This window comes from Schistocerca nitens, chromosome 2, assembly GCF_023898315.1.
Source record: "Schistocerca nitens isolate TAMUIC-IGC-003100 chromosome 2, iqSchNite1.1, whole genome shotgun sequence".
Taxonomy (NCBI): domain Eukaryota; kingdom Metazoa; phylum Arthropoda; class Insecta; order Orthoptera; family Acrididae; genus Schistocerca; species Schistocerca nitens.
The window spans coordinates 93,396,873-93,685,230 of record NC_064615.1 but is presented as its reverse complement, the minus strand read 5'-3'; the positions used below and the strand labels follow the sequence as shown (position 1 = coordinate 93,685,230).

Below are 288,358 nucleotides of genomic sequence, written 5' to 3'. Positions count from 1 at the left end.
TTTAACATGCTCTGGGAGTCGTGGGCAACTGAACGTGAGAATAAACGAGTCGGATTTGACTAGGTTCCCATCTACTCGTTTCATAATATGCTGCACGTCAACAATACCTTCATCAGCCCATTCAGGTTTTAACTCGTCTGTGGGGATATCCACCAAGTCCCTACATGTCACAACACCCTTACTGTAGATAAGAGTGGAGTGGAGCTCGGTCTCGATAGCGTACTCACCGAGACAGGTTGCTTTCCGAAGAGAAGTGACTTGACGGGAACTAGATGTCTCAACCAACAGAGTCCCATTGCGCAGTCGCTTCACAGATTTAAGTGTTCCTGCAATCCCTCAAGACCCTTGTGGATGTAAAAGGGAGAAACCCTCTCAAAGCTACCCTCCTTCCGTTTAATAATCAAAAACACATTCTGATTATCAGCATGTGCTCTGTGACGACAGTCCGATAAATCTCGATCAACACTAGGCGCTGGAGGACTCGCAGCACGAAGTCGCTTCTTCGATGGGGTGTGTTTTCCTACCAGTGGCCCACCCAAGCCACTGGTAGGGGGAAATGTAGAGGTCGAAGGGTCCATTGCGGTCCCACGAGCAGCTAGGGAACTAAAGGTCCGCTCAGACAGAGCCCCGCGTGCCTGAGTAAGCCGTATACAACTGGGGTATGGCAGGTGCCCCCGAGGTTGCCCGCTTGCGACTGTTCCACCTCAACAGCCATGCATCTCATAGGCGCGGAGCACACCGGAAGATTGAGGGGTTTTTATAGAGGTTGGCCTTCCTCGCAATCCAGGCGGTCAAGCCAAGATCACCATTCCCCGCAGCACACAACATTCCACCGCCGCGCCATACGGTGGTCGCTGAAGCATGTCCGGGGTTACGGTACAGGAGACTGGCGGCGCTGACCAGTCCCCAGCTCAGGACCCCGGGGTCGCCAAGCCCGTACTCAGCAAATGAATGCTGAGCCCCTGGGGGGGGGGAGAGGGTGAGGGGAGAGCAGATGCCATGGGTAGGGGTGATAGGGGGAAGGGAGGAAGGGGGAGGGGAAAGCCCAGGGGAAGAGGGGTGGAGGAAGGGGACGGGGAAAAGGAAAGAGAAGGGAGGGAGGGAGGGAGGGAGGGAGGGAGGGAGGGAGGGAGGGAGGGTGCCTAAAGGAAAGGACACAGGAAGTGGGGGGGGGGAGGATCAAAGTTGATAGGACGGGTGGATGGAGGGGAGGACGACATCATCAGGGAGGAAGATACCTCATATTCGGCGGCTCCTTTATACCGCGAGTACTGGCCGTTGCGCGTGCGCGAGTAACGGAAGAGCTGCCCTCTGTGACGCGAAGAATTGCAGCAGCGCCAGCGGTGAAAACTTTCAAAAGCGAGGAATCGCAAAATTAAAATGCAGCCGGTCGGAAACCAGACCGTTTTTGTTTTATCTGTGACAAAATAAGATTCAACGTCTTACTTAAAGGAAAACCTTTACCTCTATTAATAACATCAGACAGCCGTATTTCAATTGATTCTTTCAATACGCAATCCCAGTAACGGGAAGCCGAGGCAATAATTTGCATCTCATTATACGACATATTGTGCCCTTCATTAAGATAGTGTTCAGCAACGGCTGATTTTTCCGGCTGGAGCAGACGTGTAGGCCGTTGATGTTCCACACATCGATCTTGAACTGTACGAACAGTCTGTCCAATGTAGCCCTTTCCGCAGTAACAGGGAATCTTGTATATCCCAGGCTTCCTTAGTCCCAAGTCATCTTTAACCGATCCAAGAAGGGATCTAATTTTGGCCAAAGGCATAAGGATGCTTTTAGTATCGTATTTCCTGAGGATTCTAGAAATTTTCGAAGAAATACTTCCCACGAAGGGTGAAAAGCAACTGATTTGGAAGTGTCTACCGTTTGTTCTGGGAGGGGGGGGGGGGGGTCCAAACCGAAAAGTACGAGTAATTTGGTGATCAGAATATCCATTCTGCCTGAAAACAACCTTAAGGTGATCCAATTCCTGTTTCAAGTTATCGGAATCCGAAACAGCATAAGCCCTCTTGACAAGCGTGCGTAAAACTCCCAAGCGTTGTTGTAGTGGATGAAAACTTGTGGCATGGAGGTAGCGGTCCGTACGCGTAGGTTTTCGGTACACTCTGTGTCCCAAAGTCGCATTTTCTTTCTTATGTACTAAGACATCCAAAAAAGGTAATTTGCCATCTTTTTCAATTTCCATCGTAAATTTGATTCGTGGTTGAAGGCAGTTAAAATGAGCTAAAAATCGATTAAGATATTCCATCCTATGTGGCCAAACGATGTAAATATCATCCACGTATCTCAAAAAACATGTTGGTTTAAGAGAAGATGTCCTAAGTGCCATATGCTCGGAACCTTCCATAAAGAGATTGGCGACAATAGGGGAAAGAGGACTCTCAATAGCCACACCGTCAGTTTTTTCAAAAATTGCTTCATTAAATAAAAAATACGTCGATGTCAATACATGGCGACGCAGCTCTAGTGGGCCTATTCGGAGTCTACTCAGAAGAATACTGTGAATAAAGAATCTTCTAAATATCATCGACTTTGCCAACAACCATTCACATCTGATGACATCAGTCGCCGCCGGAATGTTATTAATTTTAACGACAAGTCATTGGACGAAGCCACTTTGTCGGTTTTGGAGAAAGACTTGAATTTTGTTCCCACACCGAGACATTTGCCTACTGTCGATATTGTTAGTGCTGTGGAGCAGGCCATCGCCCGTTTTCCCGAAGATCGGGCAGAAGAAATTAGTCACGAAGTGTCTCATCATCTTCGTCGAGCACCACCACCACGGAAAAACATTTCTTGTTGTGAAAGGAGGGCCATTCGGTCACTGAGGGAAGATAAGGATATTTTAGTTCTTCCGTTCTTACTCGTGAAGATCATCTGGCTAAAATAGCTTGTTTGTTGGAGGATTCTTCGTACCGTAAGCTACAGAGCGATCCTACCGATCGGATAAAGCGGAAGACCATCTCTCTTATTAATAAGAGCTCATTGCCAGAGGATACCATTAAAAAACTTCATCCAGGGGCGGCAGTACCACCCAGGATGTATGGTCTACCCAAGGTACATAAACCTGGGGTACCACTTCGTCCGATTGTTAGTAATCTGGACGCCCCTACTTATAATTTGGCCAAATATCTTGCTTCCGTTCTGAGCCCACATGTTGGAAAGTGTGAACACCACATATCCAACTCGTCCGATTTTATTCAACGCCTCACGTCTCTACGCCCTGGAACATCTGACCTTCTAGTGAGCTTTGATGTTTTAATTTTTACTGAGGTACCTTTGGAAGAGTCTTTATTCCTAATTGGCCAGCTTTTGGATGACAATACATGGCGACACAGCTCACTAGTTTTGACATCGACGTATTTTTTACTTAATGAAGCAATTTTTGAACAAACTGACGTTGTGGCTATGAGGAGTCCTCTTTCCACTATTCTCGCCAATATTTTTATGGACGATTTTGTGCATAATGCACTTAGGACATCTCTTAAACCAACATGTTTTTTGAGATACGTGGATGATATTTTCATCGTTTGGCCACGTGGATTGGAATCTCTTCATCGATTTATCGGTCATTTTAACTTCCTTCATACAGGAATCAAATTTACGATGGAAATGGAGAAAGATGGCAAATTACCTTTTTTGGATGTCTTAGTACATAAGAAAGAAAATGCGACTTTGGGACACAGTGTATACCGAAAACCTACGCATACGGACCGCTACCTCCATGCCACAAGCTTTCATCCACTACATCAACGCTTGGGAGTTTTACGCACGCTTGTCAAGAGGGCTTATGCTGTTTCGGATTCCGATAACTTGAAACAGGAGTTGGATCACCAAAGTACTCGTTCTTTTCGGTTTGGACCCCCCCCCCCCCCCCAGAACCAACGGTAGACACTTCCAAATCAGTTGCTTTTCACCCTTCGTGGGAAGTATTTCTTCGAAAATTTCTAGAATCCTCAGGAAATACGATACTAAAAGCATCCTTATGCCTTTGGCCAAAATTAGATCCCTTCTTGGATCGGTTAAAGATGACTTGGGACTAAGGAAGCCTGGGATATACAAGATTCCCTGTTACTGCGGAAAGGGCTGCATTGGACAGACTGTTCGTACAGTTCAAGATCGATGTGTGGAACATCAACGGCCTACACGTCTGCTCCAGCCGGAAAAAATCAGCCGTTGCTGAACACTATCTTAATGAAGGGCACAATATGTCGTATAATGAGATGCAAATTATTGCCTCGGCTTCCCGTTACTGGGATTGCGTATTGAAAGAATCAATTGAAATACGGCTGTCTGATGTTATTAATAGAGGTAAAGGTTTTCCTTTAAGTAAGACGTTGAATCTTATTTTGTCACAGATAAAACAAAAACGGTCTGGTTTCCGACCGGCTGCATTTTAATTTTGCGATTCCTCGCTTTTGAAAGTTTTCACCTCTGGCGCTGCTGCAATTCTTCGCGTCACAGAGGGCAGCTCTTCCGTTGCTCGTGCACGCGCAACGGCCAATACCCGCGGTATAAAGGAGCCACCGAATATGAGGTCTCTTCAGTTCCGCGTGATTGTGCACTCAATTTCACCTGGAGATGGCGGTCAGATGGTCCACCGAAATGTCGTGTTGTCGTCAGGACGATGGAACCCGGGTGCAAACCCGTGAAAATCATCAGCACTCCTAACTGTGTTTACGAGTCCCATACTGCTGTCTGGTTCCATGGTGTATCAGTTCCGCTGCAGTTCAGCTTGCGACGCCGTGCACATCGCACCAGTTGTGCCTCCGCTCCACCGTAGCGTGTGATAGCAGAGAATACTTTCGTTCTTTAAGTTGTGTGTTGTGTTCTTGTCTTGCGCTTCGAGCAATTAACTTCGTTGTCAGTGTCTTGTGTCAATTTGTGTTACCGGACTCCACCGCTTATTAAGTAGTTATGTCTTCAAGATTGTTTCCAAGGAAGTGCACCCTGTGTATCGAATTTGACAAGTCAACACGTCATGTTCAACCGAGTTCCATGGAAGTTTACCATTTCATATTGGATATAATTGGCATTAAGTCTGACGAAGTTCATACTGCCTATTATGACACCGATCTCTACTGTTTCTTCGTCATGTTGTTAAACCCTGTGTTACTGGAAATTGTCCTGTTAAAACATGGTGGAAAAGCTGAGTTCCGTCACCTTGACGCCTCGGTGAGTACTCTTCTCATTTACAATGCTGACGTAGAATACAAAAATGTCCATGTGTACAACCTATCACCGGAAAAAGAAAACATATTTACGTGAGATATTGAAGTATGGGGAGGTCAAGCAAATCCGTAACGAACGTTTTTCTAGTCAACACCGGTTACAGTGATTTAGTGACATTAGGTCGGTCGAAATGCACAGCAAGCTGGGTATCTCCTTCCATCTTATTAATTGTGGGTATAAAGTGCATGTCACATTCAGTGGGCAGCCAGGTCCTGGCTTCAGTTGTAATAAAACTTTCCACTTGCGAACGAACTGCCCTAAACGTTTATTTGTCCTAAAAGCTATCTTAGAACAACGTAAGAAACTGACCTTGGCGGATCTTGTTAGGGAGGCACCAATCATGGACCTCGAACGCCCTGGTCCTAGTGAAATATTACCACAGGAGCAAAGTTTGCCTGTTGCCGACTTTCCGCCTTTTCTTTCAAAACCCGTTACAGATACGCCTGCATCCAAACCTGACGTGCATCTGCTAAGTCACAAACGGCGACTAACATGTGATGATGATAGCCTGGACGAGGATGTACAGGATTTAGACCACAGCGTCGGAAGAGAAATGACGGTAACGGTGTGTGGAACAAGTTTCTCATAACCATCACTAGCGTCTGTCGATGCAGCAGCCCGTGACGTCATCCCGACTAACGTACAGACTGCTCTGGCACCACAACAACCTTGCAAGCCGCCTTAAGTCGCGAAATCAACGCAAGCCGAAACACAACAAGTGCGCGCTTCCGATAAACATAACGAGGAAGGAAGTACTTGTATCCAAACTGAAGAAAGTCAGAGTCCGTCCTCAAACAAACCAGAGGTTCGCGCTAGTGACAAACAAACAAACTTATCCGAAGAGTAAAACCGAAAGCAGGCCGCCACCTGAGGAAGTTCTTTCTGCAAAGCAGGTAGGCGTGGGTTGTCATCAAGTTATGGATTGCGAAGTCGGTCAGGACCGTCCCACACCTCCGTCTGGTTCTACTACGTGCTCTGCTAGGGAACATATCGGCAAAGTTCAACCGAACGTCAACGCAGTACGGAAGAAAAACAAGGACAACGACTCACAAGTGTCCGTTCGTGATACGACAATGAAGCCCATTCCGAAGTTTCGATGGCATTGTAATGCGAACAGTGTTATCTAGTGAACATTTACTGCGTCACTGTAATTATGGTACAAGTGTACAAAGTCGTCTCGCTGAACATAAATAAAATTAGATCTGATCTCAAAGTTGCGCCACTACAGCAGTTTCTTTATGAATCTCACGCTGCTAATGTGTTGTCGCAGGATGTTACTGTTTTTAATCTATCCACTAGTTTTAAAACCATATCAAACGTTGTTCCTGAGGAAAGTACAAATACCGCTCTTTTATTACGGGAAGGTACTCCAGTTAATGATGGTTGATTGGGTTAAAGATGAAAGGGACCAAACTACAAAGGTCATCGGTCCCTTGTTTCATAAAAACACAGAGCACAGTGAAACTATCCACCAGTCAGGCGAAGCACTAAAAGAAAAATTCCGGGGGAAGAAAAGCCCCATAGTCCATTGTAAGACAACAAGGAAAACAGAACACAGCAACAAAAACAACATAGAGAACAAAGGCAGAAGGAATTAAAACTGCACAGCAGAGGACTGTGGCTGGCTGATCACGAAAATAATAGGATGAGCCAGCCACGCTGCAACACATTAAAACCTCCAGCCTAAAAGATTAGGGTGGAGTCGAATTACAACACAAAAAGTAAAATATACAGCACAAAAAAGGGTGATATAATAAAATTAAATGGACCTATAAAAGCCGCTTGCTCGAATAAAACTTAAAACCCGATCTGCCATAGAGACATTGTCACCTAAAAGAGATGATAAAGCACCCTGGAGATGAAAAGTTCGCCTGAGGGCGGTTAAAAGAGGACAGTCCAATAATATATGGGCCACCGTCATAATCGCACCACAGCGACAATGAGGGGGGTCCTCTCCACGCAGCAGATGACCATGCGTCAGCCAAGAGTGACCAATGCGGAGCCTACAGAGAACCACAGAATCCCTGCGAGAGGCCCGCATGAAGGAACCCCACATGGTCGTGGTCTCCTTTACACGCCTCAGCTTGTTGGGTACAGACAGAGTGCGCCATTCGGCTGCCCATATCCCAAAGACCCGACGGCGTAACACCGATCGGAGATCAGTGGCCGGGAGGCCGATCTCCAATGGCACTTTGCGGGTGGCTTCTTTAGCTAACTTGTCGGCGTGTTCGTTGCCCGCTATCCCAACGTGTCCCGGGGTCCATATGAACACCACTGAATGTCCACGCTGTTCAAGAGCATGAACTGACTCCTGGATGGCAACAACAATGGGATGGCGTGGGTAGCACTGGTCAAGAGCCTGTAGACTACTGAGAGAGTGACTGCAAATGACAAAAGACTCGCCAGTGCTGGTACGAACACGCTCAAGGGCACGAAAAATAGCTGTTAGCTGTGCGGTGTAAACACTGCAGCCGTCCGGCAAGGAGCGCTGGTCTACATAGTCCGCATGAGCGTAAGCGTACCCCACACGGCCATCAACCATCGAGCCATCGGTATAGATAATCTCAGAGTCACGGGATGCATCGAGGAGAGCAAGAAATTGGCGGCGCAAGACTGCAGGAGGAACTGAATCCTTTTGCCATTGGGAGAGGTCCAGCAGAAGCTGCGGCCGACGGATACACCAAGGTGGTGTATGTGGGCGGACCTGAAAAGCAGATTGAAGAGGCAAAGACTCGAGTTCACTAAGGAGTGACCGAACACGAATCCCAATTGCGTGGCCTGATCGCGGCCGCCGGCGTGGAATATGGACTGCCGCACCGGCGAAAAGGAGACGGTAGTTAGGGTGACGGGGAGAACAACGGACGTGGGCAGCATAGTTGGCTACGAGTTGTCGACGCCGAATGTGGAGCGGAGGAACCCCAGCCTCAGCAAGTAGGCTATTAACAGGGCTGGTGCGGAGTGCTCCTGTCGCCTGTCGAACCCCACAGGGGTTGGGGTTGGGTTGGTTTGAGGATGAAAGGGACCGAACTACAAAGGTCATCGGTCCCTTGTTTCACAAACACACAGAGCACAGGGAAACCATCCATAAGCATTCGAAGCAGAAGATAAAAATCCCAGGGGAAGAAAATCCCCAAGGTCAATAATAAAGAACCATGGAAAACGGAGCACAGCAACAAAAACAACATAGAGAAGAAAGGCAGAAGGAATTAAAACTGCACAGCAGAGGACTGTGGCTGGCTGATCACGAAAATAATAGGATGAGCCAGCCACTCTGCAACACGTTAAAACCACCAGCCTAAAAGATTAGGGTGGAGTCAAATTAAAACACAAAACGAAGTAAAAGATACAGTACACAAGAGGGTGACGCAATAAAATTAGAGGGACCTATAAAAGCCACTTGCTCGAATAAAACTTAAAACACGATCTGCCATAGAGACATCATCACCCAAAAGAGATGTGAAATCACCCAGGAGGTTAAAAGATCGCCTGATGGCGGCTAAAAGAGGACAGTCCAACAATATGTGGGCCACCGTCATATTTGCACCACAGCGACAATGAGGGGGGTCCTCTCGACGCAGCAGATGACCATGCGTCAGCCAAGAGTGGCCAATGCGGAGCCTACACAGAACAACAGAATCCCTGCGAGAGGCCCGCATTGAGGAACCCCACACAGTCGTTGTCTCCGTGACCTGCCGCAACTTGTTGGGGGCAGACAGAGTGCGCCATTCGTCTGCCCACATCCCAAGGACCCGACGGCATAACACCGAGCGGAGATCAGTTGCCGGGAGGCCGATCTCCAACGGCAGTTTGCGGGTGGCTTCTTTAGCTAACTTGTCGGCGTGTTCGTTTCCCGCTATCCCAACGTGTCCCGGGGTCCATATGAACACCACTGAACGTCCACGCTGTTCAAGACCATGAACGGACTCCTGGATGGCAACAACAATGGGATGGCGTGGGTAGCACTGGTCAAGAGCCTGGAGACTACTGAGCGAGTCACTGCAAATGACAAAAGCCTCGCCAGTGCTGGTACGAATATGCTCAAGGGCACGAAAAATGGCTGTTAGCTCTGCGGTGTAAACACTGCAGCCGTCCGGCAAGGAGCGCTGGTCTACATAGTCCGCATGAGCATAAGCGTACCCCACACGGCCATCAACCATCGAGCCATCGGTATAGAGAACCTCCGAGTCATGGAATGCGCCAAGGAGAGCAAGGAATTGGCGGCGCAAGACTGCAGGAGGAACTGAATCTTTTGGCCATCGGGAAAGTTCCAGCCGAAGCTGCGGCCGACGAAGACACCAAGGTGGTGTATGTGGGCGGACCTGAAAAGCAGATGGAAGAGGCAAAGACTCGAGTTCACTAAGGAGTGACCGAACACGGATCCCAATTGCGTGGCCTGATCGCGGCCGCCGGCGTGGAATATGGACTGCCGCATCGGCGAAAAGGAGACGGTAGTTAGGGTGACGGGGAGAACAACGGACGTGGGCAGCATAGTTGGCTAAGAGTTGTAGACGTCGAATGTGGAGCGGAGGAACCCCAGCCTCAGCAAGTAGGCTATTGACAGGACTGGTGCGGAATGCCCCTGTCGCCTGTCGAACCCCACAGTGGTGAATGGGGTCCAGCAGTTGCAACGCTGAGGGCGACGCTGAGCCATACGCCACACTCCCATAATCAAGCCGAAACAGCACAAAGGCTTTGTAGAGCTGCAGCAGCGTGTTACGATCTGCACCCCAAGTGGTGTTGCTGAGGCAGCGGAGGGCATTCAGATGCTGCCAGCACTGACGCTTGAGCTGACGAATATGTGGAAGCCAAGTAAGCCGGGCATCGAACAGCAATCCCAGGAAACGGTAAGAGTCAACAACCCTGAGCATGGCATCCTGAAGATACAGCTCAGGGTGGGGATGGGCAGTTCGACGTCGACAAAAGTGCATAACACAAGTCTTCACAGGAGAAAATTGAAAGCCATGGGCTAGGGCCCACGCCTGCGCCTTGCGTATGGCTCCCTGCAACCGACGTTCTGCAACACCAATGGTGGAGGAGCTGAAAAAGATGCAGAAATCGTCAGCATATAACGTGGGTGAGAGACGACCCTACTGCTGCTGCAAGTCCATTAATGGCCACAAGGAAAAGGGGCACGCTTAATACAGAGCCCTGTGGAACGCCGTTCTCCTGGATATGAAGTGAACTATGGGATGTGCCAATTAAAACGCGGAATGTCCGAACAGATAAAAAATTCTGAATAACAATGGGGAGAGCGCCCCGGAGGCCCCACCCGTGCAACATGGCGAGAATATGGTGCCGCCACGTCGTGTCATATGCTCTGGAGAGGTCGAAAAAGACGGAGACGAGGTGTTGGCGCCTGGAAAAAGCAGTGCGGATTGCAGACTCAAGGAAGACCAAAGCATCGGCGGTGGAACGGCCCTGACGGAAGCCGCTCTGGCATGGAGCCAGAAGACCCCGAGACTCGAGCAGCCAACACAGCCGTCGACTCACCATGCGTTCCAGCAGCTTGCACAGAGTATTTGTTAAGCTGATGGGCCGATAACTATCCACAGTAAGCGGGTCCTTACCAGGCTTCAGCACCGGAATGATGGTACTTTCTCGCCATTGCGACGGTAAGACACCATCACCCCATATGCGGTTGAAGATGGCAAGAACACATCGCTGACAGTCCGGGGACAGGTGTTTGAGCATCTGATTGTGGACGCCATCTGGCCCAGAGGCTGTATCGGGGCACTGTGCCAGGGCGTTCTGGAGTTCCCACAAACTAAATGGGGCGTTATACGCCTCAGGGTGGCGAGAAGCGAAAGAAAGCCGTTTGCCTTCCTCCCGGCGTTTGAGCGCGCGAAACGCAGGCGGGTAATTCCCCGACGCAGAGGCCCGAACATAGTGCTGTGCGAAATGCTCGGCGATTGCATCGGCATCGGTGGATATCGCCCCGTTGATGGTAAGCCCTGGGACACCTGTAGAGTACTGCAATCCAAAGATGCGCCGAATCTTCATCCACACCTGGGAGGGGGAAGTACGGGAACCAATGTTGGAAACGTACCTCTCCCAGCACTCCTGTTTCCGCCGTTTGATAAGCCTCCGTACCTGAGCACGGAGACGTTTGAATAAAATGAGGTTCTCCAAAGACGGGTGCCGCTTATGTCGCTGAAGAGCTCGCCGACATTCTTTAATGGCGTCAGCGACCTCTGGAGACCACCAAGGCACCGACTTTCGCCGGGGGCACCCTAGCGAACGAGGAATGGTACGTTCCGCAGCGGAAACAATCGCTGCAGTCAGTGTCTCAACCGCCACATCGATGGTAACATGGGGGAGAGATTCAATAGTGGCAGCAGAGGAGAACGTGTCCCAGTTTGCCTTGCTAAATGCCCATCTAGGCGAGCGTGCAAGGGAGCGACGCTGTGGTGTGATAGTGACCATTTTCCGATCTTACTTTCACTACAAGTCCTCGTGGACTCTCCAGTGGACCGATGGTACAAGCCCTGGGCTGGACAACGACAGATCTATGGCCGAGAACGTGCCATGCGCCACACTGAAATGTGTGGCAGCGACAGTGTTTAAGAGGCAGAGGTCGAGTTGAGGGATGAGATATGAGATATGAGATATGAGATTCTCGACCCCTCTGCCTCGGCCAGTAACCTTCGTTCCACCCCACAGGGGATTGTGGGCGTTAAAATCCCCCAGGAGAAGAAAAGGCGTGGGGAGTTGGGCAGCCAATTCGGTCAGGGAGACTGTACCACCTGGAGGGAGATAGACACTGCAGACGGTTATGTCCTGGGTAGTCCTTACGCGGACAGCCACAGATTCCAATGATGTTTGAAGGGGCACAGGAGCACTATATACAGAGGTAAGCACATACACGTAGGCTCCACCTGACACACAATTGTAGGTGCTACGGTTGCAGTAATAACTCCTGTATTCACGAAGGACAGGGGTCTGCATTGCCGGGAACCAGGTTTCCTGGAGGGCAATGCAGAAAGCAGGTGTCATGCTTAGAAGCTGTCGTAGCTCAGGGAGATGGCTAAAATAACCGCCACAATTCCACTGGAGGATCGTACAAAGCGTGTCCTGTAAGGGCATGAAGGTACTGAAAAAGCAAATTACTTCACAGAGTCACATGCTGCCACCGACTGAGTGACTGACGTCGCAACTGCCATAGTTTCTGAGACGGCGAGATCGAGGTCATCTGGGGACGCAAAGAGCTCGACCTCATCTTCAGAGGCTGAGCTGACAGGAAGCGTTTGAGCGGAAACCATTGGGTCCTGAGGCTTCTTAGAGAGCTTCCTCTTCTCTCTCTCTTGTCTTTGGGAGGAGGGTTCGCATGCTGGGAGGGCTTTCCTGATGCATTGTCAGGAACAGAGGAAGAGCGTGAAGCCCTTCGACCAGCAGCTGGTGGCTTCCTCAGCCACTGGCTAGCGTCTAGCGAGACACCGCTAAAATCCTTGGAAGGGACATCCCCAAGGGACCCCTTCCGAACGAGTGAGGCCGGAGGAGGCCGTTGCCTCCCCGGCTGAGCAGCCGGAGGAGGCCGTTGCCTCTCCAGCTGAGGAGCCGGAAGAGGCTCTTTCCTCTCCGGCTGATCAGCCGGAGGAGGCTGGTGCCGCTCCGGCTGAGAGGTGGGGATGGATCTCCCCAGTTGTTTGGGGTCCACTGCCCCCAAACTGGGTGTCTTGGGAGCAGTGGAAGAGAGTGGGGCCCCTACCAGCGGTGGGGGAGGCGTAACTGTACTGTTCTGTGGGCCAACTGAGAAGGGAGTCTTTGCAGGAACTGGTGGCGGCAGAGTTGCAGCAGCATAACTCCTCAACATAGATGTGGGGTTGAGCCGGTCTAGCTTCTTCCTTGCCTCTTGGTAAGTTAAACGGTCCAGGGTCTTAATTTCTTGGATCTTCCGCTCTCTTTGGTAGACTGCACAGTCTGGCGAGCCGGGAGAATGATGCTCCCCACAGTTAACGCAGGTTGGAGGCGGAGCACATGGAACATTAGGATGGGAAGGTCGTCCACAATCACGACACGTGGGGCTGGCAGTGCATCTGGAGGACGTATGTCCGAACTTCCAGCACTGGAAGCATCGCATAGGGGGTGGGACATAGGGCTTGACATCGCACCGGTAGACCATGACCTTGACCTTCTCAGGCAAGCAGTCACCCTCAAAGGCCAGGATGAAGGCACCGGTAGCGACGCTATTATCCTTGGGCCTCCTAAAGACACGACGGACAAAGTGCACACCTCGTCGTGCCAGGTTCTCCCGTAGCTCGTCATCAGACTGTAACAGAAGATCTTTCTGAAAAATAATCCCCTGGACCAAGTTTAAGGACTTATGGGGAGTGACAGTAACGGGGATGTCACCGAGCTTCTCACAGGCGAGTATCAAAATAGCCCTGCTCCTCATTTTGGAAACAGATGCCACTTCCCCAAACTTATCTTCAAGATGGTGAACAAAGAAGAGAGGCTTAGTCCCCAAAAACGAATCCCCATCGGTTCTGCTGCACACAAGGTATCGCGGTGAATACGGCTCCTGTCTGTCCGCAGCCCTACGTTCCTCCCATGGCGTGGCTAGGGAATGGAATGATTTGGTCACAGCATTAAATTCTGTCTTACCGCGCTTAGAGACGTTGGCGGTCGTGCGACCACCGGATTGAGACATCACCTGCTTCATTGCGGGGCATCCGCCCCGATGCCACCCACTCCGACCAGGAGCTCTCCCCACGGGCGCCACCCAGCCACAGCAAAGGCCACCTGGCAGGATGGCCGTTGCCGGGAGTCCTGGTGCCCCAGAAAGACGATCATCGACTCCTTGGCTTACATGGGGAGGTATCAGCTCAGGCATCGGCAGTACGATCCCTGTGTTGTCAGAGGGCTACAACCTAGAGGGTACATGACGACCCCACCACAACGGGCTGGCTACCGTGCTGGATTTTGGGTGCCATGAGTAGTCCATAGTGACCGTGGGTGCAGATGGTGACGCACTAAGGGCGTTACGTACACAATCCATCAGGTGGGTATGCACAAAATGACGGATGGAGGGGGCAGTGACGACGCCAAGACGATCAAGAGTGCCAAGGCCTTAGGGCACAGAGGACTGATGGTGCACCACGTAAGGTGTCCTTCCCCAAAAGGCTCGTAATTCTGTGGAATTTGGAAAAATGGAGGTCAAACCCTAATGGGGACCATCACATTATGGCCGAAGCGTTTGAGACTCCTTTTAGTCGCCTCTTACGACAGGCAGGAATACCGCGGGCCTGTTCTAACCCCCGAACCCGCAGGGGGTCCAGACAATGAGATCGAGTTATTAGATTCCGGTCGAGGAGTGAGCTGTAAAATTTATGATGTCACCCTCGTTAACTCATATGTGCCGTCACACAACAGCAACAATTCGAGAGATCACGTTTTTATAAGGAAGATGTTACGTATCCGTTAAGAAGTAGTCCTCAAAACCTGATAACAGGAGTTGATTTCAACTTTGTTTTACTCAAAAATAGATTGTTCTAATTTTAACTACTGTAAAGAATTGCACGAGCTCGTTACGAATATTGAGATGAAAGATGCTTGAGAAATGAAATATCCGACTTCAGTAAAATTCACTTTTCTCACCGGTACTTCATGCAGCCGTCTCGATAAATTTATACAGGGTGAAGCGAAATTCGACTCCTCACATGGCAGCGAAAAGAAGTCTCTCGCAAAATTTCTTCCAGCGAGTCCATCCGGCAGAAAATGGACGTCAAAAAGTGGCAAATTGGCAACACTGTAACTACATGTATGGTAACTAAATTTGTCAGCATATACAATTTGTGGTTGGTTGGTTGGTTTGTGGGATTAAAAGGACCCCACAATCAATGCGGCCGGTGGATGCTGACCGATCTTAGAGCCAACCGTATGGGATGATTGGAGAACTGTGTAGGTCAGGCGGTCCAGGGTCTTATATTCCATCATCTTCCGTTCTATCTGGAATATCCTGAATTCCGGCGAGCAGGGGAAATGGTGTTCTCCGCGGTTAACACAGATAGGAGGCGGGGCACATGGAGTAATGGGGTGCGAAGGACGTCCACAATCCAGCATTTAAAACACCGCATCGCAGGAGGGATATATGACTTCACATCACAACGGTAAACTATCACCTTAAACTTTTCGGGTAAGACATCACCCTTCAATGCCAAGATGAAGACACCGGTGGCCACCTGATTATCCCTCGGACCCCGATGGACGCGCCGGACGAAGTGAATATCTCGTCGTTCTAGGTTGGCGCGTAGTTCATCTTCGGACTGCAGAAGATCCCTGGATCATGTTGAGACTCTTATGGGGCGTGATGCTAACTCAAACATCCCCTAAATTGTCACAAGCGAGCAACCTCCGTGACTGGGCAGAGGATGCTGTTTTGATGAGTACTGACCCAGAGCGCATTTTGGACAAGCCCTCCACCTCCCCGAACTTGTCCTCTAAATGCTCCACAAAGAACTGAGGTTTGGTTGGCATAAAAGATTCACCATCAACCCACGTACAGACAAGGTACCGGGGTGAGTAATGTCCACTGCTGTCTTTAGTCACGGATTCCTCCCATGGAGTGGCCAGGGAGCGAAATGATCTCGGATCATATTTCTTCCCGTTGAGGTTAGACCTCGATTGCTTAGAGACTGCTGGTGGAGGCCCACCAGCGAGCGATGATGTACCACGCTTCATTGCGGGTCATCCGCCCTGATGCCACCCACTCTGACCAGGGGCACTCTCCATGTGCGTCACCCAGCCACAGCAAAGACCACCTGGCAGGATGGCCTTTGCCAGGAGTACTGATGCCCCAGAGGGATAGGCATCTACTCCTCCGCATACGTGGGGAGGTAGCAGCTCAGGCATGAGCAGTGCGATCCCTGTGTAGTCAGGGGGCTACCACCAAGAAGGTACATGACGACCCCACCACAACGGACTGGCTACCGTGCTGGATGTCGGGTGTCGAAATATCCATGTACATCACGAGGGCAAAGATGGAACTGCACCATGGAGGGAATGTATGCTACCCGGAACACACTGCAGCCTATGTGGCCGGATGCTCGATGGAAGTTGAACTCCATGACAATATCGGGTGTGCCAGATCTTAGGGCAAGATGGATACACCACGTAAGGCGTCCTTCCCCAAATGGTACGCACTAACAGAAAATTTTGAAAGGTAGTGGTCAAACACCTTAGGGGACCATCACATTAAAGCCGAAACGTTTGAGACTCCTTTTAGTCGCCTCTTACGACAGGCAGGAATACCGCGGGCCTATTCTTACCCCCGAACCCGCAGGGGGAGTAGCTGGAAGGACATGAGAGAAAATCTAAATTGAAGTCTATCAGGGACGGTGAAGCAGCCTCTCTATACCATATCGTAAAACATGCAAAGAACAAGGGGAGGACTTTTACCGACGCTCTTAAATAAGTGATGGCACGACGTTTGACATCCAGCGAGAGACTGTCAGGGCAATGCACGACCATTTTGTAGACACCTACACATCAGCGGCTCTGCACGACGACTGTTATGATGAACTGTTTAGTGCCATTTCCTCTACCATAACTAGAGAAAAAAATTGCAGCATCTTTTAGAATTCACACAATTAGTGAACGACGTCTTGCGAGGGAAGGCTGTCCCAATCGCCTTTGAGGAATGCAAAATTGTGCTTATACCTAAAAGCAGAGGTTTCGAAACTTACCAATTTCCGAACAATATCATTGTTAAACTTTGACTATAAAATTGTTGCTCGTGCAATTAACATGAGAATAATGCCGCTCACTGCAAAAATAATTGGACAACAGCAGACATGCGCCTTCAGGAGAACAATATTGCAAACGGCTGCTTTTTACCGCAACATCATTAACTAACGAACGCCAGTAACATGTTATGTGGGCCGATATTTCTTGATTTTTTTAAAGCCTGTAATCTAGTAAATGAAGAGTACCTCCTCGAGACCATGAAACGATTGGGTTTCTTGCTGAACATGATTGATATGATCAAAAACGTGGCCATGGGTATCAATGCAAAACTTTCTGTAAACTCTTAACTTACTCTACCAATACAAATCAACAGAGGAGTTCCACAAGGAAGCTTTTTGTTCTTTCACTCGAACATTTGTTAACACACTTGCAGGCGAAACTCACATGGATAACAATTTCAGTCGCAAAAACCGTAATCGCAGCTTATGCCGATGATGTGGGAGTGGTGGTCCGCAATGTGGATGATACCACATTCGCGTTGGAACTCCTGAGACACTGTTTGGCATCAGGGCCCGCACTGAAATGAATAGAAAATTGAATTTATGAATCTTTGTGGGCTCCGACATTTGCTTGCTGATTACGCTAAAGCAGTCGGACTACACAAGCCTTTACGGATCGTGATGCCGGCGTCCTCTTTAAAAATGACGGAGGCGAACTGGCGGGACGTAGCACATAAAATCAGTGGTGTCCTAACTTACAATTATCAACGAAGCCTCAATCGATTTGATCGAATCCAAGTGATCAATGCTTGTATTTTATCAAAAGCCTACTACATGGCGCAGCTCCTGCCGCTTTCTGAAACCCTTGCTAAGCTTATCATGTCGAAGACAGCAAATTTTATTTGGAAAGTGGAAATTTTTCGCGTATCTACGAAAACTGCAACACTCCATCCCAAAAATGGAGGGATGACATTTACAATGACTCTTCAGGCATTACGACGCCATTATTCACTGCCGTCAGGTCGTGAAGTCGTGATCACCGCTGTATATTCAGCGAGTCAGTTACCAGCTCAAATACATCGGAGTTTATTATCTTGCAAGCAGCTACATCGGTAGAGAGATTTTAAATTCCGGACATTTAACAGCAAAAGCAATATTGGCGTACTGGCGAGAAAATGAAGGAAAGAATCCAAGCGTTACTAAGTACTGCGGCATAATCTGGGATATAGTACAGCGCAACGTCAGTTTCAGTGTCCTTAGTTCAGCTGCTAGAACTCCATGTTACAAAGCAATCAATGATGTGATTAGCACAAATCAGAGGCTACACAGAATCGGGCCCAGTGATACCCATTTCTGTCATCGCTGTCAACTGGCCGATACCGTTATGCACCGTTACATATCTGGGGAACGCATCCAGAATTGGTGTTAGCTAAGAAAAAAAATTTGCACATATTACCAGAAATATTGCTACAGAAGAATGCTGAAGATTAGATGGTTAGATCACATAACTAATGAGGAGGTATTGAATAGAATTAGGGAGGAGAGGAGATTGTGGCACAACTTGACTAGAAGAAGGGATCGGTTGGTAGGACATGTTCTGAGGCAGCAAGGGATCATCAGTTTGGTACTGAAGGGCAGCATGAAGGGTAAAAATCGTAGAGGGAGACCAAGAGATGAATACAGTAAGCAGATTCAGAAGGACGTAGGCTGCAGTAGGTACTGGGAGATGATGAAGCTTGCACAAGATAGAGTAGCATGGAGAGCTGCATCAAACCAGTCTCTGGACTGAATACCACAACAACAACAACGACAACAACAACAACAACCAGAAATATAATCACCAACGTTCCCCCAACTACCTAGTCACGACCCAATATGAGATGTTACCCACAGACGAAAAATAATGTAGTTATATGGTTGCTGGAGAACTGTTCCAGCTATGTTTTTAATAAACTTGGTAGTGACAATCATTTGGACTTCAAGATGTTTATGGACATCGAATTCGCGAATACCTGCACGTATCCGAATCAGTGGAAAAGTTTCAGCAATATGCTTAAAACGGCATTTATTAGAATGGGTATAGGGAAGGTTAATTGAGTGTACGGGGCTTGATACGGGTAGCTGGACACCAGTATTGCCGCGAAGAGGCCCCACTGCTGCTTTTCGTGTCCTGGTTCTACCTGATGCTCCGGCATTATCTGAATCACTGCATACTAGTAACAAGGATATTGGTAGGGTGCGTAAGGGAGCCGTGTTTCTTACTTTTATTCTTCCAGAAGATCAGCATACTCATAGGAAGAGTGTTTTAGTTGCCTTTTTATTGTTTCACACTTCTCAAATTTCTTAAACTGGAGGCTCCGAGTTTAATTTTTCTCACAAGATTTTTTGTCCTTGAAGGAAATACCTGCTGTTCTGGTAAGAGAAAAGAAAACAAAAAAGTGGATAAGTATATATAAAAAGTTGGTAAATATGTGGTCAAAAAGAAATGCCTGCTATGAAAGATAGTCGTTAAGGCGTAAAAAGAGCAAAAAAAAAAACACTCAGATGGTCCCCGGTTAGACTCCGGGCGGAAACACTTTCTTCGCACTTAACAAGATACTCAATACAATCTATTGTGATCATTCAAGTTAACTTCCACCGAAAAAAAAAAAAAAAAAAAGTGGGTAGAGTGGTGGACTGTAGTGGAGGATGGTCGCTGGTTCAAACCCGGCCCAGAGGGCTGTTTTCCTAATCTCAGGAACGAAGAGGCTACAGAGCACGCCCACTGAGTCAGGATTTTCCTATGTTTTAAACCTATTTTAATGGAAATTTATTTGCCCAACTTATGATAGCTAACTGACAATCGTGGGGTTCGTAGCCTTAATAGGATAATGATATTTTTTCGTATTATCGTATAACTGATTGCTCTTACAAGCATGACTCGTTAAATGTGCTATATAGGTCACACAGTCATACAGTCACACCAACATTCGGCTGTTACACACAAACCTTGTTTTCTACCCTAACGTATGAACTAATGCCTTGAGCGTATTGTTTTACTACAGAAAATTTAGACTGAACGATGGGTTCACCCATATTAGAACACGGATCGATGGATTCACAGCGCAGAGGGCTAACCGCTACATTCTGGAACCAGATAGCAGCATGGTAATTGTAAATGCGCTTAGGAGCGGCCTGACGTACTCCCGACATTTCCTACTTGAATATTTTAACCTAATTAACACCAGGGCACATAACAAAACATAATCGTAACAATGTTTGCAGTTGCAGCCGATGATTGCATTTCCTGTGCGTCTATATGGCTGCAATGAGTCGTAGAGTGAGGAAACGAAAGACAGGGATGGAGGCAAAGCATTCACCACAAATAAGAAAATACGCAGGGCCTCTGGTAGCTCAGTTGAAGGTCCGTCAGCTTAGCTGGGTGGTAACGTGCTTGCCTCCCATACACTGGTGTTGGGTTCGATTTCCGGCCGTGATGGAGATTTTCCCCACTCGGGGACAATGTTGTGTGTTCATCATCATCATCATCATCATCATCATCACCTGCCCCAAGTCGCCCAACCTGGTTCAAACGGCTCTGAGCACTGTGGGACTTAACTTCTGAGGTCATCAGTCCCCTAGAGCGCAGAGCTACTTAAACCGAACTAACCTAAGGACATCACACACAGCCACGCCCGAGGCAGGATTAGATCCTGGGACCGTAGCAGGCGCGCGGTTCCAGCCCAAGCTGGCGCAGACTGAAATAAGACTTGTGCTTGGCAGCTGAATCCGAATTGGACATCCTAGCCAGGAATGCCATACGATCATTTCATTTAAAATCTAGTGCCAGAGTAGCTGCCCACGCTTAAGGACGTGCCACCGTTTGCTGCGTGTACTCTGTGTTTTCCCCAGTGTTTACCCTCACGTTTCACTTTCTCTGTTTTAATGTGATTTTCTGCATGTCGGTTGGTTGGTTTGTGGGATTAAAGGGACCAGACTGCAATGGTCATCGGTCCCTTTTTCCAAAAAATTAAAACCGCCCAAAGAGAATAAAAACGAACAGCAGGAAAGACGTCAGACGACAGGGGACAAGAAAGACTCCGACAGAGATCAGACAAAACAAATTAAAACACACAGAGTGTGATGGTGGTTGGCCGACCGTAGAGAAAAAAAAAAAAGAGGAAAAGCCAACCACCAAGAACACATTAAAAACTCAGTTTAAAATCAGAGGCTAAAAGCCAGAATCAACACTAAATAACAAACACTCAGATTAAACGATAAAAACCCCCTGCCCGAATAAAACGCAAAACTAAGTCCACCATGGCAGAGTCATCTAGTAAAAGTGCAGAGAGCGTGTCAGGCAGCGCAAATGTCTGCCTGAGCACAGATAAAAGTGGACAGTCCAACAAAATGTGGACCACTGTCAATGCCGAGCCGCAGCGACAGAGAGGAGGGACCTCACGGCGCAATAAGTGGCCGTGGGTCATCCGCGTGTGACCAATACGCAGTCAGCAGAGGACAACAGAATCCTTGCGAGAGACCCGCAAGGAGGAGCGCCACACATGCGTCGTCTCTTTGAAGGCACGGAGTTTGTTAGAGGTGGTCAGGCCGCGCCATTCAGCGTCCCAAAGCGAGATAACTTTGCGGCGGAAGACTGCCCTCAAATCATTCTCCGGGAGGCCAATGTCCAGGGTGGGTTCACTGGTGGCCTGTTTGGCCAGGCAGTCAACATGTTCATTGCCCAGGACACCGACATGACCGGGGGTCGACACAAAGACCACAGAGCGGCCGCGACGTGCAAGAGTATGCAGGGACTCATGGATAGCCATCATCAGACGAGAACGAGGAAAACACTGGTCGACAGCTCGTAAACCGCTCATGGAATCTCTACAGATAACGAAGGACTCACCTGAGCAGGAGCGGACACACTAGGGCTCGATAGATGGCGACCAGCTCAGCAGTGTAAACGCTGCAGCCAGCCAGGAAGGAACGTTGTTCGGAATGGTCCCCTAGAGTTAGCGCATAACCGACTCGACCAGCAACCATCGAACCGTCAGTGTAAACAATTCCAGAGCCCTGATACGTGGCCAGGATGAAATAAAAACGGCGGCGGAAGGCCTCTGGAGGGACTGAGTCCTTCGGGCCTTGTGCCGAGCCGAAGGCAAGGGCGAGGCACACACCACGGCGGTGTACACAGAGGTGCCCGGAAAGGAGGTGGAACAGGGAAAAACCCAAGCCCGGAGAGAAGCTCCTTGACGCGTACGGCGATCGGACAACCCGACCGGGGCCGACGGTCTGGCAGATGGACGACGGACTGCGGGAACAGGACACGGTAAATTGGATGCCCGGGCAAGCTAAAAGCATGGGCAGCATAAGCAGCCAGTAATTGTCGGCGTCGTAACCGCAGTGGAGGGACACCTGGCTCCACTAGTATGCTGTCCACAGGGCTTGTACGGAAAGCACCAGTGGCAAGGCGTATCCCGCTGTGGAGAATTGGGTCCAGCACCCGCAACGCAGATGGGGATGCTGAGCCATAAGCCAGGCTCCCATAATCCAGACGAGACTGGATTAACGCCTGGTAGAGCCGTAACAGGGTGTGGCTCAAGCATCGCAGAGCATTGAGATGCCGCCAACACGCCTCTTTGAGCTGCCGGATATGAGGCAGCCAAGTCAAGCGGGCATCGAAAACCACCCCCAAAAACCTGTTTGATTCCACCACTGAAAGAAGTTCGCCGTCAAGAGAAAGCTGCGGCTCCGGGTGGACAGTACGTCGCCGGCAGAAATGCATAACGCGGGTCTTGGCTGCCGAAAACTGGAACCCGTGAGCTACAGCCTAAGACCGCCTAGCGGAGAGCGCCCTGTAGCTGACGTTCAACAGCTGCAATGCCAGTAGAGCTGTAGTAAAGGCAGAAGTCGTCAGCATACAGGGAAGCGGAGACAAAATTTCCCACGGCTGCAGCGAGCCCGTTAATGGCTATTAAAAACAGGCAGACACTTAAAACAGAACCCTGTGGCACGCCGTTCTCCTGGACGTGGGAGTAACTTTACCTGCGTGTGTGAAGTGTTTTTTCTGCCTCGTTTTTCTGCCTGTTTTTGTGTGTTAAACCGACAGTTATGCATCGTTTCTGGAGTTTTTGTTTTTACCGGCTCTCCCTCTGATAACTGGGCACCATGGCTACCTCGGTGACGAAGAATACACTAAAAGTGGTTAAGGATATAGTTAACGAACGATAGTAAAATAATTTAAATTTCAGAGTAGCAATGGGATTCGTTCGGTGTAGATGGAGTGAGGACGAATATCCCATCTCATATAACTGTCCATTGGCATCAGGCACACGTAATTTACACTGGCCAAACTCCAACGTGCCATAGTTGCAACGTATCGGGTCATTTAAGGCTGTACTGTCCCCGTCGGGTTTTTGTTCTGAAAACAAATTTGATCCAACGCCGTAAGACGGCTGTAAACGAAGTTTTGGCAACTGGTAACACTGCCCAACATGGAGAGGGTTCGGATCCTGTGCCTAATTCCTAAACTATTGCTGTTGATGGTAGCGAATTTCCACCCCTTGTAACATGCCCCACTTCCGATTCCTCTGCCCGAGAGACTGATGTGCTAAACAAGAAACGACCCCATGAACCATACCGATTTTCATTCGAATGAACCCTCCCGAAAATTTCCTGCTGTCCGCGAACTTAAATATAGCGTGAAAATCTACCTCTGCCTCAAGACGAAATCCAATTGGATATAATTACTTTTCCTGATACATCTCGCTCCTTGCCTGAACATGAAAAGGCAGCTGACAACAGTGAGAAAGTAGAACTCATTCATACAATGACAACATGCACAGCTGTAAGCAGCGACAATTAGCTGTTTACAGATGGGATGTTAGAGGAATCAGTGAAACAACAACACGGCGACACCCAAAAAGCACAGCAACCTGCACTAGAGGGTAAACAAGAGAAATTGTTTACTTAAGAACCGACAACTACACAAACACCGCGGCAAGCGTAAAAACAAACGTCGGTAGAATGTAAACAGGAGGCAGTGTTTCGAAAACAAGTATCCATAGAAACAGCTGCTGAATCGGCCGTACCGAGTGTTGGCAAAACTAAATCATGTTAGGGTTTTCTGGGCGTCCAACGACGTACCATCAAACCGTAACTGAACTTTATTGGTTCCCGCACCCAAGGAAAACAAAAAACCGAAAAGACCAACATAAAATCGCAGAGAAATATATGGTATGAAATTGTCAGAGAAGGTGCTCCGGATGAGGCTCCCGATACACTCAGTGCCGAAAAGAACCGCAGTAGTAACGTACGTGATAGCAATGAATAGCAAAGTAATGCCTAGAAAACATGTTACAATGACTGAAGACTAGTTCTTAAACGAATTTCAACACACCTCCCAAAGTGAAACGGTTTTTCAGCAAATGTTGTTGGTGACAAATAGCAAGTTATAGTTGCAAGCATACTCCATTAACACGATAAATATAAATAAAATTCGAACCGAATTAAAGTTAGCCGCTCTCGAAGAATTTTTGTAGAATTCCGGCAACGACATCGCTTTGCTGCAAGAAGTTGCAACGACGGAACTCGATATACCAGCTTACACCGCAATCGTTAATGTGTCTTGTGAAAGAAATACAGGAACAACGTATCTGCTCAGGGAAGGAATTCCCGTGTCTCAAGCAGAGCGATTAGGATCTGCAAGGGCAATCAGTATATACATTTTAGGTACCACATTTATTAACTTATATGCCCTCTTAGGAAATTCTAATAGACTAAACAGGGCAATATTGTATAAAAGGGGAAGTATATTTCTTGCGTAAAAACCCAACGAGTTTTATAACGAGCGGTGATTTTAGCTGCGAAGTAAATCGTAAAGATCGATAACCACATTTTAACGGTTCGTTGTAACTTAATCGCATAGTAAATGATTTAAACTCTAGGACGCTTGGGAACTTTAATATCCCACACATGTTAAAAACACATATATAGCACAGAATTCCATCAGTAGAAAAGTCAGAATATGTGTTTCCCACAACTTGGAAAGCTGCCTACGTAATTCAGCAGTAGTAACTGTGGATTTTAGTGACAACTGCAGCACGAAGGCGTTCATAAATGTAGCTCCACAGCCGACTCAGATTTTTGGGACCAGCGGCATCTCAATGTCTCTCAGTTAACAGAGCGAGACTTTGAAGACTACGTCTCTTAGGTGTGGTCTGTGTGTCGAGATCGATCGACAAGCACCCCACGGTATTAGACTGGTGGACTAAGATTGCAAAGCCGAGACTGCGAAAAGTGTCTATAAGGTACGATATACAAAAAGCGAGGGAGCTAAAAAACACTATTGAGTTTTATTATAGATTGATACGGAACCTCTACGACCAGAAAAACGTGTCAAACATTCGTTTACAAGACATGAAACAGATCAAAGCGAAATTACTCGCCACAAACACATAGCAAATTGAAGGCTTAAAACTGAGGTCAAGGGCGAAAACGTTTGTAAAAGATGGAACAACATCCTTATAACATCTGCTTAGCCACGCAAAAAATAGACAAAGAACTGTCATCAGTGAAATTCAAGTAACTAATGGGACAACACTAACATCTCAGAAGGAGAATCTAAATGAAATATGCAAGTACTACAATGAATTATATTCTTCCAGCCCATCTCAAGAAGGGTCTCTGGACGACTTTACCAGTGTTTTAACCCCACAACTAGCAGGTTCCGAAGACAACGAAATCCTCTGTGAAGTCGGTAGCGAGGAAGGTTATGAGACAGTCACCAAGTTCCCGTTAAATAAATCTGTCTGCTGGATCTGATGGACTGCCTGTAGATTTCTATATAAAATTCTTGTCTTTAATTGGTGACAAGTTTACATACATTGTTAAAGAGATTTTTAATGATAAGACAACACTTAAAGAATTTAAATGCAGCACAATTGTTCTTGTACTGAAACATAAAGGAATCACAAGTTACAATTACCGCCTCACTTCGCTTTTAAATTCTGACTATAAAACAATATGCAAGATTTTTAAAAAAAAGACTTTCCCCGCTCACCAATACATTCATTAGTCAACATCACTCGTGTGCAGCCAATAAAGGTATTTGTAATACCATGTAACACAGAGACATCATCGCCACAGCATCATATACCAGTATAAAATGTGCTCTACTTTTTATAGATTTTCATAAGGCTTTCGACTCTGTGAATCACCTTTTCCTACTTGAGGTAGTGAAAACAATAGGGTTCGTGCAAAGAACAGTTAATCTTATACAAAACGTTTTTACTAGCTTACACGCTAATATCAGTCAACTGTCTCGACAGATACAAATACTACGCAGCATCCCCCAAGGAAGTCCCTTGTCTATGTCTTCACTAGTTTTGTCATTAGAACCTTTTCTACGGAATGTTCACGACAAGCTAATGAGCATAACCTTTACTGGTACGAAAACTATGTCGACGATGTGGTGTAGTAATAAGAGGCCAAGATGACGTAGCAGTCTAGGGACCGTTCTTCACCATTAGTGTCGCGCTTCGGGAGCGAAAAGGAATGAAAATAAAATCCTGAATCTGACTGTCTCGACCGGTTAAACATAGATTGGGCTAAATCAGAAACTACACATAAAACCCTACCCCCATGAACCATAGACCTTGCCGTTGGTGGGGAGGCTTGCGTGCCTCAGCGATACAAATGGCCGTATCATAGGTGCAACCACAACGGAGGGGTATCTGTTGAGACGCCAGATAAACGTGTGGTTCCTGAAGAGGGGCAGCAGCCTTTTCAGTAGTTGCAGGGGTAACAGTCTGGACGATTGACTGATCTGGCCTTGCAACACTAACAAAAACGGCCTTGCTGTGCTGGAACTGCGAACGGCTGAAAGCAAGGGGAAACTACAGCCGTAATTTTTCCCGAGGGCATGCAGCTTTACTGTATGGCTGAATGGTGATGGCGTCCTATTAGGTAAGGTATTCGGGAGGTAAAATAGCCCCCATTCGGATCTCCGGGCGGGGACTACTCAAGAGGACGTCGTTATTAGGAGAAAGAAAACTGGCGTTCTACGGATCGGAGCGTGGAATGTCAGATCCCTTAATCGGGCAGGTAGGTTAGAAAATTTAAAAAGGGAAATCGATAGGTTGAAATTAAATATAGTGGAAATTAGTGAAGTTCGGTGGCAGGAGGAACAACACTTTTCGTGAGGTGAATACCGGGTTATGAATACAAAATCAAATAGGGGTAAAGCAGGAGTAGGTTTAATAATGAATAAAAAATAGGAGTGCGGGTAAGCTACTACAAACAGCATAGTGAACGCATTATTGTGGCCAAGATAAACACAAAGCCCATGCCTACTACAGTAGTACAAGTTTATATGCCAACTAGCTCTGCAGATGATGCAGAAATTGATGAAATAAAAGAAATTATTCAGGTACTGATTGGAGACGAAAATTTAATAGTCATGGGTGACTGGAATTCGAGAGTAGGAAAAGGGAGAGACGGAAACATAGTGGGTGAATATGGATTCGGGGAAAGAAATGAAAGAGGAAGCCGTCTGTGAGAATTTTGCACAGAGCATAACTTAATCATAGCTAACACTTGGTTCAAGAATCATGAAAGAAGGTTGTATACATGGAAGAACCTTGGAGATACTAAAAGGCATCAGGTTTTAAATTGTAAGACATATCCAGGGGCAGATGTCGACTCTGACCACAATCTATTGCTTATGAACTGTAGATTGAAACTGAAGAAACTGCAAAAAGGTGGGAATTTAAGGAGATGGGACCTGGATAAACTGAAAGAACCAGAGGTTGTAGAGAGTTTCAGGGAGAGCATAAGAGAACAATTTATAGGAATTGGGGAAAGAAATACTGTAGAAGAAGAATGGGTAGCTCTGAGGGATGAAGCAGTGAAGGCAGCAGACGATCAAGTAGGTAAAAAGACGAGGGCTAATAGAAATCTTTGGGTAACAGAAGAAATATTGAATTTAATTGATGAAAGGAGAAAATATAAAAAAGCAGTAAATGAAGCAGGCGAAAAGGAATACAAACGTCTCAAAAATGAGATCGTCAGGAAGTGCAAAATGGCTAAGCAGGGATGGCTAGAGGACAAATGTAAGGATGTAGAGGCTTATCTCACTAGGGTTAAGATAGATAGTGCCTACAGGAAAATTAAAGAGACCTTTGGAAAGAAGAGAGCCACTTGTATGAATATCGAGAGCTCTGATGGAAACCCAGTTCTAAGCAAAGAATGGAAAGCAGGAAGATGGAAGGAGTATATAGAGGGTCTCTACAAGGGCGATGTAACTGAGGACAATATTATGGATATGGAAGAGGTTGTAGCTGAAGATGAAATAGGAGATACGATACTGCGTGAAAAGTTTGACAGAGCACTGAAAGACCTGAGTCTAAACAAGGCCCCGGGAGTAGACAACATTCCATTGGAACTGCTGACGGCCTTGGGAGAGCCAGTCCTGACAAAACTCTACCATCTGGTGAGAAAGATGTATGAGACAGGCGAAGTACCCTCAGACTTCAAGAAGAATATAATAATTCCAATCACAAAGAAAGCAGGTGTTGACAGATGTGAAAATTACCGAACTATCAGTTTAATAAGTAACGACTGCAAAATACTAACGCGATTTCTTTACAGACGAATGGAAAAACTAGTAGAAGCCGACCTAGGGGAAGATCAGTTTGGATTCCGTAGAAATATTGGAACACGTGAGGCAATACTGACCGTACGACTTATCTTAGAAGCTAGATGAAGGAAAGGCAAATCTACGTTTCTAGCAATTGTAGACTTAGAGAAAGCCTTTGACAATGTTGACTGGAATACTCTCTTTCAAATTCTGAAGGTGGCAGGGCTAAAACATAGGGAGCGAAAGGCTGTTTACAATTTGTATAGAAACCAGATGGCAGTTATAAGAGTTGAGGGGCATGAAAGGAAAGCAGTGGTTGGGAAGGGAGTGAGACATAGTTCTACCCTCTCCCCGATGCTATTCAATCTGTATATTGAGCAACCAGTAAAGTAAACAAAAGAAGAATTCGGAGTAGGTATTAAAACCCATGGAGAAGCAATAAAAACTTTGAGGTTCGCCGATGACATTGTAATTCTGTCAGAGACAGCAAAGGACTTGGAAGAGCAGTTGAACGGAATGGACAGTGTCTTGAAAGGAGGATATAAGATGAACATCAACAAAAGCAAAACGAGGATAATGGAATGTAGTCAAATCAAATCGGGTGATGCTGAGGGGATTAGATTAGCAAATGAGACACTTAAAGTAGTAAAGGAGTTTTGCTATTTAGGGAGTAAAATAACTGATGATGGTCGAAGTAGAGAGGATATCAAATGTAGACTGGCAATGGCAAGGAAAGCGTTTCTGAAGAAGAGAAGTTTGTTAACATCGAGTATAGATTTAAGTGTCAGGAAGTCGTTTCTGAAAGTATTTGTATGGAGTGTAGCCATGTATGGAAGTGACACATGGACGATAACCAGTTTGGACAAGAAGAGAGTAGAAGCTTTCGAAATGTGGTGCTACAGAAGAATGCTGAAGATTAGATGGTTAGATCACATAACTAATGGTGGTGGTGGTGGTGGTGGTTGGGATGTTTAAGGGGGACTAAACAGCTAAGGTCATCAGTCCCCCATTCGTAATTCAGGCGAGACATATTTGCGGAGAAGGTAAAACCCCAAGGGGAAAGAGACCATAACTAATGAGGAGGTATTGAATAGAATTGGGGAGAAGTGGAGTTTGTATCACAACTTGACTAGAAGAAGGGACCGATTGGTAGGACATGTTCTGAGGCATCAAGGGCTCACAAATTTAGCATTGGAGGGCAGCGTGGAGGGTAAAAATCGTAGAGTGAAACCAAGAGATGAATACACTAAGCAGATTCAGAAGGATGTAGGCTGCAGTAAGTACTGGGAGACGAAGAAGCTTGCACAGGATAGGGTAGCATGGAGAGCTGCATCAAAGCATTGTCAGGACCGACGACGACAACGACAACGACAACGACAACGACAACGACAACGACAACGACAACGACAACGACAACGACAACGACAACGACAACGACAACGACAACGACAACGACAACGACAACGACAACGACAACGACAACGACAACGACAACGACAACGACAACGACAACGACAACGACAACGACAACGACAACGACAACGACAACGACGACAACGACGACGACAACGACGACGACAACGACAACAACAGCAAGAGCAAGAGCAACCCATAAAACGCCGGGAGACAATTTTGACGGCATGTCCAATGAGGATGACAGCCGTCAACTAGAAAGAGGTTTCAGCGAAGATTCAAGGGGGACTAATTCAGAATTCTCAACGCCTTAGGAAGGAAATACAAAGGGTCAATTTCATCAACCTATGCGTATTCTCAAAGGCAGTTTATATTGCACAAGTTTTGCCTTTTACCTAAGTTGATAGCTCAAAAAATCATGTCCAGAGTTGTAAATTGTTTTGGAAGGTGGAAATCTTCAGAGTTAACCTCAGAACTGCTACATTACATCCTAGGAACTCGCTGAACGTTACAGCAAGAGAGATCATGACAGAAAGACAACAAAAATAGGGCAACAATAAAATTGCAACAAAATACAAGAATTAGTACTGTGATGTAATCTGGGAAGACATCAATCTTAACAGTCATATTTCAGAACGTGATAACGGCATGGTACAAGGCCATTAACAATGTTGATACTCCCATATGTCAGCAGTGTAATCTGGTTGACACCGTGCTTCATAGATTCGTATGTGGTGAAATCTTTAACAACTGGATTTGGATCAGCAACAGTCTTACACTTCTGAGACGAACATCACCGAATTATATTACTCCTATGATACTTTCCAGGCCTCAAACGAAGTAATAACCTTAAATTAAAAATAATGCAATACACTGATTAATGGGACAGTTTGTAGCTTAAATTATCAATAAAATAGGTGATGGTTGGTTGGTTTGCTTAAAGATTAAAGGGACCAAACTTCAAAGGTCACTGTTCCCTTGTTTCATAAAAACACAGAGCACAGTGAAACCATCCACCAGTCAGGCGAAGCACTAAAATAAAAATTCCGGGGGAAGAGAAGCCCCATGGTCAATGGTAAGACAACATGGAAAACGGAGCACAGCAACAAAAACAACAAAGAGAACAAAGGCAGAAGGAATTAAAATTGCACAGCAGAGGACTGTGGCTGGCTGATCATGAAAATAATAGGATGAGCCAGGAACTCTGCAACACGTTAAAACCTCCAGCCTAAAAGATTAGGGTGGAGTCGAATTACAACACAAAACAAAGTAAAAGATACAGCACAAAAGAGGGTGACAATAAAAGTAGAGGAACCTATAAAAGCCACTTGCTCGAATAAAACTTAAAACACGATCTGCCACAGAGACATCGTCACCTAAAAAGAGATGATAAACCACCCAGGAGATTAAAAGTTCGCCTGAGGGCGGTTAAAAGAGGACATTCCAACAATATATGGGCCACCATCATGGTTTCACCACAGCGACAATGAGGGGCGTCCTCTCGACGCCGCAGATGACCATGCGTCAGCCAAGAGTGACCAATGCGGAGCCTACAGAGAATAACAGAATCCCTGCGAGAGGCCCGCATGGAGGAACCCCACACAGTCGTTGTCTCCTTGACCTGCCGCAGCTTGTTGGGTACAGACAGAGTGCGCCATTCGTCTGCCCACATCCCAAAGTCCCGACGGCGTAACACCGATCGGAGATCAGTGGCCGGGAGGCCGATCTCCAACGGCAGTTTGCGGGTGGCTTCTTTAGCTAACTTGTCGGTATGTTCGTTTCCCGCTATCCCAACGTGTCCCGGGGTCCATATGAACACCACTGAATGTCCACGCTGTTCAAGAGCATGAACGGACTCCTGGATGGCAACAACAATGGGATGGCGTGGGTAGCACTGGTCAAGAGCCTGTAGACTACTGAGAGAGTCACTGCAAATGACAAAAGACTCGCCAGTGCTGGTACGAACACGCTCAAGGGCACGAAAAATAGCTGTTAGCTGTGCGGTGTAAACACTGCAGCCGTCCGGCAAGGAGCGCTCGTCTACATAGTCCGCATGAGCATAAGCGTACCCCACACGGCCATGAGCCATCGAGCCATCTGTATAGATAGTCTCCGAGTCGCTGGATGCGTCGAGGAGAGCAAGAAATTGGCGGCGCAAGACTGCAGGAGGAACTGAATCCTTTTGCCATTATGAGAGGTCCAGCCGAAGCTGCGGCCGACGAATACACCAAGGTGGTGTATGTGGGTGGCCCTGAAAAGCAGATAGAAGAGGCAAAGACTCAAGGTCACTAAGGAGTGACCGAACATGGATACCGATGGTATGGCCTGATCGAGGCCGCCGGTGTGGGGTATGGTTGGTTGGTTGGTTTGGGGGATCAAAGGGACCAGACTGCTACGGTCATCGGTCCCTTTTTCCAAAGACAAAGAACACCCACAGAGAATAAAAGCGAGGAACAGAATAGAACACAGACGATACAAAACAAGAGAAACTGAGACAAAGACAAGACAAAACGAACTAAAACCACACAGAGTGTGACGGTGGTTGGCCGACCATAGAAATAAAAAAGGAAAAGTCAACCACTGAGAAACACATTAAAAAATCAGTTTAAAATCATAGGCCAAAGGCCAGAATCAACACAAAACAATAAAATAAAACAGAAACACTGATTAAATGATAAAATCCCCCTGCCCGAATAAAACGTAAAACTAAGTCAGCCATAGTGGAGTCATCTGTTAAAAGGGCAGGGAGCGTATCAGGCAGCGCAAATGTCTGCCTGACCACAGCTAAAAGGGGGCAGGCCATCAAAATGTGGGCCACTGTCAAAGCAGCCCCACATCGACATAGAGGAGGGTCCTCCCGGCGCAGTAAATAACTGTGTGTCAGCCGGGAGTGGCCAATGCGGAGCCGGCAAAGAACTAGTGAGTCCCTGCGAGTGGCTCGCAGGGATGACCGCCACACAGCCGTCGTCTCCTTGACATAACGGAGTTTATTGCGCATTGTCAGTTCGCGCCATTCATCGTCCCATAGCGCCAAGATTTTGCGGCGGAAGAGTGCCCGCAAATCAGTCTCTGGGAGGCCAACGTCCAGAGATGGCTTACTGGTGGCCTCTTTCGCCAGGCGGTCAACATGTTCATTACCCGGGATACCTACATGACCGGGGGTCCACACAAAGACCACAGAGCGGCCGCTACGGGCAAGAGTATGCAGAGACTCATGGATAGCCAGCACCAGACGAGAACGAGGAAAACACTGGTCGAGAGCTCGTAAACCGCTCAGGGAATCGCTACAGATAACGAAGGACTCACCTGAGCAGGAGCGGATATGCTCTAGGGCACGAAAGATGGCGACCTGCTCAGCAGTGTAAACGCTGCAGCCATCCGGCAAGGAACGTTGATCGGAATGGTCCCCTAGAGTGAGCGCATAACCGACTCGACCAGCAACCATCGAGCCGTCGGTGTAAACAATGCCAGAGCCCTGATACGTGGCCAGGATGGAATGAAAGCGGCGGCGGAAGGCCTCTGGAGGGACTGAGTCCTTCGGGCACTGTGCCAAGTCGAGCCGAAGGCAAGGGCGACGAACACACCATGGGGGTGTATGCAAAGTAGCCCGGAAAGGAGGTGGAACAGTGAAAACCTGAAGCCCAGAGAGAAGCTCTTTGACGCGGACCGCTATTGTACAACCCGACCTGAGCCGACGTTCTGGCAGACGGACGACCGATCGCGGGAACAGGAGACGATAGTTAGGATGCCCGGGCGAGCTTAGAACATGGGCAGTATAAGCGGCCAGCAAACGTTGGCGTCGGAACCGCAGTGGAGGTACACCTGCCTCCACTAGTACGCTGTCCACAGGGCTGGTGCGGAAAGCACCAGTGGCAAGGTGTATCCCGCTGTGGAGAATTAGGTCCAGCACCCGTAACGCAGATGGGGATGCTGAGCCATAAGCCAGGCTCCCATAATCCAGGCGGGACTGGATGAGCGCCTGGTAGAGCCGTAACAGGGTAGAGCGGTCGGCGCCCCAGCGGGTGTGGCTCAAACAGCGCAGAGCATTGAGATGCCGCCAACATGCCTGTTTGAGCTGCCGGATATGAGGCAGCCAAGTCAACCGGGCATCGAAAACCACCCCCAAAAACCTGTGGGTCTCCACCACAGCAAGCAGTTCGTCGGCAAGATAAAGCTGCGGGTCAGAATGGACTGTTCGGCGCCGGCAGAAATGCATAACGCGGGTCTTGGCTGCCGAAAACTGAAACCCATGCGCTACAGCCCAAGACTGCGCCTTGCGGATAGCGCCCTGTAGCTGACGTTCAACCGCTGCAATGCCAGTAGAGCTGTAATAAAGGCAGAAGTCGTCAGCATACAGGGAAGCGGAGACAGAATTTCCCACGGCCGCAGCAAGCCCGTTAATGGCTATTAAAAACAGACAGACACTTAAAACAGAACCCTGTGGCACACCGTTCTCCTGGACGTGGGAGGAACTATACGAGGCCGCGACTTGCACGCGGAAGGTACGACACGACAGAAAATTGCGGATAAAAATCGGCAGAGGACCCCGAAGACCCCATCCATGAAGCGTAGAAAGGATGTGATGACGCCATGTCGTATCGTACGCCTTCCGCATGTCGAAAAAGACAGCGACCAGGTGCTGACGGCGGGCAAAGGCAGTACGGATGGCCGACTCCATGCTCACCAGATTGTCGGTGGCGGAGCGGCCTTTGCGGAACCCACCCTGAGACGGAGCAAGAAGGCCCCGAGACTCCACTACCCAATTCAAGCGCCGGCTCACCATCCGTTCAAGCAACTTGCAAAGAACGTTGGTGAGGCTAATGAGACGGTAGCTGTCCACCTCCAGAGGGTTCTTTCCAGGTTTCAAAACGGGGATGACAATGCCTTCCCGCCATTGTGACGGAAACTCCCCCTCGACCCAAAGACGGTTGAGAAGATCGAGAAGGCGCCGCTGGCAGTCCACTGAAAGGTGTTTCAGCATCTGACAGTGGATGCCATCTGGCCCAGGAGCGGTATCAGGGCAAGCAGCTAGGGCACTGCGAAATTCCCACTCACTAAATGGAGCATTGTAAGATTCTAGGTGGTTGGTGCGAAACGAAAGGCTCCGACGTTCCATCCGCTCTTTAATGGAGCGGAAGGCCTGGGGGTAATTCGCAGAAGCGGAACTCATAGCAAAATGCTCTGCTAAGCGATTTGCAATGACGTCGGAGCTAGTACAAACTGCTCCATTCAGTGAGAGCGCAGGGACGCTGGCAGGGGTCCGATAGCCGTAGACGCGTCGAATCTTGGCCCAGACCTGCGATGGAGTGACATGGAGGCCAATGGTGGATACATACCGCTCCCAGCACTTCTTTCCTTGGCGGATAAGGAGGCGGGCCCGCGCACGCAGCCGTTTGAAGGCGATAAGGTGGTCGATGGAGGGATGTCGCTTGTGACGCTGGAGCGCCCGCCGGCGATCTTTAATCGCTTCAGCGATCTCAGGCGACCACCAAGGCACAGTCCGCCGCCGAGGGGACCCACAGGAACGGGGAATGGCTGATTCGGTGTGTGTGTGTGTTGGGGTTTATGGGCGCTCAACATCGAGGTCATCAGCGCCCTGACACACAGTAAAAGGAACGAATGTGGAGAGACCTAATAAAACTGAAAAACACAATCAAAGAAAGCAGGAAAAGAGGGGAAAATACTACATAAGAAAGTAAAACCTAAGGAAAGGGATAACATAGCAACAAGAATGACACAGGAAAGCGACATTGGCTGGCCACTTACATAAAATATGGGCGAGCTTGTCACACAGGAAACAAGTTAAAATCCCCTCCCTAAAATCTTTGTAAAAACATTTGACAGGGCACAGAACTGTAAAACTTTAACCACATTCGTCCGAGTGTTGCCTAAAAGAGTTGGCAGGTCCGCTGGCAAGTCAGCCGCGGCCCGCTGGTCAGAAAATAAAATGCAATCCAATAAAACGTGGCGCACAGTGACCTGGACGCCGCAAGCACCACACATTGGAGGGTCCTCTCGCCGGAGCAGGAAGCCATGCGTCATAGGGCTGTGGCCTATTCGAAGCCGAGTGAGGAGAACCTCGTCCCGTCGATGGGGCTGAAAGGAAGTACACCACACACGCGTTGTGGGCTTGACTAGACGGAGCTTATTGTCAGTCACTTCCAGCCACTCGTCCTCCCACCGACACATGACTCGGGAGCTCAACAGCGAGGTGAGTGCGTGCACGGGGATAGCACACTGAGATACGTGTGGATCAAGACACGCCTCCTTGGCTGCGAGATCTGCCCTTTCATTCCCAGCAATGCCAACATGCCCCGGAACCCAGCAGAAAGCTACAACCTTCCCCAGTCGCTGTAGTCGGAGGAGGGCATCCTGGATGGTTTGGACTACTTTAACTGCCGGATACAAATGGTGCAATGATTGAAGGGCACTGAGGGAATCGGAACAGACGAGAAATTTAGGAGAGGAAGAACGTCTCATCTGCTCCAGCGCCCGCAAGATCGCAGACAATTCTGCATCAAAGACCGTAAAAGTCTGAGGCAGTCGGACCTTAAGGACACAATCCGGAAAAACAACTGAGCAACCAACGGAATCCCCTTGTTTCGACCCATCCGTAAAAACCGCTACATAGTCGTGGTGCTCAGATAAAACAGCAGAAAATGCTGCATGAAAAACGATGGCAGGAGTGCAACCTCTCTTGTACTGCAATAAATCTAAAATCACTCTGGGCCTCTTCAGTAACCAGGGTGGCAGGCGGTTAAAACCCTGGATTTGGGGTTGTACAGACTCCACACCGAGCGACTCTAGAACACGTTGCACACGGATCCCAAATGGCAACGTAGCCCGGGGACGGTGGGAAAAAAGGCGGTCCAGAGGTGGATGGGCAACAAGGCGGTGAGCAGGCGAGCTGGGAGCCGCAAGAAATTTACAAGCCTGGCGCACCAGAAGGAGCTGCCTCCGGATGGTAAGTGGCGGCTCGCCAGCCTCAGCACAGAGACTGGGTATGGGACTGGTCCGATAAGCACCCGTGGCCAGTCGAATCCCAGCATGGTGGACAGCGTCAAGGATCCGCAAATAAGACTGCCTCGCTGACCCATATACTGTGCACCCATAGTCCAGCCGTGAACGCACAAAAGCCCGATAAAACTGAAGGAGACGCGCCCTGTCCGCTCCCCAAGACCTGTGGCTGAGGCACTTGAGGATGTTCAGTGCCTTCAGGGATCTGGCTTTCAAGTCACGTAGGTGTGGCAGCCATGACAACCTGGAGTCAAAAATTAGGCCCAGAAATCGCACTGCGTCTCTAAAATGTAGGACAGCATCCCCCATATGCAAGGCAGGCAAAGTAAAAAGACGACGAGAACGATGAAAATGAACACAAACACACTTATCGGCAGAAAACCGAAAACCTGTCTTTGCAGCCCACTCCTCTAACCGCCGCACTGTTAGCTGCAACTGACGGCTCACGGTTGCAACACTGGAGGAGGAACAGAAAACAGCAAAGTCGTCCACAAACAAGGAGCACTGTACTGGACTCCTCACTGTAGACGTTATGCTGTTGATGGCTATGGCAAAGAGGGTAACGCTTAAAACACTGCCCTGGGGGACACCGTTCTCTTGCTCAAAGCGATCAGACAGTGTGTTACCAACGCGGGTCCGAAAAAACCGCTGAGACAGGAAAGACCGAATGAAAATGGGGAGGCGGCCACGAAAGCCCCATTGATGCAGTTGTGCAAGAATACAGTGTCTCCAAGTAGTATCATATGCCTTACTGATATCAAAGAAGATACCGATACAGTGATGCTGACGGAGGAAAGCCTGCTGAATAGCCCCCTCGAGGAGTGTCAGGTTGTCGACTGTAGACCGAAATTTTCGGAATCCACACTGAAAGCGGCTAAGGAGCTGCCTGGTCTCTAGCAGCCAGACCAGACGACGGTTAACCATCCGTTCCAGGGTCTTTCCGACACAGCTTGTCAAGGCGATACTACGATAACTACTGGGACATGTGCGGTCCTTTCCTGGTTTGAGGAGAGGGATGAGGATTGCCTCCCTCCACGAGGTGGGGAACACTCCTGTCTGCCATATGAGATTAAAACATTCGAGGAGGATTTCCTTTGACACCGCTGGCAGATGGCGAAGCATGGAGTACCGGATGCGGTCGTAACCTGGTGCAGTGTCAGAAGTCGCAGTAAGTGCCGATTCAAGTTCCCACATGGAGAAAGGGGAGTTGTAGGCCTCAGAACTGTTCGACCGAAAGTCCAACTTCGCTCGTTCGACAGTCGCACGGTAGCGACGAAATGCTGGATCCTGGGTTGCAGTGGCAGTACTTTGTGCAAAATGCTCTGCCAGCGTCTGAGCAATGGCTCTGGGTGTTGTTTGGAGGCATCCCTGGTTCAGGACCGCAGCTATTGGTAGACGGCTGCGTTTACCAGAAATCCTCCGGATGGCTTCCCATACTTTTGTGGAACAAGTGGAACGGTTTATGGAGTCCAGGAACTCCTGCCATGACCTTTTTTTGCTCTCTTTAATGACACGGCGTGCCCTGGCTCTCGCGATGCGAAAGGCGGTAAGATTGACTGCTGTTGGGCGGCATTTAAATCGGCGAAGAGCCGCACGCCTGTCCCGGATGGCTGAACGGCACTCTTCCGTCCACCAAGGCACAAGGCGCCGCTTAGGAGGGCCAGAAGACTGTGGTATGGACAGGTCAGCAGCATGATGGATCACAAGTGTGATGTGATCCACCCATTCCTGTACGCTGTTGTGGCGTTCAAAGACAGCCAATCGAGTGAACAGAGGCCAGTTAGCCCTGCCAATCATCCACGATGGCGGCCTCTGCTCCAGCAATACACCATCCAGGAGATGAATGCGGATGGGGAAGTGATCGCTGGAATGAAGGTCGTCAATGACCTCCCAGTGAACAGAGTCGGTGAGGGCGGGAGAGCAGAAAGATAGGTCAATGGCTGAGAATGACCCAGTAGCAGCAGAGAAATGAGTTGGAGTACCTGTGTTGAGGATGCACAACACTTGAGATGTTAGGAGGCTCTCCAAAATTCGACCTCGAGTGCAAAGAGAAGTGGAGCCCCACAGCACATGATGGGCATTGAAGTCTCCCAGGAGGAGAAAGGGGCGGGGGAGTTGTTCGATAAGATCTGTGAGAGCGTCTAAGGTCATTGCATCCAGAGGGGGTAAATAAAGGGAGCAAACAGTAAGCCTTCGACGGGAATGAATTTCAACTGCAACTGCTTGCAGGTCAGTATCCAGGGGGAGAGCAGAGGAGTGGTGGTCATTATTGACAAACACGGCGACTCCGCCTTTGGCTCTGTCTCCAGTCAGGTCATCTTTGCGATACAACGTATAGCCCCTGAGTACAGGAGCATCAGATGGTTTCAGATGTGTTTCCTGTAAACACAAGCACAGGGGGCGTTGCCGTGCTAGGAGGTGCAGTTCCTCCACATGTGCCCGGAATCCATTCATGTTCCACTGTATAATGGGAGCCATTGATCAGGGTGGGAGTACCTTCATTCTCACTTTCTGTCGGGGAGGAGAGCCCACAACAGGTGGAGGCTCAGTTTTGGGGCGAGATGATTGCCCCAGTCTGACATCAACCTCCATCGCCTCTGAAGAGGAGTCGAGAGAGACGTCAGAAAGAATGATATCAACATCAGCAGACTGTAGAACTTCCGTCTCCTTTAGCGGTCGAGTCTTCACCTTTGGTTTGGGCTTCGATTTTCTGGCCTGAGGTGGCAGTGGAGCCAAAACCTCAGAAGCAGTAGGGGGTGTAGCAGCGCTGGGCATTGCACAAGACTGGACCTGGGAAGGGGCAGGAAGTTCCATGACGTCAGCTACCACGGCCTGGTCAGAAGGCCGGGGAGGAGCAGCAGGCTTCACAGGAACAGCAGCAGCACACGTACATTGACAAACGCAGGTGCTAGTGCTGACAGTAGCAACCTCCGTTTGTGTAGCGGCATCAGTTTTCAAGACTGGCTGTTTCAGAACGGAAGAAAAGGAAGCAGCGAACGTGGGCGGCTGCAGGGACTTGTAAATTTTCTTTGCCTCACCGTACGGGATGCGTTTGGTGGTTTTAAGTTCCTGGATCTTCCGTTCCTCAAGGAAAACTCTACATTCCCTACTCCACACAGGGTGATCCCCAGAGCAGTTGACACACTTGGGAGGAGAGGAGCAACCAACTCCCTCATGGGCGGCTGTACCACAGTTCCCGCAAGTGGCTTCCCCTTTACAGCCGAGAGTAGTGTGTCCAAAGCGTTGGCATTTAAAACACCGCATGGGGTTGGGGTAATAAGGCCGTACACTGAGACGTAGGAAACCTGCCTTCACATGCTCGGGCAATTTGGTGCTGTTAAACGTAAGGATGAACGAGTCAGATTTCATGAGAGCACCATCCACCCGTTTCATAACGTGTTGCACGTCGACAATTCCTTCCCGCGACCATTCAGCTTTCAGTTCGTCTAGGGGAATATCAACGAGATCTCGGCAAGTCACAACACCCTTGCTGTAGTTCAAGGTGTTGTGAAATTCAGTCTCAATCGCAAACTCCCCAAGAAATTGTGCCTTCTGAAGGTTCTGAACTTGCTGGAAGCTAGATGTTTCAACCAGCAAGGTGCCATTGCGCAGGCGCTTTACAGACTTTAACGTGCCAGCAATACCCTCTAAGCCCTTCTGTATATAAAATGGCGAAACTTTTTCAAAACTCCCATCTTTTCTTTTAATTATGAGAAACACATTCTGGGAAGCAGCATGCGTTCTGTTACTAGTACCGAAATCAGGAGGACTGGCTACACGAGCCCTCTTGTTAGATTGGGTGTTAGAACCTACCAGCGGCCCACCCTTTCCGCTGGGAGGAGGAGAAGAAAAGTTCGAGGGTTCCATCTCGATCCCACGAGCAGCTAGGGAACTAGAAGTCCACCTAGACAGAGCCCCGCGTGCCTAGGTAAGCCTTATACAACTGAGGTGCGGCAGGTTCCCCAGAGGTTGCCCGCTAACGACTGTTCCACCTCAACAGCCATGCATCTCATCGGCGCGCAGCACACCTTGAGATTGAGGGGTTTTTTATAGAGGTTTATTCCATCCTCGCGATCCGGGCGGTCAAGCCAAGATCCCCATTCCCTGAGACACACAACGTTCCACCGCCGCGCCGCACGGTGGTCGCTGAAGGATGCTCAGAGCTTACGGTGACAGGGGACTGGCGGCGCTTACCTGTCCCCAGCTCAGGAACCCCGGGGTCGCCAAGCCCGTACCCAGCAAATGAATGCTGAGCCCCTGGGGGCGGCTGATTCGGCGGCAGTAACGATGCCGGTGGTGACCGATTGAACCACCGCATCAATGTCATCAGTAGAGAGAGGCTCAAAAGCGGCAGTGGAGGAGAACACGTCCCAGTCAGCCTTATTCATAGCCCATCTGCTAGGGCGCCCAGAAGAGTGGCGCTGTGGTAGTGACAAAAAAAGATCGGAAAGTGGTCACTACCACACAGGTCGTCATGCACACTCCATTGGACAGACGGTAAGAGGCTATGGCTACAGATTGAAAGGTCAATGGCGGAGTAGGTGCCATGCGCCACACTGAAGTGTGTGAAGGCACAATCATTTAACAGCGAGAGATCGAGCTGCGACAAGAAACCCTCAACGATGGCGCCTCGACCTGTTGCCACTGACCCACCCTACAGAGGGTTATGGGCGTTGAAGTCGCCCAAGAGCAAGAAAGGTGGCGGCAATTGTGCGACCAGTGCAGCCAGGACATGCTGCGAGACATCACCATCCGGTGGAATGTAAACACTGCAGACGGTAACAGCCTGTGGCGTCCACACGCGTACAGCGACAGCCTCTAAGGGCGTCTGGAGAGGGACAGACTCGCTGTGCAGAGTGTGAAGGACATATATGCAGACGCCACCAGACACCCTTTCATAAGCTGCTCGGTTCTTATAATAACCCCGATAGCCACGGAGGGCGGGGGTTCGCATTGCAGGAAACCAAGTTTCCTGGAGAGCAATGCAGAAGAAAGTGTGAAGGCTGATAAGTTGGCGGAGCTCAGCGAGATGGTGGAAGAAACCGCTGCAGTTCCACTGGAGGATGGTAGTAGCCATTGCGGAGAAAGGCGTGACGGGACTGGGAAGGCAGATTACGCCGCTGGGTCACCTGCCACATCCGATGGAGCACCCGTGCAAGTGCTACCCATTGCGTCTGAGGGATCGGCGAGATCGAGGTCCTCAGCGGATGCAAGGATCTCCACCTCATCCTCAGATGCAGAGCTTTTATGTAGCGGTGGAGTAGGTGCCACCGCAGGTGTCTTGGACTTACGGGTCTTCAGAGTCGTTTTCTCTCGCTGTTCCTTTGGTTGCCGTTGGTGAGAGGGCTTATTGGAGTCAGTATCTGGGACCGAAGTGGAACGCGAAGCCCGTCGACCAGCGACCTGTGGCTGCTTCAGCCACTGGCTGGTGTCTGCTGTGCCGCTGGCAGGAACTTGGGAAGGGAGTGACCCAAGGGATCCCTTCCGAGCGAGAGAAGCCGAAGAAGACTTACGCTTCTCCGGCGGAGAAGGGGGGACTGGCGTCCCCGATGGTTTAGTGGGTGCTGCTCCCGAGGTTTTTTTTTATTTTGGTTTTAGGGCGCAAAACTGCTATGGTCATTAGCGCCCGGTCCGTGACTGAGGAAAGAATAAAAACTGAAAATTGAAAACAGCAAAAATGGGAACGAAACTCAAAAAATTGGACACTAAAAGCAGAAACAAGGCTTAAAATTCCACTACAGAGAGGGGTTGATGGTCCCCGATAAAACTTCAAATGACTGACGTCATTTCACTGTCACTAATAAACTGGAGAACGCGGTCGGCTGAGCGCGTGTCATCTGCTAAAATCGACGATAGATCAGGCGATAGCTGTAGACAGGAGCGTAACGGATTAAAATAGGGGCATTCAATTAAAAGGTGTCGTACCGTCCACAGCCGAGAGCAGTGGGGACAGAGTGGGGGAGGATCGCCGCTTAAAAGATGTCGATGGCTAAAAAGACAGTGCCCTATCCGGAGTCGAGCTAAAATGACCTCCTCCCGACGACGCGTTCGGGAGGAAGAGGTCCAAGCGCAAGGAAGGGCTTTCACTTCCCGCAATTTATTGCGGGGAAGTGTTGACCAATGCGCATGCCATAAATGAGCAACTTTGCGACATAAACCGCTCCGTAGATCGGTGAAGGGAAGCGACTGAATAGCTGGCCGAGGAAGAGAAACTGCAGCCTTTGCTGCTATATCAGCCGCCTCATTCCCACAGATACCAGCGTGTCCCGGGAGCCAGAGGAACGCCACCGAGACGCCCCCCAGGTGGAGCAAGCGCAGTCAGTCCTGAATCCGGTGGACCAGAGGGTGCACAGGGTAAAGAGCTTGGAGACTGAGGAGAGAGCTGAGAGAATCTGAGCAGATTACGTACTGTATCCGCTGATGGCGGCGGATGTAGTGGACAGCCTGGAGAACAGCGAAAAGCTCCGCAGTATAAACCGAACACTGGTCGTGAAGCCGAAAGTGATTTGGGGCGTCGCCAACAATATAGGCACTCCCTACACCCAACGATGTTTTCGAGCCGTCGGTGTAAATAAAGGTGGCGTCCGTCATTTGTGCACATAGAGCAGCAAATGCCCGACGATAAACAAGTGAAGGTGTACCATCCTTGGGAAATTGACAAAGATCACGGAACAGACAGATCCGGGGACGGAGCCAAGGCGGTGCTGTACCCCAAGTTGTCAAGAAGGTTTTAGGAAAGCGGAAGGAAAGAGAATGGAGCAGTTGACGGAAGCGGACTCCCGGGGGTAGTAGGGAGGAGGAGCGGCCTGCATACCCAACATCAAAGGAGGCGTCGAAAAAAAGGTCATGGGCTGGATTAGCAGGCATGGAAGACAGATGGCTAGCATAACGGCTCAGAAGGACCGCTCGCCGATTGGACAGCGGAGGTTCAGCAGTCTCAGCATAAAGGCTTTCCACAGGGCTAGTGTGAAAAGCTCCAGACGCTAAACGTAATCCACGGTGGTGGATAGAGTCGAGACGCCGAAGAATAGACGGCCGAGCAGAGGAGTAGACTATGCTTCCATAGTCCAATTTCGAGCGCACTAAGGCGCGATAGAGGCGGAGAAGGACCACTCGGTCCGCTCCCCAGGAGGTACCATTCAGGACACGGAGGGTGTTGAGTGTTCGCAGACAGCGAGCCGAAAGATAGGGAACATGGGAGGACCAGCACAGTTTTCTGTCAAACATAAGACCCAAGAATTTAGTGACGTCTGAAAACGGAAGGTTGACAGGACCTAGATGTAAGGAGGGCGGAAGAAACTCCTTACGTCGCCAAAAATTAATACAAACGGTCTTACTGGGAGAAAAACGGAAGCCGGTTTCGAGGCTCCAAGAGTGGAGGCGATCGAGACATCCTTGAAGACGTCGTTCAAGAAGGCTGGTCCGTTGAGAGCTGTAGTAGATCGCAAAATCGTCCACAAAGAGGGAGCCTGAGACGTCAGGAAGGAGACAATCCATAATAATTGATAGCGATGGCAAACAGGACAACACTCAGCACGGAGCCCTGGGGTACCCCGTTTTCTTGAGAGAAAGTACGGGAGAGAGTAGTGCTCACCCGCACCCTAAATGTTCGCTCTGCCATAAATTCGCGAAGAAAAAGGGGCAGCCGTCCTCGAAAGCCCCAAGAGAACAGTGTGCGGAGGATGCCTGTCCTCCAACAGGTATCGTATGCTCTCTCCAGATCAAAAAATTTTGCTACCGTTTGGCGTTTCCGGAGAAAATTGTTCATGATGTAAGTGGAGAGAGCAACAAGATGGTCAACTGCAGAGCGATGCTTCGGAATCCGCATTGGGCAGGTGTTAAAAGACTGCGTGATTCCAGCCACCAAGCTAAACGGTAATTCACCATACGCTCCAAAATCTTACAGACACTACTCGTGAGAGAAATGGGGCGATAGCTAGAGGGGAGATGTTTGTCCTTTCCAGGTTTCGGAATGGGAACGACGATAGCTTCCCGCCATCGTCTGGGAAAGGTACTGTCGGTCCAAATGCGATTATAAAGGCGAAGGAGGTAACGCAGACTATGGGTTGATAAATGCAGCAACATTTGGACATGGATACCATCCGATCCAGGGGCGGAGGAGCGAGAAGAAGAGAGGGCATCTTGGAGTTCCCGCATGGAGAAAACAGTATTGTAGCTTTCGCGATTTTGAGAGGAGAAAGCAAGAGGTCGCACTTCCGCTGCACGTTTCTTCGGGAGAGACGCTGGCGGGTAATTTGAAGAGCTCGAAATCTCAGCAAAGTGCTGACCCAATGAGTTAGAAATTGCGACGGGGTCCACTACGGTATCATGCGCGACAGTGAGCCCAGAGACCGGGGAGAAACTAGGCGCGCCTGAGAACCGCCGGCCGAAGTGGCCGCGCGGTTCTGGCGCTGCAGTCTGGAACCGCGAGACCGCTACGGTCGCAGGTTCGAATCCTGCTTCGGGCATGGATGTGTGTGATGTCTTTAGGTTAGGTAGGTTTAACTAGTTCTAAGTTCTAGGGGACTAATGACCTCAGCAGTTGAGTCCCATAGTGCTCAGAGCCATATGAACCATATATGAGAACCGTCGAAGCCGACTCCAAACTTCCGAGGAGGGAGTGAAGGTGTTAAATGAGCTAATAAAGAATTGCCAGCTTGCCTTCTTGCTATCGCGGATGACGCGACGGCATCGCGCACGGAGCTGCTTATAGCGGATACAGTTTGCCAAAGTAGGATGGTGACGGAAAATGCGAGGAGCACGTCGCCGCTCACGGATTGCGTCACGGCATGCCTCGTTCCACCAAGGAACTGGGGGGCGCCGGGGCAATTCGGAGGTGCGTGGTATTGAACTTTCCGCAGCTGTAAGAATAACGTCGGTAATATGTGTGACCTCATCGTCGACGCTGGGAAAGCGACGGTCATCGAATGTCGCTAGAGACGAAAAAGTGTCCAATCGGCTTGGGCAAACTTCCAGCGTCGCGGGCGCATATATGGCAGTTGAGGCTGCAGCCTAAGGACACATGAAAAGTGGTTACTGGAGTGTGTATCATCAAGTGCGAACCATTCGAAGCGCCGAGCTAGCGGAACAGTACCGATCGCAAGGTCCAAATGAGATAAATTTGTCGTGGAGGCAGACAAAAACGTGGGGACCCCAGTGTTGAGGCAAACTAGATCCGCTTGGTGGAAGACGTCTAGCAATAGGGAGCCACGTGGACAAGGATTTGGAGATCCCCAAAGCGGGTGGTGGGCATTGAAGTCCCCAACCAGCAAATAGGGGGGTGGAAGCTGACCAAGAAGATGAAGGAGATCAGCTCGTGCCATTGGTGTGGACGATGGAATGTATACAGTACAAAGAGAGAACGTGTATCCAGAAAGGGAAAGACCGACGGCGACAGCTTGGAAGGAACTGTCTAAGGGGATTGGATGATAATGGAGAGTATCATGGAGAAGAATCATGAGTCCTCCATGGGCTGGAGTGCCTTCCACAGAGGGGACGGACTGAAAATGAGGGAGAACAAAGCGGTCATTAGGACGCAGCTTTGTTTCCTGAAGACAGAAGATGACCGGCGAGTAGGAGCGTAAGAGGATCGACAATTCATCCCGATTGGCTCGAATGCCGCGGATATTCCAGTGGATAATGGACATAGGGTGAACAGAAAATGGAGGAATGTGACCAAGGGTGCTGTCAACTCAACGACTGCTCAGAGCTTGCGACCGACAGCATGGAATGGCATTCAGCCGAAGGCGGAAGATCCTGATCCATAGGTTGGTCAGGAGCAGCTCCTGCCACCAGCGATCGGCCGGTTGACCGGCCACCAGCAGTGCGCCTCGGCGACACAGAAGACGGCCGAGGGCGATTTCCGCCAGGTGGCGCTGTGGATGGGACACGCCTTGGCGGAGAAGGAGAGGAACTGGGTTTCTTTGTAGCCTTCTTGGAAGTATGAGGTTTAGAGGAAGGAGGAACCGATGATGGTGAAGTTGCCGCACGTAAAAACTCTTCACGAGTATGCTCTTTCTTTGAAGACTTGGTGTCGGACTTTTGGGCTCGAGATTTAGCAGAACCCGACGAAGAGTGAGCCATAGAGTGGGCAGGCGAAAGTGGTGAAGTTGAACGGGCGATCTTTGCGCTGGCCGATCGGACGACCGTGGCACTAAAGGTGAGGTCGCAAGTTTGCGTGGCCGCCTCCTTTGTTGGCCGAGGAGAAGCAAGGACAGCGCTGTATTTGCCTGTCTGAGGCACGGTGGGCTGTCGACTGGCGAACAACTTTCGAGCAGCAAAGGTCGACACCTTTTCCTTCACTCGTATTTCCTGGATGAGCTTTTCGTCCTTAAAAACTTGGCAATCTCTAGAGGATGCAGCGTGGTCACCCATACAGTTGATGCAGCGAGGGGATGGAGGTGGACAAGCACCCTCATGGGCATCCTTGCCACACGTAACACATTTGGCCGGATTGGAACAGGAGTGGCTGGTGTGATTGAACCGCTGGCACCGATAGCAACGCGTAGGGTTTGGGACGTAAGGACGAACGGAAATTATCTCATAGCCTGCTTTGATTTTCGATGGGAGTTGCACTTTGTCAAATGTCAAAAAGACAGTGCGGGTTGGAATGATCTTCGTGTCAACCCTTTTCATAACCCTATGAACAGCCGTTACGCCCTGGTCTGACAGGTAGTGCTGAATTTCTTCGTCAGACAGTCCATCGAGGGAGCGTGTATAAACGACTCCACGCGAGGAATTTAAGGTACGGTGCGGTTCCACCCGGACAGGGAAAGTGTATAGTAGTGAGGTACGCAGCAATTTTTGTGCCTGGAGGGCACTGTGTGTTTCTAGCAACAGGGTGCCATTCCGTAATCTGGAACAAGACTTTACAGGACCTGCAATTGCGTCGACACCTTTCTGAATAATGAAAGGGTTGACCGTGGAGAAGTCGTGACCTTCATCAGACCGAGAAACAACAAGGAACTGTGGCAACGATGGAAGAACTGACTGTGGTTGAGACTCAGTGAACTTACGTTTGTGAGCAGACATAGTGGAAGGTGAGGAAACCATTGCGGAAGAATCCCCCACGATTACCGGCGTCTCCGATGGCGCGCTCCTCCCTTGTGGGGGCCCTCTCTGAGGGCACTCCCGCCTTAGGTGATTGTTCACACCTCAGGTCACACCTCCCGACAAACGGACGGAGGGACCAATCGGCACTTTCGGAAGGTATCAGCTCGGGTAATCACCCCTCCCTGGGCCTGGCCGTTACCAGGGGGTACGTACTTGTCCTACCTGTCTACCCGGGGCGGGGAATTACGCGTTACCCCGTCACCGGCTACGCATGGAAGTGCGTGGGTCGGCCTTCAGACACGCACAGGGAGGAAGAAAGAGAAAGGGAAAGGAAAGAAGAGGTGTCAAACGCCGCAGCGGAGAAAAAGGTAGAGAGAAGAGGTAAGGAAAAGAGAAGGACAAAGGAAGGACGAAGACTTACAAGTAAGGAAGGCGAAGAATGTGGTACATTTACAAGCGTCCGTCTCCGGACGTAGGCACAAACCATTCCCCCAGAGGGGGAGAAAAGGAAGGGAAGAGCCAGAGGTGAGGGGGGGGGGCGAAGATGGGGGATGGGGAAGGATGCGGAAAGGGAAGGTATGCAGCCCGGAAAGAAAGGAGTGCCACATTAGCTCGGGGTCCCGTGCTCGCTACGCACGTGTCCACAAAAGAGTTGTGGACCCCCTGGGGGGGGGGGGGCTCCCGAGGTAGATTGTGTGGGAGCAACAGCAAGAGAAGGGGCCCCCATTGTCAAGGGGGCAGGTGAGGTCCTCTGGTTCCGAGAGCTGACTGTATATCTTGCAGCTGAAGGAGCTGGAGCAGGAGTGACAGTGGAGGCATAAGATGACATCATGCGCACGGGATGTAGCCGTTCAAATTTCCGCTTGGCCTCAGTGTAAGTCAGTCGGTCCAGGGTCTTATATTCCATGATTTTGCGTTCTTTCTGTAAGACACTACAGTCCGGCGAGCAAGGGGAATGAGGCTCTCCACAGTTGACACAGACGGGAGGCGGAGCACATGGAGTATTGGGATGAGATGGGCGTCCACAATCTCGACATGTGAGGCTAGAAGTACAGCGAGAGGACATGTGACCGAACTTCCAGCACTTAAAGCACCGCATCGGGGGAGGGATATAGGGCTTGACGTCACATCGGTAGACCATCACCTTGACCTTTTCCGGTAACGTATCACCCTCGAAGGCCAAGATGAAGGCACCGGTAGCAACCTGATTGTCCCTCGGACCCCGATGAACGCGCCGGACGAAATGTACACCTCGTCGCTCTAAGTTGGCGCGCAGCTCGTCATCGGACTGTAAAAGGAGATCGGGGTGAAAAATAATTCCCTGAACCATATTTAAGCTTTTATGGGGGGTGATAGTAACGGAGACATCCCCCAGCTTAGTACAAGCGAGCAAGACCCGCGACTGGGCGGAGGATGCCGTTTTTATCAACACCGATCCGGACCGCATCTTTGACAAACCCTCCACCTCCCCAAACTTGTCCTCTAAATGCTCAACAAGGAACTGACGCTTCACGGATATAAAAGATTCCCCATCAGCTCTGGTACAGACAAGATATCTGGGCGAATACGTTTCACTTTCATGCAACGCCTTTCGTTCCTCCCATGGTGTGGCCAGGAATGGGAACGATTTGGGGTCATAAACATTACCCTTAAAATGAGCCCTCGAACGCTTAGAGACTGCTGACGGCTGGCCGCCAGCGAGAGATGATGTACCACGCTTCATTGCGGGTCATCCGCCCTGATGCCACCTACTCCGACCAAGGGCCCTCCCCACGGGCGCCACCCAGCCGCAGCAATAGCCACCTGGCAGGACGGCCATTGCCGGGAGTCCTGATGCCCCAAAGAGATGGGCATCTACTCCTTGGCATACGTGGGGAGTGAACGGCGCAGGCATCAGTAGAGCGATCCCTGTGTTGTCAGGGGGCTACAACTAAGAGGGTACATGGCGGCCCCACCACAACGGACTGGCTACCGTGCTGGATCTTAGGTGCAAAACTGACCAAGGTCGTCATCGCACATAAAAGAAACACTGCAGAGTGCAGCGTGGTAATCGCCCAAGAGATCGAAAACGAGCGGGACACCATTGCAACGACGAGAAAGCCGGCTAAAGGTCTAATTGCACGACGGATACAGTGCACCATGTAAGGCGCCCTTCCCCAATTGGCTCGCTCTTCGGAATAATTTAGAAAGATGGAGGTCAAACCCGAGAGGGGACCATCACATAAGGCCGAAACATTTGAGAATCCTTTTAGTCGCCTCTTACGACAGGCAGGAATACCGCAGGCCTATTCTTATCCCCGAATCCGCAGGGGGAGGTGTGGGGTATGGACTGCCGCATTGGCGAAAAGAAGACGGTAGTTAGGGTGACGAGACGAACAACGGACGTGGGCAGCATAGTTGGCTAACAGTTGTTGACGCCGAATACGAAGTGGAGGAACCTCAGCCTCAGCAAGGAGGCTAGTAACAGGGCTGGTGCGGAATGCTCCTGTCGCCTGTCGAACCCCACAGTGGTGAACGGGGTCCAGCAGTTGCAACGCTGAGGGCGACGCTGAGCCATACGCCACACTCCCATAATCCAGTCGGGACTGCACGATGGCTTTGTAGAGCTGCAGCAGCGTGTTTCGATCTGCACCCCAAGTTGTGTTGCTGAGGCAGCAGAGGGCATTCAGATGCTGCCAGCACTGACGCTTGAGCTGACGAATATGTGAAAGCCAAGTAAGCCGGGCATGGAACAGCAATCCCAGAAAACGTTAAGTGTCAACAACCCTGAGAATGGCATCCTGAAGATAAAGCTCAGGTGGAGATGGACAGCTCGACGCCGACAAAAGTGTATAACACAAGTCTTACCAGGAGAAAATTGAAACCCATGGGCAAGGGCCCACGCCTGCGCCTTGCGTATGGCTCCCTGCAACCTACGTTCTGCAACACTAATGGTGGAGGAGCTGAAAAAGATGCAGAAATCGTCAGCATATAACGTGGGTGAGACAGACGACCCTACTGCTGCTGCAAGGCCATTAATGGCCACAAGGAAAAGGGGCACGCTCAAGACAGAGCCCTGTGGAACGCCGTCATCCTGGATATGAAGTGAACTAAGGGATGTGCCAATTAAAACGAGGAATGTCTGAACAGATAAATTCTGAATAAAAATGGGGAGAGAGCCCCGGAGACCCCATCCGTGCAACGTGGCGAGAATATGGTGCCGCCACATCGTATCATATGCTGGTGGTGGTGGTTCTTGGGATGTTTAAGGGGGACTAAACAGCGAAGGTCATCAGCCCCCATTCCAGAAACAGGCGAGACATAAATTCACGAAGCAGATAAAACCCCAAGGGGAAGGAGACTCCGCCCAGGCCCTAAAAGAACACAAATGCGGCAACGAACACTACAGACACGAGGAGTACAGATAAACACCAGACAAAAGGAAATAGAAGAAAAGAAGATGGCCGGAAACTGGTTGACTGACCACGAGAAAAAAAAAGGGAAAGAGCCAACCATTCGACTATACACCATAACAACAACAAATTTTGAGAGACGCGAGGACAAAAGACACAGAAAGGGAAAGGTGCAGGACCTCCCTAAATAGAACCATACAAAGGACTACCACGGATAAAATTTAAAACGCCATCAGCCATGGAGGCATCGTCGCATAAAACCAAAGGCAAAGTGCCCGGGAGATTAAAAGACTGCCGGAGGGTGCGCAGTCGGGGACACTCCAACAAAATGTGGGCGACCGTCAGCCGGGACCCACACCGATACAGGGGGGGATCCTCCTGACGCAAAAGATGGCCGTGCGTCAGTTAGGTATGGCCGATGCGCAGCCAACACAGGATTACAGAGGCCCTGTGGGAAGCCTGCAAGGAGGAGCGCCACACATCGGTCGTCGCCTGAACAGCCCCCAGTTTATTCGGGGATGTCAAGCCACGCCACTCATCAGCCCACATCCCAAGCACCTTACGGCGCAACACCAGCTGCTGATCGCGAGCCGTGAGGCCGATCTCCAAAGCTGGGGCGTCGATCGCCCCTTTGGCCAGGCTGTCAACACTTTCGTTCCCCGGGATGCCAATGTGGCCTGGCGTCCAAACAAAGACCACCGAACGACCAGAATGGGTAATGGCGGAAATAGTCTCCTGAATAGAGGACACCAGAGGAGAAGAGGCATAGCAGCGGTCAATGGCCTGGATGCTACTCAGTGAGTCACTGCAGATGACGATTGACCTACCTGAGCAGAAACGCATATGCTCAAGAGCGCGCAATATGGCCACCAGCTCTGCAGTAAGAATACTGCAGCTAGCCGGCAAAGAGCGCTGTTCAACACGGGCATCGTGAGCAAAAGCGTAGGCAGTGCGACCATCAACCAGGGAACCATCAGTGTAGACAGTCTCACAGCCCGGAAATGAGGCGAGGAGCGCAAGAAAATCGGCGACGGAGGGCCACAGGCGGAACCGAGTCCTTAGGTCCCTGTGCCAAGTCCAGACGGACGGACGGACGGCTGGGTCAAACACCAAGGAGGCGTAGGTGCATGGACCCGGAAGGGAGGCAGAAGAGGGAATGACCCTAGTTCCGACAGCAGGGACTTGACGTTGACACCTATGGAAAGCCCAGACCTAGGTCGCCGTTCGGGCAGATGGAGGACCGCGACAGGGAAAAGCAGGCGACGATTGGGATGGCCCGGCGAGCAATGCACGTGTACAGCATAGTCGGCGAGCAGTCGATGGCGGCGAATCCGCAGCGGGGGAACCCCGTCCTCCACCAGTAGACTATCCACGGGGCTGGTAAGAAAAGCGCCAGTTGCAAGCCGAACCCCACAGTGGTGTATGGGGTCTAACAACTTCAACACTGAGGGTGATGCAGACCCATAGGCAAGGCTCCCATAATCAAGCCGGGACTGCACAATGGCTCTGTACAATCGCAGCAGCGTGCAGCGATCTGCACCCCAAGACGTGTAGCTCTGGCAGCGGAGGGCGTTGAGATGCCGCCAGCATTTTTGCTTCAGCTGAGTAATGTGAGGAACCCATGTGTGGCGGGCATCAAACACGAGTCCCAAGAAGCGGCAAGTTTCCACCACTTCAAGCAGGTGGCCATCGAGGTAAAGTTCAGGATGCGGGTGGACCGTCCGACGCCTGCAGAAGTGCATAACTCGAGTCTTGGCTGCAGAGAACTGAAAACCATGAGTCAGAGCCCATGATGCTGCCTTTCGAACGGCTACTTGCAGCCTGCGCTCGGAGACTCCCGTAGTCGTGGAGCTAAATGAGATGCAGAAGTCGTCGGCATACAAAGGAGGAGACACCGACGACGCCACAGCTGCAGCCAGACAATTAATGGCCCCTAGAAATAAAGAGACGCTCAACACTGAGCCCTGCAGGACCCCATTTTCCTGTATATAATATGAACTAGAGGCGGCACCGACTTGCAACCCGGACAGAGCGGCGCAATAAAAAGGTTTGAAGAAAAGCCGGCAGCCGACCACGAAGACCCCACTCATGCAACGTAGCAAGGATGTGATGCCTCCATGTGGTGTCATACGCCTTCCGCAGTTCAAAAAATACAACAACGAGATGCTGACGTCGGGCAAAGGCCGTACGGATAGCAGATTCCAGCCGCACCAAATTGTCCGTGGCAGACAGGCCCTGACGGAAGCCACCCTGGGATGGAGCGAGGAGACTGCGCAACTCAAGGATCCAACACAAACGCCGCCCCACCATACGTTCGAGCAATTGGCACAAAAGGTTGGTGAGGGTAATGGGACGATAGCTGTCCACCGCCAGTGGGTCCGCACCGGGCATCAAGATGGGGACAAAAAGACCCTCTCGCCATTGCGACGGTAACACGCCCTCGCTCCAAATACGGTTAAAGATGGTGATGATGTGTTTCTGGCAGTCCCTGGAGAGATGCTTCAGCATCTGTGCGTGGATGCAGTCTGGTCCTTGTGCTGTATCAGGGCAATCGGCGAGGGCAGCGAGGAATTCCCTCTCGCTGAAAGGACCATTGTATTTTTCAAAACGAACCGTGTGGAACGATAACGGCGGCTGCTCGGCTCGCTCCTTGAGAGAGCGAAAGGCGGGGGGATAAGTTGCAGTCGCAGAACTCTTAGCGAAGTGCGCAGAATGGTGTTCAGCAATGGCGGCAGCGTCCGTGCAGACAGCGCCATCCAAGGAGATCCCAGGAACACCCAGAGGGGTCTGGTGCCCATAAATCCGCCGTATCCGGGACCACACGAGCGAGGGGGAGACACGGGAGCCCAAGGATGAGACATACCTCTCCCAGCACTCTTGCTTACGCTGTTTAATAAGACGACGGGTGAAGGCACGGGGCCTCTTAAAGGGGATGAGGGTCTCGAGAGACTGGTGCCGCCTATGACGCTGGAGAGCCCGCCAACGGTCGCGAATAGCCTCAGCAATCTCCGGCGACCACCAGGGTACAGCCTTCCTCCGAGGGAGTCCAGAAGAGCGGGGGATGGCAGCCTCGGCCGCCGAAATGATTGACATGGTTAAGACACGGACCACCTCGTCAATGTCACCCTGTGGGGGAGACACAATGGTTGCCGCGGAAGTAAAACCCGGCCAGTGAACCCTGTGGAGAGCCCAGCGGGGGCGGGGGGGGGGGGCGCCCACAAGAATGATACTGGGGCAGTGACAAATAGATGGGAAAATGGTCACTACCACACAGGTCAGGATGCACTCGCCAGTGGAGGGATGGGACAATTCCGGGGGTGCAAAGAGAGAGATCGATGGCCGAGAACGAGCCATGGGCCACACTGAAATGCGTGGGAGCACCGCTGTTCAAGAGGCTAAGGTCGAGCTGAGCCAACAAATGCTCCACGGCACGACCGCCGTCATCGGAGACAGTCCCACCCCATAGAGGGTTGTGGGCATTGAAATCGCCCAGCAACAAGAAAGGTGGCGGCAGTTGGGCTATCAGAGCAGCTAGGACATGCTGCGCGACAGCACCATCCGGTGGAAGGTAAATACTGCAGACGGTAACAGCCTGTGGCGTCCACACGCGTACGGCGACAGCCTCTAAAGGCGTCTGGAGAGGGACAGACTCGCTGTGCAGAGTGTGAAAGGCATATATGCAGACGCCACCAGACACCCTTTCATAAGCTGCCCGGTTCTTAAAGTAACCCCGATAGCCACGGAGGGCGGGGGTTCGCATTGCTGGAAACCAAGTTTCCTGCAGAGCAATGCAATGGAAAGGATGAAGGCTGATAAGTTGGCGAAGCTCAGCTAGATGGTGGAAGAAACCGCTGCAGTTCCATTGGAGGATGATATTAGCCATGGATGGGAAAGGCGTGAGGGACTGGGGAGGCAGATTACGCCTCCGGGGCCCCTGCTGCTACTGAGTCACCACCTGGACAACAGCCATCTACTGCGTCCGTGGGACTGGCGAGATCCATGTCCTCAGCGGACGCCAGAATCTCCACCTCGTCCTCCAAGGCAGAGCTTGTAGTAAGCGGTGGGACGGGTGCCAGCGCAATGTTGGTATTCTTGGGGACTTTCTTCTGGTTCTGTTTCTATTTCTCCCGTTGTGCCTTCGGTGGTTCAGGCATTGAGGGCTTAGAGGGCTTCACAGGGGCAGTCTCAGGGACGGAGGACGATCGGGAGGCCCTACGACCAGAGACTGGTGGTTGTTTGAGCCACTTGCCGGTGTCTGCTGTGCCACTGGTCGGAAATTGCGAAGGGAGGTCCCCAAGGGACCCCTTCCTTGCGAGAGTAGCCGAAGAAGTCGGACGCTTCTCCGGCTGGGAAGGGGGAACTGAAGTCCCCGATTGGTGGGGGGTGTTGCTCCTGAAGTAGATGGAGCAGGAGCAACAGGTTGTGGAGTGCCCCCCACAAGCAAGGGGGCTGGTGGATGCTGACCGATCTTAGAGCCGATTCGTGATGACGGGAGAACCGTCTTAGCAGCAGCGGCGTACGTTGACGTCATTGCCACAGGATGGAGCCTCTCCTATTTCCGCCTAGCCTCAGAGTAGGTCAGGCGGTCCAAGGATTTACATTCCATTATCTTCCGTTCTTTCTGGAAGATCCTACAGTCCGGCGAGCAGGGGGAATGGTGTTCTCCGTAGTTAACACAGATAGGAGGCGGGGCACATGGAGTATCAGGATGCGAAGGACGTCCACAGTCCCGACACGTTATGCTGTAGGTACAGCGAGATGACATGTGCCCGAACTTCCAGCATTTAAAACACCGCATCAGGGGAGGGATATATGGCTTCACATCACAACGGTAAACCATCACCTTGACCTTTTCGGGTAATACATCAACTTCGAAGGCCAAGATGAAGGCACCGGTGGCTACCTGATTATCCCTCGGACCCCGATGGACGCGCCGGACGAAGTGAACACCCTGTCGTTCGAGGTTGGCGCGTAATTCATCGTCGGATTGTGGAAGAAGATCTCTGTGGAATATAATACCCTGGACCATGTTGAGACTCTTTTGCGGCGTGATGCTAACGGAAACATCCCCCAACTTGTCACAATTGAGCAACCTCCGTGACTGGGCAGAGGATGATGTTTTGTTGAGAACTGACCCAGAGCGCATTTTGGACAAGCCCTCCACCTCCCCGAACTTCTCTAAATGCTCCACAAAAAACTGAGGAGTTTGCATAAAAGATTCACCATCGACCTGCGTACAGACAGGGTACTGGAGTGAATCTTCACTACTGTATTTAGCCATGCGTTCCTCCCATTGAGTGTCCATGGAGGGAAATGAGCTTGGATGGAATTGCTTGCCGTTGAGGTTAGACCTCGATCGCTTAGAGACTGCTGGTTGAGGCCCACCAGCGAGAGATGATGTACCACGCTTTATTGCGGGGCATCCGCCCTGATGCCACCCACTGCGACCAGGGGCTCTCCCCACGGGCGCCACCCAGACACAGCAAAGGCCACCTGGCAGGATGGCCATTGCCACGAGTCCCGATGCCGCAGAGAGACGGGCGTCTACTCCTTGGCTTACGTGGGGAGGTGTCAGCTCAGGCATCGGCAGGGGGCTACAACCTAGAGGGTACATGACGACCCCACCATTACGGGCTGGCTACCATGCTGGATTTTGGGTGCCATGGGTAGTCTATAGTGATTGTCGGTGCAGATAGTGACGCACTAAGGGTGTAACTTACACAATCCATCAGGTGTGTATGCCCAAAATGAGGGATGGAGGGTGCAGTTACGACGCCAAGACGTTAAATGGTGCCAAGGTCTTAGGGCACAGAGGACTGATGGCGCACCACGTATGTGTGTCCTTCCCCAAAAGGCTCGCACTTCTGTTGAATTTGGATAAATGGATGTCAAATCATAATGGGGACCATCACATTAAACGCCGTAACAGTTGATACTCCTTTTAGTCGCATCTTACGACAGGCAGGAATACAGCGGGCCTATTCTTACCCCCGAACCCGCAGGGGGCTGGCCGAACGGACGACCGTGGTGCTGAAGGTCAGATCGCAGGTCTGGGTTGCCACCTCCCTGGTAGTCCGAGGAGAGGCGAGGACAGTACTGTATTTTCCTGCTGGGAGCAGCGTGGGCTTCCTACTAGCTAATAGCTTGCGAGCAGCCATGGTGGACACTTTATCTTTGACCCGAATTTCTTGGATACAGCGTTCTTCCTTGTAGATGGGACAGTCGCGGGAGGACGCTGCATGGTCACCCTCACAGTTCACACAACGAGGAGACGGAGGTGGACAGTCACCCTCATGGGGCGGGGGCGAGGGCGGGGGCGGGGGCGGGGGGCGGGGGGCGGGGGGGCGAGAGAGAGGGGGGGCGAGAGAGAGGGGGGGCGAGAGAGAGGGGGGGCGAGAGAGAGGGGGGGCGAGAGAGAGGGGGGGCGAGAGAGAGGGGGGGCGAGAGAGAGGGGGGGCGAGAGAGAGGGGGGGCGAGAGAGAGGGGGGGCGAGAGAGAGGGGGGGCGAGAGAGAGGGGGGGCGAAAGAGAGGGGGGCGCGAGAGAGAGGGGGGGGCGAGAGAGAGGGGGGCGAGAGAGAGGGGGGGGCGAGAGAGAGAGGGGGGGGCGAGAGAGAGGACAGACTGTCTCAAACGCTGAGGCCAGAGGGGGGCAAGGAGAAGGAGGGGGGCAAGGAGAAGGAGGGGGGCAAGGAGAAGGAGGGGGGCAAGGAGAAGGAGGGGGGCAAGGAGAAGGAGGGGGGCAAGGAGAAGGAGGGGGGCAAGGAGAAGGAGGGGGGCAAGGAGAAGGAGGGGGGCAAGGAGAAGGAGGGGGGGGCAAGGAGAAGGAGGGGGGGCAAGGAGAAGAGGGGGGGCAAGGAGAAGGAGGGGCAAGGAGAAGGAGGGGCAAGGAGAAGGAGGCAAGGAGAAGGAGGCAAGGAGGAGGAGGAGGCAAGGAGTAGGAGGCAAGGGAAAGAGTAAGGCAGATAGTGACATGGAGAAGAACAAAGAAAGGAACCAACCAAAGGAAGGAAGAAACGAGAGCAAGTGAAAAACCAAAAGACCGCAAATATAGGTCGTGGAACCGTCCGTCTCTGGACACAGGCGCGAACTACCCCTTGAGGGGGAGGGACTCATTTTAATCGCCTCTTACGACAAGCAGGAATACCTCGGGCCTATTCTAATCCCCGGACCCACAGGTGGATCTGGCGGTATGGCCATTGCTGGCAGTCCCAATGCCCGAGGGAGATAGGCATCTACTCCTTGGCATACGTGGGTAGTTAACAGCGTAAGCATCAGCAGAACGATCCCTGTGTTGTTAAGGGGCTACAACCAACAGGGTACATGGTGGCCCCATTACAATGGCCTGGCTACTGTGCTGGATATTAGGTGCAAGGTAGTCCATTTTCGTCATCTCCGCAGAAAGCGACACTGCACAGTGCATGACACAACTTACACCCAGGAATGTATCCACGCCCAAGAGATGGAGAACAAATGGGACTGGAAGGCGACGATGAGTCATCGGGCTTAACTCCCCATTTCAAGATGGACACAATGTACCACGTAAGGCGCCCTTCCCGAATTGGCTCGGTCTTCGGAAGAATTAGGAAATATGGAGGTCAGACCCGAGAGGGGACCATCACAATACGAGAGACTCTTTTTAGTCGCTTCTTACGACAGGCATGTATACTTCGGGCCTATTGTAACCCCTGAATCCACAGGTGGCTGTTCAATGAGTGGCAGGGCAGTAATAAAGGTGGGTGAGATGGTGGATCAGTTACAGGACTGCTGAGGAGGCTGCATTGCGTAGCTCGCTTGCTCAGTAGATCAGCATCAACAACTTGCGTATCAGTGACAGCACTGTTGTGAGCAGCAATAGTATTAATGGTATTCGCCATGGCCCGAGACTTGCGTGCTCTTTCAGAGTAACTAATAATGCAGGAAGTGTTAAAACTTGTCCAAAGATGAAGATGTAGACCCTCATGATAACACACAGGAGTTACCGAAACCTGTCGACCAGAGGGTTTCATTGGCAGACTCAGGTGTAGATGTGAAACGTAACTACCACACGGAAACTGGACAGACAGTGCAAGAAATCAGCTGCTAACCAACAGGGACCCCAGTACCAGGTATTCTCTTCTGAAGCTACCAGTCCTGAAGATTAGCACCACAACACAAACGTAGCTGGAGCTGCAGCTAGTGGCCAATGTATGACCCAGTCACCAGCTATGAGCCCACAGTCCAATGAAAGCTTGGGTCCCATTGAGCTTAATATGCGAATACGAGAGGCTAACTTGCTACGGTACTATAAAGGAAAACAACGTTAATTATCACGCTTCAAACCAAAGAAAGCAGAAATTTCCCTGTTGCCTGCTGGAAGTAATCCTCCAGTGGCTACGACTTCTCCGTCAGAAATGGATTTCAGTCCAACTTGTGTTATTACAGATTCCAGTGCTAATGTACAGCAAAGTCCAGTCAAGAAAAGGCCGGGAAGACCATGGAAAGCTTGCAACAGACAGACACAGTAAATTCACCTCAAGAAATGCAGGCAGTCTCTGCTTCGAAGAGAGAAACTTACCACCTGTGTTGGAGAAAGTAACAGGCCCATCTCGTTGTAAAGCATGAAAGCTCGACATTTTGAAGCCATCAACACTCAGGGCAAATCGTCCATAACTGAGGCCAGCAGGTGTATTGCCTTAAAAACAGATGCTACAATGGAATGCCAGTGTAATGACTCAAATTTAACGGTGACATTTCTGCCACAGTCCCAGAACTTAATATATTATTTGGTTCAGATGCTCAGAAACAGTGCGCCTTTTTCTTGTGAAGCCTCCCGTGTCACTCATTTGGCTAGAAACCTTCCTTGCGCCTCCCACATTCAGCAGACAGTGACGTGCAGTCCTCATTTAAGATGTCTGAGAAGCCACCTGTTGTCCTCAGACATCAAAAAAAAGGAAATATCAGTTGGGGGCACTGATGTTGCAGTTTCTTGCGTTTCTACTACTGCGACAACTACTTCTGTAGTTTCTATGGATTGTATTACTGCTTCTACAGCAACTACAGCTGCTGCTACCTCTACTACTCCAGTTTTACCTTCATCAAAGAAGCGAAAAGTTGGTAGGCCAAAATAAACATTTGCTTGATCATGGGAAAGTTAAAACCACACAAACGATACTAGCAAAGAAACCAGAAACAAAGAATGGGCTTTTCATTATCACACCCAAGGCTTGATAGCGCTTTAGTTAGTTCCAAAGAACTAAACGGAACTGCTGCACATATGGCTTCGACAATCAAAAAACTGCCTGTAACTGACCACAAGCCAAAGATAAGACCAAATCTGTAGGCTGAAGCTGAAATGGAAACCTGGCTGTGGACAAATGTTAATGGCGAAGATAACGATAACGATAACGAAAATGATTTACAGTGGGAATCAGGAAACATGAGGTCAGCAATGAGCAAACAAGAAGTGAAATAAATTCCATGGGTGAACGAAAGTGGGAAGAATGACAAAATTGCCTGTCAAAACAGTTCAAAATGGAAGTTCTGGAGGGACATCAGCCAAAAGGAAATTAAGTAGTGGTGATGTAAAGGGTACAAAAGCAGCAAAACGTGTACCTCACAGTACTAGTTAAAACAAAAGTCGAAATGGAATGATTACGAAACGGCAGGAAAGGAACAGATGTACAGCATGAACAGAAAAGGTCCCTCGGCAGGTTCCTGATCTTCCTGCAACTAACTCTGCCAGCGAGGCAGAATAAAATTTACCACTCAGTGTTTACAGCCGCACATCTTCACCACCATCCAGTTTGCTGACAGCTTCACACTTAAGTACACACAAGCAGCGAGTTCTCACTGCATCAGCAGTTCTTTTTATGCTGGCACTGTGAGTGCATTCCGTCCACTTAACGCATACGGTGTGTTTTTGGACGGAGAACGTGGGAACTGTCAGTAGATCTAGAGCTGGGAGAAAGTGCTGAAGGATGCGATACTAGAGGTGCGGCCGTCCAAATCCGCGGACTGCCTCCTGATACTACTCTACTGTGTGTCTATTGGTGACAGCATCATCTTTTTCTATAGCCAGGTACTGTGGCACCACCATCCATTCCAGACTGAGCTTTACTGACAATTTGATAGCGTTGAATTTGACGATGGTGACAATGGTTGAATCAACATAGATTATACACAATTGCTGCCACCTGACTACCCAATTGTTCAGTGAGATCAAAACCCTCTTCTGAGCTTAGGAAGAAGACGTCGACGTCATTCTGGAACATGATGTGAGAGGCATGCAAAAGACCGCCGAGTAAGTAATGACAGGACATCCGTTAGTAGTACAAAAATGGTGACTATAGTCACACCAAAAACTGATCTGTCTAGCTGAATTACTGGAAATGCTAAAGTAAAATGCTCCTCAACTGTGGACACATAGTAGGTGAACACACAATTGCAGGAGCAGTGACAAATTACATCACAGCATCGTGATGCTCGAACTACTACAGATGAAACAACCACTGCTCAGAAATGATCTACGTCACGTTACTTTATGTTGCACGACAGTATCAGTCTTAGAGAATGCCGAAGGTTTAAGAAAAGACGACGCGATATATTTAAGCGTTTATTGTTGTGCATTGGTGTTCTTATGGTCGAAGGGGAGGCACTGAAGAAGTGCGAAGAACACTGTCGACATAAGAGACATCACCGCCGACATAGACGGACAAGACACCGACACAGAAGGGACTCAGGCAGTGACTGGACTTCAAAATCAAGCCACACCAGTACAGATGGTGTAACTCAGACCTTATCTGGCGATGGGATTTCGCTTGTATCTAATGGCCAGTATCCAGGTAAGTGTGAAGAAGCAATTGTTGCTATATGTAGTGATGCATGTGAAAGTGGTGTTGGAACAAGCAGTGGAAGTACCACTGGTGACAGCCACAGTGTCAGTACAAACGAGGACAGCAATCAGTCGAGAGCTCAAGCAAAATGGCAGCATTCCTGCCAGCCAGAAAGTTACGGCGTTGGTCAGAAAGATGTGTCAAGGGACCTGGAGATAGGAAACGAGGACGTAAAGATTTCTACAAAGCTATTCAGTGGGGCAAAGAGGGTATCAGAGTTGATGACTGTGCAGTATTTCTGTAGACTTTAAGACCTGATTGTCCATACTTTTTACATTGGTCGCATAGAATCAATGTGGGAGCTTGGGGCACTAATACGGTAGTATGTGTCAAACGGGTTTACCAGCCAGAAGAGACTCACGGATGTGCACCTCTAAAATATCCAGGTGCATTGCTTGAGTCCCCACACAGTGATCAAAATGATGTTCAAACAATCTCTCATAAATGTGAAGTGCTGCCACAAGAAACATTCAGTCAACAGCTGAGGGCTGAGCCTCATAGGTTCTCCACTATTTATGATAATGATACATGTACTACAGAGCAGGCTATTTTGATCCCACAAGCAAACAACTTACAACGGAGCCATGTTTTGTGTGAACATTTTAGAGTCAATCTCTTTCAGAATATCTTATCTGTGTTGTTTTGTTAAATACTTACGATGAACATTTAGAGAATATTTGTATATCTAGACTGTCCTCTCCAAATTTAAAATTTTGCATACAGAGAAACTTTCCAAATGTATTTACCATTCTCGTATGGCTCAGTGTCATTAGTTTTCAAAGCCTACGGTGGGTATGCAAACAGAGAATGTAAATAGTAAAATGTTGTGCATACTACTGGAACCGTCATAGTTACCATCGTGTGCAGTATGATCAGAATGTAGAGTAAGTGAAATGCTGTTTCTTGTATTTGTATCAGATTATGCCTGTCAGCCTTCTTCATATATAAATACTATTTTTTATTACTGAGCACAAAAGATTCTTGTATATAACAGAACAAGCCAGTAAACGATTGCATGTGCCTGGAATAACATAGTCATTCACTTTTTGAAGACTACTAGGGTGCGAAGTCTAGATTGTAACAGAACGTAGTACATGAATCCCATCAGAGTTGAGAATGAGCTGTCAGTAAGCTAAAGATTGGCAAGCGTTTAAAGAAAGATATTGTATATTTAACGACTGACTATGTATATTTTTTCCTCGCCTTGTTAGTGTATTGTAGATTTCCTGCATCATTCTCTAATGAAACTACACCATCACAATTTAACCATCAGAGATGTTGATACAAGTATACATTTTCCTTCAAATGGGAACCAGCTAGGAGTGAAAATTATGTAAGCTACTAATTCTCACTGAATGCCTCTGGTGTTTACACTGTTTAAATAAATTAGTCTGAGTTGTCGCTGCAGTATATCAATGATCTTCAAAATATCTGCAGACTGCATTTCATGCAACTGTTTCAGAAGATAAAAAGGAAGAGAGATGGAAAGACATTAATGAAGTACTTTTAAGGGCACTTTAGTTATATAAAAGTGAGATCTATTACGTTGCACCATATTTCGAAGTTACTTTGTTTCCTGAGTTCTTAGGGAGTTGGGCGACATCCCTTAGATTTCAAAATTATTTCCAGTCATATCTTGGGGAGAATAGCTTAGCTGGTTACATAGTAACTGTCTTCATTTTGTTACAAATTCCTTAAAAATATGGGATGAAAGATTTAATTTTTTTTGTGGTTTTAGGGCGCACAACGTCAACGGTCATTAGCGCCCAGACTACTGTAGAAATGCACCGCGAGTCACAAGTTTAAAACAGCAACGAAACGGAAAACACGATGAAAGACATACTGACAGGCATAGGATTAAAAAAGAAAACAGCGTAATCAAATGTCCTTTGAGAGGGTTGTCAAATTGATAAAATGAAGAACGCGAGCAGCTGCTCGTGGGTCATCCGCTAAAATGGCTTCTACAGTACATGGCAGGCCAAGATCGAGACGCAGGGTGTTAAAATCCAGACACGACGTTAAAATGTGGCGGACCGTCAGCAATTGCCCACATGGGCAGAACGGCGCCGGCGCAGCCGTCAGCAGATGGCGATGGCTGAACCGGCAGTGGCCAAATCGCTACCGGGCCAAAACTACCTCCTCCCGCCGAGAAGGGCGTGAGGAGGACGTCCAAGCCACGGGAAGAGCTTTCAAGGCCCGAAGCTGCTTGTCTGGAAGTGCAGCCCAATAGGCATGCCACAGCGATACAATGCGCCGACAAATTACCCTGCTACAATCTGACGAAGGGACACAACAAGAAGCTGTCCGAGGCTGGAGGACCGCGGCATCTGCAGCTTCGTTCCCAGGGATACCGACATGGCCAGGAACCCACATAAAGCTAACCGGAGAACCGACGTCCACCAGCTGCTGAAGAGAGCGTTGGATACGGTGCACGAAAGGGTGAACCGGGTACGGATCACCGAGGCTCTGGATAGCGCTCAGGGAATCGGAGCAGATGACATATGCAGAATGTCGGTGGCGGCAGATGTAAAGGACAGCCTGGTAGAGGGCAAAGAGCTCAGCTGTGAAGACTGAACAATGGCCATGGAGCCGGTATTTGAAACTTTGTGCCCCGACAATAAAAGAACACCCGACACCGTCATTGGTCTTAGAGCTATCTGTATAAATGAAGGTCATATTAATGAACTTCAAACACAGTTTGACAAAACGGGAGTAGTATGCCGAACCGGGGGTAACCTCCTTTGGGAGCGAGCTGAGGTCAAGGTGAACGCGAACCTGAGCCTGGAGCCAAGGTGGCGTGTGGCTCTCGCCCACTCGAAAGGTTGCAGGGAGTGAAATATTAAGGTGCTGAAGGAGGCGACGAAAGCGAACTCCAGTGGGTAGCAGGGCGGAGACATACAACCCGTATTGACTGTCGAGAGAGTCATCAAAAAAGGAACGATAAGACGAGTGGTCGGGCATCGCCAGTAGCCGACAGGCATACCGACAAAGCAGTATATCGCGCCGGTAGGTGAGTGGCAACTCACCAGCGTCAGCATGAAGACTCTCGACGGGACTAGTATAAAACGCTCCGATCGCAAGTCGTAAACCCCGATGTTGTATGGAGTTGAGGCGGCGTAAGATGGATGGCCGTGCAGAGGAGTATACGAAGCTCCCATAATCCAGCTTGGAGCGGACGATCGACCGATATAGGCGAAGTAGGACGGTTCGATCCGCTCCCCACGACATACCACTGAGAACACGGAGGACATTGAGAGAACAGGTACAACGGGCAGCCAAGTAAGACATGTGGAGACCAACTAAGTTTCCTGTCAAATGTAAGACCTAAAAATTTTGTTGTCTCCACGAATGGGAGAGCAACGGGACCGAGTCGTAAGGATGGTGGGAGAAACTCTTTGTAGCGCCAGAAGTTAATACAGACCGTCTTCTCGGCAGAAAAACGGAAGCCATTGGCGACACTCCACGAGTAAAGACGGTCAAGAGAACGCTGAAGACAGCGCTCCAAGAAACATGTACGCTGCGCGCTGCAATAGATGGTAAAATCGTCCACGAAAAGGGAGCCTGATACATCCGCTGGGAGGCAATCCATTATTGGATTGATCGCTATTGGATTGATCGCTATGGCGAAGAGAGCGACGCTCGAAACTGAGCCCTGTGGCACCCCATTCTCCTGGCGAAAGGTGTGACAGGACAGAACCCACACGTACCCTGAACTGTCGATCCATTAAAAAGGAACGAATAAAAAGAGGGAGGCGACCGCGAAGGCCCCATGTATGCATGGTGCGGAGAATGCCCGCCCTCCAACAGGTGTCGTAAGCCTTCTCCAAATGTAAGAACACAGCCGCGGTCGGGCGCTTCCGCAAGAAGTTATTCATGATGAAGGTCGACAAGGTAACCAGATGGTCAACAGCAGACCGGCGCCTACGAAATCCACATTGTACATTGGTAAGGAGGCGTCGAGACTCGAGCAGCCAAACCAATCGAGAGTTAACCATTCGCTCCATCACTTTACAGACACAGCTGGTAAGCGAGATAGGTCGATAACTGGAAGGCAAGTGCTTGTCCTTCCCCGGCTTAGGAATCGGGACAACAATAGACTCGTGCCAGCATGCGGGAACATGTCCCACAATCCAGATGCGATTGTAAGTACGAAGAAGAAAACCTTTACCCGCAGGAGAAAGGTTCTTCAGCATCTGAATATGAATAGAATAGAATCAGGCCCTGGAGCGGAGGAGCGTGATCGGCCAAGTGTGTTTTCGAGTTCCCGCATGGTGAATGGGGCATTATAACTTTCACGATTCGAGGAGCGGAAGTTAGGTGGCCTAGCCTCCTCTGCCTGTTTGCGGGGGAGGAAGGCAGGGTGGTAATGAGCGGAGCTCGAAACCTCTGCGAAAAAGCGGCTGAAGGCATTGGAGACAGCCTCAGGGGCCACAAGGACGTCATTCGCGACCGTGAAGCCAGAAACTGGTGAGTGGACCTTAGTGCCAGATAGCCGGCGCAGGCTACCCCAGACAACAGAAGGAGGAGTAAAACTGTTGAAGGTGCTTGTGAAAGCAGCCCAGCTGGCTTTCTTGCTTTCTTTAATAAAACGACGACACTGTGCACGTAATAGTTTATAATTGATACAATTCGCCACTGTAGGGTGGCGTTTAAAGGTGCGTGAAGCACGTCGACGAGCACGTAAAGCGTCTCTACATGCTGCGGTCCACCAGGGGACCGGTACGCGACGTGGAGAAGAAGTAGGGTGAGGGAAGGAATATTCAGCAGCAATGAGAATGACTTCCGTGAGGTTTGCGACCTGGCTATCGCAGCTTGGGAATGTTTGATCCTGAAAGGTCGCCCTGGAAGAGAAGAGCCCCCAGTCTGCTTTGGAGATGTTCCAACTAGATGAGCACGGAGAGGGGGTATGCTGCAGGAGATGGATAACACACGGGAAGTGGTCGCTCGAATATGTATCAGAAAGCGCATACCACTCGAACTGGCGTGCAAGTTGGGGAGTACATATAGAGAGATATAAATGGGAATAGGTGTGAGATGTGTCCGAAAGAAAAGTAGGGGCGCCAGTATTGAGGCAGACAAGATTGAGCTGGTTGAAAAGGTCTGCAAACAGGGAGCCCCTCGGGCAGGATGCTGGAGAGCCCCAAAGGGGATGGTGGGCATTGAAGTCTCCAGTTAACAAAAACGGTGCAGGTAGCTGAGCAATAAGTTGCATCATGTCTGCCCTGGTAACCGCAGACGACGATGGAGTGTAAACGGTACAAATGGCAAATATAGAAGTGGGGAGAGTAATGCGGATGGCAACTGCCGGTGTGCAACGTGATGGGATCGTAGTAAATATCATCCCGGACCAGCAACATAACCCCTCCATGAGCTGGGATACCTACCACAGGGGGTAGGTCAAAACGCACAGAGGTGTAGTGTGCCAAGGCAATTTGATCGCATGGGCGTAGCTTCGTTTCCTGGAGGGCTACGACGAGCGGACGGTGCAAGCGGAGCAGCAGCTTCAAGTCCTCTCGGTTGGAGCGAATGCTGCGAATATTCCAGTGAATAAGTGCCATCGTAAGAAAAAAGGAAGATGAAAGAAGGGGTCACCTCGAAGGCCGCTGAGGGCCTGGCTTCGAGCGAGCACTGCCGCCGCTATCAGTAGGCGGACAGTCAGCGTCCATTGGGTCTATAGGTTCATCGGCCATCTTGGGAAGATGGCCGGGAGGGGGAGCTTCCTCCGCCGGTGAACGGCCAGATGTTCGGCTACCAGCGGTGCGGCCAGGCGAAACGGATGACGGCCTGGGGCGGCAACCGCTGGGTGGCGCAGGAGAAGAAATGCGCCGTGGCGGAGAAGGAGAACTGTGCTTCCTATTAGCCTTCTTGGAAGGTCGTTTGGTGGAAGTACTGGTCGATGGCTGGGAGGTTGAGGTACGTAGGAAGTCTGCACGGGACAGTTCCTTCTTGAAGGCCCGTGCATCTGACTTCTGGGTCTTGGTCTTAGCAGATGCTGATGAAGGGGCTTGTCTCTGTGGGGTGATGGGAGGAAGAGGAGACGTCGACCGCGCGATCTTAGCACTGGCCGAACGGATGACCGTGGTGCTGAAGCTCAGATCGCAGGTCTGGGTTGCCACCTCCCTGGTACTCCGAGGAGAGGCGAGGCGAGGACAGTACTGTATTTCCCCGCTGGGAGCAGCGTGGGCTTCCTACTAGCCAATAGCTTGCGAGCAGCCGAGGTGGACACTTTCTCTTTGACCCGAATTTCTTGGATACAACATTCTTCCTTATAGACAGGACAGTCGCCACAAGTGACACATTTAGCCGCATTGGAACAAGACTGTCGAGTGTGATTGAAACGCTGACACTGATAGCAGCGCGTAGGTGTCGGGACATAGGGGCGAACAGAAATAACCTCGTAGCCCGCTTTGATGCGCGATGGCAGCTGAACACTATCGAAGGTCACGAAAAGTGTCCGGGTCGGTACAAGGTCATTGTTGACCTTTTTCATGACCCTGTGGACAGCCGTCACGCCCTGCTCAGCGAGGAAAGATTGAATCTCCTCGTCAGTCAAGCCGTCGAGGGATCTAGTATAGACCACACCACGAGACGAGTTCAAAGTTCGGTGAGCCTCCACCCGGACAGGGAATGTGTACAGGAATGTGGCCCGAAGCAGTTTTTGTGCCTGAAAGGCGCTCTCAGTTTCGAGTAATAAGGTACCGTTACGCAACCTGGTACAAGATTTGACAGATCCGGCTATGGCATCGACGCCCTTCTGGATAACGAAAGGGTTGACAGAGGAAAAATCCTTTCCGTCCTCAGATCGAGAAACGGCGAGGAACTGTGGGGCAGGCGGTAGTACTTTTGTCACTGGTAGCTGGTCACGTTTCCGTTTTTGGGCAGAAGTCGAGAGAGATGGATTGAAATCCATTGCGGAGGAATCCCCCATGATTGCCAGCGTCTCCGATGGCGCGCTCCTTCCTTGTGGGGACCCTCTCAGAGGGCACTCCCGCCTTAGGTGAATGTTTACACCTCAGGTCACACCTCCCGAGAAACAGACGGAGGGACCAATCGGCATGGTCAGAAGGTATCAGCTCAGGCAATCACCCCTCCCCGGGCCTGGCCTGTACCAGGGGTACGCGCGTGCCTTACATGTCTACCCAGGGCGGGGAATTACGCGTTACCCCGTCACCGGTTACGCGTGCGAACGCGTGGGTCAGCCTTCAGGCGCGCACAGGGAGGAAGGAAGGAAGAAAGAAGAGGAAAAAGGAGGGAGAGAGAGAGAGAGAGAGAGAGAGAGAGAGAGAGAGAGAGAGAGAGAGAGAGAGAGAGAGAGAGAGAGAGGGAGGGAGGGAGAGAGAGCGAGAGAAAGAGAGGATGAAGTCTCAAACGCCGAGGCGGAGACCAGAGAAGGCAAGGAGAAGAAGGCAATGAGAAGGCAAGGAGAAGAAGGCAATGAGAAGAAGGCAATGAGAAGAAGGCAAGGAGAAGAAGGCAAGGAGAAGAAGGCAAGGAGAAGAAGGCAAGGAGAAGAAGGCAAGGAGAAGAAGGCAAGGAGAAGAAGGCAAGGAGAAGAAGGCAAGGAGAAGAAGGCAAGGAGAAGAAGGCAAGGAGAAGAAGGCAAGGAGAAGAAGGCAAGGAGAAGAAGGCAAGGAGAAGAAGGCAAGGAGAAGAAGGCAAGGAGAAGAAGGCAAGGAGAAGAAGGCAAGGAGAAGAAGGCAAGGAGAAGAAGGCAAGGAGAAGAAGGCAAGGAGAAGAAGGCAAGGAGAAGAAGGCAAGGAGAAGAAGGCAAGGAGAAGAAGGCAAGGAGAAGAAGGCAAGGAGAAGAAGGCAAGGAGAAGAAGGCAAGGAGAAGAAGGCAATGAGAAGGCAAGGAGAAGAAGGCAATGAGAAGGCAAGGAGAAGAAGGCAAGGAGAAGGCAAGGAGATTATGCAGGAGAAAGAGTAAGGAAGACAGTGAGGTGGAGAAGAGCAAAGAAAGGAACCAACCAAAGGAAGGAAGAAACGAGAAGTGAAAAAGCAAAATGACCGCAAATAGAGGTCGTGGAACCGTCCGTCTCCGGACGCAGGTGCTAACTGCCCCCGTGAGGGGGAGGGACTCCTTTTAGTCGCCTCTTACGACAGGCAGGAATACCTCGGGCCTATTCTTACCCCGGACCCGCAGGGGGGATTAAAGATTTAAGAGCAGGTGTCATTCCAACTGTTTGCTCGGTTTTGAAACTACTTTCGATGTCAGTAGTCTGACCCTGTGCGTTTGTGTTTGTGTCGCTCTTAGTACTCTTTTGGTCACAAATAAATGAGGCAGTGCTCTCGATGATCAAAGAGTACTAGTCAAACGAATCGGAAGAAATCACTACTACTCCAAACTTATTCACAGACCAACAGAAGAATAATAAAATAAAAGCATGCTGTATGTAGCAAATTACCACCCACCTCAGCCAACGGTTCTGTAGATTTATAAGCTGTAAAAATCAGCTGTTTCTCTTTTAAGTTGCCTCTTTATGTAATAGTTGCGTAATAATCATGAATAACTAAATTAGAGCTTACATTCGGACTATCAGAAATTAACTTACAAATGGCCACCAGCTCTGCAGTGATAACAGTACAGCCTTCTTGTAAGAAGCGCTGTTCAAGATGTCCACCATGACATACGCGAATACAACATGATCTGGATTGGTTTTTGGCGGATTCCATGGACCAGACTGTGGTGTCACCGCCAGACACCACACTTGCTAGGTGATAGCCTTTAAATCTGTCGCGGTCCGTTAGTATACGTCGGACCCTCGTGTTGCCACTATCAGTGATTGCAGACCGAGCGCCGCCACACGGCAGGTCTAGAGAGACTTCCTAGCACTCGACCCAGTTGTACAGCCGACTTTGCTAGCGATGGTTCACTGATAAAGTACGCTCTCATTAGCCGAGACGATAGTTAGCATAGCCTTCAGCTACGTCATTTGCTACGACCTAGCAAGGCGCCATTATCAGTTGCTATTGATCTTGTTAATCATGTACCGTCAGACCGACGTTCACCATTAATGGATTAAAGTTAAGTATTCCACCAGCTTCGTCCGTCTTTTTCTAAAGTCAAAATTCCTTGTCCTGTTCCAGACCTCACGCCAGCCTGCGTGAGCTAAAACGCGTGCCTTTCGGCTTCCTCTAGATTCCTGGGTTGGCTCTCCTGCCAATCCACACCACAGACTACATAGGCCATGGGTCCCTTTTGCTACGACCATTAACACCCACAAGGAAGAAAACCAAGCAGCTGACATATGAAGACACTACGAAGAACAAGACAGACATAGACAAAGACCAGAAAAGAGGAATTAAGAACACAGAGGAATACACTGGTTGGCCGACCATGGAAACGAAAAGGAGGAAAAGCTAAGCACCAAGAGAGAAACTAAAAATCTCATAAATAAAACCGGACGCCAAAGACCAGACTAAAAATAAAAAAGAGACTGATTGTTTGTTGGTTTGAAGTTCAAAGGGATAAAACTACGTCGTCATCGGTTCCTTGTTCCGTTGAACTAAGGCTATGGGATAAAATGGAAAACATACAAACGACACGACAGGAGTTCGAGAGGGACAAAAAAACAAAACTGAACACACCAGGGACAGCAGAAGACAAGACAAAAAGCAGACATTCAAGAAACAGGCAGAAGAGCTGAAAATAATAGAGCAGATGACCTGGGCAGCCTGATCACAAGGATAAAAAAGGATAAGGCAGACACTCTGCAATACATTAAAATCTCCAACCTAAATGGAATATGGTAGAAAGCACTGGGAGACGAAAGACAAGAAATAAAACTTAAACCAAATAATAAAAACCAGCTTCATGTAGAAAAAGTGAAACCAAGTTAGCCATGGAGGCATCGTCTCCTGAAATAGATGAAAGGGAGTCAGGGAGATTAAAATTCCGTCTCAGAGCGGCGAGATGTGGACAGTCCACCAAAAGCTGGACCACTGTCAAATGGGAACTGCAGCGACAACATTGTGGGACCTCAAACCGAAGAAGATAGCCATACGTCAGCCAAGTGCGGCCGACGCGAAGGCGGCAGACAACAGTGTCCCTGCGAGAAGCCAGCATACACGACTTCCAATTATTTGCGCTCTCCTTGATGGCGCTGAGTTTATTGAGCGTATCCAAGCTGCGCCATTCAGCATTCCTAATCCCGAGAACTTTGTGGGGTAACACGGACTGGAAGTCAGGTTATGGTATTCCAATCTTCAGAAGTGGCACACATCTACGTCTACATGATTACTCTGCAATTCACATTTAAGTGCTTGGCAGAGGGGTCATCGAACCACAATCATACTATCTCTCTACCATTCCACTCCCTAACAGCGCGCGGGAAAAACGAACACCTAAACCTTTCTGTTCGAGCTCTGATTTCTCTTATCTTATTTTGATGATCATTCCTACCTATGTAGGTTGGGCTCAACAAAGTATTTTCGCATTCGGAAGAGAAAGTTGGTGACAGATTTCGTAAATAGATCTCGCCGCGACGAAAAACGTCTTTGCTGTAATGACTTCCATCCCAACTCGCGTATTGTATCTCCCACACTCTCCCCCCTATTACGTGATAATACAAAACGAGCTGCCCTTTTCTGCACCCTTTCGGTGTCCTCCGTCAATTCCACCTGGTAAAGATTAACACCACGCAGCAATATTCTAACAGAGGATGAACGAGTGTAGTGTAAGCTGTGTCTTTAGTGGACTTGTTGCATCTTCTAAGCGTCCTGCCAATGAGACGCAACCTTTGGCTCGCCTTCCCCACAATATTATCTATGTGGCCTTTCCAACTGAAGTTGTTCGTAATTTTAACACCCAGGTACTTAGTTGAATTGACAGCCTTGAGAATTGTACTATTTATCGAGTAATCGAATTCCAACGGATTTCTTTTGGAACTCTTGTGGTTCACCTCAGACTTTTCGTTATTTAGCGTCAACTGTCACCTGCCACACTATACAGCAATCTTTTCTAAATCGCTTTGCCACTGATACTGGTCTTCGGATGACCTTACTAGACGGTAAATTACAGCATCCTCTGCAAGAAACCTAAGAGAACTGCTCAGATTGTCACCCAGGTCATTTCTATACATCAGGAACAGCAGGTCCCAGGACGCTTCCCTGGGGAACACCTGATATCAGTTGAGTTTTACTCGATGATTGGCCGGCTATTACTACAAACTGCGACCTTCCTGACAATCACGAATCCAGTCGCACAACTGAGACGATACCCCATAGGCCCGCAGCTTGATTGGAAGTCACTTGTGAGGAACGGTGTCAATAGGTCTCCGGAAATCTAGAAATACGGAATCAACTTGAGATCCCCTGTCGATAGCGGCCTTTACTTCGTGCGAATAAACAGCTAGCTGCGTTGCACAAGAACGATGTTTTCTGAAACCATGCTGATTACGTATCAATTCATCGTTCGCTTCGAGGTGATTCATAATGTTTGAATACACTATATGCTCCAAAACCCTACTGCAAACTGACGTCAATGATATAGGTCTGTAGTTCGATGGATTACTCCTACTACCCTTCTTAAACACTGGTGAGTACTGCGCAATTTTCCAATCTGTAGGTACAGATATATCGGTGAGCGAGCGGTTGTATATGATTGCTATGTAGGGAGCCATTGTAGCAGCGTAATCTGAAAGGAACCTAATCGGTATACAATCTGGACCCGAAGACTTGCCGGTATCAAGCGATTTGAGGTGCTTCGCAACCCCTAAGGTATCTACTTATAAGATACTCATGCTAGCAGCTGTTCGTGTTTCAAATTCTGGAATATTCCATTCGTCTTCCCTGGTGAAGGAATTTCGGAAAACTGCGTTCAATAACCCCACTTTAGCGGCACAGTCGTCGGTAGCAGTACCATCGGCACTGCGCAGCGAAGGTATTGACTGCGTCTTGCCGCTTGTGTACTTTACATACGACCAGAATTTCTACGGATTTTGTACCAAATTTCGAGACAATGTTTCGTTGTGGAACCTATTAACGGCATCTCGCATTGAAGTGAGTGCCAAATTTCGTGCATCTGTAAACTTTAGCCAATCTTCGGGATTTCGCGTTCTTCTGAACTTCGCATGCTTTTCCCGTTGCCTCTGCAACAGCGTTCGGACCTGTTCCGTGTACCATGAGGGATCAGTTCCAACCCTTACCAATTTATGAGGTATGAATCTCTCAATTGCTGTTGCTACTATATCTTTGAATTTGAGCCACATCCCGTCTACATTTCCATAGTCAATTCGGAAGGAATGGAGATTGTCTCTTAGGAAGGCTTCTAGTGACAGTTTATCCGCTTTTTGAAGTAAAATTATTTTGCGTTTGTTTCTGGTGGATTTGGAGGAAACGGTATTGAGCCTTGCTACAACGACCTTGTGATCACTAATCCCTGTATCAGTCATGATGCTCTCTATTAGCTCTGGATTGTTTGTGGCTAAAAGGTCAAGTGTGTTTTCGCAAACATTTACAATTCGCGTGGGTTTGTGGACTAACTACTCGAAATAATTTTCGGAGAAAGCATTTAGGACAATCTCGGAAGATGTTTTCTGCCTACCACCGGTTTTGAACAAGTATTTTTGCCAACATATCGAGGGAAGGTTGAAGTCCCCACCAACTATAACCGTGTGAGTGGGGTATTTATTTGTTACGAGACAGTTAAATAAAACCACCATACCAATTCGCACTGAGTATCTACTTCGACTTCACTACAAGATAAACCACCACTGACGGAGACAAACACTCCACCACCAATTCTGCCTAATCTATCTTTCCTAAACACCGTCTGAGACTTCGTAAAAATTTGTGCAGAACCTATTTCAGGCTTCAGCCAGCTTTCTGTACCAATAACGATTTCAGCTTGTGTGCTTTCTATTAACGCTTTAAGCTCAGGGACTTTCTCAGCACAACTACAACAATTTACAACTACAATTCCGACTGTTCCTTGATCCAAGCACGTCCTGTATTTGCCATGCACCTTTTGAGATTGCAGCCCACCCCGTACTTTCCAGAGGCCTTCTAACCTAAAAAACCGCCCAGTCCACGCCACACAGCCTCCGCTACCCGTGTAGCCGCCAGCTGAGTGTAGTGAACTCCTGACCTATTCGGCGGAACCAGAAACCCCACCACCCTATGGCGCAAGTCAAGGAATCTGCAGCCAACACGGTCGCAAAACCGTCTGAGCCTCTGATTCAGACCCTCCACCAAAGGTCCGCAGTCAGTTCCGTCAACGATGCTGCAGATGGTGAGCTCTGCCTTCATCTCGTAAGAAAGACCGGCAGCTTTCACCAAATCAGATAGCCGCTTGAATCCACCGACATGTGCCACCACCAGCAGCTGGCTGCACCCTGTGCTCTTCACGGCATCCTGAAGGACCCTATCCACATCAGGAATGACTCCACCCAGAATGTACACGGATTGCACACTTACGAGTGGCCTGTTCGGCCAATCTGTCAATGAGCTCATTTCCCGTGATTCTGATGTGTCCCAGGTTGCATACCAAGTCCAGTGATCGACCGGATCGTTCGAGGGCATAAACTGACTCCTGGATAGAAGCCACTAGAGGATGGCGTAGGTAGGACTGATAAATAGCCTGTAAACCTCTCAGCGAATCACTGCATAGCATGTAGGACACACTGCGGCAGGAATGAGTATGTTCAAGTGCACAAGAGATGGCGACCAGCTCAGCAGTGAATACGTTGCAGCCAGCTCGCAGCGAGTGTTGTTCATAATGGTCCCCTAGAGTAAGAGCATAACCGACATGAGCAGCAACCATTGAACTGCCGGAGTAGACAACGTCAGAGCCTTCAAACGCGGCAAGGATTGAAAGAAAGCAGCGCGGTGTGTCTAAGGAGGAACTGAGTAGTTCGGTGCATGTGCCAAATCGAACCGAAAGCATGGGGGGGGGGGGCACACATCCAGGGGATATATGCAGTGGAGCCCAGAAAAGAAGTGGAAGACAGAAAACTTCAAGCCCTGGGAGAAGAGCTCTGACGCAAACCGCGATCGTTCACCCCGACCAGTGCCACCATTCTGGAAGATGGACTACTGACTGAGGGAACAGGAGACGATGATTGGGATGCCCGGGCAAGCTACAAACGTGTGTAGCAGAAGCGGCCAATAATCATTGGCGCCAGAACTGCAATGGAGGGACCCGTGCCTCCAAAAGTATGCTGCTGACAGGGCTTGTCCAGAAACCTCCAGTGGCGAGTTGGATCCCACTGTGAAGCATAGGGTCCAGCAATGCTGAAGTACCCAAATTTAGTGGTGGTCATAAGTAGTGTATGTATGGGGTTCACTGGATAGAAAGCACCTCTGTTACCGATTTTGTCTTCAATAATTTTGCGCCTCAAAGTTAACACCAAATCTGCTTCCCCCTCCTACCTCTGAATGTCACCAATAAGCAGTAGACCTTTCTTTGCCGCTATTGTCAATGGTAAGAGAACGGCAGAGGACACACAGCACACACCCAACAGGCAATGACGGCGGAGCGAGGGGGGAGGGGGGGTGGCGGCAGAGCAAGGGTTTTTTTTGTAACAAGAGCTGGATCCCCTCCACGCCCACACCGGCATGATGGCCAACACAATAGGTCTACTGCCATCTCTGCATAATGGTTAGTATTCACTAAAGTCAGGTGTCGCAGAATGTGAGTACTGCGATGTTTGCGTACGTCTGGTTAGGGTTAACCATTAATGTGCGCTCATCTGGAGATAGATTGGGTCGAAATCGAACGAAGTGTAGCAGTTTAAAGGGCAGAGGAACAAAAAGTGCCAAGGCAAGAGCCAAGGGAAAAAAACCTCTGCGATAGTTAGGTCGGGTGGTAAGAGCAATAGCGGTTGTCTTGCTGCCCGCGATAGGTCGTGCAAGGATAGGCTTTGTTAGTAGTCTGTGTCATGCATGTCGATACCTTGACGTTGTGCGGTTGTGCTGCTCGGCGGCTGGCGCTGGGTGCTGGTACAGAGCCCACGTTCAGCGTGAGCAACCTGCATCAGTTAGGTTTACTATCGATCTTGTGTCCGATAGGTAATATACTGGAAGCAGTGTGGTGGTTGGTTGGTTGGTTGGTTGGGGGATTAAAGGGACCAGACTGCTACGGTCATCGGTCCCTTTGTCCAAGTACTAAAAAACACCCACAGAGAATAAAAAAGACGTGTAACAGAATAGAGCACAGACCACACAGAACAAGAGAAACTGAGACAAAGACCAGACAAAACGAACTAAAAGCACACAGAGTGTGACGGTGGTTGGCAGACCAGAGAAATAAAAAAGGAAAAGCCAACCACTTGAAACACATTAAAAAAAGAGTTTAAAACCGGAGGCCAAAGGCCAGAATCAACACAAAACTATAAGATAAAATAGAAACACTCAGATTAAAGAATAAAAACCCCCTGCCCAAATAAAACGCAAAACTAAGTCCACCATGGCAGAGTCATCTAGTAAAAGGGCAGGGAGCGTGTCAGGCAGTGCGAACGTCTGCCTGAGCACAGCTCCAAGCGGACACTCCAATAAAATGTGCACCACAGATAAAACGGAGCCGCAGCGACACAGAGGTGGGTCCTCATGGTGCAATAAGTGGCCGTGGGTCATCCATGTGTGCCCAATGCGCAGCCGGCAGAGGGCAACAGACTCCTGGCGGGAGACCCGAATGGACGACCGCCACACAGTCGTCGACGCCTTAATACAACGGAGTTTGTTCGGTACGGGCAGGTTGCGCAATTCAGCGTCCCATATAGCGAAAATTTTGCGGCGTAATAGTGCCCGCAAATCAGTCGCCGGGTGGCCAATCTCCAGAGGTGGTTGACTGGTGGCCTCTTTCGCCAGGCGGTCAACATTCTCATTCCCGGGGATCCCAACATGGCCTGGGGTCCAAACAAAGACCACAGAGCGGCCGCAACGGTCAAGTGTAGACAGGGACTCCTGGATAGCCATCACCAGACGGGAACGAGGAAAACACTGGTCGAGAGCTCGTAAACTGCTCAGGGAATCGCTACAGATAACGAAGGACTCACCTGAGCAGGAGCGGATATACTCTAGGGCTCGAAAGATGGCGACCAGCTCAGCAGTGTAAACGCTGCCGCCAGCCGGCAAGGAACTTTGTTCGGAATGGTCCCCTAGAGTGAGCGCATAACCGACTCGACCAGCAACCATCGAACCGTCGGTGCAAACAATGCCAGAGCCCTGATACGTGGCCAGGATGGAATAAAAGCGATGGCGGAAGGCCTCTGGAGGGACTGAGTCCTTCGAGCCCTGTGCCAAGTCTAGCCGAAGGCAAGGGCGAGGAACGCACCACGGGGGAGTACGCAGGGGTGCCCAGAAAGGAGGTGGAACAGGGACAAGCCCAAGCCCGGAGAGAAGCTCCTTGACGCGTACGACGATCGGACAACCCGACCGGGGCCGACGTTCTGGCAGATGGACGACCGACTGTGGGAACAGCACAAGGTAATTTGGATGCCCGGGCAAGCTAAAAACATGGGCAGCATAAGCAGCCAGTAATTGTTGGCGTCGGAACCGCAGTGGAGGGACACCTGCCTCCACTAGGACGCTGTCCTCAGGGCTGGTGCGGAAAGCACCAGTGGCAAGGCGTATCCCGCTGTGGAGAATTGGGTCCAGCACCCGCAACGCAGATGGGGATGCTGAGCCATAAGCCAGGCTCCCATAATCCAGACGGGGCTGGATTAACGCCTGGTAGAGCCGCAACAGGGTAGAGCGGTCGGCGCCCCAGCGGGTGTGGCTCAATAATCGCAGAGCATTGAGATGCCGCCAACACGCCTGTTTGAGGTGCCGGATATGAGGCAGCCAAGTCAACCGGGCATCGAAAACCACCCCCAAAAACCTGTGGGTCTCCACCACAGCAAGCAGTTCGCCGGCAAGATAAAGCCGCGGCTCAGGATGGACCGTTCGGCGCCGGCAGAAATGCATTACGTGAGTCTTGGCTGCCGAAAAATGAAACCCATGCGCTACAACCCAAGACTGCGCCTTACAGATAGCGCCCTGTAGCTGACGTTCAACAGCTGCAATGCCAGTACAGCTGTAGTAAAGGCAAAAGTCGTCAGCATACAGGGAAGCGGAGACAGAATTTCCCACGGCCGCAGCAAGCCCGTTAATGGCTACTAAAAACAGACACACTTAAAACAGAACCCTGTGGCACACCGTTTTCCTGGACGTGGGAGGAACTATAAGAGGCCGCGACTTGCACGCGGAAGGTACGACACGACAGAAAATTGCGGATAAAAATCGGCAGAGAACCACGAAGACCCCATCAATGAAGCGTAGAAAGGATGTGATGACGCCATGTCGTATCGTACGCCTTCTGCATGTCGAAAAAGACAGCGACCAGGTGCTGACGGCGGGCAAAGGCAGTACGGATGGCCGACTCCAGGCTCACCAGATTGTCGGTGGCGGAGCGGCCTTTACGGAACCCACCCTGAGACTGAGCTAGAAGGCCCCGAGACTCCAGTACCCAATTCAAGCGCCGGCTCACCATCCGTTCAAGCAACTTGCAAAGAACGTTGGTGAGGCTAATGGGACGGTAGCTGTCCACCTCCAGAGGGTTCTTTCTTTCCAGGTTTCAAAACGGGGATGACAATGCCTTCCCGCCATTGCGACGGAAACTCCCCCTCGACCCAAAGACGGTTGTAAAGATCGAGAAGGCGCCGCTGGCAGTCCACTGAAAGGTGTTTCAGCATCTGACAGTGGATGCCATCTGGCCCAGGAGCGGTATCAGGGCAAGCAGCTAGGGCACTGCGAAATTCCCACTCACTAAATGGAGCATTGTAAGATTCTGGGTGGTTGGTGCGAAACGAAAGGCTCCGACGATCTATCCGCTCTTTAATGGAGCGGAAGGCCTGGGGGTAATTCGCAGAAGCGGAACTCAGCAAAATGCTCTGCTAAGCGATTTGGAATGACGTCGGAGTCAGTACAAACTGCTCCATTCAGTGAGAGCGCAGGGACGCTGACAGGTGGCCGATAGCCGTAGACGCGTCGAATCTTGGCCCAGACCTGCGATGGAAAGACATGGAGGCCAATGGTGGACACAGACCGCTCCCAGCACTCCTTCTTCCCTTGGCGGATAAGGAGGCGGGCCCGCGCACGCAGCCGTTTGAAGGCGATAAGGTGGTCTATGGAGGGATGTCGCTTGTGACGCTGGAGCGCCCGCCGGCGATCTTTAAACGCTTCAGCGATCTCAGGCGACCACCAAGGCACAGCCTTCGCCGAGAGGACCCAGAGGAACGGGGAATGGCAGATTCGGCGGCAGTAACGATGCCGGTGGTGACCTATTGAACCACTGCATCAATGTCATCAGTAGAGAGGCTCAAAAGCGGCAGTGGAGGAGAACGAGTCCCAGTCAGCCTTATTCATAGCCCATCTGCTAGGGCGCCCAGAAGAGTGACTGTGGTAGTGACAAAAAGAGCGGAAAGTAGTCACTACCACACAGGTCGTCATGCACACTCCATTGGACAGACGGTAAGAGGCTATGGCTACAGATTGAAAGGTCAATGGTGGAGTAGGTGCCATGCGCCACACTGAAGTGTGTGAAGGCACCACCATTTAATAGCGAGAGATCGATCTGCGACAAGAAACCCTCAACGATGGCGCCTCGACCTGTTGCCACTGACCCACCCCACAGAGGGTTATGGGCGTTGAAGTCGCCCAATAGCAAGAAAGGTGGCGGCAATTGGGCGACCAGCGCAGCCAGGACTTGCTGCGAGACATCACCATCCGGTGGAATGTAAAGACTGCAGACGGTAACAGCCTGTGGCGTCCACACCCGTACAGCGACAGCCTCTAAAGGCGTCTGGAGAGGGACAGACTCCAAGTGAGCACTTGTGCCAGTGCTTTCCATTGAGTCAGAGGGACTGGCGAAATCTAGGTCCTCAGCAGACGGCAGGATCTCCACCTCGTCCTCAGACGCAGAATTTGAAGGTTGCGGTGGGACAGATGCCACCGCAATGTCAGGATGCTTGGGAGCCTTTTTCTGCAACTGCTTTGCACGCTGTGCCTTTGGAGGATCTGGCTGGGAGGGCCCCACTGGGTCAGTCTCAGGGACGGACGACGACCGTGAAGCCCTATGACCAGCGACTGGTTGTTGTTTCAAACCTTTGCGGGTTTCCACTTTGACACTGGACGAAGCCTGGGAAGGGAGTGCCCCAAGGGACCCCTTCCTGGCTAGAGTAGCCGAAGCCCCACGCTTCTCCGGCTGGGAAGGGGGGACGATTGTCCCCGATGGTTGGGGTGGTGTTGCTCCTGGAGTAGATGGAGCAACAGAGGGGGAAGTGCCCCCCACAACCAAGGGGGCCGGTTGATTGTGACATAGCTGAGAGGCAACAGTACGTGACGACACCGGAGAGGATCGGATCGCTGTTGCAGCAGCGGCATAGGAGGATGTCATGGACACGGGATGTAGCCGCTCATATTTCCGCCTTGCCTCGGTGTAGCTCAGGCGGTCCAGAGTCTTATATTCCATTATCTTCCTTTCTTTCTGGAAGATCCTACAGACCGGCGAGCAGGGGGAATGGTGTTCTCCGCAGTTAACACAGATAGGAGATGGGGCACATGGAGTATCAGGATGCGAAAGACGTCCACAATCCCGACAAGTGATGCTGGAAGTACAGCGAGATGACATATGCCCGAACTTCCAGCATTTAAAACACCGCATCGGAGGAGGGATATGGACGAAGTGAACACCTCGTCGTTCGAGGTTGGCGCGTAATTCATCGTCGGACTGCAGAAGAAGATCCCTGTGGAATATAATACCCTGGACCATGTTGAGACACTTATGCGGCGTGATGCTAACTGAAACATCCCCCAACTTGTCACAACTGAGCAACCTCCGTGACTGGGCAGAGGATGCCGTTTGGATGAGCACAGAACCAGAGCGCATCTTGGACAAGCCCTCCACCTCCCCGAACTTGTCCTCTAAATGCTCCACAAAAAACTGGGGCTTTTTGACATAAACGATTCCCCATCAACTCGCGTACACACAAGGAACCGGGGTGAATAGTCTCCACTGCCTACTTTTGCCATACGTTCCTCCCATGGAGTGGCCAGGGAGGGAAATGATCGTGGTTCGTATTTCCTGCCGTTGAGGTTAGACCTCGATCGCTTAGAGACTGCTGGTGGAGGCCCACCAGCGGGAGATAATGTACCACGCTTCATTGCGGTTAATCCGCCCTGATGCCACCTACTCCGACCAAGGGCCCTCCCCACGGGCGCCACCCAGCCGCAGCAATAGCCACCTGGCAGGACGGCCATTGCCGGGAGTCCTGATGCCCCAAGGAGATGGGCATCTACTCCTTGGCATACGTGGGGAGTTAACGGCGCAGGCATCAGTAGAGCGATCCCTGTGTTGTCAGGGGGCTACAACCAAGAGGGTACATGGCGGCCCCACCACAACGGACTGGCTACCGTGCTGGATCTTAGGTGCAAAACTGTCCAAGGTCGTCGTCGCAGATAAAAGAAACACTGTAGAGTGCAGCGTGGTAAGCGCCCAAGAGATCGAAACCGAGCGGGACAACATTGCAACGACGAGAAAGCCGGCTAAAGGTCTATTTGCACGACGGATACAGTGCACCATGTAAGGCGCCCTTCCCCAATAGCTCGCTCTTCGGAATAATTTAGAAAGATGGAGGTCAAACCCGAGAGGGGACCTGCACATAAGGCCGAAACAGTTGAGACTCCTTTTAATCGCCTCTTACGACAGGCAGGAATAACGCGGGCCTATTCTTATCCCCGATCCCGCAGGGGGGACAGTGTGGTGGTGGTGGTGGTGGTGGTGGTGGTGGTGGTTGTTGGGATGATTAAGGGGGACTAAACAGCGAAGGTCATCAGTCCCCCATTCCAAAAACAGGCGAGCCGATAATCGGCGGAGGAGGTGAAAACCTAAGTATGAAGCAGACTCCCCCCAGGCACTAAAACAACACAAATGCAGCAACGAACACGACAGACAAGAAGAGTACAGAGGAACACCAGACAGAAAGAAACAGAAGAAAAGAAGATGGCCGGAGACCGGTTGACTGATCACAAGAACAAAAAAAAGAAAGGGAAAGAGTCAACCATCCGACTACACAACAAAACAACAACAAATTTTGAGAGACGCGAGGACAAAAGACACAGAAAGGGACAGGTGCAGGACCTCCGTAAATAGAACCATAAAAAGTACTACCACGGATAAAATTTAAAACGGCATCAGCCATAGAGGCATCGTCGCATAAAACCAAAGGCCAAGTGCCCGGGAGATTAAAAGACTGCCGGAGGGTGCGCAGTCGGGGACACTCCAACAAAATGTGGGCGACCGTCAGCCGGGACCCACACCCACACAGGGGGGGATCCTCCTGACGCAAAACATCACCGTGCGTCAGGTAGGTGTGGCTGATGCGGAGCCGACACAGGATTACAGAGTCCCTGCGAGAAGCCCGCAGGGAGGAGCGCCACACATCCATCGTCTCCTTGACAGCCCGCAGTTTATTCGGGGATGTCATGCCACGCTACTTAGCAGTCCACATCCCAAGTACCTTACGGCGCAACACCACCTGCTGATCGCGAGCTGTGACGCCGATCTCCAAAGCTGGGGCGTCGATCGTCCCTTTGGCCAGCCTGTCAACACGTTCGTTCCCCAGGATGCCAACGTGACCTGGCGTCCAAACAAAGACCACCGAACGACCAGAACGGGTAATGGCGGAAACAGTCTCCTGAATAGAGGACACCAGAGGAGAAGGGGCATAGCAGCGGTCGATGGCCTGTAGGCTGCTCAGGGAGTCACTGCAGATGATGATGATCGACAGACCTGAGCAGGAACGCATATGCTCAAGAGCGCGCAATATGGCCACCAGCTCTGCAGTAAAAAACTGCAGCCAGCCGGCAAGGAGCGCTGCTCAACATGGTCAGCGTGATCAAAAGCGTAAGCAGTGCGACCATCAACCAGGAAACCATCAGTGTAGACACTCTCACAGCCCTAAAATGAGGCGAGGAGCGCAACAAAACGGCGACAGAGGGCCACAGGCGGAACCGAGCCCTTGGGTCCCTGTGCCAAGTCCAGACGGACGGACGCCTGGGGCAAACACCAGGGAGGCGTAGGTGCACGGACCCGGAAGGGAGGCAGAAGAGGGAATGACCCCAGTTCCGACAGCAGGGACTGGACGCGGACAGCTATGGAAAGGCCAGACCTTGGTCGCCATTCGGCCAAATGGAGGACCATGGCAGGGAAAAGCAGGCGATGATTGGGATGGCCTGGCGAGCAATGCACGTGGACAGCATAGTCGGCGACCAGTCGATGGCGGCGAATCCGCAGCAGGGGAACCCCGGCCTCCACCAGTAGACTATCCACGGGGCTCGTACGAAAAGCACCAGTTGCAAGCCGAACCCCACAGTGGTGTAAGGGGTCTAACAACTTCAACACTGAGGGTGATGCAGACCCATAGGCAAGGCTCCCATAATCAAGCCGGGACTGCACAAGGGCTCTGTACAATCGCAGCAGCGTGCAGCGATCTGCACCCCAAGACGTGTAGCTCTGGCAGCGGAGGGCGTTGAGATGCCGCGAGCACTTTTGCTTCAGCTGAGTAATGTGAGAAACCCATGTGAGCCGGGCATCAAACACGAGTCCTAAGAAGCGGCAAGTATTCACCACTTCAAGCAGGTGGCCGTCGAGGTAAAGTTCAGGATGAGGGTGGACCATCCGACACCTGCAGAAGTGCACAACTCGAGTCTTGGCTGCAGAGAACTGAAAACCATGAGTCGGAGCCCATGATGCTGCCTTGCGAACGGCTACTTGCAGCCTGCGTTCGGCGACTCCCGTAGTCGTGGAGCTAAATGAGATGCAGTCGTCGTCGGCATACAAAGGAGACGCTGACGACCCCACGGCTGCAGCCAGACCATTAATGGCCACTAGAAATAAGGAGACGCTCAACACCGAGCCCTGCGGGACCCCATTTTCCTGTGTATAAGAGGAACTAGAGGTGGCACCGACTTGCACCCGGAAAGAGCGGCGCAATACAAAGGTTTGAAGAAAAGCTGGGAGCCGACCACGAAGACCCCACTCATGCAATGTAGCAAGGATGTGATGCCTCCATGTGGTGTCATACGCCTTCCGCAGATCAAAAAATACAGCAACGAGATGCTGTTATCGGGCAAAGGCCATACGGATAGCAGATTCCAGCCGCACCAAATTCTCCCTGCAGACCAGCCCCGACGGAAGCCACCCTGGGATGGAGCGAGAAGACCCCGTGACTCAAGGACCCAACACAAACGCCGCCCCACCATACGTTCGAGCAATTTGCACAAAACGTTGGTGAGGGTAATGGGACGATAGCTGTCCACCGCCAGTGGGTCCGCACCGGGCTTCAAGATGGGGACAATAAGAAACTCTCGCCATTGCGACGGGAACACGCCCTCGCTCCAAATGCGGTTAAAGATGGTGAGGATGTTTCTCAGGCAGTCCCTGAAGAGATGCTTCAGCATCTGTGCGTGGATGCAGTCTGGTCCTGGTGCTGTATCAGGGCAATCGGCGAGGGCAGCGAGGAACTCCCTCTCGCTGAAAGGAGCATTGAACTTTTCAGAACGACACGTGTGGAATGATAACGGCGTCTGCTCGGCTCGCTCCTTGAGAGAGCGAAAGGCGGGGGGATAAGTTGCAGTCGCAGAGCTCTGAGGAAAGTGCGCATCAAGGAGTTCAGCAATGGCGGCAGCGTCCGTGCAGACAGCGCCATCCAAGGAGATCCCAGGGACACCCATAGGGGTCTGGTGTCCATAAATCCGCCGGATCCGGGACCACATGAGCGAGGGGGAGACACGGAAGCCCAAGGATGAGACATACCTCTCCCAGCACTCTTGCTTACGCCGTGCGATAAGGCGACGGGCCAGGGCAAGGAGCCTCTTAAAGGCGATGAGGGTCTCTGGAGACGGTGCCGCCTATGACGCTGGAGAGCCCGCCTACGGTCGCGAATAGCCTCAGCAATATCCGGCGACCACCAGGGGACAGCCTTCCTCCGAGGGAGTCCAGAAGAGCGGGGGATGGGAGCCTCAGCCGCCAAAATGATTGACGTGGTTAAGACACGGACCACATCGTCAATGTCACCCTGTGGGGGAGACTCATTGGTTGCAGCCGAAGTAAAAGCCGGCCCGTCAGTCCTGTGGAGAGCCAAGCGGGGCAGGCGCCCAGAAGAATGACACTGGGGCAGTGACAAATATATGGGAAAATGGTCACTACCACACAGGTCAGGATGCACTCTCCAGTGGAGGGATGGAACAAGTCCGGGGCTGCAGAGAGAGAGATCGATGGCCGAGAACGAGTTATGGGCCACACTGTAATGCGTGGGAGCACCGGTGTTGAAGAGGCTAAGGTCGAGCTGAGCCAACCAATGCTCCACGGCACGACCGCGGTCATCAGGGACAGTCCCACCCCATAGAGGGTTGTGGGCATTGAAATCGCCCAGAAGCAGCAATGGTGGCGGGAGTTGTTCCAGCAGCGCAGCCAAGACATGTCGGGGGAGCTCCCCATCCGGAGGAATGTAAACAGAGCAAACAGTAATAGCCGGCGAGAGCTCAACCCTTGCAGCGACTGCCTCTAAAGGCGTCTGAAGGGGTACTGGAGAGCTACAGACAGAGTGGTGAACAACGAGGCAAACCCCACCTGACGCTCATTGACAGGCAGCACGGTTCTTATAGTATCCCCGATAACCGCGAAGGGCGGGGGTCCGCATTGCAGGAAACCAAGTTTCCTGCAGAGCAATGCAGAGAACAGGGGAAACACTCAGAAGCATCCGGAGCTCAGGCAGGTGGCGGAAATAACCGCCGCAGGTCCACTGGAGAATGGAAGCAGAAAGGGCCTGGGAGGGCGTGAATGCGATTAAGAGGCAGACGGCGTCTCAGAGCCAACTTCCGCCACCGGGGGAGAGTCAGCAGTGTCCATAGCAAAGGCCCCCTAGGGTTCCGTGAGGGCGGGATCCGCGGCAGAGGCGAGAATCTCCACCTCATCCCCGGAGCCAGGACTATGTACAGCAGGCGGTACTGAAACCGCCGGAACATCCTTCTTCTTGGTCACTTTCCGTTCCTTCTTCTCACGTCGGCCCGTAGGGTGAGAGGGCTGGGAGAGCTTCTCTGAAGGAGCGTCGGAGGCTGACGACGAAGCGTAAGCCCTACGACCAGCAGGTGGCGGAACCTTCAGCCACTGGCTGGCATCTGGCTGGGTTGGAGAAGAAACGGAGGAAGGGAGAGCCCCGAGAGACCCCTTCCGCGAGAGAGGAACCGGCAGAGGCAACGCCGTCGGAGAAGGATGGGGAGGGATCGAGGCCCCCGGTTTTGGAGGAGATGGCACCCCCGAAGTACGTGTGGGGGGAGCGACAGAAGAGGGTTTGCCCCCAACCGCTAAGGTGGCAACAGAGGAAGGCTTGCCCCAAACACGAGGGGTCAGACAGAGGTGCACGGCCCCGAGGGCCCACTGAAGGCGGCACAGATGAGGCGACAACCGTCGCTCGCGAGGGCGACCATAACGTGGCTGCAGGATAAGATGGGCGAAGGGAAGCAGGATACAACCTTTCAAATTTCAGTTTTGCCTCGATAAGTAAGCCGGTCCAGGGTCTTAAATTCCATTATCTTCCGCTCCTTATGAAGAACGGGGCAATCCGGCGAGCATGGAGAGTTGTGCTCCCCACAGTTGACACGTACAGGCGGAGGCGCACATGGAGAATAAGGATGAGAGGGGCGTCCGCAATTTCGACATGTGGCGCTGGATGGGCAACGGGAGGACATACGCCCAAACTTCCAGCACTGGAAGCACCGCATCGGGGGAGGGACGTATGGCTTGACGTCACAATGGTAAACCATTACCTTGACCTTCTCGGGCAAGACATCACCCTCGAAGGCCAAGTTAAAGGCACCGGTGGCCACCCTGTTGGTCTTGGGTCCTCTATGTACACGACGGACAAAATGTACACCACGTCGTTCAAAGTCGGCTCTCAGCTCGTCATCGCTTTGTAACAAGGGGTCACGATGGTAAATAATCCCCTGGACCATATTTAAGCTACTGTGGGGAGTGACGGTAACAGGGACGTCACCCAGCTTATCACACAAGAGCAACGCTCGTGACTGGGCTGGGGAGGACGTCTTGAGGAGGATGGACCCATTCCTCATTTCAGACAACACCGCCACTTCCCCAAACTTATCCTCCAGGTGTTCCACAAAAAACAGAGGCTTAGTCGTAAGAAAGGAGTCACAATCAGTCCTGCTGCAGACTAGGTATTGTGGTACATAAGGCTCCCGCTTGGCACTAGATCTACGGCCCTCCCATGGCGCAGCCAACGAGGGGAACGTCTGAGGGTCATACTGTGCAGCGTCAAATTCTACTCTACCTCGCTTAGAGACGCTGGTGGCCGTGCGACCACCAGCTTGCTGTGATTTATTGCGCAACATCCGCCCAGATGCCACCAACTCCGAACGAGGTCTCTCCCCAAGGGCGCCACTCAGCCAAAGCAATGGGTACCTGGCCGATATCCCGTTGCCCGGAGTCCCCGTGCCCCAGACAAGATGGGCACATACTCCTTGGCATGCATTAGCAGGAAACAGCTCTGGCGTCTGTAGTGCGATCCCTGCGTGGTCAGGGGGCTACCACCAAGAGGGTACATGACGACCCCACCACAACGGACTGGCTACCGTGCTGGATTTTAGGTGTTGAAAGGGTCCACAGTTATCGGGGGCGTTAAGAAGGAGATTGCGCACAACACGAGAAGGAGGCAACCCAGAAGAAGTTGGGTGTAAATCCCGCCACACGACAATAGGTAGCATGCAAGATGGTGGTGCATGATGGACCAATAGAAAAACACCACGTAAGGCGTCCTTCCCCAAGTGGCACCCACTAACAACGGAAATTTGGAAAAAAGGAGGTCAAATCAAGAGGGGACCATGACATTAATGCCGAAAAGTTTGAGACTCCTTGTAGTCGCCTCTTACGACAGGCAGGAATACCGCGGGCCTATTCTAACCCCCGAAGCCGCAGGGGGGCCCCCTCTTAAGAGCTCTGCTCACTACGTGAACTATTGTCATCTTACCAAGACGTATTTACCAGCACGCCATATAATAGGCTGGTCAAGTATATGTTCAGGTTTTGTGTGCTGTAAGGGCTGCAGCAAGGCTAGTGGACATCCTACACAGTATGTCGGAATTCGTGGAACTTTGAACACTTCTTTGTGCTCCACCAACAATTTTATACCCACTAACACGCAGCAGCAATAAACAGGCCACGCATTGTAGCGTCTACGTTTTAAGGACACTGATGGTCTACAGTGAAGCTTCAAACCTCGTACAAAACATTTGTTACTCGGGTACCTTTCATGTTGCACACTACCTGCAGGTTGATTTAGTAAGACACCAATTTCAGAACGGAGAAATTGTAGTTGTTTCTGTCCTTATGCGATTCCATGTAATGTTATTGTACTTTGTTCGAAACTAACGACCTAGTTGGAGTCGGTCAAGTGTTTCATGGTGCGCACTGCGTAGTGCCCGCCTAACACTGTGGAACACCGTTCAGCTGCTTCTTACAGAGCAGAGTAGACTTAGTGCCATCACGTGGTCCTCAAGTTTACCCACCTACGAAAGAGGGACGTGCGTGAGCAGTCAGGTGATCTGTCTTCCATCACGCTGCTACCCGGTACCTCATGGGCCTCCGCAACACAATATATCCCGTTAGCGGAGCTGAACTCTCGAATAGTGGACTTTAGTGCGCACACCGTTTCAGTACGCCAGTACTCATTTAAGAACAGAAGTATTCGGTATCGCTTTCTGCGTGTATACCCCACACTCCTCGACCATGTGTATTTGTGGTTGGAGTTCAGGGCTATCAAAGGTGAAGTTATTTATTAGCGCCCTTGAACATGTAAGAACATACTAACAAGGATGAAATAATTAAAAATTGTGTCACAATATGTAGTTATACCACAAACTAACACTCATTCCAATTTCTCTTGTTTTGACCCACATTCAATATCTCACAAGCCATAACGGAAGGTAATAATAACTGAATGGTGCTTCACATCGGATTAAAATGTACCGACATCTATCGTAGAGAAAATAATGACACAGGGAAACTTAACTGGCTGAACACCTACAGCAAACTTGGGTGGACCAGTCACCATAATAACACTTTCAGAAATCCTCCTGAAACGTCTAAAGAACAAGTTGAAGCCATCACAAAACTTACCAACTCACGAGACACGGTTGCGTCTTCTTGCTGCAACAAGAGGCCATGGGTTACAATGCCACAACTGCTGAGAGTAAGTTGGAAAGAGTTATCAGACCTTTCTGGGTAGTCAACAGTATTATTCCAACTAATATCACTACTGGACTATTGGTTGTCAACATGTAAAAACTCGCAACGTTAAACTTTAAATCTAGGAATGCTCTTAACGCATTCCGAGAAAAGCGTAGAATTTTTATTTCACCTAGAACTTATGATAATAAAATTTTGGTTACGTTTACTACTGTTTAAGAAAATTACGGCTTTAGGTTACGATGTGTCCCCACTAGCAATAATGAACGGCACCCATTGTCATACAACTTTGTGGCTACTCAGCAAATACACCCGAGGTGACATTTGAGGTGGTGTGCTGACTGTACTCAGTTTAAATGACAACTTCACTACTGTGCCAGCAGCCATATTGCAACTGACCAGGCACTAGCGCGACGAAAGCTGTTCAAAACAAGCATGCGGTGGTTAACTGCGTATCTAAACCTGTAAGCTTTTCCTGCTGTGAACACAACCGAGATAAGCGGCCAGCCTAGAAAAAACCCACGAACATTTCTTTTCAGAAGTAACACAAAAGAACACCGTTAACTAAATACGCAAATGTGTGTATGTGTAAGCAGAACGTAAAGGACGAAGAAAGGTTAACGAAAAACAAACCGGAGTATCGTTTCTTCCCGACAGCTATAACAGCAGCACAACTCAAGCCTCACCCACACACGCTGGCAAACATGCATTAGACACAACCAACAAAGAAAGAAAGAAAAAAACTATGTAAACACCGTAGTCTGACGGTGGCCAACGCCGTACCCCAACAAAATAGACATGCTGACCTGTGGTCGATACTGAAGTAATACAAATACACGATTAAAGTGATGATTCTCGCACTAAGTAGCAACAGCAAAACCAGATGCGTAAACTTTCCTTGAATGTGTCCCCATAATCAACAAAATTATGGCATGTTCACGAAGCATGCGGCCAGAATGTACATTTGCTCGAACACGTCTTTTACGAAACATGTACTCCGGTAACCTCTACAGACGCATGCTACCGAGGAGTAATTCCAGCAACAGGGAGGCAGCCGGACTTTACTACGGCAACCACGTTCTCCCATAGTCGTCAGATTGGACACATTAAACAGGCAAGAATTAATCTGTTTCAACTCCACAATGACGCGAAAATTTCACTGAGGAACAATAGACTCACCAGTACACTCGTATTATGGTGTTTTAGGTGATCACGGCGATATTTCCGTCGCATTATGCAAACACGAGAATATCACTACACAATTCGTACTGGTAACTGTGAGACACACGAATAATAACTGACTCTCCCATCTATTTGCGTGTGAAGAAAAACCGAAACGTAACGGTCCCGAATCAGCAACCACACGTAATTGCGGAACCATTCGTAAAGCGCCCCGAGCCAGTTTCCTAATACGTGATACCATTATGGACAGTATCACACAGAGGTCACGGTGATACCGCGCCTGCAGCATGTTGCCTCTTGTAAATGCACCTAGTTGAAAGGAACACATCCCGCCAACACAACCACTGTGCAACTGAGTAATCATCGCACCGAACTACTGAGTAAAATAAACGCTTTTGGTTCTTAGGAGAATACTCACCAGTATGCAGCTCCACTAGACTCCACATGGGGGCGAGATGGTGATTCGTCACAACACCATCTACGTTCTAAGAGGCCGACTCCGCCCTACTGCACACTAGGAGAAACAAGACTGCTCCCATGGCCTCTGCAAGACTCAGCTCGTAGAAACAGCCGCGAGAGAGCGTCAATTTGACGGACAGCGCCGCGGGCGGTCGGTGGTGGAATTTTATAAACGTCTGAAGGCGAGATAGTGAGATCGTAGTGGAGCCAGAAGACTTAACTGAAATGCAGTTCGCACCAATGTCGACAATTTTTACCGCAATAGTTGGTCCCGGCAGTGTCATGGCCGAAAGGGGAGAAAAAAAAAAAAAAAAAAAAAAAAAAAAAAAAAAAAAAAAAAGGAACTGTTCAGGACTCGGCTCTACTTGCGATACCAAGCGTAACTGACAGTTCCTGATTGGGCTATTTTTGATATTGAATTCAAGGAATGCGTCTCCGGCCGCAATCTACTGTGATGCGGTTCTGTAAGAGATGCTGAATTTTTGTGTGTGATTTCTTATCTTAAAAGAGGAAAATGCAGATTAAGTAATTGTAATATCGATAGTACTTGTTTGACTTTAACCTTGCACAATTTAAAAAGAAACTAACCAAATTTAACAACTACGTGTAATTAGGTCTTTCAGTGAAAAAATTAGGGACTTCAGGGTGATTTTCAGGAAGAAATGGTCTTAAATAGCTTTTCTGGTATTATTGGGAGAATTATCCAAAATTTATATTTTTGTCGGAAATGCGTATCAAATAAATATAAACACTGTTCTGAAATCATGAACAAGTAAGGCACAGAGTCTTAACCTCTGTAATACAAACAACTTATCACGCTGCTGCACTGGTGACACGTGAGCTATTAATTTTTGTAGTTCGGTAGGTGTATAGGTGCGTTCACAATGACGTTCCCAGTTGCAGGCGTCTGGTCACGTACCTGCATTTTGTTTCCGACTCTTCGCATAGAACCATACGGGACCAGAATGCTGCCTGTTTCGAAATGGGAATCGAAGGGGAAGCCATTCCATTACCCCATCATGTATGAACATGCAGCTATACCGGCCTGTGAAAGATTATGTGGGGAATTTTATGATTTGCTAAACGATGAAGTACCTCGTGACACCGAAGGCCTCTTTGTTTAACACTTCTCACACCTTCCTCCGTTAGTAAGACATAATTATGGGGTAAAGTAAGGAAAATTCTCCCATCCTACATGTCGTATCGTATCTGCGTAATCCACGATGTTGTCAGCGATCACGCACCATTTCGATGGAGCTACACCCAGCGATTTCAGATCTCACTCGTTTTCCTTTTTTACTGCTTGGCTGTTACACATTATCTGGAACCATATGTAATGTCCGTTATGTTGTGGTTCAAACCCTTGGCTGATCACCTCGAAGGATAACGTGATTTATCCTACGAATGAATGCTATCTCGAAAGCTGCTGACTGAGAACGTATACGCTCACATGATGAAAATTAAGCAGGGAGTTTCGTGCTATACCTCAGATTACAGTACTTTTCGCAATTTACAACAATATAATTTTCGTTTTTACTGTGCATCGCCAGATAGGTCACGCAGCTTTAGTGGGAGTTTTTTTCGCATGCAAATACATTCGACACATTCAAAGACTAGAGCACTGCGTAAACCGGTGAAGACTTGGAATGTAGTCTAGAGAAACAGTTTCTGGTTGTCCCCCAGAAACAAAGAAGCAGCAGTTAGGGAGAACCCCCAACCTGAAGTAGCTGAGGAGCAGAAACCTGACTAAAATCAACGTGTGAAAGGATTTGTAGTCACGCATGCGCTCTTAGTGTCTTACGCCCATGAAAACCACAATGTGAGTATCATGTTGAGCATGAGCATCTAAGGAACTGAAAGCAAAGGTAAGGAAGATAGGACCGATATGCTAGTGAAGGAGGAGCAACCAGGACCCTGTGCTCTAAATTAGGACAGGAAGTAAAGTCATTTTCAAGTGAAAGGTTATAATGACGTATAGCCAACACTAAATCTGGATGTGACAAAACAACCAAATAACCCTTCACTATCATTACCGCAACAGTGGGGCCTACGTGGTGAAGCTGTGAATTGATTGCTGTCTGAAATATTTTCACCCCAGACATCTTAAGATCCTAGTGAATATTGCAACTATAGCTAAATTCATCTAAACAACATTGACAGACATTGGAACACACTGTCACCACGAAATGGACGTAATTTCGTTAAGCCTGCTCACTGGTCGACTAATAAAGAACAACAGGATGACGCTGACTGAGGCCACAGTGTTTGTCTTCATGGCGGTTACTTGATCCATCTAAAACATACGACAAAGTAAGATTTTATTGTGCCTGGTATATAAGAGAAAGTTGAGAAATCAATAATATGCCCAAGAAATTAAATAGTTTTATTATCATGTGAAACTCACTGAGATGCCCCTGGGTTTATTAAGGTGTGTTAGAAGTGATAGAAAACCCAATGAAGAGAGACGAATACCTATTGAATATGAAATGAGGAAGAAGTGAATCACGCTGAACGTCAGCTGATAGTGCAGATGTATATGCTTTATGCGTCAAATTGTGTGATGATCATCTTATTCGTGAGGTACGGTATGATGAAATATCCAGTCGAACACCTCTGTGGTCTCCACACAATGTCAAACATCACATATACAAGGCAGCTGGCTAGTTACTAACAGTTGGATTCAAACAAACCTTCTTATAGCTATCACCAGAGCAGTACAACAAATGGGCCCTCTTCTACAGAACACCCACGGCCACCTTACGAAAGCCGTTTTCTTACTGAGCGCCCTGGACGATGGAGAAGAAGTCACTCACTTACAGAACATTGCAGGAAATGAAAAAGTGTATGGCGCCATCCATCAAACGAGCACTGCTTGTAAAATGGTGGCTTCGACATGAGACTTAGCGCCATGTTTTCAAAACTGTTCTAGTATTTTCATAAAGTGTTATGTCTTTTGGGTATGTAAAATGTTATAAATGTGTTTTAGCAGTACGAATGATGCCCGATTGTGGTTTAACGTTAACATGAAGATAATTGTTTAACGAATTATGTAGTAGGATTTAGTGTGGAAACATTTCGAACAAGTATGGATAGGGACAAAGGGGATTTTTGTAAAGAAAGTTTATGGTAAAGGGAAAGTTAGGTCAGGTATAAATAACAATAGTAAATAACTTTATGCATAAGCAAAACTTATGCATATTAGATAATTACGTCGGTAAAAAGCGCAGTCGTTAGGTTTACTATTTTGCGATTGGTTATTGATGAAAAGCACGGACTGATGCGAGAGAATGTTGTTTTGCTAGTGGCTGTTGAGTAAATTGACCAATGGTAAAGCAATATTTTTCGCGCTCCTTTCTCTGCTGGTAGAGAAGACTGAGTATTCTAGCGAAGAGTTGGAGCCTTGCCATGAAACAGTTCGGACCTGTGTAGTAGTAATAGTAGTAGTAGTAGTAGTAGTAGTTCCGATGGAAACGATAAGTTGCCCGATCTAGCAGTGTTTCATACATCAAAAGTGTTGGAAAGTGACGGCATAATTAATCCGATGTGTATGTAGAAATTTCAAAATTTGAGAGTGAATTCTTCCATGTATACAACCTTCTTTCATGATTCTTGAACCAAGCGTTAGCTATGATTAAGTTGTGCTCTGTGCAAAAGTCTAACAGGCGGCTTCCTCTTTCATTTCTTATCCCCAACCAATATTCACCTGCAACGTTTCCTTCTCTCCCTTTTCCTACTACCGAATTCCAGTCACTCATGACTATTAAATTTTCGTCTCCCTTCACTATCTGAATAATCTTTTATTTCGTCATACACTTTTTCAATTTCTTCGTCATCTGCAGAGCTAGTTGGCATATAAACTTTTACTACTATAGTAGGCGTTGGCTTCGTGTCTATCGTGACCACAATAATGCGTTCACTATGCTGTTTGTAGTAGCTTACCCGCATTCCTATTTTTTTATTCATTATTAAACCTAGTCCTGCATTACCCCTATTTGATTTTGTATTTATAACCCTGTAATCACCTGACCGAAAGTCTTGTTCCTCCTGCCACCGAACTTCACTAATTCCCACTATATCTAACTTTAACCTATCCATTTCCCTTTTTAAATTTTGTAACCTACAAGCCCGATTAAGAGCTCTGACATTCCATGCTCCAGTCCGTAGAAAGCAAGTTTTCTTTCTCCTAATAACGACGTCCTCTTGAGTAGTCCCCGCCCGGAGATCCGAATGGGGCACTATTTTACCTCCGGACTATTTTACCCAAGAGGACGCCATCATTTAACCATACAGTAGAGCTGCATGCCCTCGGGAAAAATTACGGCTGTAGTTTCCCCTTGCTTTCAACCGTTTCCAGTACCAGCACAGAAAGGCTGTTTTGGTTAATGTTACAAGGCCAGATCAGTCAATCATCCAGACTGTTGCCCCTGCAACTACTGAAAAGGCTGCTGCCCCTCTTCAGGAACCACGCGTTTGTCTAGCCTCTCAGCAGACACACCTCCGATGTGGTTGCACCTACGGTACGGCTATCTGTATCGCTGAGGGTCGCAAGCAAGTGAGGAAACAGTAAAAATGCACAATAACAGTCACCAGCATAGAGGTTGAAAGCAGCATCACATGCCGTCATCTTTTTATTCACACCAGTTGCTGGCATCCAAGCAGTTAGCAATTTATCTTTTAAATGAAGATCACACGCTTGGTGGGTTTGCCTAGCACTGTGTTTCAACACCATGAATAAACCACCATGAAGCCAAGGACATTGTTAGTATCCACCATCATCCTACGATTTCAAACCAGGTGATTACTATTTTGGATCGGATTGGCAGGGAAAAAATATTTGGACTGAAGCTTGCTTTCAGCAGATACAATCGTTTTCGAAGACCATTGTGGCCGTTACGTAACAGAAGTTCCAGGAAATAGTAGGCTGCCCGGAAAATTAGCTAGTTACACCGCCATCTGATTCTGAATAAGAGGTTTTTTCTTCATGTTAGTTGTGTTTACGAGTATCAGAGAACTCTAAGGATACGCAGACGACCCAAGTTGGAAAGAGGAATGACGCAAAACATCAGCTGACAGAACGTGTAGGAGACCATGTATATTACAGTTTGAGGCATAAATAACCTAAATATGTGAGATCAGTGAGACGTGATGACTTCTTGAAGTACCAACTCAACCACTCACATCGTCTCCAGGAATTAGGAAGGAGAGAACAATTCACGTCCAAGCCTTGAACCTACCCACTAACAGTCGAATTCAGACGAACCTTCTCACAGGTATCATCAATTGAACAGCGAATTCCCAAAGAAGAATGTCATGGCACCAGGAGACACCAAATCCTGCAAAGAGCAATGGAGAATATACTAGTCACCAGAGGAATACCGCAGAAAAGCCTTAAGCATACGTCTGCTGTCAGTGAGAGATACATAATGTGTGACAGCGGAAGAAACGTTCAATATCTTGTGACAAGTACGCAAACATGCATAATCATTTTGGAATCAAAGAATCAAACTACCTTCGACGGAAACAACCAGTATGGCAGCAGTTGTAACCGCGACCGAAACGGTCGAGAAGAGGCCGGTAACGAAGCGCGGCGGGACCAAACAGAGAGATGCCCGCGAACAAACGAACGGAAAAGACGGACGCGAACAACGACGGGCGAACGAGCAAGACCTGACGACAAGACGCAAGATGCATGGGGTGACAGAGCCAACCAAAGGAATCCACGACGTCGACTAGAAACGAAAAGAAAGTACAGTAAACAGGATGTCTGTTGTCACGAGGTCGATAGGCTCCATACATTTCATCTGAGCGAGAGAAAGGCGCTTATATACAGGATAAGGGACGCCGCTATTGCCAGCTGAGACCACGTGCTCCACCGTGGCGCCCTCACGATATTCGCGAACAGGAACTCGCGCAGCCGCGGCTTAGGGCGCGACGGCTATACAGACCTCTATTAGTAATCGAGGTCCATGCCGTCTGGCGCGAATTCAGAACCAAAGAAGCACCATTAACCAAGGAGTAAAATGACTTGTCACGTCATCAAGAAACAGGTGGCTTCAGTCTGTCTTCTAACTGGGAAGTCATCAAGTAGCAGTTCGGATAAATCTGTAGTGTAGCCAACGATCAGCATTTGACAATATTTACCGATAATAACTGCCCACGATGCACACATTCCACCAACGAATTCCATATGGAACATTACGTACCCGAATGGGAATGTACCTTTTGTAGGGAGATGCCCCGTTCAACGGGCGCCTCTGAGTTGAGCCCAGAGTATGACAAAGGAACAATTCACATCAGACGTCTGGCGTAGTGGGCCAAGAAGTAGATTCTCATCAAATACAATACCATATGTATCTGGGTGGGAATATATCTCACACACAATAAATAATGTGTCAGGAGAGCGCTTAAACTTGAATGAGGAACTGCAAGAAGTGAAAGGAGCGAAAGAGCACGTGATGGAACTACCAGTGTTTCTTAACACACCAAAAATGAACCTAGTGATAACTAGGAATTAAGATCAACGAGAAGGGCATATAACCGCCGTAATGACTGACTGAACCCATCTGACCTCTCCTAGGATAATTAATCGACTGAATCAATGCTGAGAGCTTTCTCAACGTACAGCCAGCATTTGGACCAAGCTCTGAGTGACAGTCAACTTGTATAGAAGTGCTGCACATTCCAGCTAGAATAGCGACGTGACGAGCTATATTAATGAGATCGTGTGAGAAACTGTATTTATCGAAGAGATTTTCATGTGGTTTACAGCTGTTTGATGTCGGCGAGTAACGATGAAAGGCATACTGAATCAAACAAGAACCAAGAAACGTGTAGGTGAAATGTTACATTCGAGAAAATTTGTTTATGCATGAACGAGTCTGATTAAACAGCAGTCCTTTCGTACCTACAATCACATTAGGAAGGTGAATATCCATTAAGTTCTGAAACAGAGCATTAGGAAACCCAGGACGTGGAGCTACTCTTTTTGGATCAAAGCTCACACAAGGCATATTTTCATCACTGAATGAAGTCGTAATGCACTCAGAACAACATGGACCTTAAACCGCTAACTGTAGTCACACCGTTTAACGCGGAAACTAAAACCCATGTCTTATCATTGACCATTTAAGTCTCTCAAATCCACCAGCCAATTTCCTTATTATCAACATCTTGTGGAAGTGAGACTGTCACAGGAGTATATAGTTACGAAGGGACTAATCGGAAAGAACCAATCACACAAAAAGGATGTTCATAGTTAAGGACTTATGTAGCATGCGAGAATCGAGATCAACATTCAAACGAAGTGCAGTTGTTGAAGTCTTTTGGTGTAGCTCCACAGAAAACATTCCAGTCGAAAAAGGCGGAAACCAGCAAAATCATCTGTCACCATCATCCGGTAATACGTAGCTGGTTTCTGAAGCTGGGGTTTACTTCTGTGGTGATTTAGTGTATTTCAGGTAACAAAACACAAAGCCGAACCACAAAGACCGTCAGCTCTGGACACCTCATCCTCGAATTTCCTCATATTTCAGGAATAAACAGTTGTTTGTTCAGTGATTCAAATGTAGTATGACGTGCGAAAACGATCAGAGGTTCCTCACAAAGCAGAGTGTGCTGTTAGGAAAATATTGCGTCGCCAGAACCCGAGAGGTGTGTAATCAAGGCATGTTCGTAATTGTTCAACGAGTGTACTTTCATCAGTTTCTTTAAATAACCGAGTATCAGAAATTAGTATGCCCCACTTTCAACGATTTGCCACTGTTACGAAGTGAGTGGCTTCTACTTGCCCCAACTAATGAACACATGAGCGGTGGGGGGACGGGGTGGTGTAAGGTAAACGAAGTCTTATAACGTGCGTCTGCTTGCGTTTGGTCCCCTTACACAGGGTGTTTGTTATTTGTGTCAGGTAATTGTAGAAACAGTGACGAAAAAGAATTAGTAGATGCATGTATGTTGCGTTCGGAAGCTAAGAAAATGGCTCCGAGCACTATGGGGCTTAACATCAGAGGTCATCAGTCCCCTAGAACTTACAACTACTTAAACCTAACTAACCTAAGGACATCACACACATCCATCCCCGAGGCAGGATTGGAACATGCTATCGTAGCGGTAACGCAGTTCCGGACTGAAGCGCCTAGAAACGCTCGGCCACAACGGCCGGCTTGAAGCTAAGAGGTCAGGACGGAGAATGAAAATATTTTCAGCGCATTGCAATCTAATCTGACACAAATATTTTGATGTGTTACTTTAATATGCATCATACACTTTTCACAAATAACAAAATGTGTGGTGAACTAATGTGCACTGAGTTCATGCGAATACAAGCGAAGTAAGTAGTATTAGATCCTGTTTGACCTGTCATTGAAAAATCGAAGTTAGTCACGGGCAAAAATATTTCTCTGATGATGTCGTGGCAGATTGTATCATGTAATGACAATGTATGACGCAGTTCAGATAAAATTTTCAGTTCTGCAGCCCTAAAATAAAAATTTATGTTCATAACGTATTATGTTACTTAGCAAACTGGATGAGAATATTAATTGTATTATTTGCAGTGAAACAACTTCCAGTAAAATTTTACGTCCACTAATCTGTAACTTAGAAGGAAATTTTTACTGCCATGTAAACTGTTTTTGTACTGTTACATCAGTGATTAACCCTAAGTACGTCTTGGGAAGAAAAAAAGATATTAAATAGCAGAATAAGGCTCCAGGTTCTAGAAAGCAGCTGATGGTTTGAAATACACATCCGACAACACATTTTAACAATCTAAAACCAATGTTATTCCGTCATTCCGAAGATTAAGTAAATTATGCAGAGTGACGTTCAGAACATGTCGGTAGAAGCGAGACTGGCTGATCTGCCTTCACATTGAAATTGACCGAGCAGGCCGTATCGACATATCGACCAAGGTGGCGATGAAGCAGTAGTATGGACTGCCATTTCTTTTTAGTTTTTGCAGTTATGAATCAGTAGCCTCTGGTTTTGATTATCGATTAATGCGAATTCACGGAAAGTGATAATTTGACTCTAATAGTAACAGTAGTAACAGACTATTTCTATGAGTTTGTTTGCACAGTGTAAGTTCCTTCGAAAGAGGACACAATGCAGATCCCGCATCTGTGAAAGTTTACATATAAACTGAAGCAGGATCACTGCTATCAGCTGCAGCGGGACGTTAATCGGAATCAGCGGCGAAGAGCGAAAATGTGTAACGGGTCGGGATTCGAACCAGGGATCTCCTGCTTACCACGCAGGAAATGTTAACGCTGAGCACCCCGAATGGAACTCGGGAAGACCAACCTCCAACGGCGAAAAACTACGGGAACATGCACTACGTCGAAACTACATTGCACTAGTGCCGACCGAGCCGACACTGATACCCTATCACAGGGAACACATTGCAGGTGTAATGGCCACAAGGGGCTAACATGTACACTCTCCGATAATGGTCTGAACAATCTCTCACCACACCACACATACGTAGGTAATTCTCTTCAAATGACCTAACTGCACTAGAAAAATGAACTGGGCACCTTTCAGGAAGAGCGTAAATAGTATGAGAAATAAACGAAACTACGTAAACTGCATAAACTGATGAGGTTTTAGAGCCCCTCAACACTGTAGTTCAGGAACGTAGAAACCGGCACCATCTCAATACTCACGCCGCAACAACGCTCAGCACGCCTCCTTCCTGAGATCGAGGGATTCATCTATGTGAGAAAACATCGCATTAAATATTGGCTAAGCTCAATGCTACCGTTGTATAATAAGCACGTCTAAGGCCCCGGAGAATCGTATGGGAAAAATACGAACATTTAAAACCGCGCGGTGGGATCTACCACATGCCGTCATGAATTGACCTGCAGAGTGGAAAGTAATCCGCCACTTCACCAAGGATAAACACTATGCATCTGATTCAAAAGGGCTTGAGGAACTTATTCCTCAGAAGAGAAGGCAGACCTTATAGTCGCAACACTAACAGCGACATTCGCATCGAATCTTACAGCTTCCGACACAGCATTCGCACTAGGACCAGGCGAGGAGGTTACAAGACTTAGGCCAGCCAACACATGACGTAGTATGACGTCCTAGTACACATGAAATTACCTGGGTAATTAAGCACACTGCAAATAGGAAAGCTGCTGATTCTTGTGGCATTCAACACCTTGTGCTCCAGGATTTCTCGAAAGTAAGAGAATACGTCACACCCATCAGGAATGCCACCCTACCATATCAGCACATCCCTGCCTTTTGGAAGCCATTGAAAGACCACTCACTATCACATAATTACTGACATCTCGATCCTCTGTGCTCGCTCAGCAAGATTGTTACGAGGGTGATTCTGAAACGTCCCACTAGACAATGCACCACTGTATCGCTGAGACCAGATCAATTGTGATTAAGGAACCATCAACCAAGACACAACAATCCGTCCACGTTTCCTGAAGAGCAATACTGAAGGAAGGGTGAAGGCTGGTAAGTTGTCGGAGGTCAGCCAGATGTTGGAAGAAACCGCTGCAGTTCCACTGGAGGATGATGTAGTCCATGGCTGTGAAAGGCGTGAAGAGACTGGGGAGACAGATTACGCCTCCCGGGCCCCTGCTGCTACCGAGTCACTACCTGCGCAACAGCTATCCATCGCGTCAGAGGGACTATCGAGATCCAGGTCCTCAGCAGACGCCAGAGTCTCCACCTCATCCTCATACGCAGAGGTGGAAGTTTGCGGTGGGACAGGTGCCACCGCAATGTCAGGATGTGTGGGAGCCTTTTTCTTCGACGGCTTTGCATGCTGTGCCTTTGGTGGGTCTGGCTGGGAGGGCCTCACTGCGTCAGTCTCAGGGACCGACAACGACTGTGAGGCCCTATGACCAACGACCGGTGGTTGCTTCAGAAATTTGCGAGTGTCCACTTTGGCACTGGTCCAAGGCTGAGATGGTTTTTTTTTTTTTTTTGTGGTTTTCGGGCGCACAACTTCAATGGTCATTAGCGCCCTGACTACTCTAAGAATGCACCGCGAGGCAAAAGTTGACAACAACAACTAAAAGGGAAAACACAATAAAAGACAGACTGACAGGCATAGGATTAAAAAACATCATCAAATGTCCTTAGCGAGGTTTGTCAAATTGATAAAACAAAGAACACGAGCAGCTAACCGGCGTACCGACGTCCACCAGCTGCTGAAGAGAGCGTTGGATCCGGTGTACGAAAGGGTGAACCGGGTACGGATCACTGAGGCTCTGGATGGCGCTCAGGGAATCTGAGCAGATGACATAAGCAGAATGTCGGTGGCGGCAGATGTACAGAACAGCCTGGTAGAGGGCAAAGAGCTCAGCTGTGAAGACCGAACAATGGCCATGGAGCCGGTATTGGAAACTTTATGCCCCGACAATAAAGGAACACCCGACCCCGTCATTGGTCTTAGAGCCATCTGTATAAATGAAAGTCATGTTGTTGAACTTCGAACGAAGTTCCAAAAAACGGGAGTGGTAGACCGAACCGGGGGTGACCTCTTTTGGGAGCGAGCTGAGGTCGAGGTGAACGCGGACCTGAGCCTGGAGCCAAGGTGGCGTGCGGCTCTCGCCCACTCGAAAGGTTGCAGGGAGTGAAAAATGAAGGTGTTGAAGGAGGCGACGAAAGCGAACTCCAGGGGGTAGCAAGACAGAGACATACAACCCGTATTGAAGGTCAAGAGAGTCGTCAAAAAAGGAACGATAAGAAGGATGGTCGGGCATTGACAGTAGCCGACAGGCATACCGACAAAGCAGTATATCGCGCCGGTAGGTGAGTGGCAATTCGCCAGCGTCAGCATGAAGACTCTCTACGGGACTGGTATAAAATGCTCCGATCGCAAGTCGTAAACCCCGATGTTGTATGGAGTTGAGGCGGCGTAAGATGGATGGCCGTGCAGAGGAGTATACGAAGCTCCCATAATCCAGCTTGGAGCGGACGATCGACCGATATAGACGAAGTAGGACGGTTCGATCCGCTCCCCACGACATACCACTGAGAACACGGAGGACATTTAAAGAACGGGTACAACGGGCGGCCAAATATGACACATGTGGAGACCAGCTAAGTTTCCTGTCAAAGGTAAGGCCTAAAAATTTTATTGTCTCCACGAGTGGGAGAGCAACGGGACCGAGTCGTAAGGACGGTGGGAGAAACTCTTTGTAGCGCCAGAAGTTAATACAGACCGTCTTCTCGGCAGAAAAACGGAAGCCATTGGCGACACTCCAGGAGTAAAGACGGTCAAGAGAACGCTGAAGACAGCGCTCCAAGACACGTGGACACTGCGCGCTGCAATAGATGGTAAAATCGTCCACGAAAAGGGAGCCTGATACATCAGCTGGGAGGCAATCCATTATTGGATTGATCGCGATGGCGAAGAGAGCGACGCTCAAAACTGAGCCCTGTGGCACCCCATTCTCCTGGCGAAAGGTGTCGGACAGGACAGAACCCACACGTACCCGAAACTGTCGATCCATTAAAAAGGAACGAATAAAAAGAGGGAGGCGACCGCGAAAGCCCCACGTATGCATGGTGCGGAGAATGCCCGCCCTCCAACAGGTGTCGTAAGCCTTCTCCAAATCAAAGAACACAGCCGCGGTCGGGCGCTTCCGCAAGAAGTTATTCATGATGAAGGTCGACAAGGTAACCAGATGGTCGACAGCAGAGCGGCGCCTTCGAAATCCACATTGTACATTGGTAAGTAGGCGTCGAGACTCGAGCAGCCAAACCAATCGAGAGTTAACCATTCGCTCCATCACTTTACAGACACAGCTGGTAAGCGAGATAGGTCGATAACTGGAAGGCAAGTGCTTGTCCTTCCCCGGCTTAGGAATCGGGACAACAATAGACTCGCGCCAGCATGCGGGAACATGTCCCTCAATCCAGATGCGATTGTATGTACGAAGAAGAAAACCTTTACCCGCAGGAGAAAGGTTCTTCAGCATCTGAATATGAATAGAATCAGGCCCTGGAGCGGAGGACCGTGATCGGCCAAGTGCGGTTTCGAGTTCCCGCATGGTGAATGGGGCATTATAACTTTCACAATTCGAGGAGCGGAAGTCACGTGGCCTAGCCTCCTGGGCCTGTTTGCGGGGGAGGAAGGCAGGGTGGTAATGAGCGGAGCTCGAAACCTCGGCGAAAAAGCGGCCGAAGGCATTGGAGACAGCCTCAGGGGCCACAAGGACTTCATTCGCGACCTTCAAGCCAGAAATTGGGGAGTGGACCTTAGTGCCAGATAGCCGGCGCAGGCTACCCCAGAGAACAGAAGAAGGAGTAGAACTGTTGAAGGTGCTGGTGAAAGCAGCCCAGCTGGCTTTCTTGCTTTCTTTAATAATACGACGACACTGAGCACGTAATCGTTTATAATTAATACAATTCGCCACTGTAGGGTGGCGTTGAAAGGTGCGTAAAGCACGTCGACGAGCACGTATAGCGTCCCTACATGCTGCGGTCCACCAGGGGACCGGTACGCGACGTGGAGAAGAGGTAGGGTGAGGGATGGAATATTCAGCAGCAGCGAGAATGACTTCCGTGAGGTGTGCGACTTGACGATCGCAGCTTGTGAAGGTTTGATCCTGAAAGGTCGCCCTGGAAGAGAAGTGCCCCCAGTCTGCCTTGGAGATGGTCCAACGAGAGGAGCACGGAGAGGGAGTATGCTGCAGGAGATGGATAATACACGGGAAGTGGTCGCTCGAATATGTATCAGCAAGGGCATACCACTCAAACCGGCGTGCAAGTTGGGGAGTACATATAGAGAGGTCTAAATGGGAATAGGTATGAGATGTGTCCGAAAGAAAAGTAGGGGCGCCAGTATTGAGGCAGACAAGATTGAGCTGGTTGAAAAGGTCTGCTAACAAGGAGCCCCTCGGGCAGGATGCTGGAGAGCCCCAAAGAGGATGGTGGGCATTGAAGTCTCCAGTTAACAAAAATGGTGCAGGTAGCTGAGCAACAAGTTGCGTCATGTCTGCCCTGGTAACGGCAGATGACGATGGAGCGTAAACGGTACAAAAGGAAAACGTAAAAGTGGGGAGAGTAATGCGGATGGCAACTGCCTGCAGGCCGGTGTGCAACGTGATGGGATCGTAGTAAATATCATCCCGGACCAGCAACATAACCCCTCCATGAGCTGGGATACCTACCACAGGGGGTAGGTCAAAACGCACAGAGGTGTAGTGTGCCAAGGCAATTTGATCGCATGGGCGTAGCTTCGTTTCCTGGAGGGCTACGACGAGCGGACGATGCGAGCGGAGCAGCAACTTCAAGTCCTCTCGGTTGGAGCGAACGCTGCGAATATTCCAGTTAATAAGTGCCATCGGAAGAAAAGGAAGATGAGAGAAGGGGTCACCTCGAAGGCCGCTGAGGGCCTGGCTTCGAGCGAGCACTGCCGCCGCTATCAGTAGGCGGACAGTCATCGTCCATTGGTTCTATAGGTTCATCGGCCATCTTGGGAAGATGGCCGGGAGGGGGAGCTTCCTCCGCCGGTGAACGGCCAGATGTTCGGCTACCAGCGGTGCGGCCAGGCGAAAGGGATGACGGCCTGGGGCGGCAACCGCTGGGTGGCGCAGGAGAAGAAATGCGCCGTGGCGGAGAAGGATTTTTTTTTTTTTTATTTTGGTTTTAGGGCGCAAAACTGCTATGGTCATTAGCGCCCGGTCCGCGACTGAGGAAAGAATAAAAACTGAAAATGGAAAACAGCAAAAATGGGAACAAAACTCAAAAAATTGGACACGAAAAGCAGAAACAAGGCTTAAAAGTCCACTACAGAGAGGGGTTGATGGTCCCCGATAAAACTTCAAATGACTGACGTCATTTCACTGTCACTAATAAACTGGAGAACGCGGTCGGCTGAGCGCGTGTCATCTGCTAAAATCGACGATAGATCAGGCGATAGCTGTAGACGGGAGCGTAGCGGATTAAAATAGGGGCATTCAATTAAAAGGTGTCTTACCGTCCACAGCTGAGAGCAGTGGGGACAGAGTGGGGGAGGATCGCCGCTTAAAAGATGCCGATGGCTAAAACGACAGTGCCCTATCCGGAGTCTAGCTAAAATTACCTCCTCCCGACGACTCGTTCGGGAGGAAGAGGTCCAAGCGCAAGGAAGGGCTTTCACTTCCCGCAATTTATTGCGGGGAAGTGTTGACCAATGCGCATGCCATAAATGAGCAACTTTGCGACATAAAGCGCTCCGTAGATCGGTGAAGGGAAGCGACTGAATAGCTGGCCGAGGAAGAGAAACTGCAGCCTTTGCTGCTATATCAGCCGCCTCATTCCCACAGATACCAGCGTGTCCCGGGAGCCAGAGGAACGCCACCGAGACGCCCCCCAGGTGGAGCAAGCGCAGACAGTCCTGAATCCGGTGGACCAGAGGGTGCACAGGGTAAAGAGCTTGGAGACTGAGGAGAGAGCTGAGAGAATCTGAGCAGATTACGTACTGTATCCGCTGATGGCGGCGGATGTAGTGGACAGCCTGGAGAACAGCGAAAAGCTCCGCAGTATAAACAGAACACTGGTCGGGAAGCCGAAAGTGATTTGGGGCGTCGCCAACAATATAGGCACTCCCTACACCCAACGATGTTTTCGAGCCGTCGGTGTAAATAAAGGTGGCGTCTGTCATTTGTGCACATAGAGCAGCAAATGCCCGACGATAAACAAGTGAAGGCGTACCATCCTTGGGAAATTGACAAAGATCACGGAGCAGACAGATCCGGGGACGAAGCCAAGGCGGTGCTGTACCCCAAGTTGTCAAGAAGGTTTTAGGAAAGCGGAAGGAAAGAGAATGGAGCAGTTGACGGAAGCGGACTCCCGGGGGTAGTAGGGAGGAGGAGCGGCCTGCATACCCTACATCAAAGGAGGCGTCGAAAAAAGGGTCGTGGGCTGGATTAGCAGGCATAGAAGATAGATGGCTAGCATAACGGCTCAGAAGGACCGCTCGCCGATTGGACAGCGGAGGTTCAGCAGTCTCAGCATAAAGGCTTTCCACAGGGCTAGTGTAAAAAGCTCCAGACGCTAAACGTAATCCACGGTGGTGGATAGAGTCGAGACGCCGAAGAATAGACGGCCGAGCAGAGGAGTAGACGATGCTTCCATAGTCCAATTTCGAGCGCACTAAGGCGCGATAGAGGCGGAGAAGGACCACTCGGTCCGCTCCCCAGGAGGTACCATTCAGGACACGGAGGGCGTTGAGCGTTCGCAGACAGCGAGCCGAAAGATAGGAAACGTGGGAGGACCAGCACAGTTTTCTATCAAACATAAGACCCAAGAATTTAGTGACGTCTGAAAACGGAAGGTTGACAGGACCTAGATGTAAGGAGGGCGGAAGAAACTCCTTACGTCGCCAAAAATTAATACAAACGGTCTTACTGGGAGAAAAACGGAAGCCGGTGTCGAGGCTCCAAGAGTGGAGGCGATCGAGACATCCTTGAAGACGTCGTTCAAGAAGGCTGGTCCGTTGAGAGCTGTAGTAGATCGCAAAATCGTCCACAAAGAGGGAGCCCGAGACGTCAGGAAGGAGACAATCCATAATTGGATTTATAGCGATGGCAAACAGTACAACACTCAGCACGGAGCCCTGGGGTACCCCGTTTTCTTGAGAGAAAGTACGGGAGAGAGTAGTGTTCACCCGCACCCTAAATGTTCGCTCTGCCATAAATTCGCGAAGAAAAAGGGGCAGCCGGCCTCGAAAGCCCCAAGAGAACAGTGTGCGGAGGATGCCTGTCCTCCAACAGGTATCGTATGCTCTCTCCAGATCAAAAAATATTGCTACTGTTTGGCGTTTCCGGAGAAAATTGTTCATGATATAAGTAGAGAGAGCAACAAGATGGTCAACTGCAGAGCGATGCTTTCGGAATCCGCATTGGGCAGGTGTTAAAAGACTGCGGGATTCCAGCCACCAAGCTAAACGGTAATTCACCATACGCTCCAAAATCTTACAGACACTACTCGTGAGAGAAATGGGGCGATAACTAGAGGGGAGATGTTTGTCCTTTCCAGGTTTCGGAATGGGAACGACGATAGCTTCCCGCCATCGTCTGGGAAAGGTACTGTCGGTCCAAATTCGATTATAAAGGCGAAGGAGGTAACGCAGACTATGGGTTGATAAATGCAGCAACATTTGGACATGGATACCATCCGATCCAGGGGCGGAGGAGCGAGAAGAGGAGAGGGCACGTTGGAGTTCCCGCATGGAGAAAACAGTATTGTAGCTTTCGCGATTTTGAGAGGAGAAAGCAAGAGGTCGCACTTCCGCTGCACGTTTCTTCGGGAGAAACGCTGGCGGGTAATTTGAAGAGCTCGAAATCTCAGCAAAGTGCTGACCCAATGAGTTAGAAATTGCGACGGGGTCCACTAAGGTATCATGCGCGACAGTGAGCCCAGAGACCGGGGAGAAACTAGGCGCGCCTGAGAACCGTCGAAGCCGACTCCAAACTTCCGAGGAGGGAGTGAAGGTGTTAAAGGAGCTAATAAAGAATTGCCAGCTTGCCTTCTTGCTATCGCGGATGACGCGACGGCATCGCGCACGGAGTTGCTTATAGCGGATACAGTTTGCTAAAGTAGGATGGTGACGGAAAATGCGAAGAGCACGTCGCCGCTCACGGATTGCGTCACGGCATGCCTCGTTCCACCAAGGAACTGGGGGGCGCCGGGGCAATTCGGAGGTGCGTGGAATGGAACGTTCCGCAGCTGTAAGAATAACGTCGGTAATATGTGTGACCTCATCGTCGACGCTGGGAAAGCGACGGTCATCGAATGTCGCTAGAGACGAAAAAAGTGTCCAATCGGCTTGGGCAAACTTCCAGCGTCGCGGGCGCATATATGGCAGTTGAGGCTGCAGCCTAAGGACACATGGAAAGTGGTCACTCGAGTGTGTATCATCAAGGGCGAACCATTCGAAGCGCCGAGCAAGCGGAACAGTACCGATCGCAAGGTCCAAATGAGATAAATTTGTCGTGGAGGCAGAGAAAAACGTGGGGACCCCAGTGTTGAGGCAAACTAGATCCGTTTGGTGGAAGACGTCTAGCAATAGGGAGCCACGTGGACAAGGAGGTGGAGATCCCCAAAGCGGGTGGTGGGCATTGAAGTCCCCAACCAGCAAATAGGGGGGTGGAAGCTGACCAAGAAGATGAAGGAGATCAGCTCGTGCCATTGGTGTGGACGATGGAATGTATACAGTACAAAGAGAGAACGTGTATCCAGAAAGGGAAAGACGGACGGCGACAGCTTGGAAGGAACAGTCTAAGGGGATTGGATGATAATGGAGAGTATCATGGAGAAGAATCATGAGTCCTCCATGGGCTGGAGTGCCTTCCACAGAGGGGAGGTCATATCGGACGGACTGAAAATGAGGGAGAACAAAGCGGTCATTAGGACGCAGCTTTGTTTCCTGAAGACAGAAGATGACCGGCGAGTAGGATCGTAAGAGGATCGACAATTCATCCCGATTGGCTCGAATGCCGCGGATATTCCAGTGGATAATGGACATAGGGTGAACAGAAAATGGAGGAATGTGACCAAGGGTGCTGTCAACTCAACGACTGCTCAGAGCTTGCGACCGACAGCATGGAATGGCATTCGGCCGAAGGCAGAAGATCCTGATCCATAGGTTGGTCAGGAGCAGCTCCTGCCACCAGCGATCGGCCGGTTGACCGGCCACCAGCAGTGCGCCTCGGCGACACAGAAGACGGCCGAGGGCGATTTCCGCCAGGTGGCGCTGTGGATGGGACACGCCTTGGCGGAGAAGGAGAGGAACTGGGTTTCTTTGTAGCCTTCTTGGAAGTATGAGGTTTAGAGGAAGGAGGAACCGATGGTGGTGAAGTTGCCGTACGTAAAAACTCTTCACGAGTATGCTCTTTCTTCGAAGACTTGGTGTCTGACTTTTGGGCTCGAGATTTAGCAGAACCCGACGAAGGGTGAGCCAAAGAGTGGGCAGGCGAAATTGGTGAAGTTGAACGGGCAATCTTTGCGCTGGCCGATCGGACGACCGTGGCACTAAAGGTGAGGTCGCAAGTCTGCGTGGCCGCCTCCTTTGTTGGCCGAGGAGAAGCAAGGACAGTGCTGTATTTGCCTGTCTGAGGCACGGTGGGCTGTCGACTGGCGAACAACTTCCGAGCAGCAAAGGTCGACACCTTTTCCTTCACTCTTATTTCCTGGATGAGCTTTTCGTCCTTAAAAACTGGGCAATCTCTAGAGGAAGCAGCGTGGTCACCCATACAGTTGATGCAGCGAGGGGATGGAGGTGGACAAGCACCCTCATGGGCATCCCTGCCACACGTAACACATTTGGCCGGATTAGAACAGGACTGGCTGGTGTGATTGAATCGCTGGCACCGATAGCAACGCGTAGGGTTTGGGACGTAAGGACGAACGGAAATTATCTCATAGCCTGCTTTGATTTTCGATGGGAGTTGCACTTTGTCAAATGTCAAAAAGACAGTGCGGGTTGGAATGATCTTCGTGTCAACCCTTTTCATAACCCTATGAACAGCCGTTACGCCCTGGTCTGACAGGTAGTGCTGAATTTCTTCGTCAGACAGTCCATCGAGGGAGCGTGTATAGACAACTCCACGCGAGGAATTTAAGGTACGGTGCGGTTCCACCCGGACAGGGAAAGTGTGTAGTAGTGAGGTACGCAGCAATTTTTGTGCCTGGAGGGCACTGTGTGTTTCCAACAACAGGGTGCCATTCCGTAATCTGGAACAAGACTTTACAGGACCTGCAATTGCGTCGACACCTTTCTGAATTATGAAAGGGTTGACTGTGGAGAAGTCGTGACCTTCGTCAGACCGAGAAACAACAAGGAACTGTGGCAACGATGGAAGAACTGACTGTGGTTGAGACTCAGTGAACTTACGTTTGTGAGCAGACATAGTGGAAGATGAGGAAACCATTGCGGAAGAATCCCCCATGATTACCGGCGTCTCCGATGGCGCGCTCCTCCCTTGTGGGGGCCCTCTCTGAGGGCACTCCCGCCTTAGGTGATTGTTCACACCTCAGGTCACACCTCCCGACAAACGGACGGAGGGACCAATCGGCACTTTCGGAAGGTATCAGCTCGGGTAATCACCCCTCCCTGGGCCTGGCCGTCACCAGGGGGTACGTACGTGTCCTACCTGTCTACCCGGGGCGGGGAATTACGCGTTACCCCGTCACCGGCTACGCATGGAAGTGCGTGGGTCGGCCTTCAGACACGCACAGGGAGGAAGAAAGAGAAAGGGAAAGGAAAGAAGAGGTCTCAAACGCCGCAGCGGAGAAAAGGGTAGAGAGAAGGCGGAGAAGGAGAACTGTGCTTCCTATTAGCCTTCTTGGATGGTCGTTTGGTGGAAGTACCGGACGAAGGCTGGGAGGTCGAGGTACGTAGGAAGTCTGCACGGGACGGTTCCTTCTTGAAGGCCCGTGCATCTGACTTCTGGGTCTTCGTCTTAGCAGAAGCTGATGAAGGGGCTGGTGTCTGTGGGGTGATGGGACGAAGAGGAGACGTCGACCGCGCGATCTTAGCACTGGCCGAACGGACGACCGTGGTGCTGAAGGTCAGATCGCATGTCTGGGTTGCTACCTCCCGGGTAGTCCGAGGAGAGGCGAGGACAGTGCTGTATTTCCCCGCTGGGAGCAGCGTGGGCTTCCTACTAGCCAATAGCTTGCGAGCAGCCGAGGTGGACACTTTCTCTTTGACTCGAATTTCCTGGATACAGCGTTCTTCCTTATAGACAGGACAGTCGCGGGAGGATGCGGCATGGTCACCCTGACAGTTCACACAACGAGGAGACGGAGGTGGACAGTCACCCTCATGGGCATCCCTGCCACAAGTGACACATTTAGCCGCATTGGAACAAGACTGTCGAGTGTGATTGAAACGCTGACACTGGTAGCAGCGCGTAGGTGTCGGGACATAGGGGCGAACAGAAATAACCTCGTAGCCCGCCTTGATGCGCGATGGCAGCTTGACACTATCGAAGGTTAAGAAAAGTGTCCGGGTCGGTACAATGTCATTGTTGACCTTTTTCATGACCCGATGGACAGCCGTCACGCCCTGCTCAGCGAGGAAAGATTGAAGCTCCTCGTCAGTCAATCCGTCGAGAGAGCTACTATAGACTACACCACGAGACGAATTCAAAGTGCGGTGGGCCTCCACCCGGACAGGGAACGTGTACAAGAGCGTGGCCCGAAGCAGTTTTTGTGCCTGAAAGGCACTCTCAGTTTCTAGTAATAAGGTACCGTTACGCAACCTGGTACAAGATTTGACAGATCCGGCTATGGCATCTACGCCTACGAAAGGGTTGACAGAGGAAAAATCCTTTCCGTCCTCAGATCGAGAAACTACGAGGAACTGTGGGGCAGGCGGTAGTATTTTTGTCACTGTTGGCTGGTCACGTTTCCGTTTGTGGGTCGAAGTCGAAAGCGATGGAGTAGAATCCATTGCGGAGGAATCCCCCATGATTGCCAGCGTCTCCGATGGCGCGCTCCTTCCTTGTGGGGACCCTCTCAGAGGGCACTCCCGCCTTAGGTGAATGTTTACACCTCAGGTCACACCTCCCGAGAAACAGACGGAGGGACCAATCGGCATGGTCAGAAGGTATCAGCTCAGGCAATCACCCCTCCCCGGGCCTGGCCTTTACCAGGGGGTACGCGCGTGCCTTACATGTCTACCCAGGGCGGGGACTTACGCGCTACCCCGTCACCGGCTACGCGCGCGAACGCGTGGGTCGGCCTTCAGACACGCACAGGGAGGAAGGAAGAAGAGGAAAAAGAAGAGAGAGGGAGAAAGAGGACAGACTGTCTCAAACGCCGAGGCGGAGACCAGAGAAGGCAAGGAGAAGAAGGCAATGAGAAAGCAAGGAGAAGGAGGCAAGGAGAAGGCAAGGAGAAGAAGGCAATGAGAAGGCAAGGAGAAAAAGGCAATGAGAAGGCAAGGAGGAGTCAAGGGAAAGAGTAAGGAAGATAGTGAAGTGGAGAAGAGCAAAGAAAGGAACCAACAAAAGGAAGGAAGAAACGAGAAGTGAAAAACCAAAAAGACCACGATTATAGGTCGTGAAACCGTCCGTCTCCGGACGCAGGCGCTAACTACCCCCGTGAGGGGGATGGACTCCTTTTAGTCGCCTCTTACGACAGGCAGGAATACCTCGGGCCTATTCTAATCCCCGGACCCGCAGGGGGGAAGGCTGAGATGGGAGGGCCCCCAAGGGACCCCTTCCTGGCGAGAGTAGCCGAAGAAGTCTCACTTCTCCGGCTGGGAAGGGGGAACTAATGTCCCTGATGGTTGGGGTGGTGTTGCTCCTGAAGTAGATAGAGCAGGAGCAACAGAGACTGAAGTAACGCCCCCCCCCCCCCCCCCCCACACACACACACACACACACACACACACACACAACCAAGGGGCCGGTGAATTCTGACATAACAGAGGCAACTGTACGTGACGACAGGGGAGAGGATCGGACCGGTGTTGTAGCAGTGGCATTAATTGATGGCATGAAAGCAGGATGTAGCCGCTCATATTTCGGCAAAGCCTCGATTTAGGTCAGGCGGTCGAGGATCATATATTCCATTATCTTCATTTGTTTATGGAATATCCTGCAGTCCGGCTAGCAGGGGGAATGGTGTTCTCTGCAGTTAATACAGATGGGAGGCGGAGCACATGGAGTATCAGGATGAAAAGGACTTCCACTATCTCGGCATGTGCCGCCGGAAGTACAGCAGGATGACATGTGCCCCAACTTCCAGCATTTAAAACACCGCATCGGGGGACAGATATATGGCTTCACATCACAATGGTAAACCATCACCTGAAGCTTTTTGGGTAAGCCATTACCCTCGAAGGCCAAGATGAAGGCACTGGTGGCTACCTGATTATCCCTTGAACCCCGATGGACGCGCCAGACGAAGTTAACACCTCGTCCTTATGCTAACGGAAACATTCCCCAACTTGTCACAAGCGAGCAACCTCCGTCGCTGGGCAGAGGATGCTGTTTTGATGAGTACTGATGCAGAGCGCATATTGGACAGGCCCTCCACCTCCCAGACCTTGTCCTCCAAATGCTCCACAAAAAACTGTGGCTTGGTTGCCATAAAAGCTTCACTATCAACCTGCGTACAGACAAGGTACCGGGGTGAATAATCTCCACTGCCGTCTCTTGCCATGCATTCTTCCCATGGTAGGGAAATGATCTCTGATCATATTTCTTCCCATTGAGGTTAGACCTCGATCGCTTAGAGACTGCTGGTGGAGGCCCACCAGCGAGAGATGATGTACCACATTTCATTGTGGGTCATCCACTCTGATGCCACCCACTCCGACCAGGGGCTCTCCCCACGGGCGCCACCCAGCCGCAGTAAAGATCACCAGGCAGCATGGCCTTTGCCGGGAGTCCCGATGCCCCTGAGGGATGGGCATCTACTCCTTGGCATACTTGGGGAGGTAGGAGCTCAGGAATCAGCAGTGCGATCCCCGTGTAGTCAGGGGACTACCACCAAGAGGGTACATGACGACCCCACCACAACGGACTGGCTACCGTGCTCGATGTCTGGTGTCGAAATAATGTACATCACGACGGCAAAGATGGAAGTGCACAATGGAGGTAATGTATGCTACCCAGAACACACTGCAGCGGATGTGGCCGGAATCTCGATGAAAGTCCTACTCCATGACAATATCGGGTATGCCAGATCTTAGGGCAAGATGGATGTAGAATGCACTACGTAAGGCGTCCTTCCCCAAATGGTACACACTAACGGAAAATTTGGAAAGGTAGTGGTCAAATCCGTTAGGGTTCCATCGTAGTAAAGGCCAAAATAGTTGCGACTCCTTTTAGTCACCTCTTACGACAGGCAGGAATACTGCAGGCCTATTCTTACCCCCGAACCCGCAGGGGGTGAAGAAAGTGATTTGAGTCTGCTTTCTAAGTGCGAAGTCATCTGGTAGCAGTTGGGATAAATCCGTGCTGCAGCCAACAATCAGCAATTCCTAATTTCTGAGAACTGCCTCATGATGTACACATTCCACCCACGAATTCCATATGGAACATTGCATACCTGGATGGGAATGTACCTTTGGTAGGGAGATGCCCCATTCAACGGCCGCCTCTGAGTTTAGGCCGCAGTATGACAAAGAAACAATTCACATCAGATGTCTGGTGTAGTTGGACAAGAAGTCGATCCTCATCAAATACAATACGAGATGTTTCTGGGTGAGAATATATCTCGCACACAATAAATATGTCAGGAGAGCGCATACACTTGAATCAGGAGCTGCAAGCAGTGGAAGGGGCTGAAGGGCACGTGATGGAACTTGCAGTGTTTAACACATCATAAAGAAATCAAGTGATAACTAGGTATTAAGATTAACTAGAAGGGTAAATAGCCGCTGTAGTGACTGACTGAACCATTCGGAATACTTATAGAACAATTAATCGACTTAACTAGTGCAAAGACCTCTCTCAACGTACAGCCAGCATTTGGATCGAGCTTTAGTGACAGTCAGCTGGTACAGAATTACTGCGGATTCCTTCAAGAATAGCGACGGGACGAGCTATATTAATGAGATCGTGTGAGGAAGTGTATTTATCGAAGAGATGATCATGTGGTTTACAGGTGTTTGATATTGAGGAGTAAGGATGAAAGGCATACTGAATCAAACAAGTACCAAGGAATGTGTAGGAAAAATCTTACATTCGGGAAAATTTATTTCTGCATGAACAAGTAGGATTAAACATCAGTCATTTCGTACCAAGTCACATTAGGAAGGTGAATACCCATTAAGTTCTGAAACACCCCGTCAGGTAGACCCAGGAAGTGAAACTACACGTTTTGCATCAAAGCTCACACAAGGCATATTTTCATCACTGAATGGAGTCAAAATTCACTCACAACAACATGGATCTCCAACCGCAAACTGCAGTCACACCGTTGAACGAGGAAACTAAAATCTATGGTCTTCTATCGGTGACCAAATAAGTCTCTCAAATCCACAATCTCATTTGCTTACTGTAAGTATGTTGTGAAAAAGAGAGGGAGTCATAAGAGTATATAAAGGATATTCATAGTTAAGGACTTGTGTAGCATGCGAGGATCGAGAACAACATTCACAACGAAGTGCCCTTGTCGTGATTTAGCATGTTTCAGGTAACAAAACACACAGCAAACCACGAAGACAGTCCTATTTGGAAACTATTCCTGAAATATGTTTCCTTCGAGAATGAAACAGTTCGTTGTTCAGTGATGCAAGTTTAGTATGGCATGCGAAAACTGCGAGAGGGTCCGCACAAGGCAGAGTTTGCTGTGAGGAAAATACTGCTTCGCCAGGACCCAAGAGGTGTGTAATCAAAGCATATTCGTAATTCTTCAATGTGTAGTACTTCAATCAGTTTGTTTTAAGAAGGGAGTATCAGAACTTAGTATGCCACACTTTCAACGATCTGCCACTGTTACGTAAGGGAATTGCTCCTACTTGGCACCACTAATGAACACAGCAGGAGGGGGGAGGGGAGGGGAGGAGGTAAACAAAGTCATACAAATTGCCCCTGGTTGTGTATGGTTCCCTAAGACACGGTGTTTGTTGTTTGTGTCAGGTAGTTACAGGAACAGTGGTGAATAAGAATTTGTATATATATATAAGGTGAGTCACTTAACGTTACCGCTGAATATATTTCGTAAACCACATCAAAAACTGACGAATCCATTCCACAGAACGAACGTGAGGAGAGGGTCTAGTGTAATTGGTTAATACAAACCATAAAAAAATTGCACGGAAGTATGTTTTTTAACACAAACCTACGTTTTTTTAAAAGGAACCCCGTTAGTTCTGTTAGCACATCTGAACATATAAAGAAATACGTACTCGGTGCCGTTTGTTGCATTGTAAAATGTTAATTACATCCGAAGATATTGTAACCTAAAGTTGACGCTTGAGTACCACTCCTCCGCTGTTCGATCGTGTGTATCGGAGGGCACCGAATTACGTAGGGATCCAAAGGCAACGGTGATGGACCTTAGGTACAGAAGAGACTGGAACAGCACAATACTTCTACATGCTAACCCCTTTTTATTGGTCTTTTTCACTGACGCACATGTACATAACCATGAGGGGTGAGGTACACGTACACACGTGGTGTCCGTTTTCAATTACGGAGTGGAATAGAGTGTGTCCCGACATGTCAGGGCAATAGATGTTCAATGTGGTGGCCATCATTAGTTGCACACAATTGCAATCTCTGGCGTAATGAATGTCGTACACGCCGCAGTATATCTGGTGTAATGTCGCCGCAGGCTGCCACAATACGTTGTTTCATGTACTATGGGGTTGTAGGCACATCACGGTACACATTCTCCTTTAACGTACCCCACAGGAAGTCCAATTTATGCGTCCTCCACTTCCTATGAAACGCCCGTCGACCATCCTGTCAAGGGTCCGCCTAGTGTTAATTGCGGAATTTGCAGGTGCACCATCATGCTGATACCACATACGTCGTCGCGTTTCCAGTGGGACACACTATTCCACTTCGTAATCGAAAACGGAAACCACGTGTGTACGTGTACCTCACCGCCTAATGGTAATGTACATGTGCGTCAGTGAAAAAGACCAATAAAAAGGTGTTAGCATGTAGACGTAATGTGCTGTTCCAGTCTCTTCTGTACCTAAGGTCCATCACCATTCCCTTTGGATCCTTAAGTAGGTTGGTTGGCTGGTTGGTTGGTTTGTGGGATTTAAAGGGACCAGACTGCGATGGTCATCGGTCCCTTTTTCCAAAAAATTAAAACCGCCCAAAGAGAATAAAAAACGAACAGCAGGAAAGACGTCAGACGACACAGGACGAGAAAGACTCCGACAGAGATCAGACAAAACAAAGTATAACACACAGAGTGTGACGGTGGTTGGCCGACCATAGAGAAAAAAAGAGGAAAAGCCAACCACCAAGAATAAATTAAAAACTCAGTTTAAAATCAGAGGCTAGAAGCCAGAATCAACGCTAAAAAAACAAACACTCAGATTAAACTATAAAAACCCACTGTCCGAATAAAACGCAAAACTAAGTCCACCATGGCAGAGTCATGTAGTGAAAGGGCAGGGAGCGTGTCAGGCAGCGCGAACGTCTGCCTGAGCACAGCTAAAAGCGGACACTCCAATAAAATGTGCACCACAGATAAAACGGAGCCGCAGCGACACAGAGGCGGGTCCTCACGACGCAAGAAGTGGCCGTATGTCAGCCGAGTGTGCCCAATGCGCAGCCGGCAGAGGACAACAGACTCCTTGCGAGAGACCCGCAAGGAGGAGCGCCACAAACCGGTAGCCCCCTTGATGGCCCGAAGTTTGTTGCGTGAAGACAGGGCGCGCCATTCGGTGTCCCAAAGGTCCAGAATTTTGCGGCGTAGGAATGCTCGCAAATCTGTCTCCGGGAGGCCAACGTCCAGGGAAGGTGCACGAGTCGCCTCTTTCGCCAGCCGGTCAACATTCTCGTTGCCGGGGATCCCAACATGGCCTGGGGTCCACACGAAGACCGCAGAGCGGCCGCAACGCGCAAGAGTATGCAGGGACTCATGGATAGCCATCACCAGACGGGAACGAGGAAAACACTGGTCGAGAGCTCGTAAACTGCTCAGGGAATCGCTACAGATAACGAAGGACTCACCTGAGCAGGAGCGGATATACTCAAGGGCCCGAAAGATGGCGACCAGCTCCGCAGTGTAAACGCTGCAGCCAGCCGGCAAGGAACGTTGTTCGGAATGGTCCCCTAGAGTGAGCGCATAACCGACTCGACCAGCAACCATCGAGCCGTCGGTGTAAACGATGCCAGAGCCCTGATACGTGGCCAGGATGGAATAAAAGCGGCGGCGGAAGGCCTCTGGAGGGACTGAGTCCTTCGGGCACTGTGCCAAGTCCAGCCGAAGGCAAGGGCGACGAACACACCATGGGGGTGTATGCAAAGTAGCCCGGAAAGGAGGTGGAACAGTGAAAACCTGAAGCCCAGAGAGAAGCTCTTTGACGCGGACCGCTTTGTACAACCAGAGCGGGGCCGACGTTCTGGCAGACGGACGACCGACCGCGGGAACATGAGACGATAGTTAGGATGCCCGGGCGAGCTGAGAACATGGGCAGCATAAGCGGCCAGCAAACGTTGGCGTCGGAACCGCAGTGGATTGACACCTGCCTCCACTAGGACGCTGTCCACAGGGCTGGTGCGGAAAGCACCAGTGGCAAGGCGTATTCCGCTGTGGAGAATTGGGTCCAGCACCCGTAACGCAGATGGGGATGCTGAGCCATAAGCCAGGCTCCCATAATCCAGGCGGGACTGGATTAACGCCTGGTAGAGCCGTAACAGGGTAGAGCGGTCGGCGCCCCAGCGGGTGTGGCTCAAACATCGCAGAGCAGTGAGATGCCGCCAACACGCCTGTTTGAGCTGCCGGATATGAGGCAGCCAAGTCAACCGGGCATCGAAAACCACCCCCAAAAACCTGTGGGTCTCCACCACAGCAAGCAGTTCGTCGGCAAGATAAAGCCGCGGCTCAGGATGGACTGTTCGGCGCCGGCAGAAATGCATAACGCGGGTCTTGGCTGCCGAAAACTGAAACCCATGCGCTAGAGCCCAAGACTGCGCCTTACAGATAGCGCCCTGTAGCTGACGTTCAACAGCTGCAATGCCAGTAGAGCTGTAGTAAAGGCAAAAGTCGTCAGCATACAGGGAAGCGGAGACAGAATTTCCCACGGCCGCAGCAAGCCCGTTAATGGCTATTAAAAACAGACAGACACTTAAAACAGAACCCTGTGGCACACCGTTCTCCTGGATGTGGGAGGAACTATACGAGGCCGCGACTTGCACGCGGAAGGTACGACACGACAGAAAATTGCGGATAAAAATCGGCAGAGGACCACGAAGACCCCATCCATGAAGCGTAGAAAGGATGTGATGACGCCATGTCGTATCGTACGCCTTCCACATGTCGAGAAAGACAGCGACCAGGTGCTGACGGCGGGCAAAGGCAGTACGGATGGCCGACTCCAGGCTCTCCAGATTCTCGGTGGCGGAGCGGCCTTTACGGAACCCACCCTGAGACGGAGCCAGAAGGCCCCGAGTCTCCAGTACCCAATTCAAGCGCCGGCTCACCATCCGTTCAAGCAACTTGCAAAAAACGTTGGTGAGGCTAATGGGACGGTAGCTGTCCACCTCCAGAGGGTTCTTTCCAGGTTTCAAAACGGGGATGACAATGCCTTCCCGCCATTGCGACGGAAACTCACCCTCGACCCAAAGACGGTTGTAAAGATCGAGAAGGCGCCGCTGGCAGTCCACTGAAGGGTGTTTTAGCATCTGACAGTGGATGCCATCTGGCCCAGGAGCGGCATCAGGGCAAGCAGCTAGGGCACTGCGAAATTCCCACTCACTAAATGGAGCATTGTAAGATTCTAGGTGGTTGGTGCGAAACGAAAGGCTCCGACGTTCCATCCGCTCTATAATGGAGCGGAAGGCCTGGGGGTATTTCGCAGAAGCGGAACTCATAACAAAATGCTCTGCTAAGCGATTTGGAATGACGTCGGAGTCAGTACAAACTGCTCCATTCGGTGAGAGCCCAAGGACGCTGACAGGTGGCCGATAGCCGTAGACGCGTCGAATCTTGGCCCAGACCTGCGATGGAGTGACATGGAGGCCAATGGTGGACACATACCGCTCCCAGCACTCCTCCTTGCCTTGGCGGATAAGGAGGCGGGCCCGCGCACGCAGCCGTTTGAAGGCGATAAGGTGGTCTATGGAGGGATGTCGCTTGTGACGCTGGAGCGCCCGCCGGCGATCTTTAATCGCTGCAGCGATCTCAGGCGACCACCAAGGCACAGTCCGCCGCCGAGGGGACCCAGAGGAACGGGGAATGGCAGATTCGGCGGCAGTAACGATGCCGGTGGTGACCGATTGAACCACCGCATCAATGTCATCATTAGAGAGAAGCTCAATAGCGGCGGTGGAAGAGAACAAGTCCCAGTCAGCCTTATTCATAGCCCACCTGCTAGGGCGCCCAGAAGAGTGACGCTGTGGTAGTGACAGAAAGATCGGAAAGTGGTCACTACCACACGGGTCGTCATGCACACTCCATTGGACAGACGACAAGAGGCTAGGGCTACAGATTGAAAGGTCAATGGCGGAGTAGGTGCCATACGCCACACTGAAGTGTGTGAAGGCACCATCATTTAAAATCGAGAGATCGAGCTGCGACAATAAATGCTCAACGGTGGCGCCTCGACCTGTAGCCACTGACCCACCCCACAGAGGGTTATGGGCGTTGAAGTCGCCCAATAACAGGAAAGGTAGCCGCAATTCGGCTATCAGCGCCGCCAAGACATGTTGTGGGACATCTCCATCCTGTGGAGATAAAGACTGCAGATAGTAACAGCCTGTGGCGTCCACACCCGAACAGCGACAGCCTCTGATAGTTTGTAGACGGACAGACTTGCTGTGAAGGAAGTGAAGGGTGTAGATGCAGACACCACCAGATACCCTTTCAAAGCAGCCTGGTTTTTAATTAATTAATTTATTTATTTATTTATTGTTCCGTGGGACCAAATTAAGGAGGAGTCTCCATGGTCTTGGAACGAGTCAATACATGAAATTATAACACGATATTAGAAGCAAATAAAATGGAATATAAAAAAACATATTCAGGTTACAAGTCGTCAATTTAAATGAAGAAAACCAACAATGTAACACTGGTATTTGCTTAATTTTTTAGTTCTTCCAGGAGCTCCTCGACAGAATAGAAGGAGTGAGCCCTGAGGAAACTCTTCAGTTTAGACTTACGTATTTGGGCTACTGCAGAGATTTTTGAGCTCTTGTGGTAGCTTATTGAAAATGGATGCAGCAGAATAGTGCACTCCTTTCTGCACAAGAGTCAAGGAAGTGCATTCTACATGCAGATTTGATTTCTGCCTAGTATTAACTGACTTAAAGCTGCTAACTCTTGGGTATACGCTAATATTGCTAACAACAAACTACATTAAAGAAAATATATACTGTGAGGGCAATGTCAGAATTCCCAGATTTTTGAATAGGGGTCGACAAGAGGTTCTCGAACTTACACCACATATAGCTCGAACAGCCCGTTTTTGAGCAAAAAATACCCTTTTTGAATCAGAAGAATTACCCCAAAAAATAATACCATACGACATAAGCGTGTGAAAAAATGCGAAGTAGACTACTTTTCGTGTTGAAGTGTCACTTATTTCAGATACTGTTCTAATGGTAAATAAAGCAGCATTTAGCTTCTAAAGAAGATCCTGGACATGGGCTTTCCACAGCAGCTTACTATCTATCCGAACGCCTAGGAACTTGAACTGTTCTGTCTCGCTTATAATATGCCTATTCTGTCTGATCAAAATATCGGTTCTGGTTGAATTGTGAGTTAGTAACTGTAAAAACTGAGCCTTACTGTGATTCAGCATCAAATTATTTTCCACAAGCCACGAACTTATTTCATGAACTACATTATTTATTACTGTTTCAATAGTACACACAAGATCCTTCACTATCAAGCTGGTGTCATCAGCAAACAGAAATATTTTTGAATCACCTGTAATACTAGAAGGCATATCATTTATATAAATAAGAAACAGCAGTGGCCCCAGCACCGACCCTTGGGGAACGCCCCACTTAACAGTGCCCCATTGGGACTGAACATCACTACCACTGTCCATATTGCGGAGAATTACCCTCTGCTTTATGTTCTTAAAGTAAGAGGCGAACCAATTGCAAGCTACTCGCCTTAACCCACAATAGTCCAACTTCTGCAGTAATATTTTGTGGTCAACACAGTTAAAAGCCTTCGTTAAAACAAAGTAAACACCTAGCGTTCGCAACCTTTTATTTAATCCGTCCAAAACCTCACAGAGAGAGGAGTATAGCATTTTCAGTTGTTAAACCATTTCTAAAACCAAACAGAACATTTGACAGCAATTTATGTGAATTTAAATGCTCCAGTAACCTTGTACATACAACCGTCTCGATAACTTTAGCCAACACCGATGGCATAGAAATAGGTCTAAAATTGTCAACATTATCAATGTCACCCTTTTTATAAAGTGGCTTCACTACCGAGTACTTTATTCGGTCAGGAAACCGACCACTCCTAAAGGAAAAGTTACAGATATGGCTGAGAACTGGGCTAACATACATAGAACAATACTTCAGTATTCTGCTAGATACCCCGTCATATCCATGAGAGTTCTTGGTCTTTAGTGATTTAATTATTAACTCAATCTCCCTCTTGTCAGTATCATGGAGAAGCATTTCAGGTAACAGTCTCTGAACAGTTTTTTCTACGAGCGCTATATGATTCCCTGTTGGGACTAGGTTTCTATTTAGTTCACCTGCTATATTCAGAAAGTGATTATTAAGTACTGTACATATATGCTACTTATCAGTAACACGGACATTCTCACTACGCACTGATTCTATATCCTCGACCTGTCTCTGCAGACCAGCAACTTCCTTTACGACTGACAATATGGTTTTAATTTTATCCTGAGACTTAGCTATTCTATCTGCATACCACATACTTTTTGCCTTCCAAGTACCATTTTTAAGCACCTCACAATACTGTTTGTAAAGGGCTGCTGCATTTAGATTTTGACTGTTTCTAACGTTTTGATATAATTGCCACTTTGTTCCACAAGATATTCTTATCCCTCTCGTCAGCCATCCAGGCTGCCTGTTTGTGCTAGTACCCTGTTTTAAAATTTCTAACGGAAAGCAACTTTCAAAGAGCATGAGAAAAGTCTTGGGAAATGCATTATATTTATCGTCTACTGTATGAGCGCTATAAACATCTTGCCACTCTTGTTCCTTTATAAGGTTTACAAAGGTCTCTACAGCAACTGTGTGTGGTTTGCATAAGATTATATGAATTAAAGATGTCTACCAGCATCCTCTTCCTTGCACAATCACTTATACAATTAATATTGAAGTCACCACATATAACTGACTTTTTGTATTTCCTATATTGTGAACCAAGAACCTCCTCTAGCTTTAGCAAAAATGTTGTGTAATCGGAGTTTGGGGATCTATAAATAACAATTGTTAGAAGTTTAGCTCCGTTAAATTTAACCACACCTGCACAACATTCAAACACATTTTCAGTGCAGTACTTTGAAACATCAATTGACTCAAATGGGATGCCGTTTTTCACATACATGGCTACTCCCCCACACCGCAAAGAGCTCCTCGAAAAGCTGCCAGCCAACCTGTATCCTGGTAAAGGAAGCCTCTGAATTATCTCCTTATTTACGAAGTGTTCAGATATACCAATAATTTTAGAGTCAACATCTATAAGCAGTTCACTAACTTTATCTCTAAAACCTTGTGTATTTTGATGAAATATAGTAACTCATTCATTACTCGGATACCTAAGCTTTGTCAAAAGTGATTCCCTTGTTAGAGAGACTTCCCTTAAGCAGGAAAACGTATCAGCTGACTTCAGTCTAAAAAAGGTGCAGCTCTAACACCCACTACTGCAGGAATTTTCCCATGAGTGATCGCACCAACCCTAACTATGCTGTCACCTATAAGCTTTGCCAACCTCCTCTTCCCATACCTGTTGATATGCAGGCCATGTCTAGTGAAACCCGTCCTGCTGATAGATTCCACCGACACCACTGAAATGTGACCCATGCTTTCTGTCATCAGCGCACCCCCAAGTCTCATGTTATTACGCCTGACGGCTGTATTAAGATGAGGCCGATCGTGACGCTGGAACAGTTCCACTAAATGCACATTCGTGTTGCCAGTCTGAGTGGCTATCTTTTCCAGGTTACCATCTATGTTATACTCCCCATCCTAATCAATACTATTACCAGCCGCACCCACAATCACTACCTGATCCCCTTTAGTAAAAACCCTACATAACCCCCCTATGTTAACAGTCACCTGAGCCAACCCTGCATTAGGCTTCATAATGCTGGTGACCTGGTTCTCTCTCCCCAGCACTTCCTGCAACTGCTGGCCTACACCTCTGCCATGAGAACTACCTAACAGCAGAACCCTCTTCTTCCTCTTCGACTTTGCAACTGTTCTAGGCACAGTAACTACTGAGGTCTGCTGCATACTTCCTACATCTACAGCTACTAGAGATTCCTCTCCACTAGACTGACAGTTGGTAATATCTATTGTAAATACCAATAGTAAAACTATCTGAAAATCTTCTCCTAGCAGATCTCTTGCCAACAGCCAGCTCCCATTCCCCAACCCCCTTCACCGTCCTCAACCTATCTAGCTCCTCCTGTGCGTTTTTCAACTGCACCTGAAGGACACAGATCTCACGCTCCTGCTGCTCTACCAACTTACTCTTGCTACATAACCTGCAGTTCCAGGAGAGGATATCACCAGGATGCCCACTGGCTTCCCCACTGCATTCCCCCCACTGAAAATACTTGGAACAAGTCTCACACCGCAATCCACTACTCACGAACCTACGGCAAATCCCACACTTCTCACTCATGGTAAAATTTTACTTTTTGTAAGTTTCGCTACTACAATAAGAAGATGTTAAAAACCTGACTACAATCATCACAAACTTACTCTACAAGGGAAGTAACTACTATTATGAACAGTATTAATAAACAACAAATATGAATATAACAAAAGACTAATACAGAAAGAGAATCAAACGTCTAATGACACAGTAACGAAGCTGAAAACAGTTCCCAAAAGGTTCTTCTGAAATTACTTCACCAGAAAACACCAAGAACACCGGTTGGAGACTACTAAAGTTCCTAAATAAACCAATATACACAAACAATAATAATCCCGATAGCCGCAGAGGGCTGTGGTTCGCATTGCCGTTAAGTAAGTATCTTGAAGAGCAATGCAGAGGTAAGGGTGAAGACTGGTAAGTTGTAGGAGCTCAGAAAGATGGAAGGAACCACTGCAGTTCCACTGGAGAATTATATTGTTCATGGCTGAGAAAGGTGTGAAGGGACTGGGGAGGTAGTTTACGCCGCTGGGTCACTTACAGCCACCAGTTCAGTACATGTGCGAGCGACATCCATTGCGTCCGAGGGTCGGGCGAGATGCAAGTCTTCAGCAGACGCCATAATCTCCATCTCATCCTCAGATGCAGAGCTTGTAGGTAGCGATGGAGTAGGTGCCACCGCAAGTGCCTTGGTCTTATGGGTCTTCAAAGTCGCTTTCTCTCGCTGTTCCTTTGGTTGCCATTGCTGGGAGGTATTATTTGAGTCAGTCTCTGGGACCAAAGATTATCGCGAAGCTCGACGACTTGCGACCTGTGGCTTCTTCAGCCACTGGTGTTCGTCTGCTGTGCTGCTGGTAGGAACCTGGGAAGGGGAGCGAAGGAATCAGAAGAAGACTTACGCTTCTCCAGCTGTGAAGGGGGAACTGATGTCCCCGATTGTTGGGGAGTGTTGCTCCTGAAGTACATGGAGCGGGAGCAACAGGGAGTGGAGTGCCACCCACCATCAAGGTGGCAGGTAGGTCCTCTGGCTCTGAGAGCTGACCATATGTGGTGCAGCTGACTGAACTGGAGCAGGAGTGACAGTGGCGGCGTAACATGACATAATGCGCACGGGATGAAGCCGTTCAAATTTCCAGTTAGCTTCAGTGTAGGTCAGGCGATTTACGGTCTTTTATTCCATTATTTTCCATTCCTTCTGTAGAACCTTACAGTCCGGCGAGCGAGGAGGATTGTGCTCTCTGTAGTTGACAGAGATCTGAGGTGGGGCACATGGAGTATCAGGATGGGATGGTCGACCACAATGGCGACATATGAGGCTGGAAGCACAGCGGGAAGACATATTGCGGACCTTCCAACACTTGAAGCACCGCATCAGAGGAGGGATATATGGCTTCAAATCACAATGGTAGACCTTCACCTTAACCTTCTCAGGTAATGTGTCACCCCCAAAGGCCAAGATGAAGGCACCGGTGGCAACTTTATGATCCCTCTGACCCCGATAGACGCGCCGGACGAAATGGTCACCTCGTCGCTCTAAGCTGGCGTGCAGCTTGTCACCGGACTGTAAAAGAAGATCTCTGTGGAAAATAATGCCCTGGACCATATTTAAGCTTTTATGTGGGGTAATGGTAACAGAAACATCCCCTAGCTTCGTACAAGCGAGCAAGTCTCGTGACTGGGCAGAGGATGATGTTTTTATTAAGACTGACCCTGACCGCATTTTGGACAAGCCATCCACCTCCCCAAACTTGTCCTCTAAATGTTCTACAAAGAACTGAGATTTCACGGACACAAAGGATACCCCGTTATCTCTGGTACAGACGAGATACTGGGGCGAATACCTTTCGCTGTCATTTACAGCCTTTCGTTCCTCCCATTATGTGTGGCCAGGGATGGGACCGATTTACGGTCATAAACGTTAGCTTTAAAATGAGCCCTCGATGGCTTGGCTTAGAGACTGCTGGTGGCTAGCCACCAGCAAGAGATGATATACAATGCACCATTACGTGTCATCCGCCTGATGCCACATACTCTGACCATGGGCTTTCCCCATTAAAAAGTCAACGGAAAATCGTAGGCCAATGGCCCAGTACAGACACCCAGTACAGACACCCAGTACAGACACCCAGTACAGACACCCAGTACAGACACCCAGTACAGACACCCAGTACAGACACCCAGTACAGACACCCAGTACAGACACCCAGTACAGACACCCAGTACAGACACCCAGTACAGACACCCAGTACAGACACCCAGTACAGACACCCAGTACAGACACCCAGTACAAACACCCAGTACAAACACCCAGTACAAACACCCAGAACAAACACCCAGAACAAACACCCAGAACAAACACCCAGAACAAACACCCAGAACAAACACCCAGAACAAACACCCAGAACAAACACCCAGAACAAACACCCAGAACAAACACCCAGAACAAACACCCAGAACAAACACCCAGAACAAACACCCAGAACAAACACCCAGAACAAACACCCAGAACAAACACCCAGAACAAACACCCAGAACAAACACCCAGAACAAACACCCAGAACAAACACCCAGAACAAACACCCAGAACAAACACCCAGAACAAACACCCAGAACAAACACCCAGAACAAACACCCAGAACAAACACCCAGAACAAACACCCAGAACAAACACCCAGAACAAACACCCAGAACAAACACCCAGAACAAACACCCAGAACAAACACCCAGAACAAACACCCAGAACAAACACCCAGAACAAACACCCAGAACAAACACCCAGAACAAACACCCAGAACAAACACCCAGAACAAACACCCAGAACAAACACCCAGAACAAACACCCAGAACAAACACCCAGAACAAACACCCAGAACAAACACCCAGAACAAACACCCAGAACAAACACCCAGAACAAACACCCAGAACAAACACCCAGAACAAACACCCAGAACAAACACCCAGAACAAACACCCAGAACAAACACCCAGAACAAACACCCAGAACAAACACCCAGAACAAACACCCAGAACAAACACCCAGAACAAACACCCAGAACAAACACCCAGAACAAACACCCAGAACAAACACCCAGAACAAACACCCAGAACAAACACCCAGAACAAACACCCAGAACAAACACCCAGAACAAACACCCAGAACAAACACCCAGAACAAACACCCAGAACAAACACCCAGAACAAACACCCAGAACAAACACCCAGAACAAACACCCAGAGTAAACGATAAAACCCCCCACCCGAATAAAACTTAAAACTAAGCCAACCATAACAGGGTCATCAGATAAAAGGGCAGGGAGCGTATCAGGCAGCGCAAATGTCTGCCTGACCACGGCTAAAAGGGGGCAGGCCAACAAAATGTGGGCCACTGTCAAAGCCGCCCCGCAGCGACATAGAGGAGGGTCCTCCCGGTGCAGTAAGTAACTGTGTGTCAGCCGGGAGTGGCCAATGCGGAGCCGGCAAAGAACTACTGAGTCCCTGCGAGTGGCTCGCAGGGATGACCGCCACACAGTCGTCGTATCCTTAATGGCACGGAGTTTATTGGGCGTGATCCGATCGCGCCATTCAGCGTCCCAAAGTGCAAAAACTTTTCGGCGGAGGACTGCCCGCAAATCAGTCTCTGGGACACCAACATCCAGAGATGATTTACTCGTGGCCTCTTTCGCCAGACGGTCAACATGATCATTGCCCGGGATACCAACATGACCGGGGGTCCACACAAAGACCACAGAGCGGCCGCAACGGGCAAGAGTATGCAGGGACTCTTGGATAGCCATCACCAGAAGACAACGAGGGAAACACTGGTCGAGAGCTCGTAAACCGCTCAGGGAATCGCTACAGATAACGAAGGACTCACCTGAGCAGGAGCGGATATACTCTGGGGCACGAAAGATGGCAACCACCTCAGCAGTGTAAACGCTGCAGCCATCCTGCAAAGAACGTTGTTCGGAATGGTCCCCTAGAGCGAACGCATACCCGACACGACCAGCAACCATCGAACCATCAGTGTAAGAAATGCCAGAGCCCTGATACGTGGCCAGGATGGAATAAAAGCGGCAGCGGAAGGCCTCTGGAGGGACTGAGTCCTTCGGGCCATGTGCCAAGTCGAGCCGAGGCAAGGGCGAGGAACACACCATGGGGGTGTAAGTAAAGTGGCCCGGAAAGGATGTGGAACAGTGAAAACCTGAAGCCCAGAGAGAAGCTCTTCGACGCGGACCGCGATTGTACAACCAGACCGGGGCCGACGTTCTGGCAGATGGACGACCGATCGCGGGAACAGGAGACGATAGTTAGGATGCCCGGGGAAGCTTAGAACATGGGCAGCATAAGCTGCCAGTAAACGTTGGCGTCGTAACCGCAGTGGAGGGACACCTGCGTCCACTAGTACGCTGTCCACAGAGCTGGTGCGGAAAGCACCAGTGGCAAGGTGTATCCCGCTGTGGAGAATTGGGTCGAGCACCCGTAACGCAGATGGGGATGGTGAGCTATTAGCCAGGCTCCCATTATCCAGGCGGGACTGGATTAACGCCTGGTGGAGCCTTAACAGGGTAGATAGGTCGGCGCCCCAGCGGGTGTGGCTCAAGCATCTCAGAGCGTTTAGATGCCGCCAACACGTCTGTTTAAGCAGCAGGATATGAGGCAGCCAAGTCAACCGGGCATCGAAAACCACCCCCAAAAACCTGTGGGTCTCCACCACAGCAAGAAGATCGTTGTCAAGAGAAAGCCGCGGCTCAGGATGGACCGTTCGGCGCCGGCAGAAATGCATAACGCGGGTCTTGGCAGCCGAAAACTGAAAACCATGCGCTAGAGCCCAAGACTGCGCCCTGCGGATAGCGCCCTGTAGCTGACTTTCAGCAGCTGCAATGCCAATAGAGCTATAGTAAAGGCAGAAGTCATCAGCATACAGGGAGGCGGAGACAGAATTTCCCACGGCCGCAGCGAGCCCGTTAATGGCTATTAAAAACAGGCAGACACTTAAAACAGAACCCTGTGGCATACAGTTCTCCTGGATATGGGAGGAACTGTATGAAGCCGCGACTTGCACACGGAAGGTACGATACGACAGAAAATTGCGGATAAATATCAGCAGAGAACCCCGAAGACCCCATCCATGAAGCGTAGAAAGGATGTGATGACGCCATGTCGTATCGTACGACTTCCGCATGTCGGAGAAGACAGCGACCAGGTGCTGACGGCGGGCAAAGGCAGTACAGATGGCCGACTCCAGGCACTCCAGATTGTCGGTGGCGGAGCGGCCTTTACGGAAACCACCCTGAGACGGAGCCAGAAGGCCCCGAGACTCCAGTACCCAATTCAAGCGCCGGCTCACCAACCGTTCAAGCAACTTGCAAAGAACGTTGGTGAGGCTAATGGGACGGTAGCTGTCCACCTCCAGAAGGTTATTTCCAGGTTTCAAAACGGGGATGACAATGCTTTCCCGCCACTGCGACGGAAACACCCCCTCGACCCCAAGACGGTTGTAAAGGTCGAGGAGGGGTCGCGGGCAGTCCACTGAAAGGTGTTTCAGCGTCTGACAGTGAATTCGATCTTTTTTTTTTGTGGTTTTAGGGCGCAAAACTGCTATGGTCATTAGCGCCCAGCCCGTAACTTAGGAAACAGTAAAAAAACCGAAATTGAAAACAAGCAGCAATGGGAACAAAGTCATAAAATTGGAGAAACAAAGCAGAAGGAAGGCTTAAAAATCCACTACAGAAAGGGGTTTGTTATCCCCAAAAAAAGCTTCAAATAACTGACGTCATTTCACTGTCACTAATAAACTGGAGAACGCGGTCAGCTGAGCGCGTGTCATCGGCTAAAATCGACGATAGATCAGGCGATAGCTGTAGACGGGCGCGTAACGGATTAAAATGGGGGCATTCAATTAATAGGTGTGTTACCGTCCACAGCTGAGAGCAGTGGGGACAGATTGGGGGGAGGATCGCCGCTTAAAAGGTGTCGATAGCTAAAAAGACAGTGCCCTATCCGGATTCTAATTAAAATGACCTCCTCCCGACGACGCGTTCGGGAGGAAGAGGTCCAAGCGCAAGGAAGGGCTTTCACTTCCCGCAATTTATTATGGGGAAGTGTGGACCAATGCGCATGCCATAAATGAGCAACTTTACGACATAAGCCGCTCCGTAGATCGGTGAAGGGAAGCGACTGAATAGCTGGCCGCGGAAGAGAGACTGCAGCCTTGGCCGCTATATCGGCCGCCTCATTCCCACAGATACCAGCGTGTCCCGGGAGCCAGAGGAACGCCACCGAGACGCCCCCCAGGTGGAGCAAGCGCAGACAGTCCTGAATCCGGTGGTCCAGAGGGTGCACAGGGTAAAGAGCTTGTAGACTGAGGAGAGAGCTGAGAGACTCCGAGCAGATAACGTACTGTATCCGCCGATGGCGGCGGATGGTGGTGGTGGTTGTTGGGATGTGTAAGGGGGACTAAACAGCGAAGGTCATCAGTCCCCCATTCCAAAAAACAAGCGAGACAAAGTCGCAGAGCAGATAAAACCCCAAGGGGGAAGGAGACTGCCCCCCCCCCCAGGTGCTAAAGAACACAAATTAGGCAACGAACACTACAGAAAAGAAGAGTACGGACGAACACCAGACAGAAAGAAATAGAAGAGAAGAAGATGGCCGGAGACTGGTTGACTGACCACGACAACAAAAAAAGGGGAAGAGTCAACCATCTCACGGCACACCAGAACAGCAACAGGCACAAGGACAAAAGACACAGAAAGGGAAAGGTGCAGGACCTCCCTAAATCGAACCATAAAACGGACTACCACGGATAAAATTTAAAACTGTATCAGCCATGGAGGCATCGTCAGATAAAACCAAAGCCAAAGTGCCCGGGAGATTAAAAGATTGCCGGAGTGTGCGCAGTCGAGGACACTCCAGCAAAATGTGGCCGACCGTCAGCCGGGACCCACACTGACACAGGGGGGGATCCTCCTGACGCAAGAGATGGCCGTGCGTCAGGTACGTATGGCCGATGCGCAGCCGACACAGGACCACCGAGTCCCTGCGAGAAGCCCGCAGGGAGGAACGCCACACGGCGGTCGTCTCCTTGACAGCCCGCAGTTTATTCGGGGCTGTCATGCCACGCCACTCAGCAGCCCACATCCCAATCAGCTTACGGCGCAACACCATCTGCTGGTCGCGAGCCGTAAGGCCGACCTCCAAAGCCGGGGCGTCGATCGCCCCTTTAGCCAGCCTGTCGACACGTTCGTTCCCTGGGATGCCAACATGACCGGGCGTCCAAACCAAGACCACCGAACGACCAGAACGGGCAATGGCGGAAACAGACTCCTGTATGGAGGACACCAGAGGAGAGGAGGGATAGCAGCGGTCGATGGCCTGAAGGCTGCTCAGGGAGTCACTGCAGATGACGATGGACCCACCTGAGCAGGAACGCAGATGCTCAAGAGCGCGCATGATTGCCACCAGCTCTGCAGTAAAAATACTGCAGCCAGCCGGCAAGGAGCGTTGCTCAACATGGGCAGCGTGAGCAAAAGCGTAGGCAGTGCGACCATCAACCAGGGAACCATCCGTGTAGACAGGCTCACAGCCCGGAAATGAGGCGAGGAGCGCAAGAAAACGGCGACGGAGGACCACAGGCGGAACCGAGTCCTTAGGACCCTGTGCCAAATCCAGACGGACGGACGGCCGGGACAAACACCAGGGAGGCGTAGGTGTACGGACACGGAAGGGAGGCAGAAGAGGGAATGACCCCAGGTCTGACAGCAGGGACTGGACACGGACAGCTATGGAAAGCCCAGACCTAGGTCGCCGTTCGGGCAGATGGAGGACCATAGCAGGGAAAAGCAGGCGACGATTGGGATGATCTGGCGAGCAATGAACGTGGACAGCATAGTCGACGAGCAGACGATGGCGGCGAATCCGCAGCGGGGGAACCCCGGCCTCCACCAGTAGACTATCCACGGGGCTGGTGCGAAAAGCGCCAGTGGCAAGCCTAACCCCACAGTGGTGTACGGGGTCTAACAACTTCAACACTGAGGGGGACGCAGACCCATAGGCCAGGCTCCCATAATCAAGCCGGGACTGCACAAGGGCTCTGTACAACCGCAGCAGCGTGCAGCGATCTGCACCCCAAGACGTGTGGCTAAGGCAGCGGAGGGCGTTGAGGTGCCGCCAGCATTTTTGCTTCAGCTGAGTAATATGAGGAACCCATGTGAGCCGGGCATCAATCACGAGTCCCAAGAAGCGGCAAGTGTCCACCACCTCAAGCAGGTGGCCGTCGAGGTAAAGTTCAGGATGAGGGTGGACCGTCCGACGCCTGCAGAAGTGCATAACTCGAGTCTTGGCTGCAGAGAACTGAAAACCGTGAGTCAGAGCCCACGAGGCTGCCTTGCGAATGGCGACTTGCAGCCGGCGTTCGGCGACTCCCGTAGTCGTGGAGCTAAATGAGATGCAGAAGTCGTCGGCATACAAAGAAGGAGACACCGACGACCCCACTGCTGCAGCCAGACCATTAATAGCCACCAGAAATAAGGAGACGCTCAACACTGAGCCCTGCGGGACCCCATTTTCCTGTATATAAGAGGAACTAGAGGTGGCACCGACTTGCACCCGGAAAGAGCGGCGCAATAAAAAGCTTTGAAGAAAAGCCGGGAGCTGACCACGAAGACCCCACTCATGCAACGTGGCGAGGATGTGATGCCTCCATGTGGTGTCATACGCTTTCCGCAGATCGAAAAATACAGCAACGAGATGCTGACGTCGGGCAAAGGCCGTACGGACAGCTGATTCCAGCCGCACCAAATTGTCCACTGCAGACCGGCCCCGACGGAAGCCACCCTGGGATGGAGTGAGGAGACCGCGCGACTCAAGGACCCAACACAAACGCCGCCCCACCATACGTTCGAGCAATTTGCACAAAACGTTGGTGAGGGTAATGGGACGATAGCTGTCCACCGCCAGTGGGTCCGCACCGGGCTTCAAGATGGGGACAATAACACCCTCTCGCCATTGCGACGGGAACACACCTTCGCTCCAAATGCGATTAAATATCGCGAGAATGCGTCTCTGGCAGTCCCTGGAGAGATGCTTCAGCATCTGCGCGTGGATGCAGTCTGGGCCTGGTGCTGTATCAGGGCAATCGGCGAGAGCAGCGAGGAATTCCCTCTCGCTGAAAGGGGCATTGTATGTTTCAGAACGACGCGTGTGAAATGAGAGCGGCGTCCGCTCGGCTCGCTCCTTTAGAGAGCGAAAGGCGGGGGGATATGATGCAGTCGCAGAGCTCTGAGCAAAGTGCGCGGCAAGCCGTTCAGCAATGGCGGCAGCGTCCGTGCATACAGCGCCGTCCAAGGAGTTCCCAGGGACACCGAAAGTTGTCTGGTGTCCATAAATCCGCCGTATCCGGGACCACACCAGCGAGGGGGAGACACGGGAGCCCAACGATGAGACATACTGCTCCCAGCACTCTTGCTTACGCCGTGTAATCAGACGTCGGGCGAAGGCACGGAGCCTCTTAAAGGCGATGAGGGTCTCGAGAGACGGGTGCCGCCTATGACGCTGGAGGGCCCGCCTACGGTCGCGAATAGCCTCAGCAATCTCCGGCGACCACCAGGGGACAGCCTTCCTCCGAGGGAGTCCAGAAGAGCGGGGGATGGCAGCCTCGGCTGCCGAAATGATGGACGTGGTGAAGACACGGACCACCTCGTCAATGTCACCCTGCGGGGGACACTCAACGGGTGCCGCGGAAGTAAAACGCGGCCAGTCAGCTCTGTGGAGGGCCCAGCGTGGCAGACGCCCAGAAGAATGACACTGGGGCAGTGACAAATAGATGGGAAAATGGTCACTGCCACACAGGTCAGGATGCACCCTCCAGTGGAGGGATGGGACAAGTCCGGGGGTGCAAAGAGAGAGATCGATGGCGGAGAACGAGCCATGGGCCACACTGAAATGTGTGGGAGCACCGGTGTTCAAGAGGCTAAGGTCGAGCTGAGCCAATAAATGCTCCACGGCACGACCGCGGCCATCGGAGACAGTCCCACCCCATAGAGGGTTGTGGGCATTGAAATCGCCCAACAACATGAAAGGTGGCGGCAGTTGGGTTATCAGAGCAGCCAGGACATGCTGCGAGACAGCACCATCCGGTGGAAGGTAGATACTGCAGACGGTAATAGCCTGTGGCGTCCACACCCGTACAGCGACAGCCTCTAAAGGTGTTTGGAGAGGGACAGACTCGCTGTGCAGAGTGTGAGCGACATATATGCAGACGCCACCAGACACCCTTTCATAAGTTGCCCGGTTCTTAAAATAACCCCGATAGCCACGGAGGGCGGGGGTTCGCATTGCTGGAAACCAAGTTTCCTGCAGAGCAATGCAAAGGAAAGGATGAAGGCTGATAAGCTGGCGGAGCTCAGCTAGATGGTGGAAGAAACCGCTGCAGTTCCACTGGAGGATGGTATTAGCCATGGATGGGAAAGGCGTGAGGGACTGGGGAGGCAGATTACGCCTCCGAGGCCCCTGCTGCTACTGAGTCACCACCTGGAGAACAGCCAGCCAGTGCGTCCGAGGGACTGGCGAGATCCATGTCCTCAGCGGACGCCAGAATCTCCACCTCATCCTCAGACGCAGAGCTTGTAGGAAGCGGTGGAATGGGTGCCACCGCAATATCGGTAGCCTTGGGGAGTTTCTTCTTCTTCTGCTTTTCGCGCTGCGCCTTTGGTGGTTCAGGCTGGGAGGGCGTCACTGGGTCAGTCTCAGGGACAGACGACGACCGAGTGTCCCGACGACCAGGGACCAGCGGTTGTTTAAGCCACTTGCGGCTGTCGGCTTTGGTACCGGTCGGAACTTGCGAAGGGAGGTCCCCAAGGGACCCCTTCCGTACGAGAGTAGCCGAAGAAGTCTTACGCTTCTCCGGCTGGGAAGGGGGAACTGATGTCCCCGATGGTTGGGGGGGTGTTGCTCCTGAAGTAGATGGAGCAGGAGCAACAGTGGGTTTAGTGCCCCCCACCATCAAGGGGGCAGGTGCGGGACTGCGACTCTGCGAGCTGGCTGGAGAGGATTGAACCGTAGCAGGAGAGACAGTTGCGGCATAAGAAGCCGTCATGCGCACTGGGTGAAGCCGGTCATATTTCCGCTTCGCCTCAGTGTACGTCAGGCGGTCGAGAGTCTTTATCTCCATGATCTTCCGCTCCTTCTGCAGAATCGGACAGTCTGGCGAGCAAGGCGGATGGTGCGCACCACAGTTCACACAGATTGGAGGTGGGGCACAGGGATGATCAGGATGGGATGGTCGACCGCAATCGCGACAGACGAGGTCGGAAGCACAGCGTGAAGACATGTGGCCGAACTTCCAACACTTGAAGCACCGCATCGGGGGAGGGATATAAGGCCTGACATCACAACGGTACACCATCACCTTGACCTTCTCAGGTAACGTGTCACCCTCGAAGGCCAAGATGAAGGCACCGGTGGCAACTTGACGATCCCTCGGACCCCGGTGGATGCGCCGGACGAAATGGACACCTCGGCGCTCCAAGTTGGCGCGCAGCTCGTCATCGGACTGTAAAAGGAGATCCCTGTGGAAGATAATGCCCTGGACCATGTTCAGACTTTTATGGGGCGTGATAGTGACGGAGACATCCCCCAGCTTAGTACAAGCGAGCAAGGCCCGCGACTGGGCGGAGGACGCCGTTTGTATCAACACCGATCCGGACCGCATCTTTGACAAGCCCTCCACCTCCCCAAACTTGTCCTCTAAATGCTCGACAAAGAACTGAGGCTTCACGGACATAAAAGATTCCCCATCAGCTCTGGTACAGACAAGATATCTGGGCGAATACTGCTCACTTGCATTGAATGCCTTTCGTTCCTCCCATGGTGTGGCGAGGGAGGGGAACGATTTGGGGTCATAAACGTTACCTTTGAAATGGGCCCTCGAACGCTTAGAGACTACTGGTGGCTGGCCACCAGCAAGAGAAGAAGTGCCACGCTTCATTGCGTGTCATCCACCCTGATGCCACCTACTCCGACCAAGGGCCCTCCCTACGGGCGCCACCCAGCCACAGCAAAGGCCACCTGGCAGGATGGCCATTGCCGGGAGTCCCGATGCCCCAAGGAGATGGGCATCTACTCCTTGGCATACGTGGGGAGTTAACGGCGCAGGCATCAGTAGAGCGATCCCTGTGTTGTCAGGGGGCTACAACCAAGAGGGTACATGGCGGCCCCACCACAACGGACTGGCTACCGTGCTGGATCTTAGGTGCAAAACTGACCAAGGTCGTCGTCGCAGGTAAAAGAAACACTGCAGAGTGCAGCGTGGTAATCGCCCAAGAGATCGAAAACGAGCGGGACATCATTGCAACGACGAGAAAGCCGGCTAAAGGTCTAATTGCACGACGGATACAGTGCACCATGTAAGGCGCCCTTCCCCAATTGGTTCGCTCTTCGGAATAATTTAGAAAGATGGAGGTCAAACCCGAGAGGGGACCATCACATAAGGCCGAAACATGTGAGACTCCTTTTAGTCGCCTCTTACGACAGGCAGGAATGCCGCGGGCCTATTCTAACCCCCTAACCCGCAGGGGGAGGCGGATGTAGGGGACAGCCTGGAGAACAGCGTAAAGCTCCGCAGTATACACCGAACACTGGTCGGGAAGCCGAAATTGATTTGGGGTGTCGCCAACAATACAGGCACTCCCTACACCTAACGATGTTTTCGAGCCGTCGGTGGTGGTGGTGGTTGTTGGGATGTGTAAGGGGGACTAAACAGCGAAGGTCATCAGTCCCCCATTCCAAAAACAAGCGAGACAAAGTCGCAGAGCAGATAAAACCCCAAGGGGGAAGGAGACTGCCCCCCCCCCCCCAGGTGCTAAAGAACACAAATTAGGCAACGAACACTACAAAAAGAAGAGTACGGACGAACACCAGACAGAAAGAAATAGAAGAGAAGAAGATGGCCGGAGACTGGTTGACTGACCACGACAACAAAAAAGGGAAAGAGTCAACCATCTCACGGCACACCAGAACAGCAACAGGCACAAGGACAAAAGACACAGAAAGGGAAAGGTGCAGGACCTCCCTAAATCGAACCATAAAACGGACTACCACGGATAAAATTTAAAACTTTATCAGCCATGGAGGCATCGTCAGATAAAACCAAAGCCAAAGTGCCCGGGAGATTAAAAGATTGCCGGAGGGTGCGCAGTCGAGGACACTCCAGCAAAATGTGGCCGACCGTCAGCCGGGACCCACACTGACACATGGGGGGATCCTCCTGACGCAAGAGATGGCCGTGCGTCAGGTACGTATGACCGATGCGCAGCCGACACAGGACCACCGAGTCCCTGCGAGAAGCCCGCAGGGAGGAACGCCACACGGCGGTCGTCTCCTTGACAGCCCGCAGTTTATTCGGGGCTGTCATGCCACGCCACTCAGCAGCCCACATCCCAATCAGCTTACGGCGCAACACCATCTGCTGGTCGCGAGCCGTAAGGCCGACCTCCAAAGCCGGGGCGTCGATCGCCCCTTTAGCCAGCCTGTCGACACGTTCGTTCCCTGGGATGCCAACATGACCGGGCGTCCAAACCAAGACCACCGAACGACCGAGCCGTCGGTGTAAATAAATGTGGCGTCCGTCATTTGTGCACGTCGAGCAGCAAATGCCCGACGATAAACAAGTGTAGGGGTACCATCCTTGGTAAATCGACAAAGGTCACGGAGCAGGCAGATCCGGGGACGGAGCCAAGGCGGTGCTGTACCCCAAGTTGTCAAGAAGGTTTTAGGAAAGCGGAAGGAAAGAGAATGGAGCAGTTGACGGAAGCGGACTCCCGGGGGTAGTAGGGAGGAGGAGCGGCCTGCATACCCTACATCAAATGAGGCGTCGAAAAAAAAAGGGCATGGGCTGGATTAGCAGGAATGGAAGACAGATGGCAAGCATAACGACTCAGAAGGACTGCTCGCCGATTGGACAACGGAGGTTCAGCAGTCTCAGCATAAAGGCTCTCCACAGGGCTAGTGTAAAAAGCTCCAGACACTAAACGTAATCCACGGTGGTGGATAGAGTCGAGACGCCGAAGAATAGACGGCCGAGCAGAGGAGTAGACTATGCTTCCATAATCCAATTTCGAGCACACTAAGGCGCGATAGAGGCGGAGAAGGACCAAACGGTCCGCTCCCCAGGACGTACCATTCAGGACACGGAGGGTGTTAAGCGATCGCAGACAGCGAGCCGAAAGATAGGAAACGTGGGAGGACCAGCACAGTTTTCTGTCAAACATAAGACCCAAGAATTTAGCGACGTCTGAAAACGGAAGGTTGACAGGTCCTAGATGTAAGGAGGGCGGAAGAAACTCCTTACGTCGCCAAAAATTAACACAAACGGTCTTACTGGGAGAGAAACGGAAGCCGGTTTCGATGCTCCAAGAGTGGAGGCGATCGAGACATCCTTGAAGACGTCGTTCAAGAAGGCTTGTCAGTTGAGAGCTGTAGTAGATCGCAAAATCATCCACAAAGAGGGAGCCCGAGACATCGGGAAGGAGACAATCCATAATTGGATTTATAGCGATGGCAAACAGTACAACACTCAGCACGGAGCCCTGGGGTACCCCGTTTTCTTGGGAGAAAGTGCGGGAGAGAGTAGTTGGTTGGTTGGTTGGTTTGGGGGGATCAAAGGGACCTGACTGCTACGGTCATCGGTCCCTTTTTCCAAAGACAAAGAACACCCACAGAGAATAAAAACGAGGAACAGTATAGAACACAGACGAAACAGAACAAGAGAAACTCAAAGACAAGACAAAACGAACTAAAACCACACAGAGTGTGACGGTGGTTGGCCGACCATAGAAATAAAAAAAGGAAAAGCCAACCACTTAGAAACACGTTAAAAAACCAGTTGAAAAGCATAGGCCAAAGGCCAGAATCAACAAAACAATAACATAAAACAAACACTCAGATTAAATGATAAAAGCCCCCTGCCCGAATAAAACGTAAAACTAAGTCAGCCATAGCCGAGTCATCTGTTAAAAGGGCAGGGAGCGTGTCAGGCAGTGCGAACGACTGCCTGAGCACAGCTAAAAGTGGACAGTCCAATAAAATGTGGACCGCCGTCAAAATGGAGCCGCAGCGACATAAAGGTGGGTCCTCCCGTCGCAGTAAATAGCTGTGTGTCAGCCGGGAGTGGCCAATTCGGAGCCGACAAAGGACGACTGAGTCCCCGCGGTTGGCTCGCATGGATGACCGCCACACAGTCGTCGTCTCCTTAATGGCACGGAGATTATTGTGCGTGATCCGATCGTGCCATTCAGCGTCCCAAATCGCAAAAACTTTTCGGCAGAGGACTGCCCGCAAATCAGTCTCTGGGAGGCCAACATCCAGAGACGGTTGTCCCGTGGCCTCCTTCGCCAGGCGGTCAGCATGTTCATTGCCCGGGATACCGACATGACCGGGGGTCCATACAAAGACCACAGAGCGGCCGCAACGCGCAAGAGTATGCAGGGACTCATGGATAGCCATCACCAGACGAGAACGAGGAAAACACTGGTCGAGAGCTCGTAAACCGCTCAGGGAATCGCTACAGATAACGAAGGACTCACCTGAGCAGGAGCGGATATACTCTAGGGCACGAAAGATGGCGACCAGCTCAGCAGTGTAAACGCTGCAGCCATCCGGCAACGAACGTTGTTCGGAATGGTCCCCTAGAGTGAGCGCATACCCGACATGACCAGCAACCATCGAACCGTCGGTGTAAACAATTCCAGAGCCCTGATACGTGGCCAGGATGGAAAAAAAGCAGCGGCGGAAGGCCTCCGGAGGGACTGAGTCCTTCGGGCACTGTGCCAAGTCGAGCCGAAGGCAAGGGCGACGAACACACCATGGGGGTGTATGCAGAGGAGACCGGAAAGGAGGTGGAACAGTGAAAACCCGAAGCCCAGAGAGAAGCTCTTTGACGCGGACCGCTATTGTACAACCAGACCGGGGCCGACGTTCTGGCAGACGGACGAACGATCGCGGGAACAGGAGACGATAGTTAGGATGCCCGGGCGAGCTTAGAACATGGGCAGTATAAGCGGCCAGCAAACGTTGGCGTCGGAACCGCAGTGGAGGTACACCTGCTTCCACTAGTACGCTGTCCACAGGGCTGGTGCGGAAAGCACCAGTGGCAAGGCGTATCCCGCTGTGGAGAATTGGGTCCAGCCCCCGTAAAACAGATGGGGATGCTGAGCCATAAGCCAGGCTCCCATAATCCAGGCGGGACTGGATGAGCGCCTGGTAGAGCCGTAACAGGGTAGAGCGGTCGGCGCCCCAGCGGGTGTGGCTCAAACATCGCAGAGCATTGAGATGCCGCCAACATGCCTGTTTGAGCTGCCGGATATGAGGCAGCCAAGTCAACCGGGCATCGAAAACCACCCCCAAAAACCTGTGGGTCTCCACCACAGCAAGCAGTTCGTCGGCAAGGTAAAGCTGCGGCTCAGGATGGACTGTGCGGCGCCGGCAGAAATGCATAACGCGGGTCTTGGCTGCCGAAAACTGAAACCCATGCGCTACAGCCCAAGACTGCGCCTTGCGGATAGCGCCCTGTAGCTGACGTTCAACCGCTGCAATGCCAGTAGAGCTGTAATAAAGGCAGAAGTCGTCAGCATACAGGGAAGCGGAGACAGAATTTCCCACGGCCGCAGCAAGCCCGTTAATGGCTATTAAAAACAGACAGACACTTAAAACAGAACCCTGTGGCACACCGTTCTCCTGGACGTGGGAGGAACTATACGAGGCCGCGACTTGCACGCGGAAGGTACGACACGACAGAAAATTGCGGATAAAAATCGGCAGAGGACCCCGAAGACCCCATCCATGAAGCGTAGAAAGGATGTGATGACGCCATGTCGTATCGTACGCCTTCCGCATGTCGAAAAAGACAGCGACCAGGTGCTGACGGCGGGCAAAGGCAGTACGGATGGCCGACTCCAGGCTCACCAGATTGTCGGTGGCGGAGCGGCCTTTACGGAACCCACCCTGAGACGGAGCAAGAAGGCCCCGAGACTCCAGTACCCAATTCAAGCGCCGGCTCACCATCCGTTCAAGCAACTTGCAAAGAACGTTGGTGAGGCTAATGGGACGGTAGCTGTCCACCTCCAGAGGGTTCTTTCCAGGTTTCAAAACGGGGATGACAACGCCTTCCCGCCATTGTGACGGAAACTCCCCCTCGACCCAAAGACGGTTGTAAAGATCGAGAATGCGCCGCTGGCAGTCCACTGAAAGGTGTTTCAGCATCTGACAGTGGATGCCATCTGGCCCAGGAGCGGTATCAGGGCAAGCAGCTAGGGCACTGCGAAATTCCCACTCACTAAATGGAGCATTGTAAGATTCTAGGTGGTTGGTGCGAAACGAAAGGCTCCGACGTTCCATCCGCTCTTTAATGGAGCGGAAGGCCTGGGGGTAATTCGCAGAGGCGGTACTCATAGAAAAATGCTCTGCTAAGCGATTTGCAATGACGTCGGAGTCAGTACAAACTGCTCCATTCAGTGAGAGCGCAGGGACGCTGGCAGGGGTCCGATGGCCGTAAACGCGTCGAATCTTGGCCCAGACCTGCGATGGAGTGACATGGAGGCCAATGGTGGATACATACCGCTCCCAGCACTCCTTTTTGCCTTGGCGGATAAGGAGGCGGGCCCGCGCACGCAGCCGTTTGAAGGCGATAAGGTGGTCGATGGAGGGATGTCGCTTGTGACGCTGGAGCGCCCGCCGGCGATCTTTAATCGCTTCAGCGATCTCAGGCGACCACCAAGGCACAGTCCGCCGCCGAGGGGACCCACAGGAACGGGGAATGGCTGATGCGGCGGCAGTAACGATGCCGGTGGTGACCGATTGAACCACCGCATCAATGTCATCAGTAGAGAGAGGCTCAAAAGCGGCAGTGGAGGAGAACAAGTCCCAGTCAGCCTTATTCATAGCCCATCTGCTAGGGCGCCCAGAAGAGTGGCGCTGTGGTAGTGACAAAAAGATCGGAAAGTGGTCACTACCACACAGGTCGTCATGCACACTCCATTGGACAGACGGTAAGAGGCTATGGCTACAGATTGAAAGGTCAATGGCGGAGTAGGTGCCATGCGCCACACTGAAGTGTGTGAAGGCACCATCATTTAACAGCGAGAGATCGAGCTGCGACAAGAAACCCTCAACGATGGCGCCTCGACGTGTTGCCACTGACCCACCCCACAGAGGGTTATGGGCGTTGAAGTCGCCCAAGAGCAAGAAAGGTGGCGGCAATTGGGCGACCAGTGCAGCCAGGACATGCTGCGAGACATCACCATCCGGTGGAATGTAAACACTGCAGACGGTAACAGCCTGTGGCGTCCACACGCGTACAGCGACAGCCCCTAAAGGCGTCTGGAGAGGGACAGACTCGCTGTGCAGAGTGTGAAGGACATATATGCAGACGCCACCAGACACCCTTTCATAAGCTGCTCGGTTCTTATAATAACCCCGATAGCCACGGAGGGCGGGGGTTCGCATTGCAGGAAACCAAGTTTCCTGGAGAGCAATGCAGGAGAAAGGGTTAAGGCTGATAAGTTGGCGGAGCTCAGCGAGATGGTGGAAGAAACCGCTGCAGTTCCACTCGAGGATGGTAGTTGCCATTGCAGAGAAAGGCGTGACGGGACTGGGAAGGCAGATTACGCCGCTGGGTCACCTGCCACATCCGATGGAGCACCCGTGCAAGTGCTATCCATTGCGTCTGAGGGATCGGCGAGATCGAGGTCCTCAGCGGACGCAAGGATCTCCACCTCATCCTCAGATGCAGAGCTTTTATGTAGCGGTGGAGTAGGTGCCACCGAAGGTGCCTTGGACTTACGGGTCTTCAGAGTCGTTTTCTCTCGCTGTTCCTTTGGTTGCCGTTGGTGAGAGGGCTTAGTGGAGTCAGTCTCTGGGACCGAAGTGGAACGCGAAGCCCGTCGACCAGCGACCTGTGGCTGCTTCAGCCACTGGCTGGTGACTGCCGTGCCGCTGGTAGGAACCTGGGAAGGGAGTGACCCAAGGGATCCCTTCCGAGCGAGAGAAGCCGAAGAAGACTTACGCTTCTCCGGCTGAGAAGGGGGGACTGGCGTCCCCGATGGTGTAGTGGGTGCTGCTCCCGAGGTAGATGGTGTGGGAGCAACAGCAAGAGAAGGGGCCCCCATTGTCAAGGGGGCAGGTGAGGTCCTCTGGTTCCGAGAGCTGACTGTATATCTTGCAGCTGAAGGAGCTGGAGCAGGAGTGACAGTGGAGGCATAAGATGACATCATGCGCACGGGATGTAGCCGTTCAAATTTCCGCTTGGCCTCAGTGTAAGTCAGTCGGTCCAGGGTCTTATATTCCATGATTTTGCGTTCTTTCTGTAAGACACTACAGTCCGGCGAGCAAGGGGAATGGGGCTCTCCACAGTTGACACAGACGGGAGGCGGAGCACATGGAGTATTGGGATGAGATGGGCGTCCACAATCTCGACATGTGAGGCTAGAAGTACAGCGAGAGGACATGTGACCGAACTTCCAGCACTTAAAGCACCGCATCGGGGGAGGGATATAGGGCTTGACGTCACATCGGTAGACCATCACCTTGACCTTTTCCGGTAACGTATCACCCTCGAAGGCCAAGATGAAGGCACCGGTAGCAACCTGATTGTCCCTCGGACCCCGATGAACGCGCCGGACGAAATGTACACCTCGTCGCTCTAAGTTGGCGCGCAGCTCGTCATCGGACTGTAAAAGGAGATCGCGGTGAAAAATAATTCCCTGAACCATATTTAAGCTTTTATGGGGGGTGATAGTGACAGAAACATCCCCCAACTTCGTACAAGCGAGCAAGGCTCGTGACTGGGCAGAGGATGCCGTTTTTATTAAGACTGACCCTGACCGCATCTTGGACAAGCCCTCCACCTCCCCGAACTTGTCCTCTAAATGTTCCACAAAAAACTGAGGCTTCACAGACACAAACGATTCCCCGTCAGCTCTGGTACAGACGAGATACCGGGGCGAATACCTGTCGCTCTCATTCATAGCCTTCCGTTCCTCCCATGGTGTGGCCAGGGAGGGGAACTATTTGGGGTCATACACATTAGCCTTAAAGTGAGCTTTGGAACGCTTAGAGACTGCTGACGGCTGGCCGCCAGCGAGAGATGATGTACCACGCTTCATTGCGGGTCATCCGCCCTGATGCCACCTACTCCGACCAAGGGCCCTCCCCACGGGCGCCACCCAGCCGCAGCAATAGCCACCTGGCAGGACAGCCATTGCCGGGAGTCCTGATGCCCCAAGGAGATGGGCATCTACTCCTTGGCATACGTGGGGAGTTAACGGCGCAGGCATCAGTAGAGCGATCCCTGTGTTGTCAGGGGGCTACAACCCAGAGGGTACATGGCGGCCCCACCACAACGGACTGGCTACCGTGCTGGATCTTAGGTGCAAAACTGACCAAGGTCGTCGTCGCAGATAAAAGAAACACTGCAAAGTGCAGCGTGGTAATCGCCCAAGAGATCGAAAACGAGCGGGACACCATTGCAACGACGAGAAAGCCGGCTAAAGGTCTAATTGCACGACGGATACAGTGCACCATGTAAGGCGCCCTTCCCCAATTGGCTCGCTCTTCGGAATAATTTAGAAAGATGGAGGTCAAACCCGAGAGGGGACCATCACATAAGGCCGAAACATTTGAGACTCCTTTTAGTCGCCTCGTACGACAGGCAGGAATACCGCGGGCCTATTCTAACCCCCGAACCCGCAGGGGTGGGGGGGGGGAGAGAGTAGTGTTCACCCGCACCCTAAATGTGCGCTCTGCCATAAATTCGCGAAGAAAAAGGGGCAGCCGGCCTCTAAAGCCCCATGAGAACAGTGTGCGGAGGATGCCTGTCCTCCAACAGGTATCGTATGCTCTCTCCAGATCAAAAAATATTGCTACCGTTTGGCGTTTCCGGAGAAAATTGTTCATGATATAAGTAGAGAGAGCAACAAGATGGTCAACTGCAGAACGATGCTTTCGGAATCCGCATTGGGCAGGTGTTAAAAGACTGCGGGATTCCAGCCACCACGCTAAACGGTAATTCACCATACGCTCCAAAACCTTACAGACACTACTCGTGAGAGAAATGGGGCGATAGCTAGAGTGGAGATGTTTGTCCTTTCCAGGTTTCGGAACAGGAACGACGATAGCTTCCCGCCATCGTCTGGGAAAAGTACTGTCGGTCCAAATTCGATTATAAAGGCGAAGGAGGTAACGCAGACCATGGGTTGATAAATGTAGCAACATTTGGACGTGGATACTATCTGGTCCTGGCGCGGAGGAGCGAGAAGAAGAGAGTGCATGTTGGAGTTCCCGCAAGGAGAAAACAGTATTGTAGCTTTCGCGATTTTGAGAGGAGAAAGCAAGAGGTCGCACTTCCGCTGCACGTTTCTTCGGGAGAAACGCTGGCGGGTAATTTGAAGAGCTCGAAATCTCGGCAAAGTGCTGACCCAACGAGTTAGAAATTGCGACGGGGTCCACTAACGTGTCATGCGCGACAGTGAGCCCAGAGACCGGGGAGAAACTAGGCGCGCCTGAGAACCGTCGAAGCCGACTCCAAACTTCCGAGGAGGGAGTGAAGGTGTTAAAGGAGCTAATAAAGAATTGCCAGCTTGCCTTCTTGCTATCGCGGATGACGCGACGGCATCGCGCACGGAGTTGCTTATAGCGGATACAGTTTGCTAAAGTAGGATGGTGACGGAAAATGCGAAGAGCACGTCGCCGCTCACGGATTGCGTCACGGCATGCCTCGTTCCACCAAGGAACTGGGGGGCGCCGGGGCAATTCGGAGGTGCGTGGAATGGAACGTTCCGCAGCTGTAAGAATAACGTCGGTAATATGTGTGACCTCATCGTCGACGCTGGGAAAGCGACGGTCATCGAATGTCGCTAGAGACGAAAAAAGTGTCCAATCGGCTTGGGCAAACTTCCAGCGTCGCGGGCGCATATATGGCAGTTGAGGCTGCAGCCTAAGGACACATGGAAAGTGGTCACTCGAGTGTGTATCATCAAGGGCGAACCATTCGAAGCGCCGAGCAAGCGGAACAGTACCGATCGCAAGGTCCAAATGAGATAAATTTGTCGTGGAGGCAGAGAAAAACGTGGGGACCCCAGTGTTGAGGCAAACTAGATCCGTTTGGTGGAAGACGTCTAGCAATAGGGAGCCACGTGGACAAGGAGGTGGAGATCCCCAAAGCGGGTGGTGGGCATTGAAGTCCCCAACCAGCAAATAGGGGGGTGGAAGCTGACCAAGAAGATGAAGGAGATCAGCTCGTGCCATTGGTGTGGACGATGGAATGTATACAGTACAAAGAGAGAACGTGTATCCGGAAAGGGAAAGACGGACGGCGACAGCTTGGAAGGAAGTGTTTAAATGGATTGGGTGATAATGGAGAGTTTCATGGAGAAGAATCATGAGTCCTCCATGTGCTGGAGTGCCTTCAACAGAGGGGAGATCATATCGGACGGACTGAAAATGAGGGAGAACAAAGCGGTCATGGGGACGCAGCTTTGTTTCCTGAAGACAAAAGATGACCGGCGAGTAGTATTTTAAGAGGATCGACAATTCATCCCGATTGGCTCGAATACCGCGGATATTCCAGTGGATAATGGACATAGGGTGAACTGGAAATGGAGGAATGTGACCAAGGTCGCTGTCAACTCAACGACTGCTCTGAGCTTGCGACCGACAGCATGGAATGGCATTCAGCCGAAGGCAGAAGATCCTGATCCATAGGTTGGTCAGGAGCAGCTCCTGCCACCAGCGACCGGCCGGTTGATCGGCCGCCAGCAGTGCGCCTCGGCGACACAGAAGACGGCCGAGGGCGACTTCCGCCAGGTGGTGCTGTAGATGGGACACGCCTTGGCGGAGAAGGAGAGGAACTGGGTTTCTTTGTAGCCTTCTTGGAAGTATGATGTTTAGAGGAAGGAGGAACCGATGGTTGCGAAGTTGCCGCACGTAAAAACTCTTCACGAGTATGCTCTTTTTTCGAAGTCTTGGTGTCTGACTTTTGGGCTCGAGATTTAGCAGAACTCGACGAAGGGTGAACCAGAGAGTGGGTAGGCGAAACTGGTGAGGTTGAACGGGCGATCTTTGCGCTGGCCGATCTGACGACCGTGGCACTAAAGGTGAGGTCGCAAGTCTGCGTGGCCGCCTCCTCTGTTGGCAGAGGAGAAGCAAGGACAGTGCTGTATTTTCCTTTCTCAGGCACGGTGGGCTGTCGACTGGCGAATAATTTTCGAGCAGCAAAGGTCGACACCTTTTCCTTTACTCGAATTTCCTGGATGAGCTTTTCGTCCTTAAAAACGGGACAATCTCTAGAGGAAGCGTGGTCACCCATACAGTTGATGCAGCGAGGGGATGGAGGTGGACAAGCACCCTCATGGGCATCCTTGCCACACGAAACACATATGGCCGGATTGGGACAGGACTGGCTGGTGTGATTGAACCGCTGGCACCGATAGCAACGCGTAGGGTTCGGGACGTAAGGGCGAACGGAAATTATCTCATAGCCGGCTTTGATTTTCGATGGTAGTTGAACTTTGTCAAATGTCAAGAAGACAGTGCGGGTTGGAATGATGTTCGTGTCAACCCTTTTCATAACCCTATGAACAGCCGTTACGCCCTGGTCAGACAGGTAGTGCTGAATTTCTTCGTCAGACAATCCATCGAGGGAGCGTGTATAAACGACTCCACGCGAGGAATTTAAGGTACGGTGCGGTTCCACCCGGACAGGGAAGGTGTGTAGTAGTGACGTTCGCAGCAATTTTTGTGCCTGGAGGGCACTGACTGTTTCTAACAAGAGGGTGCCATTCCGTAATCTGGAACAAGACTTTACAGGACCCGCAATTGCGTCGACACCTTTCTGAATAATGGAAGGGTTGACCGTGGAGAAGTCGTGACCTTCGTCAGACCGAGAAACAACAAGGAACTGTGGCAACGATGGAAGAACTGACTGTGGTTGAGACTCAGTGAACTTACGTTTGTGAGCGGACGTAGTGGAAGGTGAGGAAACCATTGCGGAAGAATCCCCCATGATTACCGGCGTCTCCGATGGCGCGCTCCTCCCTTGTGGGGGTTCCTCTCTGAGGGCACTCCCGCCTTAGGTGATTGTTCACACCTCAGGTCACACCTCCCGACAAACGGACGGAGGGACCAATCGGCACTTTCGGAAGGTATCAGCTCGGGTAATCACCCCTCCCTGGGCCTGGCCGTTACCAGGGGGTACGTACGTGTCCTACCTGTCTACCCGGGGCGGGGAATTACGCGTTACCCCGTCACCGGCTACGCATGGAAGTGCGTGGGTTGGCCTTCAGACACGCACAGGGAGGAAGAAGGAGAAAGGGAAAGGAAAGAAGAGAGGTCTCAAACGCCGCAGCGGAGAAGGTAGAGAGAAGAGGTAAGGAAAAGAGGTAAGGAAAAGAGAAGGACAAGGGAAGGATGAAGACTTACAAGCAAGGAAGGAAGGCGAAGAATATAGTATATTTACAAGCATCCGTCTCCAGACGTAGGCACAAACCATAACCCCAGAGAAAGGGAAAGAAAGAGCCAGAGGTGAAGAGGGGGGGCGAAGATGGGGGATGGGGAAGGATGCGGAAAGGGAAGGTATGCAGCCCGGAAAGGAAGGAAGGCCACATCAGCTCGGGGTCCCGTGCTCGCTACGCACGTATCCACAAAAGAGTTGTGGATCCCCTGGGGGGGGGGGGGGGTGAATTCGATCTGGCCCAGGAGCGGTATCAGGGCAAGCGGCTAGGGCACTGCGAAATTCCCACTCACTGAATAGAGCATTGTAAGATTCTGGGTGGTGGGTGCGAAACGAAAAGTTCCGACATTCCATCCGCTCTTTAATGGAGCGGAAAGCCAGTGGGTAATTGGAAGACACGGAACGAAGAGCAAAATGCTTTGCGAAGCTGTTGGCAATTTCATCGGAGGCTGTACAAACTGCGCCATTCAGTGGGAGCGCAGGGACGCTGGCAGGGGTCCGATAGCTATAGAGGCGTCGGATCTTTCCCCAGACCTGCGATGGAGAGACATGGAGGCCAATGGTGGACACATACCGCTCCCAGCACTCCTGCTTGCTATGGCGGATAAGGCAGCGGGCCCGCGCACGCAGCCATTTGAAGGTGATGAGGTGTTCAATGCAGGGACGTCGCTTGTGACGCTGCAGCGCCCGCCGGCGACCTTTAATCGCTGCAGCGATCTCAGGCGACCACCAAGGCACAGTCCGCCGTCGAGGGGACCCAGAGGAATGGGGAATGGCAGATTCGGCGGCAGTAACGATGCCGGTGGTGACCGATTGAACCACCGCATCAATGTCATCATTAGATAGAGGCTCAATAGCGGCAGTGGAGGAGAACAAGTCCCAGTCAGCCTTATTCATAGCCCATCAGCTAGGGCGCCCAGAAGAGTGACGCTGTGGTAGTGACAGAAAGATCGGAAAGTGGTCACTACCACACGGGTCGTCATGCACACACTATTGGACAGACGGTAAGAGGCTAGGGCTAAAGATCGATAGGTCAGTGGGGGAGTATGTGCCATGCGCCACACTGAAGTGTGTGAAGGCACCATCATTTAAAATCGAGAGATCGAGCTGCGACAATAAATGCTCAACGGTGGCACCTCGACCTGTAGCCACTGACCCACCCCACAGAGGGTTATGGGCGTTGAAGTCGCCCAGTAGCAAGAAAGGTGGTGGCAATTGGGTTATCAGCGCAGCCAGGACATGCTGCGAGACATCACCATCCGGTGGAAGGTAAAGACTGCAGACGGTAACAGGCTGTGGCGTCCACACCCGAACAGCGACAGCCTCTAAATATGTTTGTAGAGGGACAGACTCGCTGTGAAGAGAGTTAAGGACATATTTGCAGACGCAACCAGACACCCTTTCATTAGCTGCCCGGCTCTTATAATAACCCCGATAGCCATGGAGGGTGGGGGTTCGCATTGCTGGAAACCAAGTTTCCTGAAGAGCAATGCAGAAGAAAGGGTGAAAGCTGATAATTTGGTGGAGCTCAACTAGATGGTGGAAAAACCGTTGCAGTTCCACTGGAGGATGATATTGTCCATGGATGGGAAGACGTGAAGGGACTGGGGAGGCAGATTACGCCTCCTGGACCACTGCTGCTACTGAGTCACCACCTGTGCAACAGCCATCCATTGTGTCCGAGGGACTGGCGAGATCAAGGTCCTCAGTGGACGCCAGAATCTCCACCTCATCTTTGGACGCAGATTTGGAAGCTTGCGGTGGTACAGGTGCCACCACCATGTCAGGATGCTTGGGAGCCTTTTTCTTCGACTGCTTTGCGCGCTGTGCCTGCAGTGGTTCTGGCTGGGAGGGTCTCACTGTGTCAGTCTCAGGGACTGAAGACTGACCGTGTCGCCCTACGACCAGCGACCAGTGGTTCTTTGAGATACTTGCGGGTGTCCGCTTTGGCACTGGGCAAAGCCTGGGATGGGAGGGCCCCAAGAGACCCCTTCCGGGCGCTAGGAGCCGAAGAAGGCTCACGCTTCTCCGGCTGGGAAGTGGGAACAGATGTCCCCGATGGTTGGGGTGGTGTTGCTCTTTAAGTAGATGGAGCAGGAGCAACAGGGAGTGAAGTGCCTCCCACAACCAAGGGGGCCGGTGAATTCTGACAGAGCTGAGATCGAACTGTAGGTGACGACATGGTAGAGGGTCGAACCGGTGTTGCAGCAGCAGCATAGGTGTATATCGTGGGCACAGGATGTTGCCGCTCATGTTTCCGCCTTGCCTCAGTGTAGGTCAGGCGGTCCAGGGTCTTATACTCCATTATCTTCATTTCCTTCTGAAACATCTGACAGTCTGGTGAGCAGGGGGAATGGTGTTCCCACAGTTAACACAGATAGGAGGTTGAGCACATTGAGTACTGGGATGCGAAGGACGTTCACAATCTCGACTTGTGATGCCAGAAGTACAGCGGGATGACATGTGCCCGAACTTCCATCATTTAAAACACCGCATCCGAGGAGGGATATATGGGTTCACATCACAACAGTAAACCATATCCTTGACCTTTTCGGGTAAAACATCACCTTCCAAAGCCAAGATGAGGGCACCGGTGGCTACCACATTATCCCTCAGACCCCAATGGACGCGCCGGACGAAGTGAACACCTCGTCGTTCTAGGTTGGCACGTAGTTCGTCGGACTGCAGAAGAAGATCCCTGTGGAATATAATACCCTGGACCATGTTGAGACTCGTATGCGGCGTGATGCTAACTGAAACATCCCCCAACTCGTCACAATTGAGCAATCTCCATGACTGGGCAGAGGATGCTGTTTTGATGAGTACTGTACCAGAGCGCATTTTGGACAAGCCCCCCACCTCCCCGAACCTCTCCTCTAAATGCTCCGCAAAAAACTGGGGCTTGGTCGACATAAACTATTCCCCATCTACTCGCATACACACGAGGTACAGGGGTGAATATTCTCCACTGCCTTCTTTAGCCATACGTTCCTCCCATGTAGAGGCCAGGGACGGAAACGATCTCTGATCAAATTTCTTCCCGTTGAGGTTAGACCTCTATCACTTAGAGACTGCTGGTGGAGGCCCACCAGCGAGAGATGATGTACCACGCTTCATTGCGGGTCATCCGCCCTGACGTCACCCACTCTGACCAGGGGCTCTCCCCACAGGTGCCATCCAGCCACAGCAAAGACCACCTGGCAGGATGGCCTTTGCCGGGAGTCCCGATGCCCCAGAGGGATAGGCATCTACTACTTCGCATACGTGGGGAGGTAGCAGCTCAGGCATCAGCAGTGCGATCCCTGTGTAGTCAGGGGGCTACCACCAAGAGGGTACATGACGACCCCACCACAACGTACTGGCTACTGTGCTGGAAGTTGGGTGTCGAAATATCCATGTACATCACGAGGGCAAAGATGGAAGTGCACAAAGGAGGCAATGTATGCTATCTGGAACACACTGCAGCGGATGTGTCCGGAAGCTCGATGTAAATCCAACTCCATGACAATATCGGGTGGGCCAGATCTTAGGGCAAGATCGATTTAAGATGCACCACCTAAGACTTCCTTCCCCAAATGGTACGCACTAACGGAAAATTTGGAATGGTAGTGGTCAAACCCCTCAGGGGACCATCATATTAAAGGCCGTACAGTTGAGACTCCATTTAGTCGCCTCTTACGTCAGGCAGGAATACTGCGGGCCTATTCTCACACCCGAACCCGCAGGGGGCGCCGCTGGAGTTCCCGCCAGCGATCTTCAATCGCTTCAGCGACCTCAGGCGACCACTAAAGCACTGTCCTCCGCCAAGGGGATCCAGAAGAACGGAGAATGGCAGATTCTGCGGCTATTGGCGATGCTGGTAGTGACTGAGTGAACCACCATATCAATGGTTTCTTGAGAAACAGGGTCAATAGCGGCAGTGGAGGACAACAAGTCCTAGTCAGCCTTATTCATAGCCCACCTGCAAGAGCGCACAGAAGAGTGATGCTGTGGCAACGACAGAACCATCGGAAAGTGGTTACTACCACACAGGTCGTCATGCACACTCCAGTGGACGGTAGGTAAGAGGCTAGGACTGCAGATCGAAAGGTCGATGGCGCAGTACATGTAATGCGCCACAATGGAGTTTGTGGAGGCACTGCCAATTAATATCGAAAGATAGAGCTGTGCCAATAAACGCTCAATGGTGCCGCCTCGACCTGTTGCCACTGACCCACCCCACAGAGGGTTATGGGCGTTAAAGTCGCCCAGTAACAAGAGAGGTGGCGGCAATTGGGCTATCAGCGCAGCCAGGAAATGCTGCGCGACATCACCATCCGGTAGAAGGTGAAGACTGCAGACGCCACCAGATACCCTTTCATAAGCTGCAAGGTTCTTATAACAACTCCGATAGCCACGGAGGGCGGGGGTTCGCATTGCTGGAAACCACGTTTCCTGAAGAGCAATACAGAGGAATTGGTGACAGCTGATAAGTTGTCGGAGATCAGCTAGATGATTAGAGAAACCGCTTCAGATCCACTGGAGGATGGTATTGTCCATGGCTGAGAAAGGCGTGAAGGGACTGGGAAGGCAATTCACGCCGCTTGTTCACTCACTGCCACCGATTCAGTAATCGTGCGAGTGACATCCATGGCGTCTGAGGGACTGGCGAGATCAAGGTCCTCAGCGGACGCCAGAATATCGACCTCATCCTCAGACGCAGAGCTCGAATGGTGCGGTGGGGTTGGTGCCACCGCAAGTTCTTTGGCCTTAGAGGTCTTTCTCTTGGACTTCTCTCGCTGAACTTTGGGTTTCACCGGCTGGGAAGGCTTCACCGATTCAGTCTCCGGGACGGAGGAGGATCGTGAAGCCCTACGCACGGCCGCTGGTGGGGCTTATGCCACTGTCGGCCGTCATCCTTCCCGCTGGTGGAAGCCTGGGAATGGAGGGCCCCAAGGGAACCCTTAAAAGCGAGAATAGCCGAAGAAGTTGGACGCTTCTCCAGCTGAGAAGCGGGGACGGACGGACGGGTGGGAGGATGTTGCTCCTGAGGTAGGTGGTGCAGGAGCAACCGGGTGAGTAGAGTGCCCCCCCCCCTTTTCCGGGGAAGGGCGCAGGAAGAGTTGTACTGCTCATCGAGCTGGCTGGAAGTCTCGAAACTAATGGGGCTAGCACAGTAGTTTTAACAGTGGCAAAAGATTTCATTCTCACAGGATGTAGTCTATAATATTTGCGTTTGGCCTCAGTATAGGTTAGTCGGTCCAGGGTCTTATATTCCTTGATTTTGCGCTCTTTCTGAAAGACTTTGCAGTCTGGCGAGCAAGGTGAATGATGCTCTCTGCAGTTGACACAGATGGGATGTGGGGCGCATTGAGTATTGGGATGTGATGGGCGTCTGCAATCTGGACCTGTAAGGCTGGAATGTCAGCGCGAAGTCATATGGCTGAACTTCCAGCACTTAAAGCACCGTATCGGGGGAGGGATATAGGGCTTGACGTCACAACGTTAGACCGTCACCTTGACCTTCTCTGGTAACGTATCACCCTCGTAGGCCAAGATGAAGGCACCGGCAGCAACCTGATTGTCCCTTGGACCCTGATGAACGCGCCGAACGAAATGAACACCTCTACGCTCTAAGTTGGCACACAGGTCGTCATCAGACTGCAAAAGTAGGTACCTATGGAAAACAACACCTGGACCCTATTTCAACTATTAGATGGTGTGATGGTAATGTTAACATCCCCCAACTTGTCACAACCAAGTAACCTGCATGACTGGGTGGAGGATGCCGTTTGTATCAGTAATGACCCACAGTGCATTTTGGACAAGCCCTCCACATCCCCAACTTTGTCCTCAAATTCTTGACGAAGAACTGGGACTTTGTGGATAGAAAACACTCCCCATCAGCTCTCGTGCAAGCTAAGAATATGGGGCGAAGAACTATTACCGCCATCCTGAGACTTCCGCTCCTCCCACGGCGTGGCCACGGATTGGAACGTTTTCGGATCGTACTTCTGAGTATTAAATTGAGCCCGAGAACGCTTAGAGACTGCTGGCGGCTGGCCACCAGCGAGAGATGTACCACGCCTCATCGCGGGTCATCCGCCCTGATGCCACCTACTCCGACCAGGGCCCTCCCCACGGGCGCCACCCAGCCTCAGCAAGGACCACCTGGCAGGATGGCCATTGCCACGAGTCCTGATGCCCCAGGGAAATGTGCATCTACTCCTTGGCATGCATGGGGATTTAACGACGGAGTCCGCAGTAGAACGATCCCTGTGTGGTTGGTTGGTTTGGGGGATCAAAGGGACCAGACTGCTACGGTCATCGGTCCCTTTTTCCAAGTACTAAAAACACCCACAGAGAATAAAATCAAGACACAGGATAGAGCACAGACAACACAGAACAAGAGAGACTGAGACAAAGACCAGACAAAACGAACTAAAATCACACAGAGTGTGACGGTGGTTGGCCGACCATAGAAATAAAAAAGGAAAAGCCAACCACTTAAGACACATTTAAGAAATCAGTTTAAAACCGGAGGCCAAAGGCCAGAATCAACACCAAAACAACAAGATAAAACATAAACACTTAGATTAAATGATAAAAACCCCCTGCCCATCTGCTAGGGCGCCCAGAAGAGTGACTGTGGTAGTGACAAAAAGAGCGGAAAGTAGTCACTACCACACAGGTCGTCATGCACACTCCATTGGACAGACGGTAAGAGGCTATGGCTACAGATGGAAAGGTCAATGGCGAAGTAGGTGCCATGCGCCACACTGAAGTGTGTGAAGGCACCATCATTTAACAGCGAGAGATCGAGCTGAGACAATAAATGCTCAACGATGGCGCCTCGACCTGTAGCCACTGACCCACCCCACAGAGGGTTATGGGCGTTGAAGTCGCCCAATAGCAAGAAAGGTGGCGGCAATTGGGCGACCAGTGCAGCCAGGACATGCTGCGAGACATCACCATCCGGTGGAATGTAAAGACTGCAGACGGTAACAGCCTGTAGCGTCCACACGCGTACAGCGACAGCCTCTAAAGGCGTCTGGAGAGGGACAGACTCGCTGTGCAGAGTGTGAAGGACATATATGCAGACGCCACCAGACACCCTCTCATAAGCTGCTCGGTTCTTATAACAACCCCGATAGCCACGGAGGGCGGGGGTTCGCATTGCTGGAAACCAAGTTGCCTGGAGAGCAATGCAGAAGAAAGGGTGAAGGCTGATAAGTTGGCGGAGCTCAGCTAGATGGTGGAAGAAACCGCTGCAGTTCCACTGGAGGATGGTATTGGCCATGGCTGGGAAAGGCGTGACGGGGCTGGGGAGGCAGATTACGCCGCCGGGTCACCTGCTGCCTCCGATTGAGCACCCGCGCTAGTGCTATTCATGGCGTGTGAGGGACCGCCGAGATCGAGGTCCTCAGCTGACGCCAGAATCTCCACCTCGTCCTCCGAGGCGGAGCTTGTAGTAAGCGGTGGGACAGGTGCCACCGCAATGTTGGTATTCTTGGGGACTTTCTTCTGGTTCTGTTTCGCCCGTTGTGCCTTCGGTGGTTCAGGCTTGGAGGGCTTAGAGGGCGTCACAGGGTCAGTCTCAGGGACAGAGGACGACCAGGAGGCCCTACGACCAGGGGCTGGTGGTTGGTTGGTTGGTTGTTGGGATGTTTAAGGGGGACTAAACAGCTAAGGTCATCAGTCCCCCATTCCAAAAACAGGCGAGACAGGGTCACGAAGCAGGTAAAACCCTAGAGGGAAGGAGACTCCCCACAGGCACTACAAGAACACAAATGCAACAACGAACACTACAGACAAGAAGAGGACAGACAAACACCAGACACTAACATACAGAAGAAAAGAAGATGGCTGGAAACTGGTTGACTGACCGCGAGACAAAAAAAAGGGAAAGAGTCAACCAGCAGACTATACACCAAAACAGCAACAAATGTAAAGAGACGCGAGGACAAAAGACACAGAATGGGAAGGTGCAGGACCTCCCTAAATCGAACCATAAAAAGGACTACCACGGATAAAATGTAAAACATTGTCAGCCATGGAGGCATCGTCAGATAAAACCAAAGCCAAAGTGCCCGGGAGATTAAAAGATTGCCGGAGTGTGCGCAGTCGAGGACACTCCAGCAAAATGTGGCCGACCGTCAGCCGGGACCCACACCAACACAGAGGGGGATCCTCCTGACGCAACAGATGGCCGTGCGCCAGGTATGTATGGCCGATGCGCAGCCGACACAGGACCACCGAGTCCCTGCGAGAAGCCCGCAGGGAGGAACGCCACACATCGGTCGTCTCCTTGACAGCCCGCAGTTTATTCGGGGCTGTCATGCCACGCCACTCAGCAGCCCACATCCCAAGCACCTTACGGCGCAACACCAGCTGCTGGTCGCGAGCCGTAAGGCCGATCTCCAAAACTGGGGCGTCGATCGCCCCTTTGGCCAACCTGTCGACACGTTCGTTCCCTGGGATGCCAACGTGACCCGGCGTCCAAAACAAAGACCACCGAACGTCCAGAGCGGGTAATGGTGGAAACAGACTCCCGAATAGAGGACACCAGAGGACATGAGGGATAGCAGCGGTCGATGGCCTGGAGGCTGCTCAGGGAGTCACTGCAGATGACAAGGGACGTACCTGAGCAGGAACGCATATGCTCAAGAGCGCGTAATATGGCCACCAGCTCCGCAGTAAAAATACTGCAGCCAGCCGGCAAGGAGCGCTGTTCAACGTGGGCAGCATGAGCAAAAGCGTAGGCAGTGCGACCATCAACCAGGGAACCATCGGTGTAGACAGGCTCACAGTCCGAAAATGAGGCGAGGAGCGCAAGAAAACGGCGACGGAGGGCCACAGGCGGAACCGAGTCCTTGGGTCCCTGTGCCAAGTCCAGACGGACGGACGGACGGGACAAGCACCAGGGAGGCGTAGGTGCACGGACCCGGAAGGGAGGCAGAAGAGGGAATGATCCCAGTTCGGACAGCAGGGACTGGACACGGACAGCTATGGAAAGCCCAGACCGAGGTCGCCGTTCGGGCAGGTGGAGGACCGAGACAGGGAAACGCAGGCGACGATGGGGATGGCCCGGCGAGCAATGAACGTGGACAGCATAGTCGGCGAGCAGTCGATGGCGGCGAATCCGCAGCGGGGGAACCCCGGCCTCCACCAGTAGACTATCCACGGGGCTCGTACGAAATGCGCCAGTTGCAAGCCGAACCCCACAGTGATGTATGGGGTCTAACAACTTCAACACTGAGGGTGACGCAGACTCATAGGCCAGGCTCCCATAATCAAGCCTGGACTGCACAAGGGCTTTGTACAGTCGCAACAGCGTGCAGCGATCCGCACCCCAAGATGTGTGGCTGAGGCAGCGGAGGGCGTTGAGATGCCGCCAGCACTTTTGCTTCAGCTGAGTAATATGAGGAACCCATGTGAGCCGGGCATCAAACACGAGTCCTAAGAAGCGGCAAGTGTCCACCACTTCAAGCAGGTGGCCGTCAAGGTAAAGTTCAGGATGAGGGTGGACCGTCCGACGCCTGCAGAAGTGCATAACTCGAGTCTTGGCTGCAGAGAACTGAAAACCGTGAGTCAGAGCCCACGATTCTGCCTTGCGTACGGCTACTTGCAGCCTGCGGTCGGCGACCCCCGTAGTCGTGGAGCTAAATGAGATGCAGAAGTCGTCGGCATACAAAGAAGGAGACACCGACGACCCCACGGCTGCAGCCAGACCATTAATGGCCACTAGAAATAACGAGACGCTCAACACCGAGCCCTGCGGGACCCCATTCTCCTGTGTATAGGATGAACTAGAGGCGGCACCGACTTGTACCCGGAAAGAGCGGTGCAATAGAAAGGTCTGAAGAAAAGCCGGGAGTCGACCACGAAGACCCCACTCATGCAACGTAGCAAGGATGTGATGCCTCCATGTGGTGTCATACGCCTTCCGCAGATCGAAGAATACGGCAACGAGATGCTGACGTCGGGCAAAGGCCGTACGGATAGCAGATTCCAGCCGCACCAAATTGTCCGCTGCAGACCGGCCCCGACGGAAGCCACCCTGGGATGGAGCGAGGAGACCGCGCGATTCAAGGACCCAACACAAACGCCGCCCCACCATACGTTCGAGCAATTTGCACAAAACGTTGGTGAGGGTAATGGGACGATAGCTGTCCACCGCCAGTGGGTCCGCATCGGGCTTCAAGATGGGGACAATAAGACCCTCACGCCATTGCGACGGGAACACGCCCTCGCTCTAAATGCGGTTAAAGATGGTGAGGACGTGTCGCTGGCAGTCCCTGGAAAGATGCTTCAGCATCTGCGCGTGTATACCGTCTGGTCCTGGTGCTGTATCAGGGCAGTCGGCGAGGGCAGCAAGGAATTCCCGCTCGCTGAAGGGAGCATTGTATTTCTCAGAACGACGCGTGTGGAACGATAACGGCGTCCGCTCGGCTCGCTCCTTTAGAGAGCGAAAGGCGGGGGGATAAGTTGCAGTCGCAGAGCTCTGAGCAAAGTGCGCAGCAAGGTGTTCAGCAATGGCGGCAGCGTCCGTGCAGACAGCGCCGTCCAAGGAGATCCCAGCGACACCCATAGGGGTCTGGTGTCCATAAATCCGCCGTATCCGGGACCACACGAGCGAGGGGGAGACACGAGAGCCCAAGGATGAAACATACCGCTCCCAGCACTCCTGCTTACGCCGTGCAATAAGACGACGGGCGAAGGCACGGAGCCTCTTAAAGGCGATGAGCGTCGCGAGAGACGGGTGCCGCCGATGACGCTGGAGGGCCCGCCGACGGTCGCGAATAGCTTCAGCAATCTCCGGCGACCACCAGGGTACAGCCTTCCTCCGAGGGAGTCCAGAAGAGCGGGGGATGGCAGCCTCGGCCGCCGAAATGATGGACGTGGTTAAGTCACGGACCACATCGTCAATGTCACCCTGCGGGGGAGACGCAACGGTTGCCGCGGAAGTGAAACTCGGCCAGTCAGCCCTGTGGAGAGCCCAGCGGGGCGGGCGCCCAGAAGAATGACACTGGGGCAGTGACAAATAGATGGGAAAATGGTCACTACCACACAGGTCAGGATGCACTCTCCAGTGGAGAGATGGGACAAGGCCGGGGCTGCAAAGAGAGAGATCGATGGCCGAGAACGAGCCGTGGGCCACACTGAAATGTGTGGGAGCACCGGTGTTCAGGAGGCTAAGGTCGAGCTGAGCCAACAAATGCTCCACGGCACGACCGCGGTCATCGGAGACAGTCCCACCCCATAGAGGGTTGTGGGCATTGAAATCGCCCAGCAACAAGAAAGGTGGCGGCAGTTGTGCTATCAGAGCAGCCAGGACATGCTGTGCGACAGCACCATCCGGTGGTAGGTAAATACTGCAGACGGTAACAGCCTGTGGCGTCCACACCCGAACAGCGACAGCCTCTAAAGCTGTTTGTAGAGGTACAAACTCGCTGTGTAGAGAGTTAAGGACATATATGCAGACGCCACCAGACACCCTTTCATAAGCTGCCCGGTTCTTAAAATAACCCCGATAGCCACGGAGGGCGGGAGTTCGCAGTGCCGGAAACCAAGTTTCCTGCAGAGCAATGCAAAGGAAAGGATGAAGGCTGATAAGTTGGCGGAGCTCAGCTAGATGGTGGAAGAAACCGCTGCAGTTCCACTGGAGGATTGTATTAGCCATGGATGGGAAAGGCGGGAGGGACTGGGGAGGCAGATTACGCCTCCGAGGCCCCTGCTGCTACTGAGTCACCACCTGGAGAACAGCCAGCCAGTGCGTCCGAGGGACTGGCGAGATCCATGTCCTCAGCGGACGCCAGAATCTCCACCTCATCCTCCGACGCAGAGCTTGTAGGAAGTGGTGGAATGGGTGCCACCGCATTGTCGGTGGCCTTGGGGAGTTTCTTCTTCTTCTTCTTCTTCTGCGTCTCGCGCTGTGCCTTTGGTGGTTGAGGCTGGGAGGGCGTCACTGGGTCAGTCTCAGGGACAGACGACGACCGTGTGTCCCGACGACCAGGGACCGACGGTTGTTTGAGCCACTTGCGGCTGTCGGCTTTGGAACCGGTCGGAACTTGTGAAGGGAGGTCCCCAAGGGACCCCTTCCGCACGAGAGTAGCCGAAGAAGTCTTACGCTTCCCCGGCTGGGAAGGGGGGACTGATGTCCCCGATGGTTGGGGGGGTGTTGCTCCTGAAGTAGATGGAGCAGGAGCAACGGGAGGTTTAGTGCCCCCCACCATCAAGGGGGCAGGTGTGGGACTTCGACTCTGAGAGCTGACGGGAGCGGATGGAATTGTAGGAGTGACAGTTGCGGCATAAGAAGCTGTCATGCGCACTGGGTGAAGCCGATCATATTTCCGCTTCGCTTCAGTGTACGTCAGGCGGTCGAGCGTCTTTATTTCCATGATCTTCCGCTCCTTCTGCAGAATCGGACAGTCTGGCGAGCAAGGCGGATGGTGCGCACCACAGTTCACACAGATTGGAGGCGGGGCACAGGGATGATCAGGATGGGATGGTCGACCGCAATCGCGACAGACGAGGTCGGAAGCACAGCGTGAAGACATGTGGCCGAACTTCCAACACTTGAAGCACCGCATCGGGGGAGGGATATACGGCTTGACATCACAACGGTACACCATCACCTTGACCTCAGGTAACGTGTCACCGTCGAAGGCCAAGATGAAGGCACCGGTGGCAACTTGACGATCCCTCGGACCCCGGTGGACGCGCCGGACGAAATGGACACCTCGGCGCTGTAAGTTGGCGCGCAGCTCGTCATCGGACTGTAAAAGGAGATCCCTGCGGAAGATAATGCCCTGGACCATGTTCAGACTTTTATGGGGCGCGATAGTGACGGAGACATCCCCCAGCTTAGAACAAGCGAGCAAGGCCCGCGACTGGGCGGAGGATGCCGTTTTTATCAACACCGATCCGGACCGCATCTTGGACAAGCCCTCCACCTCCCCAAACTTGTCCTCTAAATGCTCTACAAAGAACTGAGGCTTCACGGATATAAAAGATTCCCCATCAGCTCTGGTACAGACAAGATATCTGGGCGAATACTGCTCACTTGCATTTAATGCCTTTCGTTCCTCCCATGGTGTGGCGAGGGAGGGGAACGATTTGGGGTCATAAACGTTACCTTTGAAATGGGCCCTCGAACGCTTAGAGACTGCTGGTGGCTGGCCACCAGCAAGAGAAGAAGTGCCACGCTTCATTGCGTGTCATCCACCCTGATGCCACCTACTCCGACCAAGGGCCCTCCCCACGGGCGCCACCCAGCCACAGCGAAGGCCACCTGGCAGGATGGCCATTGCCGGGAGTCCCGATGCCCCAAGGAGATGGGCATCTACTCCTTGGCATACGTGGGGAGTGAACGGCGCAGGCATCAGTAGAGCGATCCCTGTGTTGTCAGGGGGCTACAACCAAGAGGGTACATGGCGGCCCCACCACAACGGACTGGCTACCGTGCTGGATGTTAGGTGACAAGTGGTCCATGGTCGCCGTCAGTGCAGAAAATGGCCCTGCACAGTGGTTGGCAGAGAGTGTACGCAGGAGCGTATCCATGCCCAAGCGATGGAAAGCGGGCAGGACTGCAACGCAACGACGAATAAGATGGCGAAAGTTCGGAACACAACATGGACACAAGGCACCAAGTAAGGCGCCCTTCCCCAATCGGCTCGCTCTTCGGAAGATTTTTGAAATATGGAGGTCAAACCCAACAGGGGACCAAAACGTAAGGCCGAAACGTGTGAGACTCCTTTTAGTCGCCTCTTACGACAGGCAGGAATACCGCGGGCCTATTGTAACCCCCGAACCCGCAGGGGGCCCGCGACCTGTTGTTGATTCTTCACATGATCGTCAATGTAGAGATCTACAACACCCCGTGCACCCCCCAACAATGCCATAACTGCCAGCGCTTTGCGCACGCGGGTATCAGATGCGGTCTCGCTCCCCGCTGCCGTATTTGCGCTGGCGGTCACACGACCCAACACTGAACTCCCCCTTACAGCACTTCGCAAGTGCGCCAACTGGGGTGCTGCCCATCCGGCAAACAACAGGGGGTGCATTGCTTACAAAGCAGATCTGAGGCGCAAAATAGCCAAACACGCTAACCCTATCGCTATCACAGTTCCGAAACCGCCCCGCACCCAGTAAGAAGTGGAGTATCCTTCGCTGGAGTAGTCGCTGGCAGCCCCAGCTGCGCGGGACGGTCAGAGGAGCCCCAGAGCTGTGGACACGTACAACAAACACCCCCAGCAAGACGCACTACAGACAAACACCACCACACCAGCACCGGGCACCGCACACCACACCACACCACACCAGCAACAACACCACCCTACCCCCCTGAGATCGCGGACTGCAGCCCACCACAGGCTACAGAAGACGCACCAATACAGGGACGACCACAACGCCAGCGGAGGAGGAGAAGAAGAAGGAGGAGGAGGAGGAGGAGAAGGAGGAGAAACAGCCCCAACAGGAGGAACACGGCCACGCCACAACAAGTACACGGACATAAGGACACCAACACTCACGAACACAACCCGGACACCAACTCGACAACCCACAGAACACACCCACCCACCACAGAGAATACACAGGCGCCCACAACTGTCACACGAACAGCCGACACACAGGAGAGCCCTCACCAGACGCCAACACAGGAACAATCGGCCGCTAACACGACCAACAACACACAGGCCGATATGACCAACATTATGTCAGAATAATGGAAACATTCCCAGGACGCACGACCACGGCAATAGTCACTAAGATTATGGGGTGTTTCTTACAACTCTTCATGCAGTTCGTGTCGAGCACGCTTGACTGGACTAGCTTCCAAGCCACTATCACACCACTTATTACACTACTACATGGATAATACACCACACCAGCCCCGAAACGCAGACGCAGACGCAAACACAAACTCCTAGATCCTGTTTTGGAATGCCAACGGGATCGCAAGCAAAAACCCGAAATGTCCGCGTTCATGGAGCGAAAGGGTATCCGAATCGTTCTTGTGAACGAAACACTGCTTACGCCTCGCAAGTAACATCCGAGGTTGGCAGGAAGGGAGGCGGCACGGCAATCATCATACACAGAGACATTGATCAAACGAACATCGTGCTCCCAGCGCTTGAAAGACTAGAGGCCACGGCCGTCAGGGTCAAGTTCAACGGAGCCAACACCTCACTGGTATCGATATACAATCTTCCTAAGAACATAGTAACACGCTATGTCAGCACAGTACTCAACATAGCACCGGGTGTAATCGCCGCTGGAGACCTAAACGCAAAACAACCCGATTGGAATTCACGAATACGAACCTCCAACGGCAATAAACTGTACGAAGACGCACAAGGCCGAAACCACATACTTGAGCCGGACGTTCCCACGTTCGTGCCCACACAGGCTCGACGTAGGCCAGACGTGCTAGACATAGCCCTCATAAAGGGCTGGACTCAGATCACATGCCTGTAATACTGCACAGAGAAGAAACACTGCAGGACATCGTACCACGCAGGATGCTTAACTACAAGCGCGCGAATTGGACACTGTTCAAGGAAACGCTTGATAGTCGCATTCCTGACACCCACGAAATTAACAACACACAGCAAATCGATGGCGCTGTGGAGGCTCTCACAACTGCCGCCCAAGACGCAATGACCGACGCCATTCCATTTACAACACCAAGAAAACACGAGACTGCCCTGCCCCAGGAGATACTGGGCCTTACCTCAATGAGGAACCGCCTCAGAACGGGCGCCTGGTACGCTGCCAGTATCTGCTATAAACTGCACGTCGACAGACTCCAGGACATAATACGGGATAAAATACACTCAAACGAGCAATGGGGACAAAGTCGCTGGGCTGGATACCACACGTCCTGGCGTGTGTCAGCTGACCAGACACTTCACCAGGGAGAAACATTACATTCCCAAGTTACAAGGACCAGACGGCCCAGCCTACTCCTCGACGGAAAAGGCAGAGCTTATGGCCACAACACATGCAGCGTTTTTCATGCAGAATCTGGTTCCTCAGACCCAGTATTCTCACTTGAAACGGACCAGGAGGTTACACGACTTTTAACCCAGCCTTCGCGCAACGAAATTAGACGTACTAGCACAAATGAAATCACATGGGCTATCAAGCACGCCAACGCTAGGGAAGCCCCTGGGCCTGATGGCATTCAAAACCGTGTCCTCCAAGAGTTCACGGGTAAAGCCGTAGAATACCTCACACACTTAACGAATGCCATCCTTAAACACCTACACTTCCCTGACTTTTGGAAGGCAGCCAAGGTTCTGATGTTCCGGAAGCCAGGGAAAGACCACAAAATTACCGACCCATGAGTCTGCTGTGTTCGATCAGCAAGATTGTTGAGTAGGTAACATTACAACGTATCACTAGGCATTACATCGCCAATGACACCCTAAAACCGGAGCTGTCTGGGGATAGTCTGGGGATATGCAGCTCCTACACGACTGCGCCGCCTGCAGAACATACAGAACAAGGTGCTACGAATCATTAGCAACGCTCCACGCTACACACGCACCGTGGACCTTCACCATGAATACCGCCTTGATACCCTATAGGAAGTATTCAAAAAACACGCCACACGACTATACAGGAACTCGAGACACTAACAATCCTTTCATCCTCACTCTGGGAAACTACGATCACAACCACAGGTGGAAGCACAAGCGGCCAAAGACACTGCTAGCTAGGGCATAGCCACCTATGGTTAACATACGCAAACAAGCGACAAACGTCGGCAAGCCCCTGCATACAACCAACACTGACTTAACTAACAGCTGCTATTACAGCTGACCAACAGGCCACAGCAGGGACACCGACGAGCTCGCCCACAGACGCACAAACAATCCGCCAACATTCCCTCACACTGTGCTTCCGGTATATGACCTATTGGACGCAAGATCTATAGTAAACCTAACTGTTGCAGGTTGCTGACGCTGAACGAGGACTCTGTACCAGCACCCAGCGCCAGTCGCCGAGCAGCACAACTGTACAACGTCAAGGTATCGAGATGCATGATACCTACTACTAACAAATCCTATCCTTGCACGACATATCGCAGGCTGCAAGACAACCGCTACTGCTCTTACCACCCGACCTAACTATCGCAGGTTTTTTTCCCTTGGCTCTTGCCTTGGCACTTCTTTTCCTCTGCCCTTCAGACCGCTACCCTTCGTTCTATTTCGACCCAATCTATCTCCAGATGAGCACGTATTAATGGTTAACCCTAACCAGACGTACGCAAACATCGCAGTACCCTCATTCTGCGACACCTAACTCTAAAGAATACTAACCCTTATGCAGAGATGGCAATAGACCTTTTGTGTTGGCCATCATGCCGGTGTGGGCGTGGAGGGGCTACACCACTTGTTAAAAAGAATTAGCAATAATGAACGGGACGCACTGTCATACAACTTGGTAGCCACTCAGCAAATACGCCCGAGTTGATATTTGAGCTGGTGTGCTGACTTTGTACTCAGTTTGAATGACAACGTCACTACTGTGCCAGCAGCCATATTGCAACTAAACAGGCACTAGCGCGACAAAAGCTGATTGAAACAAGCAAGCGGTGGTTAGCTGCGTATCGAAACCTGTAAGCTTTTCCTGCTGTGAACACAGGATGCAAGCAGAGATCATCGGCCAACTTAGAAACAAACCCACTAACTTTTTTTTCAGAAGTAACACAAAGGAACACCGTTAACTAAATACGCCTTATGTGTGTATAAGCAGAACGAAGAGGACTAAGAAAGGTTCATGAAAAACAGACAGGAGTATCGTTTCTTGCACCCAGCTGTAACAGCTCCAGAACTCAAGCCTAACACACACACACGCTGGCGGACTCACGTTAGCCACAACCAATAAAGTAAAAAAAAAAGAAACAAAAATGGAAATACTGTAGTCGGACGGTGGCCAACGCCGTACCCCAACAAAATAGACATGCTGACCTGTGGTCGATGCTGAACTAATACAAATACACGATGGAAGTGATGAAGCTCGCACTACGTAGCAGTAGGTGACAACGTAACAAGATGCGTACGCTTTCCTTGAATGTATCCCCATAGTAAACAAAATTATGGCACGTTCACGAAGCATGCGCCAGACTGTACACTTGCTCGAACACGTCCTTCGCGAAACATGTACTCCGGTAACCCGTACAGACGCAAGCTACTGAGGGTTAATTCTAGCAACAGTGAGGCAGCCGGTCTTTACTACGGCAACCACATTCTCCCATATTCGTCAGATTGTACACATTGAGGGGGGAGAGAATCATTTTCAACTCTACGATGACGCGAAAATTTCAATGACGAACAATAGTCTCACCAACACGCTCGTATTATGGTGTTTTAGGTGATCACAGCGATATTTCCGTCGAATTCCGCAAAAACGAGAATATCACAAGACAATTCGTACTGCTAACTGTGAGACACACGAATAATAACTGACTCTCCTACTTATTTGCGTGCGATGAAAAACCGAAACTTAACGGTCCCGAATCAGCAACCACACATAATTGCGGAACCATTCGGAAAGCGCCCGGAGCCAGTTTCCTATTACGTGATACCATTCAGAACAGGATCTCACAGAAGTCACACTGATACCACGCCTGTAGCATGTTGCCTCTTGTAAAAGCAGCTAATCGAATGAACCTTATCCCGCCAACACAATCATTGTGCAACTGAGTAATCATCGCACCTAACTAATGAGTAAAATAAACGCTTTTGGTTCATAGGAGAATACTCACCAGTATGCAGCTCCACTAGACTCCACATGGGGGCGCGATGGTGATGCGTCACAACAGCATCAACATTTTACGAGGCCGCCCTACTACACACCCGGAGAAACAAGACTGCGCTCATGGCCTCTGCAAGACTCAGATCGTAGAAACAGCCGCCAGAGAGCGTCAATTTGACGGACAGCGCCGCGGGCGGTCGGTGGCGGAAGTTTATAAACCTCTGAAGGCGGGACCAGTCAGATCGAAGTGCAGCCGGAAGACCTATCTGAAATACAATACGCACCAATGTCGACAATTTTTACCACAGTAGTTGACCCCGGCAGTGTCATGGCCGAAAAAAAAAAAAAAAAAAGGGAACTGTTCAGAACTCCGCTATACTTGCGATACTAAGCATAATTGACACAGTTCCTGATTGGGCTATTTTGGATATTGAATTTGAGGAATGCGTCTCCGGCCGAAATCTACTGTAATGCGGTTCTGTAGGAGATGCGGAATTTTGTGTGCGATTTCTTACCTTAAAGGAGGAAAATGCAGATGAAGTAATAAATGAAGGCCATATTACTCTGATAGTAATATCGATATTACTGGTTTGATGATTTTAATCTTGTACAATCTAAAAAGAAACTAACCAAATTTAAAAACTACGTCCAATTAGGTCTTTCACTGAAAAAAATAGGGAGTTGAGGCTAATTTTCAGGAAGAATTGGTCTTAAACAACTTTTCTGGTGTTATAGGGAGAATGATCCAAAATTTTAATTTGTTGTCGGAAATGCATATCAAATATAAACACTGTTCTGAAATCAAGAACAAGTACGGCACCCAGTCCTAACCTCTGTAATACTGAACAACTTATCATGCTGCTGCACTGGTTACACGTGAGCCTATTAGTTTTTGATATTCGGTAGGTGTACAGCTGCGTTCAAATGAAGCGCCCAGTTGCCGGCGGCTGGTCACTTGCCTACATTTTGTTTCCGACTCTTCGCATAGAACCACACGCGATCAGAATGCTGCCTGTTTCGAAATGGAAAATGAAGGGGAAGCCATTCCATTACCCCACCATGTGTGAACATGCAGCTTTACATGTCTGTGAAAAATGTTGTGGGGAATTTTCTGATTTGCGAAACGATTAAGTGCCTCGTGACACCGAAGGCCTCTTTGTTTAACAGCTTTCACACGTTTCTCCGTTAGTAAGACATAATTATGGGGTAAAGTAAAGAAAATTCTCCCATCGTACGTATCGTATCTGCGTAATCCACGATACTGTCAGCGATCACGCACCATTTCGTTGGAGCTACACCCAGCTATTTAAAATCTCAGTCGTGTTCCTGCTTCAATCCTTGACTGTTACACATTAGCTGAGAGCCATATGCAATGTCCATTATGTTGCTGTTCAAATCCTTGGCTGATCGGCTCTAAGGATAACGTGATTTATCCTACGAATGAATGCTATCTCGAAAGCTGCTGACTGAGATGGTATACGCTCACATGAAGAAATTCAAGCAGGTAGTTTCGTGCTATACCTCAGATTACAGTACTTTTCGCAATTTACAACAATATAATTTCGTTTTTACTGTGCATCGCCAGATAGGTCATGCAGCTTTAGTGGGAGTTTTTTCGCATGCAAATACAATCGACACATTGAAAGGTTAGGGCACTGGTGGACCCGGGTAAGACTTGGAATGAAGTCTAGAGGAACAGTTTGTGGTTGTCACCCAGAAACAAAGAAGCAGCAGTTAGGGAGAACCCGGAGCGTGAAGTAGCTGAGGAGCAGAAACCTGACTAAAATCAACATGTGAAAGGATTTGTAGTCACGCATGCGCTCTTACTGTCTTACGCCCAAGAAATCCACAATGTGAGTATCATGTTGAGCATGAGCATCTAAGGAACTAAAAGCAAAGGTAAGGAGGACTGGACCGATATGCTCGTGAAGGAGGAGCAACCAGGACCCTGTGCTCTAAATGAGGACAGGAAGCAAAGTCATTTTCACGTGAAAGGTTATGAGGAAGTATAGCCAACACTATATCTGGATGTGACAAAACAACCAAATAACCCTTCACTATCATTACCGCAACAGTGGGGCCTACGTGGTGAAGCTGTGAATTGATTGCTGTCTGAAATATTTTCACCCCACACATCTTAAGATCCTAGTGAATATTGCAACTATAGCTAAACTCATCTAGACAACATTGACATTAGACTTTGGAACATACTGTCACCACGTAATTGACGTAATTTTGTTACGTCTGCTCACTGGTCGACTAATAAAGAATAACAGGATGACGCTGACTGAGGCCACAGTGGTGTCTTCATGGCGGTTACTTGATCTATCTAAAACATACGACAAAGTAAGATTTTATTGTGCCTGGTATAAAGAGAAGGTCAAGAAATCAATAAGACTCCCAAGAAATTAAATAGTTTAATTATCATGCGAAACTCACTGAGATGCCCCTGGGTTAATTAAGGTGTGTTACAAGTGATAGAAAACTCAATGAAGAGAGACCCATACCTATTAAATATGAAATGAGAAAGAAGTGAATCACGCTGAACGTTAGCTTATAGTGCAGATGTATATGCTTTAAGCGTCAAATTGTGTGATCATCTTATTCGTGAGGTACGGTATGGTGAAATATCCAGTCGAACACCTCTGTGGTCTCCACACAAAGTGGAACATCACATTTACAAGGCAGCTGGCTAGTTACTAACAGTTGGATTCAAACAAACCTTCTCACAGCTATCACCAGAGCAGTACAAATGGGCCCTCTTCTACAGAACACCCACGGCCACCTTACGAAAGCCGTTTTCTTACTGAGCGCCCTGGACGATGGAGAGTAAGTCACTCACTTACAGAACATTGCAGGTAATGAAAAAGTGTATGGCGCCATCCATCAAACGAGCACTGCTTGTAAAATGGTGGCATCGACATGAGACTTTGCGCCATATACCTATCCTGCCTTGGAGGCGGTTAAGTGGGAGATGTGTCTCAGAGCTGGATAGTGACAGATGGTGACGCGAGACTGGACGCCCAAGTAGTTTATGTATCAGGCGATACAGGACAATACTGGATGTGTGTGTAGAAATTGCTAATTTTTGAGTGAATTTTGTGACGATAAAAGACAAATTCCGCGTGGTGTATTGAGCAGGTCGGTGACAAAACTGTGACTGCATTAGGTACCGACAGACCTAATATTTGGCGAGCATTCACAATCAAAAACAATCCGTATTTTTGTAGCTATTACGTTTTCGGGAAATGCAACACCATAAACTTGCTGACGTGAGTGAAAGAGATTGTGATTGACTATGTTAAGACTAGCACGGCTTTTCACCTAAGTTTCAGAATATATTGAGGACGAAATTTCTAACCTTTCATTTCGTGTGAAAAATTTCTCCCGAAACGTAGATTAGTGACTTTAATTGCAGCCTAGTTCACGTCGAAGTACAGTAGGTTTCGCTCAGCTTCCCTACTGATGATATGCTGAGTCATTGTTTACAGGTAGGTGCAGGTCCGTCGTAATAGGGACGAAAAGAACCGCGCCGCCGCAGACGTTCAACGTATTGCGACGCATACAGCGTGAAAGATTGCGTGGTAAGAAGACAATATCAAATGGTCGGTTACCATACGAAGGAATGGTATCAGCAAGGAAAGCTCTATCAGCCTATCAGACTGGGAGTGTCCTTATCCAAAAGAAGGTGATGCGTTAACTATGCCTACTTACCTAGAAGTGAAGCTATTTCAAGTGGCAAAAAAGAGGCATCGGTATTGCACAGACAACCTGCAGTCGACAGTCGTTCGCCGTAACGGTTGCTGGAAAATGCACGCATTCCGTTCACTCACGAATTCTAATATTTCAAAGGAAGACAGCGTAACCTAAATTGAGGAACAACAGTGATACTGTTAGCTTTAGTGCTACGTGTGATCGTTTTTTGCAGCTTGCGTAGCTGACCTTGATAAAATCAGTTTCTCTGTTGATGAAATGAGCGACTTCAATACAACATACATTCACAGCACTGCTCCTTGCTGAAAGAAGCAGTGGTGCAGAAGCAAGTTGTGACGTAGCAACTGATGAATACATTCAGCGGTGAAAAATTTTTATAGGTAAATTGGTGAAAGTTAAGAAACATTCCTGTCAGCAACAGTAAACTTGTGAGAGAGGACAATGTCGATTTGTAAGAGTGGCTAAGGGAGCAGGACCTGTACTCTTCTTTGAATAAAGCCCGACAGAATTAGTGACAACCGCCAGCACCTAGAACCTGAGGTAGCAGATACCTCACTATGTGTATGAAATTCCAGAGATGGACCAGCTATTACCCCTCTACACCCAAGAACTGTATATGTTGTATAAAAGGTGTCGACTAAAATCATACCAAAGGTGGAAGAGGATATGACGGCAATGCCTGTGGTGCCAGAGGAGTCACTGTCCTGTGAAGTAAACGAAGACAAGAAACAAAGACTCCTGATGCAAGGTTTTTAGGAGCTAAGACCGTTACGAATTCTGAATGGTTCAAGAAGCCCGGAGTAGCATGAACTGTCTCTAACCCGCGATATGGACTTTACATGGTGAATCTGCAATTGTAAGCTCCTTTTAGTGTTATTACGCCAGAAACAAAGAATTTGTAATGACTGTTTTGACCGTCAAGTAACATCTTTTGACGAATCAACACCAACATAAGAACATCATAATCTGATGGAAAACGAAAAGCTACAGACTTCCAACTTGAGCTTCTGGCTGTGTGTGCGAATATATTACACCCTCTGTTCGCTTAAGTAAGGAAACAGTAAAAATGCACAATAACAGTCACCAGCATAGAGGTTGAAAGCAGCATCACATGCCGCCGCCATCTTTTTATTCACACCAGTTGCTGGCATCCAAGCAGTTAGCAATTTATCTTTTAAATAAAGATCACACGCTTGGTGGGCTTGCCTAGCACTGTGTTTCAACACCATGAATAAACCACCATGTTGCCAACGACATTGTTAGTATCCACCATCATCCTACGATTTAAAACCAGGTGATTACTATATTGGATCGTACTGGCAGGGAAAGAATATTTGGACTGAAGCTTGCTTTCAGCAGATACAATCGATTTGGAAAATTACTGCGGCCGTTACGTAACAGAAGTCCCAGGAAATGGTAGGCTCCACGAAAAATTTGCTAGTTCCACCGTCATCTGATTCTGAATAAGATGTTTTTTCTTAATGTAAGTTGTGTTTACGAGTATGAGAGAACTCTAAGGATACGCAGACGATCCAAGTTGGAAAGAGGAATGACGCAAAACATTAGCTGACAGAACGTGTAGGAGACCATGTACATTATAGTTTGAGGCATAATTAACCAAAATATGTGAGGTCAGTGAGACGTCATGACTTCATGAAGTACCAACTCCACCACTCACAATGTCTCCAGGAATTAGGAAGGAGAGAACAATCCACGTCCAAGCCTTGAACCTACCCGCTAACAGTCGAATTCAGACGAACCTTCTCACAGGTATCATCAATTGACCAGCGAATTCCCAAAGAAGAATGTCATGGCACCAGGAGACACCAATTCCTGCAAAGAGCAATGGAGAATATACCAGTGACCAGAGGAATACCGCAGAAAAGCAGTACGTATACGTCTGGTATCAGTGGGAGATACATAATGTGTGACATGGAGGAAGAAACGTTCAAAATTTTGTGAAAAATACGGCAAACATGCATAATCATTTTGGAGTCGAAGAATCAGACTACCTTCGGAGGAAACAACCAGTAGGGCAGCAGTTGTAACCGAGACCGAAACGGTCGAGAAGTTGCCGGTAACGAAGCGCGACGGGACCAAACAGAGTGAGGGCCGCGAACAAAGGAACGGACACGAACAACGACGAGTGAACGAGCAAGACCTGACGACGACAAGACGCAAGATGCAACGGGGTGACAAAGACCACCAAAGGAATCCACGACGTCCACTAGAAACGAAAACAAAGTACAGTAAACACGGTTTCTGTTGTCACGAGTTCGATAGGCTCCACGAAATTCAAACTGCCTCGCTGAGCGAGAGGAAGGCGCATATATACAGGGTACGGTACGCCGCTATTGGCAGCTGGGAACACGTGCTCCACCGTGGCGCCCTCACGATATTCCCGAGCCAGGAACTCGCGCAGCCGCGGCTTACGGCGCGACGGCTATAGAGACCTCTACTAGTAATCGAGGTACATACCGTCTGGCGCGAATTCAGAACCCGCGGCGCTAGGTACCAAAGAAGCACCATTAACCAAGGAGTAAAATGACTTGTCACGTCATCAAGAAACAGGTGGCTTCAGTCTGTTTTCTAACTGGGAAGTCATCAAGTAGCAGTTCGGATAAATCTGTAGTGTAGCCAACAATCAGCAATTCACAATATTTACCGATAATAACTGCCCCACGATGTACACATTCCACCAACGAATTCCATATGGAACATCGCGTACCCGGATGGGAATGTACCTTTTGTAGGGAGATGACCCGTTCAACGGCCGCCTCTGAGTTGAGCCCAGAGTATGACAAAGAAACAATTCACATCAGACGTCTGGCGTAGTGGGCCAAGATGTAGATCCTCATCAAATACAATACCATATGTATCTGGGTGGGAATATATCTCACACACAACAAATAATACGTCAGGAGAGCGCTTAAACTTGAAAGAGGAACTGCAAGAAGTGAAAGGGGGTGAAGAGCACGTGATGGAACTACCAGTGTTTCTTAACACATCAAAAATAAAGCTAGTGATAACTAGGAATTAAGATCAACGAGAAGGGCATATAACCGCCGTAATGACTGACTGAACCAATCTGACCTCTCCTAGGATAATTAATCGACTGAATCAATGCTGAGAGCTTTCTCAACGTACAGCAAGCATTTGGATCAAGCTCTGAGTGACAGTCAACTTGTATAGAAGTGCTGCACATTCCAGCAATAATAGCGACGTGACGAGCTATATTAATGAGATCGTGTGAGAAAGTATTTATCGAAGAGATTTTCCATGTGGTTTACAGCTGTTTGATGTCGGCGAGTAACGATGAAAGGCATACTGAATCAAACAAGAACCAAGAAACGTGTAGGTGAAATCTTACATTCGAGAAAATTTGTTTATGCATGAACGAGTCTGATTAAACAGCAGTCCTTTCGTACCTACCATCACATTAGGAAGGTGAATACCCATTAAGTTCTGGAACAGAGCATTAGGAAACCCAGGAAGTGGAACTACTCTTTTTGGATCAAAGCTCACACAAGGCATATTTATGTCTTATCATTGACCATTTAAGTCTCTCAAATCCATCAGCCTATTGCCTTATTATCAACATCTTGTGGAAGTGAGACTGTGTCATACGAGTATATAGCTACGAAGGGACTAATGGGAAAGAACCAATCACAAAAATGGATGTTCATAGGTTGGTTGGTTTGAGGATTAAAGGGACCAAACTGCAGAGATCATCGGTCCCTTGTTTCATAAACACACGGAGCACAGGGAAACCATCCATTAGTCATTCGAAGCAGAGGATAAAAAGTCCAGGGGAAGAAAATCCCCAAGGTCAATAATAAAGAAACATGAAAAACGGAGCACAGCAACAATAACAACATAGAGAAGAAAGGCAGAAGGAATTAAACCTGCACAGCAGAGGACTGTGGCTGGCTGATCACGACAATAATAGGATGAGCCAGCCACTCTGCAACACGTTAAAACCTCCAGCCTAAAAGTTTATGGTGGAGTCGAACAACAACACAAAACAATTTAAAAGATACAGCTCAAAAGAGGGTGATGTTAAAAAAATTTAAATGGACCTATATATGCCGCTTGCGCGATTAAACTTAAAACCCGATCGGCCATAGAGACATTGTCACCTAAAAGAGGATAAACCACCGAGGAGATTAAAATCACGATTGAGAACGGTTAAAGAGGACATTCCAACAATATATGGGCCACCGTCATGTTCGCACCACAGCGACAATGAGGGGGTCCTCTCGACGCAGCAGATGACCATGCGTCAGCCAAGAGTGGCCAATGCGGAGCCTACACATAACACAATCCCTGCGAGAGGAACCCCAAACAGTCGTGGTCGCCTTTACCTGCCGCAGCTTGTTGGGTGCAGACAGAGTGCGCCATTCGTCTCCCCACATCCCAAAGACCCGACGGTGCAAAACCGTTCAGATATCAGTTGCCGGGAGGCCGATCGCCAACGGCAGTTTGCGGGTAGCCTCTTTGGCTAACTTGTCGGCGAGTTCGTTTCCCGCGATCCCAACGTGTCACGGGGTCCATATGAACACCACCGAACGACCACGCTCTTCAAGAGCGTGAATGGACCCCTGGATGGCACCAACAATGGAATGGCGTGGGTAGCACTGGTCAAGAGCCTGCAGACTACTGAGCGAGTCACTGCAAATGACAAAGGACTCTCCAGTGCGGGTATGAATACGCTCAAGAGCACGAAAAATGGCTGTCAGTTCTGCGGTGTAAACACTGCAGCCTTCCGGCAAGGAGCGCTGGTCGACATAGTCCGCATGAGCATAATCGTACCCCACACGGCCATCAACCATCGAGCCATCGGTATAGATAACCTCCGAGGCATGCTATGCGCCTAGGAGAGCAAGGAATTGGCGGCGCAAGACTGCAGGAGGAACTGAATCTCTTGGCCATCGGGAAAGTTCCAGCCGAAGCTGCGGCCGACGAATACACCAAGGTGGTGTAAGTAGGCGGACCTGGAAAGAAGATGGAAGAGGCAAACACTCGAGTTCATTAAGGAGCGACCAAACACGGATCCCAAAGGTATGGCCCGATCGCGGCCGCCGGTGTGGGATATGGACTGCGCATTAGTGAAAAGGAGACGATAGTTAGGGTGGCGGGGCGAACAACGGACGTGGCTAGCATAGTTGGCTAACAGTTGTTGACGCCGAATACGAAGTGGAGGAACCCCAGCCTCAGCAAGGAGGCTAGTAACAGGGCTGGTGCGGACTGCTCCTGTCGCCTGTCTAACCCCACAGTGGTGAATGGGGTCCAGCAGTTGCAACGCAGAGGGCGACGCTGAGCCATACGCCACACTCCCATAATCCAGTCGGGACAGCACAAGGGCTTTGTAGAGCAGCAGCAGCAGCAGCGTGTTACGATCTGCACCCCAAGTTGTGTTGCTGAGGCAGCGGAGGGCATTCAGATGCTGCCAGCACTGACGCTTGAGCTGACTAATATGTGGAAGCCAAGTAAGCCGGGCATCGAACAGCAATCCCAGAAAACGGTGTCAACAACCCTGAGCATGGAATCCTGAAGATACAGCTCAGGGTGGGGATGGGCAGTTCGACGTCGACAAAAGTGCATAACACAAGTCTTCACAGGAGAAAATTGAAAGCCATGGGCTAGGGCCCACGCCTGCGCCTTGCGTATGGCTCCATGCAACCTACGTTCTGCAACATTAATCGTGGAGGAGCTGAAAAAGATGCAGAAATCGTCAACATATAACGTGGGTGGGACAGACGACCCTACTGCTGCTGCTGCTGCTGCTGCTGCTGCTGCTGATGCAAGGCCATTAATGGCCACAAGGAAAAGGGGCACGCTCAATACAGAGCCCTGTGGAACGCCGTTCTCCTGGATATGAAGTGAACTATGGGATGTGCCAATTAAAACGCGGAACGTCCGAACAGATAAAAATTCTGAATAAAAATGGGGAGAGCCCCGGAGACCCCACCCATGCAACGTGGCAAGAATATGGTGCCGCCACGTCGTGTCATATGCTCTGGAGAGATCGAAAAAGACGGAGACGAGGTGTTAGCGCCTGGAAAAAGCAGTGCGGATTGCAGACTCAAGAAAGACCGAAGTATCGGCGGCGGAACGGCCCCGACGGAAGCCGCTCTGGCACGGAGCCAGAAGACCCCGAGACTCTAGCAGCCAACACAGCCGTCGACTCACCATGCGTTCCAGTAGCTTGCACAGAGTATTTGTCAAGCTGATGGGCCGATAGCTATCCACATTAAGCGGGTCCTTACCAGGCTTCAGCACCGGAATGACGGTACTCTCCCGCCACTGCGACGGAAAGACACCATCACCACATATGCGGTTGAAGATGGCAAGAACACACCGCTGACATTCCGGGGACAGGTGTTTCAGCATCTGATTGTGGATGCCATCTGGCCCAGAGGCTGTATCGGGGCACTGTGCCAAGGCGCTTTGGAGTTCCCACAAACTAAACGGGGTGTTATACGCCTCAGGGTGGCGAGAAGCAAAAGAAAGCCGTCTGCATTCCTCCCGGCATTTGAGCGCGCGAAACGCGGGCGGGTAATTCCCTGACGCAGAGGCCCGAACATAGTGCTGAGCGAAATGCTCGGCGATTGCATCGGCATCGGTGGATACCGCCCCGTTGATGATAAGCCCTGCGACACCTGTAGAGTGCTGCAATCCAAAGATGCGCCGAATCTTCATCCACACCTGGGAGGGTGAAGTACGGGAACCAATGTTGGAAACGTACCTCGCCCAGCACTCCTGTTTCCGCCGTTTGATGAGCCGCCGTGCCTGAGCACGGAGACGCTTAAAAAAAAATTTGGTTCCCCAAAGACGGGTGCCGCTTATGTTGCTGAAGAGCCCGCCTAAGTTCTTTAATGGCTTCAGCGACCTCCGGAGACCACCAAGGCACTGACTTTCGCCGGGGCACCCTAACGAACGAGGAATGGTACGTTCCGCAGCGGAAACAACCGCTGCAGTCAGTGTCTCAACCGCCACATCGATGGTACCGTGGGGGAGAGATTCAACAGTGGCAGCAGAGGAGAACGTTTCCCAGTTTGCCTTGCTAAATGCCCATCTACGCAAGCGTTCATGGGAGCGACGCTGGGGTAGTGAAAGGAAGATGGGAAAATGGTCACTACCACACAAGTCGTCATGGACTCTCCAGTGGACCGATGGTACAAGCCCTGGGCTGCACAACGACAGATCTATGGTCGAGAACGTGCCATGCGCCACACTGAAATGCGTGGCAGCGCCAGTGTTTAAGAGGCAGAGGTCTAGTTGGGAGATGAGATTCTCGACTTCTCTGCCTAGGCCAGTAACCTTCGTTCCACCCCACAGGGGATTGTGGGCGTTAAAATCCCCCAGGAGAAGAAAAGGCGTGTGGAGTTGGGCGACAAGTGCAGCCAGTTCGGTCAGGGAGACTGTACCACCTGGAGGGAGATAGACACTACAGATGGATATGTCCTGTGTAGTCCTGTGAAAGCAGGTGTCAGGCTTAGAAGCTGTCGAAGCTCAGGGAGATGGCTAAAATAACCGCCACAATTCCACTGGAGGATCGTACAAAGCGTGTCCTGTAAGGGCATGAAGGTACTGAAAAATCAAATTACTTCACAGTGTCACATGCTGCCACCGACTGAGTGACTGAGGTCGCAACTGCCATCGTTTCTGAGACGGCGAGATCGAGGTCACCTGGGGACGCAAAGAGCTCTACCTCATCCTCAGAGGCTGAGCTGACAGGGAGCGTTGGTGCGGGAACCACTGTGTCCTTAGGCTTCTTCTCTCTCTTGTCTTTGGGAGGAGGGTTCGCATGCTGGGAGGGCTTTCCTGACGCATTATCGGGAACAGATGAAGAGCGTGAAGCCCTTCGACCAGCAGCTGGTGGCTTCCTCAGCCACTGGCTAGCGTCTAGCGAGACACTGGTAAGATCCTTGGAAGGGACTCCCCAAGGGACCCCTTCCTAACGAGTGCGGCCGGAGGAGGCTGTCGCCTCTGCGGCCCAGCGGCCGGAGGAGGCTGTCGCCTCTGCGGCCCAGCGGCCGGAGGAGGCTGTCGCCTCTGCGGCCCAGCGGCCGGAGGAGGCTGTCGCCTCTGCGGCCCAGCGGCCGGAGGAGGCTGTCGCCTCTGCGGCCCAGCGGCCGGAGGAGGCTGTCGCCTCTGCGGCCCAGCGGCCGGAGGAGGCTGTCGCCTCTGCGGCCCAGCGGCCGGAGGAGGCTGTCGCCTCTGCGGCCCAGCGGCCGGAGGAGGCTGTCGCCTCTGCGGCCCAGCGGCCGGAGGAGGCTGTCGCCTCTGCGGCCCAGCGGCCGGAGGAGGCTGTCGCCTCTGCGGCCCAGCGGCCGGAGGAGGCTGTCGCCTCTCCGGCCCAGCGGCCGGAGGAGGCTGTCGCCTCTCCGGCCCAGCGGCCGGAGGAGGCTGTCGCCTCTCCGGCCCAGCGGCCGGAGGAGGCTGTCGCCTCTCCGGCCCAGCGGCCGGAGGAGGCTGTCGCCTCTCCGGCCCAGCGGCCGGAGGAGGCTGTCGCCTCTCCGGCCCAGCGGCCGGAGGAGGCTGTCGCCTCTCCGGCCCAGCGGCCGGAGGAGGCTGTCGCCTCTCCGGCCCAGCGGCCGGAGGAGGCTGTCGCCTCTCCGGCCCAGCGGCCGGAGGAGGCTGTCGCCTCTCCGGCCCAGCGGCCGGAGGAGGCTGTCGCCTCTCCGGCCCAGCGGCCGGAGGAGGCTGTCGCCTCTCCGGCCCAGGGGCCGGAGGAGGCTGTCGCCTCTCCGGCCCAGCGGCCGGGGCCGGAGGAGGCTGTCGCAGATGGAAATGGCTGGCTGACCGCAAGGGAAAAAAGGGAGGAGTCAGCCACTCTGCAATACACTAAAACCTCCAGCCTAAAAGTTTAGGCCAGAGTCCAGACATATCACAAAACTTAAAAACCCTAGACACACACGTCTCATCGTTAGCTAAAACACAAGGCAGATCCCCATAAACTTGTGCTTCTGCGCTTACATCACAGTATAAAATGCAGTCTGTTAAAATGTGCCGGACAGAGATGCGCACACCACAAGCATCACAAAACGGAGGATCCTCCCGCCGTAATAAATAGCTATGCGTCAGAGGACAGTGCCCCATCCGAAGACGTGTGATGGCCACCTCTTCCCGCCTGAGCAACCGGCAGGAGGAACGCCACGGCCGAGTGGTTGACTTTACCGACCGCAGTTTATTGGCCGTCACCGCCAGCCATTCGTCCTCCCACAACTGCATGCACTTCCTGTGGAGTGCAGCAATGACTGACTGCAAGGGGATAGGGCACTGGACCACATCCTGCTCTCTGCAGGCCTCCTTGGCAGCCCCATCAGCCTGTACATTGCCCCATATGCCGACATGACCAGGCACCCAGCAGAAGGATACCTCTTTACCCCACTGTTGGAGCAAGTACAGTTGGCCATGTATCAGCTGGACCATCTCCTCAGTCGGGTATAGGTTCTGCAGTGATTGTAAGGCACTAAGAGAATCGCAGCAGAGAAGAAATCGATCGCTCCGAACACGATTCATCTGCTCCAGTGCCTTCAGGATCGCGTGGAGCTCCGCTGCGAAAACGGTATATTCAGCAGGGAGGCGAATCCGGGTAACATTATCAGGGAACACCACATAACAGCCAGGGAAATTCTCCTGTTTGGAGCCATCAGTGTAAACGACAGTGAAACCGTGATGCACATCTAAAATGTTAAAAAACAGTGACTGGAATGTAAAATCTGGCGTGCCATCCTTCTTAAAACGAGTCAAATGTATAATAATTTTGGGTCTCCGGAGGAGCCAAGGTGGAGATCTGCTCCAACCGCGACGTAAAACACGAAGACCAGCCATAGACATTGCAGCGAGGCAATCCTGTGCGCGAATCCCATAGGGCTGCTTCGTACGTTGCCGGTTATGAAATAACCGTGCCAGATGAGGCTGAGCAACGGTATGGTATGCAGGTGTGTATGGTGTGGACAAAGTTTTATACGCCTGACGGACCGTAAGTAGCCGTCGCCGCATATGAAGTGGCGGTTCACCAGCCTCTGCACAGAGGCTTGGTATGGGGCTAGTTCGGAATGCCCCAGTGGCCAACCGAAGCCCTTCATGGTGCACAACGTCCAAAATCTTTATGTACGAAGGCCTCGCGGACCCATACACCGTGCACCCATAATCGAGCCGAGATCGCACAAACGCCGTGTAAAAGTGGAGCAGACAAGTCCTGTCAGCTCCCCATGTACTGTGGCTAAGACTTTTTCAAATACGTAAAGCCTGAAGCGACCGCCGTTTCATGTCTTAAAGATGGGGTAACCACGTGAGCCTCGAGTCAAAAATGAGCCCCAGAAATCTCACCGTGTCTGTAAAAGACAGAATAGTATCCCTCAAGCGCAACTCAGGAAAGGTGAAAATCGAACGAGAACGGTTAAAAAGAACACATACAGACTTCTCGGTGGAAAACTTAAATCCACTCTTCTGCGCCCAGTCATCCAAACGCCTAAACGGAAGTTGCAACTGACGAGTTATCGTTGCAAGGCTTGAAGAAGAGCTGAACAAAGAGAAATCATCCACAAACAAAGAACACTGGACAGGACTTTTCACTATGGACGTTATGCTATTAATAGCGATGGCAAAGAGAGTCACACTTAAAACGCTACTGTGAGGGACACCATTCTCCTGCTCAAAGCTATCAGACAGGACGTCACCAATTCGGTATCTAAAATATCGTGGCGAGAGGAAAGACTGAATAAAAAGAGGAAGACAACCACGAAAACCCCATTCGTGAAGCTGCTCCAGGATGAGACGCCTCCAAGTGGTATCGTAGGCCTTCTCGATGTCGAAAAATACACCTAGAAGGTGATGACGGCGGAGGAAAGCTTGTTGTATAGCCGCCTCCAGGAGGGCAAGGTTATCGAAGGTGGAACGAAACCTCCTGAACCCACACTGAAAGCGACTAAGGAGTTGCCGGGATTCTAACATCCAGACAATGCGGCGGTTGACCATCCGTTCCAAGGTCTTCCCTATACAACTAGTGGGGGCAATGCTACGGTAGCTACTTGGGCTCTTGCGGTCTTTCCCAGGTTTTGAAGAAGGGATTAAAACTGCCTCACGCCACGCGTCAGGAAAGTGACCCGACGCCCAAAGGTCATTAAAAAGTGCGAGGAGGAGTTCTCTGTTGCGCGTTGTGAGGTGCCATAGCATACTGTAATGGATCCTGTCGTGACCAGGGGATGTGTCACGAGCTCCAGACAATGCAGAATCCAGCTCCCACATAGAAAAAGGGCACTTGTAAACTTCATGAGAGGTGGACTGGAAGTTCAGACTACACCTCTCAGCAACCGCTCTATGGCGCTGGAAACCTGGATCCTGACTGGTTGTGGCAGTAACTGTCGCAAAATATGCTGCCATAGTCTGGGCAATGTCTCGCGGATCTGTGTGGAGAGTGCCATTATGCATTACAGCAGCTATGGGGCACCTCCCTCCTCTGCCAGAAATTCTCCTGATGGTCTCCCACACAATGGAACTTTTGATGGAACGATTAATGGTGTGCAGGAACTTTTGCCACGACCTCTTCTTGCTCTCACGAATAATGCGGCGACAACTTGCCCTCGCCACCCGAAAGGCTGCAAGATTCTCAGCAGTCGGCAGACACTTGAACCGACGCAGAGCCGCACGCCTGGTCCTGATTCCAGAGCGGCATTCGTCACTCCACCAAGGCACAGGTGGCCTTTTCCGGTGGCCTGTGGACTGTGGAATGGATGCTGCAACGGCGTGGTCGACCGTTTTGGTAATATGATCCACCCACACCTCAACATTCGCACAGTGTTCGAATTGGGCCAACTGGCTATAAAGTGTCCAGTCAGCTCCACTGAGCACCCATCGTGGTGGTCTCCTTTCGGGGCCCACGCCATCTGGCAGGTGAATCCAGATGGGAAAATGATCACTGCCGTGCAAGTCAGCGACCACTTCCCAGTGAGCACTGGCGGCAAGAGCTGGAGAGCAAAGCGAGAGATCAATGGCAGAGAACGACCCGGTCGCCGTGCAGAAATGAATACTCTGTCCTCCATTGAGCAAGTAGGCACAGGAGGACAGGAGAAGCCTCTCAATTGCTCTACCCCTGGGGTAGAGCCCCAAAGCACATTGTGGGCATTAAAATCACCACAAAGAATGAATGGCTGGGGGAGCTGTGTAAGAAGGTCGGTGAGGGCCGCTTCATTAAGAGCATCATGTGGGGGCAAGTAAAGTGAACATACAGTCAATGGATGACGCACGTGCACGGACACAGCGACGGCCTGTAGAGTCGTCGTAAGTGAGAGAGGCGGGGAGTGGTAGTCCGTCCTGACGAAAATACCGACGCCTCCTCTAGCTCTCTCTCCACGCAGGTCGTCCTTTTTGTGGAGTGTATAGCCTCGTATCTCAGGGGAGTATGATGGATGGAAATACGTCTCCTGGAGACAGAGACACAGTGGTCTACCCTGCGATTTTAGACGAAGTTCCTCCACATGCGTCCTGAACCCTTGCAAGTTCCACTGAAGTATGAGAGCAATCTATGATGGGGGTAGCACCTTCATCCTGTCTCTCCGACGGGACGGGGAGACTGCAGCAGGTGGAGGGGCAGGTGTGGGACGAGATGATTGCCCCACACATACATCGTACTCCATCAACTCTGGGGAAGAGTCAGAGGAAGCCTCACGGAAAACCACATCTGCATGGTCAGACGGTTTACTACGGGATTTGACCCGCTGTTGCTGCTGTATGGGAGCTTTCTGCGGTTTGGTGGGCTTTGGGGGAGCTGATGTGGGAGTGGTAATGGCTGTACACCTTGAGATTGAGGGTTTTTTTATAGAGGTTTATTCCATCCTCGCGATCCGGGCGGTCAAGCCAAGATCCCCATTCCCTGAGACACACAACGTTCCACCGCCGCGCCGCACGGTGGTCGCTGAAGTATGCTCAGAGGTTACGGTGACAGAGGACTGGCGGCGCTTACCAGTCCCCAGCTCAGGCACCCCGGGGTCGCCAAGCCCATACCCAGCAAATGAATGCTGAGCCCCTGGGGGCGTGGGAGGTGGACCACATGGAGCATTAGGATGTGAAGGTCGTCCACAATCACGACACGTGGTGCTGGCAGTGCATCAGGAGGACATATGTCCAAACTTCCAGCAATGGAAGCATCGCATGGGGGTGGGACATAGGGCATGACATCGCACTGGTAGATCATGACCTTGACCTTCAAAGGCAAGCAGTCAGCCTCAAAGGCCAGGATGAAGGCACCGGTAGCGACCCTATTATCTTTGGGCCCCCTAAAGACACGACGGACAAAGTGCACACCTCGTCGTGCCAGGTTCTCCCGTAGCTCGTCATCAGACTGTAGCACAAGATCTTTATGAAAGATAATCCCCTGGACTAAATTTAAGGACTTATGGGGAGTGACATGAACGGGGATGTCACCGAGCTTCTCACAGGCGAGTAACGCTCGTGACTATGCAGATTAAACTGCTTGTATCAAAATAGCCCCGCTCCTCATTTTGGAAACAGATGCCACTTCCCCAAACTTATCTTCAAGATGGTGAACAAAGAAGAGAGGCTTAGTCCCCAAAAACGAATCCCCATCGGTTCTGCTGCACACAAGGTATCGCGGCGAATACGGCTCCTGTCTGTCCGCAGCCCTACGTTCCTCCCATGGCATGGCTATGGAAGGGAACGATTTGGGCTTATATGTCACAGCATTAAATTTTGTCTTACCGCGCTTAGAGACGTTGGCCGTCGTGCGACCACCGGATTGAGACTTCACCCGCTTCATTGCGGGGCATCCGCCCCGATGCCACCCACTCCGACCAGCGACCAGGGGCTCTCCCCATGGGCGCCACCCAGCCACAGAGAAGGCCACCTGGCAGGATGGCCGTTGCCGGGAGTCCCGATGCCCCAGGGAGACGAGCATCGACTCCTTGGCTTACGTGGGGAGGTGTCAACTCAGGCATCGGCAGTACGATCCCTGTGTTGTCAAGGGGCTACAACGTGGAGGATACATGACGACCCCACCACAAGGGGCTGGCTACCGTGCTGGATTTTGGGTGCCATGGGTAGTCCATAGTGATCGTGGGTGCAGATGGTGACGCACTAAGGGCGTTACGTACACAATCCATCAGGTGTGTATGCCCAAAATGACGGATGGAGGGTGCAGTTACGACTCCAAGACGATCAAGAGTGCCAAGGCCTTAGGGCACAGAGGACTGATGGTGCACTACGTAAGGTGTCCTTCCCCAAAAGGCTCGTACTTCTGTGGAATTTGGAAAAATGGTCAAACCCTAATGGGGACCATCACATTAAGGCCGAAACGTTTGAGACTCCTTTTAGTCGCCTCTTATGGCAGGCAGGAATACCGCGGGCCTATTGTAACCCCCGAACCCGCAGGGGGGATGTTCATAGTTAAGGACTTGTGCAGCATGCGACAATCGAGATCAGCATTGAAACGAAGTGCAGTTTTTATGTCGAAGAATACATTATAGTAGAAAAAGGCGGAAACCAGCAAAATCATTTGTCACCATCATCCGGTAATACATAGCTGGTTTCTGAAGCTGGGGTTTACTTCTGTAGTTATTTAGTCTATTTCTGGTAACACAAAGCCGAACCACAAAGACCGTCAGCTCTGGACACCTCATCCTCGAATTTCCTCAGATATTACAGGAATAAACAGTTGTTTGTTCAGTGATTCAAGTGTAGTACGACGTGCGAAAACGATCAGAGGTACCTCACAAAGCAGAGTGTGCTGTTAGGAAAATATTGCGTCGCCAGAACCCGAGAGGTGTGTAATCAAGGCATGTTCGTAATTCAACGTCTGTACTTTTATCAGTTTCTTTAAATAACCGAGTATCAGAAATTAGTATGCCCCACTTTCAACGCTTTGCCTCTGTTACGAAGTGAGTGGCTTCTACTTGCCCCAACTAATGAACACATGTGCGGTGGGGGGACGGGGTGGTGTAAGGTAAACGAAGTCTTATAACGTGCGTCTGCTTGCGTTTGGTCCCCTTACACAGGGTGTTTGTTATTTGTGTCAGGTAATTGTAGAAACAGTGACGAAAACGAATTAGTAGATGCATGTATGTTGCGTTCGGAAGCTAAGAAAATGGCTCCGAGCACTATGGGGCTTAACATCAGAGGTCATCAGTCCCCTAGAACTTACAACTACTTAAACCTAACTAACCTAAGGACATCACACACATCCATCCCCGAGGCAGGATTGGAACATGCTATCGTAGCGGTAACGCAGTTCCGGACTGAAGCGCCTAGAAACGCTCGGCCACAACGGCCGGCTTGAAGCTAAGAGGTCAGGACGGAGAATGAAAATGTTTCCAGCGCATTGCAATCTAATCTGACACAAATATTTTGATGTGTTACTTTAATATGCATCATACACTTTTCACAAATAACAAAATGTGTGGTGGACTAATGCTGCACTGAGTTCATGCGAATATAAGAGAAATATTAATTTGAATCAGTTTAACGTGTTATTGAAAAATCGAAGTTACATACTAGCTAAAATATTTCTCTAATATAGTGGTAGGTTGTATCATGCTATGAGAATGTATTTAGCAGTTCAGATAAACAAAATTTTTAGTTCTGCAGCTCTAAAAAAATTATGTTCATTACGTATGTATGTTACTTAGCAACCTGGACGAGAATATGAATTGGTTTATTTGCAGTGAAACTACTTGCAGTGAAACTTCTTTCCGTGAAAATTTACGTACAAAAATCTGTAAATTGGAAGGAAATTTTTTCACTGTCATGGAGATAAGAGAAGACGACACAGGACAAGACAGACTGAGACAGAGATCAGACAAAACGAATTAAAAATCACACATAGTAAGACAGTGGTTGGCCGACCATAGAGACGAAAAAGGAAAAGCGAACTACCAAGTAACACACTAAAAACCACATATAAATTCTGTAGGCCAAATGCCAGACTCAATGCAAAAAATGACAAACAGATTAAGTGATGAAAGCCAACCGCCCGAAACCGCAAAACTAAGCCTGCCATGGCAGTGTCATCTGCTACAAGGGCAGGGAGCGATCAGACAACGCAAACGTCTGCCTGAGTACAGCTAAAAGGGGACAGACCAACAAAATATTGACCGCTGTCAAAGCGGATCCACAGCGACAAACAAGTGGGTCCTCACGGTGCAGTAAATGGCTGTCCGTCACCCAGGTGTGGCCAAGGTGCAGTCGGCAGAGGACAACAGACTCCTTGCGAGAGACCACGCACCGGTACCCTCCTTGAAGGCCAATGTTTCTTTGGTGAAGGCAGGGTGAGCCATTCTTCACCCCAGGTGCAAAGTACATTCTGCCACAAAAGTGCCCTGAGGTCACTCTCCGAAAGGCCAATCATAAGCCTGTTTGGCCAGCATGTCAACACGTTCATTACCCAGGATGCTGGCATGACCAGGGGTCCACACTAAGACCTCAGAGTGGCCGCAACGGCGAGAGTATGGAGGGACTCCTGGATAGCCATCACCATTCGAGAGCAAAGGAAGACTCGTCGATAGTTCGTAAACTGCTCAGGGAGTCGCTACAGATAATGAAGGACTCACCTGAGCAGGAGCGGATATACTCTAGAGCATGAAAGATGGAGACCAGCCCAGCAGCGAAAACGCTGCAGCCAGTCGGCAATGGATGTTGTTCATAGTGGTCCCCTGGAGTCAGAGAATAACCAACACGACCAGCAACCATCCAACCATCAGTATAAACAACGCCAAAGTCCCGACAAGAGGCCAGGATTGATAGAAAGCAGCGGCGGAAGGCCTCCGGAGGGACTTAGTCCTTTGGGCCCTGTGCCTACCCGAGCCGATGGCGAGGGCGAGGGCGGGGTACGCAGTACGGGGTGTATGCAGAGGGGCCTGGAAAGAAGGTGAGAACCCGATGCCCTGAGAGAAGCTCTCTGACCCAGATCGCGATCAAGCAACCCGACCGGGACCGACGTTCGGGGAGATGGACGACCGATTGTGGGAACAGGAGACGATAGTTTGGATGCCCAGGCAAGCTAAAATCATGGGCAGCATAAGCGGCCAGCAAACGTTGGCGCCGTAACCGCAGGGGAGGGACACCTGCCTCCACTAGTATGCTGTCCACAGGGCTGATGCGGAAGGCACCAGTGGCAAGTCGTATCCCGCTGTGTAGTATTGGGTCCAGGATCTGCAACGCAGATGGGGAAGCGGAGCCGTAAGCCAGGCTCCCATAATCCAGACGGGACTGGATTAACGCCTGGTAGAGCTGTAACAGGGTAGATCGGTCCGCACCCCAGCTGGTGTGGCTCAAGCATCGCAGAGCATTGAGATGCCGCCAACACGCCTGTTTAAGCTGCCAAATATGAGGCAGCCAAGTCAACCGGGCATCAAGAAGTACACCCAAAAACCTGTGGGTCTCCACCACAGTAAGAAGTTCGCCGTCAAGATAAAGCCGCGGCTCAGGATGGACCGTTCGGCGCCGGCAGAAATGCATAATGCGGGTCTTGGCAGCCGAAAACCGAAAACCACGCGCTACAGCCCAGACTGCGCCTTGCGGATTACGCCCTGTAGCTGACGTTCAGCAGCTGCAATGCCAATACAGCTATAGTAAAGACAGAAGTCGTCAACATACAGGGAAGCGGAGACAGAATTCCCCACAGCCGCAGCAAGCCCGTTAATGGCTATTAAAAACAGGCAGACACCTAAAACAGAACCCTGTGGCACACCGTTCTGGACGTGGGAGGATCTGTATGAGGCCGCGACTTGCACGCGGAAGGTACGACACGACAGAAAATTGCGGATAAAAATCGGCAGAGGACCCCGAAGACCCCATCCATGAAGCGTAGAAAGGATGTGATGACGCCATGTCGTATCGTACGCCTTCCGCATGTCGAAAAAGACAGCGACCAGGTGCTGACGGCGGGCAAAGGCAGTGCAGATGACCGACTCCAGGCTCACCAGATTGTCGGTGGCGGAGCGGCCTTTACGGAACCCAACCTGAGACAGAGCCAGAAGGCCCCGAGACTCCAGTACCCAATTCAAGCGCCGGCTCACCATCCGTTCAAGCAACTTACAAAGAACGTTGGTGAGGCTAATGGGACGGTAGCTGTCCACCTCCAGAAGGTTCTTTCCAGGTTTCAAAACGGGGATGACAATGCTTCCCCGCCATTGCGACGGAAACACCCCCTCGACCCAAATACGGTTGTAAAGGTCGAGGAGCCATCGCTGGCAGTCCACTGAAATGTGTTTCAGCATCTGACAGGGGACGCCATCTGGCCCAGGAGCGGTATCAGGGCAGGCTGCTAGGGCACTGCGAAATTCCCACTCACTAAATGGCGCATTGTAAGATTCTGGGCGGTGGGTGCGAAACGAAAGGCTCCGACGTTCCATCCGCTCTTCAATGGAGCGGAAGGCCAGTGGGTAATTGGAAGAAGCGGAAGTAAGAGCAAAATGCTCTGCCAAGCTGTTGGCAATTTCATCGGAGGCTGTACAAACTGCGCCATTTAGTGGGAGCGCAGGGACGCTGCCAAGGGTCCGATAGCCATAGAGGAGTCGGATCTTGGCCCAGACCTGCGATGGAGAGACATGGAGGCCAATGGTGGACACATACCGCTCCCAGCACTCCTGCTTGCTTTGGCGGATAAGGCGGCGGGCCCGCGCACGCAGCCGTTTGTAGGTGATGAGGTGTTCAATGCAGGGACGTCGCTTGTGACGCTGCAGCGCCCGCCGGCAATCTTTAATCGCTTCAGCGATCTCAGGCGACCACCAAGGCACAGTCCGCCGCAGAGGGGACCCAGAAGAACGGGGAATGGCAGATTCGGCGGCAGTAACGATGCCGGTGGTGACCGATTGAACCACAGCATCAATGTCATCATTAGAGAGAGGCTCAATAGCGGCAGTGGAGGAGAACAAGTCTCAGTCAGCCTTATTCGTAGCCCACCAGCAAGGGCGCAGAGAAGAGTGACGCTGTGGTAGTGACAGAAAGATCGGAAAGTGGTCACTACCACACAGGTAGTCACTACCACACAGGTAGTCATGCACACACCAGTGGACGGTAGGTAAGAGGCTCGGACTGCAGATCGAAAGGTCGATGGCGGAGTACATGCCATGTGCCAAATTGTAGTTTGTGGAGGCACCGCCAATTAATATCGAAAGATAGAGCTGTGCCAATAAACGCTCAATGGTGCCGCCTCGACCTGTAGCCACTGACCCACCCCACAGAGGGTTATGGGCGTTAAAGTCGCCCAGTAACAAGAGAGGTGGCGGCAATTGGGCTATCAGCGCAGCCAGGAAATGCTGCGCGACATCACCATCCGGTGGAAGGTAAAGACTGCAGACGCCACCAGATACCCTTTCATAAGCTGCACTGTTCTTATAATAACTCCGATAGCCACGGAGGGCGGGGGTTCGCATTGCTTGAAACCACGTTTCCTGAAGAGCAATGCAGAGGAATTGGTGACGGCTGATAAGTTATCGGAGCTCAGCTAGATGATTAGAGAAACCGCTTCAGATCCACTGGAGGATGATATTGTCCATGGCTGAGAAAGGCGTGAAGGGACTGGGAAGGCAATTCACGCCGCTTGTTCACTCACTGCCACCGATTCAGTAATCGTGCGAGTGACATCCATGGCGTCTGAGGGACCGGCGAGATCAAAGTCCTCAGCGGACGCCAGAATCTCGACCTCATCCTCAGACGCAGAGCTCGAATGGTGCGGTGGGGTCGGTGCCACCGCAAGTTCTTTGGCCTTACAGGTCTTTCTCTTGGACTTCTCTCGCTGAACTTTGGGTTTCACCGGCTGGGAAGGCTTCACCGATTCAGTCTCGGGGACGGAGGAGGATCGTGAAGCCCTACGCACGGCCGCTGGTGGGGACTTATGCCACTGTCGGCCGTCATCCTTCCCGCTGGTGGAAGCCTGGGAATGGAGGGCCCCAAGGGAACCCTTAAAAGCGAGAATAGCCGAAGAAGTTGGACGCTTCTCCAGCTGAGAAGCAGGGACGGACGGACGGGTGGGAGGATGTTGCTCCTGAGGTAGGTGGTGCAGGGGCAACCAGGTGAGTAGAGTGCCGCCCCCCCCCCCCCTTTTCCGGGGAAGGGCGCAGGAGGAGTTGTACTGCTCATCGAGCTGGCTGGAAGTCTCGAAACTAATGGGGCTAGCACAGTAGTTTTAACAGTGGCAAAAGATTTCATTCTCACAGGATGTAGTCTATAATATTTGCGTTTGGCCTCAGTATAGGTTAGTCGGTCCAGGGTCTTATATTCCTTGATTTTGCGCTCTTTCTGAAAGACTTTGCAGTCTGGCGAGCAAGGTGAATGATGCTCTCTGCAGTTGACACAGATGGGAGGTGGGGCGCATTGAGTATTGGGATGTGATGGGCGTCTGCAATCTCGACCTGTAAGGCTGGAATGTCAGCGCGAAGTCATATGGTTGAACTTCCAGCACTTAAAACACCGTATCGGGGGAGGGATATAGGGCTTGACGTCACAATGTTAGACCATTACCTTGACCTTCTCTGGTAATGTATCACCCTCGTAGGCGAAGATGAAGGCACCGGCACAACCTGATATTCCCTCGGACCCTGATGAACGCGCCGAACGTAATGAACACCTCTACGCTCTAAGTTGGCACACAGGTCGTCATCAGACTGCAAAAGTAGGTACCTATGGAAAACAACACCTGGACCCTATTTAAACTATTAGATGGTGTGATGGTAATGTTAACATCCCCCAACTTGTCACAACCAAGTAACCTGCGTGACTGGGTGGAGGATGCCGTTTGTATCAGTAATGACCCAGAGGGCATTTTGGACAAGCCCTCCACATCCCCAACTTTGTCCTCAAATTCTTGACGAAGGACTGGGACTTTGTGGATAGAAAACACTCCCCATCAGCTCTCGTGCAAGCTAAGAATATGGGACGAAGAACTATTACCGCCATCCTGAGACTTCCGCTCCTCCCACGGCGTGGCCACGGATTGGAACGTTTTCGGATCATAATTCTGAGTATTAAATTGAGCCCGAGAACGCTTAGAGACTGCTGGCGGCTGGCCACCAGCGAGAGATGTACCACGCCTCATCGCGGGTCATCCGCCCTGATGCCACCTACTCCGACCAGGGGCCCTCCCCACGGGCGCCACCCAGCCTCAGCAAGGACCACCTGGCAGGATGGCCATTGCCGCGAGTCCTGATGCCCCAGGGAAATGTGCATCTACTCCTTGGCATACATGGGGATTTAACGACGGAGTCCGCAGTAGAACGATCCCTGTGTGATCAGGGGGCTGCAACGAACAGGGTACATGGATGCCCCACTACAACGGACTGGCTATCATGCCGGATGTTAGGTGACATGTGCTACATGGTCGCCATCACTGCAGAAAGTGGCACTGCACAGCGCAGCGCAAGGTGGAAAGTGCATGCAGGAACGTATCCACGCCCAAGAGATGGAGAGCGGGCAGGACTTCAATTCAATGACAAATAAGCTGCCGAAAGGTCTGATCGCAAGATGGACACAATGCGCCAAGTAAGGTGCCCTTCCCCAATCACTCGCTCTTAGAATAATTTTGAGTTATGGAGGTCAAACCCGACAGGGGACCATCACATCAGGCCGAAACTTTTGAGACTCCTTTTATTTGCCTCTTACGACAGGCAGGAATAACGCGGACGGTGAGTCATAGAATGAGCAGGTGAGAGTGGGGAGGTTGAACGGGCGATCTTTTCCCTGGCCGATCTGACGACCGTGCACTGAACGTGAGATCACAAGTCTGCGTTCCTGCCTCTTGTTGGCCGAGGAGAGGCAAGGACAGTGCAGTATTTACCCGTCTGAGGCACAGTGGGCTTTGCTGCTCGAAAATTATTCGACAGTCGAAAGTTTGACACCTTCTCCTTCTCTCTGATTTCCTGAATGAGCTTTTCGTCTTTAAAAATGTGGCAGTCTCTAGAGGAAGTAGCTTGGTCACCCATACAGTTTATGCAACGAGAGGATGGAGGTGGTCAGTCACCCTCATGGGAATCCTTGCCACACGTAACACAGAAGGCTGGATTGGAACAGGACTGGCTGGTATGATTGAACAGCTGACACCGATAGCAACGCGTACGGTTTGGGATGTAAGGGCGAACAGAAATTCTCATAACCCACTTTTATGTTCGATGTTAGTTAACTGTCAAATGTCAAGAAGACAGTACGGGTTGGAATGATGTTCGTGTCAACCCTTTTTCATGACTCGATGAACAGCCAAAACGCCCTGGTCAGAAAGGTAGTTTTGAATTTCCTCATCGGATAATCCGTCGCGGGAGCGTGTATAGATGACCCCACGTGATGAATATAAAGTGTGGTGCGCTTCCACCCGGACAGGGAAGGTGTGTAGCAGTGAAGTATGCACTTTTTGTGCCTGGAGGGCACTGTGTTTCTAAGAACAAGGTATCACTTCGTAATCTGGAACAAGACTTTACAGGACCTGCAATTGCGTCGACACGTTTCTGAATAATGAAAGGGTTGACCGTGGAGAAATCGTGACCGTCAGACCGAGAAACAACAAGGAACTGTGGCAACGATGGAAGATCTGTAGGTGGCTGAGACTCATTGAGCTTGCGCTTGTGAGCAGACATAGTAGATGATGAGGAAACCATTGCGGAAGTATCCCCCATGATAACCGGCGTCTCCGATGGCGTGCTCCTTCCTTGTGGGGGCCTTTGCTGAGGGCACTCCCGCCTTAGGTGATTGTTCACACCTCCCGAAAATCGGACGGAGGGACCAATCGGCACTTTCGGAAGGTATCAGCTCGGGTAATCACCCCTCCCTGGGCCTGGCCGTTACCAGGGGGTACGTATGTGTCCTACCTGTCTACCCAGCTACGTGTGGGAATGCGTGGGTAGGCCTTCTGACACGCGCAGGGAGCAAAAAACAGAATGGGAAAAACAAAGAAAGGGAAAGGAAAGAAGAGAGGTCTCAAACGCCGCAGCGGAGAAAAGGATAAAGAGAAGAGGTAAGGAACACAGAAAGACAAAGGAAGGACGAAGACTTGCAAGCAGAGGAAACGAAGAATGCGTTACATTTTTGAGCGTCGGTTTTCAGACGTAGGCACAAAACAAACTCCCATAGGGGGAGAAAGGGATGGAAAGAGATGGAGGTGAGGGGAGGAGGGCGAAGATCGGGGATGTGGAAGGATGCGGAAAAGGAAGGTATGCAGCTGGGAAAGGAAGGATGGCACATTAGTTCAGGGTCGCGTGCTCCCTATGCACGTATCCAGAAAAGAGTTGTGGACCCCATGGGAGGAGCTCTGGTACAGACAAGTTACCTTGGAGAATACGATTCACTTTCATTTTTTGCCTTTCGTTCCTCCCATGGTGTGACCAGGGAGGGGATCGATTTGGGGGAATACACATTAGCCTTAAAGTTAGCTTTTTAACGCTCTAAGACTGCTGGTGGCTGGCCATCAGCAAGAGGAGATGAGCCACGCTTCATCGCGTGTCATACACCGTGATGCCACCTACTCCGAACAAGGGCCCTCCCCACAGGCGCCACCCAGCCACAGTAAAGGCCTCCTGGCAGGATGGCCATTGCCCGGACTCCTGATGTCCCCAGGGAGATGTGCATTTAACGGCGCTGGCATCGGTAGAGCGATCCCTTTGTTGTCAGGGGTTTACAAGCAACAGGGTACATGGCGGCCACACCACAACGGATTGGCTACCGTGCTGGATTTTAGAAGACATGTAGTCCATGGTCGCCGTCAGTGCAGGAAATGGCACTGCACATTGCATGGCGGAAAATGCACACAGGAACGTATCCATGCCTAAGAGATGGAGAGCAGGCAGGACTGCAATGCCACGACGAATAAGCTGGCGAAAGGTCTGAACTAAAGATGGACACAATGAACCAAGAAAGGAGCCCTTACCCAATCGACTCGCTCTTCGGAAAAATTGAGATATGGAGGTCAAACCCAACAGCGGACCATCAAATAAGGCCGAAACATTTGAGACTCATTTTAGTCGCCTCTTACGACAGGCAGGAATACCACGGGTCGAATCTAACCCTCGAACCCGCAGGGGGGCATTCGTGGAACTTTTAACACTTCTTTATGCACCACCAACAATTTTAGACCCACTAACACGCAGCAGCAATAAACAGGCCACGCACTGTAGCATCTACTTTTTAAGGACTTGATGGTCTAGGATGAAACTTCAAACTACGTACAACACGTTTGTCACTCAGGTACCTTCAACGTTGCACATCTCCTGAAGGTTGATTTAATAAGGCCCCCAGCTCCAGAACAGATAAATTTTAGTTGTTTCTGTCCTTACGCGATTCCATGTAATGTTATTGTACTTTTGTCAAAACTAACGCCCTAGGCCGAGTCGGTCAAGTGTTTCATGAGGCGCACTGCAGAGTAAACTTTGTGGAACACCTTTTACATGCTCCTTACGGCGTGCACTGAGTGCAATCACGTGGTCCTTACGTTTAGACACCTACGGAAGAGGGACGTGCGTGACCAGGCGGGTGATCTGTCTTCCATCACGCTGCTACCCGGTATCTCATGGGCCTGCATGTAAACATATAGAAAATTATAATTCATCCCATAACATAATACATGCAGTCAGGGTGGTTTCAATAAAGGTTGCAGCACAGCCAAAACAATAAATGAATTGATCAAAAGGTTAGTTGTTTTGATAACAGAATGTGTGTGTCAAGCATTTTGCGACCTTACGAAAGCCTTCAAGACGGTAAATTATGACCTGCCTTTTCAAAAACTGACTAGCTATGGCATTCTAAAAAAAAAAAAAAATCTCTTAGTTGGATGTCATCATAGTTGGCAAACAGAAAACAAAAGCTATTTGGAAATAAAGTGGTAACAAATTCCTTTCTGGCTTGAAATACTCAATTAGTTGTTCCATAAGGTTCAATATTATGATCATCACTATTTCTGTGTTATATTACCGACTTGTCAAACTAGCTGCAGACAGATGAATCAGCAGCAATACCCTGTTGCTAAACTGATGAAGACTCAATCCCTTATACTGAGCAGACATTTGGAGAAGTGGAGGCATGGGTCAAACAATAATTTGAAGTCAAATGTTGCAAAATCAGAAATTGCTTCACCACAAAACAATCAGCACAATGTATAAGTGAAATAAGCTATATGGATGAAAAGTTTAAATAAAAATATATTGTGAAGCTATCAGGCACACAGTGTACTGACTCCACTGAACAGTCTTGTGTACGTCATGAATGTCTTATACAATATCACTGATTTAGTTACGAAAAGAACTGTACATCATGCATATTTTGTTTCAGTAGTTAAGCATAGTATAATTTTCTGCGGTATAAGGAAACGAATGAGCTCAAAGCATTTAGACTACAAAGAACGGTCATCGGAGTCACCGGGGGAGGTAAAAAGAAACAACACTGAACACCTTCTCATGTAAAGCTAAATGTAATGTCCATTCCACGGATTTTCAGCATGAGTTAGGAGGAAAGGTACATGCTTTGAGGGATGATAGTGATTCTGAAAAAAAAAATATATGGACGTATGCCCATTTTGAATGGTTTCCGAGATAGAACACATTTAATATCACTTTTGTACGTTTCTCTTGAATAACTAACAAAATCACACCATCCAGCGAAAACGTGTTGAATACAAAATTAAACTATATTAAATTTCCTACAAAAAAGGTCCTATTCATTTTCTCTCGAGAACTAATGGTATGTGCAAAGAGTGCGAGAATGTCGAAAAACTTGCTCAACGTGCATGCACTGCAGCTTACATTGTTTTGTAGGCCAATTTCAGGTAGAATATTGAGGTAGCAAGTTGAGACGAACAGTCTGATATGGGACACTTATGGTATATCGAGTCAGGAAACTACCTTATATTGGGCTACAAAACCTAGCACATGCGTGTCGAGCGAGTTTTTCACCATTCTCACGGTCTCTTCACACAAACCATTAGTTCTGGACAAAAAATGAATAGGAAATTTTTTGTAGGAAATTTAATATAGGTCACTTTTGTACCGAGACACATTTTTGCTGGAGGGTGCGCTTTTCAAGTTACTCAAGAATAACATTCAAAAGTGATATTAAATGTGTTACGTGGTATGTGTTCTCTTTCGGAAACCATTCGGAATAGAGCATACGTCCATATGAAGTTTTTTGTTCAGAATCATATCACCCCTAAAAGCATGTACCATTCCTCCTACCTCTTAAATAGTGGACGTTTTGCGCCCACACCATTCCAGTATGCCAGTACTCATTTAAGAACATAAATATTCTGCATCGCTTTCTGCGTGTATACCCCACACTACTCGACAATGTGTATTTGTGGTTGAGTTCACGGGCGATCAGCGGCGAAGTTATTTAATAACGCCCTTAAATATGTAAGAACATACTAACGAGGATGAAATAATTAAACATTTTGTCACAATATGTGATAATACCACAAACTGACTCATTCCGATCTCTCGTTTTGACCCACATACAACATCTCACTAGCCGTAACGGAAGGTAAGAAAAACCTAATGGTGCTTCATATAGGATTAAAATGTACCACCATCTATATTAGAGAAAATAATGACACAGGGAAACGTAACTGGCTGAACACTTACAGAAACGTTCCCACGTTCGTGCCTACACAGGCTCGACGTAGGCCAGACGTGCTAGACATAGCTCTCAAAGGGCTGGACTCAGACCACATGCCTGTAATACTGCACATGGAAGAAACACGGCACGACATCGAACCACGCAGGATGCTTAACTACAAGCGCGCGAATTGGACACTGTTCAAGGAAACGCTTGATAGTCGCATTCCTGACACCCACGGAATTAATAACACACAGCAAATCGATGGGCCTGTGGAGGCTCTCACAACTACCGTCCAAGACGCACTGACTGACGCCATTCCATTTACAACACCAAGACAACACTCGACGACCCTTCCCAGGAGATCCTGGGCCTTATCTCAATGAGGTACCGCCTCAAGAGATACTGGCAGCGCACCATGCGCACGTTCTATACACAGCACGTCAACAGACTCCAGGGCATAATACGGGATAAAATACATTCAGAAACGAGCAATGGGGACAGAAACTCGCTGGGCTGGATACCACACGTCCTGGCGTGTGGCAGCTGGCCAGACACTTCAGCAGGGAGAAACATTACATTCCCACGTTACAAGGACCAGACGGCCCAGCCTACTCCGCGACGGAGAAGGCAGAGCTCATGGCCACAACACTTGCAGCGTCTTTTATGCAGAATCCGGTTCCTCAGACCCAGTATTCTCACTTGAAACGGACCAGGGGGTTACACTACTTGTAGCCCAGCCTTCGCGCAACGAAATTAGACGTACTAGCACAAGTGATATCACATTGGCTATCAAACACACCAACGCTAGAGAAGCCCCTGGGCCTGATGGCATTCAAAACCGTATCCTCCAAGAGTTCACGGATAAAGCCGTAGAATACCTCAAACACTTAACGAATGTCATCCTGAAACACCAACACTTCCCTGACTTTTGAAGGCGGCCAAGGTCCTGATGTTCAGGAAGCATCGCTAATGACACCGTAAGACCGGAGCAATTCGGCTTTGGGAATCACCAATCGACAACACAACTACTACCCCGCGTAGTCGAACATATGACACACGGCTACAACTTTAACAAAGCCACAGGGGGCCGTGTTCCTGGACATCGAAAAGGCTTTCTACCGTCTCTGGCACAACGGACTCATACGCAAACTAAGCGAAGGTGGTGTCCCGGACGGACTCGTACGTCTCATACACTCATATCTAACGAACAGATGTTTCAACACTAACGTGCAGGATAAACAATCAACACAACACGGTATCCAAGCTGGAGAACCCAAAGGAAGCATACTAGGGCCCATCTTGTTTAACCTGTACATTAATGACTTCCCAGCAACACAAACACGACGTTAGCAGTCTACGCGGATGACACCGCCATCCTTGCCCAAGATTCGAAACCGCCGAACATCAATTCACGAATACAGACAGCACTCAGAACAGCTGAGCCTTGGTTGGAGCGATGGCGTATTAAAGTAAACGTCGACAAGGGCGAAGCAGTTCTGTTCACACGCAGACCGAAACTACTGCGCAAACATCAACACTGTAGACCAATAACACTACATACACGCCCAATCCGTTTCCGAGAGAAAGTCTCTCGGTGTCTGGCTGGACTGGAAACTTACATGGGGGGGACCACATCGAATACGTTGCCAACCGAGCGGACGCGAGGCTGAAGGAGCTCTACCCAATGCTCAACAGGGAAAGCACACTGAATGGGAGGGTGTCTAGGTCCATGTACATTACACCGATTAGACCTCTGATGTACGCAGCTCAGGTCTGGGGATATGCAGCTCCTACAGGACTGCAGATCACACAGACCAAGGTGCTACGAATCATTAGAAACGCTCCACGCCACACACGCACCGTGGATCTTCACCATGAATACCGCCTTGATACCCTAAAGGAAGTATTCAAAAAACACGCCACACGACTATACATTTACTCGTGACACTAACAATCCTTTCATCCTCACGCTGGGAAACTACGATCACAACCACAGGTGGAAGTACAAGCGGCCAAAGACACTGCTAGCTAGGGCATAGTGATCTATGGTTGACATACGCAAACAAGCGACAAACGTCTGCAAGCCCCTGCGTATCAGAAACACTGAACTACCATCTGCTATTACAGCCGACTAACAGGCCACAGCAGGGACACCGACTAGCTAGCCCACAGACTCACAAACAATTCGCCAACATTCCCTCTCACTGTGCTTCCGGTATATGACCTATTGGACGCAAGATCTATAGTAAACGTAACTGTTGCAGGTTGCTGACGCTGAACGAGGACTCAGTACCAGCACACAGCGCCAGCCGCCGAGCAGCACAACCGTACAACGTCAAGGTATCGACATGCATGATACCCACTACTAACAAAGCCTATCCTTGCACGACCTATCGCAGGCAGCAAGACAACCGCTACTGCTCTTACCATCCGACCTAACTATCGCAGAGGTTTTTTCCCTTGGCTCTTGCCTTGGCACGTTTTTGCCTCTGCCCTTCAAACCGCTTCCCTTCGTTCGATTTCGACCCAATCTATCTCCAGATGAGCGCGTATTAATGGTTAACCCTAACCAGACGTACGCAAACATCGCAGTACCCACATCCTGCGACACCTCACTAGTGAATACTAACCCTTATGCAGAGATGGCAATAGACCTATTGTGTTGGCCATCATGCCGGGGTGGGCGTGCAGGGACTCCTCTTGTTAAAAAAAAAACTAGCAATAATGAACGGGACGCACTGTCATACAACTTGGTAGCCACTCAGCAAATACGCCCGAGTTGATATTTGAGCTGGTGTGCTGACTTTGTACTCAGTTTGAATGGCAACGTCACAACTGTGCCAGCAGCCATCTTGCAACTAAACAGGCACTAGCGCGACAAAAGCTGACTGAAACAAGCAAGCGGTGGTTAGCTGCATATCGAAACCTGTAAGCTTTTCCTGCTGTGAACACAAGATGCAAACCGAGATAAGCGGCGAACCTAGAAACAAACCCACTAACTTTTTCAGAAGTAACACAAAGGAACACCGTTAACTAAATACACCTTATGTGTGTATAAGCAGAACGAAGAGGACTAAGAAAGGTTCACGAAAAACAGACAGGAGTATCGTTTCTTGCACCCAGCGGTAACAGAACCGTAACTCAAGCCTAACACACACACACACACGCTGGCGAACTTACGTTAGCCACAACCAAGAAAGTAAGAAAAAAAACCAATGATGGAAATACTGTACTCTGACGGTGGCCAACGCCGTACCCCAACAAAATAGACATGCCGACCTGTGGTCGATACTGATGTACTACAAATACGATGAAAGTGATGATTCTCGCACCAAGTAGCAACAGGTGACAACGTAACAAGATGCGTACACTTTCCTTGAATGTATCCCCATAGTAAACAAAATTATGGCACGTTCACGAAGCATGCGCCAGACTGTACACTTGCTCGAACACGTCCTTCACGAAACATGTACCCCGGCAACCCCTACAGACGCAAGCTACCGAGGGTTAATTCTAGCAACAGTGAGGCAGCCGTACGGCAACCAATTTCTCCCATAGTCGTCAGATTGTACACATTAAATAGGTGAGAGAGAATCTTTTTCAACTCCACAATGACGCGAAAATTTCACTGACGAACAATAGTCTCACCAATACACTCGTATTATGGTGTTTTAGGTGATCACGGCGATATTTCCGTCGCATTCCGCAAAAACGAGAATATCACAAGACAATTCGTACTGGTAACTGTGAGACACACGAATAATAACTGACTCTCCCATCTATTTGCGTGCGAAGAAAAACCGAAACGTAACGGTCCCGAATCAGCAACCACACATAATTGCGGAACCATTCGTAAAGCGCCCCGAGCCAGTTTCCTAATACGTGATACCATTTAGAACAGGATCACACAGAAGTCACGGTGATACCGCGCCTGCAGCATGTTGCCTCTTGTAAATGCACCTAGTTGAATGGAACACATCTCGCCAACACAACCACTGTGCAACTGAGTAATCATCGCTTCGACCTACTGAGTAAAATAAACGCTTTTGGTTCTTACGAGAATACTCACCAGTATGCAGCTCCACTGGACTCGGATTCGTGACGCATCACCATCTCACCCCCATGCCATCTACGTTCTAAGAGGCCGACTCCGCCCTACTGCACACCAGGAGAAACAAGACTGCGCTCATGGCATCTGCAAGACTCAGATCGTAGAAACAGCCGCCAGATAGCGCCAATTTGACGGACAGCGCCGCGGGCGGTCGGTGGCGGAAGTTTATAAACCTCTGAAGGCGGGACCAGTCAGATCGAAGTGCAGCCGGAAGACCTATCTGAAATACAATTCGCACCAATGTCGACAAATTTTACCGCAGTAGTTGATCCCGGCAGTGTCATGGCCAAAGGAAAAAAACAAAAAGGGAACTGTTCAGGACTCAGCTCTACTTGCGATACTAAGCATAATTGACACAGTTCCTGATTGGGCTATTTTGGATATTGAATTTAAGGAATGCGTCTCCGGCCGAAATCTACTGTGATGCGGTTCTATAAGAGATGCTGAATTTTGTGTGTGATTTCTTACCTTAAAGGAGGAAAATGCAGATGAAGTATTAAATGAAGGCAATATTACTCTGATGGTAATATCTATAGTACTGGTTTGATGATTTTAACCTTTTACAATCTAAAAAGATGTGGTGTCACCGCCAGACACCACACTTGCTAGGTGGTAACTTAAATCGGCCGCGGTCCTGTAGTACATGTCGGACCCGCGTGTCGCCACTGTGTAATCGCAAACCTAGCGCCACCACATGGCAGGTCACAAGACACGGACTAGACCTCTCCCCAGTTGTACGGACTACATAGCTTGCGACCAGACGTACGAAGCTTTCCTCTCATTTGCCGAGAGACAGATTGAATAGCCTTCAGCTTAGTCCATAGCTACGACTTAGCAAGGCGCCATTTGTATCAGTGCTTATAGCGTACTAATATTCAAGAGAGATGTATTCCAAGGACTCATTAAAAGTTAAGTAACAAACCTATATGTACTTTTCTTCTTATTCATTAATAAGTCTCATGTTCCAGAACTTCAAGCCCGTCTGCGTTAGTTTAGCGTGCACCTAGCTACCTCATTGTGTCTATGCTTTCTGAAATAGACACAACAAAAGAAACTAACCGAATTTAAAAACTACGTCCAATTAGGTCTTTCACTGAAAAAAAGTAGGGAGTTGAGGCTAATTTTCAGGAAGAAACGGTCTTAAATATCTCTTCTGGTATTATAGGGAGAATGATACAAAATTTAAATTTGTTGTCGGAAATGCATATCAAATAAATATAAACACCGTTCTGAAATCAAGAACAAGTACGGCACACAGCCTTAACCTCTGTAATACTCAACAACTTATCACGCTGCTGCACTGGTGACACGTGAGCCTATTAGTTTTTGATGTTCGGTAGGTGTACAGCTGCGTTCACAATGAAGCGCCCAGTTGACAGGCGGCTGGTCACTTGCCTACATTTTGTTTCCGACCCTTCGCATAGAACCACACGCGATCAGAATGCTGCCCGTTTCGAAATGGAAATTGAAGGGGAAGCCATTTCATTACCCCCACCATGTGTGAACATGCAGCTAAACCTGTCTGTGAAAAATGTTGTGGGGAATTTTATGATTTGCGAAACTATTAAGTGCCTCGTCACACCGAAGGCCTCTTTGTTTAACGGTTTTCACACGTTTCTCCATTAGTACGACATAATTATCGGGTAAAGTAAGGAAAATTCTCCCATCGTACATATCGTATCTGCGTAATCCACGATATTGTCAGCGATCACGCACTATTTCGTTGGAGCTACACCCAGCTATTTAAAATCTCAGTCGTGTTCCTGTTTCAATCCTTGACTGTTACACATTAGCTGAGAGCCATATGCAATGTCCATTATGTTGTGGTTCAAATCCTTGGCTGATCGGCTCGGAGGATAACGTGATTTGCCTACGAATGAATGCTATCTCGAAAGCTACTGACTGAGATGTTATACGCTCACATGAAGAAATTCAAGCAGGGAGTTTCGTGCTATACCTCAGATTACAGTACTTTTCGCAATTTACAACAATGTTATTTTCGTTTTTACTGTTCATCGCCAGATAGGTCACGCAGCTTTAGTGGGAGTTTTTTTCGCTTGCAAATACAACGACACATACAAAGACGAGAGCACTGCGTGAACCGGTGAAGACTTGGAATGAAGTCTAGAGGAACAGTTTGTGGTTGTCACCCAGAAACAAAGAAGCCTCAGTTAGGGAGAACCCGCAACGTGAAGTAGCTGAGGAGCAGAAACCTGGCTAAAATCAACATGTGAAAGCATTTGTAGTCACGCATGCGCTCTTACTGTCTTACGCCCAAGAAATCCACAATGTATCATGTTGAGCATGAGCATCTAAGGAACTAAAAGCAAAGGTAAGGAAGGCAGGACCGATAACTTGTGAAGGAGGAGCAACCAGGACCCTGTGCTCTAAATGAGGACAGGAAGGAAAGTAATTTTCTCGTGAAAGGTTAGAAGGACGTATAGCCAACACTAAATCTGGATGTGACAAAACCAAATAACCCTTCACTATCATTACCCCAACAGTGGTGCCTACGTGGTGAAGCTGTGAATTGATTGCTGGCTGAAATATTTTCACCTCAGACATCTTAAGATCCTAGTGAATATTGCAACTATAGCTAAACTCATCTAAACAACATTGACGTTAGACTTTGGAACATACTGTCACCACGTAATTGACGTAATTTTTTACGTCTGCTCACTGGTCGACTAATAAAGAATAAAAGGATGACGCTGACTGAGGCCACAGTGGTGTCTTCATGGCGGTTACTTGATCTATCTAAAACATACGACGAAGTAAGATTTTATTGTGCCTGGTATATAAGATAAGGTCAAGAAATCAATAAGACACCCAAGACATTAAATAGTTGTAGTATCATGCGAAACTCACTGAGATGCCCCTGGGTTTATTAAGGTGTGTTACAAGTGATAGAAAACTCAATGAAGAGAGACCCATACCTATTAAATATGAAATGAGAAAGAAGTGAATCACGCTGAACGTTAGCTTATAGTGCAGATGTATATGCTTTAAGCGTCAAATTGTGTGATGATCATCTTATTCGTGAGGTACGGTATGATAAAATATCCAGTCGAACACCTCTGTGGTCTCCACACAAAGTTGAACATCACATTTTCAAGGCAGCTGGCTAGTTACTAACAGTTGGATTCAAACAAACCTTCTCACAGCTGTCACCAGAGCAGTACAATTGGGCCCTCTTCTACAGAACACCCACGGCCACCTTACGAAAGCCGTTTTCTTACTGAGCGCCCTGGACGATGGAGAGTAAGTCACTCACTTACAGAACATTGCAGGTAATGAAAAAGTGTATGGCGCCATCCATCAAACGAGCACTGCTTGTAAAATGGTGGCATCGACATGAGACTTTGCGCCATATACCTATCCTGCCTTGGAGGCGGTTAAGTGGGAGATGTGTCTCAGAGCTGGATAGTGACAGATGGTGACGCGAGACTGGACGCCCAAGTAGTTTATGTATCAGGCGATACAGGACAATACTGGATGTGTGTGTAGAAATTGCTAATTTTTGAGTGAATTTTGTGACGATAAAAGACAAATTCCGCGTGGTGTATTGAGCAGGTCGGTGACAAAACTGTGACTGCATTAGGTACCGACAGACCTAATATTTGGCGAGCATTCACAATCAAAAACAATCCGTATTTTTGTAGCTATTACGTTTTCGGGAAATGCAACACCATAAACTTGCTGACGTGAGTGAAAGAGATTGTGATTGACTATGTTAAGACTAGCACGGCTTTTCACCTAAGTTTCAGAATATATTGAGGACGAAATTTCTAACCTTTCATTTCGTGTGAAAAATTTCTCCCGAAACGTAGATTAGTGACTTTAATTGCAGCCTGGTTCACGTCGAAGTACAGTAGGTTTCGCTCAGCTTCCCTACTGAGGATATGCTGAGTCATTGTTTACAGGTAGGTGCAGGTCCGTCGTAATAGGGACGAAAAGAACCGCGCCGCCGCAGACGTTCAACGTATTGCGACGCATACAGCGTGAAAGATTGCGTGGTAAGAAGACAATATCAAATGGTCGGTTACCATACGAAGGAATGGTATCAGCAAGGAAAGCTCTATCAGCCTATCAGACTGGGAGTGTCCTTATCCAAAAGAAGGTGATGCGTTAACTATGCCTACTTACCTAGAAGTGAAGCTATTTCAAGTGGCAAAAAAGAGGCATCGGTATTGCACAGACAACCTGCAGTCGACAGTCGTTCGCCGTAACGGTTGCTGGAAAATGCACGCATTCCGTTCACTCACGAATTCTAATATTTCAAAGGAAGACAGCGTAACCTAAATTGAGGAACAACAGTGATACTGTTAGCTTTAGTGCTACGTGTGATCGTTTTTTGCAGCTTGCGTAGCTGACCTTGATAAAATCAGTTTCTCTGTTGATGAAATGAGCGACTTCAATACAACATACATTCACAGCACTGCTCCTTGCTGAAAGAAGCAGTGGTGCAGAAGCAAGTTGTGACGTAGCAACTGATGAATACATTCAGCGGTGAAAAATTTTTATAGGTAAATTGGTGAAAGTTAAGAAACATTCCTGTCAGCAACAGTAAACTTGTGAGAGAGGACAATGTCGATTTGTAAGAGTGGCTAAGGGAGCAGGACCTGTACTCTTCTTTGAATAAAGCCCGACAGAATTAGTGACAACCGCCAGCACCTAGAACCTGAGGTAGCAGATACCTCACTATGTGTATGAAATTCCAGAGATGGACCAGCTATTACCCCTCTACACCCAAGAACTGTATATGTTGTATAAAAGGTGTCGACTAAAATCATACCAAAGGTGGAAGAGGATATGACGGCAATGCCTGTGGTGCCAGAGGAGTCACTGTCCTGTGAAGTAAACGAAGACAAGAAACAAAGACTCCTGATGCAAGGTTTAGAGGAGCTAAGACCGTTACGAATTCTGAATGGTTCAAGAAGCCCGGAGTAGCATGAACTGTCTCTAACCCGCGATATGGACTTTACATGGTGAATCTGCAATTGTAAGCTCCTTTTAGTGTTATTACGCCAGAAACAAAGAATTTGTAATGACTGTTTTGACCGTCAAGTAACATCTTTTGACGAATCAACACCAACATAAGAACATCATAATCTGATGGAAAACGAAAAGCTACAGACTTCCAACTTGAGCTTCTGGCTGTGTGTGCGAATATATTACACCCTCTGTTCGCTTAAGTAAGGAAACAGTAAAAATGCACAATAACAGTCACCAGCATAGAGGTTGAAAGCAGCATCACATGCCGCCGCCATCTTTTTATTCACACCAGTTGCTGGCATCCAAGCAGTTAGCAATTTATCTTTTAAATAAAGATCACACGCTTGGTGGGCTTGCCTAGCACTGTGTTTCAACACCATGAATAAACCACCATGTTGCCAACGACATTGTTAGTATCCACCATCATCCTACGATTTAAAACCAGGTGATTACTATATTGGATCGTACTGGCAGGGAAAGAATATTTGGACTGAAGCTTGCTTTCAGCAGATACAATCGATTTGGAAAATTACTGCGGCCGTTACGTAACAGAAGTCCCAGGAAATGGTAGGCTCCACGAAAAATTTGCTAGTTCCACCGTCATCTGATTCTGAATAAGATGTTTTTTCTTAATGTAAGTTGTGTTTACGAGTATGAGAGAACTCTAAGGATACGCAGACGATCCAAGTTGGAAAGAGGAATGACGCAAAACATTAGCTGACAGAACGTGTAGGAGACCATGTACATTATAGTTTGAGGCATAATTAACCAAAATATGTGAGGTCAGTGAGACGTCATGACTTCATGAAGTACCAACTCCACCACTCACAATGTCTCCAGGAATTAGGAAGGAGAGAACAATCCACGTCCAAGCCTTGAACCTACCCGCTAACAGTCGAATTCAGACGAACCTTCTCACAGGTATCATCAATTGACCAGCGAATTCCCAAAGAAGAATGTCATGGCACCAGGAGACACCAATTCCTGCAAAGAGCAATGGAGAATATACCAGTGACCAGAGGAATACCGCAGAAAAGCAGTACGTATACGTCTGGTATCAGTGGGAGATACATAATGTGTGACATGGAGGAAGAAACGTTCAAAATTTTGTGAAAAATACGGCAAACATGCATAATCATTTTGGAGTCGAAGAATCAGACTACCTTCGGAGGAAACAACCAGTAGGGCAGCAGTTGTAACCGAGACCGAAACGGTCGAGAAGTTGCCGGTAACGAAGCGCGACGGGACCAAACAGAGTGAGGGCCGCGAACAAAGGAACGGACACGAACAACGACGAGTGAACGAGCAAGACCTGACGACGACAAGACGCAAGATGCAACGGGGTGACAAAGACCACCAAAGGAATCCACGACGTCCACTAGAAACGAAAACAAAGTACAGTAAACACGGTTTCTGTTGTCACGAGTTCGATAGGCTCCACGAAATTCAAACTGCCTCGCTGAGCGAGAGGAAGGCGCATATATACAGGGTACGGTACGCCGCTATTGGCAGCTGGGAACACGTGCTCCACCGTGGCGCCCTCACGATATTCCCGAGCCAGGAACTCGCGCAGCCGCGCCTTATGGCTAGAGACGGCTATAGAGACCTCTAGTAGAAATCGAGGTACATGCCGTCGGGCGCGAATTAAGAACCCGCGGCGCTCGGTACCAAAGAAGCACCTTTAACCAAGGAGTAAAATGTCTTGTCACGTCATCAAGAAACAGGTAGTGTCAGCCTGATTTCTAACTGAGAAGTCATCAAGTAGCAGTTCGGATAAATCTGTAGTGTAGCCAACAATCAGCAATTCACAATATTTACCGATAATAACTGCCCCACGATTTACACATTCCACCAACGAATTCCATATGGAACATCCCGTACCCGGATGGGAATGTACCTTTTGTAGGGAGATGCCCCGTTCAACGGCCGCCTCCGAGTTGAGCCCAGAGTATGACAAAGGAACAATTCACATCAGACGTCTGGCGTAGTTGGAGAAGAAGTGCATCCTCATCAAATACAATACCAGATGTATCTGGGTGGGAATATATCTCACACACAGTAAATAATACGTCAGGAGAGCGCTTAAACTTGAAAGAGGAACTGCAAGAAGTGAAAGGGGCTGAAGAGCACGTGATGGTACTACCAGTGTTTCTTAACACATCAAAAATAAAGCTAGTGATAACTAGGAATTAAGATCAACGAAAAGGGCATATAACCGCCGTAATGACTGACTGAACCAATCTGACCTCTCCTAGGATAATTAATCGACTGAATCAATGCTGAGAGCTTTCTCAACGTACAGCCAGCATTTGGATCAAGCTCTGAGTGACAGTCAACTTGTATAGAAGTGCTGCACATTCCAGCAATAATAGCGACGTGACGAGCTATATTAATGAGATCGTGTGAGAAAGTATTTATCGAAGAGATTTTCATGTGGTTTACAGCTGTTTGATGTCGGCGAGTAACGATGAAAGGCATACTGAATCAAACAAGAACCAAGAAACGTGTAGGAGAAATCTTACATCAGAGAAAATTTGTTCATGCATGAACGAGTCTGATTAAACAGCAGTCCTTCCGTACCTACTATCACATTAGGAAGGTGAATACCCATTAAGTTCTGAAACAGAGCATTAGGAACCCCAGGAAGTGGAACTACTCTTTTTGGATCAAAGCTCGCACAAGGCATATTTTCATCACTGAATGGAGTCAAGATGCACTCACAATAACATGGACCTTCAACCGCGAACTGTAGTCATACCGTTTAATGGGAAAACAGTGACTAAGTCTCTCAAATCCATCAGCCTATTGCCTTATTATCAACGTCTAGTGGAAGTGAGACTGTGTATTACGAGTATATAGTTACGAAGGGACTAATGGGAAAGAACCAATCACAAAAAATGGATGTTCATAGGTTGGTTGGTTGGTTTGAGGATTAAAGGGACCAAACTGCAGAGGCCATCGGTCCCTTGTTTCATAAACACACGGAGCACAGGGAAACCATCCGCTAGTCATTCGAAGCAGAGGATAAAAATTCCAGGGAAAGAAAATCCCCAAGGTCAATAATAAAGAAACATGGAAAACGGAGCACAGCAACAAAAACAACATAGAGAAGAAAGGCAGAAGGAATTAAAACTGCACAGCAGAGGACTGTGGCTGGCTGATCACGACAATAATAGGATGAGCCAGCCACCTCCAGCCTAGAAGTTTAGGGTGGAGTCGAACTACAACACAAAACTATTTAAAAGATACAGCTCAAAAGAGGGTGATGTTAAAAAAATTTAAATGGACCTATAAAAGCCGCTTGCGCGAGTAAAACGTAAAACCCGATCGGCCATAGAGACATTGTCACCTAAAAGAGAGGATAAATCACCCAGGAGATTAAAATCACGCCTGAGAGCGGTTAAAAGAGGACATTCCAACAATATACGGGCCACCGTCATGTTCGCACCACAGCGACAATGAGGGGGGTCCTCTCGACGCAGCAGATGACCATGCGTCAGCCATGAGTGGCCAATGCGGAGCCTACACAGAACAACAGAATCCCTGCGAGAGGCCTGCATGGAGGAACCCCAAACAGTTGTGGTCGCCTTTACCTGCCGCAGCTTGTTGGGCGCAGACAGAGTGCGCCATTCGTCTCCCCACATCCCAAAGACCCGACGGTGCCAAACCGTTCGGAGATCAGTTGCCGGGAGGCCGATCGCCAACGGCAGTTTGCGGGTAGCCTCTTTGGCTAACTTGTCAGCGAGTTCGTTTCCCGCGATCCCAACGTGTCCCGGGGTCCATATGAACACCACCGAACGACCACGCTGTTCAAGAGCGTGAATGGACCCCTGGATGGCACCAACAATGGGATGGCGTGGGTAGCACTTGTGAAGAGCCTGCAGACTACTGAGCGAGTCACTGCAAATGACAAAGGACTCTCCAGTGCGGGCACGAATATGCTCAAGGGCACGAAAAATGGCTGTCAGTTCTGCGGTGTAAACACTGCAGCCTTCCGGCAAGGAGCGCTGGTCGACATAGTCCGCATGAGCATAAGTGTACCCCACACGGCCATCAACCATCGAGCCATCGGTATAGATAACCTCCGAGGCATGGTATGCGCCTAGGAGAGCAAGGAATTGGCGGCGCAAGACTGCAGGAGGAACTGAAACTTTTGGCCATCGGGAAAGTTCCAGCCGAAGCTGCGGCCGACGAATACACCAAGGGGGTGTATGTGGGCGGACCTGGAAAGCAGATGGAAGAGGCAAACACTCGAGTTCATTAAGGAGCGACCAAACACGGATCCCAAAGGTATGGCCCGATCGCGGCCGCCGGTGTGGGATATGGACTGCCGCATTAGTGAAAAGGAGACGATAGTTAGGGTGACAGGGCGAACAACGGACGTGGGTAGCATAGTTGGCTAACAGTTGTTGACGCCGAATACGAAGTGGAGGAACCCCAGCCTCAGCAAGGAGGCTAGTAACAGGGCTGGTGCGGAATGCTCCTGTCGCCTGTCTAACCCCACAGTGGTGAATGGGGTCCAGCAGTTGCAACGCAGAGGGCGACGCTGAGCCATACGCCACACTCCCATAATCCAGTCGGGACAGCACAAGGGCTTTGTAGAGCAGCAGCAGCGTGTTACGATCTGCACCCCAAGTTGTGTTGCTGAGGCAGCGGAGGGCATTCAGATGCTGCCAGCACTGACGCTTGAGCTGACGAATATGTGGAAGCCAAGTAAGCCGGGCATCGAACAGCAATCCCAGAAAACGGTAAGTGTCAACAACCCTGAGCATGGCATCCTGAAGATAAAGCTCAGGGTGGGGATGGACAGTGCGACGCCGACAAAAGTGCATAACACAAATCTTCGCAGGAGAAAATTGAAACCCACGGGCTAGGGCCCACGCCTGCGCCTTGCGTATGGCTCCCTGCAACCTACGTTTTTCAACATTAATGGTGGAGGAGCTGAAAAAGATGCAGAAATCGTCAACATATAACGTGGGTGAGACAGACGACCCTACTGCTGCTGCAACGCCATTAATGGCCACAAGGAAAAGGGGCACGCTCAATACAGAGCCCTGTGTAACGCCGTTCTCCTGGATATGAAGTGAACTATGGGATGTGCCAATTAAAACGCGGAAAGTCCGAACAGATAAATTCTGAAGAAAAATGGGGAGAGCCCCGGAGACCCCACCCGTGCAACGTGGCGAGAATATGGTGCCACCACGTCGTGTCACATGCTCTGGAGAGATCGAAAAAGACGGAGACGAGGTGTTGGCGCCTGGAAAAAGCAGTGTGGATTGCAGACTCAAGGAAGACCAAAGTATCGGCGGTGGAACGGCCCTGACGGAAGCCGCTCTGGCATGGAGCCAGAAGACCCCGAGACTCGAGCAGCCAACACAGCCGTCGACTCACCATGCGTTCCAGCAGCTTGCACTGAGTATTAGTCAAGCTGATGGGCCGATAACTATCCACAGTAAGCGGGTCCTTACCAGGCTTCAGCACCGGAATGACGGTACTTTCTCGCCACTGCGACGGAAAGACACCATCACCCCATAGGCGGTTGAAGATGGCAAGAACACATCGCTGACATTCCGGGGACAGGTGTTTGAGCATCTGATTGTGGACGCCATCTGGCCCAGAGGCTGTATCGGGGCACTGTGCCAGGGCGCTCTGGATTTCCCACAAACTAAATGGGGCGTTATACGCCTCAGGGTGGCGAGAAGCGAAAGAAAGCCGTTTGCCTTCCTCCCGGCGTTTGAGCGCGCGAAACGCAGGCGGGTAATTCCCCGACGCAGAGGCCCGAACATAGTGCTGTGCGAAATGCTCGGCGATTGTAGCGACATCGATGGATATCGCCCCGTTGATGGTAAGCCCTGGGACATCTGTAGAGCACTGCAATCCAAAGATGCGCCGAATCTTCATCCACACCTGGGAGGGGGAAGTACGGGAACCAATGTTGGAAACGTACCTCTCCCAGCACTCCTGTTTCCGCCTTTTGATGAGCCGCCGTGCCTGAGCACGGAGACGCTTAAAAAAAATTAGGTTCCCCAAAGACGGGTGCCGCTTATGTTGCTGAAGAGTCAGCCTACGTTCTTTAATGGCGTCAGCGACCTCTGGAGACCACCAAGACACCGACTTTCGCCGGGGGCACCCTAGCGAACGAGGAATGGTACCTTCCGCAGCGGAAACAATCGCTGCAGTCAGTGTCTCAACCGCCACATCGATGGTACCATGGGGGAGAGATTCAACAGTGGCAACAGAGGAGAACGTGTCCCAGTTTGCCTTGCTAAATGCCCGTCTAGACGAGCGTTCAAGGGAGCGACGCTGTGGTAGTGAAAGGAAGATCGGAAAATGGTCACTACCACTCAAGTCCTCGTGGACTCTCCAGTGGACCGATGGTACAAGCCCTGGGCTGCACAACGACAGATCTACGGCCGAGAACGTGCCATGCGCCACACTGAAATGTGTGGCAGCGCCAGTGTTTAGGAGGCAGAGGTCGAGTTGGGAGATGAGATTCTCGACCTCTCTGCCTCGGCCAGTAACCTTCGTTCCACCCCACAGAGGATTGTGGGCGTTAAAATCCCCCAGGAGAAGAAAAGGCGTGGGGAGTTGGGCGACAAGTGCAGCCAATTCGGTCAGGGAGACTGTACCACCTGGAGGGAGATAGACACTGCAGACGGTTATGTCCTGTGTAGTCCTTACGCGGACAGCCACAGCTTCCAATGATGTTTGAAGGGGCACAGGAGCACTATATACAGAGGTAAGGACATACACGCAGGCTCCACCTGACACACAATTGTAGGTGCTACGGTTGCAGTAATAACCCCTGTATCCACGAAGGACAGGGGTCCGCATTGCCGGGAACCAGGTTTCCTGGAGGGCAATGCAGAAAGCAGGTGTCATGCTTAGAAGCTGTCGTAGCTCAGGGAGATGGCTAAAATAACCGCCACAATTCCACTGGAGGATCGTACAAAGCGTGTCCTGTAAGGGCATGAAGGTACTGAAAAAGCAAATTACTTCACAGGGTCACATGCTGCCACCGACTGAGTGACAGACATCGCCACAGCCATGGTTTCTGAGGAGACTGAGATCCAGGTCGTCAGGGGACGCAAAGAGCTCGACCTCATCCTCAGAGGCTGAGCTGACAGGAAGCGTTGGTGCGGGAACCACTGGGTGCTTATACTTCTTGGAGAGCTTCCTCTTCTCTCTCTCTTGTCTTTGGGAGGAGGGTTGGCATGCTGGGAGGGCTTTCCTGACGCATTATCGAGAACAGATGAAGAGCGGGAAGCCCTTCGACTAGCAGCTGGTGGCTTCTTCAGCCACTGGCTAGTGTCTTGAGAGACACTGGGGAAGTCCTTGGAAGGGACTCCCCCAAGGGATCCCTTCCGAACAAGTGAGGCCGGAGGAGGCTGTTGCGTCTCCGGCTGAGCAGCCGGAGAGAGCTGTCGCTTCCCCGGCTGAGGAGCCGGAGAGGGCTGTCGCCGCTCCGGCTGAGAGGTGGGGACAGACGTCCCCGGTTGCTTGGGGCGCACCGCTCCAAAACTGGGTGATTTGGGAGCAGTGGAAGAGAGAGTGGCCTGTCCCAGCGGTGGGGCAGACGTGACTTGAGTTCTCTGTGGGCCAACAGAGAAGGGAGTCTGTGCAGGAGCTGGTGGCGGCAGTGTGACGATAGCGTAACTCCTCAACATAGGTGTGGGGTTGAGTCGTTCTAGCTTCTTCTTTGCCTCTTGGTAACTTAAACGGTCCAAGGTCTTGATTTCTTGTATCTTCCGCTCTCGTTGATAGACTGCACCGTCTGGTGAGCAGGGAGAATGATGCTGCCCACAGTTAACGCAGGTGGGAGGCGGAGCACATGGAGCATTAGGATGCGGAGGTCGTCCACAATCACGACAAGTGGGGCTGGCAGTGCACCTGGAGGACATGTGTCCGAATTTCCAGCACTGGAAATATCGCATAGGGGGGCGGGACATAGGGCTTGACATCGCACCGGTAGATCATGACCTTCACTTTCTCAGGCAAGCAGTCGCCCTCGAAGGCCAGGATGAAAGCACCGGTAGCGACCCTATTATCCTTCGGCCCCCTAAAGACACGGCGGACAAAGCGTACACCTCGTCGTGCCAAGTTCTCACGTAGCTCGTCATCAGACTGTAGCAGAAGATCTTTATAAAAAATAATCCCCTGGACCAAATTTAAGGACTTATGGGGAGTGACAGTAACGGGGATGTCACCGAGCTTCTCACAGGCGAGTAATGCCTGGGACTGTGCAGATGAAGCTGCTTGTATCAGAATGGCCCCGCTTCTCATTTTGGAAAGAGACGCCACTTCCCCAAACTTATCTTCGAGATTGTGCACAAAGAAAAGAGGCTTAATCCCCAAAAATGAATCCCCATCAGTTCTGCTGCATACAAGGTATCGTGGCGAATATGGCTCCTGTCTGTCTGCAGCCCTACGTTCCTCCCATGGTGTGGCTAGGGAAGGGAACGATTTCGGGTTATATGTCACAGCGTTAAATTCCACCTTACCACACTTAGAGACATTGGCGGTCGGGCGACCACCAGATTGAGATTTCACCCGCTTCATTGCGGGGCAACCGCCCCGATGCCACCCACTCCGACGAGGGGCTCTCCCCACGGGCGCCACCCAGCCACAGCAAAGGCCACCTGGCAGGATGGCCGTTGCCGGGAGTCCCGATGCCCCAGAGAGACTGGCATCTACTCCTTGGCTTACGTGGGGAGGTGTCAGCTGAGGCATCGGCAGTATGATCCCTGTGTTGTCAGGGGGCTACAACCTAGAGGGTACATGACGACCCCACCACAACGGGCTGGCTACCGTGCTGGATTTTGGGTGCCATGGGTAGTCCATAGTGATCGTGGGTGCAGTTGGTGACGCACTAAGGGCGTGACGTACACAACCCATCAGGTGTGTATGCCCAATATGAGAGATGAAGGGTGCAGTGACGACGCCAAGACGATCAAGAGTGCCAAGGCCTTAGGGCACAGAGGACTGATGGTGCACCACTTAAGGTGTCCTTCCCCAAGAGGCTCGTACTTCTGTGGAATTTGGAAAAATGGAGGTCAAACCCTAATGGGGACCATCACATTAAAGGCCGAAACGTTGGAGACTCCTTTTAGTCGCCTCTTACGACAGGCAGGAATACTGCGGGCCTATTCTTATCCTTGAACCCGCAGGGGGGATCCGCTCTTTAATGGAGCGGAAGGCCAATGGGTAATTGGAAGAAGCGGAACGAAGAGCAAAATGCTCTGCGAAGCTGTTGGCAATTTCGTCGGAGGATGTACAAGCAGCGCCATTCAGTGGGAGCGCTGGGGCGCTGACAGGGGTCCGATAGCCATTGAGGCGTCGGATCTTGTCCCAGACCTGCGATGGAGAGACATGGAGGCCAATGGTGGACACATACCGCTCCCAGCACTCCTGCTTGCTTTGGCGGATAAGGCGGCGGGCCCGAGCACGCAGCCGTTTGAAGGTGATGAGGTGTTCAATGCAGGGACGTCGCTTGTGACGCTGCAGCGCCCGCCGGCGACCTTTAATCGCTGCAGCGATCTCAGGCGACCACCAAGGCACAGTCCGCCGCCGAGGGGACCCAGCGGAACGGGGAATGGCAGATTCCGCGGCAGTAACGATGCCGGTGGTGATCGATTGAACCACCGCATCAATGTCATCGTTAGAGAGAGGCTCAATAGCGGCGGTGGAGGAGAACAAGTCCCAGTCAGCCTTATTCATAGCCCACCTGCTACGGCGCCCAGAAGAGTGACGCTGTGGTAGTGACAGAAAGATCGGAAAGTGGTCACTACCACACAGGTCGTCATGCACACTCCATTGGACAGACGGCAAGACGCTAGGGCTACAGATCGAAAGGTCAATGGCGGAGTATGTGCCATGCGCCACACTGAAGTGTGTGAAGGCACCATCATTTAAAATCGAGAGATCGAGCTGCGACAATTAATGCTCGACGGTGGCGCCTCGACCTGTAGCCACTGACCCACCCCACAGAGGGTTATGGGCGTTGAAGTCGCCCAATAACAGGAAAGGTAGCCGCAATTCGGCTATCAGCGCAGCCGAGACATGTTGTGGGACATCACCATCCTGTGGAGAAAAAGACTGCAGATGGTAACAGCCTGTGGCGTCCACACCCGAACAGCGACAGCCTCTAAAAGTGCGTAGATGGACAGACTCGCTGTGACGGATCTAGATGCAGACACCACCAGATACCCTTTCAAAGCAGCCTGGTTTTTATTTATTTATTTATTTATTATTCCGTGGGACCAAATTAAGGAGAATTCTCCACGGTCATGGAACGAGTCAATACATGAAATTATAACACGATAATAGAAGCAAATATAATGAAATATAAAATAACATATTCAGGTTACAAGTCGTAAGTTTAAATGAAGAAAATCAACAATGTAACACTGGTATTTGCTTAATTTTTTAGCTCTTCCAGGAGCTCCTCGACGGAATAGAAGGAGTGAGCCATGAGGAAACTCTTCAGTTTAGACTTACGTATTTGGGCTACTGCTAAGATTTTTGAGTTCTTGTGGTAGCTTATTGAAAATGGATGCAGGAGAATAGTGCACTCCTTTCTGCACAAGAGTCAAGGAAGTGCATTCCACATGCAGATTTGATTTCTGCCTAGTATTAACTGAGTTAAAGCTGCTAACTCTTGGGTATACGCTAATATTGCTAACAACAAACGACATTAAAGAAAATATATACTGTGAGGGCAATGTCAGAATTCCCGGACTATTGAATAGGGGTCGACAAGAGATTCTCGAACTTACACCACATATAACTCGAACAGCCCGTTTTTGAGCCAAAAATACCCTTTTTGAATCAGAAGAATTACCCCAAAAAATAATACCATACGACATAAGCGTATGAAAATATGCGAAGTAGACTACTTTTTGTGTTGAAGTGTCCCTTATTTCAGATACTGTTCTAATGGTAAATAAAGCAACATTTAGCTTCTAAAGAAGATCCTGGACATGGGCTTTCCACAGCAGCTTACTATCTATCCGAACGCCTAGGAACTTGAACTGTTCTGTCTCGCTTATAATATGCCTATTCTGTCTGATCAAAATATCGGTTCTTGTTGAATTGTGAGTTAGAAACTGTAAAAACTGAGTCTGTGATTTAGCATCAAATTATTTTCCACAAGCCACGAACTTATTTCATGAACTACATTATTTATTACTGTTTCAATATTACACACAAGATCCTTCACTATCAAGCTGGTGTCATCAGCAAACAGAAGTATTTTTGAATCACCTGTAATACTAGAAGGCATATCATTTATATAAATAAGAAACAGCAGTGGCCCCAGCACCGACCCTTGGGGAACGCCCCACATAACAGTGCCCCATTTTGGACTGAACATCACTACCACTCTCAATACTGCGGAGAATTACCCTCTGATTTCTGTTCCTAAAGAAAGAGGCGAACCAATTGTAAGCTACTCCCCTTACTCCATAATGGTCCAACTTCTGCAGTAATATTTTGTGGTCAACACAGTTAAAAGCCTTCGTTAAAACAAAGTAAACACCTAGCGTTCGCAACCTTTTATTTAATCCGTCCAAAACCTCACAGAGAAAAGAGAATATAGCATTTTCAGTTGTTAAACCATTTCTAAAACCAAACAGAACATTTGACAGCAATTTATGTGAATTTAAATGCTCCAGTAACCTTGTATATACAACCGTCTCGATAACTTTAGCAAACACCGATGGCATAGAAATAGGTCTAAAATTGTAAACATTATCAATGTCACCCTCTTTATAAAGTGGCTTCACTACCGAGTACTTTATTCGGTCAGGAAACCGACCACTCCTAAAGGAAAAGTTACAGATATGGCTGAGAACTGGGCTAACATACATAGAACAATACTTCAGTATTCTGCTAGATACCCCGTCATATCCATGAGAGTTCTTGGTCTTTAGTGATTTAATTATTAACTCAATCTCCCTCTTGTCAGTATCATGGAGGAGCATTTCAGGTAACAGTCTCTGAACAGTTTTTTCTAAGAGCGCTATATGATAACCTGTTGGGACTAGGTTCCTATTTAGTTCACCTGCTATATTCAGAAAGTGATTATTAAATACAGTACATATATGCGACTTATCAGTAACACGGACATTCTCACTACGCACTGATTCTATATCCTCGACCTGTCTCTGCAGACCAGCAACTTCCTTTACGACTGACAATATGGTTTTAATTTTATCCTGAGACTTAGCTATTCTATCTGCATACCATATACTTTTTGCCTTCCTAATAACATTTTTCAGCACCTTACAATACTGTTTGTAATGGGCTGCTGCATTTAGATTTTGACTGTTTCTAACGTTTTGATATAATTGCCACTTTGTTCTACAAGATATTCTTATCCCTCTCGTCAGCCACCCAGGCTGCCTGTTTGTGCTAGTACCCTGTTTTAAACGTTCTAACGGAAAGCAACTTTCAAAGAGCATGAGAAAAGTCTTGGGAAACGCATTATATTTATCGTCTACTGTATCAGCGCTATAAACATCTTGCCACTCTTGTTCCTTTATAAGGTTTACAAAGGTCTCTACAGCAACTGTGTGTGGTTTGTATAAGATTATATGAATTAAAGATGTCTACCAGCATCCTCTTCCTTGCACAATCACTTATACAATTAATATTGAAGTCACCACATATAACTGACTTTTTGTATTCCCTATAACGTGAACCAAGAACCTCCTCTAGCTTTAGCAAAAATGTTGTGAAATCGGAGTCTGGGGATCTATAAATAACAACTGTTAGAAGTTTAGCTCCGTTAAATTTAACCACACCTGCACAACATTCAAACACATTTTCAGTGCAGTACTTTGAAACATCAATTGACTCAAATGGGATGCCGTTTTTCACATACATGGCTACTCCCCCACACCGCAAAGAGCTCCTCGAAAAGCTGCCAGCCAACCTGTATCCTGGTAAAGGAAGCCTCTGAATTATCTCCTTATTTACGAAGTGTTCAGATATACCAATAATTTTAGAGTCAACATCTATAAGCAGTTCACTAACTTTATCTCTAATATCTTGTATATTTTGATGCAATATACCAATTCCCTCATTACTCGGATACCTAAGCTTTGTCAAATGTGATTCCCTTGTTAGAGAGACTTCCCTTAAGCAGGAATACGTATCAGCTGACTTCAGTCTAAAAAAGGTGCAGCTCTAACACCCACTACTGCAGGAATTTTCCCATGAGTGATCGCACCAACCCTAACTATGCTGTCACCTATAAGCTTTGCCAACCTCCTCTTCCCATACCTGTTGATGTGCAGGCCATGTCTAGTGAAACCCGTCCTGCTGATAGATTGCACCGACACCACTGAAATGTGACCCATGCTTTCTGTCATCAGCGCACCCCCAAGTCTCATGTTATTACGCCTGACGGCTGTATTAAGATGAGGCCGATCGTGACGCTGAAACAGTTCCACTAAATGCACATTCGTGATGCCAGTCTGAGTGGCTATCTTTTCCACGTTACCATCTATGTTATACTCCCCATCCCAATCAATACTATTACCAGCCGCACCCACAATCACTACCTGATCCCCTTTAGTAAAAACCCTACATAACCCCCCTATGTTAACAGTCACCTGAGCCAACCCTGCATTAGGCTTCACAATGCTGGTGACTTGGTTCTCTCTCCCCAGCACTTCCTGCAACTGCTGGCCTACACCTCTGCCATGAGAACTACCTAACAGCAGAACCCTCTTCTTCCTCTTCGACTTTGCAACTGTTCTAGGCACAGTAACTACTGAGGTCTGCTGCATACTTCCTACATCTACAGCTACTAGAGATTCCTCTCCACTAGACTGACAGTTGGTAATATCTATTGTAAATACCAATAGTAAAACTATCTAAAAATCTTCTCCTAGCAGATCTCTTGCCAACAGCCAGCTCCCATTCCCCAACCCCCTTCACCGTCCTCAACCTATCTAGCTCCTCCTGTGCGTTTTTCAACTGCACCTGAAGGACACAGATCTCACGCTCCTGCTGCTCTACCAACTTACTCTTGCTACATAACCTGCAGTTCCAGGAGAGGATATCACCAGGATGCCCACTGGCTTCCCCACTGCATTCCCCCCACTGAAAATACTTGGAACAAGTCTCACACCGCAATCCACTACTCACGAACCTACGGCAAATCCCACACTTCTCACTCATGGTAAAATTTTACTTTTTGTAAGTTTCGCTACTACAATAAGAAGATGTTAAAAACCTGACTACAATCATCACAAACTTACTCTACAAGGGAAGTAACTACTATTATGAACAGTATTAATAAACAACAAATATGAATATAACAAAAGACTAATACAGAAAGAGAATCAAACGTCTAATGACACAGTAACGAAGCTGAAAACAGTTCCCAAAAGGTTCTTCTGAAATTACTTCACCAGAAAACACCAAGAACACCGGTTGGAGACTACTAAAGTTCCTAAATAAACCAATATACACAAACAATAATAATCCCGATAGCCGCAGAGGGCTGTGGTTCGCATTGCCGTTAAGTAAGTATCTTGAAGAGCAATGCAGAGGTAAGGGTGAAGACTGGTAAGTTGTAGGAGCTCAGAAAGATGGAAGGAACCACTGCAGTTCCACTGGAGAATTATATTGTTCATGGCTGAGAAAGGTGTGAAGGGACTGGGGAGGTAGTTTACGCCGCTGGGTCACTTACTGCCACCAGTTCAGTACATGTGCGAGCGACATCCATTGCGTCCGAGGGTCGGGCGAGATCCAAGTCTTCAGCAGACGCCAGAATCTCCATCTCATCCTCAGATGCAGAGCTTGTAGGTAGCGATGGAGTAGGTGCCACCGCAAGTGCCTTGGTCTTATGGGTCTTCAAAGTCGCTTTCTCTCGCTGTTCCTTTGGTTGCCATTGCTGGGAGGTATTATTTGAGTCAGTCTCTGGGACCAAAGATTATCGCGAAGCTCGACGACTTGCGACCTGTGGCTTCTTCAGCCACTGGTGTTCGTCTGCTGTGCTGCTGGTAGGAACCTGGGAAGGGGAGCGAAGGAATCAGAATAAGACTTACGCTTCTCCAGCTGTGAAGGGGGAACTGATGTCCCCGATTGTTGGGGAGTGTTGCTCCTGAAGTACATGGAGCGGGAGCAACAGGGAGTGGAGTGCCCCCACCATCAAGGTGGCAGGTAGGTCCTCTGGCTCTGAGAGCTGACCATATGTGGTGCAGCTGACTGAACTGGAGCAGGAGTGACAGTGGCGGCGTAACATGACAATGCGCATGGGATGAAGCCGTTCAAATTTCCACTTAACTTCAGTGTAGGTCAGGCGATTTACGGTCTTTTATTCCATAATTTTCCATTCCTTCTGTAGAACCTTACAGTCTGGCGAGCAAGGGGGATTGTGCTCTCTGCAGTTGACAGAGATCTGAGGTGGGGCACATGGAGTATCAGGATGGGATGGTCGACCACAATCGCGACATATGAGGCTGGAAGCACAGCGGGAAGACATATTGCGGACCTTCCAACACTTGAAGCACCGCATCAGAGGAGGGATATATGGCTTCACATCATAACGGTAGACCTTCACCTTAACCTTCTCAGGTAATGTGTCACCCCCGAAGGCCAAGATGAAGGCACCGGTGGCAACTTTATGATCCCTCTGAACCCGATGGACGCTCCGGATGAAATGGTCACCTAGTCGCTCTAAGCTGGCGTGCAGCTTGTCACCGGACTGTAAAAGAAGTTCTGTGGAAAATAATGCCCTGCACCATATTGAAGCTTTTATGTGGGGTAATGATAACAGAAACATCCCCTAGCTTCGTACATGCGAGCACGTCTCGTGACTGGGCAGAGGATGATGTTTTTATTAAGACTGACCCTGACCGCATTTTGGACAAGCCATCTACCTCCCCAAACTTGTCCTCTAAATGTTCTACAAAGAACTGAGGTTTCACGGGCACAAAGGATACCCCGTCGGCCCTGGTACAGACGAGATACTGGGGCGAATACCTTTCGCTGTTATTTATAGCCTTTCGTTCCTCCCATGGTGTGGCCAGGGATGGGACCGATTTGCGGTCATAAACGTTAGCTTTAAAATGAGCCCTCGATGGCTTAGAGACTGCTGGTGGCTGGCCACCAGCAAGAGATAATATACAATGCACCATTGCGTGTCATCTGCCTGATGCCACATACTCTGACCAAAGGCTTTCCTCACGGGTGCCACCCATCCACAGCAAGGGCCACCTGCCAGGATGGTCATTGCCGGGAGACGTGATGCCCCAGGGGAATGGGCATCTACTCCTTGGCATACATGGGGAGTAAACGGCGCAGGCATTAGTAGAGCGATCCCTGTGTTGTCAGGGGGCTACAACCAACAGGGTACATGGCGGCTCCACCACAAGGGACTGGCTACCGTGCTGGATGTTGGGTGACATTTAGTCCATGATCGTCGTCAGTGCAGAAAGTGGCACTGCACATCACATCACATGGCGGAAAGTGCATGCAGGAACGTATCCATGCCCAGAAGATGGAGAGCAGGAAGGACTGCAATGCAATGCAACGACGAGTAATCCGGCGAGAGTTCTGACCGCGAGATGGACACAATGCACCTAGTAAGGCGCCCTTCCCCAATCGGATCGCTCTTCGGAAGAATTTTGAGATATGGAGGTGAAGCCCGACAGGCTTCCATCACATAAGGCCGAAACTTTTGCGACTCCTTTTAGTCGCCTCTTACGATAGACAGGAATACCGTGGGCCAATTCTTACCCCCGGACCCGCAGGGGGTTGGTTGGTTGGTTTGGGGGATCAAAAGGACCAGACTGCTACGGTCATCGGTCCCTTTTTCCAAAGACAAAGAACACCCACAGAGAATAAAAACGAGGAACAGAATAGAACACAGACGAAACAGAACAAGAGATACTCAGACAAAGACAAGACAAAACGAACTAAAACCACACAGTGTGACGGTGGTTGGCCGACCATAGAAATAAAAAAGGAAAAGTCAACCACTGAGAAACACATTAAAAAAAATCAGTTTAAAATAATAGGCCAAAGGCCAGAATCAACACAAAACAATAAAATAAAACAGAAACATTCAGATTAAATGATAAAATCCCTCTGCCCGAATAAAACGTAAAACTAAGTCAGCCGTAGTGGAGTCGTCTGTTAAAAGGGCAGGGAGCGTATCAGGCAGCGCAAATGTCTGCCTGACCACAGCTAAAAGGGGGCAGGCCATCAAAATGTGGGCCACTGTCAAAGCAGCCCCACATCGACATAGAGGAGGGTCCTCCCGGCGCAGTAAATAACTGTGTGTCAGCCGGGAGTGGCCAATGCGGAGCCGGCAAAGAACTACTGAGTCCCTGCGAGTGGCTCGCAGGGATGACCGCCACACAGCCGTCGTCTCCTTGACATCACGGAGTTTATTGCGCGTTGTCAGTTCGCGCCATTCATCGTCCCATAGCGCCAAGATTTTGCGGCGGAAGACTGCCCGCAAATCAGTCTCTGGGAGGCCAACGTCCAGAGATGGCTTACTGGTGGCCTCTTTCGCCAGGCGGTCAACATGTTCGTTACCCGGGATACCGACATGACCGGGGGTCTACACAAAGACCACAGAGCGGCCGCTACGGGCAAGAGTATGTAGAGACTCATGGATAGCCTGCACCAGACGAGAACGAGGAAAACACTGGTCGAGAGCTAGTAAACCGCTCAGGGAATCGCTACAGATAACGAAGGACTTACCTGAGCAGGAGCGGATACGCTCTAGGGCACGAAAGATGGCGACCAGCTCAGCAGTGTAAACGCTGCAGCCATCCGGCAAGGAACGTTGTTCGGAATGGTCCCCTAGAGTTAGCGCATAACCGACTCGACCAGCAACCATCGAGCCGTCGGTGTAAACAATGCCAGAGCCCTGATACGTGGCCAGGATGGAATGAAAGCGGCGGCGGAAGGCCTCTGGAGGGACTGAGTCCTTCGGGCACTGTGCCAAGTCGAGCCGAAGGCAAGGGCGACGAACACACCATGGGGGTGTATGCAAAGTAGCCCGGAAAGGAGGTGGAACAGTGAAAACCTGAAGCCCAGAGAGAAGCTCTTTGACGCGGACCGCTATTGTACAACCAGACCGGGGCCGACGTTCTGGCAGACGGACGACCGATCGCGGGAACAGGAGACGATAGTTAGGATGCCCGGGCGAGCTTAGAACATGGGCAGTATAAGCGGCCAGCAAACATTGGCGTCGGAACCGCAGTGGAGGTACACCTGCCTCCACTAGTACGCTGTCCACAGGGCTGGTGCGGAAAGCACCAGTGGCAAGGCGTATCCCGCTGTGGAGAACGGGGTCCAGCACCCGCAAAGCAGATGGGGATGCTGAGCCATAAGCCAGGCTCCCATAATCCAGGCGGGACTGGATGAGCGCCTGGTAGAGCCGTACCAGGGTAGAGCGGTCGGCGCCCCAGCGGGTGTGGCTCAAACAGCGCAGAGCATTGAGATGCCGCCAACATGCCTGTTTGAGCTGCCGGATATGAGGCAGCCAAGTCAACCGGGCATCGAAAACCACCCCCAAAAACCTGTGGGTCTCCACCACAGCAAGCAGTTCGTCGGCAAGATAAAGCCGCGGCTCAGGATGGACTGTTCGGCGCCGGCAGAAATGCATAACGCGGGTCTTGGCTGCCGAAAACTGAAACCCATGTGCTACAGCCCAAGACTGCGCCTTGCGGATAGCGCCCTGTAGCTGACGTTCAACCGCTGCAATGCCAGTAGAGCTGTAATAAAGGCAGAAGTCGTCAGCATACAGGGAAGCGGAGACAGAATTTCCCACGGCCGCAGCGAGCCCGTTAATGGCTATTAAAAACAGACACTTAAAACAGAACCCTGTGGCACACCGTTCTCCTGGACGTGGGAGGAACTATACGAGGCCGCGACTTGCACGCGGAAGGTACGACACGACAGAAAATTGCGGATAAAAATCGGCAGAGGACCCCGAAGACCCCATCCATGAAGCCATGTGATGTGATGACGCCATGTCGTATCGTACGCCTTCCGCATATCGAAAAAGACAGCGACCAGGTGCTGACGGCGGGCGAAGGCAGTACGGATGGCCGACTCCAGGCTCACCAGATTGTCGGTGGCGGAGCGGCCTTTACGGAACCCACCCTGAGACGGAGCTAGAAGTCCCCGAGACTCCAGTACCCAATTCAAGCGCTGGCTCACCATCCGTTCAAGGAACTTGCAAAGAACGTTGGTGAGGCTAATGGGACGGTAGCTGTCCACCTCCAGAGGGTTCTTTCCAGGTTTCAAAACGGGGATGACAATGCCTTCCCGCCATTGCGACGGAAACTCCCCCTCGACCCAAAGATCGAGAAGGCGCCGCTGGCAGTCCACTGAAAGGTGTTTCAGCATCTGACAGCGGATGCCATCTGGCCCAGGAGCGGTATCAGGGCAAGCAGCTAGGGCACTGCGAAATTCCCACTCACTAAATGGAGCATTGTAAGATTCTGGGTGGTTGGTGCGAAACGAAAGGCTCCGACGTTCCATCCGCTCTTTAATGGAGCGGAAGGCCTGGGGGTAATTCGCAGAGGCGGAACTCGTAGCAAAATGCTCTGCTAAGCGATTTGCAATGACGTCGGAGTCAGTACAAACTGCTCCATTCAGTGAGAGCGCAGGGACGCAGGCAGGGGTCCGATAGCCGTAGACGCGTCGAATCTTGGCCCACACCTGCGATGGAGTGACATGGAGGCCAATGGTGGATACATACCGCTCCCAGCACTCCTTCTTGCCTTGGCGGATAAGGAGGCGGGCCCGCGCACGCAGCCGTTTGAAGGCGATAAGGTGGTCGATGGAGGGATGTCGCTTGTGACGCTGAAGCGCCCGCCGGCGATCTTTGATCGCTTCAGCGATCTCAGGGGACCACCAAGGCACAGTCTGCCGCCGAGGGGACCCAGAGGAACGGGGAATGGCAGATTCGGTGGCAGTAACGATGCCGGCGGTGACCGATTGAACCACCGCATCAATGTCATCAGTAGAGAGAGGCTCAAAAGCGGCAGTGGAGAACAAATCCCAGTCAGCCTTATTCACAGCCCATCTGATAGGGCGCCCAGAAGAGTGGCGCCGTGGTAGCGACAAAAATATCGGAAAGTGGTCACTACCACACAGGTCGTCATGCACACTCCATTGGACAGACGGTAAGAGGCTATGGCTACAGATTGAAAGGTCAATGGCGGAGTAGGTGCCATGCGCCACACTGAAGTGTGTGAAGGCACCATCATTTAACAGCGAGAGATCGAGCTGCGAGAGTAAATGCTCAACGATGTCGCCTCGACCTGTTGCCACAGACCCACCCCACAGAGCGTTATGGGCGTTGAAGTCGCCCAATAGGAAGAAAGGTGGCGGCAATTGGGCTACCAGTGCAGCCAGGACATGCTGCGAGACATCACCATCCGGTGGAATGTAAAGACTGCAGACGGTAACAGCCTGTGGCGTGCACACGCGTACAGCGACAGCCTCTAAAGGCGTCTGGAGAGGGACAGACTCGCTGTGCAGAGTGTGAAGGACATATATGCAGACGCCACCAGACACCCTTCCGTAAGCTGCTCGGTTCTTATAACAACCCCGATATCCACGGAGGGCGGGGGTTCGCATTGCTGGAAACCAAGATTCCTGAAGAGCAATGCAGAAGAAACGGTGAAGGCTGATAAGTTGGCGGAGCTCAGCTAGATGGTGGAAGGAACCGCTGCAGTTCCACTGGAGGATGGTGTTGTCCATGGCTGGGAAAGGCGTGACGGGACTGGGAAGGCAGATTACGCCGCTGGGTCACCTGCTGCCTCCGATGGAGCACCCATGCAAATGCTATCCATTGCGTCCGAGGGCCCGGCGAGACTGAGGTCCTCAGCGGACGCCAGGATCTCCACCTCATCGTCATACGCAGAGCTCATAGGGTGCTTTTTTTGTGGTTTTAGGGCGCACAACTTCAACGGTCATTAGCGCCCAGACTACGTTAGGAATGCACCGCGAGTCACAAGTTTAAAACAGCAACGAAACTGAAAACACGATAAAAGACAGACTGACAGGCATAGGATTAAAAATGAAAACAGCATAATCAAATGTCCTTTGAGAGGGTTGTCAAATTGATAAAATGAAGAACGCGAGCAGCTGCTCGTGGGTCATCCGCTAAAATGGCTTCTGCAGTACAGGGCAGGCCAAGATCAAGACGCAGGGTGTTAAAATCCGGACAGGACGTTAAAATGTGGCGGACCGTCAGCAATTGCCCACATGCGCAGAACGGCGCCGGCGCAGTTGTCAGCAGATGGCGATGGCTGAACCGGCAGTGTCCAATTCGTAACCGGGCCAGAACTACCTCGTCCCGCCGAGAAGGGCGTGAGGAGGACGTCCAAGCCACGGGAAGAGGTTTTAAGGCCCGAAGCTTGTTGTCGGTAAGTGCAGCCCAATCGGCATGCCACAACGATAAAATGCGCCGACAAATTACCCTGCTACAATCTGACGAAGGGACACCACAAGAAGCTGTCCGAGGCTGGAGGACCGCAGCCTTGGCTGCGGCATCTGCAGCTTCGTTCCCGGGGATACCGACATGGCCAGGAACCCACATAAAGCTAACCGGAGAACCGACGTCCACCAGCTGCTGAAGAGAGCGTTGGATCCGGTGCACGAAAGGGTGAACCGGGTACGGATCACTGAGGCTCTGGATAGCGCTCAGGGAATCGGAGCAGATGATATATCCAGAATGTCGGTGGCGGCAGATGTAAAGAACAGCCTGGTAGAGGGCAAAGAGCTCAGCTGTGAAGACCGAACAATGGCCATGGAGCCGGTATTTGAAACTTTGTGCCCCGACAATAAAAGAACACCCGACCCCGTCATTGGTCATAGAGCCATCTGTATAAATGAAGGTCATATTAATGAACTTCGAACGAAGTTCGACAAAACGGGACTGGTAGGCCGAACCGGGGGTAACCTCCTTCGGGAGCGAGCAGAGGTCAAGGTGGACGCGAACCTGAGCCTGGAGCCAAGGTGGCGTGTGGCTCTCGCCCACTCGAAAGGTTGCAGGGAGTGAAAAATTAAGGTGTTGAAGGAGGCGACGAAAGCGAACTCCAGGGGGTAGCAGGGCAGAGACATACAACCCGTATTGACTGTCGAAAGAGTCATCAAAAACGAACGATAAGACGGGTGGTCGGGCATTGCCAGTAGCCGACAGGCATACCGACAAAGCAGTATATCGCGCCGGTAGGTGAGTGGCAACTCACCAGCGTCAGCATGAAGACTCTCGACGGGACTAGTATAAAACGCTCCGATTGCAAGTCGTAAACCCCGATGTTGTATGGAGTTGAGGCGGCGTAAGATGGATGGCCGTGCAGAGGAGTATACGAAGCTCCCATAACCCAGCTTGGAGCGGACGATCGACCGATATAGGTGAAGTAGGACGGTTCGATCCGCTCCCCACGACATACCACTGAGAACACGGAGGACATTTAGAGAACGGGTACAACGGGCAGCCAAATATGACATGTGGAGACCAACTAAGTTTCCTGTCAAATGTAAGACCTAAAAATTTTGTTGTCTCCACGAATGGGAGAGCAACGGGACCGAGTCGTAAGGACGGTGAGAGAAACACTTTGTAGCGCCAGAAGTTAATACAGACCATCTCCTCGGCAGAAAAACGGAAGCCATTGGCGACACTCCAGGAGTAAAGTAGGTCAAGAGAACGCTGAAGACAGCGCTCCAGTAGACACGTACGCTGCGCGCTGCAATAGATGGTAAAATCGTCCACGAAAAGGGAGCCTGATACATCAGCTGGGAGGCAATCCATTATTGGATTGATCGCTATGGCGAAGAGAGCGACGCTCAAAACTGAGCCCTGTGGCACCCCATTCTCCTGGCGAAAGGTGTCTGACAGGACAGAACCCACACGTACCCTGAACTGTCGATCCATTAAAAAGGAACGAATAAAAAGAGGGAGGCGACCGCGAAGGCCCCACGTATGCATGGTGCGGAGAATGCCCGCCCTCCAACAGGTGTCGTAAGCCTTCTCCAAATCGAAGAACACAGCCGCGGTGGGCGTTTCCGCAAGAAGTTATTCACAATGAAGGTCGACAAGGTAACCAGATGGTCAACAGCAGAGCGGCGCCTACGAAAGCCACATTGTACATTGGTAAGTAGGCGTCGAGACTCGAGCAGCCAAACCAATCGAGAGTTAACCATTCGCTCCATCACTTTACAGACACAGCTGGTAAGCGAGATGGGTCGATAACTGGAAGGCAAGTGCTTGTCCTTCCCCGGCTTAGAAATCGGGACAACAATAGACTCGCGCCAGCATGCGGGAACATGTCCCTCAATCCAGATGCGAGTGTAAGTACGAAGAAGAAAATCTTTACCCGCAGGAGAAAGGTTCTTCAGCATCTGAATATGAATAGAATCAGGCCCTGGAGCGGAGGACCGTGATCGGCCAAGTGCGTTTTCGAGTTCCCGCATGGTTAATGGGGCATTATAACTTTCACGATTCGAGGAGCGGAAGTTAGGGGGCCTAGCCTCCTCTGCCTGTTTGCGGGGGAGGAATGCAGGGTGGTAATGAGCGGAGCTCGAAACCTCGGCGAAAAAGCGGCCGAAGGCATTGGAGGCAGCCTCAGGGGCCACAAGGACGTCATTCGCGACCGTCAAGCCAGAAACTGGTGAGTGGACCTTAGTGCCAGATAGCCGGTCCAGGCTACCCCAGACAACAGAAGAAGGAGTAAAACTGTTGAAGGTGCTTGTGAAAGCAGCCCAGCTGGCTTTCTTGCTTTCTTTAATAATACGACGACACTGTGCACGTAATCGTTTTTTTTTTAAAAAATTCTTTATTTCCAAAATACATATTAATTATACAAAGTAGCCCACTGCCTTATATGATTAGTGGGCCAAGATATGTTACATTTATGTGGGTTGCAGCTATTCTAAGTGTAATTTAGTAACTAGATTGTAGGCAAAGTATGTGAATCTACAATGGGCAAAATTAGTATGGTGTGTGACTACTATGTGGTAACCTAACTGATTAACTATAAACAAGTCACTAAAGCCTGCAGCTTACATATGTGTCAGTTGAAAAATATAAACCTACTATAAGGCCTTGCTCATTGAGCTAACCCCAATGAGCATGCCCCTGACACTGGGCTGGCCGTGGAGTTAGTCGCTGCAGGTTTCTAAGGTTAGTATCTATAATCTAGGTCCTACAACTAACTTATCGTAAGGTCAATTTAGGTGCGTTGTCTAATCCGTGGGATTGCACCCCACTCCCCCTATCCCGAGTCACGGCGGATTCCAGACTACAAGGTCGGCCTGTCCGCACCCAGGCGGTTTGGGAATAGGGTGCTTGACTCTATCAGTGTTTGATTAGGTCTTTACTGAAAGCTAATTTGGTTGTCTCAGGTAGTCCTTTAAGACTTTCTGTGATACCGCGTTAGCCAGGTTGTTGATAGTCTGAAACGTGTCTTGTTGTCTCAGCAGTCTGTACGTGTCTGTATGAGGTAGTTGGTCACCCAAGTCCGAGGCCACATCATTGAAAAGGGGGCACTCGTAGACTACATGATCAGGAGTACCCTCCGGAACACCACAGTCACACGCAGGTGTCGCCTTTATCCCAAATCGACATAGATATGTCGAGTAGGGTCCATGTCCAGTGAGAAAGTGAATCAGTCCCCTGGTTGGTTCGAAATATGGCATTCCCATTCTTTCCCTCACATCTGGCAATAAGTCATAGGTTCTACGTCCAGTTTCTTCGCCTTCCCATGACTGCTGCCACAACTGATCCCCTCTTAGCCTAATCTCAATTTTGTTTTCACTCCTACTTCCTAGAATTTCCTCTATTTTCTGCAAGTTCCCCTTTTTTGCCCAAAACCAAGCGGCTTGCTCCCGAATTTTGATATCTAAGGGGCAGAGCCCCATTATTACTAACAGGGCTCCTCCCGGCGTGGTTCTGTATGCCCCCACTGATCTCATAATCATATTCCTCTGCACTCTTCTCACTGTCATGGCGGGCACCACCCTCGTGAGCCTGTGTGCCCAGATTCCCGAACCGTAACCCAATATGGAGGTGAGTATGCTGTTGTGATATAGTTTGATGAGATGTGGTGGGAGATGGAAACGTTTATGTCCGATGGAGATGAGGTTGTTGAGTACTTGTAAAGCTTTCTGAGTTACAGTTTCAATGTGCCTGCCAAATGACCACCTTTCATCAATGATGATGCCGAGGTATCGAGTCTCACGTCGCCTAAGAACTGGTGAGCCCTCTATTCTGACTGTTGGATTTCGAACAAGTTGTCCCTTTAGAAGGAGATATGTGGACTTAGCTGGTGAAATCGTCATTTTTGTATTACGGCACCAAAGTTGCAGTGTTTCTATTGTTCGTTCAATCCTAGGCTCTAAGTCTTCTCGGCTTCGGCCGCCGACCAGTAGGAGGAGGTCATCAGCGTAGGCTATCACCTCTAGCACTTCATCACTTTGCTGTAATTGGTCTAATAAGGGTTCCATGTGGATGTCCCAAAACAGGGGACCTAGTACGGAGCCCTGGTGACATCCCTTAGTGATTGTTTTCCTAACCCTTGTGCTAGGGGATGACAGCCAGACCTCCCGATCCTCACAATAGCTCCTCAGACAGCCGTATAGCGGCCCTGGACACTCCTTCTCCCGTAAACAGGAGAAGAGCGAAGGCCACCACAGGTTGTCGAAGGCGCCACTTATGTCCACCATGATGCCGACAACGTACTTGTGCGGGGTAGAGCCACAGACCTCAGCGGCCAGTGCAATTGCATCAGATGCCGATCGCCCAGGCCTAAAGCCGAACTGCCTGCTACTCATCCCGCACAGCACTCGGTGCGCAGCCAGTCTGTTAGCCAGCAGTCTCTCCAAAACCTTCCCAAGCAGATCAAGCAAGCAGATTGGTCGGTAGGATTTTGCTTCTGCTGGGTCTTTATCCGTTCCTTTTTTGATAATAACTACATTTGCCCTCTTCCAGATTCGAGGGAACTTTTGCTGTCTGAGACACTCGTTATATAGGTGAGTCAGAGGGGCAACTATCTGGGGGGCCAGAAATTGCAACACCTCCGCCACAATGCCATCTGGCCCGGGAGCTTTCCCTATCTTCAGGGATTTTATGTGGGCAGCCACCACCTCTTCGGAGAAAGGGAAGACTGCCGTATTGTTTCCATACTCATTATTATTATAGTTCTCTCGCAGCTGCCGTTGTTCATCTGTCTCCCCATCCGCTGTGTCATCAGGCAGCAGGGACTGGAGAAGGACCTCAGCAGTTTCCTGCCAAGACTCCGTCATCCCATCCCCCCGCCTGACGGTTGAGAGCTCCATCGGAGAGCGGATTTTTTTCCGTACAAGCTTATAGGGAACTCCCCAGGGGTCTAAGGCAAGTTGGTTTAGAACAAAGTGTTCCCAACTTTTAGTTCTTACTTCACGTAAGTGCTTGTGAAAATTGTCTTTCGCTTCCCGGTATAGCTGCAGCCATCGCTGTCTTTCTAGCCAGACGACACTGCGCTGGTAGTGCCTCCTGAGCCGTCTAACAGACCGACGCATCTCCTCTAGTTCAGCTGACCATGGTGACGGAGAGGCCGCCACGGCCTTCCTCCTAGTAGGTACAGCAGCCTTTACCGCTCGAGTTAATGCTGTCGTCAGTTCCTCAGCTCTGTTGTCAACGTCAATGTCCAGGTGTCCGTCACCTTCTGGTAGTGCAGGAATGTCGCACTCCCTAGCAAGTTTCTCCCAGTCGGCTCTTCTGTAGTTATATTGCACCTCCCACCCCATGGCCCAGCGGCTCTCCTCATCTCCCACACTGAAAGTGATAAGATTGTGATCGCTCGTGGTGGCGTTCTCTACCACTTCCCACTGATGGATTAAATGCGCAGCATTAGGCGTAACCAAGGTCACATCAATATTTGTGCCTTGGCCTCCTCCCGCCACGTAGGTCGGAGGGTTGCCAAGCATGTTTACCACTACCAGCTGCAAGGCCATAATGACCTCTTCTGCCTTTTCTCCATTTGAGTCCCGGGTGCCGCTGTACCATAGGGGGGATTTAGCGTTTATGTCCGCAGTAACAATTACTTTTCGCCCCCGCAACGCAGTGATGACTGTGGTAAGATGTGCCAGATGTCTTTCAATGTCATCTCCATATTGAAAATACATGTTGATGAGAATAATGGTTTATAATTGATACAATTCGCCACTGTAGGGTGGCGTTTAAAGGCGCGTAAAGCACGTCGACGAGCACGTAAAGCGTCTCTACATGCCGCGGTCCACCAGAGGACCGGTACGCGACGTGGAGAAGAAGTAGGGTGAGGGATGGAATATTCAGCAGCAGTGAGAATGACTTCCGTGAGGTGTGCGACCTGACTATCGCAGCTTGTGAATGTTTGATCCTGAAAGGTCGCCCTGGAAGAGAAGAGCCCCCAGTCTGCTTTGGAGATGTTCCAACTAGATGAGCACGGAGACGGGGTATGCTGCAGGAGATGGATAACACACGGGAAATGGTCGCTCGAATATGAATCAGAAAGTGCATACCACTCGAACCGGCGTGCGAGTTGGGGAGTACATATAGAGAGGTCTAAATGGGAATAGGTGTGAGATGTGTCCGAAAGAAAAGTAGGGGCGCCAGTATTGAGGCAGACAAGATTGAGCTGGTTGAAAAGGTCTGCTAACAGGGAGCCCCTCGGGCAGGATGCTGGAGAGCCCCAAAGGGGATGGTGGGCATTGAAGTCGCCAGTTAACAAAAATGGTGCAGGCAGCTGAGCTATAAGTTGCGTCATGTCTGCCCTGGTAACGGCAGACGACGATGGAGTGTAAACGGTACAAATGGAAAATGTAAAAGTGGGGAGAGTAATGCGGATGGCAACTGCCTGCAGGCCGGTGTGCAACGTGATGGGATCGTAGTAAATATCATACCGGACCAGCAACATAACCCCTCCATGAGCTGGGATACCTACCACAGGGGGTAGGTCAAAACGCACAGAGGTGTAGTGTGCCAAAGCAATTTGATCGCAAGGGCTTAGCTTCGTTTCCTGGAGGGCGACGACGAGCGGACGGTGCAAGCGGAGCAGCAATTTCAAGTCCTCTCGGTTGGAGCGAATGCTGCGAATATTCCAGTGAATAAGTGCCATCGTGAGAAGAAAAGGAAGATGAAAGAAGGGGTCACCTCGAAGACCGCTGAGGGCCTGGCTTCGAGCGAGCACTGCCGCCGCTATCAGTAGGCGGACAGTCATCGTCCATTGGTTCTATAGGTTCATCAGCCATCTTGGTAAAATGGCCGGGAGGGGGAGCTTCCTCCGCCGGTTAACGGCCAGATGTTCGGCTACCAGCGGTGCGGCCAGGCGAAACGGATGACGGGCGGCAACCGCTGGGTGGCGCAGGAGAAGAAATGCGCCGTGGCGGAGAAGGAGAACTGTGCTTCCTATTTGCCTTCTTGGAAGGTCGTTTGGTGGAAGTACCGGTCGAAGGCTGGGAGGTCGAGGTACGTAGGAAGTCTGCACGGGACGGTTCCTTCTTGAAGGCCCGTGCATCTGACTTCTGGGTCTTCGTCTTAGCAGAAGCTGATGAAGGGGCTGGTGCCTGGGGGGGGATGGGAGGAAGTGGAGATGTCGACCGCGCGATCTTAGCACTGGCCGAACGGACGACCGTGGTGCTGAAGGTCAGATCGCATGTCTGGGTTGACACCTCCCTGGTAGTCCAAGGAGAGGCGAGGACAGTACTGTATTTCCCCGCTGGGAGCAGCGTGGGCTTCCTACTAGCCAATAGCTTCCGAGCAGCCGAGGTAGACACTTTCTCTTTGACCCGAATTTCTTGGATACAGCGTTCTTCCTTATAGACAGGACAGTCGCGGGAGGATGCGGCATGGTCACCCTGACAGTTCACACAACGAGGAGACGGAGGTGGACATTCACCCTCATGGGCATCCCTGCCGCAAGTGACACATTTAGCCGCATTGGAACAAGACTGGCGAGTGTGATTGAAACGCTGACACTGGTAGCAGAGCGTAGGTGTCGGGACATAGGGGCGAACAGAAATAACCTCGTAGCCCGCCTTGATGCGCGATGGCAGCTTAATACTATCAAAGGTGAAGAAAAGTGTCCGGGTCGGTACAAGGTCATTGTTGACCTTTTTCATGACCCTATGGACAGCCGTCACGCCCTGCTCAGCGAGGAAAGATTGAATCTCCTCGTCAGTCAAGCCGTCGAGGGATCTAGTATAGACCACACCACGGGACGAATTCAAAGTTCGGTGAGCCTCCACCCGGACAGGGAACGTGTACAGGAGTGTGGCCCGAAGCAGTTTTTGTGCCTGAAAGGCGCTCTCAGTTTCGAGTAATAAGGTACCGTTACGGAACCTGGTACAAGATTTAACAGATCCGGCAATGGCATCTACGCCCTTCTGGATAACGAAAGGGTTGACAGAGGAAAAATCCTTTCCGTCCTCAGATCGAGAAACGACGAGGAACTGTGGGGCAGGCGGTAGTACTTTTGTCACTGGTAGCTGGTCACGTTTAAGTTTTTGGGCAGAAGTCGAGAGAGATGGAGTGAAATCCATTGCGGAGGAATCCCCCATGATTGCCAGCGTCTCCGATGGCGCGCTCCTTCCTTGTGGGGACCCTCTCAGAGGGCACTCCCGCCTTAGGTGAATGTTTACACCTAGGTCACACCTCCCGAGGAACAGACGGAGCGACCAATCGGCATGTCAGAGGTACCAGCTCAGGCAATCACCCTTCCCCGGGCTGGCCTTTACCAGGGGGTACGCGCGTGCCTTACATGACTACCCAGGGCGGGGAATTACGCGTTACCCCGTCACCGGCTACGCGTGCGAACGCGTGGGTCGGCCTTCAGGCGCGCACAGGGAGGAAGGAAGAAGAGGAAAAGGACAGGGAGAGGGAGGGGGAGAGAGAGAGAGAGGGGGAGGGGGAGAGGGAGGAGAGAGAGGGGAGGGAGGAGGAGAGAGAGAGGGGAGGAGGGAGGAGGGAGGAGAGAGAGAGAGAGAGAGAGAGAGAGAGAGAGAGAGAGAGAGAGAGAGAGAGAGAGAAGAGGGAAGGAGGGGGAGGGGAGAGAGAGAGAAGAGAGAAGAGAGAGAGAGAGAGAGAGAGAGAGAGAGAGAGAGAGAGGGAGGGGGAGAGAGAGAGGGAGGGGAGAGAGAGAGGGAGGGGGAGAGAGAGAGGGAGGAGAGAGAGAGGGAGGGGAGAGAGAGAGAGAGGGAGGGGGAGAGAGAGAGGGAGGGGGAGAGAGAGAGGGAGGGGGAGAGAGAGAGGGAGGGGGAGGGGAGAGAGGGAGGGGGGAGAGAGAGAGGGAGGGAGAGAGAGAGGGAGGGGGAGAGAGAGAGAGAGAGAGGGAGGGGGAGAGAGAGAGAGAGAGGGGAGGGGGAGAGAGAGAGAGAGAGGGGGGGGAGAGGGGGAGGGAGAGAGAGAGAGAGAGAGAGAGAGAGAGAGAGAGGAAGAGAGAGAAGAGAAGAGAAGAGAGAGAGAGAGAGAGGGAGAGAGAGAGAGAGAGAGAGGACAGACTGTCTCAAACGCCGAGGCGGAGACCAGAGAAGGCAAGGAGAAGAGGCAATGAGAAGAAGGCAATGAGAAGGCAAGGAGAAGAAGGCAATGAGAAGGCAAGGAGAAGAAGGCAATGAGAAGGCAAGGAGAAGAAGGCAATGAGAAGGCAAGGAGAAGAAGGCAATGAGAAGGCAAGGAGAAGAAGGCAATGAGAAGGCAAGGAGAAGAAGGCAATGAGAAGGCAAGGAGAAGAAGGCAATGAGAAGGCAAGGAGAAGAAGGCAATGAGAGGGCAAGGAGATTTTGCAGGGGGAAAGTGTAAGGAAGACAATGAGGTGGAGAAGAGCAAATAAAGGAACCAACCAAAGAAGGAAGAAAACGAGAAGTGAAAAAGCAAAATGACCGCAATTAGAGGTCGTGGAACCGTCCGTCTCCGGACGCAGGCGCTAACTACCCCCTTGAGGGGGAGGGACTCCTTTTAGTCGCCTCTTACGACAGGCAGGAATACTCGGGCCTATTCTAATCCCCGGACCCGCAGGGGGGGGGCTCATAGGGTGCGTTGGGGTCGGTGCAACCGCAAGTTCTTTGGTCTTAGAGGTCTTTCGGTTGGACTTCTCTTGCTGAATTTGGGTTCACCGGCTGGGAAGGCTTCACCGATTGAGTCACCAGAAGCCTTACGACCAGTCGGTAGTGGTCGTCATCCTTCCTGCTGGTGGAAGCCTGGGAATGGAGGGCCCCAAGGAACCCTTACAAGCGAGAGTAGCCGAAGAAGATAGACTTCTCCAGCTGAGAAGCGGGGACAGGCGGACGGATGGGTGGGAGGATGTTGCTCCTGAGGTAGGTGGTGCAAGAGCAACCAGGTGGGTAGAGTCTCCGCCACGGGCAAGGGGGCAGGAGGAGTCGTACTGCTTATCGAGCTCGCTGGAAGTCTCTAAACTAATGAGGCTAGCACAGTGTTGTAACAGCGGCCTCAGTATAGGTTAGTCGGTCCAGGGTCTTATATTCCTTGATTTTGCGCTCTTTCTGAAAGACTTTGCAGTCTGGCGAGCAAGGTAAATGATGCTCTCTGTAGTTGACACAGATGGGAGGTGGGGCGCATTGATTATTGGGATGTGATGAGCGTCTGCAATCTCAAACTGTAATGCTAGAATGGCAGCGCAAAGGCATATGGCTGAACTTCCAGCACTTAAAGCACCGCATCGGGGGAGGGATATAGGGCTCGACGTCACAACGTTAGACCATCACCTTGACCCTCTCTGGTAACGTATCACCCTCGAAGGCCAAGATGAAGGCACCGGCACAACCTGATATTCCCTCGGACCCCGATGAACGCGCCGGACGAAATTAACACCTCTACGCTCTAAGTTGGCACACAGGTCGTCATCAGACTGCAAAAGTAGGTACCTATGGAAAATGGACCATATTTAAACTCTTATAAGGTGTGATGGTAATGTTAACATCCCCCAACTTGTCACAACCAAGTAACCTGCGTGACTGGGCGGAGGATGCCGTTTGTATCAGTAATGACCCAGAGTGCATTTTGGAAAAGCCCTCCACCTCCCCAACTTTGTCCTCTAAATTCTTGACGAAAAACTGGGGCTTTGTGGATAGAAAACACTCCCCATCAGCTCTCGTACAAGCTAAGAATAGGGGGCGAAGAACTATTACCGCCATCCTGAGACTTACGCTCCTCCCACGGCGTGGCCACGGATTGGAACGTTTTCGGATCATAATTCTGAGCATTAAATTGAGCCCGAGAACGCTTAGAGACTACTGGCGGCTGGCCACCAGCGAGAGATGTACCACGCCTCATTGCAGGTCATCTGCCCTGATGCCACCTACTCCGACCAAGGGCCCTCCCCACGGGCGCCACCCAGCCTCTGCAAGGACCACCTGGCAGGATGGCCATTGCCGCGAGTCCTGATGCCCCAGGGAGATGTGCATCTACTCCTTGGCATACATGGGGATTTAACGGCGGAGGCCCTGTGTGGTCAGTGGGCTACAACGAACAGGGTACATGGATGCCCAACTACAACGGACTGGCTACCGTGCCGCATGTTAGGTGACATGTGCTACATGGTCGCCATCACTGCAGAAAGTGGCACTGCACAGCGCTAGGTGGAAAGTGCACGCAGGAACGTATCCATGCCCAAGAGATGGAGAGCGGGCAGGACTGCAATTCAATGACAAATAAGATGGCGAAAGGTCTGATCGCAAGATTGACACAATGCGCCAAGTAAGGTGCCCTTCCCCAGTCGGCTCGCTCTTCGGAATAATTTTGAGTTATGGAGGTCAAACCCGACAGGGGACCATTACATCAGGCCGAAACTTTTTAGACTCCTTTTAGTCGCCTCGTACGACAGGCAGGAATACCGCGGGCGGTGAGTCATAGAATGAGCAGGTGAGAGTGGGGAGGTTGAACGGGCGATCTTTTCCCTGACCGATCTGACGACCGTGCACTGAAAGTGACATCACAAGTCTGCGTTCCTGCCTCTTGTTGGCCGAGGAGAGGCAAGGACAGTGCAGTATTTACCTGTCTGAGGCACAGTGGGCTTTCGACTGGCGAATCATTTTCGAGCAGCAAAGGTCGACACGTTTTCCTTCCCTCTGATTTCCTGAATGTGCTTTTCGTCTTTAAAAATTTGGCAGTCTCTAGAGGAAGTAGCTTGGTCACCCATACAGATGATGCAACGATGGGATGGAGGTGGACAATTACCCTCATGGGCATCCTTGCCACACGTAACACATTTGGCTGGATTGGAACAGGACTGGCTGGTATGATTGAACAGCTGACACCGATAGCAACGCGTACGGTTTGGGATGTAAGGGCGAACGGAAATTCTCATAGCCCACTTTTAGGTTCGATGTGAGTTAACTCTGTCAAATGTCAAGAAGACAGTACGGGTTGAATGATGTTCGTGTCAAACCTTTTCATGACTCGATGAACAGCCGTGACGCCCTGGTCAGACAGGTAGTTTTGAATTTCCTCATCGGACAATCCGTCGAGGGAGCGTGTATAAATGACCCCACGTGATGAATATAAAGTGTGATGCGCTTCCACCCGGACAGGGAAGGTGTGTAGCAGGGAAGTATGCAGCACTTTTTGTGCCTGGAGGGCACTGATTGTTTCCAACAACAAGGTACCATTCCGTAATCTGGAACAAAACTTTACAGGACCTGCAACTGCGTCGACACGTTTCTGAATAATGAAAGGGTTGACGTGGAGAAATCGTGACCTTCGTCAGACCGAGAAACAACAAGGAACTGTGGCAACGATGGAAGATCTGTAGGTGGCTGAGACTCATTGAGCTTTCGCTTGTGAGCAGACATAGTAGATGATGAGGAAACCATTGCGGAAGTATCCCCCATGATTACCGGCGTCTCCGATGGCGTGATCCTTCCTTGTGGGGGCCTTTGCTGAGGGCACTCCCGCCTTAGGTGATTGTTCACACCTCAGGTCACACCTCCCGAAAAACGGACGGAGGGACCAATCGGCACTTTCGGAAGGTAATCAGCTCTGGTAATCACCCCTCCCTGGGCCTGGCCGTTACCAGGTGGTACGTATGTGTCCTACCTGTCTACCCAGCTACGTGTGGGAATGCGTGGGTAGGCCTTCTGTCACGCACAGGGAGGAAAAAAGAGAATAGGAACAACAAGGAAAGGAAATGTGAGGAGGGCGAGTGGAGGGCGAGTGGAGGGCGAGTGGAGGGCGAAAGGAGGGCGAAAGGAGGGCGAAAGGAGGGCGAAAGGAGGGCGAAAGGAGGGCGAAAGGAGGGCGAAAGGAGGGCGAAAGGAGGGCGAGTGGAGGGCGAGTGGAGGGCGAAAGGAGGGCGAAAGGAGGGCGAAAGGAGGGCGAAAGGAGGGCGAAAGGAGGGCGAAAGGAGGGCGAAAGGAGGGCGAAAGGAGGGCGAAAGGAGGGCGAAAGGAGGGCGAAAGGAGGGCGAAAGGAGGGCGAAAGGAGGGCGAAAGGAGGGCGAAAGGAGGGCGAAAGGAGGGCGAAAGGAGGGCGAAAGGAGGGCGAAAGGAGGGCGAAAGGAGGGCGAAAGGAGGGCGAAAGGAGGGCGAAAGGAGGGCGAAAGGAGGGCGAAAGGAGGGCGAAAGGAGGGCGAAAGGAGGGCGAAAGGAGGGCGAAAGGAGGGCGAAAGGAGGGCGAAAGGAGGGCGAAAGGAGGGCGAAAGGAGGGCGAAAGGAGGGCGAAAGGAGGGCGAAAGGAGGGCGAAAGGAGGGCGAAAGGAGGGCGAAAGGAGGGCGAAAGGAGGGCGAAAGGAGGGCGAAAGGAGGGCGAAAGGAGGGCGAAAGGAGGGCGAAAGGAGGGCGAAAGGAGGGCGAAAGGAGGGCGAAAGGAGGGCGAAAGGAGGGCGAAAGGAGGGCGAAAGGAGGGCGAAAGGAGGGCGAAAGGAGGGCGAAAGGAGGGCGAAAGGAGGGCGAAAGGAGGGCGAAAGGAGGGCGAAAGGAGGGCGAAAGGAGGGCGAAAGGAGGGCGAAAGGAGGGCGAAAGGAGGGCGAAAGGAGGGCGAAAGGAGGGCGAAAGGAGGGCGAAAGGAGGGCGAAAGGAGGGCGAAAGGAGGGCGAAAGGAGGGCGAAAGGAGGGCGAAAGGAGGGCGAAAGGAGGGCGAAAGGAGGGCGAAAGGAGGGCGAAAGGAGGGCGAAAGGAGGGCGAAAGGAGGGCGAAAGGAGGGCGAAAGGAGGGCGAAAGGAGGGCGAAAGGAGGGCGAAAGGAGGGCGAAAGGAGGGCGAAAGGAGGGCGAAAGGAGGGCGAAAGGAGGGCGAAAGGAGGGCGAAAGGAGGGCGAAAGGAGGGCGAAAGGAGGGCGAAAGGAGGGCGAAAGGAGGGCGAAAGGAGGGCGAAAGGAGGGCGAAAGGAGGGCGAAAGGAGGGCGAAAGGAGGGCGAAAGGAGGGCGAAAGGAGGGCGAAAGGAGGGCGAAAGGAGGGCGAAAGGAGGGCGAAAGGAGGGCGAAAGGAGGGCGAAAGGAGGGCGAAAGGAGGGCGAAAGGAGGGCGAAAGGAGGGCGAAAGGAGGGCGAAAGGAGGGCGAAAGGAGGGCGAAAGGAGGGCGAAAGGAGGGCGAAAGGAGGGCGAAAGGAGGGCGAAAGGAGGGCGAAAGGAGGGCGAAAGGAGGGCGAAAGGAGGGCGAAAGGAGGGCGAAAGGAGGGCGAAAGGAGGGCGAAAGGAGGGCGAAAGGAGGGCGAAAGGAGGGCGAAAGGAGGGCGAAAGGAGGGCGAAAGGAGGGCGAAAGGAGGGCGAAAGGAGGGCGAAAGGAGGGCGAAAGGAGGGCGAAAGGAGGGCGAAAGGAGGGCGAAAGGAGGGCGAAAGGAGGGCGAAAGGAGGGCGAAAGGAGGGCGAAAGGAGGGCGAAAGGAGGGCGAAAGGAGGGCGAAAGGAGGGCGAAAGGAGGGCGAAAGGAGGGCGAAAGGAGGGCGAAAGGAGGGCGAAAGGAGGGCGAAAGGAGGGCGAAAGGAGGGCGAAAGGAGGGCGAAAGGAGGGCGAAAGGAGGGCGAAAGGAGGGCGAAAGGAGGGCGAAAGGAGGGCGAAAGGAGGGCGAAAGGAGGGCGAAAGGAGGGCGAAAGGAGGGCGAAAGGAGGGCGAAAGGAGGGCGAAAGGAGGGCGAAAGGAGGGCGAAAGGAGGGCGAAAGGAGGGCGAAAGGAGGGCGAAAGGAGGGCGAAAGGAGGGCGAAAGGAGGGCGAAAGGAGGGCGAAAGGAGGGCGAAAGGAGGGCGAAAGGAGGGCGAAAGGAGGGCGAAAGGAGGGCGAAAGGAGGGCGAAAGGAGGGCGAAAGGAGGGCGAAAGGAGGGCGAAAGGAGGGCGAAAGGAGGGCGAAAGGAGGGCGAAAGGAGGGCGAAAGGAGGGCGAAAGGAGGGCGAAAGGAGGGCGAAAGGAGGGCGAAAGGAGGGCGAAAGGAGGGCGAAAGGAGGGCGAAAGGAGGGCGAAAGGAGGGCGAAAGGAGGGCGAAAGGAGGGCGAAAGGAGGGCGAAAGGAGGGCGAAAGGAGGGCGAAAGGAGGGCGAAAGGAGGGCGAAAGGAGGGCGAAAGGAGGGCGAAAGGAGGGCGAAAGGAGGGCGAAAGGAGGGCGAAAGGAGGGCGAAAGGAGGGCGAAAGGAGGGCGAAAGGAGGGCGAAAGGAGGGCGAAAGGAGGGCGAAAGGAGGGCGAAAGGAGGGCGAAAGGAGGGCGAAAGGAGGGCGAAAGGAGGGCGAAAGGAGGGCGAAAGGAGGGCGAAAGGAGGGCGAAAGGAGGGCGAAAGGAGGGCGAAAGGAGGGCGAAAGGAGGGCGAAAGGAGGGCGAAAGGAGGGCGAAAGGAGGGCGAAAGGAGGGCGAAAGGAGGGCGAAAGGAGGGCGAAAGGAGGGCGAAAGGAGGGCGAAAGGAGGGCGAAAGGAGGGCGAAAGGAGGGCGAAAGGAGGGCGAAAGGAGGGCGAAAGGAGGGCGAAAGGAGGGCGAAAGGAGGGCGAAAGGAGGGCGAAAGGAGGGCGAAAGGAGGGCGAAAGGAGGGCGAAAGGAGGGCGAAAGGAGGGCGAAAGGAGGGCGAAAGGAGGGCGAAAGGAGGGCGAAAGGAGGGCGAAAGGAGGGCGAAAGGAGGGCGAAAGGAGGGCGAAAGGAGGGCGAAAGGAGGGCGAAAGGAGGGCGAAAGGAGGGCGAAAGGAGGGCGAAAGGAGGGCGAAAGGAGGGCGAAAGGAGGGCGAAAGGAGGGCGAAAGGAGGGCGAAAGGAGGGCGAAAGGAGGGCGAAAGGAGGGCGAAAGGAGGGCGAAAGGAGGGCGAAAGGAGGGCGAAAGGAGGGCGAAAGGAGGGCGAAAGGAGGGCGAAAGGAGGGCGAAAGGAGGGCGAAAGGAGGGCGAAAGGAGGGCGAAAGGAGGGCGAAAGGAGGGCGAAAGGAGGGCGAAAGGAGGGCGAAAGGAGGGCGAAAGGAGGGCGAAAGGAGGGCGAAAGGAGGGCGAAAGGAGGGCGAAAGGAGGGCGAAAGGAGGGCGAAAGGAGGGCGAAAGGAGGGCGAAAGGAGGGCGAAAGGAGGGCGAAAGGAGGGCGAAAGGAGGGCGAAAGGAGGGCGAAAGGAGGGCGAAAGGAGGGCGAAAGGAGGGCGAAAGGAGGGCGAAAGGAGGGCGAAAGGAGGGCGAAAGGAGGGCGAAAGGAGGGCGAAAGGAGGGCGAAAGGAGGGCGAAAGGAGGGCGAAAGGAGGGCGAAAGGAGGGCGAAAGGAGGGCGAAAGGAGGGCGAAAGGAGGGCGAAAGGAGGGCGAAAGGAGGGCGAAAGGAGGGCGAAAGGAGGACGAAAGGAGGACGAAAGGAGGACGAAAGGAGGACGAAAGGAGGACGAAAGGAGGACGAAAGGAGGACGAAAGGAGGACGAAAGGAGGACGAAAGGAGGACGAAAGGAGGACGAAAGGAGGACGAAAGGAGGACGAAAGGAGGACGAAGTCTTGCAAGCAGAGGAAACGAAGAATGCGTTACATTTTTGAGCGTCGGACTTCAGACATATGCACAAAACAAACTCCCAGAGGGGGAGAAAGGGATGGAAAGAGGCGGAGGTGAGGTGGGGAGGGCGAAGATCGGGGAAGTGGAAGGATGCGGAAAAGGAAGGTATGCAGCTGGGAAAGGAAGGAGGGCCACATTAGTTCAGGGTCCCGTGCTCCCTATGCACCTATCCAGAAGAGAGTTGTGGACCCCTTGGGAGGAGCTCTGGTACAGACAAGATACCTGGGAGAATAAGATTCACTTTCCTTTATTGCCACCTACTCCGACCAAGGGCACTCCCCACAGGCGCCACCCAGCCACAGTAAAGGCCTCCTGGCAGGATGGCCATTGCCTGGACTCCTGATGTCCCCAGGGAGATGTGCATTTAACGGCGCTGTCATCGGTCGAGCGATCCCTGTGTTGTCAGGGGTTTACAAGAACAGGGGACATGGCGGCCACACCACAACGGATTGGCTACCGTGCTGGATTTTAGAAGACATGTAGTCCATGGTCGCCGTCAGTGCAGGAAATGGCACTGCACATTGCATGGCGGAAAATGCACACAGGAACGTATCCATGCCTAAGAGATGGAGAGCAGGCAGGACTGCAATGCCACGACGAATAAACTGGCGAAAGGTCTGAACTAAAGATGGACACAATGCACCAAGTAAGGAGCCCTTACCCAATCGACTCGCTCTTCGGAAAAATTGAGGTATGGAGGTCAAACCCAACAGTGGACCATGCAATAAGGGCGAAACATTTTAGACTCATTTTAGTCGCCTCTTACGACAGGCAGAAATACCACGGGCCTAACCTAACTCTCGAACCCGCAGGGGGGGCATTCGTGGAACTTTTAACACTTCTTTATGCACCACCAACAATTTTAGACCCACTAACACGCAGCAGCAATAAACAGGCCACGCACTGTAGCATCTACATTTTAAGGACATGATGGTCTAGGATGAAACTTCGAACTGCGTACAAAACATTTGTCACTCAGGTACCTTCGATGTTGCACTTCTCCTGAAGGTTGATTTAATAAAGCCCCCAGCTCCATAACAGATAAATTTTAGTTGTTTCTGTCCTTACGCGATTCCATGTAATGTTATTGTACTTTGTTGGTCGAGTCGGTAAAGTGTTTCATGAGGCGCACTGCAGAGTCAACTTGACTTTGTGGAACACCTTTTAGATGCTCCTTACGGAGTGCACTGAGTGCAATCACGTGGTCCTCCTTACGTTTAGACACCTATGTAAGAGGGACGTGCGTGAGCAGTCGGGTGGTCTGTCTTCCATCACGCTGCTACCCAGTACCTCGTGGGCCTCCGCAACACAATATATCCCGTTAGCGGAGCTAAGCTCTTAAATAGTGGACGTTTTGCACCCACACCATTCCAGTATGCTAGTACTCATTTAAGAACAAATATTCGGCATCGCTTTCTGCATGTATACCCCACACTCCTCGACAATGTGTATTTGTGGTTGGAGCTCACAGGCGATCAGCAGCGAAGTTATTTATTAACGCCCTTAAACATGTAAGAACATAGTAACGAGGATGAAATAATTAAACATTGTCACAATATGTGTTAATACCACAAACTGACACTCATTCCGATCTCTCTTAATTTGACCCACATACATCTCACTAGCCGTAACTTAAGGTAAGAGAAACTGAATGGGGCTTCATGTCGGATTCAAATGTACCTACCTCTGCTGTAGAAAAAATAATGACACAGGGAAACTTAACTGGCTTAACACTTAAAACGTGGGTGGACCAGTCACCATATCGACACTTTCATAACTCTTCCGGAAACGTCTAAAGAATAAGTTAAACCAATCACAAAACTTACAAACTCACCAGACACACTTGCGTCTTCTCACGGCAAGAAGGTGCAATGGGTTACAATGCCACAAATGCTGAGACAAAGGTGGAAACAGTGATCAGAAAGTTCTGAATAATCAACCATCTTATTCCAACTAATGTCAGTATTGGACTATTGGCTGTCGACATGTAAAAACCCGCGACGGGAAACATTAAATGTAACTGTGGTGTCACTGCCAGACACCACACTTGCTAGGTGGTAACTTAAATCGGCCGCGGTCCTGTAGTACATGTCGGACCCGCGTGTCGCCACTGTGTAATCGCAAACCTAGCGCCACCACATGGCAGGTCACAAGACACGGACTAGACCTCGCCCCAGTTGTACGGACGACATAGCTTGCGACCAAACGTACGAAGCTTTCCTCTCATTTGCCGAGAGACAGATTGAATAGCCTTCAGCTTAGCCCATAGCTACTACCTAGCAAGGCGCCATTTGTATCAGTGCTTATAGCGTACTAATATTCAAGAGAGATGTATGCCAACAAGAGAATAAAAGTTAAGTAACATCTACGTACTTTCCTTCTTATTCATTAATAAGTCTCATGTTCCAGAACTTCAAGCCCGTCTGCGTTAGTTTAGCGTGCACCTAGCTACCTCATTGTGTCTATGCTTTCTGAAATAGACACAACATTATTTGGCGACGAGTAAAAGAGTTTGTATTAATTCGTTTGTGTCATGGCTTCGCCACTATCTCCAGATGTACTGTCCGAATTTTTTCGCTTGCAGAATAAGCAGACGCAGCCGTTATTGGAAGCCCTAGGACAGCTCGTCCAGGGTCAACGTGCACTGCAAAACGATGCGGCAGCCGCCGCTTCTTCGCTACCGCTGCCACAAAACGCTGTTGCACCTCCCTTTCGGCCATACGTGGCGGCCGACGAGACCTGGCAAGAGTCGTCTCGCCAGTTCAACTTCCACCTAGCAGCATACAGAATTCAAGGTAACGAGCGGCAGCCGTTTTTGCTTTCTTGTGTCGGTGTGTCTACCTACCGTGTGATAGTGAAATTGTTTCCCCGACGCGACGTAGCAACTCTGTCCTACGACGAAATTTTGTCTGCTTTAGATGCCTATTTCAAAGAAACAGTAAATGTAGTTGCAAAACGGTATACGTTCTTTCGTACAAAACGTACGGCCGGTCAGACTAATAGGGAGTGGGTAGCAACTTTGCAAGGACTTACTAGGGAGTGTGCCTTTGAATGTGACTGTGGCCTCCCGTATTCAGACACTATGGTGCGTGATGCAATAGCACAGAACGTTTCTGATGTTCGCATACGGGAACAGATTTTGAAACTCGTAAATCCCTCCCTTCAACAAGTGATAGACATATTGGATAGGCAAGACACACTTGACTTTGCTCAGGCATCATTTGAAACTTCGCCAGCAGTGTGTAACATTAACCGGCCCGCCGGCCGCGCTGCCCGGGACGCTACACGGCCCTCGCGCCCGTCCGCACAGCAGCGGCAGCCTAGCTCGCAAACACGTGCGCCGCGTAAGCAAGCAACTGCAGTGAAATCATGCCCGAGGTGTGCAACTAGACATTCGCGTGAAAATTGCCCGTCACGCCAAGCTATTTGCTTTTACTGCCAAAAGAAAGGACATGTTCAAAGTGTTTGCCGGAAAAAGCTTAGATCAGACAATCACACAAATTCCAGGCCCTTTGCTTCGCGCCGGAATCGAACCCAGGACAATCGGGCTCGTGGACCTTCACCCATGGACATTCATGTAGTTCATTCCCACCCGTCCAGTGACACTTTAGCTAACAGTGACTGTGTTCGTCCCACCACAAGTGTGCGTCGTCGTCGCCGGAAATCCCGTAAAGTCGCAAGTGCTTCTGTACCTGTATCAGTTCAAATTGCACGTGACAGTCGCTCTTGTCGTCAACAGGACAATAAACTTTTTGTGGACTTAGACTTTGAAGGCAAAGTGATCCCCTTCCAGCTCGATACCGGAGCTGCAGTTTCATTGCTCAATCACGACACGTACAAACAACTGGGCGCCCCGCCATTGCGTGCCGCACATGTTAAGTTACATAGTTACTCAGGACAGCATATAGCTGTGTTAGGACAGTGCAGCCTTATTGCCACATACAAGGGACAAACAAAACTTGTGTCATTTTACGTTCTTCGTTCTTCTACTGCAGTGAACTTGTTTGGTTTAGATTTATTTCAATTGTTTAATTTGTCTATAGTAAATCAGGTCCTCTCAGTGAATCAGACTGTGCCTTCCGCCAGTGTTTCTAGTCTTTGTGAAGAATTTGCAGACATTTTTGCGCCGGGCCTTGGTTGCGCTAAGAACTATGAAGCGCATTTCGAACTGAAAGACAACGCGCAACCGAAATTTTTCAGAGCGCGCAATGTTCCCCACGCATTGCGTGATGAGGTCGCAAGACCATTGCACGATTTAGAATCTCAAGGTGTAATTCAACGTGTGCAGGCTTCTCTCTGGGCCTCACCCTTAGTAATTTTGCCAAAACCTTCCGGAAAACTGAGACTTTGTGTGGACTTCAAGGCAACTGTGAATCCACAACTAGTGACTGCTACTTTTCCTTTGCCGCGCCCGGAAGATCTTTTTGACAAACTGTGCCCGGGAACATATTTTTCAAAATTGGACCTCGCCGATGCGTACTTGCAGATACCTGTGGACGCAGACTCCCAGCGCGTCTTAGTGGTAAACACGCATCTTGGCTTGTATCGCATCAACAAACTGCCATTCGGGTGTGCATCCACACCTGCTTTATTTTAGCATTAATTCCAAACAGGTTTGTGCGCAATGCTTCTTCCATTTCAGCTCCGTTTCATCGCTTACGCCGTAAAGGTGTTCCGTTCGTCTGGACGACGGAATGCGAACGCGCCTTTCGCCAGTTGAAATCGGCGTTACTTTCAAATACGTGCCTTACGCCATTCGATCCCCGAAAACCTCTTTTGTTGATGGTAGATGCCTCGGATTTCGGGATCGGTGCTGTGCTTGCGCACAAAGATGGTTCGCATGATCGCCCTATTGCCTTTGCGTCCAAATTGCTCTCATCTGCGCAAAGAAATTATTCCCAGATAGAGAAAGAAGCTTTAGCTCTCGTGTTTGGTGTTACAAAGTTTCATGTTTTCTTGTATGGTCGTCACTTTACCATCATCACGGACCACAAACCTTTGACATCGCTTTTTCATCCGAACAAGCCTGTACCTCCGCGTACAGCGCAGAAATTCATTCGCTGGTCACTTTTTCTCTCGCAGTACCGCTACGATATCTTGTATCGGTCCACTGCTAAGCACGGAAACGCTGATGCGTTGTCCCGTTTGCCAGTTGCTGAGGATAAAGCATTCGATTCTTCCGAACTTGCTTGCATGTTCATTGATTCGGAAACCGATGACGTGGTCGATTCGTTTCCGATTGATTTTCGTCGTGTCGCTACAGCCACAGCTGCTGACCCTGTCCTTGCTACTGTTTTGCGTTTTGTTGCTACGCAATGGCCCTTGTCAGAGTCACGGATCGAGGATCCTTTGGTTCGCCGTTTTTTTGCTCACAAGGAGAGACTTTTTGTACGACGTGGTGTTTTGTTGTTGCGTTCCGATAATGATCAATCCCGAGTCGTGGTCCCACGATCGTTACAGTCCTCTGTCTTAAAGCTTCTTCACCAAGGACATTGGGGTATAGTGCGAACGAAACAACTTGCTCGTCAGCACTGTACTTGGTTCGGCATCGATGCTGCGATTACGAATATGTGCTCCTCTTCCGTGGCGTGTGCCGAACACCAATCCGCACCGCCGCGGAAATTCTTTGCATGGCCGAAAGCCACTTCCCCTTGGCAACGCTTGCACATCGGTTTTGCTGGTCCATTCTGGAATGCTCGATGGTTGGTTGTGGTCGATGCTTTCAGTAATTTTCCTTTTGTTGTCCGGATGTCTTCCACGACGTCTTCTGCCACAATCCAAGCCTTGTCTGCTATCTTTTGCATTGAGGGTCTTCCGCAGACTATTGTTTCCGACAATGGCCCACAATTCATGTCCGCAGAATTTCAGTCATTCTGCAAAGCCAATGGTATTCAACATCTGACTTCCGCGCCGTTTTCGCCTCAGTCAAACGGTGCCGCTGAACGATTGGTCCGGACTTTCAAGTCCCAGATGCTGAAATTGAAAGAGTCGCATTCTCGGGAGGACGCTTTGTTGCTCTTTTTGTCTTCATATCGCTCTCAGCCCCGCGATGGCCGCTCGCCGGCTGAATTGCTCCATGGTCGATCTCATCGCACCCTGATGTCTTTGCTGCATCCGCCGCATCAGGTTCCTGTGCAGCGGCAGACTCCGGTTTTTGCTCCTGGCGACGTTGTCTATTATCGCACCTATCGCGGTTCACGGCGTTGGCTCGCAGGGCGCATTCTTCGCTGCCTCGGCCGCGCGATGTATTTGGTTTTGGGGGCCTCTGGTGAGGTGCGTCGGCACCTCAATCAGCTGCGCCTCTGTCGTCGCCTGGGTTCTGCCGCTCCCCGTCTGCTTTCAGCGACGGAGCCGTCTGGTCAGCGCCCTGGGGACCCATCTACTGGCTCGCCTCATCCCCAGGTGTTACCGACGCTGCCTTCCATTTTGCCTCATAGCGTCGCGCCGCCGGCGCCGCCCGCAGCGGACGCTTCGCTGCAGCCGCCTGGCGCCTCCCTGGGTCACGCGCCGTCGATCGCTTCCCGTGACCAGCCGTCCTCCGCCATGGACCTCTTGCCCGCTCCAGACCAGATGTCGTCTTCGCCCGTCGGGTGCTCCGACCACATGGAGGTCGACCCTTCGGCCCCTCTTGTCTCATTACGTGCGCATACACCTCATGTTGACGTGCACCCTGGACTAGGTTTGCAGGCGTTTCCTAGCTTCCCTCGGACCGAATGGCCGGGTGCGGGTGGCACAGCCTCGCCTGTTGTTAGGCTCCCCACCTCATCGCATACGTCAACATGGGGTCCTCCCCACGGCGGGCGGAAGCCTTATCTCACGACCGTTCACCGATTTGCGGGGGAGGAATGTGGTGTCACCGCCAGACACCACACTTGCTAGGTGGTAACTTAAATCGGCCGCGGTCCTGTAGTACATGTCGGACCCGCGTGTCGCCACTGTGTAATCGCAAACCTAGCGCCACCACATGGCAGGTCACAAGACACGGACTAGACCTCTCCCCAGTTGTACGGACGACATAGCTTGCGACCAGACGTACGAAGCTTTCCTCTCATTTGCCGAGAGACAGATAGAATAGCCTTCAGCTTAGTCCATAGCTACTACCTAGCAAGGCGCCATTTGTATCAGTGCTTATAGCGTACTAATATTCAAGAGAGATGTATGCCAACAAGAGAATAAAAGTTAAGTAACATCTACGTAATTTCCTTCTTATTCATTAATAAGTCTCATGTTCCAGAACTTCAAGCCCGTCTGCGTTAGTTTAGCGTGCACCTAGATACCTCATTGTGTCTATGCTTTCTGAAATAGACACAACAGTAACAGTGCTATTAACCCTTCCCCAGAAACGCATAATATGATCATTTCGTCTAAAATAATAAAATGTTGACGACGTGTATGTCTGTTTCAGAAAATAACGGTATTATATTACGATGTGTCCCCACTAGCAATAATGAGTGACCCGCAGTCGAACAGCCGACCCGAGCGGAACGCTGCTCTCTGCACCTGGCGTAGCTGCCCGGCTGATAGCTCCTCGGAGTGGTCACAAATAAGATGCAATTGGCGTAGCTGCCGGTGACGCTCTCCTGAGCGGCACGAACTAGCGCAAGCCGCTTAACGCTTCCGGGCGCTAAGTGGCAAGCGTTTCAGCTCAACTTCCTTCAACTTCGGTCGCAAATCTCCCCAGCGGGACTCTCCCGTTCTTTGGTATGGTAATCTCAGCGTCAGGGGCCCGTTCACGTCGGATAACCCCGCGCACTGTAGGCCGCTCTCTTCTACCCGCGCTCTTGCGCCGCGCATTGCACACTTTGCAGATAGGTCGCAGGGACCCCCTCTTCCGTAGGGACACGTTACACCGCACTTTCGCCGAAAAAGCTAATATTGTCGTTTCGTAAAAAGAGCAAAATTGTCGCACATCCTTCCCTATCCAAATAAAATTCCTCCGAACAGCAAAGATGTCCGATCTTTCCCGTGCTTCCCCACCACTTACCCGCAGCAAAGCTGCAGCCCAAGAGGCGGAAATGCCGGCTACTCCCGCCACCATTTCCGTCCCACTGTCAACCTTCCAAGAGCAGGTTGCCTTGAAGGACAAGCAGATTGCGGAACAGCAAGAGCTGATCGCAGAGCTGATGGGCAGTGAACACACGCAGGCCAGAACACCCACACCACACACACAGGCGCCTGCTGAAAAGCGAAGTACATGCCCTCTCTTTCACCTCTGGCGGCCCAGGCACCAATGGAACCGGAGCCAGAGCCAGAGCCGACGGAGGACACAGCTAACACTGAAGAAGACGGACCGTGGCAGCAGATCGATCCGTGACGCAAACAGCCGGCAAACACACAAACAAGTGAGCCCACAAACTCATGAGGCAACGGCCGAGTGCTGTTGCCAACTCCAACCATACCGCAAATTAGCAACAAAGGCAACACAGGGACCAACATGAACAACCCAGCGACTGCATCATACTCACACAAACACACAAGGTGGTACGCAGAACCCAAACAATACCGCGACTGGCTTCCCACCAGTCATCATACACAACTGCGGAGACCTCGGTCTCCTAAACAAGGAATTTAATAAACACAACCCCACAACATACTACCCTAAGGTCACTGGGGAACACACTGCACTGTACGTGGCGAACAAGTCAGATTACTCGAATCTACTGGACTTTCTCAAAGAAAGGAAGGTAGGGCACTTCACGTACAAAACACTCCTTGAAAGGACACAGCAGTACGTGATAAAGGGGATAGTTCTTCGTGTACTGTGTCGTTCGGGGTTCGTCAATCTCTCTGCTCTCAGGTGGGAGTGCATTCGGGTAAACCGAATGTCAGATTTCGGCACAGCAAGACCGTTGCGTAACTACATGGCGGAATAGGCCGACACGGCGAAGCCCCGCGACCTCCTGTTGTTTCTTCACATGGTCGTCAATGTAGAGATCTACAACACGCCGCGCAGCCCCCAACAATGCCATAACTGCAAGCGCTTTGTGCACGCGGGTATAAGACGTGGTCTCGCTCCCCGTTGCCGTATTTGCGCTGGCGGTCACACGACTGAACACTGCAAACTCCCCATACAGCACCTCGCAAGTGCGCCAACTGGGCTGCTGCCCATCCGGCAAACTACAGGGGGTGCAGTGCTTACAAAGCAGCTCTGAGGCGCAAAATAGCCAAACACGCTAAACCTACCGCTTTCACAGTTCCGAAACGACCCCGCGCCCATTAAGAAGTGGAGTATCCTTCGGTGGAGTGGTCGCTGGCAGCCCCAGCAGCGCGGGACGGTCAGAGGAGCCCCAGAGCTCTGGACACGTACAACAAACACCCCAAGCAACAGACACACTACAGACAAACAACACCTAACACCACACCAGCACCGGGCACACCACACGACACGACACCAGCAACAGCACCACCCTACCCCCTGAGATCGCGGACTGCAGCCCACCACAGGCTACAGAAGACGCACCAATACAGGGACGACCACAACGCCAGCGGAGGAGGAACAGGAGGAACACGACCACGCCACCACAAGTACACAGACAACAGGACACCAACACGACAACCCACACAACACACCCACTCACCACAAAGAATACACAGGCGCCCGTAACTGTCACACAAACAGCTGACACACAGGCCAGCCCTCACCAGACGCTAACACAGGAACAAGCGGCCGCCAACAAGACCAACACCGAGGGGCCGACAAGACCAACATTATGTCAACATTCCAGAGAATAATGGAAACATTATTCCCCGGACGCACGACCACGGAAATAGTCACGAAGATTATGGGGTGTGTCTCACAACTGTTCATGCAGTTCATGTCGAGCACGCTTAACTGGACTAGCTTCCAAGCCACTATCACACCACTTATTACACTACTACATGGATAATACACCACACCAGCCCCGAAACGCAGACGCTAACACAAACTCACAGAGCCTGTTTTGGAATGCCAACGGGATCGCCAGCAAAAACCCGAAATGGCCGCGTTCATGGAGCGAAAGGGTATCCGAATCGCTCTTGTGAACGAAGCACTGCTTACGCCTCGCAAACAACATACCAGGGTATTTGGTCTATAGTACTGACCGAGCGCATGGCAGGAAGGGAGGCGGTACGGCAATAATCATACACAGAGACATTGAACACACGAACATCGAGCTCCCAGCGCTTGAAAGACTAGAGGCCACGGCCGTCATGGTCAAGCTCAACGGAGCCAACACCTCACTGGTATTGATATACAATCTTCCTAAGAACATAGTAACACGCGATGTCAGCACAGTACTCAACAAAGCACCGCGGGTAAACGCCGCTGGAGACCTAAACGCAAAACACCCCGATTGGAATTCACGAATACGATCCTTCAACGGCAATAAACTGTACGAAGACGCACTACGCCGAAGCTAAATTATACTTTGGCCGGACGTTCCCACGTTCGTGCCTACACAGGCTCGACATACGCCAGACGTGATAGACATACCCCTCATAAAGGGCATCACGTGCACACTCTACCTCACGGTTGAAAGCGATCTGGACTCAGGCCACATGCCTGTAATACTGCACATGGAAGAAACACTGCAGGACATCGAACCAAGCAGGATGCTTAACTACAAGCGCGCGAATTGGACACTGTTCAAGGAAACGCTTGATAGTCGCATTCCTGACACCAGCGGAATTAACAACACACAGCAAATCGATGGGCCTGTTGAGGCTCTCACAACTGCCGTCCAAGACGCACTGACTGACGCCATTCCATTTACAACACCAAGACAATACTCGACGGCCCTGCCCAGGAGATCCTGGGCCTTACCTCAATGAGGAACCGCCTCAGGAGATACTGGCAGCGTACCATGCGCCCGTGCTATAAACTGCACGTCAAAGGACTCCAGGGCATAATACGGGATAAAAGACATTCAGAAACGAGCAATTGGGACAAACTCGCTGGGCTGGATACCACACGTCCTGGCGTGTGGCAGCTGGCCAGACACTTCACCAGGGAGAAACATTACGTTCCCACGTTACAAGGGCCAGACGGTCCAGCCTACTCCGCGACGGAGAAGGCAGAGCTTATGGCCACAACACTTGCAGCGTCTTTAATGCTGAATCCGGTTCCTCAGACCCAGTATTCACATTTGAAACGGACCAGGAGGTTACACGACTTGTAGCCCAGCCTTCGCGCAACGAAATTAGACGTACTAGCACAAATGAAATGACATTGGCTATCAAGCACACCAACGCTAGAGAAGCCCCTGGGCCTGATGGCATTCAAAACCGTGTCCTCCAAGAGTTCACGGATAAAGCCGTAGAATACCTCACACACTTAACGAATGTCATCATGAAACACCAACACTTCCCTGACTTTTGGAAGGCGGCCATGGTCCTGATGTTCAGGAAGCCAGGGAAAGACCACTCCCTCCCACAAAATTACCGACCCATCAGTCTGCTGTGTTCGCTCAACAAGATTGTTGAGAAGGTAATATTAAAAAGTATCACTAGGCATTGCATCGCTAATGACACCGTAAGACCGGAGCAATTCGGCTTTGGGAATCACCAATCGACAACACAACTACTACCCCGCGTAGTCGAACATATAACACACGGCTACAACTTTAACAAAGCCACAGGGGCCGTGTTCCTGGACATCGAAAAGGCTTTCTACCGTCTCTGGCAAAACGGACTCATACGCAAACTAAGCGAAGGTGGTGTCCCGGACGGACTCGTACGTCTCATACACTCATATCTAACGAACAGATGTTTCAACACTAGCGTGCAGGATAAACCATCAACACAACACGGTATCCAAGCGGGAGAACCCAAAGGAAGCATACTAGGGCCCATCTTGTTTAACCTGTACATTAATGACTTCCCAGCAACACAAACACGACGTTAGCAGTCTACGCGGATGACACCGCCATCCTTGCCCAAGATTGGAAACCGTCGAACATCAATTCACGAATACATACAGCACTCAGAACAGCTGAGCCTTGGCTGAAGCGATGGCGTATTGAAGTAAACGTCGACAAGAGCGAAGCAGCTCTGTTCACACGCAGACCGAAACTACTGCGCAAACATCAACACTGTAGACCAATAACACTACACACACGCCCAATTCGTTTCCGAGAGAAAGTCTCTTGGTGTCTGGCTAGACTGGAAACTTACATGGTGGGACCACACCGAATACGTTGCCAACCGAGCGGACGCGAGGCTGAAGGAGCTCTACCCAATGCTCAACAGGGAAAGCACACTGAATGGGAGGGTGTCTAGGTCCATGTACATGACACCGATTAGACCTCTGATGACGTACGCAGCTCAGGTCTGGGGATATGCAGCTCCTAAACGACTGCGCCGCCTGCAGATCATACAGAACAAGGTGCTACGAATCATTAGAAACGCTCCACGCCACACACGCACCGTGCATCTTCACCATGAATACCGCCTTGATACCCTAAAGGAAGTATTCAAAAAACACGCCACACGACTATACATTTACTCGTGACACTAACAATCCTTTCATCCTCGCTCTGGGAAACTACGATCACAACCACAGGTGGAAGTACAAGCGGCCAAAGACACTGCTAGCTAGGGCATAGCCAGGTATGTTTAACATACGCAAACAAGCGACAAACGTCGGCAAGCCTCTGCATATCAGCAACACTGACTGGTAACTACCATCTGCTACTACAGCCGACTAACAGGCCACAGCAGGGACACCGACTAGCTCGCCCACGGACGCACAAAACCATTCTCCAACATTCCCTCACACTGTGCTTGCGGTATGTGGCATATTGGACGCAAGATCTATAGTAAACCTAACTGTTGCAGGTTGCTGACGCTAAACGAGGACTCTGTACCAGCACCCAGCGCCAGCCGCCGAGCAGCACAACCGTACAACGTCAAGGTATCAACATGCATGATACCTACTACTAACAAACCCTATCCTTGCACGACCTATCACAGGTAGCAAGACAACCGCTACTGCTCTTACCATCCGACCTAACTATCGCAGAGGTTTTTGCCTTGGCACTTGCCTTGGCACTTTTTTCCTCTGCCCTTCATACCGCTACCCTAACCAAACCGCTTAACCCTAACTAGACGTACGCAAACATCGCAGTACCCACATTCTGCGACATCTCACTTTAGTGAATACTAACCCTTAATGCAGAGATGGCAGTAGACCTATTGTGTTGGCCATCATGCCGGTGTGGGCGTGGAGTGGCTCCACCACTTGTTAAAAAAACTAGCAATAATGAACGGGACGCACCGTCCTACAACTTGATAGCCACTCAGCAAATACGCCCGAGGTGATTTTTGAGCTGGTGTGCTGACTTTGTACTCAGTTTGAATGACAACGTCACAACTGTGCCACCAGCCATATTGCAACTGAACAGGCACTATCGCAACAAAAGCTGACTGAAACAGCAAGCGGTTTTTAGCTGCGTATCGAAACCCTTAAGCTTTTCCTGCTGTGAACACAGGATGCAAACTGAGATAAGCGGCGAACCTAGAAACAAACCCACTAACTTTTTTTTCAGAAGTAACACAAAGGAACACCGTTAACTAAAGACGCCTTATGTGTGTATAAGCAGAACGAAGAGGACTAAGAAAGGTTCACGAAAAACAGACGAGTATCGTTTATTGCACCCAGCTGTAACAGTACCAGAACTCAAGCCTAACACACACACACGCTGGCGAACTTACGTTAGCCACAACCAATAAAGTAAGGTAAAAAAACGATGGAAATACCGTACTCTGACGGTGGCCAACGCCGTACCCCAACAAAATAGACATGCTGACCTGTGGTCGATACTGAAGTAATACAAATACACGATGAAAGTGATGATTCTCGCACTAAGTAGCAACAGGTAACAATGTAACCAGATGCATACTCTTTCCTTGAATGTATCCCCACAGTCAACAAAATTACATGTTCACGAAACTTGCGCCAGACTGTACACTTGCTCGAACACGTCTTTCACGAAACATGTACTCCGGTAACCTCTACAGACGCATGCTACGGAGGGGTAATTCCAGGAACAGTGAGGCAGCCGGTCTTTACTACGGCAACCACATTCTCCCATAGTCGTCAGATTGTACACATTAAAGAGGTGAGAGAGGATCTTTTTTAATTCCACAATGACGCGACAATGTCACTGACGAACAATAGTCTCACCAATACACTCGTATTGTGGTGTTTTAGGTGATCACGGCGATATTTCCGTCGCATTCCGCAAAAACGAGAATATTACAAGACAATTCGTACTGCTGTGAGACACACGAATAATAACTGACTCTCCCATCTATTTGCGTGTGAAGAGAAACCGAAACGTAACGGTCCCGAATCAACAACCACACATAATTGCGGAACCATTCGTAAACCATTCCTAATACGTGATACCATTTAGAACAGTATCACACAGAAGTCACGGTGATACCGCGCCTGCAGCATGTTGCCTCTTGTAAATGCAGCTAGTTGAATGGAACACATCTCGCCAACACAACCACTGTGCAACTGAGTAATCATCGCACCGACCTCTGAGTAAAATAAACGCTTTTGTTTCTTACGAGAATACTCACCAGTATGCAGCTCCACTAGACTCGACATGGGGGCGAGATGGTGATGCGTCACAACACCATCTACGTTCTAAGAGGCCGACTCCGCACTACTGCAGACCAGGAGAAACAAGTCTGCGCTCATGGCCTCTGCAAGACTCAGATCGTAGAAACGGCCGCGAGAGAGCGCCAATTTGACGGACAGCGCCGCGGGAGGCCGGTGGTGGAATTTTATAATCGCCTGAAGGCGGGATAGTGAGATCGTAGTGGAGCCAGAAGACTTAACTGAAATGCAATTCGCACCAATGTCGACAATTTTTTACCGCAGTAGTTGATCCCGGCAGTGTCATGGCCAAAGGAAAAAAACAAAAAGGGAACTGTTCAGGACTCAGCTCTACTTGCGATACTAACCATAACTGACAGTTACTGATTGGGCTATTTTGGATATTGAATTTAAGGAATGCGTCTCCGGCCGATATCTACTGTGATGCGGTTCTGTAAGAGATGCTGAATTTTGTGTGTGATTTCTTACCTTAAAGGAGGAAAATGCAGATGAAGTATTAAATGAAGGCAATATTACTCTGATAGCAATATCGATAGTACTGGTTTGATGATTTTAACCTTGTACAATCTGAAAAGAAACTAACCAAATTTAAAAACTACGTCCAATTAGGTCTTTCACTGAAAAGAATAAGGAGTTGAGGCTAATTTTCAGGAAGAAACGGTCTTAAATATCTTTTCTGGTATTATAGGGAGAATGATACAAAATTTTAATTTGTTGTCGGAAATTCGTATCAAATAAATATAAACACTCTTCTGAAATCAAGAACAAGTAGGGCACACAGTCTTAACCTCTGTAATACTCAACAACTTGTCATCACGTTGCTGCATTGGTGACACGTGAGCCTATTAGTTTTTGATGTTCGGTAGGTGTATAGCTGCGTTCACAATGAAGCGCCCAGTTGCAGGCGGCTGGTCACTTCCCTACATTTTGTTTCCGACCCTTCGCATAGAACCACACGCTATCAGAATGCTGCCTGTTTCAAAATGGAAATTGAAGGGGAAGCCATTTCATTACCCCACCATGTGTGAACATGCAGCTAAACCTGTCTGTGAAAAATGTTGTGGGGAATTTTATGATTTGCGAAACTATTAAGTGCCTCGTCACACCGAAGGCCTCTTTGTTTAACGGTTTTCACACGTTTCTCCGTTAGTAAGACATAATTATGGGGTAAAGTAAGGAAAATTCTCCCATCATACATATCGTATCTGCGTAATCCATGATATTGTCAGCGATCACGCACCATTTCGTTGGAGCTACACCCAGCTATTTAAAATCTCAGTCGTGTTCCTGTTTCAATCCTTGACTGTTACACATTAGCTGAGAGCCATATGCAATGTCCATTATGTTGTGGTTCAAATCCTTGGCTGATCGGCTCGGAGGATAAAGTGATTTGTCCTACGAACGAATGCTATCTCGAAAGCTGCTGACTGGTAAGGTATACGCTCACATGACGAAATTCAAGCAGGGAGTTTCGTGCTATACCTCAGATTACAGTACTTTTCCCAATTTAGAACAATATTATTTTCGTTTTTACTGTGCATCGCCAGATAGGTCACGCAGCTTTAGTGGGAGTTTTTTTCGCTTGCAGATACAATGGACACATTGAAAGGTGAGAGCACTGCGTGAACCGGTGAAGACTTGGAATGAAGTCTAGAGAAACAGTTTCTGGTTGTCGCCCAGAAACAAAGAATCAGCAGTTAGGGAGAACCCCCAACGTGAAGTAGCTCAGGAGCAGAAACCTGACTAAAATCAACATGTGAAAGGATTTGTATTCACGCATGCGCTCTTACTGTCTTAAGCCCAAGAAATCCACAATGTGAGTATCATGTTGAGCATGAGCATCTAAGGAACTAAAAGCAAAGGTAAGGAAGACAGGACCGATATGCTTGTGAAGGAGGAGCAACCAGGACCCTGTGCTCTAAATGAGGACAGGAAGCAAAGTAATTTTCTCGTGAAAGGTTATAAGGGCGTATAGCAACACTAAATCGGGATGTGACGAAACAACCAAATAACCCTTCACTATCATTACCACAACTGTGGGGCCTACGTGGTGAAGCTGTGAATTGATTGCTGTCTGAAATATTTTGACCCGAGACATCTTAAGATCCTAGTGAATATTGCAACTATAGAATGAGGTCCCGAGTTCGAGTCTCGGTCGGGCACACAGTTTTAATCTGCCAGGAAGTTTCATTGGAACTATAGCTAAACTCATATAAGCAACATTGACATTAGACATTGGAACATACTGTCACCACATAATGGACGTAATTTTGATAAGCCTGCTCACTGGTCGACTAATAAAGTATAATAGGATGACGCTGACTGAGGCCACAGTGTGCGTCTTCATGGCGGTTACTTGACCTATCTAAAACATACGACAAAGTAAGATTTTATTGTGCCTGGTATATAAGAGAAAGTTGAGAAGTCAGTAAGACACCCAAGAAATTATATAGTTTTATTATCATGCGAAACTCACTAAGATGCCCCGGGGTTCATTAAGGTGTGTTAGAAGTGATAGAAAACCCAATGAAGAGAAACCCATACCTATTAAATATGAAATGAGAAAGAAGTGAATCACGCTGAACGTCTGCTGATAGTGCAGATTTAAATGCTTTATGCGTCAAATTGTGTGATGATCATCTTATTAGTGAGGTACGGTATGATGAAATATCCAGTCGAACACCGCTGTGGTCTCCACACTAAGTGGGACATCACATTTACAAGGCAGCTGGCTAGTTACTAACAGTTGGATTCAAACAAACCTTCTCACAGCTATCACCAGAGCAATACAAATGGGCCCTCTTCTACAGAACACCCACGGCCACCTTACGAAAGCCGTTTTCTTACTGAGCGCCCTGGACGATGGAGAATAAGTCACTCACTTACAGAACATCGCAGGAAATGAAAAAGCGTATGGCGCCATCCATCAAACGAGCACTGCTTATAACATGGTGGCATCGACGTGAGACATAGCGCCATATACCTATCCTCCCTTGGAGGCGGTCAAGTGGGAGATGTGTCTCAGAGCTGGATAGTGACAGATGGTGACGCGAGATTGGACGCGCACTTGGTTTACGTATCAGGCGATAGAGGACAATATTGGATAGGGGGACTGTGATTTTAGTTTCGATTGTGCCCACTAGAGTGAAATTAAGTACTAGAATGTTTTCAAAACTGTTCTAGTATTTTCATGAAGTGTTATGTCTTTTGGGTATGTAAAATGTCATAAATGTGTTTTAGCAGTATAAATGATGCGTGATTGTGGTTTAACGTTAATATGAAGGTAATTGTTTAACGAATTATGTAGTAGGATTTAGTGTGGAAACATTTCGAACAAGTATGGATAGGGACTAAGGGGATTTTTGTAAAGAAAGTTTATGGTAAAGGGAAAGTTAAGTCAGGTATAAAAAACAATAGTAAATAACTTAATGCATAGCAAAACTTGTGCATATTAGATAATTACGTCGTTAAGAAGTGCAGTCATTAGGATTACTATTTTGCGATTGGTTATTGATGAAAAGCACGGACTGACGCCGGAGAATGTTTTGCTATTGGCTGTTGAGTAAACTGACCAATGGTAAAGCAATATTCTTCGCGCGCACTTCTCTGCTGGTAGAGAAGTCTGAGTATTCTAGCGAAGAGTTGGAGCCTTGCCATGAAACAGTTCGGACGTGTGTAGTAGTAGTAGTAGTAGTAGTAGTAGTTCCGATGGAAATGGTAAGTGTGCCGGATGTAGCAGTGTTTCATACATCAAAAGTGTTGGAAAATGACGGCATAATTATTCCGATGTGTATGTAGAAATTTCAGAATTTGTGAGTGAATTTTGTGACGATAAAAGGCAAATTACGCGTGGTGTATTGAGCAGGTCGGTGACTAAAAACTGTGACTGCATTAGGTACCGACAGACCTAGTATTTGGGGATCATTCACAATCAAAAACAATCCGTATTTTTGTAGCTATTACGTTTTCGGGAAATGCAACACCATAAACTTGCTGACGTGAGTGAAAGGGATTGTCAGTGACTATGTCAAGTCTAGCACGGCCTTGGCAGTGATACTTGTTCAACTAAGTTTCAGAATATATTGATTGAGGACGAAATTCCTAACCTTTCATTTCGTGTGAAACATTTCTCCCTAAACGCAGATTAGTGACTAATTGCAGCCTGGTTCACGTCGAAGTACTGTAGGTTTCGCTCAGCTTCCCTATTGATGATATGCTGAGTCAATGTTCACAGGTAGGTGCAGGTCCGTCGTAAAAGGGACGGAAAGAACCGCGCCGCCGCAGTCGTTCAACGTATTGCGACGCATACAGCGTGAAAGATTGCGTGGTAAGAAGACAATATCAAATGGGCGGTTACCATACGAAGGAATGGTATCAGCAAGGAAAGCTATCAGCCGATCAGACTAGGAGTGTCCTTATCCAAAAGAAGGTGATGCGTTAACTAGGCCTACTTAACTAGAAGTGACGCTATTTCAAGTGGCAAAAAAAGAGGCATCGGTATTGCACAGACAACCTGCAGTCGACAGTCGTTCGCAGTAACGGTTGCTGGAAAATGCACGCATTCCGTTCACTCACGAATTCTAATATTTCAAAGGAAGACAGCGTAACCTAAATTGAGGAACAACAGTGATACTGTTAGCTTTAGTGCTACGTGTGATCGTTTTTTGCAGCTTGCGTAGCTGACCTTGATAAAATCAGTTTCTCTGTTGATGAAATGAGCGACTTCAATACAACATACATTCACAGCACTGCTCCTTGCTGAAAGAAGCAGTGGTGCAGAAGAAAGTTGTGACGTAGCAACTGATGAATACATTCAGCGGTGAAAAATTTTTATAGGTAAATTGGTGAAAGTTAAGAAACATTCCTGTCAGCAACAGTAAACTTGTGAGAGAGGACAATGTCGATTTGTAAGAGTGGCTAAGGGAGCAGGACCTGTACTCTTCTTTGAATAAAGCCAGACAGAATTAGTGACAACCGCCAGCACCCAGAACCTGAGGTAGCAGATACCTCACCATGTGTATGAAATTCCAGAGATGGACCAGCTATTACCCCTCTACACCCAAGAACTGTATATGTTGTATAAAAGGTGTCGACTAAAATCATACCAAAGGTGGAAGAGGATATGACGGCAATGCCTGTGGTGCCAGAGGAGTCACTGTCCTGTGAAGTAAACGAAGACAAGAAACAAAGACTCCTAATGCAAGGTTTTTAGGAGCTAAGAACGTTACGAATTCTGAATGGTTCAAGAAGCCCGGAGTAGCATGAACTGTCTAACTCACCACAAGATCGTAATCTGATGGAAAACGAAGAGCTAAAGACTTTCAACTTGAAATTCTAGCCGTATGTGCGAATATATTACAACCTCTGTTCGCTCAAGTGAGGAAACAGTAAAAATGCACAATAACAGTCACCAGCATAGAGGTTGAAAGCAGCATCACATGCCGCCATAGTTTTATTCACACCAGTTGCTGGCATCCAAGCAGTTAGCAATATATCCTTTAAATGAAGATCATATGCTTGGTGGGCTTGCCTAGCACTGTGTTTCAACACCATGAATAAACCACAATGAAGCCAAGGACATTGTTAGTATCCATCATCATCCTACGTTTTGAAACCAGGTGATTACTATATTGGATCGTACTGGCAGGGAAAGAATATTTGGACTGAAGCTTGCTTTCAGCAGATACAATCGTTTTCGAAGACTATTGTGGCCGTTACGTAACAGAAGTTCCAGGAAATAGTACGCTCCCCGGAAAATTACCCCGCCATCTGATTCTGATTAAGAGGTTTTTTCTTCATGTAAGTTGTGTTTACGAGTATCAGAGAACTCTAAGGATACGCAGACGATCCAAGTTGGAAAGAGAAAGAGGAATGACGCAAAACATCAGCTGACAGATCGGGTAGGAGCCCTCATCTCGTGGTCGTGCGGTAGCGTTCTCGCTTCCCACGCCCGGGTTCCCGGGTTCGATTCCCGGCGGGATCAGGGATTTTCTCTGCCTCGTGATGGCTGGGTGTTGTGTGCTGTCCTTAGGTTAGTTAGGTTTAAGTAGTTCTAAGTTCTATGGGACTTATGACCACAGCAGTTGAGTCCCATAGTGCTCAGAGCCATTTTTGAGATCGGGTAGGAGACCATGTACATTACAGTTTGAGGCATAAATAACCTAAATATGTGAGGTCAGTGAGACGTGATGAGTTCATAAAGTACGAACTCAACCACTCACATTGTCTCCTGGAATTAGGAAGGAGAGAACAATTCACGTCCAAGCCTTGAACCTACCCGCTAACAGTCGAATTCAGACGAACCTTCTCACAGGTATCATAAATGGACCAGTGAATTCCAGAAAGAAGAAAGTCATGCCACCAGGAGACACCAATTCCTGCAAAGAGCAATGGAGAATACACTAGTCACCAGAGGAATACCGCAGAAAAGCAGGAAGTATACGTCTGTTATCAGTGATACATAATGTGTGACATGGAGGAAGAAACGTTAAAAATTGTGAGACAAATACGGCAAACATGCATAATGATTTTGGAGTCAAAGAATCAAACTACATTCGAAGGAAACAACCAGTATGGAAGCAGTTGTAACCGAGACCGAAACGGTCGAGAAGTGGCCAGTAACGAAGCGAGACGGGACCAAACAGAGAGAGGCCCGCGAACAAACCAACGGAAAAGATGGACACGAACAACGACGGACGGACGAGCGAGACCTGACGACGACAACACGCAAGATGCAACGGGGTGACAGAGACAACCAAAGGAATCCACGACGTCCACTAGAAACGAAATAAAGTACAGTAAACACGGTTTCAGCTGTCACGAGGTCGATAGGCTCCACGAAATTTGAACTGCCTAACTGAGCGAGAGAAAGGCGCTTATATACAGGATAAGGTACGCCGCTATTGGCAGCTGGGACCACGTGCTCCACCGTGGCGCCCTCACGATATTCCCGAGCCTGGAACTCGCGCAGCCGCGGCTTACGGCGCGACGGCTATAGAGACCTCTAGTAGTAATCGAGGTACATACCGTCTGGCGCGAATTCAGAACCCGTGGCGCTCGGTACCAAAGAAGCACCATTAACCAAGGAGTAAAATGACTTGTCACGTCATCAAGAAACAGGTGGCTTCAGTCTGTTCTCTAACTGGGAAGTCATCAAGTAGCAGTTCGGATAAATCCGTAGTGTAGCCAACAATCAGCAATTCACAATATTTACCGATAATAACTGCCCCACGATGTACACATTCCACCAACGAATTCCATATGGAACATCACGTACCCGGATGGGAATGTACCTTTTGTAGGGAAATGCCCCGTTCAACGGCCGCCTCTGAGTTGAGCCCAGAGTATGACAAAGGAACAATTCACATCAGACGTCTGGCGTAGTGGGCCAAGAAGTAGATCCTCATCAAATACAATACCATATGTATCTGGGTGGGAATATATCTCACACACAATAAATAATATGTCACGAGAGCGCGTACACTTGAATGAGGAACTGCAAGCAGTGGAAGGGTCTGAAGAGCACGTGATGGAACTACCAGTGTTTCGTAACAGATAAAAGAGAAACCTAGTGGTAACTAGGAATTAAGATTAAAGAGAAGGGCATATAACCGCCGTAATGACTTACTCAACCAATCTGACCTCTCCTAGAATAATGAATCGACTGAATCAATGCTGAGAGCTTTCTCAACGTACAGCCAGCATTTGGATCAAGCTCTGAGTGACAGTCAACTTGTATAGAAGTGCTGCACATTCCAGCAATAATAGCGACGTGACGAGCTATATTAATGAGATCGTGTGAGAAAGTATTTATCGAAGAGATTTTCATGTGGTTTACAGCTGTTTGATGTCGGCGAGTAACGATGAAAGGCATACTGAATCAAACAAGAACCAAGAAACAAGTAGGAGAAATCTTACATTAGAGAAAATTTGTTCATGCATGATCGAGTCTGATTAAACAGCAGTCCTTCCGTACCTACTATCACATTAGGAAGGTGAATACCCATTAAGTTCTGAAACAGAGCATTAGGAAACCCAGGAAGTGGAACTACTCTTTTTGGATCAAAGCTCGCACAAGGCATATTTTCATCACTGATTGGAGTCAAGATGCACTCACAATAACATGGACCTTCAACCGCGAACTGTAGTCATACCGTTTAATGGCAAAACAGTGACTAAGTCTCTCAAATCCATCAGCCTATTGCCTTATTATCAACATCTAGTGGAAGTGAGACTGTGTCTTACGAGTATATAGTTACGAAGGGACTAATGGGAAAGAACCAATCATAAAAAAGGATGTTCATAGTTAATGACTTGTGCAGGATGCGAGAACCGAGATCAACAATGAAACGAAGCGCAGTTGTTAAGTCGAAGACTTTTGATGTAGCTCTACAGAATACATTCCAGCCGAAAAAGGCGGAAACCAGCAAAATCATTTGTCACCATCATCCGGTAATACGTAGCTGGTTTCTGAAGCAGGGGTTTACCTCTGTAGTTATTTAGTATATTTCAGGTAACACAACACAAAGCTGAACCACAAAGGCAGTCAGCTCTGGACATCTCATCCTCGAATTTCCTCAGATATGTCAGGAATAAACAGTTGTTTGTTCAGTGATTCAAGTGTAGTACGACGTGCGAAAACGATCAGAGGTTCCTCACAAAGCAGAGTGTGCTGTTAGGAAAATATTGCGTCGCCAGAACCCAAGAGGTGTGTAATCAACGCATGTTCGTAATTCTACGTCTGTACTTTTATCAGTTTCTTTAAATAACCGAGAATCAGAAATTAGTATGCCCCCCTTTCCACGATTTGCCACTGTTACAAAGTGAGTGGCTTCTACTTGGCCCAACTAATGAACACATGAGCGGCGGGAGAATGGGGGGGGTGGGGTTTACGGTAAACAAACCCTTATAACTTGCGTCTGTCTGTGTTTGGTCCCCTAACACAGGGTGTTTGTTATTTGTGTCAGGTAATTGTAGAAACAGTGACGAAAAAGAATTAGTAGATGCATGTATGTTGCGTTCGGAAGCTAAGAAAATGGCTCCGAGCACTATGGGGCTTAACATCAGAGGTCATCAGTCCCCTAGAACTTACAACTACTTAAACCTAACTAACCTAAGGACATCACACACATCCATCCCCGAGGCAGGATTGGAACATGCTATCGTAGCGGTAACGCAGTTCCGGACTGAAGCGCCTAGAAACGCTCGGCCACAACGGCCGGCTTGAAGCTAAGAGGTCAGGACGGAGAATGAAAATGTTTTCAGGGCATTGCAATCTTATCTGACACAAATATTTTGATGTGTTACTTTAATATGCATGATACACTTTTCACAAATAACAAAATGTGTGGTGGACTAATGCTGCACTGAGTTCATGCGAATATAAGCGAAGTAAGTAGTGTTACACCCTGTTTGACGTGTCAATGAAAAATCGAAGTTAGTCACGGGCAAAAATATTTCTCTGATGATGTCGTGGCAGATTGTATAATGCAATGAGAATGTATAATGCAGTTCAGATAGATTTTTATTTTAGGGCTGCAGAACTGAAATATTTATGATCATAACGTGTTATGTTATTAGCAACCTGGATTAGAATATTAATTGTATTATTTGCAGTGAAACAACTTCCAGTAAAATTTTACGTCCACTAATCTGTAAATTAGAAGGAATTTTTTTACTGCCATGTAAATTGTTTTTGTACTGTCTCTTGAAGTACTACTGTTACATAAGTGATTAACCTCAAGTACGTCTTGGGAAGAAAATAAGATACTAAATATCAGATGAAGGCTCTAGGTTCTAGAAAGCAGCTGAGGGTTTGAAATCCACATCAGACAACACATTTTAACTATCTAAAACGAATGTTATTCCGTCATTTCAAAGATTAAGTAAATTATGCAGAGTGACGTTCAGAACATGTCGGTAGAAAGGGAGATTGGCTGATCTACCTGTTATACACGTCAGATTGAGATTGGCCGAGCAGTTCGTATCGAAATACCGCCCAAGATGGCGTTGAAGCATTAGTATGGACTGCCATTTCTTTTTAGTTTTTGCAATTATGTATCAATAGCCTCTGGTTTTGATTATCGATTTATGCGAATTCCCGGAAAGTGATAATTTGACTCTAATAGTAACAGTAGTAACAGACTATTTCTATGAGTTTGTTTGCACAGTGTTAGTTCCTTCGAAAGAGGACACAATGCAGTTCCCGCATCTGTGAAACATTACATATAAACTGAAGCGGGATCACTGCTGTCAGCTGCAGCGAGACGTTAAGCGGAATCAGCGGCGAAGAGCGAAAATGTGTACCGGGTCGGGATTCGAACCAGGGATCTCCTGCTTACCAGGCAGGTGCGTTAACCACTACGCCACCTAGTACGCAGCTTTAATCCAACTGCACGGACCATCTCGATACACCTGACGGCCGATCCACACTCCCACCGAGCGCACCTATCCGCAGTCCCTGTCCGTTATGCTTTCATTCCCTACTTAGAGATTTCCACAGGGCGGTACACCATGCCTTCAAGTAACAGATCATCCATGCTGGGCATTGGAGTAACTTCAGTCACTGTGAATCCACAAATACGTCCGACGTGGATTGATATGCCTTCATAATCTTGGACTTTTTTTTTTTTGCAGAGGGCGCACACCATGTGGCTGTCATACAAACAGCTGTCACTGAAATACCTGCACTGTTTCATGAGCAGGTAATACACCACAACCGCCCCATATGCCAACGACACGATTCTGTCTTAGATGCTGCTCAGGAATGCGGACGAGATCGCCATGAAAAGGGCTCAATTTGTTACGTTCATGCAACAAAAAGAAAACCAGATCGCTCGCGTGAAGGAAACTGAACTCCAACCACACAACTACGCATTAAAGACGACAGCCGGTGCAATGGCAATAATCATACACTAAGAGACAGAACTCAAAAACATTGAGATACCTCAGTCCGAATGGTTAGAAGCCACAGCCGTCAGGGTTAACGTGGACGTAGCCAACACAACATGGATATCGATATATAAGCAACCTGGCATCTTAACAACAGCACCATTCTCAACACAGAACCACGAGTCATCCCCGCTCGATATGTTAGCGCTGAGCACCCCGACGGAACTCGGGAAGACCAACCGTCAACGGCGGAAAACTACGGGAACATGCACTAGATCGAAACTACATCACACTAGTGCCGACCGAACTGACACTGATACCCTATCACAGGGAACACATTGCAGGTGCAATGGCCACCAGGGGATAACATGTACACTCTCCGATAAAGCTCTGAACCATCTCTCACCACACCACACATACGTACGTAATTCTTGTCACAGGACCTAACTGCACTAGAAAAACGTGAACCGGGCACCTTTCAGGAAGAGGGTTAATAGTATGAGAAATAAGCTAAACTACGCAAAACGCATAAACTGATGATTTAGAGCCCCTCAACACTGTAGTTCAGGGACGTAGAACCCGGCACCATCCCAATACTCACGCCGCAACAAGCCCAGCAGGCCTGCTTCCTGAGATCGAGGGATTTATCTACGTGAGGAAACATCTCATTAAATATTGGCTGCGCTCAATGCTCCCGTTGTATAAAAACCACCTCTAAGGCCCCGGAGAATCGTATGGGAAGAATACGAACATTTAAAACCGCGCGGTGGGATCTACCACATGCCGTCATGAATTGACCTGCAGAGTGGAAAGTAATCCGCCACTTCACCAAGGATAAACACTATACATCTGATTTAAAAGGGCTTGAGGAACTTATTCCTCAGAAGATAATGCAGACCTTATAATCCCAACACTACCAGCGACATTCGCATCGAATTTTATAGCTTCCGACACAGCATTCGCACTAGGACCAGGCTAGGAGGTTACAAGACTTAGGCCAGCCAACACATGACGTAGTAAGGCGTCATAGTATATACGAAATTACCTGGGTAATTAAGCACAGCCCAAATAGGAAAGCTGCTGGTTCTTGTAGCATTCAACACCTTGTGCTCCAGGATTTCTCGAGAGTAAGAGAATACGTCACACCCTACCGTATCAGCACATCCCTGTCTTTTGGAACACGGCCTAAGTCCTGGTGTTCAGGAAGCCAGGGAAAGACCACTCACTGGCACAAAATTACTGACCTCTCGATCCTCTGTGCTCGCTCAGCAAGATTGTTACGAAGGTGATTCTGAAACGTCCCACTAGACACTGCACCACTGTAACGCTGAGACCATAGCAATTAAGATTAAGGAACCATCACCCAAGAACACAACAATCCGTCGACGTAGATGAACATCTTATACAGTTGCTGAAATGCCAACGAAGCTGCAAGGTCCGTGTTCCTAGGCAGCAGGAAGACCTTCGATCTTCTACAGCGGAACGGCCTATCACGCAAAAACAGATACGTTTGTTCCACAACGGACACAATCGTTGGTTGGTTGGTTTGTGGGATTGAAGGGCCCAGACTACTACCGCAATCGGTCCCTTTTACAAGAAATTTAAATACCCACAAAAAATAAACTATGGAGATAACGAGATATGGCGAAGGACAAGAAAGACACAAACAGAGAAAAGAAAAAACTAATTAAAATCACACAGAGTATGACTGGTTGGCCGACCATGGCCGCAAAAAGGAAAAGCCAACCACCAAGTGACAATAAATACGACAGTCAAATTCCGTAGGCCAAGGGCCAGACTAAACACAATAAAAAGTCAAACACTTAGATCCAACGATACAAATCCCTTACACGAATAAAATTCAGAACTAAGTCTGCCGCTGCAACATTATCCGATAGAAGTGCAGGCTGCGTAGCAGCCAGCGCAAAGGCCTGCCTGAGCGGAGTTCAAACCGGGCAGTCCAACAAAATGTGGACGACCGTCAAAGCCGAACCTCAACGACAGAGAGGTGGGTCCTCGCGGCGCAATAAAAACCCATGCGTCATCCAGGTGTGACCAATGCGAAGCCGGTACAGTAAAACAGAGTCCTTGCGAGAGACCCACAAGGAGGAGCACAACACACCGGTAGTCTCCTTGACGGGCCGAAGTTTATATGGTGCAGGGAGAGTGCGTGATTTATCACCACATGGTACCAAGGACCACCACCTGCAAAACTGACTGAAGATCTCACTCCAAAAGGCCGCTCTCCAGGGCCAGTGCACTCACTGTATGCTTGGCCAGCATGTCGACATGTAGATTTCCTGGGATGACGATATGACGTCCACACAAAAACCACAGAGCGGCCGTAACACGCTGGAGTATGGATGGACTCCTGGACCGCCATCACCAGATGAGAGTGAGGGAAACACTGCTCTATAGCTCGTAAGCCACTTCGGAAGTCACTACAGATAACTAAGGACTCACCTGAACAGAAGTGGATATACTATATGGCAAGAGAGATGGCAACCAGCTTGGCAGTGAAAACAGTGGAGCCAGCTGGCAATGAGCATTGTTCAGAATGATCCCCTAGAGAAAGAGCATAACCATCGAACCGTTGGTATAGATCACGTAAGAGCCTTTAAACAACGCCAGAAGTGAAAGGAAGCGGTGGCGGAATGCCTCAGGAGTGACTGAGTCGTTTGGGCCCTGTGCCAAATCGAGTCGAAGGTATGGGCGGAGCACACACCACGGCGGTTGACGTATATGGGCCGGGAAAACAGGTGGGAGAGGGAAAAAGCCCAGAGAGAAGAGCCTGCGTGCGAACACCAATCGTACACCCTAAACGGTGCCGCCTATCAGGAAAATGAACCACCAAGTTCAGGAACAACAGACCGTAATTGAGATACCTAGGCAAGCTACGAAATTTAACAACACAAGCGACCAGTAATCATTGGCGTCAGAACCAAAATGGTTGGACACAAGCCTCCAAAAGTATGCTGTTGACAGGGCTTTTGTGTAACGCTCCACTGGCGAGTTGGACTCCGCTGTGAAGGATGGTGTACAGCAACCTCAGTATGGACGGGTATCCCGAACCGTAATCCAGGCTCCCATAACCAAGAAGGGACTGAAAGAATGCCTGCTACAACCATACAGGAGTAGACTGATTGGAACCCAAGCTGGTGTGCCTCAAGCAATGAAGAGCGTTAAGATGTAGCCAGCACATTTGCTTAAGCTGCCGAATATTAGGGAAGCAAGTCAACCAGATATCAGGCACCAATCAAAAGAACAATGCGTCTCCACCATTCAAGATAAAGCCGTGCATCTGGGTGAACAGTACGTCGCCGGCAGGAAAGTGTAATGCAGGTCTTGGCAGCTGAAAACTGGAAGCCATGCGCTACAGCCCAAGAGTGCACCTTGCGGATAGCGCCCTGCAACTGACGTTCAGCAGCTGCAATGCCAATGGAGTAATAGTAGAGGCAGGAAACGTCAGCATAAAACGAAGTGGAGACAGACCTTCCCACCGCCGCAGCGAGCCCGTTAATTGCTATTAAAAAACAGGCAGACACTGAAACCAGATCCCTGCGGTACCCCGTTCTCCTGAACTCGGAAGGAACTATGGGAGACCGTGACTTGCACGCGGAAGGTACGATGTGATAGAAAATTTCGGATGAAAATCTAAAGTGGACCACCAAGACCCTAACCATGAAGCGTAGAGAGGATGTGATGGCCCCATGTCGTATCGTGCGCCTTCCGCATGTCAAAAAAGACAGCGACGAGGTGCTGACGGCGGGCAAATGCCGTACTGATGGCTGACTCCAGGATCACTAGATTGTCGGCGGCAGAGCGGCCTTTACGGTTCCCGCCCTGAGACGGAGCCAAAAGAACCCGAGACTCGAGTACCCAGTTCAACCGCCGGCTCACTATGCGTTCGAGCAACTTCCAAAGAACGTTGGTGAGGCTAATGGGGTGGTAGCTGTCCACCTCCAATGGGTTCTTGCCAGGTTTCAAAACGGAGATAACAATACTATCCCGCCATTGTGATGGAAACTCATCCTCGACCCAAAGACGGTTGTAAAGGTCGAGGAGGCGTCGCTGGCAGTCCACTGAGAAGTGTTTCAGCATCTGACAGTGGATGCGATCCGGCCCAGGAGCTGTATCAGGGTAAGCTGTTGGGGCACTGAGGAATTACCACTCACTGAATGGAACATTGTAGGATTGAGGATGGCGGGTGTGAAATGAAAGGCTCCGATATTCCAACTGCTCTTTAATGGAGCGGAAAGCCAGTGGGTAATTCGCAGAAGCGGAACTCAGAGCAAAATGATCTGACAAGCAGTTTGCAATTACGTCGCAGTCAGTACAAACTACTCCATTCAGTGAGAGGGAAGGGACGCTGAAAGGGGTCCGGTAGCCATAGAGGCGTGTAATCTTTGCCCAGAGCTGCGATGGAGAGACGGAGGCCAATGGTGGTGACATACCGTTCCCAGCACTCCTGCTTGTGTTGGCGAATGATGCGGCGGGCATGCGCACGGAGCCATTTAAAGGCGACGAGGTTTTCTATTGAGGGATGCCGCTTGTGACACTGGAGCGCCCGCCTGCGATCTTTACTAACGCACAGTCCTGCGCCGAGAGGTCCCAGAAGAACGGGGAATGGCAGATTCTGCGGCAGTAGCGATGCCGGTGGTGACCGAGTGAACCATCGCATCAATGGCTTCATTACAAATAGGCGCAGTAGCGGCAGTGGAGGAGAACAAGTCCCAGCCAGCCTTATTCATAGTCCATCTGCAAGGGCGCCCAGCCCAGAAGAGTCACGTCGTGGCAGTGACAGAAAGATTGGAAAGTGGTCACTACCACACAGGTCGTCATGCACTCTCCATTGGACAGACGGTAAGAGGCTAGGGCTACAGATCGAAAGGTCAGTGGCGGAGCATGTGCCATGCGCCACACTGAAGTCACTGGGTCACCTGCAGCCACCGATTGAGCACCTGTGAAAGTGCTAATCATTGTGTCTGAAAGAACTGCGAGATCTAGGTCCTCACTGGACGCCAAGGTCTCCACCTCATCCTGAGACGTACAGCATGAAGGTTGTGGTGGGGTGGGTGCCACCCCAAGTTCCTTTGTCTTAGAGGTCTTTTTCTTGGACTTCTCTCGCTGCTCCTTGGGTTTCACTGGCTGGGAGGGCTTCACAGATTCAGTCTCCAGGTCAATGGAGGATTTCAAAGCCCTACGACCAGGTGCTTGTGGGCACTTACGCCACTGTCGGTCGTCACCCTTCCCACTTGTGGAAACCTGATAAGTATGGGACCAGGAATTCGCTGAATTGATGGGGCTATCACGGTTGTCGTAGCGGCGACATATGAGGAAGTCATTCACGCAAAACCACTACGGTCGCAGGTTCGAATACTGCCTCGGGCATGGATGTTTGTGATGTCCTTAGGTTAGTTAGGTTTAACTAGTTCTAAGTTCTAGGGGACTAATGACCTCAGCAGTTGAGTCACACAGTGCTCAGAGCCATTTGAACCAATCATTCGCGCAGGATGGAGTCATTCGTATTTCCTCTTAGCCTCAGTATAGGTCGTCTCCGCAAAAAGAAACACTGCTCAGGGCATAGTGGAAATCGCACACAGGAATGTATCCCCACCCAAAAGATGGAGAATGAGTGCGACAGCAATGCGACGACGATGAAGTTGGCGGAAGGTCGCAATGCACGATGGACGCAATGCACCATGTAAGGCGCCCTATCCCAGTTGGTTCGCTCTTCAGAGTAATTTGGAAATATGGGGATCAAACCCGATAGGGAACCATAAAATAGAGGCCAAAACGTTTGAGACGCCTTTTAGTCGCTTCTTACTACAGGCAGGAATACCGCGGGCTTCTTCTAACCCCTGAACCCACAGGGGGGGCAGCTCAGTCAATAACTGTATCACTTATTACTCTTACTATCTGAAGTAAAGCTATTTTTGATATTGAATTCAAGGAATGCTGCTCTGTCCAGCATCCACTGTGATGCGGCTCTGTAACGCATGCTGAGTTTTTTGTTTTCTTACCTTAAAGAACGAAAATGCAGATGAAGTAATAAATTAACGCAACATTACCTCGGTAGTCCATAGATGTGGTTTAAAGACTTTAACCTCATAGAATTTAAAAAGGATAGAATCAAGTTTAAAGACTTGTGCTGATCACGTCTTTCACTGACAAAAAAGGGTCTGAAGACCAATTCTCAGGAAGAAATTTTCTTAAATGGCTTTTCTGGTATTATAGTGATGATAATCAATAACGTAACTTACTTTGTTTTCGGAAATGAATATCAAATAAATATATACACTGTTCTGAAATCATGACCAGGTATGGCACGAAGTCTCACCTATGTAAGGCTCAACAACGTGTCGTCATGCTGCAACACTGTTGACACATGAGCCTACTAATTTTAGAAGTTCGGTAGGTGTACGGCTGCGTTCACAATTACGAGCCCAGTTGCAGGCGGCTGGTCACGTGAGTGCATTTTGTCTCAGACTCTTCGCATAGAACGACACGCGACCAGCACGCTGCCTGTTTCGAAATGGAAATTGATGGCGAAGCCATTCCTTTATTCCATCATGTATGACCATGCTGCTTTACTGGTCTATGGAAAATGTTATAGAAGTATTATTTGTGAAACGGGTATATGCCCTTTGACACTGAAGGCCTCTTTGTTTCACTGTTTTCTCAGGTTTCTACAGTAGTAAGACATAATTATGGGTACGGTAGAGAAAACTCTCCCATGGTACATATCGTATCGTATCTGCGTGGTCCGCGACATTGTCAGCCATCACGTAGCATTCCATAGGAGCTACACACAGTGATTTAGAATATCGTTTTTCCTGTTTTACTCCTTGGTTGTTACACATTATATGGGATCCATATGCTATGTCCATTATATTGTGGTTCCAGTCCTTGGCTGATCGGCTCTAAGGATAACGTGGTGTTTCCTATCGATGAATGCTATCTCCAGTGCTACTGACTGAGAAGGTATACGCTCACATGTGTTACAATGAGATTCCAGCAGGTAGTTTCGTGTAGTACCTCAGTTTACAGTAATTTTCGCAATTTCCAACAAAATTATTTTTGTGGTTACTGTGCATCGTCCATATAAGTCACGCAGCTTCAGCGTAAGTTATTTGCCCATGCAAATACATTCGACACGTTAGAAGGAGAAAGCACTGCGTGATCCGGTGAAGACTTGGAAGGAAGTCTAGAGTAACAGTGCTGCTCCTTTGTTTCATGGGCGACTACGAGACAGTTAGGTACTTCAGATTGGGGGTTCTCCCTGAGGAGCAGAAACCTGACATAACACGTGAAAGGAATTTTAGTAACGCATGAGCTCTTACTATCCTAAGGTAAATAACTCCGCAAAGTGAATAACATGTTGAGCAAGATCCAAGAAACAAAAAGCGAAAGGGAAGACAGGACCGATATGCTTGTGAAGGAGGAGCAACCAGGATCCTGTACTTTCACGTGAAAGGTTCTGAGAACGTATAGCCAACACTATATCTGGATGTAGCAAAACAACCAGATAACCCATGAATATCATTACCGCAACAATGGAGTCTACGTGGTGAGGCTGTGAAGTGATTGCTGTGTAAAATATTTTCACCGTAGACATCTTACGATCCTAGTGAATATCTGAAGTATAGCCGAACTTATCAAAACAACGTTGGCATTAGACATTGGAACATACTGTCCACATGTAATGAACTTAATTTTGATATGTCTGTTCACAAGTCGACTACTACTAATGAATCATAGGATGACGGTGACGTGATTTCCTCATTTATCTAAAACATAGAACAAAATAAGATTTTATTGTGCCTAGTATTTAAGAGAAAGTTGAGAAAATAGGACGTCCAAGAAATTAGCTACTTTTATCATGAGAAACTCACTGAAATACCTCTCCGTTTATTAAGCTGTGTTAGAAGTGATAGGGGATTCATCGGAACGCGACCCATACATATTAAGTATGAAACAAAGAGGAAGTGAATAACGTTGAACATCAGCTGATAGTGCAGATGTATTTGCCTTATGGCTCAAATTGTGTGATGATCATAGCATTACTGAGGTAAGGTATTATGAAATATCCAGTCGAACACCTCTGTGGTCTCCACACAAAGTGAAACATCACATACACAAGGCAGTTGGCTAGTTGCTAACAGTTGGATTCAAACAAACCTACTCACAGCCATCACCACAGCAGTGCAAATGGGCAGTGCTATGTTAATGAGATCGTGTGAGAAAGTAAGCGTATTTATCGGAGAGATACTCGTGTGGTTTACAGCTGTCTGATGTCTGGGAGTAATGATGAAAGGCTTACTGAATCAAACAAGAACCAAGGAACGCGTAGGATAAATCTTACATTCGAGAAAATTTGTTTCTGCATGAACAAGTAGGATTCAACGTCAGTCATTTCGTACCTACAATGGGCCCAGGACGTGAAACTATTCGTTTTGATTAACGCTCACACAAGGCATATTTTCATCAATGAATGGAGTTAAAATGCACTCACAACAACATGGATCTTCAACTGCAAACTGTTGTCACACAGTTTAACGCGAAAGCTGAAACCAACAATCTTCTATCAGTGACCATTTAAGTCTCTCAAATCCACCAGCTTATTTCGTTATTATCAATATCTTGTGGAAGTGAGACGGAGTCATAAGAGTAAAGAGTTACGAACGACTAATGGGAAACCCCGCGGTCAGAGCGGTCCGTTGTGCTCTGTAGCGGGTCGCGAGTCGCGTTTCGTGGTCGTTTCGTTTGTTCTCGGCTTTCCAGCGTTGAAATTTTTGCCGTGAAATGTCGAACCGGTCGAACAGTATACAATGTGTATTCGACAGAGCAGCGAGACGGCCAACGGCCTTTGAAATACAGGAGTGGATATTTGGTGATTAGCAAGTACCGGAAAATGACGTTGACACCTTTCAACTGGATTTTGTCTTATTCTCGCTATTTGTGAAATTTCTCGACCAAGAGAAATACGAAAAGTATGGCCTGGTACTCGCAAGCGAACATCCGTTCCGCTACTTCCAAGGAAGTCGGAACAGTACACATAGTGCCATCTGGCTTTGGGATACGGACTGTGCGGGTATTTAACGTACCCCCTGAGTGTCCCAATGACGTAATCGGCCGCGTTCTATCGCGGTATGGCAAGGTGCTTAGCATCATGAATGAAAAATGGGGCAGTGCCTACCGTTTCCAGGGCAACAGCGGAGTCCGTAGTGTTCGTATGGACCTCCGCCAGCACATACCGTCATATTTAAATATTGCGAGTATAAGGGCCCAGGTTACCTATATAGGGCAACCACAGACATGCTCCCTCTGTCAATCTACGGAACATCTACGCGTGGACTGCCCGCGCAGGCGCCCTGTGCAACTGCCGCGGGAACGCACTGAAGGTGACAACCTTGTGCCTCTTCTCAGCGAGATAGTGGCGGGTGCTGCCCACCGAACCGCTGATCGAACTGCCGAATCGACTCCGGGTCCGTCAGGAGAGGTGCAACCGGTACCTAATGCATCTGTTGACAGCCCTATTGAGATTGTCCCGGACCAGACGCCCGTAGTGGCAGTACCGCCGGCGGCGACTAGTGCGCCTGCTGTGGCCGGTGATGTTGGCACTGTTGAACAGATGGAGGTAGTTCTTCCTACCCCACCCGCACCGGCAGATGACGCTAAGTCGCCCCGCCGTCGTCATAGGCGCAAGAAGGCGAGCCAAGAACAGCAGGCGGAGGAAGAGGGCGTCATACGTCCCCCTCCTGAGAGCAGTAGTGAGGCTGAATCTCAGGCCTCATCAGTTACACGGTCTGTTTCCGCTGACCGCTCGGACGGTATGCGGAAAATTGCTCGGCAATTAGAGTCGCTTATTAGTTCATCACGAGATCGGGGAGCGATCCCCGCAAAACGTAAAAATGAACAGGGTAGCGAACAGCCGCTGCAGCGCACTCACACCCTCTTACATACCGCTGCGACTGAGCCGTCTGCGCCGCCCGGTTCGGACTATCCCGCCGATGGGGAGGACTGAACTGGGCTGACGACGAAGACGACGACATGCGTGATTGAGTGGGCTCGTTCCCACATGAGCTGCCTGATACTTGGTTTTAACATCCGGGGTGATGTAGCAGGGTTACAGTTTCGATGTTAACACACCTGCTTACATCCGACCATGACCTTATCTGACGTTACTTTCTCTCTGTTGCTTTTTCATGCCTGCTATTGACCGTCCGCCGGGAGCCCTCTCCCATTTAACAGTCAATATAAACTCCATCTCCAACCCAGTAAAACTACGCTCTCTGAAAGACTTTCTGCGCCTTGGTGCATTCGATGTGGTTTTTCTCCAGGAGGTTTGTGCCCCCTTTCTCTCTGACCTGGTTGGTTATGAGACACTATATAACATCGATCCTGATGCCAGGCGGGGCACCGCCTTGATATACAGATCCGAGTTAACTCCATCTGATATTACAACAATACCCAATGGTCGCGTTCTTGCATGTATCATTCGAGATGTACTTTTTATTAATGTCTATGCTCCTTCAGGAGCTAATCACAGGCATGACCGAACAACACTTTTTACGTCAGGTATCACCCCTTTCTTGATAGCTCGTCGTCCTATCGTATTTGGCGGAGATTTCAACTGTGTGGTAGCCGATGCTGATCAGGTTCCAACGCGTAGGAGGTGTGAAGCGCTCGCTTCACTCCTTCGGGCGGCTGACCTTAATGATACGTGGCGCCACTTTCACCCCGCCTACACACAATTTACTCACATATATCCCACTGGGGCAAGCCGTATTGATCGTGTTTATGTCTCTGCTGATTTGATTCCTGCCGTTTGTGCCGTCCAAGTCATTCCTGTGGCCTTCGGTGACCACTGTGCATACTCTTGCTCCTTGCATATCACGGGTCCAACCCCGTTTCCTCGGGGCACCCATTGGAAGATGAATACACTTCATCTCCCAACGCACGAAATTCGCACTCTTGTCATGAAAACATGGCGGGATTGTATCGCTACTGCTTCAAAGTACCCTACCACTGTGGTTTGGTGGCTCCGCTGTGCGAAGCCACGGCTGCGACGTGTCATCCAGCAACATAGTCGCGAAGTCGCACACTGGAAGCGTAGCACATTAGACTTCTATCAACAATGTCTCAATGATGCACTAACCCTTCCTGCCGACAGGTATGACCAGCTACGCATGCGCCTCAACAAAATTAAAGCGAAAATTCTTCGCTTCTCTCGGGAGAAGGCCGAGGGGATGATGGTGAGGTGTCGTTCTGCATCCCTGATTGAGGGCGAGAGGGCATCCATCTATCACCTTGCCTCTGAAAGGAATCGTGCAAAGAACAACACCATTCTACGCCTTAAAACAGACGATGGTACGCGCCTCACAGATCACCGTGAAGTCCTCAAACACCTAACAGACCATTATACGCACCTCTTCCAGGATGTTGCGGTAGACGTCGCCGCCCAACGAGCACTTATCGGTGGGGTCCCGACTTCATTGGACCGTCGAGACCGCGACTGTTTAACCGAGCCACTCACACTAGCTGACCTCACCTCTGTCCTCCGCGCCTGCCCGGGAAACAAATCACCTGGCCCCGACGGTCTCCCTTATGAATTCTACCAGCAATTTTGGGACATGTTAGGAGACCGCTTCTGCAAAATGTGCGAGGAGATTTTTGCTGGTTGCGAACTACCCGCCGAATTTCTAGCTGGACGTATTGCCCTTATTCCAAAGGTCACCGGTCACTGTCGGGCTAAAGACCTGCGTCCCATCACCGTTCTTAACACTGATTATAAGTTGATGGCACGAAGCGTGGCTTCACGTCTTAAGTCATGAATACGGTACTTTGCCCCACTCAATCATGTGGCGTTTCGACTCGAACCATCTTCACCGCCGCTTCTATATACCGTGACGCGGTCTTACTCACCGCCGACGCTCGAACCCCGGCTGCAATTCTGTCCCTAGATTTCGCCGGTGCCTTTGACAGGGTCTCCCACCATTACCTGCTGGCCGTTATGTCGCGGATGGGTTTTGGGGAGCGCTTCATCAGAATCATCCGGCACTTCTTGGATGGAGCAAATTCCACAATCGTTGTGAACGGCTGCCGATCACGACCGATTCCCATCAGGCGATCAGTTCGACAAGGGTGTCCCCTGTCAATGTAATTGTTCGCTTTAACGCTAGACCCCATGCTGCGTGACATCGGACGGATGGTCGATGGTGTCTCTCTCCCAGGCGGCACCTTCCGCAGTGCGGCATACGCGGATGATGTCTGTGTGTTCGTTGCAAACGCCAGGGACATCGATTCCGTTCGCCGAGTTCTCAACGTTTATGAACAAGCATCAGGTGCCATGTTAAATTCCAACAAAACGGTGCTGATCCCGCTAGGATCACGATCATTGACCATCGAACGCCCATGGTACCGAGTTGTGGGGGAACAACGTATCTTGGGCCTTGAGGTAACTGCCTGTCCGCAGCGCATGTTAACGCTCACGTGGAGGCGGCAGCTCACGCGCATCAGAGGACTTTGCATGAGCCACGCTGATCGACGACTCTACCTCCATCAACGAATCCAACTGATTAATACTTACATCCTATCACGGGCATGGTATGTAGCACAAATGCTTACGCTACCGAAACAAATCGGCAGAGCCATCTCACGAGCAGTATACTGGCTCTTGTGGCGGCATACACTGTTCAAAGTTGATGCGCAGACTTGTGCACGCCCTAAAGTCGACTTTACCCGCAAATGTGCGGCCCTTTTGATTCACCGTATTGCCACTTTGCGTGAAACTGACCCAGGTAGGACAACAGCGGTTCTTTTCGACCGTTATCGCCCACAATCGGCGCGTGCACCAGTATGTTTGACACATATTCCGTTCCGGATGACGACAGTCAAGGACTATTACCTCAATCAAAGTTAAGTCCTAACAGTGACCACTGACAAGGCACGCGCATCGAAGCGCCTTTACCAAGCACTTCGAGGCCAGCCCACACCACATAAATTTGAAGACACACGACCGTCGGTCATCTGGCATCAAGTTTGGGCTAATATCAATAACCCAGCCCTTCCCACCGACGTCTCAGTGCTATGGTATCGTGTCGTAAACAATTTAATACCCACTAATCATCGTCTGGCGGCCATCCGCCTACGGCCATCGGCTGCTTGCGGCCGATGTGGTGACGTAGACACCAGAGAGCATCGTCTCTTACGCCCTCACGTCACAAAAGTGTGGAACCTTGCACGTGTGCTATTAGCGCTGATCGGTGGGACGACACCAGACAATGTGCAAATCGACTGGTTCCTTACCCTGATATTCAGTCCAACCCCCAAACACTAAGTAACGCAATGGTGTGGCTCTTGGGCCACACCATTTTCACGATCTGTGACCTTTCCCTCACCGATGCTGTCTCTTTCATGGACTATCTGTGGAGCCAGCATCGCCTGGCGGAATCTGACCAGAAATATACCATTACCTTTGCAGGATTTTTGAAAGTTGCAATGGTTCATGGTTATCAAAAGGTGTTCCGGGTTGACTAAGGCACCTCGTCCAGGAGGCTGCCTCATCATGTGTGACATGTTTGTGTATCTTGTTTCTTGTCTTCTCCATTTTCAAAATGCGACATGACATGCAACGCAGTGCAAAGAAACGTGCAACACTACACAAAATAGTACAGAACATGAACAAAGACTAGCACTGTATAGTGACATTTAGTGGTAGCAAACCAGAAATAGTGTTTCCTTTGATCTGTACTGACATGGCCAGTGGAACACACTTTTTGCATTTGCAACATGTTGCAAACATTGTTGCAGAACATGTTAAACTCATTGTAAATACGACTCGATATAAAAGTTCCATTGAAGTGACGATTTATTGTTCTTTGCCCTAATTGATATCACCAGGGTGTACTTGTTTATTAGGTATTCCAGAATATGAAACCTATACAGATTCAGTTTATTTGGTATTAACAGACAAGTAAATTACAGGCTCTTCTCAGAGTTTCTTTTTTCATATAACCTGTAGCTCATTCATGTCATGAATATTTTTACAAATAATATATTGCTGCACTTAAAACTGTGTATGCAAGTCATCTGTAATGAAAGTGGATTCTGTGAAAAATACTATGTGTTAGTGTGTAATATTATTTCCTATTTTTCAGTCAATCACAATAGCATGAACTTGATTTTGAATTACTGGTCTGTGCAGCTGTAAAAAATAAAAGAAAAAAGAAAACCCCTGGTGAATCAGGATTATTTTCCATACAGATCTGATACAAGATGTGTTATCTTGTTTTCCCATCTTTCTTATTAGTAAAGATGTAAATTATCAATGCTATGCATTGTCTGTGTGTATTTTACAAATACAGTGTATGTATGTGTGTGTAAATAATTTCTTAACTGCAGTTTACTATGTAAAGAACATATGAAATAAAAAAAATGGGAAAGAATCAATCACAAAAGAAGAGAGCAACATTCAAACGAAGTGAAATCGTTAAGCCTAAGACTTTTGATGTAGCTCCACAGAATACATTCCAGTCAAAAAAGGCGGAAACCAGCAAAATCATTTCTCACCATCATCCGGTAATACGTAGCTGGTTTCTGAAGCTGCGGTTTCCTTCTATGGTGATTTTGTCTATTTTTGGTAAGAAAACGCAAAGCCGAACCACGAAGACAGACAGATCTGGACACCTTATCCTCCAACGAAAAATATTTCAGGAATAAACAGTACATTGTTCAGTAATTTAAGTGTAGTATTACATGCGAAAACGGTCAGAGGTTGATCACAAGGCAGACTTTGCTGTGAGGATAATATTGCTTCGCCAGGACCCAACAGGTGTGTAATCAAAGCATGTTAGCGATTCTTCAATGTGTAGTATTTAAATACATATTTTTTTTAATAAGCGAGTATCAGATTTTAGTATTCCCGCTTTCAACCATTTGCCTCTGTTACGTGAGAGTGAGTGGCTTCTACTTCGCACAACTAATTAATACAGGAGTGGGGAGGGGGGGGGGGTAAACAAACTCTTACAACTTGCCTCTTGTTCTGTTTGATTCCCTAGGACATGGTACTTGGTGTTTGTGTCAGGTAATTGTAGAAATGGCCAAAGTCGTAACCAGGGGTAACTTTTACACTCTACGATACAGCTCTGAACGATCTCCCACCACACAAACGTATGCAGTTCTTTTCACAGGACCTAACTGCACTAGAAAAACGTGAACTGGGCACCTTTCCGGAAGGGGGTTAATATTATGAGAAAAACGAAACTACGCAAACTGCATTAACTGATTAAGTTTTAGAGCCCCTCAACACTGTAGTTCAAGAACGTAGGAACCGGCACCATCCCAATACTCGAGCCGCAACAACGCTCAGCTGCCCTGCTTCCTGAGGTCCAGGGATTTATCTATGTGAGAAAACATCTCATTAAATATTGGCAGCGCTCAATGCTCCCGTTTTATAATAAGCACGCCTAAGGCCCCAGAGAATCGTATGGGAATAACACAAACATTTAAAACCGCGCAGTGGTATCTAACACCTCCCGCCATGGATTGACCTGCAGAGTGGAAGCTAATCCACCACTTCAAGGATAAACACCACACACCCGATTCAAAAGGACGTCACGGAACTACTTATTCGTCGAGAGAGAGAGAGAGAGAGAGAGAGAGAGAGAGAGAGAGAGAGAGAGA

At 50.1% G+C, this 288,358-nt stretch overlaps 1 protein-coding gene and 1 non-coding gene across 2 annotated transcripts; one reads left to right on the top strand and one right to left on the bottom strand.

Moving 5' to 3' along the window:
• The first annotated feature begins 69,751 nt into the window (after positions 1-69,751).
• Positions 69,752-209,191, top strand: LOC126234853 (neurofilament heavy polypeptide-like). The gene is made up of 3 exons (XM_049943595.1): positions 69,752-70,126; positions 181,584-182,390; positions 209,042-209,191. The coding sequence occupies exons 1-3, from the start codon at positions 69,752-69,754 to the stop codon at positions 209,189-209,191; spliced, it is 1,332 nt and encodes a 443-aa protein (XP_049799552.1).
• A 62,891-nt stretch (positions 209,192-272,082) lies between these two features.
• Trnat-ggu (transfer RNA threonine (anticodon GGU)) lies at positions 272,083-272,155 on the bottom strand. Its single transcript has one exon. It is a non-coding gene; the product is annotated as a tRNA-Thr (tRNA).
• Between the last annotated feature and the right edge of the window lie 16,203 nt (positions 272,156-288,358).

Excerpts from the sequence above, each read along its gene's own strand:
- LOC126234853 (XM_049943595.1), top strand. The coding sequence starts at position 69,752 with ATGAGAAGAAGGCAAGGAGAAGAAGGCAAGGAGAAGAAGGCAAGGAGA. Across the intron at positions 70,127-181,583 it reads AAGAAGGCAAGGAGAAGAAG|CGGCCGGAGGAGGCTGTCGC; the intron begins GCAAGGAGAAGA and ends TCTGCGGCCCAG. Across the intron at positions 182,391-209,041 it reads ATGGAAATGGCTGGCTGACC|GTGGAAGAGGATATGACGGC; the intron begins GCAAGGGAAAAA and ends ATCATACCAAAG.